Source organism: Melozone crissalis, unplaced genomic scaffold, assembly GCF_028551555.1.
Source record: "Melozone crissalis strain CALT ecotype California unplaced genomic scaffold, PUWL_Pcris_2 ptg000014l_1, whole genome shotgun sequence".
Lineage (NCBI taxonomy): Eukaryota > Metazoa > Chordata > Aves > Passeriformes > Passerellidae > Melozone > Melozone crissalis.
In genome coordinates, this window is record NW_026535792.1 from 10532854 (window position 1) to 10821211 (window position 288358).

At 40.2% G+C, this 288358-nt stretch overlaps 6 protein-coding genes and 1 long non-coding RNA gene across 11 annotated transcripts; 3 read left to right on the top strand and 4 right to left on the bottom strand.

Moving 5' to 3' along the window:
* Nucleotides 1–12133: 12133 nt before the first annotated feature.
* On the top strand, nucleotides 12134–154813 carry FBN1 (fibrillin 1). Its single transcript, XM_054272493.1, has 65 exons — nucleotides 12134–12300; nucleotides 25709–25791; nucleotides 26701–26799; nucleotides 33326–33421; nucleotides 34929–35024; nucleotides 62703–62900; nucleotides 66141–66266; nucleotides 70641–70766; nucleotides 74477–74635; nucleotides 77492–77650; nucleotides 79030–79170; nucleotides 79941–80060; nucleotides 83442–83567; nucleotides 85693–85815; nucleotides 91336–91458; nucleotides 92355–92507; nucleotides 93722–93775; nucleotides 94658–94783; nucleotides 96615–96740; nucleotides 97280–97399; nucleotides 98330–98467; nucleotides 99454–99504; nucleotides 102039–102164; nucleotides 102944–103168; nucleotides 104965–105090; nucleotides 105183–105311; nucleotides 105761–105886; nucleotides 106011–106136; nucleotides 106871–106993; nucleotides 110584–110709; nucleotides 111484–111609; nucleotides 119839–119961; nucleotides 120502–120624; nucleotides 122368–122493; nucleotides 124005–124127; nucleotides 124691–124813; nucleotides 125689–125853; nucleotides 126260–126328; nucleotides 126445–126570; nucleotides 127823–127945; nucleotides 128056–128214; nucleotides 129058–129129; nucleotides 131320–131445; nucleotides 132202–132324; nucleotides 134044–134169; nucleotides 134872–134988; nucleotides 135332–135460; nucleotides 135729–135848; nucleotides 136296–136421; nucleotides 138383–138532; nucleotides 139904–139969; nucleotides 140672–140788; nucleotides 141142–141261; nucleotides 142862–142984; nucleotides 143408–143539; nucleotides 144149–144274; nucleotides 144816–145022; nucleotides 145620–145745; nucleotides 145958–146080; nucleotides 146942–147058; nucleotides 147516–147644; nucleotides 148464–148583; nucleotides 151371–151602; nucleotides 152627–152801; nucleotides 153540–154813. Exons 1-65 carry the CDS (start codon nucleotides 12134–12136, stop codon nucleotides 153927–153929), a joined length of 8595 nt encoding a protein of 2864 aa, XP_054128468.1. The 3' UTR covers nucleotides 153930–154813.
* Nucleotides 154814–177399: 22586 nt separating this feature from the next.
* On the bottom strand, nucleotides 177400–184007 carry DUT (deoxyuridine triphosphatase). Of its 2 annotated transcripts, none has more exons than XM_054272640.1 (7): nucleotides 183953–184007; nucleotides 183216–183378; nucleotides 181712–181803; nucleotides 180624–180668; nucleotides 179168–179242; nucleotides 178168–178238; nucleotides 177400–177739 (listed from the first exon to the last, which is right to left on the bottom strand). In XM_054272640.1, the coding sequence occupies exons 2-7, from the start codon at nucleotides 183374–183376 to the stop codon at nucleotides 177683–177685; spliced, it is 501 nt and encodes a 166-aa protein (XP_054128615.1). In that variant the 5' UTR covers nucleotides 183377–183378; nucleotides 183953–184007; the 3' UTR covers nucleotides 177400–177682. The 2 variants fall into 2 exon arrangements, with proteins under 2 accessions (XP_054128615.1, XP_054128614.1); XM_054272639.1 differs by lacking the exon at nucleotides 183953–184007 and adding an exon at nucleotides 183778–183888.
* A 6105-nt stretch (nucleotides 184008–190112) lies between these two features.
* On the bottom strand, nucleotides 190113–231697 carry SLC12A1 (solute carrier family 12 member 1). Of its 2 annotated transcripts, none has more exons than XM_054272663.1 (26): nucleotides 231287–231697; nucleotides 226771–226905; nucleotides 226497–226572; nucleotides 221156–221251; nucleotides 220412–220551; nucleotides 219847–219957; nucleotides 218790–218901; nucleotides 218168–218295; nucleotides 215401–215485; nucleotides 214511–214662; nucleotides 212830–212937; nucleotides 211948–212071; nucleotides 210944–211045; nucleotides 209097–209252; nucleotides 207311–207410; nucleotides 207116–207227; nucleotides 204574–204714; nucleotides 202667–202773; nucleotides 201736–201818; nucleotides 199379–199519; nucleotides 197350–197481; nucleotides 197011–197122; nucleotides 194538–194624; nucleotides 193016–193151; nucleotides 190990–191057; nucleotides 190113–190248 (listed from the first exon to the last, which is right to left on the bottom strand). In XM_054272663.1, the coding sequence occupies exons 1-26, from the start codon at nucleotides 231695–231697 to the stop codon at nucleotides 190113–190115; spliced, it is 3291 nt and encodes a 1096-aa protein (XP_054128638.1). The 2 variants fall into 2 exon arrangements, with proteins under 2 accessions (XP_054128638.1, XP_054128637.1); XM_054272662.1 differs by lacking the exon at nucleotides 221156–221251 and adding an exon at nucleotides 221883–221978.
* LOC128934793 (uncharacterized) lies at nucleotides 219876–238163 on the top strand. The gene is made up of 7 exons (XR_008482886.1): nucleotides 219876–220025; nucleotides 226851–227039; nucleotides 228747–228837; nucleotides 231116–231158; nucleotides 233289–233359; nucleotides 235116–235262; nucleotides 236907–238163. It is a non-coding gene; the product is annotated as an uncharacterized LOC128934793 (long non-coding RNA).
* Nucleotides 235735–241185, bottom strand: CTXN2 (cortexin 2). 2 transcript variants are annotated; one of them, XM_054272664.1, is made up of 2 exons: nucleotides 240756–241185; nucleotides 235735–236168 (listed from the first exon to the last, which is right to left on the bottom strand). In XM_054272664.1, the coding sequence occupies exon 2, from the start codon at nucleotides 236109–236111 to the stop codon at nucleotides 235866–235868; it is 246 nt and encodes an 81-aa protein (XP_054128639.1). In that variant the 5' UTR covers nucleotides 236112–236168; nucleotides 240756–241185; the 3' UTR covers nucleotides 235735–235865. The 2 variants fall into 2 exon arrangements, with proteins under 2 accessions (XP_054128639.1, XP_054128640.1); XM_054272665.1 differs by lacking the exon at nucleotides 240756–241185 and adding an exon at nucleotides 238170–240577.
* Nucleotides 241186–249230: 8045 nt separating this feature from the next.
* MYEF2 (myelin expression factor 2) lies at nucleotides 249231–266532 on the top strand. 2 transcript variants are annotated; one of them, XM_054272488.1, is made up of 17 exons: nucleotides 249231–249427; nucleotides 253904–254133; nucleotides 255342–255394; nucleotides 256666–256673; nucleotides 256785–256878; nucleotides 257739–257930; nucleotides 258597–258750; nucleotides 259160–259209; nucleotides 259296–259359; nucleotides 259494–259595; nucleotides 259795–259845; nucleotides 259920–259988; nucleotides 260261–260359; nucleotides 262606–262677; nucleotides 263905–264107; nucleotides 264218–264269; nucleotides 265997–266532. In XM_054272488.1, the coding sequence occupies exons 1-17, from the start codon at nucleotides 249231–249233 to the stop codon at nucleotides 266158–266160; spliced, it is 1854 nt and encodes a 617-aa protein (XP_054128463.1). In that variant the 3' UTR covers nucleotides 266161–266532. The 2 variants fall into 2 exon arrangements, with proteins under 2 accessions (XP_054128463.1, XP_054128465.1); XM_054272490.1 differs by lacking the exon at nucleotides 262606–262677.
* A 102-nt stretch (nucleotides 266533–266634) lies between these two features.
* SLC24A5 (solute carrier family 24 member 5) lies at nucleotides 266635–274874 on the bottom strand. Its single transcript, XM_054272491.1, has 8 exons — nucleotides 274792–274874; nucleotides 273423–273506; nucleotides 273230–273333; nucleotides 272813–272913; nucleotides 271776–272059; nucleotides 270620–270826; nucleotides 267762–267863; nucleotides 266635–267210 (listed from the first exon to the last, which is right to left on the bottom strand). Exons 1-8 carry the CDS (start codon nucleotides 274856–274858, stop codon nucleotides 266888–266890), a joined length of 1272 nt encoding a protein of 423 aa, XP_054128466.1. The 5' UTR covers nucleotides 274859–274874; the 3' UTR covers nucleotides 266635–266887.
* Nucleotides 274875–288358: the final 13484 nt, after the last annotated feature.

The window sequence follows — 288358 nt, forward strand, 5'->3', positions numbered from 1 at the left end:
AAGCTATGTAGTAAACATTTATTTTCTGTGCCCTCAAAGGTCCTCACAGGGGGTGTTGGTGTCAATGTCATTGTGACTAAATTCAGCCAGGGCTGTAGAAACAGCAGCAGAGCCCAGTCCTGACTGCAGTGCTGCTCTGTGTGTGTTCTGTGGCACGTGCCAGGTTTTGGTGCGTGTCTAACAGTGTTTGGGCCTGTGGGAGCTGTGGGACATAAGGAGCCTGTCAGATGACTGGGTTCCTCCTCTAAGCTTGCCAGTTGGCCATTTTGTGTACTATGAAGCTTTCATGAGGTGGAAAGCCGGCAAGAACCTACAGGATCAGAATGGAAACTTTTTCTTTTCCTGTATTTCCCTGGTTTGTTGCTCAAGTTACTGATGTTGTAATCCAGGTGTGCAGCACAAGCTACATTTAGCAATAGTTAATGGGTAAGTTCTTTTCTTTTTCTTTGGTTCCTGGAATCTTTATTTTAAACATAAATTACTTGCTAATGTCCTTGGAGAAGATAGGGTAACTAGTAAGAGACTTATCATCTGTTTCTGCTTTAGGCAAAGGGTATAAAAAAATGTAGATAGAGGATTCACTTTTCAGAAGTTAGTTGCTCTTTTCAAACATCGCACTAGAAACATTTCCATTTTCTTCTAGAATGCTTTGGACTAATATTTTGAAGAAAATAAAGGGGAATAAAAAGAATATAGGGTCAATAAAATGTTGACAATTTTCCATTTGAAAAAATACAGTTCTTCTAAAATCGTTCACAGAATTGTGTTTGTCTTCATATTTAGCTATGGGAGAAAAATGGAAACATTCCAAGAATGAAAACATTTTAACACCCTTTGACTGGAACCTTTTGTTTTAAAATGAGTCTTGGTTTGTAAACTTTTGCAGCTTTAAAAAGTCAAAATTGAAACTAAACAGTTTAGGAGATCCAAATCCGGCCTTTTTTCCCCACGTGATTTTTCTTTTGTGGAAAACTTAAGTATCTCAGTTTCCTTCCAAACTGGAAGGAAACCAAATGTGAAAAGTAAAATCCTTCATAAAACGTAACTCCTGTCTTCCTGCAGTGCTCTTGCTAGAGATTATTTGCCTGTGTCAGCCATGCATGCTACAATAACCAATAGCTGGGGAAACCATTTCCTACACTTCTCAAGATTGTTCCCTTTAGGTCATTAGCAGATAGTTCTAATAAACATGAGCTGAGCCAGCAGAGGCTTTGACTCTATTTATCACTGCGGATGTCTGAGCAGTCCCTGTGGGAAGCTGTGACCAATTCATCAGCCAGGGAGTTTAACTTGTTCTTAACTCTTCCCTTGAACAGCGGCGTCAACAGTCAAACGAAATCAAAATCATCCCCATGTACATGTAGGAAGCAGGTAAGACGTGCAATGTTAAAAAAAATCATCTGTATAGCTGTAAACAGCACACAGGCAGGCAGCTGGTGCAGAGTTGCTTTACTGAATGAGCTGGCAGGCCCTGCCTTGGGGATGTGTGGGCCAGGGCAGGGCCTGCTGCTGTGTGACACACCCTGTGTGACCCCTGGCAGTTCTGCAGGTGGGCCCAGCCCAGCACTGCTGCTCCACACTGCAGTGCAGGCACTGGGGCTGAGCTGACACACGCTTCCCTGCCTCCTTTGTGGTATTGATGTTATTCTTTGTGGGTTCCATTTGTTAGCTCTCTGCATCCAGTCTGTGTAGTAGTCCCATAACCTTGCAATTCCAGGCATATGCTGCAGCACCTTTCTCCAAGGAGCGGATGTAGTTAAGAGCTTAACACAGCTTAACACATGAGTCAAAGTAGGACTGCAGGGTTCTTGTGCTTAGGAGAACAGGGAAATTGGCCAGTATTCAAACTCAGTGGTTGTGGGTTTCTGAAACAGAAAATCTGTTGAAACAATGTGTCCCATAGAAGTATCAGAGAGGAGTGACTGAATAGATACCTTTGAATCACCTAGAGCCAGGTGCCCAGGATTTGGAATATCTCCAGTGATGGAGACTCCACAACCCCTATGGCACAACCTGTTCCAGTGCTCAGTCACCTCCACAAATCTCTGAGTGTAACTGATAAATACTTGCTAAAATCCCTAATAATGAGACACATTCTGCCACCCTTATAATTATTTCTCTTCCCTTTGTTGTACTTTGAGAAGAACAAGGCTATTGACGAGGAAAGCAGGTCTTAAAATGACTGTGCAAGAGGCCCTATCCAAAAGCTGTAAGATCCTGTTATGGCAAATGAAGTTCTGAAGTAACCCAAGGGATGGGCTACTTGCTGCCTGTGTTTCTGCCTTGCTGTCCAAATGTCTTTCCAATGCTGCTGCACCTTGCCTAGACCTGCTGTCAAAGGCAGTGGCCAGCTGTCTGGAGCTTGCTTTCTGTCCTGTTCATACCCTGTAACAGGCCAGCCTTCCCTGGGCTTTCTGAGAGCTCCTGGAGTATGAACAACCTTATAAATGAAATCACCACACTGTCTGCTGAATGCTTTCTTGCAGAAGTGCTGGAAACTGTGGAACACATTTTGCTGATCATCTGAGGAACGGCAGCTTCTACACCTGGCAGCTGCCAGATGTTGTTCTTGACACACAGCTGGCTGCTGGTAGCTCAGGAGCAGGGCTCAACAGTGCAGATTCCAATGGGTTTATAGCTGGGATTTGCAGATTAACACTCTGTTGTACTCTGCAGCATCTTCCTGGGCTACATCCCACCTGCATTCTTCAAGAAGGAAAGAAATTCCTCACGTTTTCTTTTGGCTCTCGCCCTTCAATCACAGTAAACAGAATTCAGTTCCAAATGTTTTAGAAGAGCTGTCTTATTCAGCATGGGGTTTGGATAAGCACAGGACTAACACTTCCCATACAATGGGTGTAGCCAATGGCATAATTGGTAATAGTCAGTTTAAAATGTTTAAACTTTATTCTTTTCTTTATTTTTCACTTGCAAATGGTATTATATAGTTTTTGACTGCAGGAAGGGGAAGGACAGTTTGTGAAATCAACCTGTCAAAGCAGGGTAAGTAGCTACCAGAGTTGCCTGAGTCAACTGCCCTTAAAATGGAGTTTGTGATAGGGGGAAAGATGGAAACCAAACAAAAAGAAATAACACAAAAAATAATAGATTTCAAATGCTGAGCTGCCAGAGCAGAAACAATTTCTTCAGGATTCTGTGGGGAATGACTGTTGTTGGCACATACATATCAGTGATCTGCTGAACTGATACAATGGTACAGTTGTTTTTATAAGACATCTAGCTCTGAATTTGACACTCTTGAACATGTGTATTAGAGCATGATACATATGTGAATTCTGAATACATATTTTTTACAAGTGTGAATAAATTCAAAAAACAGTTATTTCTTGGTTTAGAGAACACTTTTGGAATTTTGCTTTGTATTTTTTCTGTGTAGGACTTTGAATATTTAGTCAGCAAGACTGCACAGGCTCTTTGTTGTTAGGTTGCTGTTTGTGACAAAACCCCAAGTAGGTAAAGAGCCTCATGTACAGACCAATGAATGCAGAGAATTGCATACTTTGAGCAGGAGGAAAGATTTTGTAGCCAGCTCTATGGAAGGAATTGTTTCCAGCTCTCCATAAAGTTTTCAAATCTATGTAATAGGCTCTTTTCAGAAATTTCACTGCTCTAGCTCAGCTTAACTGATGGAATAGCATTCACCACACTGAAGTCAGGGCATGCTCTGAACTCCACTGAAATAAGTGGAGAGGAAAAAAAATATCTTGGGCTTGGACTAGGCTTATAGTGCCAAGGGAAGCTTCTCCAGATCATTGCAGTGCAGGGAAACTCTGTTTTCCCAATAGTTTATCATAAAATGTGTCCAGACTGGAGCCTCTGAAAGATTTCCTTATCTTGAAAAGGCACCATGAATCTCCTTATTGACATCATCCACTTTTCAGCCATAAAATTACACTTCCTTCCTTTTACTGATGAACAGGAGTTGGAAAAGTCAGCCTTAATATATATCCATAGATAGATAGACATAGATGTCCTTTTTCCCAAGCATCTCCTGTCAAGTATTTTTCCTTGGCTCTCTCTCATGTGTTTCAAGTGACATTTCCTCTGCCGACTCTGCCTGTTTGACCTTCATTCTTATTTGTCTGAAGCTGTGTGGTATTTTTCTTGGTATTGAAAGCAGTTTATGAAGCTAGAAAAAGTGTTCAATATCTTTATTTCAAATTTGTAAAGTGTCAAAACCTGACTCTTTAAAAAAGAAATGTAGCAGCTCAATCTCTTCTGAACTCCACCCCATTCATCACAGTAAAAGCAATTTTGGGTGGACCTGGTGTTGGCAATTTGTAAACCATTAGGGACATTCTAGAGGCAGTAATTCTGTGTTTTAAAAAAAGCTGAAAAGATTTTTTTATTGTTGGAATTTCTTCCCTCATTTAAACATAATCTGAATAATTTGTACTAGAAACTAGTAAAAGTTACTCTCATTTCAAGTGTTCTTAAATAGATTTTAACTCTATCCCTGTATCTTAATTTTCTGTGGGAGAGTAAAAAAGCTTTTCATCCTCCAAAAGGCATACAGAGCTTTCTTTCTGTCCCTTCTCATTCCCACTTTAAGCAACAGTATATGGAATCTATTGCAACCTCCTCCTCAAACAGCTTCTTTTACTTAATTTGACTATTGGTAAAATGAATATATTTTTTAATTAACTGCGATTTTTATTTTCAGTTTCCTTATAAGTAAAGGCAACCTGATTTTATCCTGAAAAAATAGCCATAAATCATCTATATACTGCAAATCAATCAGTTTGCCATGAGTTGAGCCAATGCATAAACGAGAAGGGGCTAAAAATGAGCAGAATATTCTGAGTTAATAAGAGGTTTGCTATTGATGTCTGTTATCCAAGTAACCGTACTGGAAGTGTACAATGCAATACATTAAAGATGTATGTATTAATAAATGCATCATGTCCTATCCAGTGTGGTGTATAAAGACCTTGCATCTGATGGACATTTGGAGGGAATGAAGGCTAGCTGCTGAAACTTGTGAACTGATAAAAACCCACCCAGTGATCCTCAGTAAGTAAATTTTAATCCTTTCAACAGACAAAAGTGGGAGGGAAATCCCCAAATGATTTTACACCCAGTAAGAAATCACAGACTCTAGATGAGGTTGTCTCAGTTTACTGGTATCTAGAAAACCTGAGGAAATGAAGTCAGCCTTTAGAAAGTTACTGAATAAAGGAAAGTGCAGATCAGAGCTGTTCTGAGCTCTTTGCTGGCCAAAGACTCATCCCTGTCCTCCGTGAGTCAGCAGCGCTCTCGCAGCAGGGGTGGCCAACTGCACATGGGCTGTGCTGTGGGACTGCAGGGAGGGGATCCTTTACCTCTCTTGGTGCTTTAGAAACTGCATCTGCAGTGCTCTATCCAACTCTGGGCACCCTGGCACAATAAAACCAGGCCCCAAACCCTAAACCCAAAAGCCACTGACAACTGGAACAAGCCTGGCAGGGGACACCAACGTGATGAGGGGCTAAGGCAATGCTCTCTGAGCAGAGGGTTCATCCCAATTTAAGAAGCATGGGTTAGAAAGGAGATATATACCCTGCTGTCTTCAGGGTATACAGCAGATAGAGCCTGAGCAGTGGTAAGATGAAGAGCAGGCACAAATTCTGGGGAAGGGAAATTCGTACTAAGTGTAAGAAAATTTTGTCACAGCAAGGGTTGTGAAACAATGGAGTAGGTTACTCCAGAAAAGTGGGGTGTCCATCCTTGGAGATATTCAGAACTTGTGCGGACAGAGGCTGAGCAACCCATTCTTAAGCTGGTCCTTTTCTGAACAGGGAATTGGACTGAAGGACTTTCACAAGTCCCTTCCTATTTAAACTCAGCATTGATTCTATCAGAGCTGTATGCAATGCTCTCATAGTGTTATTTCTCAAAGGAAGGGCCTTGCAAATGGAATGTGGTGGGTTCAGTGTCTAATCCCTGGTCTCCTATTACCTATTTTATTATTTTAACTGTATCATGGGGCAACTCCCTATCAACTGAGACATCACATAGCCAGAGGAACACTGGGATGGAAAACAGAGGCAGAGACACCCAATCCCTTGTTGACAGTGTTTGAAGGAATGTAGGGCCTGATTCAGCTGTCTTTGTTGGAGTCAGTAGGGAGTTCTGCATAAATCAGAGTTTAAAGAAGAGGCTCTTGGTTACTGATTTCCACCCACTTGGAATGTACTAATTTGGATAAAAAGCTATATCCATTTTGCTCAGTGTTTTAGCCTGAAAATTCACCCAACAGTTGGCATTTTATGCTAAGCCATGAAAGCTGTTTCACTTTGCTTCTGAGTTTACAGGTGGGGTTTAAGAGGTCATTGGGGGCAAATGTAAGACTGAGGAAGCTTGGCTTGCAGCTGTTACTGTGGCAAAATTCCCATTAAATTTGACTGGGTTAAGGGTTATTAGCTGACAGAAAGTAGTAGTATATATATTTCCTTTTCTTGCACTAAGGGTGGATTAAAATTCTGATTTTTAAATCAAAGAAGCAATTGCTATTGTTGAGATAGATTTTCTAGCAGTATATATGGAATTAAATACATCTCTGTATGTCTGTTAGATTGGGATTAAAAATAAAATTCCACTGTATTTGTAGTTATATTTTTATTCAACACTAGTCTTACAAAAATAGGTTGTGCTTCCCCTACCTGGAGGATAGAATGAAAGTCTTTGGATTTCTTCTGGTTTAGTTCTTTTATTTAGGACACTCTAAAGAATAACCCTGATAATGGATCTGCCTTCAGCAAAGGGAGACATAGGATAAGTTTTACCCTTTCTGGGTAAGGGTTGATTTAAAATGAGATCTAGATTTACAAACAAATAAAAAAATACTGAGAAGGGAATGTCTGAATTAGGGTCTGAGTTTCCTTTTACTTTCTTTGTCACTGATAGTGGGGAATCCAGGTTCTTTGGAGGAGAAAGAGCATCTGTTTTATTCAGACCTTAGTGAAGAGAAATGTATGGTTTTGGTGGGGTGATAAAAAATTTGCCGCCTTCTTGAAAATTGAAGATGTTATTTTGTTTAGGACAACTTATGATCTGTGTTAAACTGTTCCATAGAGGCATAAATAGGAGAGATGTGTTCTGAATGTAATAAAATGTTATAGGTTTATGCTCACTTAGGATACAACTGAGATAATACATTGTAATTTCTGCAGAAGCACATAGGCCCCTATTATCTTAGGCAAGAAAGAACTTTTTTATTTCCTCTCATATTTCTTATATTACAGAAATATTACAACAACACTTTGCACAGTATCACAAATTATGGAATTATATGTTAATGTAGGATGGATTTCTTTCTCCATCACTGTAAACTCTGCTGACAGATGAAAACTTCAATTAAGCCATTTGTAAAAATGAAGTAAAAGTCTGGGGTGAAATATGTCCCCATATCTATTAATAATGGATTCTACAGCTACTTATCACAGCTTGTCTGACCAAACAGCATTAAGGAAAATTGATGTTTTATTTTGAGTTATATAGGTATAAAAAAATTATACCTAATTTTTTTACTTTTTTAGATTTAAACCAGTTAATTGCTTGTCTGGATGTAATTACTGTTTGTGCTTTTAATGTACTTAAAAAAATACACACACTAAAACTTTCCCACACTATTTGTTTTCATTGGCATACCTCTTAATAAAGAAATATGTAAGATGGACATACTTATTTTTGCTCACTTGGGTTAGAGTAAATTTGCAGATTAAAAAAAATGCAATTATTGCAAAAGTTCATACAAATTGAAATAAAGAAAAACCTTTTGAAATGAGCTCCCAACTCATCATAGTACTTCTAGTGATAAGATTTTTTTATTTGCAACAGTTCAAAACAGTTTGCCTGAAATATGACTATTCTGCTAACCATCCTTCAGGAGGAGAGGAAGGAGTGTTTGAGCAAGATGAAGAGGACTGGCCAGCCAAAGGCCAGCAAGGAGGGAGACCAGTACTTTGCATCTCAGCTGCTGAGCATGAAGATCACCAACACTGCAAATTTCAGTCCAGTGTTTTTTATGTAAACCAAACAGCAGGACAAGTAAGTATGTCTCTGAGGATCAGCTACGTGTTAATAATTTGGGCACTGTGTAAAATGATTTATGTACCTGATGGTGATGAGCACAGGGAGGTACACTAAGGCATGGTTAGCAAGTAGGATGTCTTACTAGAGGAATATACTGGACTTGATTTAAAGTGTGTGTAAAGTTATGTAAATATTTAGGGTCACTGTTTCCCAGGTGATAGCCTGGTAAAGCGTGGTTTTTGTCTTTTCTATCATTCCTACTTAGAATCAATCTACCTGTAATTATCCTGCCCTGATATTGACCCTGCCACCACAATCCATGCCATCTACATCCTTCAAAATACACCTATAAGATCCTCAAAATCACCTGGAAGAATGAGCATTGTGGAAAAAGAGTTGCTTAAATGTTATGGAAAATTCTGCTGTGCATGTAGCAGTGATGTTATATGTCTTGTTCTTGGTGTCTTTTATTTTTGGATTTGATCATTTGACCATGGTTTGATCAAGGAACTCAAATATCACTGAGTTTCTGGATCTTGGCTAATCTGTGAGTTCATCTTTGTTTGTCACAGGAAATGGTGATCAACTGGATCATCAGAATTGCTTCTTAGTTGCCTTGGTTTTTTTCCCCTTAAGTGAAGCTTCAAGTGCCTGACAAGTGTTTTGGAGACCATATAGAAATCTGTTTGTCTAGATGTTCTTCAGAGTCCAAATGTTTGCAGAAACTCAAGTGGCTGTGGGAAAGAGTGTGGATGACCCTTATTAGTAGGGCCTGCTCTGTTCAGCAGCAGAGAGGAGAAGTTGTTTTAAGTCTTTGGCTTGTGACAGTGTATTTTTCTAGTGGTTTGAGAATCCAGGTGGGCACCATTTTCAAGTGGTCAACAATGTAAATACTTCTAATGTATAAGCATATTCTTTAAAATGACACACCAGAAGCTGATGATGTGCTGCATGTTTCACTAGATTAATGAACTTCCAGCCCACATATCATGTAGCATTACTTCATATAGTGTAATCCACATTTCTGCAACCATGCAAGATACCAAAAAATACATCATAAAATGTGCTAGAAGATATGAGAGAGTCACCCCATTAGCCTGGGACACAGACTAGATATTTTTCTAGTAGCTCATCCACAAAATTAAAGTGGTTGAAACAGAAAATATTGAAACCAAAAGAATGTTCGAGTAAATAGCAACCAAGAATTCCTTTCATAACTCACTTTTGTTTACTGGTAAATTCTATTTTCACATTGTGAACATAATTTGTAAATATCTAGTGTCATTTTTGCAGGTTCAGTTTAACTTCTATATTAACTAAGTAAATGCTTAGATTTTGCTGTATGCATAGGTGATAGTGAAGGAAGAGAGCTGTATAGCAATGTAATGCTTGTCCTGAATTTCTTAATGAAAGGGATAATTACTAGCACCTTTATCCTCATCTCTTTTTGGTTTTGAGCAAAATTTAATTTGACCCTGCAAAAGAAATACAAAATACTTTAGGCAATGCTATATTATCTCTTCAACAAGCATAGCCATAAAAAAAAATCTTAATGTGTCAGACATGCTTATGTGTCAGGCAAACAAAAACTTTGAAAAATCAAAGTTTTCCTATTTATTTCCTATTATTTAAAATCAAAGTATCCTATTTATTCTGTTAGATTGTAACATAAAAATCCATATTTTTCATTAATCACAACCCCAAACTTCTGCTTACTACAAATCAGTAATACTTTGCTTGCAGAATTGAAGTTAATTGGTTCATTTTGTACAAGTAACAAAAGAGTGGTATAAGGTGTGGGCTGCTAGTGTCTTGAGCCTTGTTCAGACACACTGAGGTGGCATAGTCTGTACCCCATTGCTTCTTTCTTGGGCTACTATCTCATAGTATTTCACATCTACATTTTACCTTATACTCTTTATCTGAAACTCTTAACACTACACTACTAAAGAGTGACATTGAAATCGTCAATATCAAATGACTGTTTTGTAATTTGCAGAACCTAACACTTGATTATAAAAATCAGCCAAAATGATTAGAAAGCTGCTATTGTGGCCAGTACATAGTTTACATACTTCCATGTATGTTTAGAAGGACAATACATATTTATGTATGTAATATATAAACTACTGGAAACTGATTCACACTGTATATTTCAACTAGTGTCTGTCATATCTTGTGACACCATTACAATTCAGCTGTAAACAGCTTGGTACTAGGAAATCTTACACACGACTTCCTTTTTTTCTGATACTGTTTTAGTGGCAGAATACACCATGCATTTATCTGGTATGGGTGGTTTGGCAGCTGCTGTGCCTGGTCAGCTGCTGGCTTATGAAATTGTGCAGCTGAGCATTTGCAACATCAATGCAATAATACAGAGCCACTAACCATCAGTACCTACCTGAAACTAAGAAAAAGGGAAAATACCTGAAAATTAGGAAATCCAACATTTCTGCCAAAGTATTTATATGTGAGCAGCAGCAGACTGCATCATTTACTTTCAGCCTAATTTTTTTGCTTGTTTGTTTTGTTTTTTTTGTATTTCCTGTCTATGTTGAAATGGGATAATCCTGGTACAGAGTTACTTGATAGGAGTGTATAGAATCTGGGCTTGAACTCTGTTAACTCTGTGTTGTGTTCCCTGCTCAATTATTTCAGTATAAAGCCTAAATACTTTTCAGGTGTTGGTAGTTGTTTGCTCTTTTTGATTTAAACCATAAATAAAAACTGCAGGGCTTTCTTTCCTTGAGAAGGATGAGGCAGGCATTTGTTCTGGAGCTGGCTGTGGAGATTTAGGAGTAGGTACAGAAGAGTTTGGTGCCTTGGTGTCTGTGCCATGTTAGTTGCTAGAAAGCGCATTATTCATTCTGCAGCAGCCTCTCCGGTAAAGCCACCATCCATGCTATTTTTCCTTATAAGGGAAACAGATACCTTTACGTTATTTTCATAAACTAGAGATGCAAAATGCTGCACCTCTGGGAAGTAGATGCCTATAGATATGTATATGTAGAGGTATTTAGATGGAGGCAGAGGCGTGCACTACCTTCGGTTCCCCCACTCCCGTCTGACACACTTGGCTCAGCACTGAGACTACCGCAGGCGCTGATGCCGCTGCCGCCGTGCGAGCCGGGGACCCGCGGGGTAACCCGAGCTGGCAGCGCTGCCTGGCCGCAGCTGCCTCCGGAGCGGAGGGAGCGGCAGCGCCGCGTCCTCCCGGGCAGCACCGCACGCTTCCCGCGGCGCCCGGGGAGCCTCTCGGGGCCGAGCATCCCCGCAGCCCCGGGCCGGCCGCAGGTGACCCATGGCGGGGCTGGCCTGGGGCTGGCCAGGAGCCGGCCGGGCACCGCCGGGAGCCCCCGGCTCGGCGGCTCGGGGGTGGGGGGAACATTTTTATTCTCCTCTCTCTCGCGAGAAAGGGTTGGGCGGGCGATACTTGAAGAGGAGGGAGGGGGGGAGAGGAGGGGAAAAAGGAGGAGGAGGAGGGAGGGGGCAGCTGGAACCGCAGCTGGATTAGCGGCGGGTGCAGCGGCCGCAGCTGGAACAGCAGCGGGAACGGCAGCCGGCGGCGGCGGCTCCAGCGGGTGCGCGCCCCTCGCAGCGCCTTCTCCCGGGGCGGGCGGGCTGGGCGCGGGGCTCCTGCCCGCGGCGCTCCGGCCGCTGCGGCTCCAGCGGTGCCCGGCTCGGGAGCCGGGAGGGTTCGTGCCCGGGGGACGCATCCAGCCCCGGAGCGGCTTCGGGAGCGGTGGCGGCGGCCGCGGTCTGTCCGCGGCGGGTGCGGGAGCCCCCGCGGATGCTGCTGAAGGGGAGGCAGAGCCCGCGCGGCCCCGGGCAGCCCCTCACCGTCCCCCGCGGCCGCCGCCTCTCGCGGGCGCGATAGCGCCGGGCTGGCCGGGGGCCGGGGCGCGGGGGCAGGCGGCGGGGGGCGCGGGGTGGCCGCGGCCGCTTTTCCTCGGTCTCTAACTCCTCTTCCTCCTCGTTTCTCCCCTCGCAGCTCGCATTGGAGAGGCTGGTCGGAGACAGGGCGGCGGGGACCGGCAGTCTTCGGCGGCGGAGAGGAGGCAGCGGCCGCTCGCAGCCCGGGGGCTCGGGGGACGCGATGTGGCGGGGGCGGCTGCTGGGGATCGCCCTGGGAGTTGCCGTGCTGTGGGCGTCCCAGGCTGGTGCCGCCGCCGCCGGGCACACCGAGGGGGTGAGCGCCAAGGAGAGCCGGTCCAGCCGGGCCAAGAGGCGAGGGCACGGCGGCGGGCACGACGCGCTCAAAGGGTAGGTGCGGGGTGCGGGGCCAGCCCCTCCCGGGGTGCCGCGGCGCGGGCCGGGCAGCCGGCGCACATCTGCCTCCGTGTGTGTGTGTGTGTCTGTGTGTGTATCCACAGCCAGAACCCCTTGGCGGTGGGGGCTTTGGGGGTGCGAGAGCTCCCCGAGCCCCCTTGGGGCTGCCCTTACGGAGGAGCGGTTTGGGCTGGGGGGCGCCGGACGCCGCCTGCAGCCCGGCAGGGCAGCGCCAGGGCTCGGGGCGCGGAGCCCGGCCACCCTCCCGGCCCCCTGCCCGACAGGGTCCTCTGCGACCTGCAGCCCTACTTCAGCTCTGGGTGGGCGATGCTTCGTGGGGATGAGCCGCAGCAGCGCGGAGGTTGCTAATTTATCTTCTAGGAAGGCCTTAGATAAGGGCACACTGCGGGTTCGTGCATTCCTCCCGCATCCCGCGCTTCTGCTTTGCATAAAAGCAGAATAACGGTGATGCCTGGAGCCCACAGCATGCCCTTGCCATCAGCTGTCCTCTCTCATCTCCACCTTGAGCCTTTTGTGATATTCATCTTGCTCTCGTATGGACTGTCTAACTCTCTAGTACGAGTGAACTCAACATACAAGAGTTTAATTTCTTTAGAAACATTGTGATATGTGCCTAGAAGAGAGGTTTTTTTAAAGACTAAATCTCCGTCAGGCAAACTTTTCCCCATTCTAATGGAACACCTTTCCAATGCAGAAATAGTTGTGAAGTCAGCTGAAAGGCATTGCGTGCATGTGCAGTTGAAATTCTAGTTCACTGAAGGTGAAAAGTTTGCAACAAAGTTATAAAAAAGAAGTTTCCTTTCTCAGGTGATCCAGTGTGCCTTTTCAGCACATAGCCAAATTTTTTCTGTTGTCAGACAGAGAAGAAATGTAACAAAAAATGTATTAAAATAGTTAGGCTTCTGTAAGGGATGCAAGCTATTGCTTATTTTGCCCCCATTTTCTCAAAAAGGAGCTATTACAACTTGTTAGAGGACTTGATGAATGTGCTTTAATTTCTTACTAACTTCCTCGTAGTTCTATAGTATTTTTTACCTATATTTGGATTTACAGTCTTGGCTTTTTTAATGCTTGCCTGATTGAAAAGGGTTTATGTTTTTAGATCTGCATGCTGCAAAAATGGATGCAAGCTGTCAGCATTGTTTCTCATCTGATTTTGCAGGATCAGACTCTCTTATTTCATTTCCTTATACCTTGTCACAAAAGAAATAGTTGGACAAAGCAGATCCAAAGTAGATGTGACAAAATCTAGGAGGTGTGGAGGACGTACAGTAAAGTTTGAGGGGCAATAAAAGATGATAATAAAAAAACATTTATTAGAAAGTGCCTGCATTCTTTAGAGTGTTTTAATGACCTTTGTTGTAATAGGATTCTAAGATAATATCAAACTGATAAACAGAATTTTTTGCTCAGTGGCACAGAATATGCCATCTAGCACACTGTGCTGACTTGGTGGAAGTTAGAGGCATGTTGGCTGAGGACAGAATTTCTTTGGTGTGTGTAACTGTCACTCTGAACTGTGCTGCTTAGACACAATGCATCCAGGAATGATATTTAATGTGTTAATTATTTTTGGAATCTAAAATGGGTTAGGGTAAGTATTTAATCTTATGAGTTGATTCTTATACTTAAAAGAAGCCTGACATCTTTTATGTCCTTTGCAATAATTCTTCCTTTTATCGTATGTTATCTGTGAGTTATATATCTGCTTAGTAATCTGCAAATCTGGAGATGTGGTCAACATAAATTTTAGTTTTTCTGTATCTTGGTCAGTTTTTTGGAATATTGCCAACATGAATGAGTGCCCCTGGGAAGCAGATTCTTAATAAGGATGTAATAATTTGCCAGATGAACTGAGAAAAAGACAAAACAAATTATTAGTTTGGTTTCTTGTTTGACCTTCTTTTGTAACCCTGATTTGAGGCTGTATATAGAGTTCCCTAATTGCTTGGAGAACAGTAATTTTGATCATTGTTGGGTGAATGCTGCTGGATATTTCCAGTTTAGAAGTTGTGAGCACTTTCTTAGGTGTGGTTCTGTACTGTACAATGTGAATAAAAAGAATTGTCATTCTAACAGACAAGGTTGGAACAAATTTGGAAGGACAGATAGAAAATATATTTTGAATGTATAGGAAGTGTACATACATTATTCATTGTAATTGGAGGACTAAAGCACTAAAAATATGATTTTACAAGAAGACATAGTATTTTTTTAACTTGTTCATCAGTACAAATACATTTGGGAATCTGTTAATTGTAATACAAGTCATAACAGATGCTGGGAAACTTTATTTCCGTGTTGTTACAGTTGACTAAGACTTTCTTTTCATTTTGAAGTGAACTCCTGCTCTGATTGTAAGGCACATGGGGATACATTTTTAAAGAAAACCCTTTTAAACTTCAGTCATTTTGTGTGTTTGATTATAATGACTATTGGAAGTCTTAAAGCATTTGAAAGTATGGAGGTTATTCTGTGTGTGAATACTGGTCTTGTATGTTAAAATGAAGAGGCTGAAGATCTGTTTCAGTTCTCATGATTTTTCCTACTAAACATTTTTTACTGCAAGCTGTTGACTGCAGGAGATGTTTGCTTTCATCTCTGTGACCTTTGCCTCATTGTTTATGGCAATGAGCTGTCCAAATGTATAATGTGATTCTAGAAGCATATTTTAATTTTAATAATTATAAGTTACTTGGAAGTGCCTCTTAGGTTCTCATTTTAAGATGTTACACTTGCTGCTCATGTAGTGTATTCAAAGTTTGAATCAATCCTGCTTTGGAGGCATTAAAGGTGAAGTCCTTTAAATGTCATCTGTGTTTGGCCTAACTCAATGGATTTTTATGTGCTGGTGCCTGATGCCTCTAAGTGATCAGAAAGCAATCAGAATAAAGGCAGTAATTATTAAAAAATATAACTAGACTCTCTGGTCATGGAAATGGTGCTGGAATCCATTACGAATCAGCAAGTTAAAATAATAAGCTGCTAGCGAGACACTTCTCCTCCAGATCCCCAGAACTTATCACAGTTATTGTGATTTATACTTACTGTATTGAGCTGTAAGGCATCAAGCCATTATCCTGCTACCCCTAAGCAACCAAGAATGCAGTGTCAAATTCTGTAAGAATTAAACTCTACAAAACTGGCCGTGAACAGGAAGTTCTTTTTAAACAATATATACTTGAACACAACCATTCCTATGTATTTCAATCATTTGGATATAAAGCAAAAAATAATTTACTGGTGATTCGGTTAGTATTTGTCTGAATACAAGAAGTATTGTACCCAAAGTCTTAGAATTAATTAGGATTTCTCATTTTCTGATGATGCTAGAAGACTTCAAACACTAATGAGTATCAGTCAGTTCTTAATAACATTTTAAGCAATGTTTGTCTTGTTTATTAGTCTCTTCTCAGTAGAATGACCAAAGAAAGCAATGATTTGCTTAACAAATAGCAGAAATTTTGAAAGAACTAAAATTTCTTCAAGATAGCTGAATTCTGACATGTTTCTAATTGGGAGACTAATTAAATGTACTTGTGCAAGAATTATTTAGTTTCTTAATTTTTATTAAGTTGAAATGATAGTGAATATTGGAGAACAGAATAGTTGGCTCCAAAAGGATTCATGGAAGTCTTGCATTAAAGATATTCAACAGGAGATTGAGCTTTTTGGACCAATTTCTTTTGGGTATCTCAAATGAAGACCATTGATACACTTTCCTGAGTAAACTTCGTTGGATTTGACCCTTTTTATGCATCAGTGCTCCCTGAAATAGAATAATCTTATTAATCTATAACTTAATTCTAGTGTTCAGCTATATAATTAGGGCTTCTGGTTTTAGTTTTAAACCAATCTTTACCACTAAAAGCCTGCTGAAGAAAAGCAGATTTTCTGTACTGGTAAATATTTGTTTATACTGAAAAACCTCAAAGATTTTTCTTACCACTTGTGGCCTGCACACCTCTGTGCAGCTGCTGGTGCCACACCTTGTCAGTGCCACTCTGCAAGTGGGGGCAGCCTGAATACTTGGAAATAAAAAACTTAATTAAAAATACATGCAGGATGCTGTAATACCCCATGTGCTGGAGCACTCACCTGGCTTCCAGGTGGCCTGGCTGGCTTCCTTCCAGTCCTCTGTGCCTGTGGGGTAAAGCTTACTTGGAGGATGAAGACCTTTTTTTCCAGCATATCCTAGTGTGAAAACCGAAGTCTTGGGCAATTACGCTTAGTGTTAACATTCTGCACCTCTCTGAATATATTTGCCAATGATTATGGTACTGGTCTTTTGTTATTACATGATCCTTTGAAATCTAGTTCTGGAGTGAAATGAGTTCACAGACATTGGCACTATTCCTCATATATGTGTTTCCTCTCTTTTGGTATGGTGTGATTTGATGTAGGTGTGAATTGTGGAGCAGGAGAAAAACAGTAAAAAGGAAATCATCTTCAGGGCTTTGTGGTCCTTGTAGTCTGAATTGTGTTGTTTGGACACCATCTCTTTGGAAGGCACAGCCTTAATCCAAATTCTGGTTTATCAGTTTTGGGGGGAGGCTTCTTGGCCTGTGTAGTTTGTAGGGCAGAATTAGGACTTTATTCATTTTGGGCATGCCAGTGCAACCTGTGGTTAAAACTCTTGGTGAATACCTTTGTGGTCTCCCTTTCAGTGGGAGGCTCTGAGGCACATGATTCTGTTTCTGACAGCCTAGCCAGTCTTCCTCTTTGTGATCTTTCTCATATTATATTCTAGCAGGACACAAATGGTTTTGAAGAGCCATATGCCTCTCCTAAAATACATTAGATAATTACCTTTTTGCCATTTGGTGGTAGTAGGTCATAAACAGAGAAGCAGAGGAAAAAGGCTGCAATCAACAGTGTAGCAGCATTCTTGATGGACTGTCTGAAACAAGATTGTTTCGGAAATGTAAAATCAGCCTGGGAGACTAAGATGAAGCAGGTTTCCTATGACCCAGCACCACTGTGCCAAGTTGACATGTTGAACATCAGAAGGCAAGACTGGATGTAATTCTTTTCCTTTCTTCCCCTCATTTATCTATTTATTCATTTTTATCTGCTTAGCTGTTGGCTTTATTAGGCTGTCTGCCCCTGATGCTGCAGGACCAGTCACAGCTGGCCTGTGGTGGGATTTGTGTATTTCACATCAGGGTTGTCACTTTGTGTCCCATTGCAGGAAGGTACATCCCGAGGGGTCCTTTAAGGGTGATAGTTGCTATGACATAATTGCTTGGCAGGTTAGAAACAGATTAATCCCACAGCCCTTACTCAGACACGAGACATGTCATGGATAGTACTTTCTTTCTTTCTTTGTGTTCCAGATAATAATTTTCTTCTGTGGATTTGGTGTGCAGTTATCTCATCTTATGTGTGGTGGTGACTTTCTGGAGACTTTCTCATCTCAGTTTGTTAGTGTTTAATTGAACTTTTACTGACAGGGGTGTACTGTGTTTAGAAACTGGAGGCATAAAGAGTTGGGGGGAGAACAGCACCTGCAGGAAGTGTGTCTTGTTGGAGCAGGGTGCAGTAATTTGCAGTTTGCAGTGCAGATTTCCTGAGAGAATTGCTCCGAGGAGACAGAAGAAACTCTGACTTGGCGTAGCTGCACTTTCCTCAGTCAAGAGCGTACTTAAGTATTATGAAAGTAGACTTCTCCCCTGTTGTGAGCCAGCAGGATACATTTTGTGTTCAGTGGTGGTTCCACAGGTTGTTTATCAGATTCTGTATCTCCTGGGTCAGTTGCCCTTGGTCCCTGGATAAGTTCTGCTCCATGTACACCTTCACACCTGTGTCAGAACCTTTGGGGCTGTGCTGGGCTCGAGGATGCAGACTTGAAGTAAGTGTAGGGCTGCTCTCAGTTGATATGGGAGCAAAGGGAGGATCTTTGGGTCAGAGCTTGGCAGGAACAGTCCATCTGTCAGCTTCACTGACAGTTGTCCTTATCAAATCAGATTACAGCTTCTGTTTCCCTGTATGTTTATTTTCCTTTCCTGTGGTGTGTTGCTCAGCATTGCTGCTCACTTAGGATAGTCTTTGTCATTCCTCTTCCATCCTGCAAGCTTGAATGTTTAGTGTATGAACTTCAATACAGTTTTTGACAAGGGTCACTTTAAATATGTTCATGGACTGAGCAACCTGTGATTGTTAGAATTGTTAGTATTACCCAAAAGAAGGACCCCAAATATTTAGCTGTATGGATCACTAGGAAAATTTCCTCTTGGTAGAAATGTGATAGACACTGGGTAATAGGAGACCATCTCTACTTAAATAATACTTTAGGACCTCGAGATCTTTGAATGTGCATGTATGAAAATAGTAAGAAACGAATCATTAACTTTTTTGTTTTGCAATGAGAATGAATCCCATCTCATTCTTCTTCATCTCCCTGCTGAACCCTAAAGATGAAGAGGATATAGAGGCATGTCTGTCACTTTGGTCTTGCTCCCCAGACTCAGTAAATATTTTTGTAAAATGGACCAATTGTGGCCTGGAGTGTTTCTGATTAACCATTGCACTGTGCTGGGAAATATATTTGTAGCTTTTCAATCTTATATTTCTCCTTTGGTTTACTCATCCATTCTGACCTTCCCACCTAGTTTTCTTTGTTTAATCTTTTTAAAAGGATTTCAGACCTACTGAACAGCTTCATTCATGCTAAGGCTGGTGTGCAGATAGAGGCATGAGGACAATAATTTGGTTTTTGTGACAGTTCAGTAAAGTCAGGCTCTTCTTTGGAAGGTACATTGGGATGTAAAATATAGCCTGTTAAATTAAAACCTCTGCCTTCTGGTTTTGCTTATAGATTTTGACTGAAGTATGAAGGAGGTCTAGCTTTTATCTGGAAAAATATTTTCAATGTTGACTTGCTGGAGAATCTGTTGTTTTCCTTTCTACTTCTCATTTTATGAAATGATTCATGACCATTATAGCCTCAGAAATACCAAATGAAAGCCACAGTTCTTTTGTCTACAGGCTTAATCATTTTCATCCTCTTTTTCAAGCTTCCCTCTCTCATATTTTGCTGGAGGACATCAGAATATCCAGTGATGTTCAGCTGAGGTTTCAAACTAAAATTTGTTTCCTTTCAGGAACATTATTTTCCTGTTTCTTTTCTTCTTTGTTTTTCCCTTTAATATTCCATCTTTTTCTCTTCCCTGTGTACAGAGTAAGTTACCAATGTCTGCTTGGGACAAGATTAACTAAAACTAAAATAGGGTTTTCCTACTTCCTTATGGCAGATGTGCAGGTAATTAATCTTTTGAAAATATGGAGTCACTGTCCCAGCAAGGAGAGAGACAAAGGGTAGAATATTGTGTAGTGAAGGGAGGAGAAATACTGATAACTTACCTAAAATAAATCTTCAGTAGCCTAAGGGAGAGCACTTAATACACAAATTAATGGTATTGCTTAACACCTAAGTGCATTCTCTGCCAGTATTGATGCAAGTGTCAGGTATAGGAGACTCCCTAAAGGATTGATGTCCTCCATGAGGAGGATGGTGGGTGGTACCAGCACAACTTTCAGCCTCCAGGGAAGCCTCAACAAGGGCCTGGCTGGCCTTGGCTTTGGCTGGCCAGTGTGCCCACACCAGCCCTTGTGCTGCTGCTCAGCTTGGGCATGGGTGGTGGAAATCCTGAGCTCCCTGGGTGCTTTCCCTTGGGAAACTGTTAGAGGTTTGCCCCCTCAGGAGCCATTAGTGGGTACATGGTGAGTGTGGGGAGTAGACCTGGGGATGTGAAATTATCTCTCCCTGTTCCCCTCTTGGAAGTGATAGCTAAGCATTGCCTTAGCCCACAGTTACATCCATTTCCCATAGGATGTTTTTAGTGCTACCAGATAGAAAAGACTTCTTGTCCTCTGAATATATCTTTTTAGTTTGGTTTTTTTTGGAGTGTGTTTTAATAAAGTACCTGAGGGATCCTTCCTGTTTATCCCCTCACTTGTCCACTGGCAGATGGTTTCTTTTGGTGATGTCCTTGTACTTTGTGTCTTACACGGCCATGTAGATGGGTTTTGAACTGGACCCGTTGACATTCTCAAGTGGAACAATGAAGGAATACATGCCAGAAACGCGTCTGTCCCTGGCTATGAATGAGAACAATGCCTGGCTGTCAGGTTAGATGAGCGTGTCCCTGCAAAAGACAGGGTTGGATTTTCAGAGCAATTGTGGAAGAATTCTCTTAATGTCAATGCTGGTTTTGGATTGCTGTATTTAGCTGTCGCAGTGTGATGGAGGTTAGGGTTAGAAAAGTGTTCAGGTTTGCTGCAGGAAACTTGCATGTCATTTTGAACTTTAGGCCAGAGCCAAAGATACCCGTAGAGCTGCTCAGCATGTTATTTTTTTAGTTGAACTGAGCCAGGATTCTGGACAGCAGTATCCTCACTGTCAGAGTGAGAAATAGTTATCATATTAGGCTCTCTGCATGGCACAGCCTTGCTTATTGCAGTGTAAAAATGAGTACATCACATGCAATCCTTTCTATGTAAAAATACATATTTTGATTAAAAGTGCATGCTTATTCTTTATAGTATAATAGAAGCTAAATTTTGTGTTTGTTCCAGAGTATAGCATAGTTTCCTAGGGTTTCCTTTTATATGATTGAAATAAATAGCTTCAAGAATCAGATCTTCCCTTCCCAGTTCTGCTTTGCTCACTGCTCCTTGGAGGAGGGGGTAGGTGCCAGCACAGCTAAAGGAGGTGCTTTAGATACTGACCTCTAATTTATGCATGCTTGGCTTATGTCATCTAAGTGAGGAGGGATCTTGGAAGGCCATGTGGTCCAACCCCCACTCAGAGCAGGGTGAACTTAAATCAGGTTGCTCATTGCTGTGTCCACTAAAGTTTGGACTGTATCTGGTGATGGAAGTTCTTGATTCTGTAGGAAAGCTGAGTAAAACTCCAGTGGAGTCAGCAGAGCTGCTCCAGTCTGTGCATTTAGTATTAATTCTGAGACACTGAGAAATTTAGGTAGGTACATAATGCTGGCTTACAGCAAAAAGTATAAATCTGATTTTGTGTCTCTTGAAACCTACTAGTAAAAGCAATTCATCATCACATTCTGGAGCCTTAACAAGCCCATTTTTAAGACCAGCCTCCCATTTTTTCAGGTGCAGTTTGTCATTCTTTTTAACTGTCCAGTGCAAGCATGGAAACATCACTCCAATTTTATGTGGACATGATCAGCAAATAGTTCTGGGTACAGTTTTAGCAGCTACCAGTTACCCACATAAGAAGGAAAATCGGCAAAGCTTTCTCTAAAAACAACCCCTGGCTGATGATATTGCTTTAAATGGTATTTTTCTGCCAGAAAACTGGGTCGTATGCTAACCACTGCAGCCAAATAGTTAGTAGAAATTGTTCATTTGCAAGGAAGAGTCCCCGGGTGTTTTCCTAGGGAGAGAAAAAACAAGTTGAGGGAGCTATGGGAAACCCTTCCCGGTATCCCTGCATCCCAGCTCTCTAACTGGTGGTCAGCTGTTTCTCTTGCTCTCTCAGCTGCCCTCTGCCCACTCTGTCTGGTGTCTGTGTAATTTATTTGAGACCCGTGCTTTGGGTTTGATTCAGCGCGGATTACGCCAGCGTTGGCCGGCGCATGGCAGTGCTGCTGACACAATTTCTGCCTGAAGCCTCGCTCACAGCTGTGCCAGGAACTCTTCCTCCCATGGGAGTTGCAGATGGGCAATGCTTTCTTCCGGAGAGGGCTGTAATTTCCTCGAGGGGTCACAGGCAGGGCAGAGTGGGGATGTAGAGAATTAGCCCTCCCCCCTGGCAGGCTGCAGCACGGGGCTGTGATGAGGACAGTCCCAATGCCAGAGGTGTCCCTGCCATTCCCGGGCTGGGTGTTCACTGCTGCTGGCTTCACACAGGGTATTGAGAGTCTCCCTCACTTCTCTCGCTGTCATGTACCCTTGCTGCCTGGTTATAGCTGATAAGAAGACTCTGCCAAGCTTAGCATGATTTGTTTCTCATTATTTTACCCCTATGTGCCCACTCCGCCAATCCCTGTGCAGTGCCTGGGTAGTGGCTGCAGGTTGGGGGAGCCGGGCAGCCTCACATCCTTGCTAAGCCAGGTCTCTGGAGGCATGGGTGGGACAGCCCCAGTCTGTCCCTTCCGTGGGTCACATCAGTGTTGCCCTGTGGAGAGAGGAGACCTTTTATTTGAGAGGCTGTGCCAGCCAGGGGCAGTGGTGCATCTCCAGGAGGTGATGCTGCAGCTCTGCCCGGCTCATTCTGCACACGCTGGGGAGGGTCCCACACAGCTTTCCTTGGTAATGGCTGTAGGGCCCTGTGGCTGCTTCTGCAAAGAATATATTCTAGTTTGGTGCATGCAGGTGCTGTCAATATCCATGCAAACCTATCACTCTCAGGTGTTAGTTATCAGAATTTCCAGATGAACCTTTTTCTCTCTGCTGTTCTAAGATTTTTCTAGCTGATGACTCATGTCTAATGTCTTTTGATAATTCAACTCACTTTGCTACTGAATTTCTGCTTGTGTATCATTAATCAAAGACATAATATCTTGTTTAATTTAGACATCTTTGATGAAAGTCTGGGCATCAGCCATCCTGTCTCTCAGCACCATACCATTACAGAAATCCTTTTATACTTTACAAGTTCATTAAGTGTCTCTAAAATAAAATGTAAGACTTTTTAAATTTCAATGATAATAGCTTTGTTCTGAGATTCTCTGTTCCTTATCTGGGCTTTGGAGTGAAAGGAAGGTGCTGTAGGTAGTTTCAGGGCATACAGATATGTTTTTGCTTATTTTATCATTACAAATCAGATTTTATAACTGCATTCTGTTTCTAGTGCTGTTCAGGAAAACAGTTTTATAAGAATATAAAACACTTTTTTAGTATTCATAGCTTATAATATCAGCAGGAAAATATGCTCTATTCAACACACAGTGGGTAACTGTTCAAAGCAAGTGCCATGATAGAGCCTTTACAATTTGATTGATGGATTCCATGATTTTACATGAGGTAAATGATTTATTATTGCCTTGAATACTTTATTTATGGGGATTTATTGCTATAGTGTCTGATCACCTCATAAATATAAATTAATTTAACCTTCAAAATTAATTATTTTCAAAGTCATTTTACAAATATGCACGATTTAAGAACACTCCCTTAGAATGTTCTTAGTCTCAAAGAAGCAACATTCAGACTTTAATATAGGTTTCTTTTATAAGCTAGACAGCAGCTTTCTGACGAAAAAGTGTTCCACTGGAAAATGCACTTGTCAGGCTCAAACTGTTCCATGGAAGCACAGTTTGATGACTTTTCTTTTTTTTCTTTCAAAGCTAGGCTCACTGCACTGAAGTTGGAGGCTCCTGGTTGTATGGCTTAGTCTACCCTGTGGACAGCTTCAAGGCTTTCAGGGTTTCTGACTTCATAGTTGCTGGCACATCTAGGTTTTCCAGAGTCCCATTTGGAAAAAAACAGGTTTCTCTGTGACACAGAAATCTGCTTTTGACTCTTAACGTGGACCAGATGGTCCCCAAAGCCACATACTTGCTGAGACTGAAATTTGGCAGAGTACATAAACATCACTTTATGGTCAGCCTTCTATAGATCCTCACCAGCTGGAAGACGAAATGAGTGGTTTATGCCATAGGTTGTAACAGGTAGCAAGAAACCCATTCTATCTGTCTGGATAAGTTCCATCATTTCTTCTGACTAGAGAAGGTGAAAAGCAATCTCACTTGTCTGCTTGCCAGTCTTACTTGGCAGATGATTGTGGAGCAACATTTGGCATTGATGAACAGGGAACTCTAGGAAAGTTACATGGTTATAGCCCTGCAGGGAAGTGGCTGACATTACTAAAACTTGAATACATTGGAATTAAATGAATAAGACTTTGAGTCTGTAACAGCAGTTGCAGGAAGGGAAAAGGAGCCTGCAACAAGTCCAATTGTGTTGCTCACATTCACCTCTGTTACTACTTTGTAATTATCCAGAACCAGTGGAAGGCAATGGTAGTACTTGCTTTGACTTAAGCAGATTCTGGCCATGGTTGGAAAGAATAGGTGTCACTGAAATTGGTGTAGTCAGAATACTTGAAATTGCATTAGTACTGCATATCCCTAAATAAACAGAGTATATAACTTTTGTTAGTTGGAAAACGTGCATAAAGAAATGTTTGTATATATTGAGATTGTTTGTCTTAAGTGGCCTCACCAAATGAAGTAACTGTTGTTTACTTAAACGTTGCAGTACTAGCAATGAAGAACTTTCTGAAAGACCAAGGACAAAATAATAATAGAGAACTCTTCTTAAAACAGTAAACATTTCAATCTGTCTCTAACTGTATACAATATTTTAATATAGCAGTTCCTAGGAAGTTTCTAGCTGCATTAAGCTGTTGAGTAATGGCTCACAATATTAGCAGAGTTTGTAAAATTTTCCTCTGCTAAGATTATTAAGCGTAAAACAAAAGAAGGCACATGTTCCCATTTTTTAAAGTATTCTTACTAGCTTTATTTGCATGGATAGATACATCAAATAAATGGGACAAGATAGATTAAAAGAATTTACTGTCCCTCTATCAGAGACATAGAATAATTTCAACTTTTCTATTTTTATCAATAAAATCATGATAGGAATAGTGTAATGTCCTGTCAGCTTTCAGCTGTCATAAACTCTAGTAATAAAGTTATTTGACAGGGTAAATCTGGATGTGAGGAATGGGTTGGACAGGAAAATTCCTGTAGATTCCTCCTCATTTAAGGAGAGAAGTAGGCCCCTCATTCTAATTTCATAGTACTCTATCACTACATACACCCACATCCTTGATTATTTTTGGTAGTAATTTTTCCTAATGAAGAATTCACATATTTTGACTCATTTATTTGGCTAATGTTCTTGTTGGCATGTTTCACTCACACATACGTAGTTTTGTTCATGGACAAAATAGGGAACAGTAATAATAAATACAGCTTTAGAGTACAGAAAAGAAAGCAACAGGAAGATTTAAAATTCCTACTCAAAGAGCACTAGATTTAATTTGTGATTATTAATGATGCTCGATGCTAATTTTTTAAGTGTGTGAGTTTTGCTCAAAAAACCTGGATGGTTACTTCTTCAGATATGGAGTATTGTGAGAGAGAGTTTCCCCATTCTATTCCTGTTGTTCAGATATTACTGATTTGATTTTGTGCATGTGATGTAATCTTTAATTTTCAGAAGTGTATGTTACCTAAAACCCCCAAAAACTACAGGCCAAAAACATACAACACTTCTAAATTTAATTATTGAAATGTATATTGTAGTGATTTACCTTTGCCATTTTAGGTCTCTACTTCCAAAACATATTTCTGAGTAAAAATAAGAATTCATCCTTATCCTTTTTATTTTTTCCCAGACCAAATGTGTGTGGATCACGTTACAATGCCTACTGCTGCCCTGGATGGAAAACATTACCTGGTGGAAACCAATGCATAGTCCGTAAGTCAATCTCGTTATGTGCTATGACTGATGTTTATCTTTGTCCTTCTATGTCTCAGGGTGGTTTTAATTGTATACCAGAACTGAAATGTGTTTCTCTGTGTTTTCAATAGCAGCTATGCATGATTGCTTTACCATTTAAAATATATTAAGCTAATATACAAAGTTTCATGGGCTACAACACAGTGATGTGATACCAATATTTAACAAAAGATTAATCTCGTCCACATGTTCTGTTTAAGTCTCTACTAAAGGCTTCCAAGGGGTGTGTAAACTCCTGGGAATGAGTGCAATATGTTAATCTATGTAGGTTAATGGAAGGAGGCAACAGCATCAGGCTAGCAAATGCATTTTCTCCACTTCTTTGGACCATATCCCTGAAATATATATGTAGGGATATAAATGTATGCATACATCATAGTGCTATATGCATATTCATATGTAGTAGAACAGTGTACCAGAAATAACTCCTAAAGGCACTTTGCCCAAGGCTGATAAGACTCTCTCCAGAGATCCTGCAGCAGCATGCTGTCAGATGGGAATGTCTGCTCTGTCTGTGTGTGGTGCAGAAATAAAGGAAGCATTATGTTGCTGCCTCAGTGCCATCCTTCCTCCAGGAAGGTCTGGTAAAATGGAAAACAGTTTCACTCTTCCACGGAAATATCCCCATATCTAGTGTGGTCTGTGGCATGTACCCAGACCTTTTTATAGCAGATGGTGAAGGTCTAGGTCTTAGCTGCCCCCCATAAAGATGCAGATGAACGGGAGGAACTGTTTTGGGATCTGTTATATGCGGTTTAATGAGTTTGTGGGTATTTATGTTATGGTACTGAATTTTCTGTCAGGTGTTTTTTTATGTGTTTGAGGTTTTTGAGACATATTTTAAAGGCATTTATGTTTTCTTAATAGCAATCTGCAGACATTCCTGTGGGGATGGATTTTGCTCTAGACCAAACATGTGCACATGCCCAAATGGTCAGATAGCCCCCTCCTGTGGTTCAAAATCAAGTAAGTATTTCTTCTGTGTCTCTGATATTGCTCTTTTGAGTCTGTGAAGCTACTAAGGTATGTAAAATAGTTCAGTGGTCAGTATTTAAGACAAATAACCTCTGAGTCACCAGACATACTTTCACCACAGGAAGGGAAGTGTAGCTTTCTATGATGAAACTGAAGAATGACTCAGAGATGGGCTTTTGGAGATGCTTCTTTTTTTTGCCAAATCAAACCCAAAGCAGTCTTATTGGAAACTATTTTCATTTGCCACTTTTTAACAGAATATACCTTATTTCTGTTCACTGGAAGACATGAGCATGTATACAACAAAAGTTGTAGTGATAGACAGTTCTTGACAATTGGCTGATCTTGACATGCTTTGGAATTTCCTTCAGATTTCAAGGATTATAAACTAGACACTATGTGTGCTGTATGTTAATACCTAGGCCTACAAGCTTTAGAGCATTTCCTTGCCAGGCTCAGTACATATCTTCTGAATCTAATACTGCTGACTTTCTTCAGGTGACACTTCTGTAGGTACTAGAGGTACAGAGTTGCCCAAGGTTTTAAGTGGAACAGCTTTTCATCAGAAAAACCAAGATTCTTTGAAAATGAAGGTTTTCAGAGAGATGACTTTTCCTAGAAGTGTTTGTATTTCAAGTTTTCAAGAAAGGTTCCCCAGAGCCAGGAAAAAATGTGTACAATTAAATTCGCTCAACGAACAGAGAACTCAATGGCTAAACATGAGTTGAGTGTTTGATATTGAGTAGGATTCATATCTGAGATGCCAACTGTAAAGTACTCTGTATTCTCATTTGAACGTGGTTCTTGTCTCTTAGAAATGTAGAAGATTGAGATTTTTTTACACCATATGAAGTTTCTGGAAAGAATTTTGGGGGAGACTTGTTCCCACAAATGCCTGTAACTATCTGAACAACATATTGACAAAAGTCAGTGGGGGGATGCACTCAGCTGAGGTCTCTAATATTATGCAAAGTAGTTATCCTTTTAGTTCTGAGTATCTTTTGAAACTCAGTGTGTGGTCTGCTTTGCTTCTGTATTTTTTACTTTGCCCTTTTTTTGCTTTCCTGGTTGATAAGAGTTTTCCCACATAACTGGCCATTTCAGTTTGTGGTTTTAGCATCCTTTTTATGCAACAACAGTGGAAAAACATTAACAACTGCAGAATGTAATGGAATGGCATGTACTAAAATGGTAAATATTGTTCTTTGTAGTTCAACTCATCTCATGCTCCTGTGATGTATGTTAGCGAGAGGACAGCATGAGGAAGATGTGGAGCTATGGAGTTCCCAGAGAGTACTGGAGGGAGGGAAGGGTGCAAAATGCTGCACAAATGTGTGTGGTGGTGTGTTCCTGCCTGGGTTTGCAGCTACACCTTTACCAGCTGCTTATGCCTTAGTCCTATAAGGCAGTAAAGGAAGATATGACCTTCTCCCCTTACCCTTCAGGCACAGAAGGAGAGATGCATCCCTGTTTCTGTTACCTGTTTTGGCACCTTTGGCAGGAACAAGTGGGCCTTACCTCATGTTTTTCTTTGGCCCCACTGAAGTCTTTTATGAGTCAAGACTCAAAAGAAACATAGGGTAAAGTTTTTGGTTCTTCTTGTAGCTTTTCTTCTGAAATACTCCACCATTGTTCTCCATAGTTTTAGCCTTCATTGGAGTTGTTCAGTTTCTGCAGTAACATAAGACACATTTTGTGTATCCCCTTAATTTATTGAAACATACCAATTCTAAAAGCAAAAGTGTCTGGTAAGTTGCGGAGAAAAGATTCTCCACTGCTTCTGTGCACTCATGTGTAATGTTTTTATGATTTAGCACATCATTAGTACTTACGGAACATACTTTATGTAAATAATTTGTGCTATTGGCACTGTAGACAAAACCCATGAATATGTATTTACACAACAGACCACAATGACTTAGATCTGCAATTAGAAAACAAAGTAAACAGTTTGTTTAAAAGTACTGTTTGACATCAAATGGTTACAGTTAATATTTTGTCAGAATATTCATTCTTTAAACCTTATTTTAATTATATGTTTTTAAAATAAGAAAAAATCTAATTAAATAATTAAAAATCAAATATAAATGATACGTGTTTGTCACATGCAATATAAAAATAGCAAATGTGAGTGAAAATGCCATGATTTCTCAGAATTAAGTGTATAGCTTCTGATACATGAGATGTGTCTGAGGTGTCCTTTGGATATTTTAAGCTATGTATGTCTTTAGTATTTAAACAATCAGTAGTGGGCATAGATTTTCTAGCAGGTACATCCATAGGTAGAAATTGAATTGGCAGTGACTCATACTCTGGTTGTCTGTTGAAATAAAATATTGAATGTGAATTGGAAAGCATGTGGCTTTGAGAGTAAAACAAAGCCTCCAAGTTTGATTCTCATGCAGGTCAGTTTCTGGGGCTTTTCTGGTTAAGAGTCAGCCTTAGGAATCTGATTTGTGGTTGAAAAGATCAACTGGTGGTTTTCTCAGCAGGGATTTTAGTGACATCAGTAAACTTACTGGCTGAGTAGTGGTTATTGCTGTGTAATTAGTGAATTTCTGGGTGTTTGGGTGAATTTTTTGCCTTACAGCAGGCTTGGAGATAAGAGTGCCAAGTGTGGAGGCCTCCCTGCCGCTGGCTGTGATGTGTGTGTGCTCTGACGCTGCAGGTGCAGCTGTGTGTGATGTGCAGCGCTCTGTGCTGTGGGAGGTGTCCTGTGCTCCCTGCTCTGCCAGCTCTGCTGTGGCAGCAGCTTCAGTACCGCCCCCAGAGCTCCCGGGCTGAGGCTGCTGTGTCCGTGTGTGTGGCTGCTGCAGGGTGCTGTCACAGCTGGGGCTGCTGTGTCCGTGTCTGTCACAGCTGGGGCTGCTGTGTCCGTGTCTGTCACAGCTGGGGCTGCTGTGTCCGTGTCTGTCGCTGCTGCAGCCCGGCCCCTCTTAGTGCTCCATTCACGCTCTGCGATCCTGCCGCGTGTTAGAGCTGCAGCTCTGCCCCTGTGCGAGCACGGGGCAAACGAGGAGGAGGGTGTCAGGCTGCCCCCAGGGTTATGGGTCAGGTCTGTCTCTGAGCTGAGCCCCTGGTTTTGCTTCTGTAGGCAGCATCAGAGGCACAGCCGAGGTCTGAGCTCCTGCCCGGAGTCTTCCTCAGAGGCTGCCCGTGGTGTGCGGCTGAGCCCGGGCCTTGGCTCCGTGCCCTGGGACCTCACTCCTCGGGTGCTATGGGAGGCGTCTGCTCAATGGCAGTAAAAACTCAGCCTTATATTGTGCTACTGTCAGATGTGGGGTAAGGTCTTGAATTTCGAATGTTCCCAGAGTTGTTGAGGGTATTGCGGATTTTGTCTATGCCTTGTGCAGGGCCGTGGAGCAGGAGGCTCGTGTCCCGCCTTGGCGCTAGCTGCCATCTCTCTCCTGAGTCAGTCACTTGACAGAGAAAGCACGCTGAGCATCTGGGATGCGATGCGGCCGTCATTCCTTGTTTACAGCTCCTGGCAGGCAAAGCCCTGCGTCATGCACGGCCGGGGCTGGGAGCGTTTCCTCGGCAGTGGCACAGAGGCAGAGCCGGCCTCTCCTCTCCCGCGGTGCCCGCTGGCCGCGCTGCCGCCCTGAGCCTGAGGGGCCGCCGGTCTCCCCCTGAGGAGTGCAGAGCCTCCCGCCTCGCGGTGCTGAGTTTGGGGGGGCAGAGTGGACAGCCTGTGGGCTACCTCTCGTCTGCTCGGGGAGCTCCTGCACGCTTCATGAGCAGTTGTGCTTGTGGCCGTGCTCTGGGTGTGATGAAGTCTTTACTCAGTTTTGCTGGGTATTTATTTAAAAAGTCAGGAATTGTTATGCTTAAGAGGGCAGCACTTTGATAAAAAACACAACTTTTGCCCACACGCGAAGCCTGTGTGGATATGTATGGTCTTGCTGGCTCTTTTGCAGGTTTATAAAGTTGTGTTCCTGCAGTTATTCCTGTTTTGACTTCAGGCATTTCCAGTGCAGACTGTTTACAAATTGGATGTGAAAAAGAACAATAATTGATTAAAAGCAACCGTTTATTGATGTTAACATTTCCTGTGCATGCTAGATAAGGCAAAGCTATATGCACTGATTCACCAGCCTTATGGTAATTCCTGTGCTTTTTCTTTGAGTCTATGTCAGTGTGGTATCTTGGAACAGGTTGTTTCATTTACTGGAATATCTCCACTGACATTAATGGAATTGTTGATATAGCTGAGAAAAGAGAACCTGGACCTGCATTAATATGCTAGTTTTCAAAAATGCATTTTTAAAATCATCATCCGAGCTCCAGACAGCCTTTGAATGTGTGTCTGTAAACTTTTGGAAGGATAATATTACAGAATAGTTTCTATGATTTTGGAAGTACTCTTTCCAACATTCCCACAAAAGAGGGCAGAAAATAAGTAATTAGTTTACTGACTATGTCAGTGATCCTCTTGCCTGGTAATAGGCAAGAAAGCTCACTGCGTTAAATGGCTCATTTTAGTAAGGATGACTGGGTGTCCCAGCAGTCTCCCATAATGATTTTAGTTTTTAAAGGAGGAAGAAGTATTTTACCTTGAAAAAGTTATTTTAAGAAGCAGTAAGACAAGTTATGGAAACTTTGTGTGTGCATCCCCAAAATGAGGAAATATACTTTATTTATACATGAATAGATAATATGAAAATCATCATTTAAGCTACTGTTAACCTTTTAATCTCAAATGTAGTTCAAACTACTTAAATGGCTTTGGTCTTCATGTGGGAATGGAAATTAGCTCTTGGCATAGTTTGCTCTAATTGAAATCAGTTTGTGGTTTTTAAGTTCCTTCCCTGCTTGACAGATGATATCATTTCCTATGCTTTTTGTAATCCCCTCTGTTTTTCTAAGATTGTATAAAGCTAGTTGAACTACACATTTTAAAGTAACTTTTAAAGTAATTGTACACCTTTTTCTGACCTACTTAGGACATTGTCCAAAAATCTTCACCAGATATTCACTCTGTATTTGCAGACAATTTTACTTTTTATTGAGGAATGTTAGTACATTTTTGTTGCTTGAGGTACTGAAGTACATCCAAAGCAGAACAAAGACGTATAATAGCTATTAGACACATCAGAAATGTAATACACAGTTTTTGCTTTTATAACTGAAGAATTAAGGTTACTAGTGTTTTAAATGCTAGATTGCTTTCAATTCTTTCTCCAGTTTTATGTTTTACTTCTGTTTTGTGGAATCATATTGTTATAGAAGACAATACAGTTAAAATTATTATTGCTACTTAAAATAAAAAAAAAATTCTGTTCACATAATTCTGAACTGTTAAAAGCCAAATGATGCCTAAGAGTTTTGTGTGAGATGAAAAATTTGGTGTTTGGCATGGCACCTGTTAGCTGCAGGCTCTGACAGGACATGCAATTTCCGTTTTTCAGTCCTGAGCATTTCAGACAGCATGGTGTAGGTATCCAGTGCTCCATCACAATCTACTGAAGGCTGATCAGACTGTAATCCTTTCTGGGGAGGAGCCTTTCATGTGGCTCCTGTGAGAAGGAAAACCATTTCCCAGTTTCTTACTGGAGTGCAGGCCCCAGTTCCCAGCTGTGCTGGACAGCAGGACCTGTAAGGACTTTGCTTTCTTGGGAGACACTAAAAGTATGTCAGGCCCTTCATAAGGCATAGAGAAGTGGGCAGGTCTCCCAACATCTAGTTAAGAAATATATTTGCCCTTATTACTAGAAAAATTACTCAGAGACATGATGTTTTACTGGCATGGGGCTTCAGCTGCCTGTTAACCATTATAAGTGGTGGGGATGCAGCTGAGGAGAGAGTGCTCCTGCTCCCCTGCCTCTGCCCTTGGGAGGGTAGGTTGTTGGCTCTGGGGAAGGGCTGTCTGTGAGCTCTGCAGCTCCCAAGCACAGCAGCTCTACTAATGGGGTGAGCCCACAGTTGACATACAGAAAAATCACTCTGTTATTTCTCCTTTTTATGCCAGAAATCCTGCTTGGCCAGGTCAGCTTCTGGTGTTGGTTGTGTTAGCAGAACAGGGCTGTCTGCAGGAGCTTCCTTACATGCTTCCCTTCAATACTTCCCTCCCCCACTTCCCAGATGATAAGGCTCCCTTTCTAATGATACTGTCTGCCAGAATTTAGTACTTTCCCTTATTGAAGGCTTTTTCTCATAATTGCAGACTAGGAAAGAAATGTTGAGGACTTATGCTCATATGAAATGCCTTTGACTTCATTTGAATGAGAGGGTTCATCAAATTCTTGCACCATATTCTATATTCCTTAGGAACTGTGAATCTGTATTGTGTTCTGTAGTGCCATTTTCCATATCTGTCATAAAATGTCCATTCTTGACTTGTAAAACTTTCTGGTTCATAGAGTCAATCCCTAAAAAAAAAAATAAAAGTAAATGTTTACCTTTAGCAAACAGTAAAGTGTTTCTGACTAAGATTCAGTTTTCATTTTATAGGTAAAATTAGGATTTTTAATAAAAAGCTTGGTTTGATTTAACTGAGGAAAATCTTTTTCCTTTCAAGTCCAACACTGTAACATCCGGTGCATGAACGGGGGTAGCTGCAGTGATGACCATTGCCTCTGCCAGAAGGGATACACAGGAACCCACTGTGGGCAGCGTAAGTACACTCCCAGGAATGCAGATACTCTTGTGTGGCTCTGTGATATGTGGGTTGGACACTCTTTAGCACTAAACTTCAGCTGCTGTTGAGCTTGTTTTTGATCAGGCATAGTGAAATTTTACAGAAAAATACATGTCTTTGTAATGAATGCTGAGTGAATTCTTACTGATCAAGACTATTAAAAACACCATGTGACTCATAATAATTGGATATAACTTGACCCTATAGTTCTCGCTGCCATAATTCCCATTGACCTCCAGGACTTCTCACCCACTAAAGCAGTAGATCATACATCTAAATTTTACATGAGATTCAGTTTTAATTTTATAGATAAAATTAGTATTTTTAATAAAAAGTCTTGTTTTCATTACAGTGTTTGCATCAGACTTAGCTAGTATGCTTTAGAAATTTTGATGCTGTCTTATTAGAGTTGATTGACAGATGTTTTTATTTCCTCAATCAGTCCTTAGTCAAAAGCAATCTTGGATGTGCTGCTTGAAATCTCTCCCAAACTGACTCTGGTGCTCTCTTGTTCTTGGCTGGAATGCTGTGAAGTAACTCAAATAAGGATGTAGACACTGCTTTTAACCAAGGCTGTCACGTTGCTATCTAGTGAAATATTGGTCTGACACAGAAAATGTGTTTAGCTCATTTAATGAAAACCTTTTGTGCTCCGTCAAAATCAATGGCACACTTTACATGAACTTCAGTGGGACCAGGAATTTACCCTAATAATCTGGAGGAGGATCACATGGTGAAAGGATTAAGAATTGTATTTCTGCCTTCACTGTGAAATATCAAGTGGATAAAAGAGGATAAATGGAAATCTTCTTTCTACTGAAGTGAATGTGAAACGGAACAAAGAATAACATTACTCAATGAACATGAAATTGTATTTAAAATCTCCTTTTTCATGTGCATGTTGTATTTTCTAATTATATCTGAGAAGAATTTCTTTTGGAGTTTATTATTAAAAATTGACTTCTGAAGCTAGTGACAACATGATACAGAGGAAGAGTATCTTGAATTAACATGGAATAGATACTGATTCAATTTTGCTTTCCTAGTTAATAGCCTTATTTATTTAACATCAGCAAACAGCCTTTTAATACTGGGTTATTACAGAAGGAACAAACACATTTGAGGATTTAGAGATGAAATATTCCTCTCCATCTTCTATCTGCAATCTCTATCAGTGTTTGTTTGTTACAAGTTTGAAAGATATTATTTTGAAGTTATGGGATTGTCCAGCTATCCCAAAGGGAAGGGCTCTGAGAGGTCAGAAAAGCTGTGGTTGTTCCTGTATTTGTGTTATGCTCCACTGATGATGAGCCACGGTACTAATGAGGCCAGGAAGTAGTAAAAGGTCATGAAGTAGATTCTAGGAAAAGAGTTTGGTCTGTTTACCATTTTTACCAGTTTACCTAAGTTGGCCAAGTACATACCTTCATGTCTCTCTGAAAACAGCTCAATAAAGATTACTCTTGCCTTCCCTTTGCTGCAGCTGTCTGTGAAAATGGATGTCTCAATGGAGGGAGGTGTGTAGCTCCGAACCGCTGTGCCTGCACGTACGGCTTCACTGGACCCCAGTGTGAGAGAGGTACGTGCCCTAAACCAGTGGCAGTAATTCTGTTCCAGCACCTCCAGCAGTAGGGCTGTTGGGCCTTTACCTATTGTATTCTATGACTGCATTGCTTGTTTTTGTTTTTGTTGGTCAAGACAGAAAATAAATTATAAGTAGCATTTTTAGAAGAACTTCATAAGGATAGAGGCCAGGATGAAGCACAGACATAGCTGTTTACTTTGTGATGAAAACACTCCAGTGGAAGAGGTGGCAAATGAAAGTGTTTGCATGCTTTTGCTCAAACTTCAGTTTCTAAGTCATCAGAAAAGGTCTTTGAATTTGATATACATGATAAGTAGCATCTTGCCTCTGTCTTTGTTATGTTTTCTTTTGCAGAGTATATTCAATTCTCTTTTCCATTTTGTACAGATTTATTGTATTGAATTTAGGTTTTTAGTTGCATATCCATAGTGATAATCTTCAAATGAAAACACAATGATACCAACTACCTTATATGGTATGTGGTTTTTTTCAGGGTCATTAAACCAACTTAACATTTCATTTGTGAGCAGTGGACAATGTTAGGTATAATCCTGTTGAGTTTTATAAAAATGCAAATAAAATATTTTCATTTGTCAGAGCAGTTGGTCTGTGTAGCTGGAAATTCATACATTCTATTCATAGAATAAGTTATGTTGCATCTCTATGAACATGGGGCAGAATAGACATCAATAATCTGATTTTGGGCTTCCATGTGGAGGATGTTCTCAGCACATGAAATTTCTGTCAATGAGTGTGTCAGATGATCTCTGCTGTCAGTGCTGCACCTGGAGGAGCAACAGTTGGCTTTTTGTATGTGGCAGCATAGGTGGGTGATACAGAACAACAACCCTCAGGGGACCAAAGGTTTTTTTTCCTGTGCTTAAACTGATGAATCAGGTATTTCCAACACTCCCTAAAACAGATAGAATTGCTGTGTTGGCAGTGTGTGAAGTCATGCCAGTTATCCACTGAGATGTTATAAAAGTATTAGAAACCAATGGTGAGATTTTTCCAAGGACTGACAAGTAGCTCAGTTCTGAATTGTGGGATCTCACTGCTGGAGAGGAGTAAGAGGAATGGGCAATTAGGTTAAAGTTCCTAGTTTTGAAGAGAATAAATGCTTATAGGTGAGAATTCACGGAATATTTCTGCAAAGACTTGAAAATGCAAGTAATTACTGCGTGTTCTTCATGGGTGAAGTTTTTGAGCCTTCAGTCTGGTGAAGGGTGTCAAGTGTAAGTTCAGAAGAAGATTGTTCAGTGCTACTTTTGTGTTGCCTGATCTGAGACCAGTTTGACTCCACATAATTAGTTCAAGTTTCTAGGCTGAATCCTGGTAACAGCTTCAGTCCTGTCCCTCAGGGCTCCTTCCTAGTGGTGGGTGGAGTGAGAAACTGGTGGCACAGAGCCATTTGAGCCAAGTCAAGCTGTCCTGAAATTACATGCATGCTATTGAGCACAACTGAGGTGGAACTCTGTAAATTACATGCCTAATCCATAGGCAGTTTTTTTACTTTAAAACATGTATTTGATTTTATAGTTATCAATAAAAGAGAAAATAGACATTAATGAGCTGTAGTATTCCTGGTTAAAGCTCGCTTGCTGTGTTGAGGCCAGATGATTGTCATATCTTCCCAGAAAACCTCTGAAATTTGGCTGCTTTCACAGATTTTCTACAGTCTCTCTACCTAGCTGAGCTAATATGTTCCCCTCCTCTAAAGAGGGTGTGGTGGTTTTTGGTCTCAGAATCACATTATGCCATGAGAAAAACTTTTTCTGAAGATAACTTTTCAAGTATAAACTAATCTTTGTCTTAGAATAACTTGCCTTGTTCAGCACATGCACCTGTGTGGTCATTGGGGAGTTGTCTGGCTGCATATGATTTTACACAGCTGTCAGCTAAGTAAGAGGTCCATATTTTGAATCTAGCTTTGGAAAGTTCTGTGGCTTTGACACTCCCTGGTGGGCTTCTGATGTACATGTGAATGGATGTTAGCCAGAAAATTGACAAGATTCATGCCTTGTGGAGTAAAATGGTGTGTTTATTAGAAAGAAAAGAAAGAGGAAACAAAACAAAACCAAAGCATCTCTGTGCATGGAATGGTGGGGGAGGGGGGGGGTGGGGGAAGGGGGGAAGGAAAATACTCAAGAGAAATGGTGTCTTAAACAATGCCATTTCTGGCAGAAGCAGGAGAAGCAGATTGTTTTGAAAACACCATTTCTGGATATAAACGTAATGTGCAGTGATACAGTTTTGTGGCATACACATTCTCCATCTGTTTGGCTGTGATTTGACTTCTAGGTTATGCCATCCCACAAACTAACAGTTATGGAAGTAATTTACTGCTCTGTATCACCCAGTGCTTTTCTCTACAAGCATCAACTAACAGTAACAATCCAAGAGTGTTTGTGGCACATATGTCACACACCAAAGAATATTCCAGCCTTTGCTGCACATGTCATAACTTACAACTGACTTGAATAAAATGATGTCGAGGCAACCAGCCACGTGGGGTTATTCTAATAATCCGATAGGGAAAACATTTAAAATGTTGCAGGTGGTTGGAACAAAGTTAGATCCAGTTTCTTAGCTACAGAGACAAGTTTTGTAGTTCTGTTCTGAAACATGTCTACTGTTTTAACTAGCTTTTCCATACATTACCTCAGTAAATGTCGGCCATGTGGTTGTTAATGAAGACAGGACTCCTGTGTAGGTCAAGGGCTTTCTCTGGTGAACGACCCACTGTTTCAAAGTGTAACAAACACCATCAAATTTGTGGCATGAGTATTTCTATGTATTTATTCAGTCATTCTTTGAGAGGGTAGAAGGTGGCCTTGGACCGTTTTGGCACACAAATCGCTTTTTTGTATGTTTTAGAAGTGTTAATCTTAGTGTAAAACACTATAAACATGAGCATAAGGAATTCTGAGATTCGCTTATCAGTGGAGTTCCTCTCCATATCCTGGGAGTGTATGCCATGTCACTGGTGAGACAGGCTTCACCAGAGCTGGATCAATAATTTCACCATGGTGCACATGTGTCATTAACTGCTGAGCTGTTGTGTGAGGTGTTTGGCTCCTTTCCAGAGCAGGAGAAGCTGCCTGGACGTACTGTCAAATATATGCAGCTGTGTCATAAAACAACAGACCTGGCTTTTCTGTGCAATAGTGTTCAAAAAGGTGGACTTGACATACACTCAACAGTAAAAGTGTAGTGGAGTTGGGAATGCTTCCTACAGGCATTTAAGACGCATTTAAAATACATAGCCCAAGAAGGAAAATATTTCACAGATATTGCCTCAGTTAAAAATCGAACTTCAGGGACTGCTTTTGGGAAGGTGCTGAGTTCTCTGGCCATGGTCCAGTGATGAGCTTTGACATGCCTTTAAGTTCAAACCCAAGATGTCAATATGCTTAGAATTATGCAAGTGCTTAAGGGCCTTGCTGGATTTTGGCCCAGGCTTTCAGAGTTAGTTAAGATCTGAGAGATGCACTCAGCTTTTAGTTTATCAATAATCATATTATTATTAATGAAATCTCTGACAGCAGAAAATGAAGATGTGGACAAAGCAAAATTTCTCCCACTGGTTAAAAACTGGATGCCATCCTTATGCCATTTTACTGTTAATGCTGAATAACTTGAGTGAGTTACAGATTCTGCAGTTTCTTTTAGAGTTGCTGAAGAGGCTGAGAGCAGAGACTTAGCTTATGTTCCCCTGTGGATGATTCAGAACATTGACAGCTCTTTCTATTGTGTCTGAAAGAGCCTAGAGGATTTAGCTGGCTGTGGGAGATGCCCACGTTTGGCTTATGTGAATACATCCCAGTATCTTGCACTTCATGAAAGTCCAGAGAAAAATTGATGTTAGGACCTCAGGAAGATCAAAAAACAGATTTGGTAGAGCTGCCTACAAATTTGTGCACAAAGGTTTTCTTGACTCTTTGAAACTGTTTCTCTTTAGATGTTTGGGTGATAATACTTTAAGAGGATGAGTTCTATATAATATAAGGTTGTACATTGTTGTTATCCTTGTATTGCAGAAATGCAATGAAATGTGCTTTTCTTTTTCTGTCTGGATTCATTTAGAGGAACACAGTGGAAGCTTAGAATGTGTTACAGACCTGTTTGTTTATTTGAATGCTTGTGACAACATCAGGGGCTCAATCCTGCTGCATTCTGGAGTTTTGCCACTCGCTTCACATAGGAGCAGAATTGGACCTGATGTAGTTCAAATATTAAAAACGTACCACGTGTGTTTTGTTTTTTTATGGACTCAGAATATGAGCAAATGATTGCTTTTTCTTCAAACAGAGTCGTTTCTGTACTGCTCTCTTCATGGCAGGAATTTTTGCATAATTTTTAATTATATTTGGCCATTATTAAAAGTTCCCAGAATTAATGCCATATGTAAAAATATCTTTCCCGGAGCCTCCCTATGAAAGTGCAGCCGCTGAAAGTGGTCAAGAGTAATGTAGGGCTCTGTATATTTTTTTTTCTTTCTAAATACTACAACGGGTAGAATGTTTTTACAAAGAGGACACTGCACCCCTTAGTGTGCCCCGTCTCTGGTATTTAGTCTAAATGGAAAGTAAATAACAAAGTGTAGATAGCAGTAAAAGTATGTTCCCAAAGCCTTATGTTGCATTTAAAGTAGTATTGCAGCATATGGTAGCTGGCAAACATTTGAATAAACTTGATTTCTGTTGCTTTCTTCCAAGAAACACATCTGTTGACATAGGCATGTAGTTTCTGCAGCCCTGTAACATGAATGCATGCATGTACAGTGTTACAGCAGCAAACTGAAGGGTGGCTGGACTTGAAGGCCTGCAATAAGGACTCTTGCATACATTTTTCCCCCCTGAAAAATTATGAAAAATGGCTTCAGACTGAAGATCAATATATTTAGTCAGAGTGATGTTTTATTGACTTTAAAATAATTTCAATATATGTTGTCACCTTTGATGTCTTTCAGTTTTAGAATAAAAATTCCATTGGGTTATCTTCTCTAAAAACGAGGTTGAGATAACTGGATGAGTTTTTTAATTTTTAAAATTGAAGCTGCAGCTTTATGGTCGAGAAGTCAGCCTCTACAGAATGATTGTGTGTGATTTGGGTGGTTTTTAATACTTAGCAATATAATCAATAGATCTCTGGATCAGAACTCAGGACTCAGTTCAGTCTGTTATTTGATGCCAAAAAGCAGTTTTAGGGATCTTATGTGTTGGAAGGCTTTTATCCATTGTTCTGGTCCTTGCCTGTTCACCCCATAACTGGTCTTGTGTTGCTTTCTCTGTGCTTTCTGTGTCTTAAAATATCATATAGCCAGGTCTAAAAGGTTTCTTCAGATATATGCTTGTAAGCTTAATCAAGATCCATAAATGATTAAGTACATATGGCTTAGGTCTCTTGTGAGATGTGAGGGCTCCAACTTTTGTACATGAAGCTGAACATTTACATTTTGTTCCAAATTGAGTTTTGGTTTCAGTCAAACAAATCTAAAGTTTTCATTCAGCTATTTGGCAGACCTTTTTATATTTCCATGCTTTTTTGATTGGCTGCTAAGGACACTGACCTTTAGATGTGCAGTAAAGTATTGTTTGGACTTTGCTTTGTTTTGGTTTTAGTTGTAGCAGTGGAGATGCATACAAATTTAATCACAAACTGTGGAGCCTATAGTTGGTATAAATTATCACCAAAACATTTGAATGAAGTAGCTGCATTGTTCTAATCTGTAAGATTTGGTTCTTGTGTGTAGGACATTGAAAAGACTCACAGGAGAGTCACTAGATCATTCTTCTGGTACTGTAAACAGCTTTGTTGTTGAACCTGACTCCTGCCTCCAGCTTTGCTGGCAGCTTCTGGCTCCTGTTTGCTGTGCAAAAATTGGGTTCAGCTCTCACTGCAGCCAGGCTGGACCCTGTGCTGCCTGTGCCTGCCTCTGGTTCTTGCTGTCTGCCTTGCAGTGCCTTGAGAAATGAAGGGTGGAGGCCAGTGGAGGAGAGGCTTTCTAGAAGGTACCTACACGGAGAGGTTATGGGATGTTGCATGCAGATCATCCAGCTGTAACTTCTATATACGTAGGCAGACAGTGGAAAGTTGTAGCTTCCCTGACTGGCCTTCACTGCCAGATCTGTGCTCTGCAGTGTTCCAGGGAGAATTGGAAAGAATCCCTCTCATGTGTTGTATCACGAGAGTAATTTTTTTTGTGTATATGTCTGCTGAAAGATTGAATCAGCTTTTATTGATATTGGTTGTCATTGCAGAGTGGTGTTATATTTGAGAAATTCAGAATGTGCATCTTAGGACTCATGCTCCCCTCTTAGAACCATTTTACCAGGCCCATTTTTCTAATTTCAGCCAAAACTTGTAAAAAATAAAATAGCTGGCCACAGCTGATTTCTCATGGAACTTTCCAAAGAAAAGGTGCCTTTGAAATGGTGACTCCCAGAGTCAGATATAATATAGGGAATGAATAAATGCAGCTGAGAACTTACCTAACAATGCCTATTTAGCTGTTTATGGAGAAAATTACTCCTTCTCTGGGCTGCAATATATTTAGATATAAGAAAGCACTGCTACCTGAAATCCTCTCATTTGTTACAGTGAAAACAAATGTTTTCCATGTAAATCACCCATTTATAGCTTTTTTTCTTCTTGGGCTGGTAAGCTGAGAATTTTTGCTATAGTTGCCACAGAAGCAAGTATCAGTATGCATGATGCCTCAGTTGAGTTTGTGACTTACTTTTTTTTCTTTGTTTTTACAAGAGATCTAAAACTTTTTAGATGGCCAGTTCTAAAAAAGAAAAGAAACCTCTTTTAAAACATAGATCTAACCTAATGAAAGGGTAAACTGATGAAGGCATTTCCAAGTAAAACAATTCTTTTATGTAGGTCAGCTGCAAAATGCTAATGAAAATGCATCTTTAACAGAGGTGCTCAAAGTGGTCAGTGTAACTGTTTTGACACATGTAAGATTTTTTGCTATGTATTTGTAACAGAGCTGTTGAAATATCTGTAAAAAAAAAGACTTTTCTAAAGTAAACTGTTATATTTAGAAAGAGATCTACCCTGTATCAGCATAAAAGCTGCAAAAAATTGTGGGAAACAGCTACCTAAGAGCAGCTGTAAGGACAGACACATTCTCACTTCCAGTTGCCCTTGAGAGGTTCATGAATAATGACTGAGTAGTTTTTATATATTTTTTTTATGATAGCTTGTACAGTTTGGCACTTTAGAGAAATGCTGTAGGAAAAGAAAAGAGGCCTAAATAAGGTCTGAAAAGAAAGGAGCCCTGAGAGAAATATCACTCTCCAAATTCTGCTCTGCTGTAAAACAGAGCTTGGCTTTGCACTCTTTATCCAGAAGAAACTTCTTTTGGAAAAAAAGGTGGAATTTTGCTATGTAAAGAAACCAAGATTCAGTATTTCCCTTCGCTGTGGCTAAGTGTGTAAAAGCTACATATTTGTAATTTTAAAAAGCATGAAAGTTATTAAAAGTACACGTGTGTTTACACATATATACAGGTGGGTTAGTATTTTAAGAAATGTAAACCTTTTTAAGCACCTGAGTTTTGGTTGTGGTCCTATACATTTACTTTGTATCTGTTGCAGGCATTACCCAAACTAAACTAGTGCAGGTAGGTTAATGGAACTGAGTCTGCTGTGCTATAGCCTTCATTTCTTTCCATGGTGGTGTAATTCACATTATAGGTCTCCCATTCTGAAGGAGGGATCTCTGCACTGTTTTACTTGTCCCTGAATCTTTAACTTAGTGTGTGCCTCAATTTTTAAAAAGCATTTACTGGAGTAAGCCTGGCTTACCAAGTGATCTCGGTTATGTTTTATAATGATCCTGTCCTCAATGTTTATGTTTTTTTGCAAAGTTTACCCAGTGATTGCCAGGTGTTCAGTGCTGTCCCCATTTGCTCCTTACTCCTTGGAATGAATGGTCTTCTGTGACCCTCTAGGGCTTTTTCTTCTGGCACAGAGGTGCTGACAGTCATAGGGAAGCAGGAGCTGAGGAGAAGCCTGTATGCTCACAGTTGTTGCCTCCTTGGGAGGTGGTGGCTGATGCCTTCATCCTGCCCCACTGCACACAGCATGGGACCAAGCCAGAGATGTCCTTGCTGGCATTGCAGCAGTAGTCATAAGTTCAGTGATATTTGACAAGATTTACCATTTTCCTTATTTCTGTATGCACAGGGACCTCATAGTACTCTTTGGTCTCAAGATTAAGCCCTCAGCTTTTGCTCTAGCTCCTTTTATCTCGGTCCCATTACTTACAATTGCTCCATTGAATCTATTGATAGCTGAATTTTCAGCAAGGTTTGGAAAAGCAGTTTATCTCTGGCAAAAACACGCAGCACAACAAAATGCATATCTGCTGGTTAGTGGGGTAACTTCTGCCTATCAAACAATGCATTTACATTCTTTCAAAAATAGAACTGTAAGATTTAAAGGGAGAGAGGGCAATTTCTAGCTGTATTTCAGCTTACAGAATTGCTTAGAGTGGAAGGGACCTCTTTAGATCACCTAGTCCAACTCCCCTGCTCAAACAGGATCAGTTGGAGCAGATTGCCCAGGACTGTGGAAAATGTGCTAAAATATCTGTTAGTCTGTGATTTGTGCACCTCCAGCTGTACCAATCAGACCTATTAGCTATTTAATGAAGGTCCAGTGCTAACATTGTCTAAGTGCTCATAATTCTGGATCTTCTGTGGTTTTTTTTTTTTCATATTTGTGTGATCTGTTATCCAGAGTGTGTTTTTCCTGTGGCAGTGATTGATTGAGTGCTGTGAAATGAAAGCACATGTTATGCTGATGAGATCTAATGTACTTGCCTAATAAAATTTTAAAAATGGAACAGTTAGTTTAAAAATGAAGAATAAGCTGACAAAACTACAGTGGTTCATGGGGTGTGGAATAGGGAATGGTTTTAAATCCAAATAATACTAATAACTACAGACACTGTCAGGAGAGTTCTCCTGTTTGCACTTGACACTAATTGTAGTTACTTGCTTGTCACTTAATACAAAAAGATGGGGAGACCTATTAGGTACTTGCTAGTTCCACCTGATTTAGGAAGCAGCTGGGTACCTGAGTGATGGAGGGTTTTAGGACCTCAGCAGCTCCTGTTTGCTTATGTTTCTGAGAACTACAGCAAGAAAAAAGTGATAAACATGCAGTGGAAAAAGCAAGCTGTGCACTTTCTTTAAAGTGCAATTAAGGTGACTCTTAAAGTGAGACACACCTTGAACTGTTTCTTCAAGGGCCATTGGACTGGTCTCTCGTCTGGACTGTCCAGATGTCTTAGCTCAGTTGAGCAGTACAGTGACAGAACATTACTTGGACTTGAAATGTTTGAAAGAAGTAATAGTAAAACCAGCAAGCAGTGAAGTATAGTTGTCCTGCTGGGATATGATGAAAGGCTTTATGAGAATCTCCATGTCCTGGTGGGACAGTATGGGTGGTAACTTGGAGAGGTTTGAAAAATGCAAGTATGGCAGCTTTACAGTTGGATTAATACAGACTTCAGAAGAAGCCACAGGATCAAAAATTACTTCCAAGCCACAGGCTTCAAAGGCAAAAGATCTGCAATGAGAAAAGAGGTGAGTGATCCACCTCTGTGAAAGGATTCTGTGAAAGGAGAGTTGATGTGAAGTTACTTTGGCTCCAATAACCTTTAAGGTAAGAGATAGCTTAATGATGCAGATATTATGTCTGAAATTGAATTACACCCTGTGGTGTGAACAAATTCCAGTTACTTGATTCTTGAGTTGAGGGGTTAAAGAGTAGTAAGAGGACAATTTGTGAACTTTCTGAGGGATTGAAGTAAGGAGACGATAATGTTTTAATGCACTAAAATTTGGTCAAGTTATAGGGCTCATAAAGCAAAGGCAAGAGATACAGGTGAGAAGGGAAGATAAGGCAAAGAAGATGATGGCAGAGAGGATCTAGCCAGTTTTCACATATGTGGGGAAAAGAGCACTGGAGGCAGGTTGAGACATTTTTAGACTGCTGCTTGGGCAAGGGGAGACTCAGTGGAGATGTGCATTCCATTCATCTGAACGGCTCTTCTAGTGAAAACATTGCTAGACACAAGCACAGGCCAGGAATGGCAAATGATGAATGACTTAGCAAGCTATCTTGCTGGGTATTTAATCTGTGTGGTTATCTAAATAATTTGAAATGCTTCTCTTGGCCTGAGCCAGGCTGGACAAAATGAAGTGCCATACATTAAACCTTGTGCTATTTCAGTTCTCAGGTCCCAGCAGGAACCCAACAAGATATGGTTTAATGAAAGGTGATACTATATTAAAATAACAGTACAAGTTGTATCAAACTTGGTTCCAAATTCAATACAAAATGTCGTGGTTTTAGAAGGCATTTTAAATCAAGCACTAACACTTCAGTCACTTGCTGATGTCAGTACAAAAAAAGTGCTTTGTACAGCTGCTGAGTGCAAGGAAGATGAGAGGTTAAATTGGGTTAGTGGAAATGAAAGACGTGCTGTGGAAGAAGTTTTGGTATCAGATTGTTTATGGAATATGTCAATAAATAACAGAAGTGTTTAAATTGGAAGCCAAATTTAAAGCATTCCTTTTTATAAATTTTTCCCTATTTATGTGCAATTGAAATTATTTACAGAGGTGTACAAGGAAACATAAATTTCTTTCCCTCTTAAAAAGGAAAGATGATGGCAAATCCTTCTTAGTCTCTTACTGTTCAAGCCTTCTTGAGCTCAGGCCTGAGCCACCGGTGTGTATTCAAATAATTCTGCTATTCTTACTACAGTTGATTACAGTGCTCTGTTATAAAGGGTGGAGGCACTTGGTGGTTCTCCAAAGAAAGTGAGTAATAATTGACCTAATGTACAGAGCACATGAATAACATATTCTTTTGGTAAGAAATTTATGTTTTACAGGGTGTGCTAGAGTTCACATCCCTTTTTCACATCTTCCAAAAGATTTTAAAATACTCAGCTGCTCTATTAAATTTCTAATTCAACAAATACTCAAATACAAAGTATGCATTAGATAAAGCTCCTGAGTTGAATCCAAACATTGAAAAATCTTTTAATCTGCCTTGAAAACAGCTGTTTAGAATTTTGAGCAGAAATAACAACTTCCTGCAGCCTGCCTTGTTGATGTCCGTTTCAGCTCAAGCTGGGAGGAATTTCTCTTTGTTACTCTGCAGCAGCAGCAAGCCTTTGCATCCATGATTCGACTATCCCCAGATATATTAGGACTGGTGTCCTGGTCCTCTTTGAAATAAATGAATGAATAAATAAACTCCCTTTGAATTCAGCACAATAGAGGAGAGATTTACTGAGAAAATTTAAGGTAGTTTTGATTTTTGACACTTCAGTGGGAGTAGCTTGGAGTACAGCTTACAGGAGTTTCTTTTAATGTCTCCCACTACTGAGAAACTGCTTCATGTTTGTCTGCTGAAGGAATTCTTGATATGAGAATTGATTTTTTTACTGTCTGAAATTAGTTAAACAAATTAGATGGGGTTTGTGAATATGCATATATAACTTGTATTCTTTGTTCATAAATATTTAGGTAGTCTTATAAGAAGTTACACAGTGATTTGGCATCAAATACCACATACAAAATTTCTAAGCAACTGCCCATTGCACCCCAGGAAATACCAGAAGAGTTCAAGATGACTGGCATTTCAAGAAATATCTAAAGCAGTAATGATTTGCCACTTAGTGTAAACTATTGCCAGAACCCTGCAGGGAATGGCTTGTGTTTATTCTACAGCCTGTTTTGCTATGTCCAGAGGGCAGGTTATACCTCCATTACACACACTCACACACACACTTGTACCTATATATTAGTTTTATATTCAGACATTCAGGCAGTACTTTAAACCTAAAGGTAGAAGTCTTGACATTGTTCAGAGAGGTGAAGCCTGGATGAAAAATTCACGGTCTCTCTTGAAGTGATCCAAAACCTACTCACATAAAATAAAAGGATGCCCAAAGACTTTGAATCAGGAGTCAGAAACTTTATCAAATCTTGTCAGCCAGATTTCAATAATGTTATTGAGAAAGCAATTAGAGCTATGCTGTGCTACCACACAATAATATCAATCAGTAATTTTGGATAAAAGTCAAAAGTGCTTAAATGCATAAGCCACAAATATGAATATGTTTAGTGAAGATTGTGGTTATAGTGGATAGAAAATACCATTATATGGAATGGTATTTATTTAACTACAACTAGGGATTTCAAGATGATGAGTGAGAAATACTCTAGTAGAGTAAATAGCAAAGAAAATCAGTACAGCCTCTTTCAGTTTTATAATAAACTGTTCTTTTCCTTTTGGGCTTACATGCCACATACGGAGTCTTTCATGTGATATTTTCATTTCTAAAGCACTTTTAGAATGCTAGTATGTTAATGAACATTGATTAACACCTAGAAAAGTTTGTATATGTGTCTTCCAATAGCCTCTGATAAAGCATAAGTAGTTCTTTTAAATCTAAAGAAAATGTTTGCATTTTAGTAGGATTTAGGTTATGCTCAAATTTGAGCAGATGTAGAAGAGTTTTGGGCTTTCCTGTTTTGCTGAAGTGATGTCTTTGTGTCTTTTATGTTTGTTGTTTTTATTCAAGTGGTCAGTACTGTGTGTGGTTTGCAGTGGGGGATGTTGGTGCAGATGCAGTACCCAAGGTGCAGTGATTCTCCACACCTTTTCCAAAGTGGAATGCGGTCACAGCAGAGTTACTGCCCTGCAGAGGGGCAGTCTGATGCTCATGTGAAAAATAACCAAGATAATTTCTGTGAACAGGGATTTTAATCAGCTGTTTGAAACTTGCTGATCCATTTAAAGTTGCTAATTAAATGAAATGGGAGGAAGAAAGAGATCAGCATGCTGCCAGGCAAGAGTTCAATCCAGTGGTTATCTCATTTCAAACGTGTGGGCTAAATATCTTTATAACTTAAGCTTATAGTATATTCACACACTAATAAAATGTTCTTATGTAGGGTAGTTTAACCACCACAAGCTTATTTTATTTTATAAGACTAAACTATTTGATTCCCTAAAAACATTTTTCTCCTGTGAATATTATTTATCACAAGTGTAGTTGAAACCTGAAACTTAATTATTAAAACAGACATTCAGACACTTTCCTGACAAAGAATGATGTGGATAAAAGACATTATTCCTGGAGGAAATCCTACTTGCCTTTTGGATGTAGTGCAAAATATTTCTGATTATCAGGAGGAAGTTTCTCTTCCACTGAACTGTCTTAAATTATGAGCTTTCTATTGTTTTACAAGAATTTTTTTAAAGCCACCTAAAAGTTTTCCCACAGTGCTGGTTTACAAGCAGCTGAAACTTTAGACACCCCACAGAACAGTCTGTTGCTCCACTAATGTTGCTGGAAGTGAATCACATATATATTGATGACCACCTGGATTGTTAAATGTACCCATTCTAGTAAAAATTAAAAGAAAATATTTCCTATATTTTTAGGCACAAATTTATATTGGCACTGCAATTGCTAAACCTTGCAGCTTAGGCAGGTACCAGAGCTCCCTCAGAGAAACTTTAAACTGCATTATGCTGCACTCTGTGTGCTTCCCCCTCATAACTCCTCACTGCTCCCTCTTCCCTTCCCTCATAACTCCCTACCCCTCCCTCCTCTTACCAGTTGTGGGAACCCCAGGTGCTGCCTGGCATTTGCTGCTCTCTTGCACTTGGTCCCAAGCAGAATTTGACTTTTACTACCTAGAATATCATCTGTCTCAGCTGTGAATCTCTTTTGGTTTGAGGGTAAGGCAGTTTCATGGATCACTGGCTTCCTGATGGCTTGATACTTCATTCAAAGCCCAGTGAAGTTAAAAGGAAAAACATACTCAGGAGTTTTGGTGGTGTGGAGCAGGTCCTATATCCTGAAAGGTAAGGTAAACGTTGAGACACTACCCACACCTGGATTTCTTCCCTTCTGTTCTTTCTCTGAGTCCTGATTCCTTGACAGGATCACCCATTAATTTAAGTACCTGCTTTTTATGATCCTGATTTACACCAGGAAAATGTTGGGGAGAAAAAAATGAACGGGATGCACGTAACAGCCTGTTTTGACTGTGAAATGAAACTTGTTCTTCTCAGAAATAATATATATATATACATATACATACGTACACACACCTTACTGCTTTTTTTAAAAAATAAATTGTAGCTCTGAAGATAGGAACAGTTAGACCTTGTCATGGTTTATTCTAATCCACTAAATTGTTCAATTATTGTTCTTTTAGTGTAAAAACTCTTTCAGAAGATAGCACAAGTTTTTACTATCTAGTAGAAATCCTTTAGTAACAGCTTTCAATGTTTTTCTTATTCAGTATAGTTAATTTTATTTCTTTGAGATGGATGGATAGGAGCTGCCTGACTGAAGAGATAAGCAGAATGTTGTCACTGCTAGATTAGGCCATTCTTCATGTAGTTTGTAACGCCTTTTTTAGCTCATATTTTTATTTATCACTGGCCTGGTGTTTGTTTTTCTTGATTTAGGATTATGACATTTAACTATATAAATAATATTGGGGTACATAATTTGTACTGTGTCATCTTGAAAATATCAAAGTAGACAACAAATACGGATATCAGCCCTACAAACGGGAGGAAAATGCCTTTTGGGAAAAGGGATGGTTAATAGCTGCAATTTGTGTAGTCATTGTTTATTCATATTTGGCCACCCAATGATCCTAGTGGATAGTATTTCAGAGTGCATAGCCAGATGTGTCAGTGAGATGCTCACTCTATTGCTGGGATGTTCTCAGGCATCTTTTTGCTGCTTGCTCACTGCTGTTCTTGGAGCTGCTCCTGCCCATTCCCCCGTGTGGTGCTTGCTGGGCTCACCCATCTCCCGGGTGCAGCTGGGATTGTGCCCACCCTCTCCATACACAGATTCCTCTCCCGATGGCTTTGGCTGCCTGGCTGCTCTTTGCCAGTTGGCTCTCTGGCCCTCATTTTAACCCAGGCTGGCCACCCTGTCCTGGCAAACTTCCCTGTCCTGGTCAGCTGGTGAAGCTCTGGGGCTGCCCAGCCTTTTCCTCCCTCCCCTTCCCTTTTCTCCCCTTCTCACACATGGTGTCTGCTGGCTCCCACTGTTTATCTCTCCTTGTCTCTGTGCCTCCCACTCATTTCTTAGATTTGCTTTGATCCATCCCGTCTTTGCTGCCTTCCTGTTTTTCGTCCCTCTGCTCTTTTGCTGTTTTGCTTCTTTGTATCCTTGTTTCCTTCACACTTGTTCCCTGAAGGCTTTTTGCTCTGGCTTTCCCCTACCTACAAGCAGTATGTATCTTTTCCAGAGCTTGCTGTCTCTCGCCTGTCTGTTCATCTGATCTACCAGCCCCATTGTTTGAAACAGTTACTAACAGAATACTGATTTGTGGTACAGGTTGGAGAAACTGTAATGTTTATCACTTTTTATTTGCGTTGGATATTTTTATAAGTTCTTTTTAAATCTAGTCTATGCTTCCATAGAAACACCCATAGTAAAACCCCAACTGAAGCACTTTATTGTGCTTCTGTGCCTTTTTTCCCATAATTGTGGACTATCAAGTGTCTGTGTATTCTCTATAATTCACTGTCATCTCCCTTAGGACTCTTAGAAATGTCACAACTCACTGTTTTAATCCAGACATCACAATTATAACTCTGGTCCCACAAACACTTCATTATGTTAGTGTGGAATAAGGACTTGTGGGTGATCACAATGATGGGAAAGGAAGTGCAGAGAAAATTCATGGCAGTTGAAAATTTGCTGCTGCAAAACCCTGTGAGAGAAGGCAAAAAATTGGCCTGGGCATTTTTCTCTTGCTTCTTTGAATCTTTGATCCAGAGTCCTTATTCAGACACAGTGATGCTGATTGAGGTTTTAGCTGAATTAGGACTAGAGAAACAGATACCTGTTGTTAGATGCTGTAGCACATCTGATGTAATATGTGGTTAAACCCCCTGTAAACATCTACATTTTTTGCCCCTATTTGATTCAAACCTAATTTTAAAATGTGTCTTTTTCTCTCCACATGTTTTTATTCTCCCTAGTTATGGGGTAACCTAATATCCTAAATTACTCTAAATACTGATTAACAAGTCAGTCCCTAATGGTAACTACATAACCTTGTCAATGGGAAAATACTCTTATGCCCCCCATATGTGTTTTCTCCCTTCATGACAGAAATATGAATTCCATGTGAGAGAACATTGCTCCCATGTAGCAGCCCATTCCTTTCAAGTGAATATCATCAGTCCTTCTCCTCTCCTTTTAAAAGTTTTTGGGTTGCTTTTACATGTGTGTGTAGATATATTTCTGAAGAAAAAAAGTTCATAGCATCTATTGAGTTGGAAAATTAATTAGACGACCTAATTGATTGTGCATGAGTTGCTCCATGGAATGTGTTCTGCTGCTGTTGCACTCACCCAGTACAGAAAATGTCAGGAGCAAATTCCTCATGTTTTACTAGAAACTGACAATTAATTGAACATTAAAAACCCCCATAAAACACCACAACCATCCCTCCTCCAAAAAAGAAAAAATCCCAAACCCAACCATCATAAAACCTTAAAGAATCAAAACAAAAAAAATGAAAGATCTTTTCTCATTTTATTAGAGTAATTCCAAGAGCCCTGAACTCAGCTTGAAGCTCCCTTTATCATTCAGAGAACACACAAGTCTGCATCCCAAAGCCTGTGTAGTCTAAATAGGAAAAAGCCCCACCAGCATCCAGAAATATTGGCAGCCCCATGTTCCATGTGGGGAGCTAATTTACAGGGAGATTAAGTCACTTGTGTAAGGATGTACTGGGAATCTGCAGCAGAGTCTGAAACTGAACCCAGGTCATCCCAGTCCCAGCCAAGTGTCTCAACCACAAGACTCTCCCTCCTTTTCAGTATGTCAGTGTAGAAAGTAGGCCAAAAAGCAGTTTCCAACCTTTAATACACAGCATTTTGCAAGGCTGTGAAGTATTATGTATTAGACAGGCATCTGGATCAGCAGCAGTTTCTGCGGGTACTTTTATCTGTAAACAGAAGCAAAGCCTGTAAGGGCTTTGTAAAATTTACATAAATTACTATTTTATCAATAAATAATATAGTTAAATTTATAAAGACTATACTTCAGTTCAATGCATTTTAATGATTTTTTTAAGAATGGAAAATGTGTTTAGAGGGCTTGTGTTGTCTGTGGCTCTCTGATTTTCATGTGTTTTAGGCTGTGGTGCTGCTCATCCATCAGGATGCATTAGCAGTGATGTGTGGCTCCGCCAGGCTGTGCAGGGCACTGCACCGTGTGGTGCAAGCTCAGAGAGGGAGGCTGGGCTCGCATGACAGGCTAACGCTCCCGTGCTATGCAAAGGTTAAGTATTCCTGTGTTGGGAGTTAGTGAGGCTTGCAGTTTGCTGACCTAAATCTGAGTGATTCCTATTATGTTGAGTATTTGCTTATCTTTTGGAACATCTCCGTGTAGCCGGAGTGTAACAAAACTTCAGCTTGAATCTGTACCCTGAATGGAGGAAGATAAAAGAAGTGCAAGTGTGAGTGAATATGTGTACATATGTAACCATCCCCCTTCTTCAACTGGGATCTCCCATTTTGGGCCTGAGATCAATGTGAGTGTGTGGTAGTCTACAAAGAACAGGCCAGAGCTTTTTTGTTCCCCTCAGTACACTGGTTAGTAATTCACAGACACCTGGCTTGTTTGCTGAACCCCTGATTCCTTTCTCCTGCATTCCCCCCCCCCCAAAAAAAAAAAAAAATTACTTATCTAGTTCTCACTGGTTCTCATGTATATTCTGGGCCACTTCAGGACCTCCATTATTTGAAACCATTAATCCCAGATGTTGTGTGCATTTACACAGATAAATTTCAGTGATTGTCATGGAAAAAAACCCATCAGCTTTGGTGGGATTTATGCAGCATGAAGGTGAGAGAAACATTGTTTTCTAAAATAAATGAGAAATTATTCAAAATTATGATCAGTGGAATGGACCATTCAGTACACACAGCACTTTCCAGGATTCTGATGCTCTTCCTTGTAAGCACATAATTAGTAAATTACAACTGGAGTGTGTCACTTTCGGTTGAACCACTGTGGCCCAGCTATTGACAAGAGGCCTCTGAAGCTGGCTAGGTCTCTCTTCCCCAAACACTGGCTGTTTTCTGTGTGAGGGAATGTTCATACAGTCACAGGCAATGGAATTCCACCACTGAATGTTTGTTCTCTCATCAAAGTCAGTGAGTGTAACCTTTCCCTTGTAACCGGGACCTGGGCTTCGTGCTGCATGTCATGGCTGGGAACTCACAAAACCAAGCAGTTCTATGTAACAGAGAGGAAAGAAAAAACTGCTAGGACTGGAGTCTTAGATCTTGAACGTTCCTGTGGAAGGCACTCAGGCTGGTGACTGTTACCAAGTTGTAATGATTTGTCCCACATGTGGAGGCAAATGAAAACTTAGGACCTGACATTCCCTTCAACAAGTAGAAGAGATGCCAGTTTCCAGTGCTGAGGTAAAAATAGAATTGCAATATCTATTGGACTAAAATAGTGTATACAGAGCAAGTGTGATGAGTGAGAGAAGGCCAAAGGCATCAGCACAGCTGCTATTAAAAACTAAAAGTGTTAAACAATACACTAAGAATGTGGAGTCGTTTACACTTTCAGTAAATGTGTGAAACCTGTCCAGTATTTATCTGGAGTATTCATGGTAATTCAGAGTCTTTTAGAAACACTTGCAGTTCTTCTTGACTAATTACTAACTTAAGCTAAAGAATCAAAAAGTGCTCTTCATTACATCATTAATGGGAGTCAGTAGAGACCTTTTGCTCTTCTCTCCAGCTGCTTGCAAGTAAGAAGAGAGCTTGACCCTCAGTTTGAGAATTGTCTGTGGATTAATATCCATCCTTCACCATCCTTCCCATTTTAAGATATTATTATTCTGTACTCTCTCACTGCTTGGAAAAATCAGACTTTTGATGTGGTTTTACAAAGAGTTTAGTTGACAATTGTTATAAATATTTTCTGTAATCATAGATTAAAGATGTGAGGGTCCTCAGTCACTTGAGGCCTGTCCTTTACTGATGCTGGGGGACATCCACCCATTAGTGCTAAGCAAAGAGAAGGCTCCTTCAACCAAGCGGTCAATGAAGATAAGAATGACAGAAGGCCTTAAACAATAATATGAGTAATGAAACACATGTATTAGCATCTCATGTACTTTATATTAGTGGATATAATATATATTTAATAAAATTACACTTGCTTAATTTGAAAACTGGTGAATCAAGATTGGAACATTTGCCTTCTTGGTTTTTTACTTCTAGTAATAGAAATTGAATACATGTGATAATTCTAGAGTTATGGTATGTCTTCTGTAACATTTCAACAGAGACACCTCAGGCTTATTCAGAGTTAAATAGTGCATGTTATTGCAGTGTTTATTTTTGGACCACAGTCTTAATGCAAATTCCATATATGTGGTTATGCAAAATGATCCAGATTCTGGTCATGATTACACTGGTGTACACACAGAGTGATGCCACAGTTTCATTGAGGAAGGAATCTGATCCTGTAACACAGAGGGTTGCATGGTATTTCAATTAGGTAGTTGATGTGTTTCACCATGGAGTTAGAGGTGAGGTATTAGTGTCTGAAGCAATTCTTGTATGTTATGACTTACATTTTTAATGCTTCCTGAGATTTTGGTGGGTTATTGTGCAACCATGAAGTGAAATAATTGTTAAAATATTTCTGTAAAAATCAAATACTCTGTGTTGTCAGTGTTTTCCAAATATTTTTCATGTCTTATTAGCTGGCTGTATAAAATATAAAACTCTGTGTTACAGCTTTACGCAAGAAGAACAGTATTAGTTTTTCCAAAGTCTTTAGAGTAGTGTAAAAAAAAAAAAAATTTACATCATATCAAGTCTGTCATCACTAAGATCATATCACAAAAATGCATATATATGAGAATACAAAAACCTGAGTGAGTGTCTGGTTGAAGAAATTTGGCCAGGGAGCTGTCTGCCATGTGGAGAAGAGTCTTTACAGGGATGCAATCTGTTTGCCCCTTACTTTCATTCAGTGGAAGGTTTCCACCGTTATAATTTCTCAGGAGTGCTGGTCTTTTTGGATTATGGGAAAGAGGGAGCTTGCTTCAGACAAGTTTGATGATTCCTGTTATAAAGGAATAAAAAATATTGATTGTTCTAATCACCTTGGTAAAGAGCTGCCAGAAGTTCAGGGTTGTGTTAGGACCAAAAAAGCTATTTGTGCATGTATCATTAAGTTAACATTTCATTGCAACACTCAAACCATCATTACTACACTTAACGCCTTCCTACACTGAAAACAAGCCAACTTCTCTCCATTCCTGCTGTGTTTCACTGAATTTGAGCATTGCAAATCAGTTCCCTCTCTCCCTCCCATCTCCCTTTTTTATTTATAACCAGCTTTCAGTTCTGGACTGAGTTCCATTCTAGTGCTCTGCAATTGCATTTTGTTTCATGGCACTGCAAAAGACTTTACATTTTAGAAAAGGAAAGATTAGTTCTAGTGTATTGTACCACTCTATCTCCTTTGTAAAAGTAAGCAGTATCTCTTTAAATTGTACATTGCATTGTCTGAAAGCATTTTCCCTCTCTTTGGATGCCTCTCTATGTAATATTCTGTAAGTCATTAGGTTCTATTTTTCTTAAACAGTTTGCACTACGTTTGGATAGTCTTAGTTACTTTAGTCAGTGTCTTTTGCAGCCAAAGAGAAAAAGAAATATCCAGAGCTTGTCTACTAGCTTTGTCTTCACCATGCTAGTGAATGGTTAATACTTAGTAGTATGTAAAGAGAGTTTCTGTAACGTGGCACTCCTAAGAACACTTTTGAAAAAATAGTGATAAACTTCAGTCAACTCGTTCTTTTTAAGTGAAACATGCAAGGTTCTGTAGTAGAATCCATTCTCTTTAATAATCATCAGGTCTTGACAATAAATATGTCACCAAAGCTAGTTACTTTTTAGCGGAATGGGAGATGAAAATAAAGCCAGAATTTTATTTAATTGTTGCTAGCCTGTGAAAGATATTGTAAAAATTAAAATCTGCAAAGACGTGGTCATTTGCAGCTTATACAGCAAAGTAGGGTAGGCTAGAGTTTGTCAGGTAACTGACTTCAGAAATGAGAAGTTATTCTACATTTAGCTGCATTGCTTACTGTTTTCTTCATCATGGAAAAGAATAAAATGTGGTAACAATTTTCTGTATTTGGATTGCTGCTGCACATAATTGGGAACAACAGAGCGAAGGCTTTGATTTTGGTGAAATGCTTAGTCTGCATGTTGGATTAAAATGTGTACAACAAATCGCTCCAATTCTGTAATAATAATTTTTGAACACTATTTTTTTTTTTTATTACTGTAGTGTTATTACTTTTCAGCTACAGACTTTGAGAACTGGGTCAGTTGCAAGAACAAAATTGGCATAAAAATAGTTGTATATTTGTTCTGGAAAATAGATTGCCAACATATTTTATAAAATAGTCAGCCTGAATTTTTCTGTGCATCAAATGTAAGTGATAATGTTAGTCTCATATTATTAGTAAGCTGTTATTTCAAAGTCCTATTCTTTAACCAGTGTCCTAGGAAGACTAGATAATATTTGCTAGATAGACGTGTTAAACAGATCATCTGTGCGGAAATGGATTTGTGAAGCAGCTTACAGAATGGAAAATAAATTTAGGCTGAAGTGTGCCAGCAAGTCAATATATGAGAACAATTTGCAGCAAGCAAAGGTGAGGAAGACATGAAGAAATGGGGTCATCAGATTAATGAATTAAAGGGTAATATTCCAGGGGTTGGGTTATATGAGGCAGCAACTAACTTTTTGGCTGCCTAATACAGAATAAAGAGTTACGGTACCAGTGTTGGATATGCTTCCTTGGATATTTTTTACCCTTGTGAAAATAATGAGAAGCAACTTGGAGCTGTGATCTGTCCTCAGCACAGCTGTAGTAGTTTGAGACATTTCTGCTGCCAGGTTTATATCCCTGCCAGAAACTGTGCCTGAATGTTGCACTCTGAGTCCCTAGTTCCAGTGACATCTTAGCACTAGCCAGTGTTAAATCTCAGCTATTTGAGCTCAGTGCTGTGCTGTGCACTGCAGCAGCTGGGAAATGGTCTTGCTTATATGTGAAACCATCTCTGGCACTGGAAGGGAGCAGACAGAAGTGGCATGGTGATAATTTCTTCACATACCACGTCCAAACCTACCAAACCTCGTTGGTAAGAAGTGTCAGACATCATAGGAAATAAGTCTTTAAATATTTACAGAGTTTTGTTTTCTTTCCTTCTGAACACCCTCTGATATCTTTGCCATGTACTTTCCAATGATGACACATTGGGATCTGACTGGGGTGAGTAATGGTGTCTGGCTGGGGGGAGGAGAGGACAGGGAGTGCTTAACAGTGAGTAATTATTTAAGGAAATGGTCTGTGTGGAAAGAAAAGTGTGTTGTGATTGGATGCATTTATCAACTGGCCTTTCAGTGTCACCTGTGGACAGAGCATTATTGTGTCTGAGTTTTAAATAGTTGGAAGTCAGTTTATTGAACTGACTTGGGAATGTGTCGGGGTCTGGTCTTGATTTGGTCTGTGAATTGAGATGTGAGGCTGTCCCCTATTAGAAAAGATGGAAGTAAATGATAGTTGTCCCATGGTCATCCCCGAGCATGGTCATTCACTTTTCTGATCAGAAGTTAAAAGTTGTAAGGTCTTGTATGCAAAATATAATTTAATGATCAATACAATTTCAAGTCTACAAGCAACTGACAGGAAAATTTTGCAAGTGAAGATGAGTTACAAGCTTGTTGCTCTTCCCTATTTTCTTTGTACAGTGACACACAGAGGTTTGCACTAACTTTTGATGAGGTTCGTGTATGTAGAGTCTCTTGTTTGTTCTCTCTGTCCTCTAAAATCAGGAGATTTTAGTATGTTTGAAAATACCTAGAATCACTTTGATTTTGAAATAAGACCTGCAGTGCTAAACCTTTGTGTTCTGTAACTCTGCAATGGTGATGCTTGCTGCCACAGTCAGCTTGGTCATGCTGTTTTCTTCTGTCAGTGGCAAGTAACTCTCTGCAATTCTTTGAATTTTACTGTAAAAGTTCTTATTTCAGACACAGCACATCCTGCCTTCAGAAATGAGGCCCATTATAGTTTTCTCCATCATCTTCAAGTGTTTTGTTACCTTCTCTGAAGAGAGTGAAGTGACTGAAGTACTGTGAAACTTACAGTGATGGACACTGTTTTTTCCATGGACAGTATAGTTGTTTGTGTATTCTTTGGCTGTGTAGGATCAGCTTCCAAAGGAGCATTCTCAGGGCTGTGACTCCCTTTCCTGACGTGTGGCTGAGCAGTGGAACAGGCTGCCAAGTGCAGTGGGTCACACTGTGCAGGGATGAGATGGTGTTTCTGCCCTGTGCAGTCTCTCTTCCAATGTCCCTCTCCTATGCCCAGCTGGTGAAAAAACCCAAACAAGCCTTGAAACAGCAGAAACAAAAGTGCTGCTAGGCAGGAAAATAAGTTGTACTAATGATCAGCTTTAAGGTACTTCACTTGCCTTAGAGCTCTTTCTGACCTTTCTTTCATTATTTTATGACAATGGAATATTCCTTTCTTTCCGTTTCTCCCTGTACTTGAGACAGGGAAGTTGCTGCTTTGTGTGGCTGTGGGGACTTTCAGTTGCCCAGCAGTCTTGGCTGTGTTTAGAGGTTCATGCTGAATTCTCCCGTGTGGGTTTGCTGCTCAGGCAGTGCTGCAGCCCTAGGTACTGTGGGAACTGTGCATTCTACCTGTGGAGAGCTGGAAAAACACCACTCCTTTTATCATTAGCCATTTTTCTGTGATGGCAAGAGGAGGTGGCATTTTTCTGTTTTCTGTAATGAGATCGAGATCTTGATCATGATCAGATAAATGCTGGCTTGCTGCAGTCTCATAGTTTGTACCTTTGAACTCATTCAATTTTCATTTATTTTTAAGAGAGATGAAGGAGTCTGTCACCCTCCCTTAACAGGTGATTACCAGTTTGCAAAATCAGGCTGTTAACTTGAAACATCAAGAACTCTTTTTAGGATATTTGTAGTGAATCCTAGAGGATAGAGGGACCAAATTTTACCCAGCCTCCTTGCACTAACATAATTGTTTAATCCAGGTTCCATTAGTTCACAACATTTTTGAACTTTATTTTTACATTAAAAACTGTATTGTGCTTGAAATGAAGCAGAAGTTATTGTGAACTAGGAGCTTAAGATGTGTGTCTGGTGCCAGAAGTCTTGCACTGTCCTAGTGCTTGTAGTCTTTGGTGCTGTCCAGAATTACTTGGAACAATTGTTATTACTTATTGCTGTGCTTGGTTTTGATCAAAGCCTGCCAGGACTACATATTTCAGCAGCCTCTCTGCTGCTTTTAAGAATATGAAGGCTCTTTTGAGAGGATAGCTAAAATTATTTGATGGTTCTGACTGAAATAGGAATGAGCTCCAGATCAAAATGCAACTTGATTTTTTCCTGGTGAATTAATAAGCTGAATTGTTGTGTGGTATAAGCCAGTGTCATTCTATTGACCTCTTGCTCTTCTTGACAGTATATGAAAGTAATGTGGTTTTACAGTTTTTACCATCTTGAGAGTTGTGAAGCTCCCTGTGGAATTATTCCTTATCAAAATAGCTAAGAAGTATGTAAAGAAGCAGATAAAATTGTTAGATAACGGTGGCTACTGCCTTACTGAGGGCTGCTTGCACGTGCTGAAGTTTGCATTACAAATAACTCAAAAGATTTGAATTACCAGTCACACATCTTAAATCATTTTACTAAAATCATTTCAAGCCTCAACATTCTTCAGTTAAGTTGAAGTTATCCTTGAGTAAAAAAAAGCAACCTATACAAATTATGTAATAGCTTTTCTGGATTTATTTTCCTTCTTTCTCTCTTTCCAGCTCCTGACTGGTCACTGGTACCTTGTGTTTGAGCTTTACTAATTGAAGTAGTTCAAATAATCACAAATGACATGAATGTATAAGGAAACTTTGATGCTACAAAATAAGGATTGGTGTTTTAAGCTCATTTCCTCTTTTCATTTTGCTACTGTGTTAGTAGAATCTCATTTTCTTATAGGCCTTCTTCTTATAAAAAGTAAAAAATCTTGCTATTTAAAACACTTTAATTTTAAAGTTTTTTCTATTTGGCCTCTGTATGAAAAAATGAATTGGTGTGTGGATTTCTCTGAGGCCTTAGGCTTGCATGTACATTCAAATGATCTTTTTTCATATGGGTTTTTTGACCTTTAGAATTTTTCATTAAGAATAGAGAAGAAAAAATCTTAGTTGTGAAAATGTGGAAGACTGTATTTGAAAAAATAGAAGGGAAGCTGTATTTAGAAGAAAACTGAGTATTATGAGTAAAATTTATCCAGGCAAAGTATTTGGTGAAAATTGAGTCTGTAATGCTCCATACTGGAGTGTTATGAACTTGATTAATAACAAACTGGACTTGCTTGGTTTTGTGTGCATATTCAACCCACGTCTTGTTGCTGAGACCTGGTGGAAAGATTTGCATGATTATGAAGTTAACTTCATTGGGTTCACCATATTTCTAAGCCATATTGGCCACTGCTAAGTCATTTATAGCTTGAAAGCAAACAATTGTAAATGCTGATCCATTCATATCCCACCATAAACCACAAGATGAGTTATTCACTACTGTCTGACGCGTGCTCCCACTGCGCCGGAGAACAAAATGACTCCTTTCTAAGCCATCTATATATAAACAGCAGAGGGACAATCTACAATGGGGGATTTCATTCTGGGAGGTACCCGGAAGATTTCCTGCTGCCAATACAAAACTGTGGCATTTCTAAAGAAATTGTTGTCTCTTGTTTTAATATTTGGACTTACTGTATTGGGAGTTTTGCATAGAGTAAAGCCCATATTCTTATTTTGATCAAAGATGAAAAATTGATCTGGGAAATAATTTTTTATTTGATAGGTATAATTGATCGATCATCATTTATTTATATTAATTTAGGTTAAAACTTAATAGAAGCTGTAGTGTGGAAAATTCATATGGGAAATGAAGGGACACAATAAGAAATACCAAGCCAAAGAAAGTTAAGATGATGATAAGGAATTAATTAATCAAGGGCAAGAAAGATATCAGAGATTCTGACTTGTTTCATGATGAGACTGATGGAATTGCTAGAGGAGGATGGGAGAAGTGTTTGGTAAATGTACCTGTATTGTTTGGAGGGGATAGGACAGGAATTTTGTACTTGAAATGTGATAACCTTTAAAGCTTAAATTAAGTAGCAGGAATTGGATTTAAGTATTTTTATACAGCTAGTCCAGCTAAGCAGGGAGCCTGAAAATAGCTAGTGGGTTCTCACAGGTTAATTTACCACAGAGCTGGAAATAGAAGACAAATTTCCAGAGGCTGAAAGAAAACTTTTGTTGATCCAGTATTTTAAAAGGAAGAGAGATTATCTTAGTGATTTATAGGTGTGTTAAACAGACAAAAGATAGAATGGCAGTTATTGGAGTGATACATAGTTAATGAAGAATAAATGGTACTTAGTGTCACTTAGTATGAGTTCGTCAGAGAAAGGTCCTTTGATCTAATTCAATATCCTTTCTGATACCATGTTAATCGATGAAGATAATGGTAGCAATATAGCATTATTGTTTGCTATATTTCTGTAAGCTATTTTATTAATTGTATCAGAATGGCTTGATGAGTTATCAGAATTACAGCATACGGAGACACCAGCTCTGGTTGGCATGAAGATTTACTAAAGGATAGGTTTCAGGGTGCATAACTACTTCAGTACAAAGAAACAACAGGTTCATAACTTGGTGTCTGTGCTTACAGGATGCTGGACTCTGTCCTGGTGCAGCATAACAAAAAAAGCATTTTAGAATTGCTTGCAAAGAATAACTGGAGTGTGCACCCTGGATGTCCAGGAGACAGCAGGAGCTGGCAGTACCACTGTTGGGTTTTTGCCCTTGGAGGGTGGAACAAAATGAAGCCTACTGTTTTTTGTTAACGTCTCAGTTCGATTCTGTCTGTTGGCTGTGGCCTGTCCTGCCATAAACAAATCAAAGCAGATGTGTTCCATGTGCCCTCCATTCAGCTGTAGGCAAAGCTTGCCCACATATCTGGTACAGTATATGCCTGAATAGCAGTGAAAACTGTCCTCAGAAAACTTTCTGTAGTCTGTATTTCCTTCCCTTGAGCCTCATTTGAGAACAGCCATCCAACCTGTGGAAATAAACATACCCTAACTCTTTTATATGTATTCTTTTAAATAATGCACTGACTATCTAAAAGAAACTGATGAAAAGACCCTTGGAAGAATATTATGAGTGATTAAATAAGAAGCAGCACAGGGGACCTACAGATATAACATTCCTGGTAAAATAGCCACAGTTTGTTTTCAGTGGATTTGAATTAAAGAGAGAGGAAAAAATCCTCTGTAGAACACTTCAAACATAAATCGTTGGGTTGGTGGGCAGTTTGTGTGAAAAAGAAGTGCCTAAATGTGCTGTTGTGTTGCTTTATTAGGAGTTCTCTTGTGTATTTCTGTTGCAAAGCTGATCAGGTTTCCTGTTTTTGGCACAGATTACAGGACCGGCCCTTGTTTCACTTTGGTAACCAACCAGATGTGCCAGGGCCAGCTCAGTGGAATTGTCTGCACAAAAACCCTGTGCTGTGCAACTGTTGGGAGAGCCTGGGGCCACCCCTGTGAGATGTGTCCTGCCCAGCCGCATCCCTGCCGCCGAGGCTTCATTCCAAACATCCGAACCGGGGCCTGTCAAGGTGAGTTACCAGCACAGCTTCCCCAAAAGCTGCTGAAATTGTTACTGGATTAATCTTAATTGAGTTACACTGCTGTGAATAACCTGTCCTAAGCCATTCTCAGCTATATGTGTGAAGAATGGAAAAACACTGTCAGATGCATTACTTCATGATTCAGTGAGTGCCTGATGTTCAAGTGAGTACATTAGTAACTCAGGTCATGTGAGAGCAGCCAGCATCTTAATGAATTTCTCACTGCCAGCAGTGCTTTCCCTTGGTTCTGTAATGGTGTTTTTCTGAGTGTACCACTCGATCATTCTGTGGAGGAATTTGTTCTTTCAGAGAGCACTCAGGACATGCAAACATGAATCTGTGGCAATAATGCCCCAGTTACCTGGTGTGAGATTTTTTAGCTAAAAATTGTGTAACTTAGATTCATCTTAGATGTCTTATCTCTTGAGCTCCTCTGCTTTGACCTGGAAAAAAGTGCCTGTTGTGCCATTTGTAATGCCTTATTATATATTTTATACAATTTTGGAAATGCATTTGCATTTGTTTCAAATCATAAAATCCACCCAGATGTTGCTTACTTCTTTCAGAGCATGCCTTACTGTAGAAAGTCCTTACACTGCTTTTGGCTTTTATTCTAATACTTCCAGCTGTATAAATTCTTTTATTGTCTGGATGTCTGACAGGAAACAGGAGAAAGTTAACAGGGGCAACTATGTATTAAACTGATGTGGATTATACATTCCCAGCACCACATCTTTGGGGCCAGTTTATTTCAATCTGTCTAACATTTTCTAATAAGTTACAATATTTTTGAAAATAGGGAAGATAAAGATTCTAAATCTATGAGTAATTTTATATAATCATGAAATTCCTATGAAGAGACTTCAAGGCATTCCATTGCATTAAAGATGTAGATACCCTCTGTCACATGCCAAGTCATGGCTGGTGCCTGCAGACAGACATGATGAACTTCAAGATAAGCAACATGGTTGTGTGCACTGCATGAAGTGCCCATATTTTGACCTCAGTGATTCTGTTCCCCCTCTCACTGTAAAGGTCAGGACTAAATTGTGCAGGAATTTGTGAACTGAGATTGTGGACACTTTTGAAAGTTTATGTACATAAATATGTGGCCCACACCCCTGAAGTTATGCCACACCTAGTTATATCCCTCTTGTTTGTGTCATGGGAAAGCTGCAGTGAACTCTCCAATGGGTTTGTGCAGTTTGGAATAAGAATACTTCTGCTTACTGCACATTTCTTAGCAAGCAGCTACATTGATCTGTATGTAGTGCCAACAGAATTTTGGCCCAATATGTTTGACTTGCATTTTCCAGTTTTCCCTTCTTAAGTATTGCGTTTGTAATTTCAACACATCTTTTATGGAATCACATATTAGCTTTATTTTTTCATGCATTTGTATTAAATCCTTTTGAAATCAGATAACATCCATTTAGATTGAAGGCATTTCAGGGATTTCACATCCATATTCAATCTAAATAAAGAAAAACAGGTTAAATAAAATCCAGGTTCTCTGAAGAGAAAAAGAAATCATTATTATTGTGTGGGAAAGTAAAAAAAAGTAAAGAAATAGTGAGGGTGGGTAGGCAAGGTTATTTTGAAAAGTAAATAGAATATCACTGCCCAAATTTTGACTTTGGCTGAAAGTTAAATTATATCACAGCTGAGATTGTTAAAGATACAAAGAAGAAAAATAAAACCGAAAGGTGGGATTTTGAAACAGGCATCATGACTCAGAGGCATGACTTCTGTTTCTTTAGTTTTTGAGGTTTTTTTAATTCAGTGCAGTGCCATGAAGTCTGGCTGATTGCTGTTGCTAAAGCACAGCCCATTGCTGTAGCTTGAGTCCCAGCAGCTGTGAGGCTGCTGAGGCTGTGCTGGTTCTGTGACCTCCAGGCACAGCAGTTCCCCCAGGGACAGCTCTGCTCTGCTGCCCCTGCCCTGGATCCCTTCAGCCAGGGATCTTTGCAGAACACTCTGCCATGTGGTGCAGATATGCTCCTTGGCGTTCCTGAGACTTCCTGCTTGTGGCTCCCAGGAAAATTGCCTCTCAGCCTTTTCTACAGACATAATACTTTGCTTTTCAGACTTCAAGACACATTACAGAAATGTCTCTGGGATTTATAAAGAGATATTTGAAGGCATCATCTCCTTCAGCTCGTGTCCTTGCATTGAAACCTATGTCAGTGTGAAGGCCAAGAACTCAAGCAATCAGTGTTTAGCAGCAGCAGCTGGTTCTTCTGAGGAGATGAGAGAATCTGAGAGTGGAGTGCTCTGTGCTCCTGAAGGAATTCCTGAGCAGCAGAGACAGGGCAGCCCCTGGGGACAGTGAGCCAGACTTCCCCAGTGTCCTATTGCAATGCCACTCCTCTGCCTCCTTTAGCCTTGTTTCTGTAGCTGTTATTAAGCCATAGCAACACTTCTGCAGCTAAGTGACGACACACATGATGTTGTGCTAAAATAATTGTGAGGCCACAAACTGGGGCCTCTTGAAAGTGTTTGTCTTGAGCTTACTACCTAGCCTGTGATACCATCTTTGTTGTTTCATTTTCCTTGGTGAAAAAATGAAAAGCAAAGAAAGAAAAATAATAGGGAAAACCCCCTCAAATTTATGTATGTCTAAGCAGGTCATTAATAATTCCTTTTGAAACATTAATTATGCCTATGAAACTTTTTGAGTCAAATTCTAACCACAGTCTAATGTCATTGATGCTGATTTCGCTGAAGTGTCAAGTTAATAATTTCCATCAGAAGTGACTCTGCAGTTGCTGTGCCTCTCCATGAGGCCCCTTCCATGCACACTGCAACTGCTTCTCTATGCTGGTGGCCTCAGCACTGGATGGAGTTGCCAAGATTTTCAAGGGGGCAAGTGATTTTGGGTGACCAGCTTTAGACACTTCAAAGAAACTTGAGCTCTGGCAGGCTGTGTTTTCTGCACACCATTCCCCAGATGTTTTGGAAAAACAAAGCAATAGCAGTTAGATATTTAATGTCTGTAACAATAATAACCATGTGATTTCTTGCAGAAAATATTTAGAGTACTGTACTTAATCATATTTTGCATAGAGTAATTACAAAATTAGTGTCTGTCTTCCCAAGCAAGTATCATAATATTGTGATGGGTGAAGAACGGATTTAGGCATATTTCATTTCTGTGTAGACAAATTATTATGGCTGTTCTTGAGAAATGAAATAAAAGTGGGTGTTTTTTCCTTTTTTATATCACAGATGTGGATGAATGCCAAGCCATCCCTGGGATCTGTCAAGGGGGAAATTGCATTAATACTGTTGGATCTTTTGAGTGCAAATGCCCAGCTGGACACAAGTTTAATGAAGTAACACAAAAATGTGATGGTAAGAACTTCTAGAACTTTCTTCTGAAAGTAGAAGGGGGAGTGTCTTCTTTTGGGTGTCTTGCCTTTGTTTAAGTTTGTAACAAACTTACTGTCTCTTCTGCCTTGAGCCTGCAGATAGCATTATTCACAACAAATACAAATAGGGGTGCTTTCTCCCAGAGCAGAGAATGTTAAATATTGGCCCTGCAACCTTTATAGCCTTTTTATTCATGTAACATTTCAGACTTGAAGGTACATCTACCATTAAACATGAAAATACTTTCTAACTGATATGTTGCTTTAGAAATGCTTGAGGCACATGTTTCTTTGTGGATCTTTTGACCAAAAAGTGCATATGACTGGAAGATTCAACACATTCCTACCTACTCAGGTGAATCTATTTAACATAAGTGAGGGTTTGACACTGCTGTGTGAAGGCTGCTGGATTGTGCTCTAAACTCAGCCTTACAGTTGCATATGTCCCAGAAGGACAAATATTTTATCTTCACTTACTAGTTATCCTAACTTGGGGGTACAGCAGGTGCTAGATATTAGTGTGGAAATTTGCAGTGTGTGATTATGGAACCGTGCTATTTTTTTTTTACTGTGATTTGATGGGATTCTTTTTTCTTTCTAATATAATAAGCATAGATGTCACCTTTGCTTTAAGAGAATTTTGAGTAGATAAGGAACATAGTACTAAAATGTGTCAATTACACATTATCAATTTGTATTTACAGTGAAGTCCAGATAATGTTAAACTTCTGCAACTGATTCTACTTTCAGTCATTAGACTAAAATTAACTTGAGTAGACAAGTTTCATAAGTGGCTAGTGATTTTGGAATGCCAACTTTCAGTACAATAAAATTATTTGTGAGAAGAAGGTGTGCATCACCATCCTTTCTTGCATCAAGTTCCCTTTAAGAAGCACTCAAAACTTTTTAGTCATTTTAGAAGAATTATGAATTACTCTTTCAAAAGAAAAATAGCTACTTTAGGCAAAACTTTATAATTTATTTGCAGGTTAGGGAGAGCAATTTCAGAAGAGCTTGTACACAGCATGGTTTACATATTGCCTGCCAATAATTTTGGCAGAATGTAACCTACATTTAGAATAGAGCAACATTGCAAGTGTTTCCTTCTGTGGATGAAGTACCAAGAATGTGGTGAATAGGAGAGACTGAACAAGTGCCTTGTTAAGTATTAGTACATGAAAAGCTGAGAGCTGTAGGCTGCATCTCATAAACATTTTGATGGTATTTTTCAATTGCTGCATCATTTTAAAAACAAACCCCAACCAACAACCAAATAACAACAAAACCCCAAATAGCAACGACCCTAAGAGCCTGCACTTGCTAACATTAAAGGAAGGCAACTCAAGAACCTGGTGTAGGTTGCTGTGTTCCCAAATCCTGCCACAAATTTCCTCCCCTTGCAGTGATCACCTGGCTGCAAAGATCAGATGGATTTTTCCTTCTTCAAATTCATACCTATTGATTTTTGAATCTCTGCAGAGAGTTACTTTCAGTACATCTTCATATTGTATGTACCAAGCAATTTAAGTTAAAACTATGTAGTATTAATACAATTCAAATAATTAAAAGCACCACCTTTATGCCAGTGGCATGAAATAAGACAGAAACACAACATTTAAAAGCATGATCATACAACAACAGCCCATCTGTCCTGTTCTTTCTAGATTATCTTTTGAATTTTATAAGTCAATATAAGACAAGTTTTTTGGTTCACAGTAATTAGCTATATTTTATTCTGATACATAATGAATAACATCTGATTGTTTGCTTGGTTTAGCTTAGTATTTAGCAAGTAGGACTTCTAGCAGTTGTAACATGTCCTTGGTCACTGATTTAGTTCAACTGGGAGCTACCTACTGAATTAAATTACTTTTTTTTTAGGGGGTCTCCATTAAAGTAAGATCATAATAGCAATTGTCAAGGACAGGTAGAGAATCAACAAGATAGAAAAGGGGAGAGGTTGGCCAAGGTTCTCTTTGTTAGCATAGCTGGTGGAAATCTGTATTTTAACTGCTACATTATTTTCACTGTTTGATTTCTTTTCAATTTGCACTACTGCTGAGGTAAATTCTATTTTTTGTGGTGACCGGGGGAGTAATTTTTCCTGGAGTCACATTTAAGTCTGCAAGTAAATCAAATATACTTACCTTTGTAAAACTCACATACTTAGCAGCAACAATGTTGCTTATATGGATGTCAACACTAATATAAATAGTGAAATACTGTTTGGGTTAGGCTCAACCCTAAAATAAAGAGTGATGATTTTGCTTTTAAAAAGGTCAGACTCTATATAAACAGTGGCAACATTGACTTTAAGATAAACATTGGTGAATTTGAGTCAGAAAATGCTTGAATCTGATCCATTTGCGATTGCATTTTTCTCTGTTAATTAAGGGCTTTATTCAGACCAAAATTCAATTTCCACATTTTTTGTCACTGAGACTTGTGGGACTCCTGTGGTGTATAATCTTGGAGCAGAAGCCAGAAGTCTCTTAGCAGTGCTCCCAGGGCACTTGGACTTGAGTCTTTGGCAACATCCTCGAAGTAGCAGTGAAAAAAAGGTCACACCCCTCTCACACACCCAAGTGAGGAATGTGACCCACATCAGGACAACCAGCAAGATGCTGGGGAAGAATGTGTGCACAGGGGACCCCGAGCCCTGCTTCTCTTAGGATGGCTGAGTCTGCAAACTTGGGTTATCTGTGCCATCCCAGTCCCTCCACTTCTTTCCTGCAAAGGCAAGAGGCCACAGAAGTATTACAGCATCCCATGCTTTACCTAGGAGACCAGGAGCTGTTAGTTTTTATATTACTGTCTTCACAGAAGAAGTAGAGCTGAGATCCTTTCTACTTGCTAAGATGCTCATTGATGGTCCTGTGGGACTTTGGGTGTTCCCCCATCTGCTGGGGCCAAATTCCAATTTATGCATTACATTAAACTCTTCCAGTCCTTTTTAATGACTACAGTATTATTCACTCCTTGCCTTGGTCTATTGGGTGGTGTTGAAGTATTTCTTCTCAGAAATTTTTGTGGTTGGTGAAATCATTATTACAGTCATGTGTCTGTTTTCGTAGCTCTCTGGAGGAGAGGTTGGGTAGAGTCCTCTGATGCCATTATTTCTGGCTGGATGCTCCCTGTCAGGAGAGCAGCTGGGTGATTGTAGATGGCTGTGACAAGCAGATATCATTGATCAGCCTAGAGAATAACCTCCTTTTCTGCTCTGTTTGCCTGATTCCTCTTGTAGGTACCATGGAAAAGAGTGAGCTGTTTTTAAGCTCAGCAGAACTCCAGGTTCCTAGGAGATGAGGGCAGTGCTAATTAGATACAGCTGCATTGTTAGGACAGTCACTGGAAACCAAGGGGAAAGTAACTACACATCCCAGGCAGGCTACTGGTGGTAATTAAGGAACACTTGGGGCTGACATAGGTTGTTATTCACATAGCTGCAGCTTACATAAACTAGCTGTGGAAGAAAGCCTTCAAGTTCCCTCTGTGCAACTGTGATGAGTTGTAAGAATTTGTTAGGTTTTTTCCCTGCAGATTTGAATTTTTTTTTACATTGGATCTATGATGATGATTTAGTATATGGATTGAGATTTGTTAGTGGAGACAATCATGATATGGAAACTTAATTTTAAAATCACTGCCAAAATGTAGGGAGAATTATGGACACTGCCTGGCTTCTGCAGTAGATATTTTGGTTACACTCTAGAAACCTGTTGAAACTTCTGAACATTGATTTAGTGCAGAAGACAGAGAAGACAATTTTTGTTGCCTGCAGTCATCTTGGTCAGAGCTGTAATCCTGTCAGATTGCATTAGCTGAACAATACCTAGCTGCTCAGTGCTTTTGTGTGGGGTATTTCCAAGAGAAACCCGAGTGCAGTAAGGACAGGCAGTTCAGTGGTTCATGTCCCTGTCAGTCTGTCCTGAAGCAGTGCCTCAGGGTGTACCAGGAGAGGCTGTGCTGCTGGAGAGAATGGTTCAGCTCCTGATCACTGTGGTCATTACACAGCTGTCCCAATGCAGTTTTCTTCATTTTAGTATGCAGAATTCAGACTGGATGAGTTACAGTTTTGTTAGAATTAGTAAATTTCTGCAGTTTTAAGATGTTCATCCATCCATATTAAGCAGTAAAACTTTTGCAGTTTACAGATACTGTATTTTAAATTTGCAGATGCAATTTTTTTTAGATTGTTTCATTTCTGTTTATAAGATGCTTAACAAAAGATGCCAATTCAAAACTACTGATTATTCCCTGAATTTGATTATTACTACTAATTATAAAATTATAAAACCTTTTCTTGTGCCAAGACTAATTTAGCTAACCTGCCTCTGCATCTCTTTTTGTCTTCAAGATATCGATGAATGCAGTACCATTCCTGGAATTTGTGATGGAGGAGAATGTTCAAACACAGTTAGCAGTTACTTCTGCAAGTGTCCTCCAGGGTTTTATACCGCTCCTGATGGCTTGAAATGCATAGGTGAGTAGAATCCTGTGAACAATAGAACAGTAGGTGTTATAACAATTCATTAATATCAAGAATGGGCAACAATGTGTCAGAAACATATTTCAACTTGGGGACTTGAAATCCTTCTTTTATGTAGAAGTACATCACATGCCTGTATATGTATTCTGAAATGAGTTTTCCATGTGCAGGATAGTGTTTTTTTTGATCTTCTTTGAGACCTCTTTTATTTTTCTACTGCAGCTTTTCTGTTATGTCATATTTGTTGCCTTAGAACTTGTTTAAAGGTCTCCTTGGTATTGTTGCTCTCATGCTTGTCTTTAATTTAGTCTGCTTTATATTCAGCACTCATTTAGAAAAGCCAATTTGCATTCCAACTGTTATAACCCTGTTGCAGGCCTTTGTTATTAAAGGAAGTAATGTGATAAACTGAGTATTGGATATTTTCATGTGCTTTTATGACATTGATGATTTGGCAGAGTTGTTCTCTCTGGCTTTCACTGTGGTAGAGCAGAACCCATCTTCCAGAGGCTGGACTGGGAACCAGAGAACTTTTTGAATGAAATGATTGCCACTGCAGTGCCAAAGCCCTGAAAGAACAGTGTTAGCAGTTAATTCTTCTGGGAAGCATTAACAGCCTGCTCTGAGGCAGGTGGAGTAGTTAATTAATTGGGTTTTTTCTCATTTTTGTGCAGTAATCTATTTTTTCAGTGCCAGTGCTGAATTTTGAGCAAAAATCAAATGAAAGGTTTATTTCCTTAGTTTAAATATATTTATTTAATGGTTCTTACACAGTGCCAGCACTAGGAACCAATACAACATCCTGTTTAGTACCTTTGGTAGGAAATAATTTTGGAAGGAATCCCAAAGTTCAGAGATCAGTACCAAATAATACTAACTTTCCCAAGAGTTACAATTAATTTTGCATGGTGCCATTCAATTTCTGCAGGCTGTAAGAAATAAACTGCTTTTCTTCCATCATCAAGAATAGCTTTCCTGTAGATTGGATCCACACTGTACACTTAAAATGCCAATGGGAGTTGCTTTTATTGCTTCAGATTAATAGCTTCTAAATTGCTATGGATCATTAAATCATTGATTGCTGCCTGTACTTAATATTTTTGAGCAAGATTTACCTTTCCATAACAAAAATTTTCTAGAGATGCACAACTTGCATTTGCTTTTTACTTTTTGTAGTCACCACTCTGTCAGAGCGGCCCAACACCCAGACCCATGTCATATTCTTGCAGTTTCTCAGCATTTTTACCCCGTGTTTGTAGACTGAAATAATTCGGCTAAAGAATTGGGATTTTAAATGGTGACAAGGTTTGATAAATAATATGTCAGACTGTGAGCCATCATTGAAATTTTGGGTTTGTGTTCAAGGCAAAATGTGCTAAATGGGAAGCACTATCAATTGTCTGCAGATATTTTGGATTCTTGTGTAATTTGCAGACACATTCTTGCCATATTCACAGGGACAGAGCCCAGATCTGTGTTAGTGCTGGGCAAAACATGTAATCTTGATTTAATTACGACATGCCTGTCTTAAGTGAAAAGTGTTAGCTGGCGTGTCTGTTCTGTTAGAGAGGAGGAAATGCTTCTGAGAAATGTATCCCTTAGGGGACTCCAGCTCAGCAGCACTGGGGCCAGATATTCAAAGGATGCACCAGGAGCTCCATTATTACAAATCTTAAAAATAAGGATTGACAAAGCAAAGATATCTCCTAGAGCTGCAGAGCAGAAACAAGAGCAGGGCATCTCATCCCAAGTGCATGAAAAGTGCAGTGAGGAAAGTTGCTAGCCCATGCTTCCAACTGGCATAAATTTGTTTGGTCTGTGTTACTTTTTGATGGCCTCTTTTTACATTTTTTCTTTTTGAGAGACACGTTTTTATTGAAATTTATTCTCGTGGTGATTTTTTGCCTTTTCAGAAGACTATAATTTTTCGTAGAAACAATAAATACTGACAACTGAAACAGATAAAGGTAATTTCCTGCTGTTCTTGTCCTGGTTTGTGTGTTTTTACCATTTGGAACAGAAGAGGAAGGGGGAAAAAGTAAGAATGATGCCTTCTGATTAGAACATGGAAAGATTTGGTATTTTTCTCATAAACTTGCTGAGTTTTTTTCTGAAAATGTTGTGGCTTTTGGACACACTCTTATAATTGTAGGTAGATAAAGGTGTTTGCTGTGTGCTTATCTCTCCATGGCACATTGTGTACTTGCACAGATCCCATGTAGATTCCTTTTCCACTTTCCATTACTGCTCTTAAATGTTTCAAAACTTGGTACCGACCAAAATGGAGAAGGATCAATGACAAAAGAGGATGATCAGGTCTGTTAGATTACTTCCTTCTTCCCATCCACCCCACCATCACTCCAAACCGCTGAATATCTCTCCAGGGGTGGTGGAGAACAGTTCTGACTCCAAGGAGTTCTATTTGATTTTTAAGAGAGTAGATGAAGAAGTAAATATGTGTGGCAGTTTAGCTGGGCACCAGGAGAAAACAGAGAACCAGGAGTAGAACTGAAACCTGATTTTTTGTTCTCTGTTTCAGGTTTCCATCATATGATAGTATGACTGATCTAAATAAAGTTGGAAATAAAGGCCAACGAACTCTTTTAGCTGTATTGTCAGTAATATCCAGGTTTAGGGTTCCAGCTAATAAAAGACAGAACTATCACAGATTCTCACAACATATCACTATATGTCAATTTCCTCAAAATAGTAAGAAACGCCTCTGCTTTTTTTTACATCCACTTGTGTAGCTAGTGAATTCTGGAAAGCACTGGTACTAGACAGATAAATCCACCATGCCCTGGGTAATTGAAGTACTGTTTCTTTAGGGAATGATGTCTGCTGTTGTAAGACTAGATCTGCAACTTTTTCCACTACATTTTGACTGCAACTCTTTGTATATTTTAGAAACAAACTTGGTCTGGTTTATCATGCAGTGTCAAATCACATTACAGCTAATATTGAATTTGACGTGATATGACATATTGTGAAACAGTTCCTCAAAGCTTCAGATGGTATCACAAGATTATTTTTTATTATTTTTTTAATCCCATCCACATTTTCTCTAAGCTGAGCTATCTCTAACAACATTGCACAGAGCTGAGCGTATAAAATCTGGGTACAGGACATTCTTTGTACAGCACATGCTTACCCTTTCAGACAGGAAGCCAACAGATCTCCATAAACAGTGTGATTGCACCAGTTAAAACTGTGTTGCACTTTCTTGCCTGCAAGCCTATATCTTGTCAAATCACTACATACTTCAGCTGGGGAAGCCATGACTAATGAAAAATGAACTAATGCTTTGTGAATTGCAATGCTGTGAATTTATTGCTGTGCGTCAGTGCTTTCAAATCAAGACTTAATTGATCTGGTCCGATCTTTAATAAGGATGACACTGCAGTTTTTCTTTAGGGTCATAGAAGCATTTGTTGTTGCATACTGAATGTATGTTTTCACTGCATTTTTGTATCCTTTAATGCGTTGCAGCTCCATATTTCACTGCTGCTTTCTCACAGGTTATGCTTGAGTCCAAAGCAGCCCAAATATTGTCTAATTTTTTTATTTTTCTGATTCTTGTACTGTTGCAAGGGCTATGCCACCGATAATACAAATCACTCCAGAACAATGGGACCTTTCCCTTTTGTGGAAGCCGCGTTTCTCGTTGAACCGATGCTCACCCATCCATTCCCCTCTCTCTGCAGACGTGCGCCCTGGGTTCTGCTACTCCGCGCTGAGCAACGGGCGCTGTGGCGGCCAGCTGCCGCAGCCCCTGTCCAGGATGCAGTGCTGCTGTGACAGCGGCCGCTGCTGGTCACCCGCCCCCGCCGCCGCCCCGGAGATGTGCCCCATCCGATCCACCGGTAGGAACCCGCCTGAGCTCCACGCGGCGTGCCTCGGCACTGAAGTAGCAGTCATTTCCTTTTGGTTGGGTTTTTAGCTGTAATGTTTTCATTGAAGAGCTACACGGAGTGGTGAGGCTGAAGGGCACCTTGGCAGATTGTTCAGTCCAGCTCCCCTGCTCAAGCAAAGCCTCCTATGTGGAAGAGTGCTCAGGATCCCCAGGAGGGCAAGCAGACAGAAAGAATTATTTGTTGCTTGTTTTTTAGTCAAGTTATTCTGACCTTACCTGCTTCAGATTTGTTTTCAAAAGCCTCTTCAAGATCAAGTTACTTCCTCTAGACCCTTTTAATACGTCCCTAATCCCTCTGCATTTTCATTCTTGTTGGGACACAGGGATTTCCTTCCTCATGACAAGCTTTCTGAGATGCCATATATTTCCTGAAATTTGACACAGAAGATGATTTCTCTCTGCTACCAAAATTCTTTATTGTCTCCTTGGGTATTGAGATCCTCAGATAATGTATCACTTGAATTGAAAGAAGATGGTGAGGGAGAAGAATGTTAAACTAAGTATGAGGGACTGGAGGGAAGCTGATTTTGAGATTGTTTAGGACTAGAGACCTAATAAAATCCTTTAGAAGAGGAGAATACAAGAAATGTAAGAATTTATAGGAGGAGGTTAAGGGACGTGCAGAGTTTATGAAGGAATGGAATTGTAACACTATAGCAGTGTAACTCTGAAGAAATTGTCAGAGTTCATATATGGGAGTTTTTATTATTCTTATTTTTAATCCTTTGAGTGAAACTGCATAATACTGGAGCAGAAATCTGCAATCAGAACTGTTGGAAGACTTTCTGTCACTCTTATTAATAATATTTAAACACATTAAAAGTTCAAAACTGGCTAGAACAATGCTAAAACATAGTGCACTCTATTGACAACTCGCTGAAGTAGGAAGACAATGAGAAATCTTTCAGTCTTAACACAGTTCTTGCTTTCTTCAAATGCTTTCTAATTGTTCATATCTAACTGGTGAGTAAACTGGGTGGAAAAGTAAGGTAATTTGGCCAAAGCTGCAGACTGAGACGTCATGGAGAAGGAGCTAGAACCCAGGACTTCCTGACTCATAAATCCATGCAAGGTCTTCCAGATCATGGTTACATGCCACTTCGTTTTTGGTTTTGCTTCTGACCTGAGACATACATTAAGACTATGAATTACTCTTTTTAAAAGTGCTTTGAAATTCTTTGAAAAGCTTTACATGCATTTAAGGTATTGCTGTCATTATGTAATTAAGGTCAGATATTCCTTACAGAGTATATCCTGAGAAGGCAGGACAAGGAATTTGGAGCTGTCAGTGGCCCAAAGCATCTTTAACTCTGAAGTGGAAATTTACTGCAATATAAAGGGGAGCACTAGCTGCATAATGTAACTGAGTAGTTGCATTTTAAATGTGGACATCAGACCCAGTTGTTACTACAAAGTGGTAACTACAAAATTGCTAGGAATTACACATGGAAATTGAAGTTGCAATAAAAAAGGCTAACACTGTAATTTTTTATAATATGGTGGTAATTGTTTATGTGGAATAACAGGGTTTACCATTGACACTATTTAAAGACTAGAAGGAACAACAGAGTGAAATGCAGTGACACATGAAGCAAACTGATCACCCAACAGCATGAAATAAATGCAAACATCATAATCAGGAAAAGCAGAACTTTAGGTTAACAAATCCTCTGTGATTCAGGAAGAGCTTCTAATGTGTTTGACAGGTGGAAACAGATACGATGAAAGTGTTGAAGGCTGAAATACCCAGTTTACTTCTCCCAACATTTACTTTATTTTTCTGTTCTTGTTTTTCATATTGTTTCAAGAATTCATTAATTTCTAGATTTTTTTCCCCTTATATAATTCTTCTTCCCTGTTGTTCCACAGACTTTAAATTTTGAAGTTCAAAGATGTTGACTGCACAAATAACTGCTTGTGTGCACACAAATTGTTAACATTAATTAGGTCAGCTGGAATGTGGTCTTTAATTGTGATACTCTGTGTGCATTTTTTGGATTGCAAGTTCCAAACCCACACTTCCTGAAGACAAAGGAGCCATGGGCAAGAGGAAAAGTGGGGCAGTAGGGCAGATGCCACTAATAGAGATAAAGAATAGGAGAATGCAACACATACACCATAGACTGCTCTTCCAGCAAAATAGATCATTTGTCATAGATCATTCCCATCACCTGGAAAAGGATGAATTTATGTGAATCTGACTTGGTTTCTCTTTGGCTACACTGCTTAGACTACACACCTTATTTGGTTTCTGCTTTTATTGGCAAACTTAATTTTCCCAGGGAAATAGTGTTAGTGTATTCATTCTCTAATTGGTTTTGCCTCATTGCTTATATTTGTATTTCTTTGTTTTAGGAGGTTAACTTTTAAGAAACCCGTTTGAAACTGGGCTTTTTTCCCTGTTCAGTATTTTTCTAACTCTGTGGCAAGCTTTCTGTTAAATTAACTTGGGATCAGATCCAGAGTCCTTCTCTTCACACTGAATTCACCAAAGATTTTTGCTTGAAAGAAGACTAAGTAGATTAGGATCAGGTCCCTGCCTCACTGTTCAATTTCATGTCCAGAATATCAGTTCTGTTACCTTTTTACTGGCAGTCTTCTGACAAGTAGTGTTGAGATTCTGTGGATTAATGACTCAATTCAGAGAGCAAAGCTTGTTGCTATGAAGAAAACATATAGGCTCACATTTTCCAGATTATTTAAGGTTTGTTATTGCTAATCTGAAACACTACAAAAAGGAGGAGTGTTGGATTAAATGGAACAGGCTGCAAGAGTCTAAAACAGCATTGATATTTTCTTGTTTCAGACGAGTACCGTAAATTGTGCACAGTATCTGCTATGCTGCCAGCAAGACCTGACCTTCCTCCAGCCCGTCCTGATGTCATCCCCCCACCACGCTTTCCTGATGTTTACCCTCCTCCCCATCCAGAGATCATCTATCCATCTCGGGCTCCACCAGTGCATCGTAAGAGAGACAGAAATAACCTCTCTGAAACAACCTCTCCTTGCACCATGTGCATTTAGCTTCTTTCAAAACATCCATTCCTCAGGAGCAGTGTGCTCCCTTCAGCTGTTGGTGTCTTTTACTTACTTTATGTGGACATGGAGGCTCTGGATGTCCTTTTAATCAGAGCCTGCCTACAATGTGCCTTGTGGCAAGATACCTATCTCATTAGTAGTGCTTTCCCTGATAAGATAGGTTTCAAAAATTCCGTTCTCACTGTCTGTACTGTGGCTCATGTATTGTAATAGTTACATTACTGTTATTTTAAGGCTGTTGTGAGCTTTGCTGCGTGTCAGCACTGCATAATATGAATAGCTTTTTGACTAGGTTGTGACAGATATTTACATTAAAGAGCTTGTCTGAGAGAAAGCAACTTCTTTCAGGTTGTTTTCCTCACTTGCACTTGGCCAGGTATGAAATGTACTGATCAAAACTCTGCTGTGCTCTGCTGGACACTGAGACTGACCCAGTGCACAGAAAGAACTATTTTAGTGATACACATGGACACATGGATGGGTTAGTTTGTAGTTGGGTAGTTTTCCCTAAAGTAAGGAGGAAGCCAGAGCAGACTACCAATATAGAGCAACATACCAATACAATGTAGTCCTTTTTTGTCTTTGCTCAGAGAATTTACTACATGCCCATGTGGTCTGGAGTAGGCATGTGCCCCCTGAAATAATTTGGCATAACCACATACTCTTTTGCAAGTAAACAAGCTGGTTTTGCCCACACTCTGTGCAGATGCAAGCAGTCTCTGCTTGCACTGGCACCAGCTGAAACTATTTAGTCTTGGTTCAGCACCAAGCTGAGCTAATAAGCCTAAGAGGCAAAGTATTTTAGCTTAGGCTGACACTGCACTGACGTAGTTGCACAGCTTCTGGTCAGCTGCTAGCAGGGACAGAGCCAGCTCATGCCTGCCTGCCAAAGACAGTATAGGCATGTTCCCAGGGTTATCCCTGCCCTCCTCACTGCTATCTGGGAAAGTGAAAATAGTGAACCAGTCTGCCTGCTCTTTGCTACTCCAGGCTTTTAGTAGAGTCCCTGCAGTGCCACACATCTCCTTTACCTCTAGGGATGAGCAGACATAGTCCTCTTTGATAGGACAAAAGATGAAAGCATAACCAGACTTGCCTTAATGAAAATTTCTGTGGTTGTTAGCTATTTTCAAAGAAATCTCTAAGAGTCAAAGTGCCATTTTCTCTCTCCCATTTCACTATGTAATTCACATTACAATGGAAGGTAAATGTTGATTTTTAATGGAAAATCCTGCACAAGTTGTAGATTATCAGAAGCTATTATGATGAACTATTAAAATATTTTCCCAACTGTTGTTATTTCAGCGATCTTGCCGGTGAACTTAACTGACTATTGCCAAACATTCCGACATCTCTGCCGAAATGGGCGTTGTATTCCCACTCCTGGGAGCTACCGCTGCGAGTGCAACAAAGGATTCCAACTGCATGGTAGAGAGGAATGCCTTGGTATGTGGTTTTCTGCTGTAAATCACAGAGGGGAATTTCATTTTAGAGGAAAAAAACATTCTTCTCCACACAATGTAATAACTGAGTTCTTAACTAGAAGAGCCCCGCCTCCAAAAAAAAACCCCAATAAAGAGACCTTGGCAAACTGATTGATTTCAGTGGCAAACTTATTTTTACAACAATTTTGCCTTTAAAACAGTATTTAACAGATCTTGTAACAAAATTACACAGAAGCAAGGATTTCTTATTTTACTAACCCATTACTATAATGTGTTTATTAGTTATTGAAAATGGTCTCTTTAAAATGCTACCAGCTTTTTGAGTATGCAATGACCTATTGTTAAAAAAATCATAAATTTAGACTTAGTAGGATTTACAAGTCCTTTTTAACTTCATGAATAGTATCTTGTTGGGCTCTTGAGACCTTTAGGCTTGGAACTCAGCAAGAGCTCAACAACAGAAGCACAGATTAACTGTATCTTATAGGCAAGATTTTGGTTCTGTCAAAATCTTCAGTGAAGCCGAGAATGTGGAGATGTAAGATTAATGCCTCAGTCTCTCAAACGTGCAATATTTTACTAAAAATTCATTTTTCCCAGATCCTGTTTATCTTAAAACATGGGATCTTTTTTTGGGATCTCAGTGATGTCCCCTTTTCTTAGGGATTGAAGGGCACTATTTCTCCAAGTACAAAATAATAAAATACCCCTGCAGGCAAAAATAACTGGCAGCCAGTGTGATAATAAAATTGTATTGTCTGTGTTCCACAGATATTGATGAATGTGAAAGGAATCCATGTGTTGGTGGAGACTGTGTGAACACACAAGGATCCTACATCTGCCAGTGTCGTGTTGGGTATCAGAGCACGGCCACCAGAACAGAGTGCAGAGGTAATGGGCATACAGCCACATCTGCTATTGTCTGCTTATCAGGAGCGAAAATTGTTTGCAAGCAAAATTTAAGAGATGGGTCAAATATGGAAGTTTTTAAAAAAAATAAAATTCAGGTATGGTGGTAAAAATGACTGACCTGCTGGAGCTTGCTGTTCACTGACTGGTTTATGAGAAGAGGCATCTTGTCTTGTGCTAAAAGGATCTTGGCACTATTTATGGCTTTGAAATAGAATAGACATATTTTCTTAGTTTTTTGGGATTTTTTGGGGTTTTCTCAATATTAAGACATTATTTTCTTTTGCTGTGTGAAGATCTCAAGGACAATTAAGCATCCCTTCACTGGAGAAACACTTTATGTATAAAAGATTAAGGAAGTTGGGGAGAAAGATAAAACTTCCAGTGAGTAAATATAAGGTTATACTCCCCGTGTGTTGTCTCTGCTTACTGCCAGAGAAACAACTAAACATAAATTACAGCAATGAAAACTTAGATATGGAAAAGTAGTGGGAAAGTCTACATGGGGAAGCCTCAGAATCCTCATTATAGTTTTTCTGAAGATCTGACTTGACTATAGTCCTGATGGTCTTCATCCTGTCTTCCTATGGGAGTGGGACCACATAACTCCTCAGCGGTCAGCCAACCCTCTGTCAGGGTTTTGTGACTCCCAAATTGGGGTAGGCATTCAACTGTAAAGGTAGATAGATGCCTTTATAATTAAGGCATGATGAGAGATTTCTGGCAGAAGAATAAATGATTGCTTTGATATTCCATAAGAAATGAAGCATCTAAATGAAACAGGATGTTTGAATGCTCAGAGTCACAGCTTGTCTTCATATTTTGCTTTCTGCACTGGGTGCAGGGTGCAGAGCAGGCCCTCAGTCTGAAGCAGAAAGTTTTGAAAAAGCCAGAAGAAAGCTACCTGTATTAGTGTGCATTTCTTTCCTTCCTTTTGGGAATCAGAAAGGTGTTTGTGGTAGAAAAGCTTGCTCTCTGGTCCAGGAAGACATGCAGAGCCAGCAGCACTGCTGCCTGTTGCTGGGGAGTGTTTGACCTAATTGCTGCCAAGCAGCTGTGTTGCGGAAGCATCTTCATAGCTCAGCTGACTGGTGGTGAGGGAGTGCTGAAGGGGAGTCTCAGCTGTGATGAATTTACTCATGAGTCATTTTTGTCACACACTTTTAATTTGACTGATTCATTACACAAACACATGGTTGTCAGAAGCCCAGTAGCTTAATGGCATTTAAGTGTGGTCACTTAGCAGTTCCTTTGCAGTCTATGGAGCTGTGCCTGCTTGACAGCCAGAGCAGAAAGTGCTGCGATGTGCAGAATCTTGTTTTTCTAAAGGAATTTTTAGGACCAGTGTAGGGAAAAGAAAAAGGCTGGTGGGGTGCATTTGGCAAAGTGTACATATAGCACTGGTGCCTGCCAAATCAGCATTTGCTGTAGAATTACTTTGCATGACTACTTTGGATGTAGAGATTTTATTTTTTGCATGCACAAATTGTCTGTGCTGATGTGCTTTTGGAAATGTGTTCCTTATGAAGTCTCTCAAGCTCTTGAAAAACGAAGTCTCCATAATGACCAGATGTGTATCTGTTCCTTGCTCTGAGGTTCCAGGGGAGGATTTTTTCTGCATGATGACTCTGATTGGTGACTAAACATTGCAGTCTTTATTACAAGCTACTGATTCATCCCTTCTTAGGATCCGTTATAATTCTAATATGAGCTTGGCTGAATTAATATCTTAAATGGAGACATAGGGGAATAAAGTCACATTGTGATTAATAATCTGAAAAAAAATGCTTCTCAATTGCAGAAGAGAGGATATGAAATGGACCTCAAAAAAAGGTGAAATTTTATTATGATAAGCTATCAATGTGTGATTTAACAGCTAAGTCCTTGCTATAATCTGCTCAACATTTCTGATGAGTGGAGGTCAGGTCTTACAGGGAGATAACAGCAATTTTGGGTATTTCATTGAGAAGGATACTTTGTTTTGCAAGTTTCTCAGAGGAGAAAAAAAATGGTGATGTTATATTGGACTAGTGGTGGGACTCTGATCAGCTGTGTGTAAGTAAAGAACAGTGAGGTTCGGTATTAATTTTCAACATTTAAATGGCATCAGATGCATAAAAATACAAAAACAAATGAGCTCTAAAAATTGAAAGGCCTTGAGATTCCTCAGCATTTCTGCCTGTCCTAAAGAAGAAAGCTGGTGGAGTAGCTGAAGCCAGACACGGGTGCAATCAAGGGCTGGAAAAGTGGGGTGAAAAGGGACTGAGCAGAGAGGAAACCCACATTTATGCATTGCTGCTTGATGATGCTTGTTTATTGAATGAGGTTTATCTAGCCTGTACGCTTTTGGTGGAGGGCTGCAAGCTGCTGGTGCAGTGAGTGGTCACTGAGCAGCTCGTGCCTCTGCTGGCATGGTTACTTGCTTGCAAAACAGTGATTCTCAGGGATTTCTTAGACTCTTCACAGAGCTACCATGCTGCTAAGAAGGCAAATATAGGTTCACGATTTTATCGGCATCAGCTCCCCTGGCCTAAGTGTCCAGACAGCAGGGGCATTTGGGAGCACACCCTGTGCTCCACTTCTTCCTGAAGTGCAGCAATGCATTTCCCCACAGGGGGCTCGGGAGGGGCACCCCCAGGGTATCTGGGAAGTGTGGGTGCAAGATAGACAGGTCTGCATGGGCTGGTTGTGAGCTCTGTGAGCTGAGTCTCCTGTGTGCAGGAATCTCTGGGAGATGGTCCAGGCCTTGATGGAGAATACTGAGCAATCTGAAATGTCTAGACAGTCTGTCTCAGCATCTCCTCTCCTCTCCTTTGGAGGAGAGGGAGAGCTGCCAGCCTCGTGTGATATCACTCTTCAGGTCCTCCAAAGCACTTGCCAAGCACCTCCCGCAGAGAGAGGGGAAAGAGCATCTGATGTTTCAAATACAAAGTAAGCAGGAGAAATTCTTCTGAGGTGGGAAAGTCTTGAACTTTCCTGTTATCTTACAAACCAGCAGCAAAAGACAAGCTTTCCCATGTATTTCCTTAAGTAGTTAGGTACTGTTAAATTAAATTAAAATTAGGTAAAAATATTTTAATGATGAGAAAAAATTAAAAAACCTGCAAAAATTGTGATTCTTGTCTGAGAAAGCTGCAGGGTGGTGTGCACAGAAATTCTTTTACAGCAACTTGAAATTTCAAGCTGACAAACATTTTCCACCCCCATAACGTACAGTGATGGAAATCAAAATAAATCATTTTTCAGCTAATACAATTTCCATGGAGGTTTAAAGACCTAGGGGAAGGGAAAATGGGAAAAATTCCTCTTGAGTATAAAAAAGAATCTCCCAAAATGTTATTTTTCTTTCTGGTTGACTTTCAGACATTGATGAATGCTTACAGAATGGTCGTATCTGTAATAATGGACGATGCATAAACACAGATGGCAGTTTTCACTGTGTGTGTAATGCTGGCTTTCAAGTGGCAGTTGATGGGAAAAACTGTGAAGGTAAGACTCTTCTGAAGTTATTCCATATCAGTAATTACAGTTGCAAGAGGTTATTCACATCAATGAAAAAGAAAAGGACCCCTGGTGGCGGGAAGGGAAGGAACAAGGAGTCAGATATCCAAATACCTTTTGCTGTATCTGGGAGGGCAAGTAAAATGTCTTTTGCAGCCAGTTCTGGAGTCTTGGCTTGGCAGTCCTCAACGGGATGTCTGTCCAGCAGGAGAAATAGCACATACCACTATCACAAAATGCAGTTTCTTTGATGGGAGTGGTACATTTTAAAACATAGCACAAGTCACATGCTGCCTGATTTTACTGTGTGCTTAACAGCATGCTTTATGGGATCTTACTGGGTGACTAGCAATGTGGTTTGTGTAGATGCAGGCTGGTCTGACCTATAAAAATTGTTTTAACAAAAATTTGTAAACATAATTGATGTGTTCCTACCTCCCAGACCTTTAGTAAAGGGGAAGAAAAGAAGAATGTTCTTTATCATGCTTCCCAAGGTCTTTGGGAGGGTTCCCAATGATCTATTCATACGTTAAAAGAATTTCAAGCACTGTTCTTAGAAACATTTTTGGCAGAATATTATCTCAGTGATTCAGCTCAAAGACTTAATGCCAAAATTCCTGGTTGGGATAGATACACGATTTTTTTTTTTAAATCATAAATTATTTTTGTCTGACTTAGCCTGTAAGTAAAAAGAAAACACACTATGTCTAGAAGTGTAATTTCTGTCCAAGACAGCTGCAATATTAAGGAAAATAGCACGATTCTGAATATATTGTAATGTCATTATGATCCAGTGATTTTATGTGCTAGTAGTGATTCTGTTAATCCTTGGTAGAGACAGACATTTTAAGACTCTATTTTTCCTGAGTCTTTTTTAGATGCAGTTTAGCACCATAAGCTGCTTTTAAAATATCTTATTATGGAAGTACATTGACTAAATATATTTGGAAATTAGACTATTTGGGGAAAAAACTCTTTATTCTGATTTCTTCCTTTCCCACCAAATACCATGTGCTAATAGTAATAAAAACCAGGACATCGGCAGTCTGGTAAAACATTTTTAATTCCATTGCATGTGCTGCCAAAATGTCTGTTGCATCCACTTATGAAACAGTTTCATCTCTGGCATTGTAATGCATTGAGTTGTATGCACACACACTAATCAGTAAAGACCATGGCATTGTGCCATACCTTAATGTAACTGTGTGTAGTTCTTTGATGTAACTGGTAAATACTACTGATTTTTTTTTGGATGTAACATCCGAAACTGATTTCATCTGTGCCAGGACCAAGTAAAGACTGAGAGGATATAAAAGCTTACTCAAATCAAGAACAGAATTCTCTGTACTTGCTTTTTTTTTTTTCCTTTCCCATTTTGTGAGTAACTGTGCAGGGTTCAGAATAACAGTATCTGAGAACCTCCACCTTTTCCTGTTTGAATCCTCCATGATATCCCATTTGGTCAAAGGATGAATAATGCTTTCATGAAGCTGTAATTACTAGGTACCCTTCTGTATGGCCTGTCATGCTGAATGCAGGAAGGGGGCAGGTTTTATTTTAAATGGAAGTTGAGGATGGCAGTGCCCATAGAATTCATGCTTGAGCACAGTGCTGAGAATTCTCCCATGCCATAAATCTTAGATTTGTCCAGTGGAGGTCATAAAAGTTTTCACTCCAAACCCAAATGTTCTCTCCTCTTCCTTCAGGTCTTCTTAGTAACATAAAATTGTATTTACATTCCAAACAGGAGGCTGCTTCTAACCTAGCTTCTATTTAGATTAAGATGTCAAACCCTCTTTAATTATATCCTTTCTCACTTTTTGATGACTTTTACCAAGTGGAAGTTCTTAAGCTGTCCAGTTTCTCATCCATTTTTTGTTCTCTTTGCTTCTTTGGATTCATTCCTTTTTATGTTAATGATTCATTATGAAAAATGGAATCATTGCTTTGACACATTCTCTAGGACAGTGCAGTCTGTCCCCTCATATGTTTCTGATTATCATTATAGCTCTGACAACTAAGAAAAAAATTAAGGTGTATCTTTTGAATATAACCACTAACAGTCCTTACTCTTAAACATTATGAGCATTATGTCTATTGTCTGCATTTTCAGACATGGACGAATGCAGCATCAGGAACATTTGCCTCAATGGGATGTGCATCAATGAAGATGGCAGTTTTAAATGCATTTGTAAACCAGGGTTCCAGTTAGCATCTGATGGACGCTATTGCACAGGTAAGCAAAAGAAATTATGGTTTCCAAAAACTTGTGAGTCTTGTCTCTATGGGTAGCTTCAAGAATAGCCTTATTTGTGATTCTTGGGAACAAGAGGTATGGGGCAGAGTTCTCAGCAGGTATGCTTTTTTAATCAGCTGGAATTATTTGTCATTGTGCAAGACAGTACTCAATCTTCTCCACATTGTTGAGCAACTGCCCCAACCAGCCAGTGGTAAATATTCTTTGAACAAGAACCTCATGATGTGACCTAGTTAAACTCTGGGGTTTTTTTGCCTGTGGTGTCTTCTGCAGATTGGTTCCAGTGTATCTTACATTTTGTGTTTGGTCTTTGAAAGTATTCTGCCTTTGGCCACCCAAACATCCTGGCTTGTTGCGATTTTTGTGCTTTTCTCCTTTTGGGCTTTTCCTGTCTGGGTGCTCCTAGACAATACAACATCTCTGAGGAGTGCCCAGCACTTAGTGTGACCAAGATGCAGACATGAGCACCACAGCAAGATTGTCTTTTCCACTTGCTGCATGGATGCAAATGAACTGTTGTGCATTACCACACAAGTGTCTCCTTAGCTTCACAGCTGCTGGCTGCGTTGGCTGCAGCCTTCACACACTTAGAGCAATGGCATTTATTTCAATTCTTACCTGATTTCCATGTGGCATGTGTGTGGTTTGCCAAAGCTTGTTTTCCAGCTGGTCTATTGTGTGGGGTTTTCCAGCTGGTCTATGTCTGGGATGTCAGTGAGACTTCAATGCCCATCAGGCCATGACACATCAGCCAGTTGTGTTCCCAGAGATCTCTGGATGCTCTCTGTGTCATTAAGAAGGATTTGACTCATGGATGGAAGCTCAGCCAAGCCCAAATGCTTCTCTTGATTTTTGCCTTGAGTATCTTTTGGTGGTTTTTAATTTTTTTTTAAATTACATCTGTCTGTGCCCTGAAATACCACCCAAGAAGATGGTAACTCTACCTGACTACTTAAAACACAATGATGTTCTGCCTCTGCTATGTGCCTCCTGACTAGGAGTATGGATACAGTCAAAATGGGTTTCTGGCCCTAGAGAAGTGTTACTTCTCTGCATCAAAGGAGGAATATTTGACAATTATCCAGAATTGTAGAGAACTCAACTGATTCCTACAGAAAGTTGGAACAAATCTTATAGTAAAAAGAAGGATTTCTCCCGCTGCTTTTTGCACTTGTGCTAAGCCTTGTTCTTTATGAATGAGTATGAAAACATTTATTACATGGTAAAGTTGTTATTGGTGAAAATCAAACCAGATTTTGAAACCTGGACACCCAAATTACACTTTTTACCTTCTTCATATTTGTGTTGTTTCTTCCATTCGCCCAAAGTATCATGAAACAATTCCCAGGTCTTCAGCAGTTAATATGATTAGTGATTCTGAATATGTTGTTTATATCATAATGTTAATACATAGAGTTTTGTAAAGGGATTTAGCTGTGAAATAATTATTAGATGTTACATATATGCATTCCTTTGGTTGTTCGTAGGTTGTTCATGTTACCATTGAATATTTAGCTACCTGTCTGCAAGAAATGCATAATTTTAAGAAAATTTCCCAACTGATATAGATAGAAGTTTGCTTAAAAGATATTTTAGGGAAACCCTTCCTGTCAAGGCCTAGGCTCTGGCCAAGCCCTGGTCCTGGCTGGTTGGAAAGCATGCCAACAGACCCAGGTGTTTCTGCACTAAAAATGTTATAAAGTCACTTTGACTTGCTGATATGGTCTTATAAAAGCTGGACCCCCTTTTGAAGGTAAACTTGGAAACCTTTCCTGGGAAAGCTCCTTCAGGTTATCACTGTGAAGTGGGGCTCCCCAGTGATTGCAGACCTAGGGTGATGGTAAAGTATTTAGGCAGTTGATTATGTATTACCTTGCTTATTTGTGCTTGGTGTGTGCCTGTTGTTTTATTAGATGCATTGTTTTACTGTTCATAGTCAGAGAAGTGCATGTTATCAAAAAATAAAAAAGGCGAATATGGCTCCTCAGGAACATTTAGATAATGCAATATTTACACTAAATTTTATGGATGCAGATCATCAGTTTTGATCCCTGACAGAGCGATGCTGCTCTGAAGATCTGTGTGTGTGGAACCAATTTCCAAAAGTTTTATTTAGGGATCCACAATTGGGTGTACAGTGGCAAGGCCCTGCTAGGGGATAAGGTATGCCTGTGTTCTATCACCAGCAGGTCCAAAGTGGTCACCTGCTTGTCGGACAAACATTGTTTGCCTTTGAGACAAAGCCCAGTGAGAGGAAAAATGGCCTAATCACCATCCAGGCCTTGTGGCCAAAGCAGGAGCAGGGTAGGGCTGCCAGGAACATGGCTGTGCCTGAAAGCTTGCAGAGGCAGCTTGCCAGTAGAGGCCTTGTGTCTCACTGCACTCACCATCATATTGTTATGTTCCTGCTGACTTTCTTCAGTTATTCCCTGCTCCATGCTTCCAGAAAGACATTCAAAACCATCAAAGTCAGCATTTCCAGCCAGTGGACTCCCTCCTGCCTAAACAGCACAGCCCCTGAGCCAAGGCCCTGAGAACTTTGGAACAGTAGCCATTTATTTCCAAATGCAGAAAAAGCAGCTCTCTTCGTAGGGACATTGGACACTGTCTTTTTGTTTTCCTATGCTGTGGGTCTCTTTGTCAGTGGCATAGTTATTTTTGCTGTGTTTTTATTGATTGAACAAAGAAGGGGAAGATGTGGGAGATAAGAAATCCTGTTCTCTTCTGGTGAGCAACAGAAAGCACTCTGGGAAAGGTTCAGCTAAGTTTGAGGTAAAGAACAGGTCATATAACCAGAGATGGGGTTGTCTGGCTGGCCTGTGGTTGCCCTGTGCATGAGGCAGTGGTTGCTTGTTGATACACATGGACACAGGAACTGAGAGCTCATTGGGTAAAAGGACCCGTGAACAGCCACACTGCAGGGACAGGCAGCCTGTGTGTGCCTGTTTGGGTGAGGTTTAGAGCATAACAAGACTTGGTTTGTAGCAATAAGTATCTTCTCTGGAGCAAGCAAGAAGGAGATCCGTGTGTCTTTGTTCCTCATTGCTACGAAACTCTAAGGTCATGCTTGCATGTGCAGGGAGTGTTTGCACAAATGGGCATTTCTGCAGCAAATTCGTTTCCTGCCTGAGCAGTTTTGATAGGGAATTGTATGTGTGTTTTTGCAGAACTAGGGGATCAACAAAGGAATGGAAGAGTGCAGCTCATTGCTTCTGTAACTGTCTGGTTTGATGTCCTCCAAGCTGAGTTTTCAGCTGTTAGGAAGGTCTTCTAACCCAAAGATGGGGATAATGTAATTAACACTTGGTTCCATAAAGCTGGAATTTAAATATAAGTACAGGGCATATGCTTGGCTGTCTGGTAAAAAATTCCACTTAGACTTTCTGAAATAGCATGCCAAAAAATAATGTTACACCATAGTCTTATATATTCCCTGAAATACAAGACATGCTAAATTTATTCACCATTAACTTCTTTCAGTGATGATTTGCTTGATTTTTCAGAAACACATATCAGACATGCAGAAGTTAAAGCATTACTTCTATTCCATACATTGTTTAATCTTTAGATCAACAGGAATTCTCCAAATTAAAAGCCATGGCAAGACAATTGAAAATGGTAGTTTAGCAGTCTGAGTAAATTTTTCCTGCTTAAAATTAGAGAACTTTGTGTACCCAACTAGCACTACTAAGCAAGCTAAGCAGAAAAGGCAAAACTTATTGAACATGGAGAATTAATCCATCAGTTGGGTTTCCAGAACCAGGTTGAATATATTTTAAGTCATCCAAATGGTGACTTTTACCACAGAAGACAGTGGAGCATTCTCAAGGTCAGAAAATTGGACTTTATTCCTGTGGGTGAAGTTGATTTACTCTGTGGAATCTGGTAAAAGCAGAGGGTTTTTACCCATCTTTACAGGAACCAGGTTTTCAGCTGACTTGCACCATTTTAAGTGACCCACTTTACCTTTAAAAATTTTATAGTGGTATTTCCAACACATTCGTAAATCACTACAAAAGAAAATAGATGACACATTTCTCCCTTTACTAGGTTACAAAATCTTTTTTAAAAAATGTGAACTACAGGAAATGGGAAAGAAGTAATTTTGCCTTTCTGTTTCTAGAAATAACCTTTTAAAAGGAAAGCTTTTTTTCTTCTTTTTATTTTATTTTTTTTTTTTTTTGCTTGTAGGAGAATCTGTAATAGGAGTTCAGTGTTGTTCACCAAAATAGCTGTCTACACCATTAAATAGCATGGGCTCATTTTGAATCCCAACTCCGTTTTTACCTGCACTGACTAAATTTAAAGTGGGAAAAACATCTAAGATTTGTCTTAACAGAACAAAAGATTGTGGGATGAAGTAAAAATTATTTGAGCCCATGTACTTAAATATAGCTTTTATTTTAAAATGCTGTTTGAAGAAGGAATCTTGGATCATACAAGCCATTTTTTATGCCAAACAACACAAACTAAGTAAAACACAGAGGTGTTTCACTCTCAATTTGCCCTTTTAAGGTCAGAAAAAAGGAAATTGTCACACACACTGTCTCTTGTATATAGTATGGTGAATTCTTATGAAGTGATTATTTTATAAAGGTTATACATCCAAACAATATTTATAACACTCATTTTCTTTATCATTTCTAAAAGGATAGTATTCTCTCTGCATCTAGAGAATGATCTTACTATTATCAGGATACACAGCTTATATATAATTTAACATTGCTATGTGATAGTTTAATATTACAAATTTTAGTTCCTGTATTTCATTGCTATGGGCCTTATTGTCCAATGTGCCATTGTTGGGCAAAAATGGTGACTTGTGCAGGACTCAAATCATTAATGAATTCCTTTCAAGGCTGGAGTGCACTCTGTTCATTGAAAGTTTTTAAAATGGGCTGTAATGAGCATCCGATGGGAAAAGCCATTGTGATGCAGATCACCAGAGAGACAGGGACTGCAGGCAGGGGCTGGCTGGGGAGATTCAGATGTGCTGCAGGAGGAAAGGAAATGCTTTGGTGGCCCTGTGAAGGCACCTTGTTGGAGGGTGAAAGATTCAATTTGCTATTTGGACTGATTTCTTACAGCATGAACTGTTAGTATGGGAAGGGAATGTCCTGTTATATACTACACAAGTCCTTTGTCTCAGCAGCCCCAGTTTCCTCCTTCCTCCAATTATGATTTTGCCTGAATGACCCTTAAATCGGAACATGTACCTCTTGGGAACAAGTCAGGAAAATGTAGTCCCTTTTATTCTCCAAGGAGAGCAAAATAATTTTGTTCTGTTTATTTCTCCTGAATTTGGCATTTTCCTATTCTATTTCAAAGAACAAATTCATCATTATTCCTAACAAAATCTTTACTTGAACTACTTTCCATTTACCCTTGATGTTTTTCTATAGGATATATTGAAAATAAGCTGCACAAATGCAAGTTTCAGCCAGGCATCGAACACTATGTAGTTTAACTTCTAATAAAGCTCATTCTGTTCTCCAACAGACATCAATGAGTGTGAGACAGATGGAATATGCATGAACGGGCGCTGTGTGAACACTGATGGCTCTTTCAGATGTGAATGCTTCCCTGGCCTTGCAGTAGGACTGGATGGACGTGTCTGTGTTGGTAAGACAAACTTAATGGAGTCACAAGTGACCAAAGTTAAGGTAATAGTGCTAGTCTGATGAACAGATCAAGTTTGAATGTAGAATTTACCATTTTTTAATGGAATGGTGGGTAGTAGTTCTAATGGCTAATAATAACTCTGTAGTGTTTACTGTAATAGGCCAAATTTTTAATTTCCTTTTTACTTAAGGAGAAAAAAAGTGTGGGTCAAATCACAAGGTCAGGTAGACTATACAGAGTAGAGGTGACTATTGCTCTGTCAGTTCTGAGTAGGTGAGAATTTGCCCTGTTTCTGTCAATGTACAATTCTTCATTTGTCACTAAGCTTAAAGACGTAATTACTCTGTCACGTCTTTTTAACATGGGATGTACCCAATTTTCTGCCCATTTCTGAACAAGCTCAGTGTTGATTGTAAAATACTAATATGCATGAAAGCTATTTATGGGCCAGTTCGTAAAGAAAGAGAAAAATCACCCCTGGACCTGAAAACATAAACATATCAGGTCTTACGTACCAGAAAAGCATTAATGACTTTTCCTTGGGTTTTTTATAAGCAAAGAAACAGCAAAGACTTTGTCCATTTTCCCCACAGCTTCTCACTAGTTCAAGGTTAAGAATTGATTGTTTGCCTAGTTGTTCACCAATGCATGTTAAGTCATTAAATACAGTGACTATTTGTATGCCTTAATTCTTGGGAGTGTGAGGAAGAAAAATTTCTTTTCCCTAGTAGAGGGATGCATACAGGTGGCTGGAAACCAGAGGGAAATAGTGAAAGAGACTTTGTTTTGACAGCTATTTTATGGTGTTTATGACACCGGAGCTCCATTTAATGCTTGCTATAATTTATGGCAGGATAGTTGGCTGTGGCAGGATTAAGAGAGATTTCTTCCCCCAGATACACACATGCGGAGCACATGCTACGGTGGCTACAAGAGAGGACAATGTGTGAGACCATTAACGGGTGCAGTTACAAAGTCAGAGTGCTGCTGTGCCAGCACTGACTATGCCTTTGGAGAGCCTTGCCAGCCCTGCCCAGCACAAAACTCAGGTATGCCCCGTTCACTGCTAAATCTTCTCATTTACAAATTCTGTTCATACACTATTTCTAGAAAGGTAGAAGAAAGTTTTATATTAACATTGCAACTTAAATCAGGAGATTACTTTGTTGTATAATACGTTACATGTTTTGAGCAATCTTTTATTTTTATATGTTTTAAGACTACAGGAGATAATTTTTTTAAGCAACAGTAAATTACAATATCTGGCTCCAGATTTGATATTCACATTAAAAACAAACAGGATATTTTCAGATAACAAACTGTATTTTGGTAGATGTAGATAACAAAGAATATAAATGTTAACCCAAGTTATTAATGGAAAAAATTTGCTTAATTCATAGCTTCAACTCCATAAGGTATACCTGCCAGTCACATTTTGCTGCATGACTCCTATATCCTTCAAGTTATCTGAAGTAGCTTATTGAGTACCTTGCATTTGGGTAGTCAATGCACAGACAAATGTCCAGTTCAGTTTCTTGCAAATACTTGAGTCTGTCACTGAAATCCCCACCAAGTGAAGTTGTCTGGGCCATAACTTCTCTCTGGCAAGAAAGCAATCCTAATGATTTCAATGGGCAGAAGTGTTTTAGGAAAATTCTTCCCACAAGACTCTGCTGACACAGTCCTTGCTGTGAAGGCAGTAACTTGGTTTCGTGGAGGTTGGCTGCAGGGAGCTGATTTGAAACTTCGATTTATTATGTGTTTCTTGTTATTCAGCAAATTTGTTGTTGCACATAAACAAACTATACCATTGATAAGATATCCTTGATCTATTGTGAACTCATGAAGACACTCCTGCTAAATGGAGTTAAATATGGAGCAGATTTATAGGAAAAAATGTTCTGTTTCCTGGTCTCTTTGAATATGCACCTTGGGCAAGGACTTGGGCATAAAGTTCTGGAGAATCTTGCTGTGAATGTGTTATGGTTCGTTTGTGCAGGAGGACCAGCATGAAGTTTATGTCTATTCTTAAATGCCACAGTTCATCATGTGAAGTTTTTACTCATCCATCTTCATAAGCAGATTCAGACCCTGAATCTGCTAAAATGCTTCACAGGTTCAGAATACTGTGAGGTTATTAATGTTTTCAGAAGAATTGGAAGGCATGTTACTTCTTTCAAATAATTAATTGCCATACTGTCAATGGTGATGCTGAATGAGCTAAGAAAGAATATTCCAATAAGTTTTTTAATCATTTTTCCAGCTGAATATCAGGCTCTGTGTAGCAGTGGAACTGGCATGACTGCAGGAGGAAATGGTAAGATCACCTAATGTTATTTAAATTTATATATAGCACTTTTGTCTGAAAGTGTTACCTTGATATCCTTAATTTGTTAGCTGTGCTGATGGGGATGGTGACAGAAGAGAATGGGAGACAGGTTTAGGGTGAAATGAATGGAGCATGGAGTTTCAGGATCATGCCATTTCACCAGTGGGGCCTCTCTGGTTTACATCGTGGAGTGTATGTAACTGTCATTATAAAATAGTGACAAATTTATGAGAAGTGTCATTACCTACGTGACTTTATATGTAAGTCATATTTGCATATTTCAGGTAAAATCATCCTGAAGAAAAAAGCCATATTGAACATTGGGCTTACTCATGTTTTCATCTGTCAAAATAGGCCAGAGTTTGTTTAACTGTAGAGAAGAAGGGAATTATTGCAATGAAAGCTTTGTAGTCATAGAACTGTGAAACTGCAAGCTCTTAAATCAGCCAGTGCTCACTAGTAGATTTGCTGGCAGTAGATAGGGAAAAGCACTCAGAAAGGAGGAATATTAATGCTTTGGCAAGTGATGCCATCTGGAAATGCTATGAATCAAGTGATATGGAGAGTATTAATACATGGCCTCTCTAAATCTAATCTCTGATCCCCAGTTTAATATCCCAGTTCTTCCCTTCAGTTGAAGGCTTCCTAAATGACCATGGGCTAAAGATAAATCAATGATCAAGAGAAGCTTTTTTCCCTTGAGTGTTAATATTTAGGTGTGAATTTTCCAATCAGAACGACATAATTATAAATAGGGAGTTGCCAACGTTAAATGATATTGAAACTGTCTTTTTCTAGCTTGGAGAATTAACCCCTACAAGCCCTCAACAACTGCTGCTCTGATGTTTGTGTTTTTTTACCTTTATGTAGATATTAATGAGTGCTTATTGGATCCTGATCTCTGTCCAAATGGAAGGTGTGAGAACCTGCATGGAACATACAAATGTTATTGTGACCCTGGATATGAAGTAGACTCAACTGGGAAAAACTGCATTGGTATGAAATGTCTTATCCTCAAAGTATTTATAAAGAATCATCATATCCTTTCTCAAACTCTGTTGGCTGAACTATTCAAATCTATACTTCCATTATTTTCATACAAAGAGAGGCTGCAGCCCTCTCTTGAATATGACTGATCTGACCAGTGTACAGTGTTCTGATGAAGTCTGACTGGTGCCTTGTATAGTTGTGCCAGAAATTCTCCATTTCCCCATGGAATATCCTGCCTAAACTGATTCTAGTGTGCATTAGTCTTTTCTCAAATACATGTTATACTGTGGGATCAAAGTCAACCTCTAATTGAGACTTACATCCAGATTTTGCTCACTAGCCTTCAGCTGATGAGTTCTGGTTTCTAGCATGTTATTGTTACTGGTCCCTAATTGCAAAGTTTTGAATGTTGGCGATTATATTTCGTCTTATTTTTCTTGTTCATGTTGTCAAGATTAATTTACCCTTGCCTGAATCTCTGTATTGGCAATAACTTCCAGCTTAGTGTTGTCCACAACTTTTGGTTCAATTAGTTTTTTACTTCTGCCTTAAAATGAATAGGATTAGGATCAGTCCCAAGTCTGATCCCTGAAAGCATTTCTGATATCCTTGCTTCATCATGATTATTCTCCTTTTTAATATATCCTACTGTAATCTCTCCTTTGTCCAGCTCTGGAACCACCTTAAAATTCCTAAATTCCTTACTATTATCTCCAGCTTACATAATAATTTTATTTGGGTTCTGTATTCTCTACTTAAACCTAAATAGCTTAAGTCATGGGTGTTATCCCAGTCTAAACTATCCATTATCTTAAAAAAAAAAAAAAGAAGAGTTAATCTTTCTTAGATAAAAATCACACTGTAATTCATCCCATTTTCCCTTTTGCTTCTTTGGCTTTAATTACCCATGTCCTATTCCAGTGTTTGCTTCTAGCTGATGGCATCTCTTCTCTTCTCCCAGTCCATCTGTGAGTTTTCCAGATGCTCCCCAGCCCACCCTGTTGTAGCCCACATCCATGCTCCATCACAGCTGTTTCCCATTCTCCTGTAATGTTCCACCTGGCCCTCTCTCAATTTTTCTGAACTCCTGTGAAGCTTCCCACATGGTCTGTTTTATTCTGCAAGTCTCCCTTCTTTTCCTAGCACTTTTGCTGTTCCCAGCTGCTGCACTGACCCTCTGAGTCTTCCCAACTTCTCTCAACACTTTCTAGGCCTCTCTGACTTAGCCAATTGTTCCTGTCTGCTCTCTGGGTCTCTCCTGGTCTTCACCTGCTATTCATGGCCCATTGCCACCTTCTTGCAACTTCTCCCTGATGACCACAGTTCTTCCAAAGATTTCCTCAGGGTTCTTAAATTTAGCACTAGCAATTCTATTTAAATTTTTCATCTCTGAAGCAAGTGTAGACTAACATTAACCTTATTAACTATAACATTTAAGTTCAGGGCCAGCTTGGAAAAACTGGTGATTTAAAGGCCAAGATGATCAGTAAACCTTTTCAAACCAATCCTCTCCTTGTTTCTGTCATGACTGTGGGTGCTGCTGTGCAGTGACTCAGAGACTGCATAGACCTAATCCATGATAAAGGCAGGATGAAAGTGTGAATCCCAGCTTTATTTTGAACTGTAGTGTGGCTCTCACATACTATGAATATGTGAGGAAAGAAAGTACAAGCTCTTGTACAATCCTGTTGTCTACAAAAAGAATCCAGTATTCATATTCCACATCCCCCTGCCCTATCTGTCTCCTCTGAAAAGTAGCTGTTGGGAGTGAAATTCTGTCCTGATTTCTATTCCAGAAATGTTTTATTTCTTAAAAAGTTCTTTATTTTCATTGTAGATATCGATGAATGTGCACTGAACATGCTGCTTTGTGACAATGGACAGTGCAGAAATACCCCTGGAAGTTTCACCTGCACCTGTCCAAAAGGATTTGTATACACTCCTGATCTAAAAACATGTGAAGGTAAGTGGTAATGCAGCATTTCATCCTAGTTTTATTCATATGGATTGTTCTCAGATTGTGCCAGAAATACTTTGAACCTTCATGAAGGCATAATGTGTAAAACAAAAACAACAAAAAAATCACAATAAATAAATTCAGTGGGAAAGTAGGAGAATGAGGAGAGAGGAACAAAGCCAAAATGAAATTATTAGATAACCTCATGGAACAGCCTGTATTTACTCTCCCCATTTACTACTACCAGTGAGCACGCACTGTGCCAAGGGTGAGAAGAACCAAGCTTTACAAATCTCTTGTTTGAGGAGCAGAGCCAAAGGGCCCCTAGTTTGAACCCTTTTTGAGCCACAGACAGTTCTAATGCATTAGTGTGTCTTTGGGACACAGCATTGCTGGTCTGTTGTGAGGGGTTCATAGCAGAAAAGGGGAATATTGGCAAGATTGGGTATGAGGAAATCTTTGTCCTCTTTGTCCTAAACTGAAAAGAGCCATATGTATTTTTGTTAATGTTTTCTGACACTAATAGCAGTGTGTTTCTTTTCTAGATATTGATGAATGTGAATCCAGCCCCTGTGTTAATGGAGTGTGCAAAAACACACCGGGTTCTTTTGTTTGTGAATGTTCTCCTGAAAGTACTTTGGATCCAACCAAGACCATCTGCATAGGTATTTATTCCTCCGAAGATTTTATGTTTGCTGGTTAAAAATATCTGGTGACATATGAACATTGTACACCAGGTTAAGAAAATACTTTTAAATTAAACTTGTGTAGATTAATTTAATGGGAAACATAACAGAAACAGTGGGTTTTTTTCACCATTACTCTGGGAGCATAAAGTGCACTTGGGACCTTGGTGTGCTTCCATGTCAAATTTGAAAGAGAGGTGAAAATTTTTTTTAACCACCACAGAAATCCTATGACCAGTACTTCAGGTCTGTGCTCACCCCCTTAATTTCTCCTGTAATAAGGTGAACATGTTCTAGTTACGATCTGCTCTCTGGAAAAAATTTAGTATTTGAGATGGAGCATGAACAAGTTATACACAGTCCAAACCAGCTCAAGAGCATCCACGGACAATGCTGTGCTCAGATGCTCTATGGGCTCATAATTTCCTTTCTTGCCTTTTTTGTTGAGACAGTAATTTATAGCTCTTTTCTAGTCAGTGAGGAAAGCTGTAGGACTACAGCTGTCTCATCCTTAGCTAACTCCTGCTACTCTCCTATATGGGAAAATATCAAGACTGGGGGATCTAGTAAAATAATGGAAGGTGTAGCAAGGGGTCTTCTGCATGGGCTCCAAATCTGACTCATAATCAGTACAGGGACTCAGATCTTGAGTGATATTGACATACTCCCTGTTCAGCACAGTAAGCATAAACAAGGGTTTGCAAGAACTTTGTGCTGGCATGATTTCAGGCTATAATCCAGTATCGAGAAGGTTAAATTAAGAGATTTTAAAATAAATTTAGCTCTGATGGGGTAAATTCTAATGAAAGGATGATTCTTCCTCATGGTTAAAGTACATGTGTTTGTAAATACAGTAGTGCATAATGCTGGAGAATCTGCATGAAAATTTATTGGTTTTTTTCCAAACAGAAACTGTCAAGGGTACCTGTTGGCAGAACATAGTCAATGGAAGGTGTGAAATAAATATCAATGGAGCAACTCTGAAGTCCCAGTGCTGTTCCTCACTAGGTGCTGCTTGGGGAAGCCCATGTACACCATGTGAACGAGGTAATGCCATTCATTTTCCTCAGGAACCCAGGAATTTTCCTCTCTGAGCTTGGTTGAGATTATTATTGTAGAAGTTGGGCACAGGCTTGACAAATAACTTTACTTGTTATGTTGCCAAGCAGTCATTCCTTATTCAGTCCCAAAAAAGAGAAGTCTTAATATTTGAGAGGTAGCATGTAGCTATAGAAGGTTCTAACTGGATTTTACAGTACATATTTTACAAGTTTAAGTGCTGAAGGGATGGGACCACACCTACAGTCTGTAACTGGCAGCCTTACTTTAGCATGGTGTGTCATAATTAGTGATCTGGAGTTCCTAATGATGTTGCAATAAATGCATGTTCCCCAGAGATCCCAAGGAAATGTTTGCAACAAATGGATCTTTGGTGTGGTAATGAAGGGAGGAGAGGGAGTAGCCCTTCTTATTATACTCTGTAGATTAACTGATGACCTGGAGAATCATACAGTTGGTGAAAAAATGGGTTGAGGTCTCTGCATATTCATTTGATAACTTTACTGAACTGTGGGATGAGCTGGGAACCCAGGGATGAGCTGATGGATGCAGAAATGTGTGTGGGTTGTTATTTCTATATCCTGAAAGCTGCTAGTTTGCTCAAATCTTCGGTTAATTTCATTCTGTGTATCTTAACAGAATTCATCCTCATTCATCCATGGTAAATAGGATTGTAATGTGCTGTGATCGAGTGAAATGAATTAATTGGTTCAAATGAAACAGAAATCATAACCACTTTTAGGCTAGCTAGCTGAGACACATGGGAAGCAAAAGAGGATAAAGGCTGACACAGTTTATGTAGTTGCCCCATCTTATCTCTTTATTATTTCAGAAATACTGGGATACTGTCTAAGCACTCAGACTTCTCATAGCAATAAACTAGATAATGTTTCACATGATCAGTTTTGCACAATAAATTAATGGTGAGTTTTGGACTGTAGTATTCTGAAACTTCTCTTCTGTTTGTTTTACAGACCCAATATGTCAAAAGGGATATTCAAGAATAAGAGGAACATTGTGTGAAGGTATTTATTGTTGCCTTAACATAAATCAGAGCTTGAATATAAAAAATGCCAGTGTTTTGATTTAAGTGGGTAATTTATCATAGAGGAACACTATGCCAAGTTCTTACCTTGTGTTGTTCCATTGACTTCATTAGGGTTATGTCAGGGATGATTTTGGTTTCAGTTTGTTTAACATTCCTGCATACTCACACTTTATCTCAAAGTAAAGACTTGCAAAGACAATGTCAACCAGTATAAGGAGGTGGCTCTCTCTCTTCAAACAATGTTAACTGAGTAACCTGTTGTTACAAATCATGTATTTTATATATATTTCAAAACATGGCGTAAGCAATACAGTGGTATGATAAGCCATTACTATGCTTTAGAAAAAGAACATTCAAGGACTGTAGTTCACTTTAGTTTTCTTTTTCTTTTTTCCCTAATCTTGGCTTTTTCCCATATGACATTATATGAAATCTTACACATTCCAAAACGTATTTTTCACTGTCCTGTAAAAACAAACAAAAACCATCAGGACACAGTTATACTTTGGTTAAAGAAAAGGTTAATATTTTAAATGTGTAGTTTTTTGCTTGTTATGGGATGACTCTATACTATTCTGTGAGAATTGAAGGTCCCACCCTATTTCATCTCTATTTGAATTGATTTGAACCCTTGGAAAAGTACTGCATATTTACATAATACGCAGAAGCTCAGAGAGTCTCAAACTGCTGTGGGTCATCCTGACTGACAACATCTGACATGACACTGCAGTTAAAATATTTTTTAAAAATTACTCCCATATGTAGCTTCCATAAAGAAACATTGTTTTTTCCCTTAAAAAAAAAAAAAAAGAGAGGAACACCCTCACACATACTCTTTGCTTTCCAAATGATGACTGAATCCCTTGGCACGTCTGTGCTGCAGACCCACTGTACATAACTTATCTGACCTCAGCAACACTTTGCAGAGTGTGTAAGTGAAAGAAAAAGAAAAAAAAAAGTGGGCCCACCTATCTCTCTTCACAAGGAAAGTCTTAGAACATTTTCAACACTGCTGGGATGGAAAGTTTATCCTTCCAAGATACAGACAGAACTGTTTTCAGCATTTCCTTTACCAGCACATCGGATTGCATCTATTGCATGCTTTAATCTTTCTCATTTCTATGGGACCTGGATAGCCCCAGGTTTTTCAGAGTAGTTTTCCTTCCTTGTAACCTTAGTGAAGCCTTACTTGGTTTTCAACCAATGTAAGCATTTTTCAAGACAGGTCTTGAAAAGGTCTTGAAGGTCTCTAGGAAATTTACTGGAAAGTTAGAGACAGGAGTAAGTTTATTTCCTAAAAGGTGATAGTCAGTTCTCCCATACACAGCCTATGTAAAATGAGTAATAGATCTTGTGCAGGGAAATAAGCAAACTAAATTGGCAGCATTCTTCTCGTTTATGGGTGAGCCCTGGAGTTGTCAGCTGCACTATTGCTCACAGGCTGTGACCAGTGTTCCAGTGGTTTCTAATAATCCACTGGGTTTACTTCATACCTTCCAGTCAATTTACAATATCTGTTCAGGGGCAGAGGCCACTGATTTGCCCCCCAGCGTTTGTCCTCCATCGTGCTCCATGAGGTTTGAGAGACGCAGTCTCTGCACCAGGAGTTTTGTCTGGAGGCCTAATCAGCCCAACCTGCCCACTTTTTGGTTACTCTATACATGAGTATTCATCTACAGATTGCCAGTCATTCTTTTTCCATTTCTTGTTCTTATCCTCTCCTGTCCTAAAAGTTGTCACACTTCATCTTGGAGCATGTTTAATGCTGTAAGCTTTTCCCCAAAGGCAGTTGTGAAGCATATGCTTTCCACAAAGGACATGGGTGGGAGGACCTCACACTTAGATTACTAAACATTTATTTAAGCTCAAGCCAAGCTAATGCATATAATCAATTTTTCCTTACCAAAAAGTGCTAAATTTGCCTTTTAAATCTAGAAATACAGTTTTTATTTAACAAAGTTAAACTCTGTGTGTAGTTGTAAGTAGGTTATTTTAATATATATAATGTTGCTAATTAGTGACAAGGCCATAGACCCAGATTTCAAATGTTCTTGGAGTTTCCAGATGTGCCGCTAGAGAAAATAATCTTTAAAAAATACTGAATCTAGTTGGAATAATGTATAATGTCATTTGGCACTTATTTTGATCTTTCTTTGTCCATTTGCTTCAAATATTTGGCCCACAGTGAGTATGAAAATCGATATAGTTTTTAAACACCCCTTCCTTTTCTGTTACTTTTGAATTGAATTTCAGTGTATGTAGGAATAGCTAATAGCAACATGTATTATTCCTGATCATCAACAGTTTTCTGTAATTAATTGGATCTGGCTGACTTACTTTGGGTGTTGTAAATGTTTTTAATTTTTTCAGGCCATGTAGACTGCTATCGCTATCATTTTTTATTTTATCCTAAAAACATTGCAATGTTATAATTTTTTATATTTTTGCTAATTTGTTCATGTTTAGCATGCTAGTGATTACTCTTACTCACTTCCTTTTTTTCTTTAATAGATGTTAATGAATGTGAGGTGTTTCCTGGAGTCTGTACAAATGGGCAGTGTGTCAATACCTTGGGATCATTTGTTTGCCAGTGCCCCAATGGAATGACTTTAGATGCTTCTGGACGGACTTGTCTTGGTAGGTGTTAATTCCATGTACAGGTGGAGAGCAGATCTATGCAGTGACCAGTGGTTGCACTGCGTGTTTTCTAACAAGAATGGAAAGTTATTTTTGCCTATTTTTCAAATTGAATTAGTCAGGGACATGAACTTAGTTCACCTGGAATAGGAACAGGTTCCAATGGTAGCAGCTAAAGCCCATCACCATCTGTTAGCTGATGAATAGCTGTGATTTAGTTCCAGATTGTTCATTTGACAAATCCCTACAGATCATGCATGTTCTTAGCACTCTTCATTTGCAGCCCCACTTTCCACAAAGGCTGGAATAGTGGAGGCTGCACCGCTGTGAGCTGGGGCTTGGCCATGCCATGCACCTTGATGCAGTGTGCAACAGAATATCCAAGTTTTGTATGCTGTCCACCCTAAGCACCTTTGTCCATTTATGACAATAATGCCCAAGGTTTGCCTCTGAACAAGGCATACCTTCTAGTAACTAAAAAGCCTTATATAAGTATGGCAAGCTGGAATGTTTAAAATCCTTTTCTGATCCAAAATTTACTTGAAGTGTTGAACACCATTTTTCAGAGTGGTGCTTTAAACTTACTTCAACTGTTAATTTCTGAGTTTAGCGTTAATATTTTGCCGTTAGGAATTATGCAGTGAGCTTGTTACGCTCCTCCGAGTCCACAAAAACATGGAGCGAGCTGCCCTGTGAAGGGATTTTGAAAAAAAAAAATTCCTCTGCAGTGAAGTAAATTTTCTCTTTCTTCCTCAACATGTTGTTAAATTGCCCAACAGACATCCGGCTGGAGAGCTGCTACCTGCGGCACGAGGACGAGCAGTGCACGGCGCAGATCCCCGGGCGGCACCGCATGGACGCCTGCTGCTGCTCCGTGGGGGCAGCCTGGGGCTATGAGTGCGAGGAGTGTCCTCTCCGGGGAACCCCCGAGTTTGATGCTCTTTGCCCAAGGGGTCCTGGCTTCTCTACAAAGATAGAAATAAGTGGGAAGCCTTTCTCTAAAGGTATGTGATCCATATGGGGTTGATGCTGGCAAATCCTCATGGCTTCTGCTTTTACTCTTCCATCAGACAGCTCCTCTGGGTTTGAAAATTCTGGTGATTGTCCCGTTCTCGGCTGTTTTTGAAGGCCTGGAAAGGCTCGGGGAGGCCTTGGGACAGCCCGCGCTCCAAAGGACAAAAAGAGTCTTCAGGTTTTTTCTCGGTCTTCAGTGTTTATTAGTTTTTATCTACAAGATTTTCTCTCGGCCCGACAGAGGTCTGCACAGCACGTCAGCCATGGGCACACTGACTGCCCTCGGGGCGGTCACTTATCTTTATACCCAAAACTACGTATAAGATATTTACCTATTTTCCCCAATACCTTTCACCCTTATTGACAAGTGCACTTTTAGTAAGAACCAATCCCAAAGTGCCACCACCACCACAGAAGATGGAGGCCAAGAAGAAGAAGAAGAAGAAGAGGACACGCCCCAATTCCTCCATCTTACTTCTCCAGACCCCCCTGTACCAAAATTCTAAAACCCGTGTTTCACACTATAATTAACCTATCCCTTCACCATTCATCCCAGTGTGATCCTCCCATCCTCATACAGGTGTCGTCTCCTGTGCAGGATCAAAGTCCAGCCACCAGACACTTCTGACAACATTCCAGGTCCTCCAAGCCCCCCAAGGGTTGTCTCGGTGTCTCTGCACATCAGGGCTGATGTGCTGAGATCCCACAGGTGATAGGCACTTCACTCACACTAAGGCACATTTGAAAATCCAGTTAGATTTCATGGCAACTGAAGTCCAAATAAAATACAAGAGAATTTAGTTTGTGATAGAGAGCATTAAATACCATATAATACTGCAGGCTCAAACCACAGAATATGGATCACTAGAGAGGTTAAATGATGCCTGACTTTGCCTTCTGGCATCTCATAGTACAAGAACCAGAACAAACTGGGCAGTCAGCTTTGAATGTATTGAAGGAGCAATCCTTACTTGTGAAGGGTGCAATAACTTTAATTCTAATGTGAAACAGCAAGGAACTGGTGAATAATTTTGGCAATTTCTTGTGAAACTACTTGGAGAAGTAGAGGAAATAGCTTCCAGGATGATGGCTCAAATCAGAAAATTTTATTTACAGTAAACCTAGTTGTGTTATGACTCTTGTTGGTAAACTTCCAACATTAAATGGGAATCACACAGTGACACCCCAGCATCATGTGCTGAAAGCTTTATTTCCAGGATTACCACTGAGGTTAAGCTGGACAATGTCAGAAGCTAGCCAAAAACTAAACATTATGAAGTCTGAAATGAGGGGAATATATATATATGAATGACAATTGCTGTTGTTTGTTTCAGCCTTGTTTTATAAACAGTTACTAAACCATTAATTGTCCATAAAGAAAGTGACATGTGCTTTTACTTATGTTCATTATGTTTTCTGTGACTCATGGAAGTCACATTTCTTTTCTCAGAAATTAGAAGACAGAATGCTTCTTTTGAAAGCTGTCTTTGCCTTCATCCTTTGTCCACTGAAATCTTCCTGAGCTGCAGATCAGATCCTGCTGGACAAAGGGGAGACTGATACTATTTTGTAGCAGAAAGTGTTCTTGGAAATTCCAGCACAGAGTATCTGTCTACACTGTTGATTAAGGGAACATTAGTATCAGTTTATGTACTGTGGTCTAATTTTCCCACAAGGAAGGGTCACTGCCATGAAAAAGGATGAGCTCTGATGTCAGCATTGCTCTTGTGTGCATTGTTTTTGTATGCAATGGTAACATCATATGTCCTTACTATCTCATTTTCAGACATCAATGAATGCAAAATGTTCCCCAGCCTTTGTACCCATGGAAAATGCAGAAATACCATTGGCAGTTTTAAGTGTAGATGTGACAGCGGATTTGCCCTCGATTCTGAAGAGAGGAACTGCACAGGTAAACTGCATGGATGTGTCTGTCATAGCTGTGAATTGAAAAGGGAAAACTTAGCTCCTTTGGAAACCCTGCGGGTGTGTTTTGTCTTACAGATATCGATGAATGTCGCATCTCTCCTGACCTTTGTGGCCAAGGCATCTGTGTCAATACTCCCGGAGACTTTGAGTGTGAATGCTTTGAAGGCTATGAAAGTGGATTTATGATGATGAAAAACTGCATGGGTATGTTTTTACAGACTTTAGATGTACAATAGTATGCTATGTGCTAGTATGCTATGCATAGTTTCTTTGGGGATTTTTAAGGTTTGATTGTGCTTGGGTTTAGGTCTCTCTTATTTTGTGAACCCTATTAAAGCTAACTTTAAATGAGAATTGGCTGCTTCTGCAAGTTGCCAAAGCATATACAAGCAAGGGATAGGATTTTAGGATGTTAAATTTATCCCCACGATCCCCATCTTGCTGAGTGGGTCATCATCCTGAACTTTGAAGTTAAGGTAAATTAAAATTTAGGAGAAGCCTTTTTGAATTTATTTTCTTTTCCTAACTGCATTATGGTGCAAGGGATGACTGACTCTAGGACAGGCTGCAGGGTTGATCAGGCTGTGGTGGGTGAGGGGCTGTGGTGAGGGATGTGCTGGCCCTGCACTGATGTGCCTCCTTTGTCCCCGCAGACATCGACGAGTGTCAGCGCAATCCCCTCCTCTGCCGAGGTGGCACCTGCATCAACACTGAGGGAAGTTTTCGGTGTGATTGCCCTCCAGGCCATCAGATCTCACCAAATATCTCTGCATGTGTAGGTGAGACACACAGGCCAAATCAAGATTGTGCACAGCAGTTTGTACCTCTCTTGTGCTGTGCATTTGCAGCGTTTGCTTTAGTACCATTTACCTCTAACGTGTTCCTCTTTTTCTTTTGCAACAGATATTAATGAGTGTGAGCTGAGCAGCAACCTGTGCCGCAATGGCCGTTGTGTCAACCTGATTGGAAAGTATCAGTGTGCCTGCAACCCTGGCTATCAGTCCACACAAGACAAGCTGTACTGCATTGGTAAGGACAGAATCTGCACAGGAGCTCTAGCAAACAGGGAAGATAAAATACACAGAGTTGTTTCAGTTTAGTCGATATATAAAGTAATTTTTAACCATGAATGAAAAAATCTATTGCAGTTTGTTGAAATAGTAATTCTCCAAAACATGCACATCTGTTTTTGAGAGAATTGAATGAAGTTATGGCAGTGCTGCACTTAGCTGAGTAACAGGTTATTTTCTCTAGTTAATCAATCATGATGCATAAAATCACATACTATTTTTAGTGCCCCAATACTTCAGACTTCGATGATTAAGAGGGAGTAACTTGTTAGATTAGTTATATATTTAATTAAAAATCATCATTCCTGCTGGACCATGAAATAAAATCATGAGGTTCAGTTGCATACATTCCTTCTACTGTGCCATGGAAAAATCCACTGGCTTCAATTCTGCCAAGTAATTTTTTACCTTGAATCTTACAAAAACTTTGTTGCCCTAATGATCTGTGGTAACTCAGTGCTATTTCTATATGTGGAAGGAGAAGCACAGAAATGTTTGTATATGCAGTCTTTCCATCCCTGGTTTGCCTGAATCCTTCCCAGTGCCTTTGCAAACACTTGAATGTCAGTGTGCAAACACTGAGTGTAGACTCTGGATTGATGGTGTACTGGAAAGCTGACTCTAAGTATGTCCTTGAAATGTGCTTTAAAGTAAAAAGTATTGTGGGTTTAACTGTTATTTTCTCTTTTTTAGATATTGATGAGTGCCAAATAATGAATGGTGGCTGTGAGGACTTCTGTACAAACTCAGAGGGCAGCTATGAATGTAGCTGTAAACAAGGCTTTGCCCTCATGCCAGACCACAGGACATGCACTGGTAAGGGAGATTTTGGGAACTTTTCTGCTTAAAAGGCTTATTTCAATAGTTTAAAAACTAGCCTTCTTTTTAAGGTTAAAGGTATTGTAACAAATGCACTATTAAAAAATAAAATAAATAGGAAGTGAAGCTCTTTTTCTGAAGTAAATATCTCCAAAGTATCAGAACTGGGGAACTGCAGAAACAAGTGCTTTGAAGAGAATTGGTTGCTGACAATTTCAGAAAGTGTACAAGTTGATTCTGATTTTAATAACAAATATCTCTAATTTTTTCAGTAGGACATAAATTTTCCCCCTTAAGGTATTGTAGTAGATCCAAATCTAAAGCAGGTTGAAGACCATTAAAAAAATTATCATGAACAGAAGCCAAGATGCTGTGCATGTGTATTGTATGGTTATGTTGGAGAGAGGATAGACAGAGATGCTAGTAAAGAAGCTGATTGCTCTGTTCTGTTGTTTTGTGGTATCTGCTGTTAAGGAAGCAAAAAAATTCCTATTTTTAGTTCTTTGTTTAGTCAAGTGCAAGTATGCTACGTTAAGTCAGAGCTAAATGACTTGCAGAGAAATTGAAGACTGAATAATAGGATTCTTTCTTAGGAAACAGGTCTTTTGCACTCTTAGAAGAGTTTGTGAGAAAATTTTTAGAGCTCTGTTATGACCAACTGTTCTCGTTTGAGAATCTCGAACTCATAATCCCAGGAAGTGAATTGTACTTGCTGATTTCCACATAGGTTACTGGAAAGACAATTTTCTCTTACTTCTTGCCTCACAGGCACTGGCCTGATGAGGCATGCGAATATTTGCCAGCTGTTTGCCAATTCCATCCAAGAGCTCCTTGAAGAGCATGTGAATTATAACAGGATTAATCCCTTGGAATAGAATTGCCTTTATAGTTGAACAAATAGAGAGTTTTCTATACTGGATTATTAGAATGCTCACATTTAAAATCTGTAAATATTTATGGACCTTGAACCAGGGTCTCAATTACCCTGAGCCCACTCACTACCATTCCAGAAGATAAAAGAGCCCTAAAGCACAGCAAAATGTAGTTTTCCCCCACGTTGTGGCTTGCTCTGTCAGAAAGATTTAAAGTGGCCAGCCTTCAGCAAGTATCAGACCCTCATTCAAAGAAAGAATTCAACTAGAAAAAGTGCAGATTTGATTGACCCTGAAAACCTAAAATATTTAGATTAGAAGTAGTTGCTTTAGCTGAAGTGTCTAGAAAAGGCAAGCTTTTACAAAAGCTTGCCCAAACATTGGTGTTTGGGGCACTTTTTAAATGCAAAAATAAAACCGGTTGATCAAAACTGTGCCTCAGCCAGAATCTAAACCCAGTGAGAGGATTAGAGTGACATGAGAGGGAAGGGAGGAGGGAGGGGAGCAGAGTCTCTGAGCCACTTTTCTGTTTTCATCTTCTTTATTTGACTTGGACCAAATGACCCAAATCTCACTTGAACAGTCTTTGGGATCTCAAATCTGCTGGCTAGAAACAGTTCTGTCTTTACTCCCCCTTATCCTTTGCCACCCAAAAGCAGAACAGATCATTTACAGCACCTTCCTGCACATTAAACTAAAACCCTTGGAATAGGAAACTGTCATCTTTCTGTTCTCAAAGTCAAAATGCAAGCAGCTCCCTTTGCTGTGGGGAGGGGATGGATTCTCTGTGGTTTGTCCACACGTTAACCTGACCCTGAACACGTCCATTGAAGTTGGTAGTCAGATCTTACTTCAGTTGTGAATTTCTACATATCTATTTCTACATATCCTACCTTGACTCTGAAAAATAGAATTTCCTTCACAGACCAGCTGTAATAACTATTAGCTATTCATTTTCATGCTATCTTCTTATAAGGACTTGCATGCAATAGCCACATATAAAAAGGTTTAAATAGCAGAAACACCAGACAACCTTGGATGTCAAGTCAAATCTAAGAAAATATCCAGAGATGTGAGGGGTCACCTTCACTACCCTATTAGTATTGAAAACACTGTTTCCTTCTCTTGAAAAGATGTTATTTACATATGTAAACATCTGGTGAGTATTCAAAATCCACATACTAAAGTTTTGCCTCTGCCCAAAGTAAGAAGAAGAAAAATAATTTGTAACTTTGCTTTCATGGCACTAAATACCTGGTTTTACACTGTTAGATTACAAGATACCTTCAATTGTGACCTTCAATTGTGAAACACCTATTTTCAGTTTTCAGTTTTCTCTGTGTGTGAACATGTCTTTTATCTTTAACATCACACAAAGCTGGAAGCCATCACAGAATATATTTGCTGATAATTGACCTGGTAAGAATGCTCTGCAGTTCAGTAGTAGGTCATGTTTGAATTGGTGAGGTTATGCATAAATAATCAGCTCAATTAGGAGAAACAACAGGTTCTTTGTCAGCTGATTTTCCCCCAACTGTGAAATTGGTACAGTGGCAGGTTGGTAAATAAAGTTCTTTATTTCTGTCATTATTATTCCCATTTCTAGAGCTTAAATTTGCATGTTAATTCAAATTCCATTCCAAATTAACATTTTCAGGCTAATGTCCATGTCAACATTATTTGCTTGTTAAGATAAACAGGGACTGGTCAGCCTTCTTCCTTGCGGAAGTTGTGTATCCACACAAGCACTAGCTGCTAGAAATACAGCAGAATAATGAACATAATATTTTAAATTAATGTGAGTTCATTTTCTGCAGCTGCATAATTACTGCAATCCACAATAGACTGCTCTGATAATGAGTTACACCCTTTCTCTTGGAGAAGATTCCTGAATCTTGTCCTTTTTGTGCTGATTTTTTTCCCATGATATACTAGGCAGAGATTCTGATTTTGGTCTTGCTGGTCTGTGTTGGTGCTGACACAGGAAGATTCTGGGGATTTTTACAAGTAACACTAGCATAACCCCAGGGGCTCAGTAAGATTCCAGAACTTAGCATGATTGCCTTAATAGAATAAAGGATCTGCTTCTGCAGCTTGGCTCCAATCAGTGATGGCAATTTTATCAGTTATCAGTTGAGGAAACAACTTTTCATCCTGGAGGATGTAACTATATGGCTGGCCTGGGCAGTCAGCTGAAATACTAAATAAGACCACAAAAATCTCTTAGTGAAATAAATGTATGTACTGTAATTATTCCCATCATGAGTTGAACTGTTTCCAGTTTGTCACCACCTTGAGATCTGTAGAGGTACTTTGCATGTATGATCCTTTTTTAAGATCTGTAAAGTTTGGTATTTTTGTTGCTGAATTTGACTTCAGAGCTTCCATTGATTTAAACAATGATGGCTTGTATCCAAGAATGCCCAATTATATGTGGCCTTGTGGTACGACAAAAGTTCTGTTGGAGCTCTTTTCTCTGAAGGAAAAGTTGGTTCCTATTCCTCCCACTTGACTCAGAAGGGAATATTTTGCCATTGATTTTAGCTGAAGACAAGGAACTTACTCATCAGGACAATTTTGCAATGTACTGCTCAGTTATTTACAAGGATTCAATCTTCACCATGTTTATCAGAGCATTAAAATGCCTACTTGCCATGATAATGGTTCATTGAACTGGATAAAGGTAACATGTTTTAATTTGATTTTCCCCTGTAGATATTGATGAGTGTGAAGACAATCCTAACATCTGTGATGGAGGCCAGTGTACAAACATCCCAGGAGAGTACAGGTGTCTTTGCTATGATGGATTCATGGCATCTGAAGACATGAAGACTTGCATAGGTAAGTGAAAGTACATATATTCCAATCTGCATTAAACACTGAAAAAATATTTATTAAGGCACTCTTTCCAAGTAGACAGAAAATGATATTTAAAGAGTATTGCTCTTATTTCCTAGTTTTGGTCACCTGACCACAGAACCAGCCCTATTGCACAAGTGCAAATAATCTTCTGTATATCCCTGGAGATTGGGGTGCAAACATGATCTGTAGCATTGCATCTTTGTGTGCTACTCTGGTGTAGTTTTTTATGCAACTTAGGTAAAAGAGTGCCTGCAGAAGGATATCTAGCAAGATAATCCACCAGTGCTAATCTAAACTTGTCTCAGACAAAACTTTGTGGAAGTGTTGTACCTTGGTACAAAAGAGTTGTGAAACAGCATATCTCCAAAACCACATTTTCACATTTTAATTTAAAATCTTGAGTGTATTTCGAGAGAAATGTCCAACAAAACTAGACAGTGCATGCATGCATGTATATAAAAGTGTACAGACACATATATGTAGGAATTATCAATAATCACAGCCATTCTTTGGATATTGTACTGCACCTTAGTGTCTGTTTTTACAAAAAGCAGGCATTAAAGGTATGTTAATGCAGATATGGTTATTAACAGTTACCCAGATCTCAAAATGTGTGCTTGTATGCTAGGTAAGGAATAACTACTATAAACAGCTTTTTCTTTGCATATCTAGACCTGTGTTTGTATCAGAATTAATATCTAAAGAGATTTTTCCATTACTTTCTAAGACATCTTAATTCTTGGGGTTTTTTAGATGTTAATGAGTGTGATCTGCATCCAAACATCTGTCTGAGTGGAACCTGTGAGAATACAAAAGGCTCATTTATCTGTCACTGTGATATGGGATATTCAGGCAAGAAAGGCACGACTGGTTGCACAGGTAAGTTTTAAAGCTTAAATTATTAATTTTTACTTAAACTCATGAGTCTGCTTTTCTGGTGTTTAGAACCTCCTTTCACTGTGCTTCTTTTCACTTACTTGTGCTCCTATTTTACCTCTCATCTGGATTTGCTGAGCTTGTGTTCTGCTAAACTTCAGTGGTACAGCATTCAGCCTGATGCTGCTTCTGCTGAAATGAGTGGAGCGAGGATTGGGATCAAAATTGGGCGTGTTACTGCACAGTTGTTCATCTGAGAACAGAAAATGCCGTTCTCTGCAACTTGACAAACTCCTGAGGACCTCAGTGCATTTGGATTAGTTAATTGTATACTATGCAAGCAAATAACATGTATCTGTTCAAAGTATTATTTGGCAAACACAGATGGTTTGAAATATATGCTAAAATATATTTTCAGTTTTTGCAAAGTGTCGACAATACAGTTACACAACTACATTCTATCAGCTGAATCAGAATTTGCTTTATTTCATGTATTGCCAGCAAACAGAAATGAGATTCAAATATACAGGCTCTGAGGCCATGATATTAATAATCCAAGTGCTGGTGTCTCAAGCCAAGGTGTTGAGAGTCTTAGACTTTGCCCAAATATGAATGCAAACATATGTTTAATATAATTTTTAATGTAGACTTAGGGTAAACACATTTCTGGCAATGTCTTTGAGACACACTTTTATTCTTAGTCTGCACTTATTGTACAGATTTAATAATATATTTTTTTAAGTGCCCCAAATATATGAAGCTGGTTTTTTACAGCTCTCACAGAAAAGTCTGAGAGCTGGAGTTGTATTTTGCATATTGGGCTATGGATGAATAATTGTGCATTAGTAACAGCTGCCTTTGACTTACATATGAACTGATCTAAATCCAAGAAATCCCTAATTGTACTCTTTAGACCAACATTTCAGTGTTCATTTTTTCTGTGCTAAATGATATGAAGATTTTCAGAACTCTGGACCTGAACACCCTCACACTGATCAGTCACACATGGTGCAGCTGTCAGTCCCAGCCTAGGGAGCAGGCTGGGAAGATGAAGCAGTGAGTTGAAGGCAAAAGACAGAGAAAGGTCATGGAGGCAGGGGAAGAATCTCAGGGATGGCTTTTGGAGAAGTGCCTGAAATAGCCACCATTCTAGCATCATGTGATTCAAGGTGGTGGCAAATGTCCCAAGCAATATTTTTTGTTAAAGGAGATGCCAGGAAATCCCTCTGTCCTAGTCCCAGCCAAGCCCTGACCTGTGGATGGACATTGTCATGAAGGCTCTTGCCACCTCCTTACACATTTTTAACCTTTCCTGCTGCTTTTGTCTGCATGCCAGTATTTCAGAGAGTTTGGCACTCACAAGGAAAAACAGCACAACACCTTAATTCCAACAGATACTATAGAAGGGCTCAGTAATTTGAAAGAGCCCCATGGTCTAAGATGAAAAAGTGAAGTATCAGTTATGCTGATACAGCTGAGATGGGATCATACTCAAATAATGAATTTTTTAAAAATGTTTCAAATAAAAAAGCAGGAAGCAGAGCAGGAAATGTCTAGATTGGTTAAATAATGAAAAAACTGTGGATACAGATCCCATAGTGATTACCTTGGGTAGGTTCTCACATTCTGTTTTTTAAAATGTCTTATTTGCCGCTGGAGAACTTTGAATTTCTCATTTCTTGTTTGCACAGTATTAGAGCAGAGTTGAAGTTCCCAGGCTCAGGTACTGCAGACCATGAGAGCCTCCTTCAATATTTCCTCAGGACGGACCTTGCCAACAGCAGTTTGACTCCAGAACCCAGTTCTTGTCTTACAGACAGATCAAAAGCATCCACAGTTTTTAGGAATTCCCATGGAAAAAAAATGTTACAAAAACATGTACAGCACTTTGAATGGGAGATCCTGTGTTTCTGAGAACAGCTAAATCATATCCTTTGGGTTCCATTCCAGTTTTGTCTAAATATTTCATCTCCCTTGTCATTACTGAGTGATTTCATTTTAACAAATAAACTTGTTTTTCCCCCCCCAATCATTTAACAGTATTCAGAATCCACCCACTGACTTACATTCCCATCCCACACAGATGTTAGTTGCCCTAGTTCTCCCCTCTCCTTGGTTCTCAGTAAGAATGTGGACAGAGTTTAGTAACAAAAACACGATTTAAAAAATACTATGCAAAAATACAGGTTGTAGATGCAGCTTTCCAACATCAAGTGCTGTGAATGGCTTAATTTCCATTCACAGGGCAAACTGTGATAATCCAGGCTTAGAACAGTTCATTTTAGATTTTCCTAGGCAGGCAATGGTATGCAGCCACTAGAGAGGAGATTGCTGTGTTTTCCCCTATCTCAGTTCCAGATCACCCAGCTTTATGACAAATATCTTGTCTCTGCTTTTTCTGTCTATAAAGTATACATGTGCTTGTGCAGAAATGAAGTCCTGCTTTGGAACTTGGGTTTGTGTGTTGTGATTCATCACCACTGAATTACTGCCTGTAAATCTGCAGTATTTCACTGTTGATGTAGAGACTTAAACTTGCTCTGATATTTTCAATGGGAAACAAATTCCTCTCTGACTCTCTCCCATCCATCCTTGCAGTTATGGCTGTGTGCACACCCCCTCTGGTTGTTCCTGGTAGAGGGGGGCTTGGACAAGCTTAAGGTGCTCTTCACAGAGTCAAACTGAAAGAGGTGAACTTGGCAGTAATTTCCCAACATAGCCAACAGATCAAAAAGGAATATGTTACAAGTCAGCTGGATTTCTCCACAGCAGGCTCAGGGAGTTGGGAGGCTGAGACCAGGCTCTGATTCTGCAAGGGCCATGCTGTTGCCATGTGGAGGAAGGCTGGTGGGAGTTACTCAGCTGCAGCCTTGGTGTGGGCTGTGAGCTTGGAGAGTTTGGTGTGGAGCATCTTCCACCGATGACAGCGTTAGTGGATACAGGAAGAGTGAGTGCACACTGCATACCTGCATGGCTGACAGGAACTTGGGTCTAGAGAGGTCAGACATTTGAGGCAGGGAAAGGAAGAGGTGAGCCTGTCATTTGCCCTCAGAAATAGAGCCATAATATTTTGTGACTTGTATAATGTACTCTCCTCTCCATTATTCGTGGCTTCTGGCCATTAATAATACATTGTGTTTCAGGCTTGATGGCACAAGAGAGTTCTGGTACCAATGAAGCATATGTTTGCCATCATGAGTCTGGGAGCTGGCTGTGTCAGGCCAAATACCAGAGGATGATAATGAAATCCTGCCCACCAAAGTGGGGTATTACAGGAGGAGTGCACTGGCAGTAGGCATCTGTCCAGCAATAACACACTGTGCCTCAGTGTGCTGATGATGTAAGGATGGATAACAGGCAAGAGCTGAACTGTCCCATGTGAAACTCCAAGACTACAGTATGCTGAATAAAATCTGAGAGTGATTCCAAAAGAGAAAACAATTTTACATATAGGAAGATGAGAATAGGGAATTTTTTCCCATGTATTTTTCAACTAGTATGACCACCAAGATGCAATTCACAGTCTTTTCCCTCTAAAAACCCTTAGTTTTTCCTACCTGATTACATGGGCAGCAGCCCAGGAGGAGGAAATGCCTTGTGACTTCCACCAGACGACTGGCCCTCGGGGAACTGGGCCCAGGCTCGCAATGCCAGCGAAACGTCAGTGCAGTAAAATGCACAGATATACAGAGACTGCCAAAAAAATGTAAAAGTCAGAAAATGCTTAAGGGATTTGCATAATTGCTGACAAACAGTACTGATTTATAGGTGGAGTCTGAATTAAATTTACAGTTTGCTAAGGATTCTTATAGACCATTGAAGCCCAATGAAACCTAATAGAAACCAGTACACAGAGTACCTGGAGGATTTCATGCCCAGTGATGAACATGTGAATTTTCTTCAGTTAATGTACACTCTCATTCTGTTCAAATGCAAAGGAATGTTTCTAGAGTGTAGGTGAGGAAACAGTGACTTATTCCCATGCTCCTCTCTGGCCAGCTTCAGTGATCCACTTCCAGAGTGGGTAAGGGTGTGTTGTGCAGGTATTGGCTAGCAGTTTCTTTCCTTTGGTTGCCACATTTTGCAAGCATAGTGCAAAGGGTGACAGGTTTATATGATGTATTTTTTCTGCACACACATTGAGAGCCCTAAAAGTTTGTGCCACTGTGATTAATGGGAGAGACACTTTATTAATTGGCAAAGGCTCGAGAGAAAAAATATTTGTCCAAAGAAGAGAACTGAAGGAGCCAACAAAACAGGGTGACTGACAGGTTTTTTTCCCCAGAGTGCTTAGGATTGTTATGATGTCAGGCCTGCATATTATTTATTGTGCGTATTCTCATCTGTTGTAAGCAGACAACTCTCTTAGTAGGAATGGGAGTTGTGCAATTGCAGAGCTGAGAACATGTGTGCAGCAGCACTGGGGCACAGTGGGACTGGCTGAGGATGCAGTGTCAGTCTCTGACTGGAATGTCTTTATTTTCCTTGGCTTGTCACGGACTCATGCTGGAGGCAGGAGAAGGTTGATATAAATCAGTGACTCACTCCTTTACTCTGTAGTGAAAATCCCCGTGAAGTCAGTGGGAATAGGCCATCATTGTGTGAAACCCTGACTTCAGTAGTGTCCTCGTGGGTGCTCTTTGGGTCATGATACCTTTACTCAGATCGAGTAATGCCTTTGTCTTCAGACAATTAAATGGAACTAGCTGGAGTATTTGAAGAGTATAGTACTGTTTGTACTGCCATGCAGACAGAACAGGGAGACAGAACTGGACTCATGCTTTTATTAAAGATCTTGAGTTAATTTTTCCCCTACAGAGCTCAACTTCTCCTTTCTGTTTCGTTCTGTGAAGCCATAATTCAATACTTATGGCAACATAAATCCATATTAAGCTCTAGTATAAGAAGGCATAAATTCCAATGATTTCAGTGCACTGTTTATACAGAGCCATGTTTGGTCTGAGATCTCTTTCGCCTTGGAAATAATGGCAGTGTAATAAATGTAGACTTACAACTCAGCTGTGCAATGAAAGGAAAGAATTGGGATTATAGCAAAACAACATCAGAGTTAAACACAGAGGAAAAGAAGTAAAATCTGGGATGAAGCCAGTGATGGTATTTTATATGCCTCAATCATCTTTCATTTAAGTATCTGAAAAAACTTTCCATACATCATGGAAATAAGCCCTGCAATGTGCCTTTAAAGGTAGATGGCATTCGAGAATACAATTTGCATTCCCTATTTGATCTTTACCCAGGCAAAAAAGTATGGAAATCTATTGAAAATTTTTACTGGAGAAAAGATATTTATTTTATTCAAAGCAACTGGAATGACATTTCAGTGGCTGATGCCTGAGAAAGTTGATCCCATTATAAATATCCCTATTTGGGTATAGATTTATATTTGCAGCATTCATTCCAAGGAAGATTCTAAGCTTTTTAGAGTGTGTGTCAAAGAGCTGATGGGGAACAAGTGTCCACTGCAAGGGCCCCAGTGTTGTGGTGCTGCTGTTCTGCTGGGAGGTGTTAGTGGGGATTCTCAGGTACAATGTGTCAGTGGGTCAGTGCTTGGTGGGATGGAGCCCACAGTCACTTTATGGAGAGTGGAAAATTTGGCTTGATTTTTCTTAAATCTGAGACTGAGCATGACTTCATTGTGGTGTAGCTGTTGCATGCAAGTTTCTGTTTGTGTTTGCTGGTGGTTTAAAAAAAATTCTTGGCAGAAACCTCTCTGGTGATGGGGTTTTTTTGTGTTTTGTTGTGCTCTGCAGTGTATAAGGAAGCTTGTGACTGTATGTTTCAAAGCACCAAACAATTGAATACAAAGGAGTCTTAATGTGAGCAGTGGTTTAACAGTTTGGAGTTTAAAATCATGTAAAGGTTAAAATACAGAGTGTTTGTCTCAGCTTTTTTATGTCAGTGTATACTGTAGCTGACCTCTTTAAATTCCTTCCAGTCTTTCCCCAAGCCAAAATGAGTTGCATTTTTTTCAGGCCACCCTTAAGATTTTTTGACAGATGCAAGTTTCCTGTTTAGTGTGATGTTATCTTCATGAGTTTCTGCACATGCTAAAGGCAAAACTGCTCTGAGATTATTTGCTCTTGACCCTTTTTTAAATTTTAAGAAGTAAATGTCCATTTGCATGTTTTCAGGCCTGGAGTTAACATTCATTAATGGTAGATTCCAGCTGCCAGATTTAGATTCATATCTAGATGTCAGCATTCAGATTATGGGAATGCTTATGTCTGGAGTTTTGAGTCAAAGCAATGCCTCACTTAGAAAGAGACTCAGAAAAGCAAGATTGGATTAAATTCCACTTCAACAGACTAAAAAAACTCCAAAGCATTAAAAGCCAACCCACCAAAAAAAACCAATACAAAACAAAACCAACCCCAAACAAACAAAGCAAAACAAAAAGCCCAAAAACCAAATCACAAAAAAAACCCCAAAATCTCAACAACAAAAAACCTCAAGCAAGCACAAAACTCACCAAACAAATACCCCATCCCTCCCAGACAGCAGTCATTTTCTGCTGGGTGTTTTCTGGCCTTGAGTATTTAATTTTAGGATAATAGACAGATGCAGTCTGCTTTTTGAAGTCATATGTTGCCTTTATGAAAAGGCAAAATATGTGTACAAGGCATAGTGAAAGGACACAGCCTTTTGTCTAGAGAAGTGTGGGCAGAAAAACTGAAGAAAGTGTTGTAAAGGAAATCATTAAGGTGATATCTGGTCACTTTCTGCATTAGCTCCACAACTTCACCATCTTTAAAGAGCTAATTGTTTGCAGGTAAAATCATAGGGAAATTGAAGTCTGTGATTTTGGGGCTGGAAATCCCAAAGGTTGTTACATATTTGATGGCTGATGCCCTTCTGGAGGGTCTGAGCTGGGGTTTTGTCTGTGGAATCACATAGAGTTATGAGCTTGTTTTGCCTTTCCATCAGCTGTTTTACAGAGCGAGATGGTTTGGCTTACAGCAACATCTAAGACACTTGGGAGGGCTGAAAAATGGGTATCAGTTTTAAGTGGTTTGATGTGGACCCTAGGTAGATTACATCCTGCATGGAGGTAAAGTGCAGTTCAATAGGGCAGTTACAGAAAATACTGTAAAATCCAAAGCTCAGACAGGCAAGAAAATTCCTGCCAGTTTTGTTTCAGTTACCAGTAATAACTTCTGAAAACATCACCTTTTAGTTTATACATTCTTCAACTACTTATATGGAGCATTAATAATGTTTAGTGAGAAGAGCAGGAAGAATGGAGTTCAGTTTGGGTTTTGCAGTCTATACATTTTGACATTGCCAGAGAATGCCCAAACATGAAAATAAGGTGAAAATAGCAAGTACTGAAATAGAATGTGCTGGCATGACCATGTATGTTGAAGACTGGATGACTTGCTGCCTGGTGTCTCCAAGGATGCGTCTTCCCACTGAGTTCCTAATAAACTGCCTGCCTGATGAGCTCCTCAGCTCTCCTGGTAAATGCAGTGGTACAGCCTGTCCCCAGCCTTGCACACAGCCCCTGGCCAAGCGGAACCTGCTTCATTCCCTGCCTGGGGACAGTCCTAGGGGCAGCTAGCTGGTGGTGCCTGGCTGGAGTTCATCAGCATCTGTGCTGGGGGCTGTGGGAGTGCTGCATTCCAGGAATCCCTGGGCAGCAGAGTTTCCTTTGACACTTTTTAGCAAACTCTGCAGTGTGGAGCCACTGTTGTAGTCCCTCTCTGTAGACTCTGCCCATCTCTGCAGGATGGGCACTCTGGGAAGGCTGTTTCCTGAGGTACTGTCTTCATTCTGAAATATACCTTGGAGTGAGCTGCAGCAGCACTGCTTTATGTGCCTATCAGAAGAACAGGTAGTGGGGCAGCATGTTTGAAATGCGCTACGTGCTCCTTTTTCCTTTTCCCCCCTTTCCCTTTCCTTTCCTTTCCTTTCCTTTCCTTTCCTTTCCTTTCCTTTCCTTTCCTTTCCTTTCCTTTCCTTTCCTTTCCTTTCCTTTCCTTTCCTTTCCTTTCCTTTCCTTTCCTTTCCTTTCCTTTCCTTTCCTTTCCTTTCCTTTCCTTTCCTTTCCTTTCCTTTCCTTTGTTGTGATTTCAGCTTCCTTTTTAAATGCCATGTTGTAAAAAATGCAGGCTTGCTTTCATGTTCACATTGCCTTTCTTGAGAAATTCTAGTGTCAGTTGTCTGGATATGAGAAAGTGGTTCCATGAGCTGCTCAAACATCTCTGTTTACAGATATCAATGAGTGTGAAATTGGAGCCCATAACTGCGACAGACACGCCATATGTACAAACACAGCAGGAAGCTTCAAATGTAGCTGCAGCCCTGGCTGGATTGGAGATGGTATCAAGTGCACAGGTGAGAGTCTTATGCATTTGTATTTATTTGTAAGGCCAGATCACAATGGGGTTCTAGCAATTCTGAAAAAAGTAATACTACACCTATAAAATGTGAGGGCAAGTCGTTATTGAACTGTTAGTTTGATTTGACATGATCTGTTGGAGGATAAGTCCTTCACCATGGTATCTGTGAAATCAGCCTTATCTCCTGTTTAGTTTGTGAAATGATGGGAACAGACTGAACCATGGACAGAGATGCTTTGTGCTTGAGGGCAGCTGATGGGAGGCAGTGAGGGGCCTCCTGGTGCTCCCCTTGAAAACAAGGTACAGGCCTTAGTACTGAGTGCCTGGAGGTTCCTCCTAGTTAGCTTGTCAGACTTCTTTGGTGGGCTGCAAATAAGCTGTTCCCCACTTTTTCAGTCAGATGGCCACCCATATGTATGGGTCTTATTATGGAAGATTATTTAAAGTAGGGCTTCTGTGTGCCATACACTATTTAAACTTTGCATTCATGTATGGGTTTTTAACTAATTTTTCCCCCTGTTTTATTACTTTAAAGATCTGGATGAGTGCTCCAATGGAACCCACATGTGCAGCCCACATGCTGACTGCAAGAACACGATGGGCTCTTACCGCTGCCTGTGTAAAGAGGGTTACACTGGGGATGGCTTCACTTGTACAGGTGAGCTCAGGAGAGCAAAGGATCAGCTCCATGCAACCCAAGTTAGTCTGTGATCCAGTGCACAAAACCAGCTCTTAAACATTTGAAATTTTCATTAATATGTCATCATTAATTGTCTTCTCCTCACCTAGGTTGCCACAGCTTAAAATAAATATTATATATTATACATAGTCTAATTCAATCGCTTTTTTTCCCTTGATAAAATGTAATTTTTCATTCTGCTTTTCTTGTTAGTTTAAATGAGTGGCAAAATTTCTAAAACAATGCTTGAATATGTAATTTGGCTAGTTAGTAAACTAGTCCATTGGCTACTCACCTTAACACTTAAATAGTAGGGCACATGCATCAAAATTACTTCACAAAATTGCCTAGAAAGGTTTGTCCTTTCCTCAAGTGAGTGTGTGATGTCTGTCTGCTTTGCTCCATCATCCTGAGAGCTGCTGTCAGGATGCAGTGCTGGCATGTAGAATGAAGGAAGTAGCTGCTTCTGAAACCTCATTTTATAAACTGTAAATGAGATTATAAAACTTTGCTAGAGAGTTGTTTCCCACCCACACTTCAGTCTTCTGCTTTGAAGAGCAGATTAGCTGATGTGTGCTCAGTCATGAGAAGCCCTGCTCTTGCACTGAGGATTGCTGTGTGGCTGGGGATGTTGCTGCCTGGAGCAGAGCCATGTCACAGAGCTGGTGGGCCAGCTTTTCAGCTGGCGCAAATCAGCAGCTCTCTATCAGCTGCAGCAGGTTTTTAGAGCATCTGAGAATCTGGATTATCAGGTTTAAGGCTGGGTTTGAATAATTCCAAATTCTAAGCAGACCTTGGAATTCTGTTTAATTCTCTCAGTGTAATTTCATCTTGAATCTGATTCAGCTTCCTTAGTGGACTTCCTAACCCAGTGCTCTTTGTTAATTTCCTGTATGATGATTTCCAGGAGTCTGTAAGCTACACCCTTCAGATGAACTGCTTATAGAACTCTGCATTCAGTAGAACTTTTTTTCTATTTGGATACTTTATTGTTTGTGAATTCAAGAGGTGTCTGGGACTCAAGCTAGAGCACTCAAATGCTCTGTAAGCCCTCTGCCAAACTGTGCAGTGTGCAGCATTCTCCCTGGTAGGTGATTTTTGATTTACCAGCCATGGACTTTTCAGAACTCATGCTGCCAGCCAGACTCTGTTGCAATAAGGGGGTGTTTTGGTGATGTGTAACATTTCAGCTTGAGAGTAAGGGCCATGATCTATCCAAAGGTGAGTGGAGTCCAGTAGGAAGGCTGTTTCTCTCATCAGCTGTTAACCTGCAGTTTAGTTTTGATGAAGTTCTTTTTGTCAGTGTTTTGATGTTTGGCATGGAGAACTGCCTATTACCCTGTGTTTGCGCACTGCATAGTAAACCTCTTTTTTTTTTTTTTCCAATTACTGCCTCTAGGCTTTGCTGTAATAGAAACAATAGCTATAATAAATTTCATGTGCTCATTCTGAGTCTAAATTTGACCCTGTGACTGCCTCCAGTTGTTATTAACTGGAGCTACTATACAAGTCTCCTAAAGATTTTCCTTTTGATTAGAAGCTGTATTTGCAATATGTCAGGAATATACAGAGCTGTTACATGTACACATAGCTAGATTGCAGTTTCTTCTGCACATGTTCAGATAGAATAATTAAAATTCTTGGAGCACTGAATGCTTCACCTCAAATGTTGGTGAGAAAAGCATCTTTACTGCTAACTTGCAATATCCCTTCCTTTTACAGACCTTGATGAATGTGCAGAAAACTTGAATCTCTGTGAAAATGGGCAGTGCCTCAATGCCCCTGGAGGGTATCGCTGTGAATGTGAAATGGGATTTTTGCCAAGCGTAGATGGGAAAGCATGTGAAGGTAATTCTTTGTAAGCTTTGAACAACACTCAACAGATTCTGCCTTAATACTGTTTTAATGTTCCAATTTTTTACAATTGTTTGCTGTTGTGGTTGTATTGAGAACTGCATGATTTTTTTTAATAGTATTTGCTTTTTTGCACTTCATACATTTATTATGGATCTGTAGATGTTCATCTACCTGCTGTATATAAAGAGAACAGCTTTTCAAAGCCTATCTTATGATATATTATTTTGGGGTCTAATTGCTGATCCAAATGGCACTGATAGCTGCCATTTCTTCTTGATCATTGATGTCCAGATCTTCACTTTATTCAAAACAATTAAACAGAAAAAGTTGTTAGTTCTCATTGGTATGTCTGAAGCTGAAAAGCAGTGATTTGGTAACCAATGCAATGCAAATGCTTTGATGGCTTCTGTGAGGTGCAGAATCAGTGTGTGAAGCCTTGCAGAAAGTCTGTGTGACTACACCAAAAAAAACAAATCCTGTGTGACTATTTGTTCAATTTCAAAAGTGAGCTGTTAACAGTTTACAGCTCATTCATAAGAGCTTTGCATATGCAAAGATTCAAAGCAATCAAATAATAAACATGTTACCAATGTGATTAAGGTAATATATTTGATTTGAACATTTGAAATCCTCATTTGTTGTAGCATTAATGAGTTAAGTCAGTCAAGGAGTTGCAGCCCTATCATCTGACATAGCAATAACTCGTGACAACTGATATTTAATGGAGTTCATAAGTACATCACTTTAAAAAGGATTTTTCCCCTTGAAAAGTGTTCTGTGTATTTTTTAGAAATCTATTGAGTCAAATAATTTGAGAGTGAGTTTCTTTAAACAAAAGCAATATTAGGTTTCATAATGTTTCACGAAACAATTTACTTTCAAACCTTTTAGCTAAGTTTAGCTTTTTTAGAGGCTAGCTCCTGTTGCTAAAACAGACTTGCCTTCATGTCTTAGTTGTGTACACTAAGTGCAGTATTTTAAGGTCCTTTGTAAACACACACTTTTTTATTGTATCAAGTTAGTTGTTCTTTGTGCAGTGCATGTGGCATTCAGTAAATACTGGTTCAGACTCAGTGATTTGAAGAAAAGACACAAAAGCGTCTGCTTGCCAAGCTTTGAAGTTCACCTTTAGGCACAGGCTTTTCTCTTGCTGGTGTCCAGCTTTCTGCAGATGACTGCTGATTTTTAATAAACTTCATTTTATTAAGGCATGTCTTCTGCTATGTTTAATATTTCTACTTGTCAGATTAGCCCACTAATAAGCTAGGATAGTTTCTGGCATAGCTTCCGGAGATATTGGAAGGAGCCTTTTTCTCTAAAAAATCATTATGGATTAGATTCCTTAGGCTCCAACATAAATCTTAGATGTTACCTTTTCTTGTCTTACACGATGTGCAGAAGCTGTGGTCTTCCAGATCCATGCTGCTGAAAATGTTTGCAGTTCTCTATGTCTCAAAAAGATCAGGAAACCTCATATTTTTCTCTTCCTGTTCCTTAATCAGATATTGATGAGTGCTCACTTCCTAACATCTGTGTCTATGGTACTTGTCATAACCTCCCTGGACTCTTCCGATGCGAGTGTGATGTGGGCTACGAGTTGGACAGAAGTGGTGGCAACTGCACAGGTAAAACTCTGCACAGCATGCCTCTTAATCTGCTGTCAGTGCCATAGTCAGCTCCTTGGGAAATTCTTTTAAGATGCTGTACAAATCAAACTGGTTATAGGAAAATACAGACTTCTCTACTGTATAACACAGGATTCACCATATCTTTTTTATGCTCCTCTTTACTGTTCTTTGTCCACCTCTGATATCCCCTTAAGAAGGGGAAAAACAGATCAGAGAATCCCTCAGGCAGAGATGTATTGTGCTTTGTGCAGTACTGGATGTAAGCTATGGCCTTGTCTTGTATTTTTCCCTTAAGTTCTTTTGTTTAGTACTTTATGTGAATCTTGTTCATAGATTGATTTTTTTCAGGAAAAATGCTTTATTTCTTTCTCCTATGAAATGATGAATTCATCTCAGACTGCTGTTCTTCTAAGATGCCTGTCTATTTTTTAGAGCTTTCTGGAGACCACTGTCTCATAACTAATGGATTTGTGATGGTCAGCATACGGTATCTGATGTATCAACAGTGCTCTTGAGTGTCCTGGAGTATTTGCTTAGGACATGCTGTGTTTTTCTTGCAGATGTTAATGAATGTGCAGACCCCACAACCTGCATTAGTGGCACGTGTATCAACACTGCTGGTAGCTACACCTGTGAGTGCCCTCCGGATTTCGAGCTGAACCCCACCCGCGTTGGATGCGTTGGTAAGGGACTACTCCCTATGCTGTTCACAAGGGAACTTCCACAGAGGGGCTCCAAGCTGGCTGCTTAGGAATAAAGTCCTGGGTCACGGGAAAGGGCTTGACCAGGCTCTTCAATTCCCATCTCACTGCCCCTGGCTTAGAAGGTGGAGTAGGGCAGTGGGAGCATGTCCAGAGTTGATGCAGCATGCCAGCAGTGCCCTGCTGCCAGAAGCAACCCCTTGGTGCTTGTTAGAGCTGTCCACAATTTACAGCAAGCAGGAGACAATTTTAAAATTCAACAAACTTTAGTCCATGTCCAGCTGGCCCCAAGATGGCAGGCAAATGAAGCTGTGGCATGAAGCCACCCATGGTCTTGGAGCACTGAGTGCACTTGGCTGGGTGCAGCTTCATGACCAATGGAAATGCTCTTGTATTAGGCTCCAACTGCTTAGTAATCCTAATATTTCCTTGGTTTTGTTTGTTTAAGAGGGTGTAGGATGCTTCTCAAATTTTAATGTGTTTGAAATTCCTAACATTTAGTAGATGCTTTCCTGCTTGTAAACCTTGAGTAGAAGAGAGAGTAGTGGATATCTGGAACTGCAAAGATGTACTAATGTGAGGGAAAATGTGAGTGAAAATGAGAAAAAGCCTGGCTGACATGCCCTTGGACTCAATAAGTAAATTTCCTACTTTGTGAAAAGTCCAAAAAAGCCAAGATATGGAGCACCAGCAACCTACCTAAGTGGAAATGCTGGGGCCCCCTGGGCAACTCAACTTAGTTGCTTTTGTGTCCTGCAAGAAATGGGAGCCATCTGTGAGTGTCCCTCACCCTGGGGGGCTGTGCTGTGTTTTGCTCTCTCCTAAGATGTGTTTGTCATTGTGTGCATTGTGAATAGATACACGATCTGGCAACTGTTACCTGGACATCAAAACTCGGGGGGACAACGGTGGCACCTTCTGCAGCAATGAGATTGGAGTGGGCGTTTCCAAGGCCTCCTGCTGCTGCTCCCTGGGCAAAGCCTGGGGAGTTCCCTGTGAACACTGCCCACTGGTGAACACAAGTGAGTCTGCATTGCCTGGCTTGAGCACAGCCATGTGTTTGGTGGGATTTTTCCTAATTTAGCCAGGAATAGCTAAAATAGCTCAAATACTGGTGTGATTTTATTGTGGACATGCAAGAGACTGGCTTCCACTGGTCTTCACCAAAAACTTTACCATTCTTTCAGAAAATTTATTTAGTCAGAATATTTGTGTTTCTTCTGAGAAAGTTTGCTATTACACTAAAAACTACTGAACTATTTATGAAATGGAATAACAGATAATGTTACAAAGTAAAATCTAGTGTCTCTAGCTGGTTAGTTTGTAAATTTATATTTAAATTATCTGTAATAATCTGATCTGTTTTCAAAAAAAATTGTGCTGAAAATGTTTCTACTATATATGCTCATAAATCTGTTTTGTTTCCAGCTGAATATAAGGTTCTTTGCCCTGGAGGGGAAGGATTCAGACCAAACCCTATCACAGTTATATTAGAAGGTAATATTTGCAATTTCCTATATTTGCATGTCTGAAATTGTAAAACTCTGTAGTGAGGGTCTTTTTCTTTTTCCACTGTAAACATTAATAAAATGTTTATGTGTTTGTTTGGACAGATATTGATGAATGTCAAGAGCTGCCTGGACTTTGCCAAGGAGGAAAATGTATTAATACATTTGGGAGCTTCCAGTGTCAGTGTCCATCAGGGTACTACTTGAATGAGGAGACTCGAGTGTGTGATGGTATGGAGCTTTCACTTAACTAGACTTCTGCTTTATTCTTTGAAAATAATGACAGATCAATATGCAGAGAATGAATCTTTCCTTGAAAAGGAGCACAACCAGACTAAGCACTGTAAAGCTATAGGGTGGTAAAATTGAACAAGTTGAAATACTGCATTAAGAGTGTGAAAATTCCTTCTTGACCATGTTGAAATAGATTTTTTATTATCATACTTTGATCAAAACCTGAAAGCCCAAGAATTTTTTTCTGTAAGACATAATTTGGTAACTGGCTATAAAAAATAGCTGTTTGGTAATGGGCAATGAGTAAGCAGTCAGATAAAAGAAATTTTCCCCATGAATCTGGTGGACTAGTGTGTCCATGTATTTTTCCACTGCTTTTTTCACCCCTGCTTATCAAGTCATCAACTGAAAATATTGGTTTTACTGCAAAACATGTTCCTTTGCACAGCACAATCACAAGTATGTGTCACATCATGTGCCACTCTCAAGGTGTGCTGGATATAAAATCTTAAGCAACCCATCAAGTTCCAAAATTTCCTGTTGTCCATGCTGTCTTTGGTCTTCCAGATTGTTAATAATGTTAATGTAGTGCCCATGAGGTGCAAACCACTGCAAAAATACAAAACATTCAGGCCTTAAATTAAGGCTGAACCAAATTGCTTCATCCACATTATGCTTGTGTAGCCTGACAGATGCTGAGTGGTCTGTCAAAGATACTCTAAAATTTTAAGGCTGGGGAAATATTTTTGAACTTTTGGGAACTGAAGTGTTTTGGAGATGGTGTTGTGTTTGGTTTTGGTTAGATTTTTTTAAAGAAACTTAGTCTTTTGATGAAGTAAATGTGACATCTTGTGTGGGGAAAATGGCTCACTTTCCCCACTCAGGCAATGCTCAGTAGGAATTCCACAGGGAGCCACCTGGTTCTTCTCTAGATCTTAGAGTCCAGAATGGAGAAGATTCTCAAATACTATTTTTGTGCAACAGATGCAAAAGTCAAATTGCTGTTTCTGAGCTTTCACACATATGAGAGTTCCCATCTTTGCATCACAGCTGGGCTTTCCATGGCCACCTGTGCTGCCACTTCCTTTTCTGTGAGACTTCGCTCCACCATGACCTTCCTCAGAGCCCCTTCAGCTCTTCTCCACCAGCACCTTCCTACCTCAGGCATTACTGAGACATTTTTGTTCTCAGAAGCACAACAAGAAAGCTTCTGTGGCCACTCACTCACTGCCTGTTTGTTCTCTTCTAGATGTGAATGAGTGTGAGACACCTGGCATCTGTGGGCCTGGCACGTGTTACAATACTGTTGGGAACTACACCTGCATCTGCCCTCCTGATTACATGCAAGTCAACGGAGGAAACAACTGCATGGGTGTGTGCTGGGGTTTCTCTAAAACTTTAGCTTAGTGCTTTGGGCCAGGGAGATCATCTCCCCTAAGAGTTGCCTACTGCATTGGCCTGAGGTTTTCTTAATTTTCACAGATATGAGAAGAAGTCTGTGTTATAGAAATTACTATGCTGACAATCAAACCTGTGATGGAGAGCTGCTCTTCAATATGACCAAGAAAATGTGCTGCTGTTCCTACAACATTGGGCGTGCCTGGAATAAGCCTTGTGAGCAGTGTCCTATCCCAAGCACAGGTACATGTTTGCAGTGCAAAGCCTTGGTAACGTCATAATCACTCTTAGTGAATGTAACACCATTAGAGATGCTATGTCTTTTTTTGCTCTCATGGGTCTAAAATGAAGGGATTAGTTGCCTCTTTGTCCTGGAGATGACCAGCCCCAGTCATGATGAAGGCATATGTGGAGTGGTTTGTGTCTGTGCTGCTGGGTTGTGCCTGCCTTGTGCCAGTTTCACTGTCTCAGAGACTTCGTACTGTATATTGATTGATCCATCTCTTTGCAAGTGCTTGTTGATCCAGTGTTGAGGCACTGACCAAGACTTTATTGGTGTTGCTCCAACAAATACAGGCTCTGCTCTGCTCTGCCTTGATTGCTGTTTGCCATGAAGGGCCTTTGTGCAGGCTGGGGGCTGGCAGAGATACCTTGGTGTGCTCTGGGAGTGATCTGTGTTGAGCAGCCAAATGTAAGATGTAGGAGTGTCTCTGCTAATTGCATGGGCACACAGGACTCTGGTTCCACACTGGGTGAGACTGCAGGACATCCCTTTCTGGTTTGAGGTGGTTTGCTTCAAGAACAACTTCCTAGACACTTGATTCTTCCCACTTACAGTTCAGGTTTTAACGAGTCAGATCTGAAATTGTGTGCAAACATTGTAGTGCACAGGGATAGGCATAAACAGAGCAAAATCAGCATGTGATCCCAACTGACATGGTGAGTTTGGGAAAGGGGCTGCCTACCTCTGCATGCTCTGCACGTTCTGAAAGAGTAGAAGAACTTTCTTGGCCAGAGCATATGATGACTTTTTGACTGTTGATTAATTCCAAATGCTTCAATCACTGCTTTGCTTTCCTGTTGCAGATGAATTCTCCACACTCTGTGGAAGTCAAAGGCCTGGCTTCTTCATTGACATTTATACAGGATTACCAGTTGGTGAGCTGTAATTTATGTTTTGAACTGAATTCCATGCTACCTCTGCCCAGGGAAGAGGGAGGGGAGGTTGTTTGTTTTTTTCGTGTGAGGAATAACAATTAAACAGTGTAATGGAGTTCAACCCTCTGTTTAAGTCAAACTTGAGTGCAAACTGGCTACTCCTTGCTGGCAGCAGTGACAGTTGCTGCTTGTAATCAAGGCAACACAGAGCTCCAAAGAAACTGTAATCAGGGCTACATGAGCAGGGCACAGATACTGGGAATGAGAGGTCTGGGAGTAAGGCCAACCAGCATTTGGTCTGAGAGGAACTGGGAGTCTTTCCTTCAAACTGAAGCAAGATTTAGTCTGACATTTCACATCGGTCCCCCTGGGTATTTCTTTGACACAAAAATCCTTTTTTCTGCTCAGCTGGAATATTTCTCACATATGTTATTGTGTGTTACATTTGAATCGTGAGTAACAAATTGCAAAACAAAAAGAGAGAGAGAGAGGAGGAATTTTAGGACAAGGAATTGAGTAAATCCCTAATGGGACTCCCTTTTGTTTTCATTTACACTAAAATGCAAATGAAAAGCAGATAATGTACCCTGTAACAAACAGAGATGGCATATATGCAGAAATCAGATGCTTTAGCACGAAGCTGTTCTGTGGTGCAGTGTTTAGCTAGTTCAATGAAAATGTTTCTAGTAAAGTGGGGAATGTAATTTTTAAAGAGGTTACAGAAATGCACAATATTTATTTACAAAGTCATTGCTTGGAAGCAAAGTTTCCCCTTGTAGCTATTAGCATAGTCCAGATTGTTGCAGAGTCTGCTCAGCTAATTGGGCCCAGCACCAGCAGGGAGCCCTTGGATGTTGCTAGCATGCACAGGTAGAAGCTGCAGCTGCAGTGCTTGGTGTGTGTGCAGGGCTGTTGCAGGCTGCCACAGCACAGGGCTGTGCAGTGCAGGAGCCAATGGAAACAGCAGGGCTGTCCCACAGAGCCCCCAGCACTGCCAGTGCCTGCAGGCTGTGCTGAGACTGGTGCACACACAGCTTCCCACAGCTGTGCAAATCACAGCTCTCCCTCTGCTTTGGGGTCCAGGCTGTAGCCTCAGCTGCTGCTTTGGGGTCCAGGCTGTAGCACTCAGCCTGCTGCTTTGCACAGGGGTCACTCATGTCCCATACACCTGCAGGCACAGGATCAAGCCCTCTGCAGGGGCACTGCTCTGTGTACCCTCTAATGTTTGCTTACAGTCCAATGCTGTTACTTCAGGTGTTTGTTTCAGAAACAGAAATTGTTCTGGTTTTATTCGCCCTGTATATGAGAGGACTCTAAATTACAGAATCTAATGTAGAAAATTAGGGGTTGGATCCAGCAGAAAAACAAAGCAAACAAACAAAACCCACCAAAACCCACCAACACCAAGCCACATTTTCTGATGGAAACTCCTGTCAGCTGATAATTTCCCACCATATTCTATGACTGTGTACCTCAGTGCATATGTCAATGTTTACTGAAGGCAGAGGAGTCTCTGAACTCTCTCATGTCAGAATATTAAGATGTTCAAGGACCCAATAGGTGAGCCATATAATTGTAATAGCAGCTGGGTTTTTTCCTGCCGAAATCAGTTACCTTAACTGGGGTGTATATAAAGCATTGGCAAACCCTGGCTGCCTGGCTTAATCAATCTAATTAATAGCATGTTGGCAGCACTTCAGATGTTACCTGTCATTGGCACTTTCAAACTCTTACATAAGACCCTGAAAGGCTTTTCAGATAAACTAGGGTAAAACAGTGCAAAACTAATTCTGATGAGAGTTTTCATTCAATCATGCTCTCCTGTGTTAAACCAAAGACAGTTCCATTGTCTCTCTTTGGCTCTTCCCAACAACTCCACTGGGGCACTTGGGAAGGTGAGGAGGTTCATCAGGGCTGTGGGTGGGAGGCATGAGGAAGGATGTGTCTTCCTCTGTATTCCTCTGTAGCAGAATATACCTTCAGTACAGAGAAGAGTCAGAACCTGAGAAAACAGGAAATACCTAAATTTCCACAGTTTGGAGTGACTTGCTCAGCTATTCAGTTGGGAGCATTCTGATGCTTGCATTATGTTTGATAATTATCTTAAAGGCAAATGCATAAGGACATACTCTGTAGCAGAAGATTCCATGAAGTTCTCAGTACAAGCATTAAAAAAAATTATTCTTGCAGATATTGATGAATGCAGAGAGATTCCTGGAGTGTGTGAAAATGGGATCTGTATAAACATGGTTGGCAGCTTCCGGTGCGAGTGTCCTGTGGGCTTCTTCTACAACGACAAGCTCCTGATCTGTGAAGGTAGAGTGCTCCTCTCATTCAGAGGAATGGTGTTTCACCAGTGGCAGCTCAGACACTGCCTAATCAGAGCCTGGAAGGCATCCTTAATGAGGGGAAAATACTGCTATCAGTGTAATACGTCTGTGCTAATTCAGGCATTTTGAATTCTTTTGCATAGAAAATACCATATTTTCTGTCAGACATCTAATGCCTTGAAGGCACATGAGTCAGCAGGACTGGGAAGTAATGTCTTTTTTTTCCCATTTGACAGTAAAGCCAAGAAAAAAATAGTAGTATTGAGTCAGATCATGAGCACAATTTTTTTTTAAATTCCAAAATACTTTTTTTCTAATGGAATAAATATTTTTGTAAAAAATAGAAACAGATGGTTGTTTATTTCTAGTTTAAACATTCCCTAGCATTGTATTAGTCAGTTTAATGAAGAAACTGAAGGTAGCATATGAGTTGCTGTCATTTTCTGCTGTGTGTTATGACTGCTGGCAACAATGGGAGCTGCAGGCAAGGCATTGAGAGCCTTGAGTAAAAGCTTCTTCTGTGTGCTGCTTCTAAGTGAAAACCAATTACATTTCTAGGGAGATAAAGTTCTCCTTTTGCAGCACCTGAAGTAAAGAAAATTGATCAAATTTTTTTTTGCCTAAAGCTTTGTGATGGTGTTTACATTGAAAGCTACTAATTAATACTTGCATGCTAAAAAAAAAAAAGCTTTTGACATCTTTCCACTTACTACAAAACTCAACTTCCTCTTTGTCTGGACAGATATTGACGAGTGCCAGAACGGCCCCGTTTGCCAGCAGAACGCAGAGTGTGTGAACACAGCCGGGAGCTACCGCTGCGACTGCAAACCTGGCTACAGGTTCACATCCACGGGGCGCTGCACTGGTGAGTGCTGCCAGGCCTGCGGGCACCAGGGGCTTCTAAAGGCCTTGGAAAACGTCTCTCCTCTCCACAAAGTTGGTATTTCAGGAGATGAGCTGAGCTTCAAGAGCTCTTTTAAAATCTTTAAATCTTTTAGGGCATCCCATAAACATTGAGGTAATTCCAGGCCCATCCCATGGATGTATTAGTGGGAGTTAAAAACCAAAGTAGGTGTTTGTCTTTCATTTTCTTTAGCCCTTGTCACATCTAGGAAGGGAAGACCATTTGATGCACTACCTTTCTGTATTTTCTGATTTCCATTATGATTTTCTAGATGTGTTTCAGCAATTTATTTTCCACTTGTATTTTTACAAATAATTCCCTGCTTGCTGCTGGAGCTTCTGTGGATAAGGTAGACTTATCTTCTTGCCTGTATGCAATAACTGACTTGAAAAGATTATTTTTGAATTTCCTAACTTTGATATAGATTTAAACAGGGCCCATAACTTTATTTTTAAACACTCATTGAGTGGGACTGAACTTTTCTAATCTATTTGCTTTTTCTTACAATATCTTAGTCCAGAGAGGCATTCAAGTTATCTTACTTGAAGAATTGCTGAGATTTTAAAGAGTGCAGTGGGACAAGCTGCTGTAAATATTAAATACTATATACATTTCTGAACAAAATAAGAATACAACGGAAGCTAGATACATTATCCTTGGGATTTTGCTTCTCCATACTTGAGTTTTAGGAAGTGCACTTTTCCTTGCAGTGCAGTTTTTCATTGTTTCATGTGACCCTTGTGGGAAAAGGGTGTAGTGGAAATCAGAACACTACTATGAGAACTAAAACTTTGCTTTGTTAAGCTATGCAGTGGCACATGTAAATATTCAATATGTTCCTAATGTAATTGTTGTTAAGGGTTCATTGCAGGAGTACAGGAAGAGCAAGGGGAGGTTCTGATATGGGTTACAATTCCAAAGATTAATTGGCACAAATACTAATACTTCCCTGTATTTAGCTCTTATTTTATATGTGGGGAAAATAAAGTTACACAATTAGAGTAAAAATACAAGTGGTTGATAAAGTACGTGATCCAGCACAGGAAGGAAATTCCCAACCACTCTGCTGGGAGCAGAGAGGAGTGAGCACCTTGGATCAGCCATGGAAAACTATCACACCCCTGTATTTTATGTGCTATTGAGTCAAACCCAATATATCACAGCCACTAGCACTAGGAGTCCTGCATTTACCTTACCTTCAAGTTAGCATTCTTCTGGTGCTCTCTATTGTGGTAAACTAAATAGTTTTTCTTATACATTAGTTTTTCACATGACTATTCATTAGCCCACAAAGCACCAGAGAGTCATAGATTTTCTTTTGTCTCTGCTCTCCTGAGCTGAAGATTAGGAGTTCTTAAGACAGCATTGGCTTTCCTTCTGCCTCCTTTAAGCTGTAATTAGCAGTGCTCTCATCAATAGCTTGGGACAGCTTGGTCCTCAGTGCACACCCATCCAGAGTTACTCACAGCCCCATGGGATGTACAGAGGTCCTGGGCATGGGGCTGTCAGGGTCATCAATGATTGTCTAGGATTTACTTGGTAATATTTTTGTCATTAATAAATTAAAAATACTATTTTAAGTTAGGCCATGCACTGGATACTGTCTTGGTTGCTGCTAACACATCTTCCCAGCCCTGTGGTTTAGAAGCCTTAACTTTCACTGCTCCTCTTTGTTTTCAGATCGGAATGAATGTCAAGAAATCCCCAATATCTGCAGCCATGGGCAGTGTATTGACACTGTTGGAAGCTTCTACTGCATTTGTCACAATGGATTCAAAACCAATGATGACAGGACAATGTGTATAGGCAAGTATATCAAATTAAACTGAGCTTAGGTTCCCATTAAAATAAGCCTGTCCTCTCTGTAATAAGGAGTTGCATTACAATATCTGAGATTGTGAGCCATTTACCACCAGATAAAGTACAAAACTGGCCATTAGAGATGATAAAAAGCTGATACTGAATGAAAACCATCTCATTAAAATAGAGTGAACCTTTAAAATTACATATCCTGTCTAATGAACTACTAATGTTTTCATTTTTGAAGAAAATATTAATCTTAGAATTTTCTGGAGCATCTTATCTCATTTATTCCTTTAGGCAAGAAATTTAATAGATTATAATTGCAATGCAGCAGTTATATACAGCTTACTTGTTAAATGTAAATGAAGGGTAGATTTCTTGCCAGAAAAAAACCTTTTTCAGAAACAGTCATCTTCATTAACAAGGAGATTTAGTATTTCACCCATTCACAGCTATCAGTTGTGTGTTGTATGAACAAACTGAGATTTCAGAATGCTTACAATTAAAGTAGATTGCACTTACTTTGGGAAGGGTGATATAGGAGTCAAAGTAAAGTAAATGATTGTTGGACCCTTCATTATTTTTGTATATGTTAATACCAAGTGTGTAAGTGTATGTAAAATCTCTTTTTGAGAGCTGTGACAGTCCTTTTCCCTTGTGTTCAGTGTGGTGGCAGTGGGTTATTTCTCTGCTGTTCCTTTGTAGATATTAACGAGTGCGAGAGAGACGCCTGTGGCAACGGAACCTGCAGGAACACCATTGGCTCCTTCAACTGCCGCTGCAACCTGGGCTTCATCCTCTCACACAACAATGACTGCATAGGTGAGGAGTGCTGAGCACAGGCACGTGTTCCTGAGGCTTCCTCCTTCTAATAGAAGTGCCATAAGTACCATTAAGTAACCCTGTTGTGTCAGTCTCAGAAGGCCTCTTTGATTCTGCACCGCTCCCTTTTCTAGAGCCACTTGAATGTTGGCCCAAGATACAGAAACATTTGGGTTCCACTCCTGCTGTGACAATTTTATAATAGAGTAATTTCTTCTCACTTGCTTTTGAAATTAGATTGTGTTACCAGTTACTTTGTTGATGTGGTGGAAACAGAAATCTCACTGACCCAGTTTCCATTGTTGCTGATGTTTCTGACATCTTTCAATGTTATTTGTCCTAGACGTGGATGAGTGTGCAAGTGGAAATGGAATGCTCTGCAGAAATGGTCAGTGTGTGAACACCATTGGGTCCTTCCAGTGTCTCTGCAATGATGGCTATGAGGTGGCTCTGGATGGAAGGACTTGTGTTGGTGAGTGCTTTCTTTTAGGGTTGAAAAAAAGTGTGGCAAACCTTGAGCAGATATGCTTAGTGAAGCAGTGGGGTCGGAGAGAACTGCCACACTGCCATCATTGTACCTGGCAGAAAGAAACAGTGACAAGAGGACAAGAAGACGACTCCTCCCACTCCTGTAAAGTTCCACTTTCAGTTTGATGGAATCAAAATTAAAGTTGCCAAAGTCAGAGATTTATTGAGATAACAACAATTACCTCCAATAAATAGTCTTTCTTTTCTTCTAGATATCAATGAGTGTGCACTGGAGCCTGGAAAATGTTCACCAGGCACATGCCAGAACTTGGATGGCTCATTCAGATGTATCTGTCCTCCTGGATACATCCTGCAGAATGACAAATGTGAAGGTGTGTACAGAACAATCCTTCTTCTGTCTATTTCTTAGCTGCTCACAATTGTTACCTATTCTCTTTGCATTTAAATGTGAGTAATGTTTAGTCCTTTCTGGCAGTGTACAGTTCTGAACTGTAGCCACTAGTAAGTCTCTCATTTCATAGAAAAGGTCTCTCCAACATTTGTTTGAACCAGAACTACTTGTTCTGAACCCTAGAAAAATGTAATCTCAGGCTGTTTCCTTGGTGATACACTGCTGAAGTTTGCCTACTGCCTGAGGATTTGAAAACTAACTGTGGTTTTTGCACTTGGGTTACTGCTTCCTCTTTCTTTCTTTTTTTGGGCTTTTTTGTTTGTCAAATATGATAGATATCAGTGATGATGTAAGATAGTCCTTTATGTAGTACAGCTGCCAGTGTAAATATTATTGTTTCTCATCTCTTTAATTACTTTTCTTACAGACATTGATGAGTGTGTGGAACAGCCAGAAATTTGTGCCCTGGGCACATGCAGCAACACTCCAGGCAGTTTCAAATGTCTGTGTCCAGAAGGCTTTGTATTGTCTTCCACGGGAAGGCGATGCCAAGGTAAGTTCATTCCTATTTTCTGGCATTTCAAAATTTGTTTGCTGTTTCATAAAAGCCTTTTTAGCGAGCTGTTTCTAATACAGCGAGAAAGCTCTGGACTCAGACAGTGTTTTTCATAGGGAAAACATGATAATTCTGTAGCTGGGGCCAGGTTCTGTCTTGCCCTAACATCTGTTTTTCATTAAACAGAACACTGCAATAAAAGGGTGAAGTTAATGTTAAATGCACCAGGTTAAGCAAAGAAATTATGTTGTCCTGAAATCCTTTGTTACACCCCTGGAAGAAATGTTGGGGTTACCTGGACTCTTGGTAGACACCAACAAGACACAGAGATGGAGCATGAATACAGGCAGGAGGCTCAAGGCAGCATTTCTGGTTTTAAGACACTCCTTGGCACTCACTATATTCACCATAACACTTGTTATATGCTGATCCTCTCTGCAAACGTGGGTGGAAAAAAAGATTATTGGAAAAAATTTGCAAACAATGTTGTGTGGACAATAAGTCCCCATCTGCTTAGGGAAATCTGAAGTGTCATTTGGCTTCCAGATTACTGCATACACAGTTCAGAGCCTAAACATGGGCACTAACAAATGAGATGCTAAAAGCTGAATATCTAGTAATTAAAAGCCACAGGTTAGTTTATTTTGTGTATAAAGAATAAGCACAACAAATTAGGGAGCGAGTTACTTTAAAGGCTTTGGAAATTATTAAATAGATGCAGCATTACATGTCTTATACACTGTGCACAGTGGGAACCACTGATGAGTAAGACCTTTATAAGGACCTCTGTAGTTTTGTTTGGCACAGAGCAGTGATGCTTGTTGACACCATAGCCAGTTCTTCCCTTCACAGTGGGCTAAATGAAATTGTGGTTTTGGTAAAAATGAATCCAACCTGCAGTAAACATTCATCCAAGTCTTCAAACCACCATGCAGTTTGGCACAGTTACTTCACTCAACATCAAGAAAGCATGTTTTAGCTCTGTTTATGTAGCTTGTATAAATGAAGTTTCTTTAAGTCTGAGGGGTTTTTTCATTCAGGTAAGAAGAAAAATATCACAAAAACCCACTGAGAAACAAAATCCTAAAAACGAATGCCTCCCAATCTTCTGCTTTTTTAACACAGGCCACTGTTCCACACAAAGTCAGAGGGAAGTGCACACTTGTGTATGAATTTCAAAAGGGCTTCTTTCTATGCCCTAAAGAGGACTGTTCTTTTTTTCAAATATCTCAGGCCAAGCAAAGTTTTGTTTAAAACTTCCCATTACCTAGGACTTTGTTAAAACCTGGACATTGCCCAGCATTGATGCTGCAGCCGGAAAACTGGATGAGCAGCTGCTTCCAGAACTGCCCTGCTGCTGTCCCCCTGCCAGCACAGAGAGCTGCCAGCTCCCTTCCTGCTGGATGCTTGTGGTCTCAGTTCTGTCCAGCATCCTGGTTACCCAGCTTCAGGGAATAAAATGTGGTGCCACAGGGAGAGTTTGCTTTGTTTGTGTGTACCTCCGGAAGAATGAGGAAGGAAAGGGCTGTTGAAAATTGCCTCTCATTTTAGCACTACACAATATTGTCTTTGCAAGTTGATGAAAATCTCTTGACTTGAGTGATTCTTACTAGTAATAGAATATAAATTCATGAGGCAATATTCCATTTTTTCAAAGAGGAATGAGGATAAGAGGACAGTACAGCCCTTCCACTTCTGCTGGACCAAAGAGAAAAATCCTTGCTTTTCCATACTGAAGTAGGAAACTGTTCCATAGCTTTTCTTTACTGAGGTAGGGAGCTTCCCTCCTTATTCAAATCTTCCACAGTCAGAGACAATGATGGTCCCTATTAACAGAGCTAGATGGAAGTTGGGTGTTTCGGTGGTGTGTATCTTCTAATTTTGCAGTTAACACCTTCAAGTGAAAATTGTGCCAAGGTTACTCTAACTGCTCATAACAAATTTTTTTCTCTGTGCAGATCTGAGAGTGAGCTACTGCTTTACCAAGTTTGAAGATGGGAAGTGTTCTGTGCCAAAGTCCCGAAACCACTCCAAACAAGAGTGTTGCTGTGCCCTGAAGGGGCAGGGATGGGGAGATCCCTGTGAGCTCTGCCCAGAGGAAGCAGATGGTGGGTTATTGACTAGCTTACCATACAGCCTCTCTGAGCAGAAAGGAGATTGGCATTCTTATTAGAAGGAATTTAGAAAAATAGTTTTCTAAAAGTGTTTAACCCCAGTAATTGTCATAGGTCACTGTAAAGTAGATGCCATTGCAGTCTTAAAAACCATGTCCCCTTGGATAGTCAGATATCAAACATATTTCTTCTTTGCTTATAGATTTGTTACAGTGGTTAGGTGCTGGGTATTTTGCTATGGAGGTATCACATACAGGAAGTGGAAAGCAACAAGTAGGTCCTTGATAGGCTCTGAGTAGCAATTCCTGCAAGATGAAAATGGAATTCTTCTAATTGTAAATAGCTATAGGAAGAGGTGCTGTAAACTTGAAATCTAGTTAAAATAAAACCCCAAACAGTTAAACTGGATCTTCATCTGAATTTTGTTATTAAGAAAATGTAAATTTGCAATCTTACAAATGTGAATGACTTGCAAAAATAACAAAATACAGGCCTTGAGGAGGGAAAGCCTGCCTGGACCATTGCTAAAGAAACACTTTCCTTTGTTGGTATCCTTTTTAAGCCTGAGTAACTCAACATCAAGCAACTCAACAGGGCTCTGTAGCATGGTGGTGCAATTTGCTGAACAGACTGTAATTCATGCTGACAAATGCGGTTAACAGCGTCACTGGTTTCAGCAATACATGATTGCAGCTCATTTCATTCATTAGTCATGTAGATTTTTTGCAGAAAATCCTCACAAAAGCTGAGGTTAGAAAAGAGAATTAGAAGTGCCAGTTGCAATATTCCTCCTAGGCCTATTGCCTGTGCGTGTTTCACTCCATTGACACAGACCAAGTGAACCAAAGGCAGTTGAAAAGCACAGCTTATGTTGCAGCATTTCCTTGAAGTGTCAGCATGTGTGTTTTTCACAGTCCAAACTCTCCCAAAGGGTATCAAAGCCCCTTTTATCATGTTTTGAAAAAGAAATAGCTTTAGGATAGCCAAGTCTGGATTAAATTATGACTTCTTCAGAAAATATAGCAAATTTTACTTTTACAACAGAAAAAATGCAGTCACTACTACTGATACTTCTAAAATAGAAATTCTGCATGAGTTTGTTTCTTAAGGAAGTTAAATACTGCTAATTATTCACAGTACAGATTTTGTACTTATGCATACAGGAGATCAGATGAAATGTAAAGCAAACCTACAGTTTTTGCATGAATATAAGATGATAAGTTTATATATTAACATACTTTTTTTCTGGACCTGAACATGAGGAGAATGAACTGATAGCAGGGGTTCCAGGTAGTTTGTGCAGAATGCTGATTGCTAAGATAGAATTTAACATATGGTTTGATTTTTATGGGTTTTTTTTTTCAGAGGCATTCAGACAGATTTGTCCATTTGGAATTGGCATCCTTGTTGGACCTGGTGATGCAAGGCTGGGTAAGTGCCTGAACTGCACAATGCCACTTCTACATCAGTGTGCCTTTTCCACTCATAAGCCATTCTCCATTTCAATTGAGAATAACACCTCTGCAACTATTTCCCAAAGCCATGAATTCTGGAAACTTCTATACCCTTTTATCTTCCCCAATTTTTCATACTGATTTCAAATGCCAGCATGAATATTTCAAATATCAGAAATTAAACTTGTTTTAAAGCTAGGAAACATGTAGGATCTAGAGAAGAGATCTAATGTCATGTAGCATACTTGTCTTTTCTTATACAATATGTGTAGCCTGTTTACAGTAAATGGTTTTAATCCTCCAGAAGTGCAAACCACAGTTTCCCAGATCCCTTCAGTACATTCTGTTCTCTCCCAAGACAAACAGCACTTCAGCCTTATTGGCAAAAGTTTGCATTTAAGGAGCACTGGATGACTACTGCTTTTCATATCTGCTGCTTTCCCTGTAGCCCCAGTCAGAGAGGTTTATATCTGACATTTAGAATCGGTTTCTTTTCTGCATTCTGAAAGCTGGCCTGCAAAACAAATTCTGTGCCCTAATCCTAATATGTCAGAATTTAAATATTAGTATTTTTTGTGATCTCAGAAATATTTCTTGCCAGAACACTTGTTCTTTGAGAGAAGTCTGAAAGCACATGAAGCCAGTTGCACTTACTGTGTTGTTTGTATTTCTGGTTAAGATGTGGATGAGTGCCTTGATCCTGATAACTGTAAATTTGGGCAGTGTATCAACACAGATGGGTCTTTCCGCTGTGAATGTCCGTATGGTTACATCCTACAAGGAGCAGAATGTGTGGGTAAGTACAGCTCTTCCAGCTTCCATTTTAGAGATTCTCCTGAGTTGCTAAGTATGGCATTAAGGAGCAGTGGGGTAGTTTTATTCTAACATTTGGGGTCTTCATCCCTGCCAGTGCTTAAAACCTGCCAGAGCAGGGCCAGAGCAATCTGCTCCAAGTTGGCCCTGCTCTGGCTGAGTGTTTAACCCAGATAGCCTCTAGCAATCTCAAATTATTTTAGGAGTCTGTGGTTCTAATTCAGTATTTTGAGTTCTTGCATTTTCTATTTTTCTGGTTGTACATCAACAACATGGATTTTTTATCATTTTGGTTGTGTATAACCATGTATTCCTGCCTTGGTCTAACTCTTGCAGATACTGATGAATGTGCTGTTGGAAACCCATGTGGGAATGGAACTTGCAGGAATGTGATAGGAGGCTTTGAATGCACCTGTGTAGAAGGATTTGAGCCTGGGCCAATGATGACCTGTGAAGGTGAGACTCCTGTGTGCTAAGGACTGTTGTTGTAATTGTGTTCCCTAATTTTGAAAACAGCTGAGGGGAGTAAAGCAGCTTTAAAAACAAAATATGGACACTTGGAACAATACCTCTTTATCTGAAATGGGAAAATGGGCTCCCCTTCCTGTATCCACCTTGAACTGTAGTGTGTTTTTCTGACTGGAGCTGGGGTGGACAGACTTTCAGGTGGTATCTACTAAGGGGCTGTCCAGAGAGGAGCATGTTGGGGTGCAAGTCTCTTCAGAACAGTTCCCAGAAGTGCTGCTTACTGTGTGTGTGGTTTCTGCCTGCCTCCTTGAGTGAAGAGACACTGTGCACGATAAAGATAGGAAATGGGCTGCTTGAGTGAGTTAGGGAAGAAACAGGAAAATACTAATACAGTACTCAACAATTACCATGGTACCCCTAGGTTGAATATTTTTTCCTGCTTTGGTGTCTCATTTCAAAAATTAAAATTTGAAAATGCATGAAGAGAAGTAAGGAAGATCAGAGGTATAGAAGAAAAATAAATAAGAATTTTTCAGTGTGGAAAATGTGGTTGAAGAGATATATGATTTTATAAAGCCACAAGTGGTAAAGGTACCAAAAATAGAGGGATCATGTTAGACAAACCAAAGCAAATATTTTTATATGCATGGTACTTATTTAAGTTGTGGAACTCTTTGCTGCAGAATATTAGCAGGGCCACAAATATAAATTGACCCAGAAAGAGATTTTACAAATTTGTGGGGGAATCCATCAGTGGAAATTAAGCTTGATAGTTTGGTTGTGGCTTTTGGCTGTGGAAGTCCTTAAACTGAGAGGCTGTGTCAGGGGAAAGATCTCTGCATACATGGGATGAGGTTTTTAATATTCATCTCCTTCTGTTACAGCCAGGGAGAGGAGAATGTCCTAGGACGTTCTGACACTGTCCTCTGCCTTGACACAGCTGTTCCTAAATTATCTGCCACAATCTAGTTCTTTGCAAGCCCATGCAAAAGAATGCCACTATTTTTGCATCAGATTGCAAATGCAAACTGTGTTTTTGAGTGCAGTTAGAGCTTCATTTGCTTCTCTGTGGAATTTGGGTAAAAGCTCAAATTGCAGAGGAGGAGCTAGCTGAATGCATAAACGTCACTATATAGCAGTAATAGCTCAAGTAGTCCAGGCATTTTGTGTGTAAATGTACTTCAAAGTAATGTTTCAAGTAAGGATATTGTTTTATGGAATTCAGTTTATGAAGAATCTGAATTAATGCATGTAGAACTTAAATAACCAATCAAAAAACCCTGAAAAGATGCAGTTTTAACTGAGCAAGTATTTTGGCACCATGGATCTGGAAATTATTTCCATTGGCTGCCTGCTGTTGAACTTATTGAAACTTCAGGTAGCTGTGCAAACATCCTGGTGTGTCTGGTGCCTGCTTCTCTGCAGAAATCCATGAAGAGTAGAACCAAGGGTCCCTAGCTATTAAAATCTAGTCCTCAGTAAACGGGGATCTGTGGTATTGCCTGTACCTAAAGCCTGTGCTCTCAACTTGGCTGAGATTTACACGAGTGTTTCCCTCCCCCCTTGGTCTTTGTCACCCCAAACCCAGATGTGAATGAGTGCATCCAGAACCCTCTGCTCTGCGCCTTCCGCTGCGTGAACACTTTTGGATCCTACGAGTGCAAGTGCCCCGGGGGGTACGTTCTGCGCGAGGACCGGAGAATGTGCAGAGGTAAAGCTCCTACCACACTCTCAGTGCTGAGATAATGATTTCAGTTCCTGCAGGGGCAGGGCTCTGACTCACTGCACTGTTGGGCCAGAGTTTTAATCCCAGGAAGTAACTGAGTCAGAAAGAATTTGGGATGAAATTCTATGGTTTGCATTATGTACTTGATTGTACTAGGCCTGTCCTGCCAGTAAATTTACACATCTTCCTAAAGTGAGATCATATCAGATGATACAGTTTTGTCTTGCCCTAAAAATGGGCATTTGGGAGAAATCAATTTGCTCAAGGCTAGTATATTTTATGGTTGGTTGAGAACAATAAATGTATGTGTAGGGTTTGATTATGATAGAGATTCCAAAGTCAGAATTTACTATTGTGAATTTCCAGGATCATGTCTCTACATAATATAGTCTAAACCTTGTGTTTTAGATCAGAATGAGTGTGAAGAAGGAATTCATGACTGTGACTCAAAACAGATGGAATGCAAAAACCTAATTGGCACCTATATGTGCATCTGTGGGCCTGGTTATCAGCGCAGACCAGACGGGGAGGGCTGCATAGGTAAGTGACACTGAAGTGGTGAAGCTCTTGAAATACACAGTTCTTCAGCAGATCTAAAAATTTTGGATTTAATGAAGTGTTAAGAAACTCAGGGGCAGAATTACACAACTACCTGTGTAATGGATCTATTGGTGCTGTACACACTTGGTTTTGCTGTTCAGGTGTACACATCTGTGAGTAGTAAGTAGAAAATCTGGGTGTGGGTGTCAGTTTGTACTGCTGCTGCTGACTGCTCTGAGGGAAGAAGGTGAGGATTTGGTTGGTTGCTGTAGGCTTGTTTATCTCTGCTAGCAGGAATGAGAGTAGATCTGAATTTTTTGTAAACCTTGGAAGACATTCAGAACAGCAGCTGTAACTATGAAAAATGTTGAAAACCAGTGAGGAATGCAGATATATATATTATACTGCAGATATAATATATATAAAAATTGTGAGCTAGATGGCCATCTTTCTTCTGAAAATTGAATTAAAAAAACCCTTTAAAAAATAAGAAAAAGAAAAAAAATTGAAGTTTAACCAGGCATAATGCACAGCATGAAAGCTCCATACCAGTCTGTTATCTACGTTAATCTAATAATGGACTTTTGTCATAAATTTTCAAAAATGCAGATGAGAATGAATGTCAGACCAAGCCTGGGCTCTGTGAGAACGGCCGTTGTGTGAACACAGTGGGGAGTTACAGGTGTGAGTGCAACGAGGGATTCACGGTCAGCGACAGCCAGGACGAGTGCCTTGGTAAGTCCCAGCTTCCACCTGGATGAGCTGACACTTGAATAGCTGCAATGAGGGCTGAAATTAAACTTAAAATGTATGGTGACAAAACACACTCTTGAATTTACATGCCTTTGGGAAGGGGCCCTTGTATGTAAGTGTCCTCCTGCAAGTTCCTTCTTCCCATGCTCACCATATCCCTGCCTCAGTCAGTCCAGCTGGGGTGAAAGCTGAGTGTTCCAGGGTTTCAGTCAGCCAGGAGCTGCTCTGACATTTCTTTGGTCCTGATTTTCAGCCAGTCCTTTTTCTCTAGGTTCAAACAGAAACATACATTTTATTAAGTATATTGTAACTTCTTGCCCTCCACCTTTTGCTAAATTTCTTGTCTTTGTTTCCCTTAGATGTCATTCTCTCGTTCTTACTGCTGGTAGTCTTTCACTCTCAGTTCCGCAGTCTCAGGGTGAAGTATGCCCTTTCTCTTACATTTCTGACTAAATTCCCAACATCTCTTGACCCTCTGGGATTCACCATTAGGATTCTCTGTGATGCACAATTTGTTTTCCAGACAACAGGGAGGGCTACTGCTTCACTGAAGTCTTACAAAGCATGTGCCAAATCGGATCGAGCAACAGGAATGCTGTCACCAAGTCGGAGTGCTGCTGTGACGGGGGCCGAGGCTGGGGGCAGAACTGTGAGGTCTGTCCCTTCCCTGGCACCGTGGCCTTCAAGAAGCTTTGCCCTCATGGCCGAGGATACACATCCAGTGGAGCAGGTACTTTTCATTAAATGATCTCTTAGACAATGCCAAATTAGGTGATAAATTATAAACTCTATTTTTGCATATTCAAACACTGTAATGTCCTAAATGTTTTGAGTATCAGCTGAAATGTTCTGAGATTTTTCGTGTTGACTGAGTATCGTTCCCTTGGGAGGATGGTGCACAGCCAAAGGCCCTGGATGATGAGGCATCCATCCCATCTTGGCAGATATTTTCTTTATGTCCTGGTTGACTCTGACATGCAGTCAAATGGGAATTTGCATCTCACATTTGAGTGGTCTGCAGGCACATGTTGAGAGCTGTTTGTGTACATGAAGGCAAAGGGATGTTTGATTTGTGAAGGCTGATACATGATCAGCTTCAGTTGTTCCCTTCCACTTCCAGCTTGTTCACTGCATAAGAAAGTTAAATTAATGCTCCATTCCATATTTTTCCACTTGCTATTTCTTGTTAAATCTGTGCAATATTTCACTATTTTACGTAGTTATTTTATGTATGGTGTGGGTTTCTCTGTGTCAGGTCACAAGAACCTATTGAAGCTGCACAAAATCAGTTTTGTTCCATTGAGAGCTAACCCTTGTTTAATTGCAGATATTGATGAGTGCAAGGTCATTCACGACGTCTGCCGCAATGGGGAGTGCATCAATGAGAGGGGAACTTACCATTGTCTGTGCAATCTGGGCTATACTACAGATGTCACTGGCACTCTTTGCATTGGTAGGTTTTACATTGTGGTGTTTGTATATAAAGTTTATTACTAAGAGAGGACTTGAAAGAAATAGAAAGCTTTTGAAAAATGAGAAAAAAAAATGTCACTTGTACGTGCTTTGGGGATTTGATTTTCCTTCTGATCTATCCTGAACATTTTGTAAAACAGTATCACAAATCTTGATTACCAGCACTGAGGTATCTGGTTTTGTTTCTTGTAGATCTGAATGAATGCAATGAATCTCCAAAACCTTGCAATTTCATCTGCAAAAACACAGAAGGGAGCTACCAGTGTTCATGTCCAAAGGGATACATCCTGCAAGAAGATGGGAGAAGCTGCAAAGGTAAAAATCAAGAAAAGAATTTACTGCAGAAACTGTGTTTCTCAGGCAAAAATAATTGCAAGGACATTTAAATGATTCAAATCTGTCTCCTTGATTGATGTGAGTATTTCCACTAAAGACAGTGGAAGTGGCTTGCACAGGATGGAGCTGGTATTTCAGTTAACTCCTTTTTAATTTGGATGATCAATAGATGGATGGGAATTTTTGCAGGTTGATGGCAGCTGATCTTCAAAAGATTTTGTAATTAATAATATATAGTATTGTTCTCATTTTGGTAAGCTTGTTGGTTTAAGCCATATCATTCAATGATAAATGAATCTTATTGGATGCAAAGGTGGTTTGCAGTACATTGCCCAGCATCAACAGAACTTTTACCATTCTTTTGCAGCATGCTGGATAAGGCACAGCAGTGCAGGAGAGATTTTGGAGTATTCTTTAGAATTCCATAAATTTATGTGTCTTGGTAACTAAGATTTGATTAAAACCACACAAATTAGAGCAGCAATTCCAAATTTGGCATGCAGAATGACAGTGTACTTTGTTGTTAGCATTTCAACATTTCTTTTGGAGTAATAGTGTGCTTCAGTGCAAGGCCATTTTCCAGTCTGCCAGATCTCATGAACATGGTAACTTCCGATTTTTTGGCTGAGCAGACATTTATTACATCACAGAAACTTTCAGACAAATGGGATTGGTGTCTGCAGTTCAGTGTTAGCATGGACACTGTGTAGCTCCAAAGTCCTATTCCTTAAATGTGGGGCTTCATGTAAGAGGAACTGGAAACCAGTGTGATTTATTTGTAATCACTTATTTTTGAGTCCAGGGAATATAATTGAAAGATGTTTTCTTGGGTTTTTTTAGATCTTGATGAATGTGCAACAAAGCAGCACAACTGCCAGTTCCTTTGTGTCAACACTATTGGGGGATTCACTTGCAAATGTCCTCCTGGATTCACTCAGCACCATACAGCCTGCATTGGTAGGTGACATGGGAAGGTAAATAGATTTGGGATTTATTATTGACCCTTACTCCAGAAGCAAAGTAGCAAGGAGGTAAAATCATCTTCCTGAGGAATCAAATGGAAACAGAAGCCAGATCACTTTCTGTTCTGCAAGCTGGATCCTGTTTCTGTATCAGTTTGATGATCCCGTGGTGTTGGTGTGGATTTGCAGGTGTTTGGAGACCAAACCATCAAACTTCATATTTTGGTGAAGAAAAGAAAGTTTCCCTTCCAATTACTTTTGTGTTTCCAAATTCAAAAGAAGGCAGTGTAAACTGTCCTGTGATGCAAAGTGAGAACCTGGGAGGGCAGTGGGACACCTGTGTTACTGATGTGCCTTTACCTCCTGCCACAGCCCCTCCATCATCAGCATGGCCAAAACATCAGCTCTGAAATGACAGCTACAGACTAACACTGAGCTTTGCTTTCCCCCAGACAACAACGAGTGTGCTACTGAGATCAATCTCTGTGGGCCAAAGGGCATTTGCCAGAATACTCCAGGAAGTTTTGTTTGTGAGTGTCAACGTGGCTTCTCACTTGATCAAACTGGGCAGAGCTGTGAAGGTGGGTACAGCACAGTGCGTTTCACTTGGCCTTCTCTTGCTTCCTTAATCTTCTTTCAGCCATAATGTCACCCAAGGAGTAAGCACCAAAATCTGCAGAAGCAAGCTTGTGTGGGTTGAAATGAGGGGGGAGTACAGAAATTTAGCAACAAGGCAGTATTTCTCTTCATGGGCCAGAAAAAAATGGATATATTGTGGGATTCTGAAGAGCTGGACAGACATTTTCTGAGGAGATGTAGCCTGGAATGTTTTAGTTTAAGTGTCATAAGTTCAGTGAACTTCTTTTGAATCCTGCATGCGTTTCTGAGGGATTCAAGGACAGGAAGTCTTGCATCTCCAAGGTGACCTGCTAAAGAGAAAGTTCAAGGGCTGTAGACTTATTCCTCTGGGTCCTTGGAGCCTTCTCCTGGGACAGAGTTTGAGTTGAAACTCTGTTGTTCTGAAAAGAGGCATCCTGGGATTTTTTGGGTTGGATGCCTGGGTAAAAGCAAGGGTCTGTCTGCTGTGGAGCTGGGACCCTTAAGCATTAGGGATCCCATATACAAATGGCTTTCTCCTGTCTGCTCCACAGCAGAATGCAAAAACTGAAAATTTTTGCTGAATGTGAGAGCTTTCCATGGTTTTCAGCCCTGTATTACTTGCTATGAAGCCACAAATCCAAACTTGAAAGGCCCATAGTGGTCAAGTTTTTGGAAGATCATGAAATATATTATATATATCTATGATAAATGAATATATATGATTATTTGTAACATGTTTTCCAAATACAGCATAATTTGAGCTTCTCTCCCAAAACTCAGAGTGTGTTTCACCCTTTTAGATGTTGATGAATGTGATGGTAACCACCGGTGTCAGCATGGCTGCCAAAATATAATTGGAGGATACAGGTGCAGCTGCCCACAAGGATATCTCCAGCATTACCAGTGGAACCAATGTGTTGGCAAGTCACTTTTGTTAATTCATACATTAAAATGCATGTTACTCTAGTTAGCAGCAAGAAGTGAAGGGCAATGGTGCAGTTGGCCATACTTTCTGTTGTGATTATAATTTGCTAAGTTCAGCAGGATTTCATTACAAGTGTGGTCTCCTGTGAAGGCAGAGTGGATATGAAACACACAGTAACTCATGGCCTGGTTCAAGAAGTGTTTAAGCACAAAGCTCTCCTTGAGGGTGCTAAAGGCTGCACTGACTTTGAGGAAACTCATGTTGCTCATTTATTTTGTAATCTGAACAAAGGAAGTCTTCCTCAGCTCTGCAATGGTTTCTGCTTGGACAAAGGTCCTGTCTAAGAGTGGATGGTGGATTGAGCCTGGAACTCTCAGAAATACAAATTTGGATTGCTAAATCATAAAATTCAGCTACTGGCTCCAAGAATCTCAAATTCCATTAAAATCCTACTTGATCTGTGCTTTTGTCATTCTTACATTTCATGGGCTTCATGCAAGTTAGCCTTCTGTGGATACCCAGAGTTGTGTTCTCTTGAGAACAAAGAGCTTTATAACTTTTTGTTTGGCTTTCTTTGCTCTCAGAAAGATAGAAATGCCTTACCTTGTTATCACTGTGGTGCTCCAGGGAGGTCTCTGCTTTTAGCTGTGCTTACCAAACCTCCTGACATTATATGCAGGCCTTGCTGTGGCATTTGCTTTGCTCTAGCACTCTATGCCTGTAACATACAAGAAACACAAACATGTGGGGTTTTGAATGTTGATTCAATTAGCATAGTTTAGGGTTAAATTAGAATGTAATCTGCAGGAGGATAAAAATCCCCCAAGAAACCAACACTGTGATGTCTGGCTGCTGGAGGACACTGCAAAATCTGAAGAAGTGCAGTGCTGAGTTTTGTGAATCATCTTGGCTGTTTCCAGGTGTTCCTGGGGGAAAACATTTAATTAAGTGTATTTCCAAACCACCAGGTGTACACTGCTATTCCATCTTTTGAGGCCATTGACTACTGTTTAGATTTATACAGGGAATACCAGTTTCAAATGCACAAGCACTGAGTATTTGCCCCATTGAAAGAAAGGTGCCAGTCTTGCACCAAAACTACTGGTCCACCAGAAAATTCACCAGGGAAGATTCTTGAGGGCCACACCTGGGGCAAGCCTCAGCCAGTACTTCCACCTTCGTGGACATGGGGCAGTCCAGGCAGAAATCCAAGGCTGCAGGAAAGGAGGTTTGGGTCCCTGTGTCTTGTGGCATTTGTCCTTGCTGAAACTGAGCATGACAGGGCTGTGTGTTACAGAGCACAGAAGAGCAAGGCTGGTGCCTGACAGCACAGCTTGTGCTTTTTTCTTTTTCTTCCTATTCTTTTTCTTCCAACACTCACCCAAATATGGTGAGTCCCAAAATGTCCCCTTTCTTGCCACTGTGGAGCATGGTGAAGTGAGCATATCTGCTCTTGGTGCAGTAACTTCCTGTGGCCCGAACAAGCATCTATGATGTTGGTATAGTTGCTCTGAGGTGTGAGAAACACTGAAGCATCTCTCTGAGCTAATGGCAAACCCTCACAGGCTTTGGAAACACAGCATTCAGCCCCAGATTTTAATACCTTGTGGTCTCCACATTGTACTGTCTGTAACTGTATATTCTTAAGATACTTATCTGGATCTGCTGGGTGTACCACAGGGGAAGAATCCATGTGCTAGGTTTTTCCGTGACAATTCCTTCATATTCCTTGGCAACCCCAACTCTGCAAACAGTTTGTGTCTTTTTTAGCCTATTTAATGAATCGTTCAGGGATTTTTTATGTTGCTGCAACACATTTAGATAATCACTGAAGAATGCTTTGGTTCCTCCCATGTCTTGTGCTGTCTGTGACTGCATCCCCTGCCCAGGCACTTCCACAGTACACCACATTGTGAATCAGGCTGCAAGAAGCAAAGACATTGCTTTTAAACAAAGAACAAAGAGCCACATTGTTTGGAAAAAGACAATAATTCTCTGACTTATTACTTATTCTCCTGTAACCTGGATGTTGAGGTCAGAGATGCTGCTCTGTACTTCCCAAATGGAGTTTCTTATGTGTGCACACCCACAATGTACATACACATTTATCACAGAAAATGGAGAACAATAATATTCAGAACTTTTTGGAGCAATTTGCCACATCAGACATCAAAAATCAGACCAGCTTCATTTCAAAAAGTAGCCATTTTCAGTAAATAAGCCTGAAGTGACCTGAAACTCCTACAGTGCCACCCTTAGGAAGTTTGGAAAAGGACTGGTTCAGAATATAGCAGTCTTTTGTATCTATAGCTGCTTTTATTTTTACTTTACTACTTCCCATATCTTACCTATGTCTAATATTTAAATGTAAGTGTGTAGGGAGGTATTTTCAATCCCTGGAAGAAGTGTCAGAACTTGATTTCTTACTCTTCCTTTAATGTTGAATAGCACTATGATCAAGGGATTACTTGACCAGATTTTTGGCTGTACAAAGTTTTATCCTTCTCAGTTATTTCTGTAAAAAAAGCTATCTTTGTTTCGCTGCTCTCCAGAGCATGACCTGACATGGCATGAAATATCTTCTGTAGAGTAGCCCCAGTGTTGCTGTTGTGTGCTTGTAGTCATCTCCCAGGGAGCAGTGCCCCAGCCAAGAGGAAGGACAAGCCCAGTTTCTGTGTCCATCTGAGGTGGCAGCAGATTCAGCCAAGCAGGACCTGTACAAGGGGTGGGCTGGACTGTACCTGGGTAAAAGTTAACATGGTATATTCTGCTTCTTTTCCAGATGAAAACGAATGTCTCAGTGCACACATTTGTGGAGGAGCATCCTGCCACAATACTTTGGGAAGCTATAAATGTATGTGCCCTACTGGATTTCAGTATGAGCAGTTTAGTGGAGGTTGCCAAGATATCAATGAATGCGGTTCTGCACAAGCCCCGTGCAGTTACGGCTGTTCAAACACTGAAGGTGGCTACGTCTGTGGGTGTCCACCTGGTTACTTCAGAATAGGACAAGGGTAAGGGATTCTCATTTTAAACTAACAGATACCAAGGGGATGTGGTCCACTGCTTTCCTAGCAGTGTGGAGTAGCAGAACCAGGGGGATTGTCAGCCATTAACAAGGGATAGGATTGAGAAGGTGCTCAAGAGTTGGATGCACCTACTGATTTTGGAGATTGGGGAGGGGAGGGTGGGGAAAGGTAACCATGGAAAGGGAGGGGTTTAATGCTTGAAATTTGGTCAGGGCTACCAGGTTTAATCCTCTATTTTAAACTACTGCTTTCACCTCTCCTGCACACCCCAGCAGTCTGCCAAGTCCTCTGAGCTTGGCACTTGGGAGCTCGTATTCCTTGTTGTGATTCACTTGTCTCCTTAAAGAAGAACAAAACAAACATTAATAATAACACCCCCTACCAGCTGCAAAAAGAAATTACATTATACAACAGGTTTCACCTGCTGGTTGGAATAACAGCTCTGCATGCTCTTAGTATGTTCCATATTCTTCTGTGTTTCAAATTAATATTTTTTTAATAAATGCTTTATCAATAAAACAAATTTTCCCTTGCCCCAGTGAGTGTGTTAGGGCTGTACATCATATAGGACCAAGCAACCCAAATGGAAAGCAGAAAGATTGTGGTTTAAAGTTTGTAAGTGACTAAAAGCTTTGGGATGCATTATGAAAGAACTCACTCTCCAGACTTTTCAGCAGTTGTTGAAAATTGGTCTCTTTAAATGTGTTCCAGGCTGGATAACAGAAATTGCTAACAACAACTCAGAGCTTATGCCTGTGTTTTTAAGACTGTTAAATATTGGCAGGTCTCTCTTGGGCAAAAACACATGAAGGCAGATTCTTGAAATAAAGAGTGGCCTCATTGTGATTCAGTGAGAATTTTGTCTGTTGACTTTAGCAGAGATTTTTCCTACGAAATGAATGCAACATGATTGCTTAATTATTTGTGCTTACAGTCCCCCAAATGCAGCTTTTGATACATAGATCTCTATGTCTCACTGGAGTTAATTTTAAATTTCTTCCTTCCTCAGACACTGTGTTTCTGGAGTGGGGCTAGGCAGAGGTCAAGGACAAGAGCTTTCACTCAGTGGAGAAGTAGATGACAACTCCCTCTCTCCAGAAGCTTGTTATGAATGTAAAATCAATGGCTATCCCAAGAGAGGAAGGAAGCGCAGGAGCACTAATGAAACTGCAAGTGAAGCAGAGGTAATTGACCCTTTCTGGGGGGAAAGGGTTTGTGGCTGTGTTGTGAGAGCTGGACTCAGAAGGGTGTGTGCCAAGAGACAATCCCTCAGGGAAAATCTACACCCTAAAGTAGATCAAAGCTGGTTTTGGATGTCAGGTAGTGTTTTTGCCTCAGAAGTGATAGAGAGTTTCCCTTGCTTTCCAAATGAAAATATTACAGTTTGTGCTGCTGTCTCAAATGTTACCACCCAGTCAGAGGTGAAGGGTGAGGCTGCTTTTCCAGCACTCTGCTGCACTTGCAGGCTGCCCTGGCTCCATACTTAACCCAAATGATAGTTGCAAAGCAGAAAATCCCCATTGAAATGCTGTGGCTCCCTCACAGACCCTGCTCTCCTTCACAGCTGTTCTCTTAGCCTGTGGCTTCCCTAGCAGAGAGGAGGAGAGTGCCTTGTTTGCTCTCTTTGCAGGAGTAACAGGCTCCCAGCATGCAGGGGCTTCACCTGTCAGGCAGCAAGGCACGTGCACAGAAACTTCCAGTGTGTGTCTCAGGCTCCTCTAACCCACACAGCAGAGGTGACAAGCTCTGTACTTCACCCTGAGGAGTCCTAGGCCCATAAGAGTGGATTTGACAGAGGATGTTACAGAACCTCCTTTTAAAAATTGTCTAATTAGTAATTATTGACCTGGGCAAGAAATACACACAGGCACGTGTGAAATGCTCTGTGACAAAGCCCACTGACATCCTTTGTTCTTGTGCAGGATCAGCAAGAGCTGGAGCCGCCGATCAGTCTCGCCAGCTGGGACATTGAGAAAGCAGCGATCTTCTCCATCAACATCTCGGATCTGAGTAACAAAGATCGCATCCTGGAGCTGCTCCCTGCCCTCACCACACTGACAAACCACAACCGATACTTAATTGACTCCGGAAATGAAGATGGTTTCTTTAGAATCAATAAGAAGGACGGGATAAGTTACCTTCATTTCACAAAGAAGAAGCCAGTGCCTGGAAATTATTCATTACAAATCAGTAGTATTCCACTCTATAAAAAGAAGGAACTTAACCAGCTTGAAGCGAAACATGACAAAGACTACCTCAGTGGTGAGCTGGGAGATAACCTGAAAATGAAAATTCAGATATTGCTTCATTAATTCATCAACCAAAGACCAAATAATTAAACCAAAGATAGATAGGTAGGACTGAATATTCCTCCCAATCAGATTCTCCATATCATAGGTACAATCTTACATGAGTACATTTGTATGAACAAGCACTATTGTATTATTACATAAACAAGGTACAGGATGAATACGTGAGCTCAAAACTACCACTTCCTCAGGCTTTTACATGTAGCTGAGCTACCTTGATATGCTGAATCTTGAAAACTGGGACTTTTATCATTGGAAGTTGGTCACTGATGCTGAGACACGTCATCATTTCAGCAGAGGTACAAGAATGTGCTTTCAACTGATGGACAGCTCTATTTTTGTAATTCTTAAACTTTGCTTCTCCAACTACAACTTACTAGGTCAGCCATTTATGATATCCATTTGGTGCTAGTAAATTTTCAACCTAGATTTATAAATGCACTGTAATATTTACACAACTTAGAAGCCAAAATTGCCATTATTCAGTCTAAATACTTCAATCAACCAAAGTTAGCTCAGTAGTTTATCTCAGTTATGCCTATAATACATTACATGTAAATTAAGTGTGTGTATACTGTAATCATGCTATTTTTATCAATGAAGCATTTGTAAACTAGATTAATAATACCCTTAATGTGAGGGTTTGTAATGGTGCTTATAAGACCAACTACTTGTTAACTGTATACACAAACCTGATGATAAAGTTTCTGTGACTTGCCAAAATGCACTGAGGTCAGTAGGGACCATTAAACATTCTCAAAAGTCAGATGACAATCAGTGCCATCCTACACCATGACATATTGTAACATGTCAAGAGTACCCATAGCCATTCATATCAACAAGGGTTCAATGTCATAAATGTCACAATAAAACAGTTTTTTTTTTTAGTTTATTCTGTGGCCTTGTGTTTTTGCTAAAAGTGTGATAAACTGCATAATTCAGGTGTTGTCAGTAGGGTTGTCTTTGTATCTGTCTGTGTGTCCAGGTGATTCCTTCCTGAAGGAGCTGCTACTGTTCATTCTTCATGGACAGAAAGAACAGAAGAAGTACAGAAACCTTCACAAATCTAAACAGCAGTGGACCTCTCTCAAGTTACTGTGTGGTTGCAGAAAGGAAGCGAGAACATTTCCAATGACTTGACCTGAGTAGTTCGGTCAAAAAGTAATCTGCTAGCCAAAACATGCAGAAGTGGATGTTCAATCATGATACAGAAAACACAGTTAAGGCTGAAAAAACCCACTATTGTTTGCTAAAACTGCCTTAAGATATTCCTTCTTTTACCCTCACTTCAACAGTTACTGTCATATAACCCATGACTGATAACAGAAGAATAATCCAATACCAGAAACCATCACAAGCTTTAGATGGGTTTTAATATCAAGTGAATTATTCAGTGATGTGGGTGTACTTGTGTATGCAAATGCCATGGTGTATCTTTTAGCAGCAATGGCAGAACATTGTACTGAGGTGTGATGCTATAAAATCTGGAAGAAAGAAGCACTGAAACTGCTGCTGGGACAGCACTGTAGGTGAGAGAGGGAACTTATATTGAGCTATAATAGCTTTGGAAGGGAAATGTACTCCTATAATTCACCCCAAATTGTATTATTGCTCTCTGTGATTTCGCCTGCATAACAAATATAACTATATAAAAAGTAAGCTTGTGCACAGGATTACTTTGATATTTTTAATAGACCATGTCTGGATTTTATTTATTAGTGTGCCAAAATGTTGAACAGTGTATTTTTTCCATATGTTGCATAACTATGGCGAGATATAATCAGAACTTTACAGTTGTAAATGGCACTCCTATATCAGCAGGAGTGCTAAATGATTTTTAGTGCCAGTGTGCATGATTGTATAGTTTATAGGTAAGTACCATTTAAGTATTTTTTCTCAGCCCCTGAACACTGAGGGGAACTGAGAAGGACGATTTCAGAAAGACCTGTCAGGAGTCTATCCAGTACACTTGGTTTACATTTAAGCTCCATGTAACACCTTATGATGCCAAAGGTTCTTTGACTGTGTTCCAGCAGCCCCAGTGTTGCCCACACCATTCTGCAAATTGCCTTTGCTATGCTTCAGAAACAAGAAATCTTGACAGTAGCTCTTTTAGTCATTTAAAAATGGAAAACCCAGACGTGCTGTACCAATCTGCACATAAAAATCTACTTTTTTGTACATTATTCATCTGTCTCTTTGCAGCAATGTCCTTTAACTGATATATCATTTTTGTCTTGGTTTTAGTTTGCTGTATGTGTATTATCATTTCTGTTAGTTTGAATATTTGCAGCTTCCTTGGCGTCTCAGTGAAGCACAAAGGTTGCACAATAACATTGCATGCAACCTGCAATTACAAAGTGGTTTGTAACTTGCAGTGTGATTTTGAAGTAATCTGCTGTATTTCATTTCATTGTGGGACCCCAGAATGACTCTAAGCACTAGACAGACTGAAGTTGAGGTTTTTCTAAATGTGTATCCTTTGGCAATTAAAGGATATTTTTCAAATTCAAGGAAATAACAAAATGCTTAATTGCTTGAAATAAGTGTGGCTGCCCTCCACTGCGATTGTGCATATGACTCTGCATAGATGATTGCATGGATAATAAACCTAATTTTTGGTTAACAGATTTTAACAAAGATGGCTTGTTACTGTACACAGCAAATCATTCTCTTATTGTGTGTTGTAACAGTATCTTGTAAACTTGACAGCCCACGTGTATTTTGGCAGAACACCACTGTTTCCACAGTCTCTCTTTTAAGCTGACTTTCAAAGAACCCCAAGTATTTGCTTTCTTATGGCAGGTCTTGAAGGGTCATACTCAGGTTTTCTCTAAGATAAATATTCTGTGCTGTGATTCAAGTTCAGCTTTGTGCTTTGGAAGAGCTAATCAGGTCAAGACTCCTCAACACAGACATGCCTGAGCTGTTTGGAGCAAGATGCCACAGTTCATGTGCAGCAGCTGCCTGTGCCTTCCTGGGCCAAATTGGGCACTGCCAGTCCCTGCCAGCAGCAGCACAACAGGTAAGTGCATCACAAGGCACCACACCTGCTGCTCTAGGCCGAGGAGGATGTGGTGATGGTGGCATTGCAAAAGCTTTCTCACCACTTTTAAAAATGGATGTTGGCTGTGAAGGAATGGCCACTTGAGCCATTAAAGCCTCACAGTATTCTTGTGGACCTGATGGTCTCTGCCCAAATTAGCGAGGTTAACAGCCTACGTTGTACTGCTACTTTCTGAGTAGGCACCAGGTGAAGAGGAGAGAGCTTCTCACTTCACTGTGATGAGAAAATCTTGTCTTTTCAGTTACAGAAAGGAAGCCAGAGTTCTGCATTGGATGAGGCTGGAGCTGCAGGAGCTGCGCACCCCTCTCAGTGCCCCCCGGCTGCACTGTGCCAGGTAGGACAGGAGCTAATGGGACACACCAGCTTCAAAAAACTGGGACATCTGAGCCCAGGATCTTGTCTACTTCAGTCTCTCCCCAGAGCAAATCTTGCAGCTTTTCTGCTTGCAGGAGTGGCCGGGAGCTAAGGCCAAGATATGATGTACACCAGATTAATCCAGTAAATCCGGGTTGGCAGTGTCCTACCAGAGTAGTTGCCCAGAGTAAGCCCTCATGTTATCACAATCTTGGCAGACTAGCACTTGGCTAAAACCCTTGTGTTCAGAAAATCCCAGAGCTTCTAGTTGTTGCCTGTGGCCTGAGCATGTTGGATGCCTGCAGAGACCTGTGCAGCTCCTGTGGTTACACAGAGCTGCCTGGAGAGCTCTGTGTGCAAACCCCATCACCTCAGGTCTGGGATGCCACATCAACCTGTGAGATTGTGTCGGTTTGGGGTGCTGTGAAAACTTAGGGCAAATAGACAGGTGTGATTTGGGGCAAAATATGCCATCATTTACACCAATGAAAATGAATGATTGTAGAGGTTGCAGTAGGAACAAGAGGGGAAGAAATAGGGAGAGGGTAGAATGCTGCAGTAATTCAATGGCCCAAAGTGCTCCAATCCCTGCTCTGTTTCACTCACATGTGCTGGTCCTGCACAAGCCCTGGTGCTTTGTGCTTCTGAGTTGTCCCTTGCAGATCCCCATGCAGGTGCTGCAGGGACCAGCAGCTGTCCCCACAGAGCAGGACATGCCCAGGCTGCTCTCAGAGCAGGCAGAGGCACTGCTGGTGCCAGGCTGGTGGAGGTGGTCCCCATTCACCAAGGCTGGTGCTGCTCTTGGAGACTTTGAAATTCGATTCCTCAGGAGCAGGCTGTGTGCTCTGGTTTGCCTGAAGATGAGACCCTCTTTCTGTGCAGCAAAAATGTTGAAGATGTTGATGACTTCAGCTCTGACAAATTCCAACTATCTGCTTCTGTTGTCCTTAGAACTTGCCAAATATTTCACACCCTCATAAGAAATGCTTTTGAGGAATATCACGCCCAAGCCAATTTCTCAGTTATGAGCTTCCCATTGAGTTCAGGAGAGGAACCTTGGGGCCAGAGAGGTCAACAAAGTGTTTATTTTTGTATTTTGGGCTCTCCTTTCTATTTCTACTGTGCCATGTGACAGGAAGTGTCTGCGGAGGCCCAGGCTGCCTGAGCAGTGGGAGTGTGCTGGCAAAGCTGGGCTGCTGCCCTGTGCTGGTGCCAGCCTGTCCAGCGTGTGCCATGGTGGCTTGTTGGTGTGCAGCCGAGTCCTCAGCCTGCTTAGACACGTGCCCATGTGTGCACACAGCAATGTAGGTGGTTTTGTCTGAAGAGTCTAGACAGATACTGTATCACAGGCCAAAGTGATGCTGTGATAAGTCTTTGTTAAGTACAAGGAAGGGCTTTTCCCCTTTCTTGGGCTGGACCTTTCCCTTGCACGTGGCAGCAGTGCTGACCCAGCCTCTCCCTGGCTTGGCTCTCACATCTGCAGGTTTGTTTGTTTATGAGCTTCTCTATGGCTCCCAGGGCCTGTAGGATGTTCCTTGCTACACCCTTGTGAGGTTGGGATGTGTTTGTCATCCTTGTTTTACAGGACAAGAACTGAGAACCAGATGTTTTGGTTTGGGAGAGCTCACAGGCAATGGCCATTCTGCCAGGAGTAACTCCAAAATACTGAGGTGTCCCTGGAGAGGAGGACAAGAAGCCACAGGGGCTCATCAGCCATGACAGCCCCAGCTGGCATAAAGCCATGGGAACTGCCCCTCTTCACTAAAGTGCATCTCAGATGGAGCCTGCTGGAGCTCTGGTCATTCCCCACACTCTTCAGAAAGCCAGGAGCATGACCCCGTGCCCTAGCAAAGAGCCCCTGGAGAGTCTCTTCCCATGGGTGCCCCACCCAGAATTGTGCCACTGCAGGTGCAGCTGCACCAGTTAAAAAAAAAAAACCCTAAGCAAAACCAGTGTCAGTTCTTGATAATTTACTAAAAAAAGAAAAAAGATTTTGGGTAGGGCCAGCAGGCTGCATGGAGATAATCAAAATTGACACTGCTGGTGAGCAGGACCTGGGCTCTGCCAGCCTGCCTGGCTTATCTCTCAGGCTGCTGGATGAACCAGTCAGAAAACAGGGCTACTGCTTAGTTTTCTTTGGAGATTGATTCTTTATCCCTGTAATTTCTGTGTGAAGTGCTTCAGGGTGATTTTTTTTTGGTCTTTGACAACTCAGGAGAAATTATTTTTTTAAATCAGCTCATCTGGGGCTGAGTTTGACTATAGCTCCAGTCCAGCACATGACTGAGCTGGTGAGCTTGGACAGGTAGGAAAGCTGTCTGGACTTCTCTGTGTGTGCTTGCAGCTCTGTATAAATATGTTGTTATTATAATAATAATAAATACTAATGCCTTGAGAAATGTCTATAACCCAACCCAAATCAGGTGAAACTCCCCTGGTTTTGGGTTTCATAACAAACTCGAGACTTGGGCCAGGGTTGTGGAGGTTCATGAACCTCTCTGAAGCTGGGCTCAGTTTCAAGCAATAATAGGCCAAGTTTCAGGCAAATCTAGGCCAAGTTTTGAGTCAATTTGGAATGAACTTTAGGTGAATAATAAATGATTTATGGTTTTAGGTTGAAACCATATCAACGATGGACTTTTTTGCTTGGTTTCAACCTGTAACCAGGAAATCTTGGCACTTTGGCTGAGTTTCACTTTGGTTTTGATTTTAGACCATAAAAACAAAACCAGAGCAAAGAGGTTAGTCTCAAGATAAACCATGCAGAAACTGGTTTACAGTATGGGAGCCCAAAGCCATGCACTGCACTGAGCACCAGCACTGAGATCTGTTCCCCACTGCAGGTGGAGTCTCAGGCCATGAGAGCTGCTGTATGCCATGGAGGAGGTCCTGAAGAGACCTGGTCTTTATCTTTAAACCATGCACCATCTGTGTGTTTCATGACTTAAGACTGAAAGCAGCACCCAGAAATGGAAGGGAGAAAAAAAGGCTGAGAAAATCCACTACACATGTGCTCAGGGCAAGGGTAAGGAACCAGGAAGCAGAACTGTAATTCAGAAGTTCACTCTTCAACAAAGCCAGCTCTGTGTGAATTTGTCTGTTATACATTTGCCCTATTATATGATTATATCATTTAGGAGACTGAATTTACTACAGATCATGTTGTGGCCCATACACAGGCAAACTCCACACTCCTATATTCCAAAATATCCTGGGAACAAAAGTGTTTTCTGCAGCACAGATAAAACCATGGGAGGAAATTGTGGGTCCCAATGTGGCTGCCAGGCCTGGTTTGAAGGCCAAGTCCACTGGAGTTGCACAACCCTCTGGTCAAAAAGACCAACTATTTGTGTTGGGCTCATTTGTGCTAACAAACAGCACAGTCTTAAGCTCCCCACAGACCAGCCTGGAATTTATTTAAAAAATAGAGAATTGGTGAAGGATTTATGCAGGGGCACCTCCCCATCAACCCTCTAAGCATTAAATATCTCATGTCCTGCATGATGTCTAACAAAGAGCAGTCCTACAAGAGAAGCAGCTGAACATTGAGCACCAGCTGGGAAGGCAGGGTAAAAAAATAATAAAATAATGCTGTCTTTGGTGTCAGCTGAACCCCCACCCTGCAAAATCTGCAATTAACCAAACATCATTTGCTGCCAGTCTCAGCAGTGCCACCAGCCTGTCCCCACCAGACACACTCTTCAAATCTACAGCAATAATCCAGCCCTGAATGACAAATCCACTTATTCTGCCACATCTGAGCTGCTGTGATCTGTGCTAAAGCTGCTCTTTATAGCCTGTGCTGGTTCAGCACAGTCACATGCCAATGGTACCTGTCTCTCCTTGAGCAGCAGGAGCCAAGTGCCCCAAGGCTGTCCCAGAGCTGCCTGGAGACAGCTCCCACCCAGAGACATCAGCCATGGGCCTGCAACCACTTGGGTCATTAATGCAGAAAAGGCATTTTCATGGCAGCAGTGCAAAGGTGTGTGAAGGAACTCCAAGTGCCAGAAAGAAAATACAAATTAAGGCATGGAATTATGTTCTATGTGGCGATGGATCCTGACACTAGCTGTTGTCCCTTTTTATTTACTTGGAAATGATAACAAAAGTCAAATCCAGGGGTTATTAGGTGTTCCATTACTCTAGATTTATCCAGATATGCCCTTCTTGGGTAGATACCTTTATCATAAAGTAGGTTTGGTGCAGGATCACTCTGCTTATGCTTCACTGCTCCAGATATATGTCAACAAAGTGATCTCTCATGACCCAGGGTCCTGCTCAGAATAGTTGAATTATGTTTATAAAGTCAAACAAGAAAGATGATGTTGATCAAAGTAATATAAACTATGGCATGGAAGATGAATTTTGAATGAAATGCACAGATAAATCATTTATCCTCACCAATACCCTCTCTATGTTTCTTATCCCAGTAATTGAGACCATGTGTTGTGCTGCAAACAATAACTATGGGAAATTACTCACAATTCTTCCTTCATAAACATGGGAAATGAAAGTGATGGGAAGTATGATCATCTTAATTTTTTTTTTTATGTTAACAGCTCTAAATTATTAGGGTGGGAAGAAAATGTCAATAGAACATAAAAGTGCTTTGTATAGTGTCCACATTTGCTCATACTTTCAAATCCACTGTGGCTTATTAGTTCATGGGAAAAATGACAAAAAGGAATAAAACCCAGAAAATGAATCCAGTATCAACATCTTGCTTCTATAGTAACAGAAATTGTAACTTCTGGGTAAAAAGTGATAATATTAGGAAATGTTTGTTGGGCAATTATGGTAATTAACCCCCTCCTTTCCCCAGTACATCCAGCCTCCCTTCAGTCTGACACATCCCTACACATGGAGTACCCATTGCTCTGTGCTGCTTCTTGTATTAAAAGCCTGGAGCTAGTGAGGGCCTTAACCTCTGTTTCAAGAGTTTATTGCTCAGCTGTAAAAATTCTCCCAGGGCTGAAACTTGACAGAAAAATGTCTCTGCCTGGGAGGAGTTTCTGTTCAGAGTTTGGTTTGAATTAGTTCAGCCCTTTTCCACTTGCAGTAGGACAATGGAGCAGGATTCCCTCTCTCCTTTTTTTCTTTTTTAGAACAGAGACCATGGTGCCAGGGCAGTACAAATGGCAGGCAGCACTCAGACCACAGTCCTCTCTGCAGCTTTAGCACAGGGTCACTGCTGGCTATTGCAGCAGGGCCTGGCCCTATAACGAGCCAGGCTCCGTCCCTTTGCCTGTGCAGCACTGGCTTGGATGGTGGCTTCAGCCAGCTTTGTCTGAGGCTGCTGAGGCCAGCTTGGCCATGGTGCAAACTGGCAAAGTCCGCCCTTGCTGCTATTGCTTGAGGGCCCAGCCCACTGTGAGGCAGAACCACCTGGGCTACACCTCCATGGGGCTTTTGGCTTTCCCCAAGGCTGGGCAGCACGTATGGTTATACTCCTGTGGTGGAGGCACAAGTCAGTCCCACTAAGCTGCAAACTTACAGTGCAATACTGGCTTGGTAGGTTTCCCAGATGAAGGGCTTGGCACAGGGAAGCTGCTCTCTGCAGACCTTGGCCTGAGCCAGGGGATTCATTTCTAGAAGCAAGAGTGCAAGATCTATTACACTTCTGCATGGGTTGCCTGCAGGGCTGGTAAATCTATTAAAACAGTCAACACTTTATGAATGAAGTCTGGCCCCACCAAAGTCAGTGGCAAAACTCACATTGATTTCTCTGCAACAAGATTTTACCCTGAATCCTGAAAGTGCCCCTGGGATCTCGCCCATGTTCAACACAGAGGAAGAGAAAATAAAGAGCAGAGAAGAGCCCTGGTGCTTCCTTAGCGGAGCCTGTGTCCTGCTCAGATGGCTGTGCTCTGATAGATATGAGAATATCACTTTGGCAGTACTGACAGGCCTGGGTGTGAGATAGGTGCTGTGCAGATACTTTGGCTCAGAAGCAGAATTTCATAGGTCACTGGAATTTTGCCCTGAGCTCCCAGAGGGTCAGAGCATAAGTAACACACAAAAATTTTTATGTATGGAGATGGAGAGATGTCCCACCCACCCAGTAATGCCTTGACCTGGTGCCAGTAATCCAGCCTCCAGAGTTACTTCTTTGTGTGCATTTAATTGACTGAACAGCTACTTGCTATCATCCAGAACTGCTTATAAAATTGAATATTATTAAACATAAGGGCAGACAAGTTTGCTGATGCTTATTTCAATAATTATGCTCTTCTTGCCACTCCATAGATCTGACCTGTCACCTGAGAACTCAAATGACCCATAACTTAATATATTTTATCCAGCTATAAATTCAGGCAGTTTCCTTAGCTGGACTTGGCACTGTGCCATATTTTGCCCATCTCTTTTACAACCATTTAACTGCTTGCTGCTCTTACACTTTCCTATCACCCCTGCACACAACCTCTAGTGACAATATTTTACCATCCACCTGAGTAAATGAACAAGATCAACTAAAGTTAATTGCTGTTATGCAAGAACTATTCCACTGGTTTCTGGTTTTGGCAACTCTTCCATACCTTATTTTTTGCTAAGCTGACTGAAAGGTTTTCCCCATTTTTTATTTAAACAAAATTATTTTCTTTGACAGCTAATGTAGAGTTGCCCTCCCATTGATCACAGGTGAGCTCATCTCTAAACTGTGCCGTGCAATTTCTGATATATGGAGCTCTTTCAACACTAATATTGGAGTGGCAGGTCAAATCTGTAATAAGAGCAGTGTGGCACTCTAAAGGCAAGACTTTTATGTCTAGGAAGAGGCAAGATTCAGTCAGGTCTAGTCCCCACAAGGACATTCAGTGGAGCCCTTTCCTATTTGCTGCAGTCTAATACAGGTGAAGCTCATCCTGCTTGTTTTCATTTGGGTGGCAACTAATCCAGCCTCTCCTTGTCTGCCTTCTTTCCTGAAAGGCATTTATGAGCTCAGCAGCTGGTTGACATTTAGCTCTTGCTTGAGTCTGGCTGAGGCTGACCAGTGGCTTTGGGCTTTGCACTCTTACTAGAAGATGTTTAAGTACATATAGAGAGAAAGCAACAGTGAGTATTGAGGTTAGCTCATGGCTTATAGTCACTGTGGAAAAAATTCTATTGAAGAGGACTTGACATAATTTCAATCTTAATACTATACAAGAGGTTCCTTTCCATTCCTCTTTTTCATTATAGAAGCTAATTAGAAAAATTGTTTCTTATTTATTTTCCCCCTCTAAAGTGCTGTAAATGTCCCTTGAAAAAATCCTTCAATCACTTTGTGGTGTGATACCATAGAGGTTTTTACTTAGAGCCAAATACATATCAAGTTGGATTCTGAAAACCAGTCCATTATTTTTATTTCCCCTTTTGCTCCTTTGACTGTACGGAGTTTCCCTCTTATTTTTACAGTCATTTCAGTGATTGCTGACAGTCCATGGCTTAAGAATCAGTGCTCTACATAATGAAACAGTGCCCAAAACTATGCCAATCAGCTTATCATGTGAATTTCTTCACACTTTTCCCCAGGACCTGGTCCCTTCAGGTCAGAAGAAGCAGGTGGCATGATGACAAATTTCTTTTCAGGAATTATAAGAATGCAAATTGATCTATTAATTTTGTACTGCATGTTCAGGTATAAGCACAAAACAAACAGCACTTGCTTATTCTCTTTTGCAGAGCTGGCAGAAGGAGACTGTGTCTACAATCTATTCTAGGATTTGGTTTCACTTTTTTGTCTCAACTTATCTTGAAGACATTAAGACAGAAGTTAACATCGGTGGATAACATGGTTAACCCAGTGAACGTGGGTGGGAAAAGGTGAGCTGTGCTTATGGGAGTTTGAGGAGCTCAAATAACTAAATGGTTTATAAACATGCAAATGAAATGTGTCTTGGTGGTAGCTCAGAAGAGGTAATGGCACACTGTAATACAGTGAAGGATTAAAAAGAAAGAAATATATTTGACGAAGTCCACAGTAAGTACATGAAGCCTTTGTAGGCCTGTTGTCTCTGCCTGATTTGGGAAGCTTAATGTGTTTACTTGCTCACCTCAAGCAATAAAAACCTCTCTGTCCTGGAAAGTGGCAGTCCAATGGTGATAAATAATTCCCTCTTCCAAAATATTTTTTTTATGCCACTAAGATGAGTTTTAGTTGCAGACTCAATAAATTCATTCTAGATGAAATCATAAGCATTTTCATATGAAAAAGATAAAATTATGTAGTGAATACAACAGCTAGCTGGAGAAAAAAAAGTTCTAGGACTACATTCCTCACTGATTACTATGCAAATCAAATAATATGAACAATTGCTGGTATTGGGATATCCAGAGAAGGATGATCTATTGTAAAATAACTTTCTAGCTTAGATATTGTGGTTTAACATTTAGAACTCTTTAGAAAACAGATTACTACAGAGTAGATTAGCAGCTATAGCAGAGCTCAGGCAGACTTTGAATGAACTCTCCTTACTAGTTCCTTGTCAATGAATTCAGCCTGTCTTATCCTGCAGTCATTTGGATCATCACCAGATACTCATGCTGATGTATGTGCCACTGCCCAGAGGAGTTTGGATGGGGCACTGAACAGCCTGGTCTAGTGGAAGGTGTCTTTGCCCATGGTAGGGGGTTTGAACTAGGTAATATTTAGTTTCTAGCCCAAAGCATTCTGAGATTCTGTGACTCTGGCAATTAAAGGCAGGAGACTGGCTGGCACAAACAGCTGCAGTCAATAATTACAGACTCTTCTCATTGCCCTGGTTCCTCAGCATTGTTGGGTTGGTGAAGAGAATATCATCAGTGCGTTCAGGATTTTAAACTACTGAAGTAGTAAGTTCTGTTTTCCTCTAATTTAACCTGTTGTTACAGATGGAGCACAGTCTCTCTTTGTGGGTTATGGGCTGGTTTGGTTGCTTAAAGACTACGAGAAATAACCAAAGAGTCATGTGAAGCTTAAGAGCAACTCAGAAGATCCTTCTAGCTTAGAAAAAGACTAATTTGGTTTTTTAAGACTGAAATTATTTTTCAGGAAAGTTTTATTTTATCAGTGAGGTATGTGGGGGGGAAGGAATTGCTCTTGACTGCTGTTGCTGTTTAGTTTGTATGCTGAAAACACAGGGAGAGGGAGTGATATCCATTGTGAGAATGACACTCCTCAGTCACAGTAAGGCAAGCAAAGCTCTCCAGTGCCAAAGCCCAGGTGCTCTCCCCACAGCTGGAGATTTTGAAAGGCCCTGCCTAGGGTACATCACTGCAAATTGAAGGCTGTATGTAGATTCCTTTTCTTTTTGTACTGTTCATGGCTGGCAGATGGAGAATTTTCCTGCTTTGTGTGTTGATAAAGTGTTTGTGATTCTAAAGGACAAATCACCCTGCCCTGAAATTTAAGCCCTCATGCTCCAACCTCCTGATCCTTGATGACTATTGCATTAGTCAATTTGTGGCTAGCCCAGTAACTCGATAGCAGTGAATTATGTAGTTATGTGGGAACTCTGGGTTTTGGAAGAGGCAGATGTTCCCAAGCTCAGGCCCAGCTAGGGTGTGTCATCTGTGTGAGACATTTAGCGGAAAGGGAGAGCTGCGAAGCCACAGTCTCTGGTGCTTTCTGGAGCACAACATATAGCAGCAATATTACATTAGGGTAAGAATGGGAACAAACAAAACTGTTTCAACACCAATAACTTTTCTCTGTAGTGGGTGACTGATTGGTAATAGAATGCTGCTGCATTCAGACTTCATATTTACTCTGGAGAGTAAAATGGATTGTGATAGATCCAAGAAATAAACTGCTAAATTCATAAGAAACATTCAAAAAGATACCAACATGGCCTTTAAAAAGAGCAATTTAAATGTTACTAAGTGCCAGACTCTGTTCTGTCTTCCATATGTGTGCAGCATGATTCACTGAATATTAGGGATACTGGCCTGTGGAGGACCTTACCGTCAGCTTTCAATTCTGGAAGGTTTTTCCACAGGGCCATTCTGCAGCACATGGAAAGGTCTGGATTTTAAGATATTCTCCTAAGTCACACAGCAGGGGTACGTCTGTCTGTGTAGGTCCCCCTGAACTCCAAGAGATATAACTATTATAAGTGTTGAGGTGTTCTATTTTATACAAGAGCACAAATGTTGGCTTTCGTTTTGTGCTTATTGATGTAAGTAAACACATGTGCTTTGTAAGAAGTGCTTGAATTATTGTATAGTTGTGTCCAAGGCTACCATATCAAACGTGTCTCTCAGAGCCAAGATTCTTGTCCAAGAACCCACCCAAAACTTTACTGTTGAGGTATGAAGCAATAATGGAACCCACTGATTCATCTTTTGATGAAACCAGGAGTGCCCAGTATTGCCCAACAGAAGGTTACATAGGGCTCTAATGAAGTGTTTCTCTTGCATAAAAGAGAACAGATGTGGCCAATCTCATGAGAAACTGAGCTGTGACCTGCTGTGAGTTCCCACTGGGCAAAGTTTCCTTCAGATCTGAGAAGTTGCTCCAGCTGAGTCAGAATATTCCTCTGGTTCCACCAGTCCTCCAAAGGCCAGATTTCTAGATTCAGATCTGGGTTGCTGTAGGCTACATGCTACCATGTTTCATCTAGTTAAGGTATTGGCAAAATATCTTTTGGCTTTGCAAACCATTGGAAATCTGACTGCTGGCTGAGGACCTCAGCCCCAGGGACCAACAGAAACTGCTCACAAACTGGTCCTGCCTTTGGGGCTTCTGGTGTATCTGCTATGGAGAAGCAAGTGACCAAGTTTTGGGTGACAAGAGAGATTGTCAATCTTCCTGCTGTACCCTGAGGTAGAACTGGAACTGTGTTTGCCCCTTAAGTAATCCCAGTGGCAACAGAGGAAGAGTAGAAGGTCTGGTCTTCGGACTGATGGATAAACCTGATAAAGAGGCTTTTGTGAGCTTGTACCAACTTTACAAGTGGATGAGCTATAGAGAAGAGGCTTCTGGTAGGCACAGACTAGGTGGAGAGTAGAGAAGAAATACTGACACATTTGTTGCTGAGTGAGGATATCTAGATTAGTTTCTGCATCTCCTAATGAACCAAAGTCTCGGGACCAGGTCAAACATGTGACCTTATAAATCCAAACACTATCTTGGGTAAACAGTACAGTAACTGGGTATGCACCAAGGTTTTTCTGCACTGAAGTAAGCAGGATGCTGACAACCATTGCAATTAGAATGCATTGATGCAAGTGTTTCAGGGGATCCTGGTGTTAAAAGCCAGAATAAACCCAACTAGCATGATGGGGTATGTTCCCACTGGCATTCTTTTTGCCTCTCACACCACACTACAATAATATGCTCAGTGGTATTAGTTGTATTTCTGAGTTCCAAACCAGATCCTTATTAAGGCTTCCAGGAAAGCAAGAGCACTGTGGATGTCCACAGGGCCTTCAGTATCAAAGCCACAGAAGAAAATTATAGATGGAAAAGATCTGTCAGGTCATCTACTCAACCTACCAGCCAATGCTGGGCTGTTCTTGGTGCTATGTTTTTTCCTTTCTTTGTCTGCATCAAGCCAGAGGGGTTTCCACAGCATCCCTAGGGAGGGTATGACATAGCTGACTAGTTATTGCCCTTAGGAATAATTTTGAGCCTCTGGAATAATAGAAGCATTCTATGTTTCATTTTGGTGGAGAAAAGGAACTCTGAGAGAAGGTCCCTCAGCCTTATGACTATACTGTATCTCAGATGTAATTCTATATTAATAATTTCTTGTATGCAGATCATATGAGGCCAATGGTGTGTCCCACCCCACAGTTGTCTCTTTTAGTAATTATTCCTTAGACAGATTTTTGTCATCTCTCAGTAGTAAATAGTGCAGAGACCCTGATTAATTGCATTTCACTTGGCAAGCATTCAAAATTTGCCCTTACTAGTGTTTGAAGTGTCTGTCTGACTCTCACTCCTTTTAATTGTGCCAAAGTTCTTTGGCAATTTGTGAGCTCATGTCCCAGAAACATGTAAAAACCCATAATTCTAACATATTTTCCTTAGGTAAATTAAAACCACTCAATACATGTTTACTAAAACCAACTGCATTTATAGATAGAGGAATCTTGTCAGCTATTGATTTAATACTTCCAAATGTTTTCAATCAAATCCCTTGGGCATCTACTGTTGATCAACTATAACCTTCTGGCATCTTGATCTCATGCAAAGCCATGCTTCTGGCCAAATATATGAATGTTCTTCTTGACCTTGAGTATTGGGCATTAATAAACATGAACCCAAAGATTTTTTTCAGAGGGAATAAAATACTTCCATTGCTATTAAAACATGCAATCCTCTGACTTTTCTTGAAGACATCTGTGCATAGAAACTGTTTGAGTATGGAGATAGTTTTAAAGCAATGCCAGTACCCTCAGCATTCTGATGAGGGCTGTAGCAGTTTCACAGTTCTCAGCTGCTGAAAATTATATTTACCATGCAGGATAACTTTAAAGATACTAGTTATAGAGTTATGGAAGGCCATGATTAATACCATTTGATGATTGTTTGAATTGTGCTTCACACAAAGAGCAAGGGTTCAGAGGAAGCCTTTGTCTGACGGCTACTTTGGCTGTGGGAAAGGGTAAGTCTGTGTTAGCAGTTGGATGTCATTTTCTTTTGTTTACTATTTGCACAGTGCTCTATGTAATGTAGGATTATAATAAGGCTTTGCCAGCAACAGCATCAGACTTTGGGAATATGCACAGACCAGTGAGACCATTGAATGCACTTTTATCAGCAGAAGAGGCAACTTTTAATGGACCTATGATGGAGTTTAAGAAAAGAGTTTTCCCTGGACTATTGGCACGTACCTTATAGTGCTAAGCCAGGAGCTTTGCTCTTAGGTGTAATTTTTGATTCTAATGCCTATCTTATAAGCACTTTTCTTTTGTACCAGCTAAATACAGCTCAAATTATTTCTCTATTGTTCATTAGAAGTTAGTAAGTTTCACATGAATTCTTTAACCTCCTATTTAATCACTCCTACCATTGCCTGCTAGCTGATAGCACACCTGGAGATGAAAGTTTGGTGGTCCAGATGGTAGAGATCAATGAGCAGTGGCATGAGGAGAAAAGGATTTATGCAGGGAGATCCTAAGGCATCATAAAATATGACTTTAGCCTTAGCTTTCTTCCTATCCACTCTATTTGTGCAGTCACAGTATTTGTAATAAACTCCACTCATATCATGTCTAACCTGGGTTAGTATCAACAACACTGTCTTGATTAATAAACCTATCATGGTTCTGATTTTGCTGCAGTGTCTTTGCTGATCTGTGGCTCTAGAGGCACTTGGGGCTCTCCAGTGGAGACTGGAGGAGTAAATAATTTTCTGGGCAGATGTTGTTAGCATGGAACAGTGCACAATGTTGTGCACCAGCTCCACAGTGGGATAAAGCTGAGTCTTCCAGACACCCATGGCTTTGACTTTGCATGAGTTTCTTTAGCCTGAGTGCCAGCTTAAACTGATCCCATCCCTCTGCTCATCCAGCTGTTTTATTGTTTTGGCAGCTACTCAAGATTTCCTGGAATCATTGCAAATGAGTAATAATTTCTCATTTAGCATATATGCAGCTCTGGAATCAGTGATCATTTGCATGCTGTAATAAATATCCAGCCATGCTTTGGACATGAGTTCTGTACATTTGAATAGCAAACTTCAGGAGGAGGGGGACAGAGGTAGAGTCCCATTTGTTATTATTGTTATTAGTTTAAGTTCTTATAGTTTTAAAATCAACTTTATTAGCAGAAAATAATGATGTAAAAATAAATAGGCAGGTTCTGTTGGCAAGCAGGTGGCCAGGAGCAGGCAGAAAAAAAAAATCCTGTTGTAGGATCCAAATTACCTGGAAGTGCCTGAGTGTTTTTCTGCTCAGTCCAGGCTGCCCCATAAATGCTAAGCATCTCAAAGGTCATCCAAATAAAAAGTAAATGCAAACAGAGGCTTCTTTCTCCCACACAGCAGACCTCCAGCCTGCTCAAGATACAATGTGAAAGCCTGCCTGTTTTGACTATTAGTCAGTCTTATTCAACTGCCTTTTGGGAAAGTTATGAACAGCAGTCTGGGGGCTCTTTGCAGGTGACCTAGGGTGGGACACAACATCTGTCAGGCTTCCAGAAATATGAGGCCCTCTTTAAAGCCACTCTTAAAGCCTTTCTTGGCTAGAAACTGATAACAAAGGGTACAGTAAGAAATTATTTTTGACAAAAAACCCAGTACCTTGCTGCCTTCCTGGTGCAGCAGTTTGGCTTTACATCTGGTGGCAGTCTTCCAGGCAGTGAGTTCTATCCAGTTTTTCCTGGAGAACTTTTAGTAGCTTAATTGATATGATTAGTACTAAAACCCAACTAACCAGACAAAAAATCCCATCCCAAACAAAATAATCCTCACCAAGATGAGTGGAGCTCTCAGTCACCTCCTCTTCATGTCCAGGGAGGGCAATGAGTTCTCTGTTGCTGAATCCATAATTTCCTCTTGTTGTCACAGCTCCCTTTTCAGTTTTCTCACATTACTAATGACTTAAATGCAAGTTGAGAAGAAAGGTAAGAGCAGGACTGAAATATACTTTCTCCCCTAACAAAACACCTCCTTCTCTTTGACTGCTCCAGCCTATACATGTTGCTAAGATACAGCATCATATATAGGATGAATAAAAAAACTATTGCAGAATTTAAATGGCTTGAATTACCTGTAATGCTGATCAGCTTGGCTTGCTGCCAGCAGTAACTCCTATGTGGGATAGCGAGACTGGTGTTTTGTGTTTGCTGCTGTGAAAACCTGGCAAGTGGGATTCCTTGATGCTCTCCTGCACCCTAAGGAAGGGACCCAGGAATTTGGCAGTGAACAGAGTGTAAGCTCAGCAGGTGGGAAGGTTGTCATCAGGACTGAGGTGTATTAGCAGACAGCACTGGATAACTACTGTGCTTGCCAGACATGGCACAATCAGTTTAGCTGCAAAGGAAAGATGTTTCCTTCCAAGGAGGACACATAGTTATTTTGTCTTGGACACTTGGAGACAACCTTTCACAGTAGGAATCCATAAACAAAAATACTCATGTTAAAAGAATCTGGCCAAGGATGCTACATTCATGTCTGTTTGCATTTCCTTTTACAAAATGAAAGCAAATTAATTCCTTTGCTACAATCAATAGTAGACAAAAGATAACTTTTTTCAGTTCAAGGCTATGAGCAGTATTGATTGATACAAAACTCTTGTTACAAATTATACTGTACAAATGTTCTCTAAAATGCAGAAGATTAATATAAAATTTTTGTGACAATGAAAAAAACCCCATCAAATTCTAAGGGGAAACAAGTAGGCATACAGAGCTCACATGTGTTTGTTTAAACACAATTTACATGTTAAAATACAGTAGTTACTTTCTGGATAAGAGCTCTCAAATTATAAAATTAATCTGTCAGGTTTTCAGACTTGGCAGGGTAAAAGGCTTTCTTGCTGTGTTCTGAGTAGGGGAAAAGCATCACCTCAGTGGCAAAGAGCTAAATAACCACACAGTTAATGGAGGGAAAGTTTAGGAAAATAATTACGTAAATTCACTTCAGACCCTGCAACCTCTAACCATGCAATGACATTCTCTGGCCAGCAGCAGACCCGAATTTACACTTTGCAGAATCACATCCTTACTGAGCTAGGGACTGCCAAATAGCTGTTAGTGAGGGAAGTGCCATGTGTGCCAATTCCAGAAACCAGTAAGCAGTACAGTCTGCCCTATATTTTCAGGCTTTCAGTAACTTACATAACTAGGTGCAAAATACTTATTTTTATTTCTGGTTCTTTTCTTTGGAAGTGCAGTCATGTGCAATCAGGTGGAATAAGTGTGCTGATAATTTTCCTTCAGAAATTGTAATGGTTAGCCATGTGGACACTTTTCTTTTTAGGCAAAAACCATGAGGTACTGAAACAAGCATTCACTTTTCTTGCACTTGAGGTCACAAATTTATGCAAGTCAAAAATGTCGTGCCTGCCAAAAACATCATGCTACACTCCACCAAATAAAAGGACACTGTTATTCTTACAAGGAAAGGTTTGACAGGACAGGAAATAGGCAGGGTCATAGAAGTTTACTTAATACCAAAACTTACTTAACCATCTTTAAGCCAAAATACAATGATACTTATTTAACAAAAAAAATAAAAAGGAAAATAGAAAAATTAGAAGACATACAAGAGCTCCAAACTGTGTTATAGCAGCAAGCAATACAGAAACTAGGGAACCTTAATTTAAATAATTCAGGTTACTATATATCACCCACCCTTAGTGAGTTAACATGTATTAAGTAGGTTTTAATTTATATCCTGAACTTGCAGCCAGAGGCATTTGATTTGGAAAATCCAATGCAGAGCTGACCAGGCTATACATTACTTTCATTACAATGCAATCCTTAAGTAGTCTGCATTCCACTTAAAGGAATGGAGGAAGAAGAGAGTAAGAGCACAGTGAATACAAAAGACAGGAAAAATGTTGCTGTTCGTTACAATTTTCCATTTTTGTTGAAACGCAGCAGGAGAGAAAAGCCACAGGCTTCTCTAGTGCTCTTGCATGCCAGGAGGGATTATGCAAACACTGCAACCACCCAAATCTTATTTAAATTATTGTCATTGTTCCCCCTTTAATGGTCATACTTTTGCCTGCTTTCACTCAAATATTGCTGCATCTTTCTTTCCACCAACATAGTCCCAGTGGGAGTCATCAACTCTTAATTATAGATGAACAATCTTTGAAAAATACCTCTGAAAAAGAAGTGGAAAAGAAAGCAAACTTTAAGTGCCATCTAGTGGCTGATGTAGAAAACATTAAATAGATAAAAAAATTCCTACCATGCCATAGAGCAATACAACAGCTGAGCTGAGGAAGCTGTGCCTAAATTCTCAACTACTCAACAACACCAGGTTAACAGTCTGGGGGAAAGAAAGAACTAAAGATCAATGGTAGCAGTGGTATTACTACCATAATTTTTGTTTTAAGATTTTTGTCCAAAAGTGGAGAGTTCAAGTGGTAGTAATTGTATAGGAATCCCATGTTCCTTCAAAACCCTCATCAGCTTATGATCCTCCGCCTTCCTAAGGACAGAGGTTATTGTAAATATTGCAGCTAAAATAAAAAAACAGAACCCTCTCAGGTCTCATAATACAACTCAAACCATGGATGTGAATGTGGGGCTAAGCATCTCAACTTTCTTCCAAATTCACCGGGGGTGCAAGGCCAGATATTCTTTATCCCTGTAACAAGTCAAATCCATTTCTAAAAAAAAGAAGATTGTTAGTCAGTAATGTCCTTCTCCTTTTCTTGCAAGAAAATGTTCTTTTCTGCTGTGGGTAAGAATTCCCAACAAATTACTTTTAATTTATAAGGGCTTCATGTTTCATTTGAGAGGATGTTCCACAAGATTGGTCTTCAAGCTTTAGGTAACTCCTCTCACAGGTGTGAGTACTTGAATTAAAGAGCAGCTTGCTTGGATCTGGTCAGCGATAGTGGAAAACAGCCCAATGAATTTTTACTTGAGCTGATTTTCGTTTTGTTACTTTGGAAATAGCTTCACATCTCTTCAGTTTGGTACCTGCAGTGAGCTCTGGGGATCACAACCCACTGGCAGGTTCTGGAGACATGAATCTGTCTACACAGCAGTGAGCCCTGTGCACACTGCTGGGGAACTTGTGAAGTTACTTGCCAGAGCACTCAATGACCCACTTAGGCAGTTTGTCACAGAATTACAAAATTTACAACTAGGTAATGGAGCTAGGATAGGTGTAACATAAAGTAATGAAAGAGATTGTTTTCCACTCCCCTCTCTCTTGCCAGATAACAAGACAATACACTTTTGTAATGTAGATATTATAGGAAAAAGGGAACATGAAAATAATTGGGAAGGTATTGTTTTTCATATTAATGAAACGGTGGGAATATAAATAAAAGAGATGTAGATAGCTTGGTTTGAACCAGAGTAGCAAATGCTGTTTTAAGAAGCCTTTACTCAGGCCCAGTACAAAGTTTCTACAAGTTTCAAATGCAGGCCTTGATCTGCAGCGCTATCAACTTTAGAACTTTCAGTACATTGGGAACTCTTGTTGTCTGGGTAGAAATATTTGTCTTTCAAAAATTTGCTACTTCTATTGAAGAAAATAGCAAGTACCAACACCCTAATAGGAATTACCAGAATTCCTTACCCATGTGCAATGGCTTGGTGCACACGGAAGAGCTCAGTGTAGAGGTAAGCTTGAAAACATTTCTCATTTCAGATGAACACTCCCAAGGTCCTTACTGGGAAGGGCCTTGCAGCAATCTCAAACTCATGACACACTTCTCTAGAGAAGCACTGAGAAACAATGGAAAGGAACTCCACCATACCAGTTTCAAAATAAGTGAGCCTTTCCTGGTAATGACACATAATGGTTTTAATGTTGACAAGTTACTGCAGGTATGCATATGTAAATTTGTTTTTTCCTCATATGTCTGAGATAGCTCCTGAGATTGTGCTTTTTTTAGCAAATACTTATCTCAGAATCTGTATTAGCATTATTTTCAAAAATGGAAATCAGTTAATTCTCCACCAGGTACAGCAAATAATGAGTATCCCCTGAACTCCAACTTATTCTTTGTAGGTTGCTGTTCCAAGTGAGGCTTCTTGTAGCATCTTTTTTAAAACAGGACTTGCATCATTGGAACCCCTGCTGGGTGTTTGCTTTGGGAGGTAGAAACTAAAAACTGCAGCAAAACTTTGACTTACAGTCCAGAAGAAGAAACAGCTTTTCACAAAAGGATCACAGATTTTTAGGCCTTTAAATAGCCTTCAAGTTCCTTTTTGGCAGGGTATAAAATTAGTGTCAAGCTCAGCTTTCCCAGTTCATTTAGACTACATTGGTATGATGAGCTCTTGCTTACAGTGGCCTTCTGCAGGGTGTGCCTGCTCCTGATGGTCTGTCTGGGGGTACAGATCCAAGCACAGGGGTAAGGACCAGCAATACCACTGATCAGGATATCATAGCACTTAGAGGAAAAGGCTTCTACCCTAAACAAAGATGAATCTACTTCTTGTTTCAGCACTGCCAAGCCAGTGTAATGCCTATCTCCTGGCTGAAGGGATCTGAATGCTGTCACACTGCTCTTTTATTTTCCAGCTCCAGGGGCAGGCAGGATAAATGTATAAAATTTGTAGTATTTTAGGCCTACTTCACTAAAAATAGTCCTAGACAGGAACATGAAACTAATACCAACAGGATTATCCTGAGCTGAAACTACCCAGCAGAGCAGCAGTATGAACAGCCTACAAAGGTGCCCTTTCCACTGCTAAAACGTAAAGCACAGAATTTCCTACCTGTGATCTTCCAGATAAGAAAATCTTAAAGTACAGACAGCTGCAGGAAAAAAGTGAGAGCTTCAGAGCCTTTTCTAATTCTTTTATGTAAAGTGGGAAAATAGTCACTTTTCTTTCCTTTATTGTTTCTTCTCTCCTCTGCATGTTCTTTCACCTAAAAGTCAGAGAGCCATTTAAGAAATTCCACACACTTATTGAATCAAGTTTAGGACAGATTCAAAAAACATTCTCTGTTAACTGGACAAAAGTGACCTTAAAAAACCAAACTGCACTGCTTCAATAATTCAGAATTTTTCTTCCATACAGAAACATATTGATAAATTTGTAAAAATATTCCAAAAGTGTAATTCATAGCTCTTATTCACTACATAGAAGTTATTTCCAGGTGAGTTGTGTTATTTAACTCAAACTGTATTACTTTGAATATAAGAGAGCTGAAAACTTGGCCACTTGAAGATCAGCTAAGGATCAAGGTCAGAACTTTAGCTTTGAACAGAAACAAGTATTTGGACAGGTTGTAGAGGATGCAACATTGTGTATCTTTGTCTTATTCTGCTTTTGGTGTCAGAGTGGGAAGTCCTATTGATGCTGTCACTGATGCTGTATGAAACAGGGTCTCAGTATGAAATCCTGAGCCATGTGGAAGATAGCTTTCGTAAGTCTAACAAAAACTGGCAAGGGAACAATTGGCTGTTGTAGGTTAGGTGAGTAAAATAAAATATATCATTAAGTTATTTTTTTCATTTATTACAGCATAACTGTCATGTAAACAATATGTTCTTATTGCTGAGGACCAAACTTCTTGAAAGAGAAAATAATACATTAACTAGTAAGTCAAGCCAGTCATGCACATTTCCTCATTATGCAGACAAATTCACTGGAGGATAGATACAGAGAAGTCTCAATAAAACTTGAAATATTCTTATGTACTCCAGAAATCCTACTTCTAATTCAGATGAAAATTTAGAAATAGTATAACAAAAAACAAAAACAGAAAGCGTATTCAAGTGATTTTCAGTTCTTTCCAGTAGAGCCAAAGCCACCTTCACCACGTTCTGTATCATCCAGAGTCTGAAAGACATCAATTATGATAAGCTGGTTTAGTACTTTAACTTATTTGTATTTCTATACAAGAGATATTGTCTATCATTTACTTGTAACAATTGCTATAATTAAGAAAGAAAACAATGTATGCAAGAGACTTTAGAATACCTTTTGTACAAGCTTAAACAAATGCTTGTGAGACAATCTTTTCTAGTATATACTGAACTGTTCCTCAAAAACTCTGAAAATTACCAAAAAAGGAAAAAAAATAACATCTATGCAAGTATGTACAAAGAATCAAGACTTTCATTCAGGTAGTACTGCTGCTATGCAGTTCTACCACTGAAAACAATTTTAGCCAAGTATTTATCTATATAACAAATTTCCTCTTATATATAAGTATCTTAAACTAATAATCATTGAAAAAGCAGAAATATTTTCTTTTGTCAACTTACTTCAACTTCTTCTAGCTCAGGATAATAAATGCGTTCACAGATGAGTTGGGCAATTCTATCCCCCTTTTTAACTGCAGAGAAGTTAAAATATTGTTAGTTCCTTCAAAAAAGTGAACAATAAATATAGACTTTAGACAATCTCCTTTCAAGAATATCAGAATATATAAAAGTGAAAATACTTATTTGAAACTTATCTAAACAGAGGTTAACAGACCCAGAAAAATATAGGTTAAGATAAAGTTTTGCTTGGTATTTCTATGTTGAATGTCATCAGCTGTACCAGCCCAAGGCCTTTCCATTCATTCCTGCTGCCACACTCTGGCATCCCAATTTCATTATGTACAAGTACTGCAGAGATGGGGACACAGCTGGATGGACAATGTAGCTCCTTTTATGAACTAGACCCAGGAATTTGGGGAGAAAAAGGCAGACTGATAAAAGGAAAACCGAGTTTCTCACTAAAAACCAATCAGGCTCACAGAACTTCCATAAGCAGCTTGTGATGTGAAGATGCAGGAAAGGCCACAAAAGCACTTCTTGCACCTGGGCACTGAAACTTAAAACTGACTTTTTGCAGAAAGACGGTGTAATAAAGGGAAAATCCTGTCTGTTACTCAGGTTTCCCAGGATTCTAGAGAAGTTTTTTCTCACACTGCTTAGCTAATTTTGTTTTTCAGAGAAAGGTAGTAACTTGATACAAAGTTGCATTTCAGTACAGCTTGTGAATCTAAAGCTTAGCTAAGTAGGGATGTTTTGGTTTGCTTTTGTGGTGATGTGCTGGTTTTGGGGGCAGGTTTTTTGCATACTGCTTAATTTAATATGAGTACAATCTTTACATGTTCCCTTGACAGGACATTATTAAGTATCTATGCTTTTGTTAACTGAGAGAAAAAAAATGTTCCCAGCTAGTCCCACCTCTGCATAAACTTTTAAAGAAAAAATTAGTTTCTTGTTCCCAGTCAGATGGCTGAAAATAGGCTCTGCCAGGCTTAACACTTACCTTCAAATGTCTCCTTGCCAAAGTTGAACAGTACCACACCAACATTTCCCCTGTAATCCTCATCAATAACACCAGCTGTCAGGAGAAATTTTGAGAGGTACCCAGTTAGTAAGTGTCAGTGTATGAGATAACTAGATTAGATTTAAGTTTAGATTAATAAATGATTACAGTATCTCATAATGACAGGCTTAATACTTCTGATGCACAACTAACAATATACATGCAAATACAATCTAAAAATGCTAATCAGTCTTGAAAAAGGAACTGAAAAACCCCATCACATGTCAAGAAGTGCTTTGCCACTGTACTACTAATTTTAGTAGTAATACCCTATCTGAAATCAAGACAGCTGGACTAAATTCAGGCCCCATTTGTTCTGCTAAGTTCAGCTCGTTCAGCATCAAGCTGAAATCTGTTCCTAACTCTAACATTTCATTGGAGAGCTGTGGATTTGCACAGATCCAAACCCTGTACCTCTGGCAAGGTAACAGAATCAGACTCTAAGGAAATGGCTGTCATACAGCTGTATTCTAGTACCAAGACTATATAACAGGCTTACTCTTCTATTTTGTATGGCTGTATTAACTGCATAGTTCAGAAGACTAGCTACATTAAAATAATGATATTCTGCTTCTTTAGAGTTTTTGTCTCAGATAGAGGAAATGCATTTCCAGTAGAAAGTATGAGTTTGGGCCTCCCTGTGGTCCTAAGTATGTATATTTGGAAGTCTACTTGCAGAAATAATTTAAATACTAAAATAAAATTATTCAAGTTCAAGACATTCCCCAGTTTATACAAAGTACTACCATTAGAGATTACTAACACCAGAGGAAACTGTAGCATGAGTGTACCTTGAAGTTTTAACTTTGAACCACAAAATACACATTTAGAAGAAAAACCTACTTGTGAAGTAGTTCCTTCAGCTTTTGAAAAATTTGTAGTGCCTATGCTCTATAGTTCCCATGCAATCTCTGCACTAGTTCCAGTGTGGAAAAAGTATTTACACAGCTCTCCTATGTAATGTTTTGGGTTAATCCAATGACATTGCTGAACAGCTTCCTAATTAAAGGTGCTAGTAACACTGGGAGTATCCCCTGAGTTTTGAAAATTCAGAAAAACAAGCAATTCTCAAGTTAATTTGCTGGTTAAAAAAATAGAGAAACCAGCATGTAAGAAGTCATCTTTAATGCCTAAGCCAAAAAGTAACTTCTATGGCAGGCACTGCCTACAGAAGTATGATACAGTTATTAGTTAAAAAAAAAAATCAGTAATCTTTTTTATAATTAAGAAAGTGTTAACATAATTATGATGACCTGTCTCTCTCAGGTGTTACCCAGGTATCTCCTTTAGCCAGACTCCCAGGAAGCCATCATTTATTTGCACATTACAGTGTGAAACTAAGGCACTTCTGTGAGCAATACTTACCAAGTCTTAATAAAAAGAACAAAAAGCTTACCTCCAACATCTATGAAGTGCTTTGCAGCTAAACCAGAACGTGGTGCTAGAAAAGAATTATTGTTAAGTATTACAATTTATTTCTTTAAAAAAGTATTTATAGGTTATATAGGGTGTTTGCACAGAGTCTTGGGAATGACAATTGTTTCCAGTCTTTTTAAAATAAACATATTACAGGAATTATGTTAAGAGTTTACATATATATTAAACAGAATAACAGCTGCAACAGGCAACAAAAAATTGCAATTTTTAAGTAATGGAAATGTACTTTTATTTGACCTGCAAATGCAGAGTAGGTTTCTCCAAGAAAGGCAACTGGAGCAGACAGACTGTCTAATCTTGGTTTATTTTTGGTGACTACCACTGGTTCAGCATCATCTCAGACTATTAGGTCAATCCATTTAAGTTATGAAGGAATAAAATACCTGGCAAGGAATTTCCTAAGCAATGTTATACACAGAAAAATTATGTGTGGGGATTTAGGTTTTTACTTGCCTTGTGATCTTTAAAATTTTCTTTGGGCTAAGAGAAATGCACGTGTTCTTTTACATAAAAGGACATGGCAAACTCTAATCATGTTCTTCCACTGGAGTGGCTATGCTTTTTTACATAAAGAATTTCTACATAATTCAGATAAAGAATGCACAAAATAAACAAAATATCTTGTATAGATATCTTTCTTATTCTCTCACAATATGTCATCAAATTCTACTACACTGGTACTCTGGGGTTAATTTTTAAACAACCAGGGATGCATTTTCTGTATGTCCAATACCTATTAGTCTTTGTGGTTTGAATTCTGAAGTTGCATACAAATAATGAACTACTGTGGGGCCTATAAAGTTAAGTTGTATGTAGAGTACAGGCATTTTTGCCGATCATCCTTTGGCCACCTGACATACACCAAACCTCTAATGTGTCTGACAACAGGTAACAGAAAAACACTACAAGATTAAGTAAATCACACAGCCACGTGGCATCCCTTTTTTGTGCTGACTAATTCTGAAAGCTTTAGGCAGAATCTAAATGTGAAGATGCTGTCCACCTGTTCTAGAATGCCTCTGCAGCCTGTGACAGCTGTGTACTCACCCACTCGGCCATAGCAGCCAGAAGGAAGTGCTATTTGAATGTCTGTTTTCACCACAGCCTTTTCCATGGGGGGGATCACACAGTCATAGGCACTACATTAAAGGAAGAAACATTAGTTTATATAGAATATTTTTTAAAGTTTCTTTATTGTAACTTAAGGTACAAAATTACTCAGAATTATCTGCCAGGGAATTTATACCATGAAATTTAAACAACAAATATTTACAGATTTGCAAAATTGAATGCAGATCCTAAAACACAAGATGCTGCAATTCTGATGGTGCTGGTTTAAGATTCCAGAAGTGTCATTTGAACAGCATACTCCTGTTGTTTCAAATGTTTTTTAATTAGTACGATATAAAAAAAAATACAAGTTTAAAATAACCATTAGGTGAACGTGATTGTACATTTTCTGTGCAATAGCAAAAACTTTATGAATAATACAGTCTGATTAAGTTCTGTACAGCAGATGAACTAGGTGCAATCAAAATGTTTTTTTTCTGAGCAGTCTGACAGTTCATGATTCACACGATTCTCCTGGAAACTCTGAACTACAGAGATTTTAAGAACTGGCTGAAGCTACCCAACTGGAGGCCTAATGAAAAGCAGTGGTGACAATATTTGTCATGTCTTGACCTTGACAAAGAGCTGTTTTTCAAATGATGGGAAGCATTGAAAGGTTTTCTATAAAACAGACTTTTTCCAGGTCTACAGTGCAACATTGGAACAAGAACAAAAACAAACCTGGTGAGATGAAAGGGATAAAAAGAAAAAAGGGTAAGGTGTAGTGCAGTAAATCTTCAGGAAAGAAGTCAGAGAGGTGAAGGAAGAAAAAGGCTGGTTACTCTATGTAATACTAGAAAAGGTAAGTTAGAAGTGGCAGCAGCAAAGTTCACTCGGTCAAAACTAGTGAGTTGATCGCAGAAGCACTATGCAAATAACCACAAGTCTAGCTACGGGTATTCCTGAACAAAGTGAAAGCCATTGAATAAGGGCCATTGTTAATTCAAACCAAAACCTAAGTCTGTACATGAACCCACGTGGTTTCCAGCCAAGAGCATTATCAAACTGCTCCAAGGCCCTTTGGCAGGCAGCAGCCCCGGAGCCAAGAGGAAAGCAGAAAAGCACAAGTGCTGGCAAGGAGGGCCCACGTGCGCTACCATATTTTCCTTTCAAGAGGAGCGCAACCTGGCCGATGTGAGCACCAACAGCAATTCTGGATGCTCAGTCACGCCTGACTTTTAGCCAACGACTGCATCTGTGCCTGATGCAATCTATGCTGTAACATGGCTGGACCACAGATAACGGAAAATGGTGAGGGATGGGGGAGCAGGGGAGCCAGATCAGGTCTGGCCTCCTCTCCTGCACGGCCAGCAAGACTGCCCGGGGACTCAGCTCGGGCAGAGGCCCCGAGGGCCCTCCCAGCCGCCGGAGCCCCGTGCCCAGGGCTCGCCGAGCGGGGCGGAGCTCCTGCCGCGGGTGCCGTACCCTCACCCTCCCTCACCTGTACAGATCGTAGCCCGCAGCCCGCGCGGAGCCCCTGGACGGGGCGAAGGCGTTCTCGGACAGCTTGGTGAAGCGCAGCCGTGCGGAGGCTTCTCCAGGCCCCGAGCCCTTCTGCCTCTTGCTGGGGGACGGCTGCGGCACGGCCTCGGAGGCGGGCATGGCTGAGGGAGCGGCAGAGACGCTGTGAGGGACGGCCACTCGCACACCAAAAACCCGCCAAAACGCGGCGCGGCCCATGAGGGCGGGAGCGGGGGGGGGGGGGGGAACCGGCCTGTCCGCGGCCTCTCCGCGCGCGTAGCAACCCCATTTCCCCCCTCGGTGAGAATGGCCTCGCCCAGCTCCTCCCGGGCACCCCGCGCCCGCACTGAGGGTCCCGCCCCGTGTGTCAGGCGGGGCTCGCCCATCGCCCCAAACCGCGGCCGCCGCCTCTTAGCTGGGCGGTCCCTGAGGGGCACCGAGCGGGCGCGCGGTGCGGCTGGGGAGCGCGTATCCCCCAAAGCCCCCGAGGGCTGAGGGCTGGGCAGTGCATGCTGCCTCACAACTCCCCCACCCCTCCTTACAGCGCCCGAAGGGGTGCCGGAGCCACCGGAGGCACCGGGCCAACATAGCGCCGCCGCCGCCGTGTGGGAAGCGCGCCATGGACCGCTCGCCAGGCGCTCCCCGCCGCGGTCCGCACGGCTCATGGGGCGCGGGCGGAGGTGCCGGCGCCCCGTTCTCCCCGTGCCCGGGCTGTACCTGCCGGCGCAGCCCCTCGGGCAGCAGCCCGGCCCGCGGCGCCCCTCGGGATGCGGTGGCGGCGCTGCCGCAGGCTGGCGGGCGGACCCCGCGGGCCGCGCGGCGTTGCCGGGGGACGCGATTGCGGCTGCACGGGCGGGTGGGGCCGGGACAGGGGCGGGCTGTGGCCGCGGCGCCCTCTGGAGCTCCGGGGCCGTTCCCGTCCCCGTTCCCGCCCCGCGCAGCCGGGGGGGCTGAGCACAGAGGGCTGCCCCGCGTTCGGCAAACAGCCGCTGTCCCCCACAGGCATAGGGTGGGTGGGGCGGAGGGACCTCTGCAGAGCACCCAGTGTAATGCTGCTGTTAAGGCAGGTCTTAGAGCACGTTGCACAGAGTAGAGGCAGAAAGAGACTCCTTCAGAAATGGTCAGGCCACGACAGAGGCGTTTGCCTTAAGGGAGGAGAACAGTTCTTGACGATGAGGTGAATGGGAAAACCTGTCAGAGCTAGGCCTGCCCTGTTCTTCTGTCTTGGAGCACAAGACTTATTTCATAGTCTACAATACACTCTGCCATCTTGCCATTCGATTTATGATGTAATTTCCTCCGTTTTTCCTATATTTATGTCTTTCTATCTACATATAGATATATTCTACAGAACATATGTATATCCCTAGAATAGGGAATTTCCTGAATTCCCCCATGTCTCTCTGCTATGGGCTGAAAAGACTATCCATTGGATTCATGGGTTCAGAATTGTCCCTGGTGAGGCTAATAGAGGTATTTGGCTCTGCATAATAGCTACAGGCTTTTGGATTCCTTTTGCTGGTCCAGATTTTGTCAACTGCTCTCTGTGATTTTTGTTTTAAACTCTTAAGTGTATGTGATTGTCTCCTTGCTATGTTATGTTTTCTAAATGCAGCCAGATGGCAGTGAAACCTTTACTACATATTGCAGTTCAGTTGTGAAAGGTATTTTTAAGAATGTCCCAAATTGGGCTTTCTTTTATTCCTGTTCAATATTTTCAGTCTAAATAGTATGCACTGTTTTAAGGAGAATATATATGTAACACAGACCCATGTGAAAAAGCTACTCAAAATATTTTATGGCTTCTGATGTAAGCTATCCAAAAATTGAAGTTGATAGCATTAGTATCAGATTAGTATCTAATTGTAAATGTTTATTTATACAAGCAGGAGTTTATGACTGCATCCTGCATTATAGTGTAGAAAAGGACCATTTTTATGAGTGGCCAGACTTGGGGAAGCAGGCTGGGTTCTAAACTCTGCTTGAGGTAGCCTGGAAGCCCATGAATAATAGAGAGGAAAGGACTCAGCTGAGTCACACTTGTTTTTTTCGCAGATCTTTATAAAGGGAACCCCCCCAACCTTATGCTGGAGGTCTAAAACCAAGTTTACCTTGGTTCTGGGAATGTGTTGCTTGCTCTGTAGAGTCAGTAAACCTGCCTGCATTCCTGATGGCTGATTAGTGCTGCTGTCCATTGGTTATTTCCTCCTGCCTTTGGAAAACAATCCTGAGATAAACTGAAATCATTTGCCTTTTTGCCTGGACTGAGAGCAGGAGTGGAGGCTGCTTTGTTGTGCACAGAAACAGAGCCTCTTTTGGGGTAATAGCCACAAAATTCTCCCCATTGAAGTTTTGGTGTTAAAATGAGGATTTTTATTAGAAGGAAACCCTGGCTTTAAAAGAGTGACTTCCCACCCCATTCTTACTTAGCACAGCTGTCTCTCCCAGTGATGAAGGTTTGTAATTTAAAAAGGCTGTTATGATGTTGTCTGTTTGTAATGAAACTCTATTTTTGATTGCATGTTTGCAGCTCAGCATGGGGGTTGTGGAATTTTGCCATTGCTTTTTACTCTGTTCCAGACAACCTGAGTTTGATTTTGTTTGAAACTTAATTTCCTCTGATGAAATTCCAGCCAATGGCATGATTGTGGGTTATGGCACTTGTTTGTGGAGAATGTGGGCTGCAGCTCGCTGTATTTGTTTGTTGCCATTTTCCTTGCAGAGTCAAGGCCAGTGTGAGGTGTTCCCTCAGCAGTGCTGGCCTGCACAGCTGCCAGGGGGCTGTGCCCTGGGCACCAGCATGAAGAGATGTTTGAGCAGTGGCCTGACCTCTGCTGAAGCACAACACTTGCAAACCTTTACTTTCCTCATCTGTAACTCGAGGGATGAGTCACTCATGTAGCAAAGAGCTGCAGCACTGAAGGGTTTTGCTCTGCTGCCAAGAGCTGGAGAGGTAACAAGGAAGATGGAGCAGGATCTTTGATCCACACACACTTCCTTGAAGTCCAATGACACCAAACCACCAGAGGAGGAAGCTTGAGGGAGACCCCTGAAATTGAAGCTGAAAATCCTGAGGGTTACTCACAATCTGTCCCCACAGCTTTGCTGGCAGGTCAGGTCTTCCCTCTGCCTGAGGGGAGCTGACAAACAGCTAAGGGGAGTTAGATGAGTCAGTAGTAGCTAACACTGCTTGGAGCTGTTTGCCCTGTATGGACAACTGCAGTGCAGATTCCTGTTACCTGCTGATGTCTCTGGCTTGTAAACTACTGATCAGGTGCTGAAACTGCTTTTGCTGAAAAGATCTTGAAATCCAACATGGAATTAGAGAAAAAGAGAGAAAAAAATGAGAAATGTTCAAGTTTTCTGGGTATTAGTATTGCTCAGTCAGGAAAGCTTTTGGTAGGACTTTTCAAAGATGTAATGAAAACTGCTGAGGTTTAAGACTGATGAAATTTCCTATGCTGGTGGCTGGAGCTTTGTAGTTTGTGCTGATGAAGATTGAGTGGAAACTCCTTCAAGTGTGAAGTAGGATAACAACATGCTTTTTGCAGAGTAGTTATAGTTGTTAATCCTCACAACTCAGTGCCTTTTTGGTTAGGTAGCTTTTCTACTTGCACGGTTGGATAGCTGATTTAAAAATAAAATAATGAAACAATCCCTTGAAATAGAATCTCTGTTGTGATCTAGTGAAAAAACATTGGAAGAATACTGTTCTGGACAGCATAATCTGGACTGTGCTTTAGGGGTGATCAAGATGGGCAGGTTGCCAGTGGTTGTAAGAAGATTTAAGGAAAGTGCAGTCCCTGAACTATGATGAGATGCCTTCTGTGATACCTGTTGGAGCTCCACTGACATTACGAGGGAAAGGTAAGATTCACTGATGAGAGGAACAATAGTGGATCATTTTAACAGGCCCTTAGGCACAAGCTTAGCTGTGCAGGATGCCTAGGCTTTTGAACAAAATTCAAAATATTCTTTGTCCTTGCTTCATAGCAATGGAATTTTCATGCATAAATGTCCCTGGTCACTTTACCCATGCTTGCTTTTGTTGTGACTGACCAAATCCAGCCTAAATGATATAAACTTGTGGAATTGGTAGTGTGATATAAGCTAAAAATGTGCTAGACAGCATTGGAGCTGTATTTTTTCCTAGAGATGTCAAACATGTAGTTAGTTTAGTTACTAACTTGATGATTAAAATTCAGCAGTTGTTTTATGCATAACTTACATAAAGAATTGTGTAGGCACACAGTTTGTGGTGATGGGGAGTGGGGCTGGCCCAGCCTCATCCCCAGTGGGCACAGCTGTGAGCAGCACTGACAGCACTGAGCCATGGAGTGCCCAGGGGCACTGACCAACCACACAGGAACAGAGGGCACACAGGTGCAGGGCATCAACAGGAGGGGATAAAAGTTGGGCTAAAGAACAAGAAGGGCAGAGCTTGAAGCCCTCAGAAGTTGGATGGTGTTACTCTGTGTGTTGTGGCTGTCTCAACTGCAACAGGACTGTCTCTTATGGAGTTGGAAATGAGGTAGGTGGACTAACAAAATTTTGCCATCTAAGTTGCAATTTAAGGTAGTTCATAATTAGTATACTCTCCAAATTGGTCTAGAAGCATTCAGAAATCATGGTGAGGAACAGAGTAGAAGCTGCCAGGAAAATACTTTGTTTAAATTACTTGTGAATTTGTGGAAATAACACTTTCAGGTAGTCAAGTGCTGTTGCATCCTGAGTTTGTCCCATTACAGTGTTGTGTGGGACATCTTTTAATTAGTCACTCTAGTGCAAGCAAGAAATTTTATAGAAATGTGTATGTCAGCACTTAGTTTTTGATGACTATTTATTTAGAAAGGTGTCTCTTGGGACTTATTTTTGCAATGCCCACAGCAGTGTGTTTGTGAGAGAGAAGTGTGAGGAGTTTTGAGAGTGCCGTTGCTGGTTTATTTTGTGCTCATTCTCTTTTTGGACCTGTTTAGGGTCCCCCAGCACAGTTTGGGTCCATGTTCCCTGCAGGTTGAGAATTACAGTACTTGGGATTGTTTAAGAAACAGTCCCCAGTCATGTGCATCATTAAAGGGCTTAACAGAGGTGTAGAATTTCTCCAGGTCCTTGTGTGGTAAGAAAGCCACAAAGCCTAAACGGAGCCTCCCTAAAAGCTTGGCTTTTGCTGGGTGCCATTCAGATGGATCTGTGTGAGTGCAGAGGATGGTGACCACTACAATTCCACAAGGAGCTGGCAGCATGCAACAGCTCCAGTATCACTGCTGACATCACTGTGAGGGATGAGAATAATCTCCTTGTTTTGCAGGTGCAGAATGGGAGCTTTGGTCTGCTCAGAGTTGTGCAGGAAGGCTGGTATATGGAGGAAACTTCTGTGTAATGCAGTTAGGTTGTGAAATGATCCTTCAGCCTGACTGTAAATGTGTGAGAGGCAAAGGAAGAACATTATGAGAAAATATCAATATTTAATATCCTGCCTTTACTAGATAGAGAAAATAAAGCATGGATTACTGGGCTACATTACCATGTTCTGCTGAATTGCTGCTGTTGCACTCAGAAAAAATATGAATATTAAATATTTGTCATTTTTGGAGATGGAGTGCTAAATCCACTACAAGTCAAATTCTAATAATTCAAGCAAGATGGAGGCTGAAGCCTGCTTTAAAATGTACAATTAGTGAAATCCAGGGTTCCCTGGCTTTCATGAGAGTTTCATGTTGGTTGATCCCTGCAAAGGAGTTGCAGGACTATAGAAAATAAATAAATAAATGTTCCTTGATGGTCTTTAATTTAAATAGTGCTTACCCATAGGATATAGCTTTACTCATTAAAAAGAGAAGCTGCTTTTCTTGACAGCTGAAATTATAATGTACCATAACATTGCAGAGTAGAAAATAGAAAAATTACACAACTTAATGAATTGCTTTTATTTGAAGTTAGTGTGTAATTAATATTATTTAGAAAGTCAAAAAAGAGAGAAATCTTTTATATAAATCAAAAGTAAGGCATTCAACTCAGCTAATGAGTTTTTGTTTTCTAATCACATAAATCACTGTACATATTATCCCAATGTATAATATCAGATTATATTAACCCTAAAATTCATAGCAAAAATTGTCAGAATATTTAGTGTTTTACTAATTTTTTGGTGACATTTACTTACAATATTTAATTATTTCAATCACATATTCTATTGCATGTCAGAGCTTGAAAATGCATTATCAAGTCTTGTAATAAAGTCCATATTTTTATGCATCCAATTTTTTGTGACTAAATTAGAAGCGTTTAATTCATTTAAATTAGCAAAACATTTTAGGTAAAAGCATCTGCTGTAGGCAGATCCTAATTTGGCAATATTACAATCAGTCATTGCATATGTTCTACTTGCATTCTTCTATCAGTTCATGGCTTACACCTGATGGATGCCATACAGGTTTTTGTCTCACAAGTTGGTGCATTTCGTTTGAATCCTACTGTGTGCCCATTAGCAACTATGATAGTGCAGTTTGAAAAAATTATTTAGAGATTTAATCCTTTCTATTTTATCACAGTTAGGTTTTGTTTTCTATGATAAATATCAAAGACTTTTTCAATACTTTATAAAATCAGAAGAATTTCTTCTTTGTGTGCTCAAAATATTTGCTGTCTTAAATGACATCTAGGTAGATTTTCCTTCTTTTGCCTGTACTGGAGTGTAGCACCAGCAGGGACCATTTACATTTTTTTTTCTAATTCTTTGCTTTGGATTTATAAAAAAACCCTGTCAATTATGAAAATTTTAGATTTCTGTTAAATGAGTGTGTCTTTGATGAACCATTGCCATTAAAAATGTAGCTGTTGGAATCAAGCAAGGCATGTTCCAGGCACTGCTGTTTTTCTAAGAATAGAAAGTCAGTACATTTTTGTGGTTGCCTCTGACCATTAAGACTGGAGGAAGGTTCTTGGAGAGAATTTCTAGCCAAGCCATGTACAGGTAATCAGACACTGCTCCTTTTCTTGCCACAGGGAGGCTCCTGTTTGGGCAGAGGGAAAAATAAAATTATCATTATGAAGGCAGGGGTAGCCCAGGCTTCTCATTGAATACTAAACAGAAAATATCACTGTTCATATACAACTCTGATAGAATTACTCTAAAAGATTGCAAATTAAGGCCTTAGGATGTGAAAACAAACCCTTGCTCACCTGATTGTACTGGATATTACTGCTTTTGATTGTAGCCTTAAACTGGTAAAGACTATTTTTGGGGTTATAAAACTCACAAATAGTATGATTTTTTAAAAAGGATAAAAATGCAGCACATGCACAGTTTTGCAGTCCATCAGTCAGTTTTCTGATCTGCAGTTACTGTGAGATGGGAGTTTTAAAATACGGTCAATTTGTGGTAAGCACTATATGACCACCCCATTTTTGAGACTGAATTAATAGAACTGTAGAGGTTTATCTGTGCATCACAAGTGCAAGCTAATTTATTGAAGCTGTGCACAAAAAATGTGTGTGTGAATTAAAATCGATTCTGGAAAGGGCCTTTTTGGGTAATTTTATTGGTGGCCTCCTTTCCTTTATACAATTGCTTCATCACCAGGAAGGATTCACATTCAGTGCAGTCCCAGAGAAGCATCAGTCCAGATGCAAGTCCTCCAGAAGGTACTTAAAAGATCACTTTTGTGCTCAGTGAATTAGCACAAGGGTTTCTGTAGCTCCAGTCCAGAATCCCATTCCACATTATTCTTAGAATCACAAGTGTTGACACTCACAGGACAATGAGGTTGGCTGCTCTCGAGTGCTCCTGTAAGAGCTCGTTCAGACGGACTTGGCGGTAACTCTGGTTAAACACACCAGGAAAAGAAAAATATCAGTCAGGTCAGTGATCCTCAGCTCTGGTGCCTTTGGGATTTCTGCACTCCCCCTTGCCTGAAGATTTTCTGCTGCTGCTTTGGCAGCACTGGAAGCCAGGTCTGCTCTGGGGTCCACAGTCTCAACCATGGCAAAATATGAGGCTAAGCCACACTTTTTGATTGGTGTAGTTATATTAGGGCCACTCTAATGGTTCACTCCTGTGTAAGGTTTCCTGGGGATAGGGATTATTTTTGTACTGAACTTACTTTATGAGCTCAAGCCCTCAATATTTTTATGGCTTAACCACAAGTCACAGGTAACAAGAGACCAGGGCAGGTTTATGTAAGATAGATGTATCTTAACTGATTTTCTAAATTATTTTCTCTTTCCCTAGAGAAAGTAAAAAGCAGATTTTTCTCCATTCAGATCTTAAATTTTCCTTCTATACAGAAATGTCACTGTTCTTGTACATACTATATAGGTAAGAACTCTCATAATGTAGCCAGCTGTTCCCTCATGAGAATCATCCTATAACATCACCCTTTATCTGTGCTGCCAGCTTTTTATCTGTTAAATTGTAAAGGTGTTCTAATGTCCTCTGTAAAATTCCTAGAATTGCCCTACTTCTGAAGATAAGAGGCATGTCTTTCCAGATGCGTAAGCTAAACTTTTTGTTGCTGTTCTTGTTTTACAGAGTAATTTGGTATTTTAATATGGCTGACTCTCTTCAACTTTTGAGGAATTTTTCTGGTTCCTTAATTAGTGACCTAGACAGGACCAAGCTTAATCACGTATTTTTCTTCCTGCTGTATCCTCATTAGTTCTGTGTGTGAGTGTCTGTGATTATATTCCTGTTACCTTTTGTACTGAGGTGTTTTAAGGGCTCTGACTCTCACTTTTTGATAGTTTAAGGTGAAAATAATTCTGAGGTTTTCTGCCCATAGCTGACTATATAACCTTATGCTGATTATCAGCTCCATGAGCAGTCAGTCTGCTTCCCAGCTGCTGCAGCCAGCCAGTAGTGCAGTGTGTTATCTTAAATCATCATTGATTTCTCCTTATGTTAATATGCCAGGCTGTGACTTCTGGCAGCTCTGAGCTCAGAGTTGCAATCCTTGCTCTGTTGAGGAAGTTACCAGCATCATAAAGTAGAGATAACTAAACTCCCAGTGTACTCAGGTTAATTCCACAGGAACCATAACTAAAATTGCTGGATTAATTCTCTGTGAGTTACAGGAGAACTTGTCTCTTACGGGTGAAGGAGTTTGCATCCTTTTGTCACTGGCCTGAAGAATCCTGGTGGTTCATTGGTAAAAAGGTATTTTTCTAACAAATGTAAAGAGCAGAGTGGGCTGTAATTCACCCAATGGATCAGCCAGCATCAGCCTTGAAGTTCCTCTGCACTGCAGGAGAGCTTCTGCATGGTAGACTGGTTTAGTCTTCACTCTGCCATTGAGGTAAGAATTCATGCTCAACCCTGCCTTCGGAGAAATTTCTAGCTTAGTTGTAGTGTCTGGATTCAGTTCTAAGTGGCCCAAAGTGGTGAATGTTTAGAACTGCACCCTTTAAGAGATTCAAGCTCCAAAACAGTGGAGCCATTTAATAAACCTCAGCAGACCCAATTAGCTCAGGCTCAGTGCAGTAACTATGTGGCTTCTGGTTCAGAGGTGGTTTTCATCTGGCTGGCTTTGATGTGGGCAGAGCTTCTCATCAGCCTGTAAAATACTGTGTAAACATGCCAAGGTCTGAGAGAGCTCAATAATGCAATCATAACACACCTCTGCAGTGTTTACAATATAAATCCAATCTGTAAATATCAAATACAGGTTTGTACATGTCGTGTTTTTAATGCCATATCTGCTGTTTCACTTTTTCTTACGAATCGCTTCAGACATCTGGAGGGTCAGAGAAGGTAGATATGTAAAAAAGTAGGTGAGGCTTTACCTTCTCCTTGAATGCTTCCAGCTCTGCATCTGTAATTTTCCATGGTGTCTCTCGCTTTAATTTCTCAGCAGTTGTCATATCTTTGCAGCTTTCATGGAGGCGATATGGTTCAATCATCTCTTCAAAGAATTTCCAGCTGAAACAGGGATTACAAAGGAGGCCTTGCTGCAGGGTATGAACTCACTAATTTATTTCACAGTCACTGTGGATGACGGGGCTCACTGATAATAATTATAGCTGAAAAACATGCAAAATCTTTAACTGTTCTCTGCTACACTGTGCCCCAAGTTATAGCTGTGCCACTTCTGTATGTTTGGGTTATTTGAGAATAATTAAAAGGTTATTTGAGGATAATTAAACACTGCATTTAGCAGAGAATTTTCTGCGTTGTCCTGGTTCTGGCAAAAATACTGAAATGAGTTTTACAGTAACTGCAAACTGCGTATGTTGGTTGCTAATATTAACAATGAATGTGGTCTTCTCATGAATACTGAACATTTTATTATTGTTTCAGCACTAGCTGGACCAATCATCTCACTGATATGGTTTTAATACAATGGATAAACAGGTGATACAAATTGTCTGTTACAAGGGGCTGAAGGAAACACTGTAGGGTTTTTTGCTATATGTGGACTCAGAACTGTGTTCAGATTTTCTCTCTAAATTTCAAGTTGTTTCTTGAACTTTTGAATGTTTTCATCTGGAGAACCTTATTGTCCTTCAGTACTTCCTTGCTTGCCCATTGTTGAAAATTCACAGAGACCTCAGGGAGTTTCTTTTGTATGGATGTGAGTCTGAGTATTTCTCAGAGCACTTGGTGCTGACAGGCCTTTTTGTGAAGTGGCAGACTGGGCACAGGCTGGCCTTGGCTGTATGGCCAGGAAGCCAAGAGATGGGTTAAAGGCTGTGATATGCAATATTTAGTGTTGCTATTGCTAAGCTGTCATTGTTTGTCAACATCCTCACTGTCTGTTTCAGTATGTAAAATAGTGATAATCCTCTTATTATTCATTAAATAGATGGGGTGCCAGCTGGAAGAGAGATACAATGGTCTGTCTGGCATAGAGCTCACTTGTTCAGTTCAGACAGTGCTGATGCAGCAAATGTGTGTGGCTTTTTATGTTAATGCCAGATATTAATTCTTTTTGATAGCTTTTATTTATGTAAAATCACTGCATTGTACTGGAGGAAAAACAAGATTTGTATTGCACAGTTCTTTATATGATTAAAAGATTTTACTTGAGAGATCAGGAGAGCACTGAAAGGGGACTTTAGGTATCTAGTTATAAAACCTTTATATTCTTTAGTTGCATTTCTTCAGTCAAGTCTCCAATGGTCCATAGAAACTCTTTCCTTTTTCCTGCTCTTGATAGTTAGAAAATGATTACAATGAAGTGACAGTGTTATTTTGTGTTGTGCTTTGTTGTTTGTTTTTTTTTTTTTCTTTTAATTTTGAACATAAAAGAAATAAAGTCTAGATAAAGGCTGGCTACTAAATAGTGGATTTGGTAATGCTTCTTACCTCTCTTTGTTGGGCTTTATATTGATATCACAAATGATATTAATATCAGCAAATTTTATTCTGAATTTACTTAGGAGTGAAGCCATCCTGAAAACAAAAGAGAGAATGTTTTATCACTGTACTTTGGAGTGCCTTATATCAAAGAACACTTGTAAATGAGTTAGACAACTGCATTTTATATCTTTGACTATATGACAAATTACTTTAAATGCTTTAGTGTTTCAATTTCTAATTGCAGAACTGGATTAATGTGATTGCTGTAGCATAATTCATTTAACTGATGATTGATGAAAATCACAAAATAAGAAGAAATTAATAGCAGACAGAGGGGACAGTGTTTGCATTTTGGGAAAACAATGGTACTTTAAGTATTCCCAAAGGCCTGAGTTATAAAGGAAGAATATTCAATATACAGTAGGTCAGAATTCTCCAATACTCACAGAAGGCTTCTGTTACTCTGTTACTGTCAGAATGCTGTGGATGAAGTTTTACAGTACTAGTAGTGCATGTGTTGGTCAAAACTTGGTCCAGAAGTCCAATACTTAAAGAATCATCATTTTTTTCATTTATAAACTTATATTGATCTACTCACATGTTGTCTTTACACATGTTCATAAAAAAATAATTTGCTTTTCTGCCTTTCCTTGGCAGAAGGAATAGTTTATAGGTTTTGTGTGTGTTTGTGTTGAGGATAGAGAGGTTTAATTAGGTCAGTTTTGCCCTTGTTTGAACCATGGTTGGGATCTTGTGGTTCTTCCCCACACCTCCTTCTCCCACCTCCTTTTTTTGTTTCTATTTCTGGTAGAATATCTAGCTTTGGATTTTGAAAAGGTCAGAGAGTTCCTAGGAGCAAACCACGGTAGAAATACATATTTGTTTATAACCTGAGAGTTTACTCTTTCTTTTAATGTGTATGTATAAAAAGAACATACAGCTTGTATAAATCGTGATGTCCCTGGTGGCAATCCCTGTTTTGAGCACATTAAAGAGCAAAATCTCAACTTCTGTGAAAAGGTTTTAATATTTGGGCAATTGCATGTTAGTAAAATTCTGAATTCAAAATACATGGCTGAAATTGTACTTGGATGATTTAGTATTAGATCTACCTGGGGAATGGAGGAATTACCCAGCCCAGATTTGTCTCTGTGAAGGCTTTTGCATGTGGCAGGTAGGCCATGTCCTGAGGAATGCTGGTGTTTAGGTACCTCTACACACACATAATGTTTTCTTGGGGACAAGCTGGGTCTTTGCCAGCTGTCCTGATCATGCTGGTTACTCTGGCCTTTATGGGACAAGCAGGGTAGGCCGGTGTCAGAGCTGCCTCTGTGGAAACTGTCATGTTTTGACAAATCCCATTTGGTGTCACAACTTCCTGCTTCCAGCAAAATCAGGTGACGTGGGGCTTCAGGAGCCTGCTTGCTGTCCTGAGCAGCCAACACTGGGCAGACTCTGGACAGGGGGCAGAGAACACTTCCCAGTGGGTCCTTGAACAGCTCTAGGGCTTTTTTACCCAGTTATAAGGATAGTTTGTACAAACACTTGTAAATGTCTTTTGCAGAGGTGCATTAATTTTAGGGTACTGTTTAAAACTGAGGGAACCAGAGTGAGTAAAGTTCGGTCTATGTGTTCCCTTTTGCTTTAGGGGAACATCCTGTGGCAGCTGCCTTTCCAAGGCACTGTGTTGTAATCCTGGTGAAGCTGCTCATTCTGACTCCTGTTCTTGTACCCCTCTCACTTGTTTGCCACTGGAGTTTTGGCTGGAGATGTTTTTAACTTTCTACATGCTGCTTTTGCTCTTTGTTAAGCAGTCACTGACTTTCATCCCAAGCTGAGCTGCTTCCACTGGTGCTGAAATGGCTGTGCTGTAATGTGTGAAGTGCTTAGGAAGGCAGGAAAGGTCCTACATGCAGTGGTGATAAAAATAAATTTGTATTAGTACCTTTCATTTGCTCAAAGGCAAATGATTATGAAATGATGATTATGAAATCTAGACTTTCTTTAAAACACTGAGTAAAATCAACTTGGCCTTAAAGTTGATTAACTTGCTCTTTAACTTCTTTATATTTTACCACAGTAAATCACATTTATGTGAGTTATCTGTCTATGCTATTTGCACGTGAGACCTTCATGTGCAATTTTACTTCCTGTTACCTGGACAGTCTCATGTAAATCCCATAAAAGTAATTATATTCTCATTACAGAGTGCAGACTGCTCTTCTCAGAGAAGGGAATGTGAGCTATTAATGGGAAAAAGTGCTGGATGTGAGTTTCCTTTGGTAATCACCATTTGCAGAGCCTTAAGGGCTCTGCCATAAGTGCAACACCTTTCAATCAAGTAATTTTTTTTTTCATGCTGCCCACAGTACAACAAATCAGTTGTGCTGAAAATTTCTCACCTTCCTGCTGTATATGCATTATATTCAGCAACAATTCTAATTCTTTAAGCAAGTGAGACAAATAAAGTTATATTTACACTAGTTTTTCCTCTTCAATCCTATTGACTTTTCCTCCAGTGAAGATCCTTAATTTACAATTCTTCCACTTCTTCCTGATAGTTAGAATGTAAGGAATCAGGATTGTTAGACCTGGAAGAACACAGAAAATTGGAGGAGTGTCAAATTAGTGCATTGTATGGTAAAAATTCCATCTTAAGCAGTGTTGGATGTAATTTAATTTTAAAACATTTAATCCTGACAGAAAATTTATTATGTTAGCTTAATAAAAAGCAGTTTTATGCAACTTCCCAAGTCTGGTTTTTATATTTGGTAACAGAGGAATCTCTCTCCCTGTGATTCTTACTCAAATTCCTTACCTCCATCATCGAACAGCCACCAAATGTCAATTGTACCTTTTCCTTGCTTCTTTTTAAATTGAGTGCTGGCTTCTAGCAGCCTCTGATTGAATTCACCCACATGCATTGACTGTATGGTGTTAATGGTGCTCTCTGTAATGAGAAAGAAAAAAATGTGGAAGGATGTCTGATAAGTGAGGCAATAAGTAGCTTTAGGGAGCCAAATGGAGGGAAAGCTTCAGGAAAATGAACTGTTTCTGACATAATTTCTATCCTTTAAATCTGAAAAAAAGGTACAGAGTAGATGATTTGGACTTTTAATTTTCTCATAGACACAGAAACCAAAGCTTGTGTAACACATTGTCACTAGACAATAACATTTGAAAAAGGTTACCTAATAATTTGTTCTGTCTCTTTTTAGTTAATGTAAAATTCACTGGGGCCTTTAAAAGCCACTGGGAAATACCTGATAGATTTTAGAAGTAAATGTGTCATTTTGCATCATTTACAAGCTCAGCTGTGTTGTAAAATAGAGAGCTCCCTGAAAGGTACAGGCAGAGTGGGTGCAGGGGTAGTATGGGTGAAGCTGGAAGTTGGAGAGCACAAGCACACATGGCTGTTTCCCTCTGCTGACATGGTCACTGATAACTGGAAACAAATTTTGGTTCTTGCTGTTTGCTTGGCTGGCTTGAAAAGATGCAGTCCTGACTCTGTACTAACAATACCTTCTCTCATTCCACCTTTTGAGGCCTCTGGCTTTATTACTGCTTCTCTTTCAATGATGTCAAAGAGATGGTGTCAGAGCAGTATTCTAGGTGGAACAAACAGGCTTCTTTAGAGGTTTTACTCTGATCTGCAAGGTTCTGAAAATGCTTTGTTTGGGTTTTCCTGTGTTTCTGGACTGTGTACAGGATAGTTCCAAAGCAGTTATTGGCTTTCCTCTACAGTTCTAGCATCTCTGCTGGGAGATGGAACAACTCGGGGGAGTATGAACATAAAAACAAAACAGAGAGGTGGGGCTATTTACTAACACAATCTATCTAATACAGAGAGCCAAAATTTGTAATATGCATTTACTTTATGCATTTCTCAACAAAATCAAAAAGGAAGCTGAAACAGGGGCATGCAGTCTTGGAATTGTCATAAAAATATGTTCTACTGAAACAAAATCAACTGAAGCCTGCCAGCTGAAGAATAATGGCATTTTATGTTCCCAGTTTGCAGCTCTTCCTGGCACCTTTGGGAGTTGCATGCACAGCCAGATGTAATTGTCTCTGCAGGTGCAAACTCTCAAAATACATGTCTGTGTACAAGCATGGCTTCAGGTGGGTCATTATCATTACAGCCTAGCAGTTGTGAAATGAAACCTTAAATTGGGTCTGTATCATTTCACTAGATCTGAAATGTAATATTGACTTCATCACCTACACATCAATGTGTTAGTTATTTGACAGTATGCTGTGTATGTACTTTCAGTACTTTTTACCACCTTCACTTGTGCATTCTTATGAAATTATGCTTAGCCTATAGAGCAGTGCTATTTTTACCTGTTTTTCAGCTGTGTACTAAGGTTGTGTGTGTATATTAAGTAAGAATGCTTGTTCCCTGCATATTGGTGCATATGTTCCTATTTTCTTTAGAGAGGAGGGAAAAAAGCTTAAAAGCTTTTTTTCTGTTTAAAAGCTTAAAACACCCTATTAAAAACACACGAACAACCTCAAAACCCCCTCAACCAACTTGTTCTGAATTCCTCAGACTTGAATAACCGTGATCTGTTTTTGTCAAGTAGCAGTGAAGATAAGCTGAGCTGAGAAGTTTATCTAGCAAGTGAGGGGGAATGGTTGTGCTGCAGACAGTGTGTTCTGTGAGCAGAGGATGTCCCTGTGCTGTGTTACAGGGTTTGGCCACCATAGTTTGCACGAGGGAGGTTCTGTTCCAGGGGCTTCTGTGTGGCTCAGGAGTTTTTGGCTTGGAGTAAATTCTAGTTTGCATATTGGTAAAAGTGTAATGCATTGAAGGGTTGGAGATAAGTGGTCATTTTGGAACTTACCCTTTGTTTCGTGTTTTGAGATACTCAGTGTGCTAGCTTTTTTGAAGAATCCACAGATACCCCTTTTTCCTTCTTCAAAGTCATTTTCTTTAATGGTGGCTTCGAGTGCCAATCTCTCCTGCTCCAGCTTCTCTAATTCCTCTGTATATTAGAAAAAGTAAGAGAACTGGTAAGACATTGCTGTCTTTTAAATTAAATCCCTCACTGAGCTAATGGTGATGATGTGATTGCTGTTGTGGTACTTTGTAGACAATGTAAAGCTCATGGTATGAAAATTTCTTTTAAAATGTTTTTTTCTTTGCAAACCAGTAGGGACAAGTAAGCCAAATTCACTTCTGGAAGCCCTAGCTTGGGATGCCTGTGCCTACAGCACTGTGGTGTGCCAGCTGCTCTCAGGTTGTCTCTTCCAAATTCAATTCAGTGTTATGACATTTTATAGTTACATGAGATATTATTTATTGAGTTATGTTTGTGGATGTTTAGTTGGTTTCTTTAGCCAAGAATTTGAAAAGACATAAGGAAAGCCGTTTTCCTACACTGAGGAAGCTGAGGTATTTAGTTCTAGCCTGTGGGTCTCTTTTCTTAGAACAAAGTTTCATGGTTTGTACTTTGAGATTCTCAGAAATACATAAGGATCCTGAATATACAATCATTCTCCATGCAGAAATATTTTTCATGGGGTTTTTTAAAGCATTAGTTGTAAAGATGTAAGATTTAGCCAATCAATTCTATAAACTTAGTAATACAAAAGAACAATTTGATCTAAGCATTATTATGCTTTTGCTGAGAAAAAGGTACCATGTGCTATTGTGGAATATATTATGGTGAGGCACTAATTAATATGATTCACATTTGCCTGCAGAAAACTTTTTTCGTAAGGAAATCTTCTATTTGAGTAATAAATTAACTAAATATGAGGTCAGTTAATTTAAGACATTGTGTTAAAAAAGTAGAATAAACCCTTGCTAGCCAGATATTATTAGCTCTGTTAGCACTCTCAGTTGCCAACAGAAGGATTATACTTTCTTTTCGTTTTTAACCAATGACAGTCTCATACTTCTGATTATTAGACATGGTGATAGCTACACACTTAATGGTTACTCAAAACTAAAATTTCAGTTTTTCTATTGAACAGAATGCTGTACCAAGTATAAGAGAACACAATGATCATTCTTTTCCACTACAATGACTCTGTATCTGCTTCAAAACATTTCTTTGTATTTGAGGCTCCCCCCTTAATTCTTTCTTACTCCTTGTGTCACAACACTTGGAGAATATTTGCTCATTTGTAAGACTGCAGAGTTGTTCTCACTGTGTTTTTACAGGTGTTCCCATGACTGTACATTTTGAGCACTCCTTTTCTGACTCGCAGGAGGCACAGATAGGCAGATACTTCTCAGAAATCACCGCGGGTGAAGAAAAGGTTGATTATTTTGGAATCTTTTCTAAGTCTCTGCAGTTTTTCCCCGTGGGTCTCCAAGCACATCGAGCTGCCGATGCGAGGGGGTGTTCACGTACCCTTGTTCCTTAAAGGAATCTCTGGCGCTTTTCCCTCTGCGCTGATTTGCTCCGGGGGTTCGCTCCTTCCCCCGGTGCCGCGATGGCGGCGGGCGGGCGGCAGGCGGCAGCAGAGAGCCGCGGGCCCGGCCGTGCTGCAGCGGGAGCGCCCGGCCCGGCCCGGCCCGGCCCGGCCCGGCCTGACCCGGCTGCTCCGGGCAAACAGGGCCGGGGGGAGAGCGACCCTGCCGGAAACCTGGGGAACCGTTCCGCCCTGGCCACACCAAGGCATGTCTCCCGAAATGGCGGGAGGGTTGCCCTTGCCCCCTGGGATATGCGCTGCTAAGCTAAGGAAGAATGAATGGAAAGGGAGGAGAGAGAACTGATGATTCCCTGCGGATTTCAGATTTTTGTAGGGGTGGGAGCTCTGTGGGACTCAGAGTTGCACAGAGGTGGTACCAAAAGTGCAGCTTCCCATTTCCTGTCTGTCCCAGAGCTATCAGGTAGGCAGAGAGAGCAGATGTGCCATGAGCAGGAAGGAAATCTGCAGCAGGGTAACTGGATGCTGTGGCACAATATGATTTTATTGCTTTAGCCTGTGCCTGTGCTGGAACTGCTTTGGGAGTTGAGTTCTCTGGTGTGCAGAGCCCCTTAATGTGTGAGGCTTGGACTCCTCCTGTCACTGCCAGTGATCAGCAGGGATTTCAGACAGGATTTAAACTGCACAAGCAAGGATGAACTATAGAAGTTGTGAGTGTAGGAACTATTCTAGAAAGCAGATGGTCACTCTTCTGAGTGTCAGAGTCCTTATGCTGTGCATCTAACCAGCAGAGATACTCAGCTGTCAAGTCACCACATACCTTGAACCTGAAGGACCTGAGATATATCAAATCCTTGGCTAATTCTGATGATAATTACACCGAGCTCAAAATCAAAGGCATCACTGGAAAGAAAGAAAAGGAAGAGAAAACATGGTTTTACATCATGCATGTTGATGAGGAAAGCTGTTTTGGAAAGATCAGTGAAAGTGTTCACAGAGAGGACAGACTAGATAAAATTGCAGAAGGAATTGTCCCAGATGAATTTATAGTAGTCCTCTCCCCTCATTTAAAAAAAGGTTTAACTGGGCATGGGAGCACATCAGCTATTCCTGAAATGGGTCTTTCAGACTGCACTTTTTTAGGAATTAGGTTGCTACAGGGTAATTTTTTTCTCCCTTCTCTGAGGAAATAACAAAGCTGAGGTAGGTTTTGTTGCTCTGTAACTTGCTTCAGCTTTACAAGTGAATTTTGAGCAAGCATCTATGAGAAGCCTGTTCTAAAATGACTGTTTCCTAGCTAAATCCCAACCCACAGAGCTGCTGAGCCTTAGGCACACATGAGATTTGAAGCAAAGCTCTTCCTCTGTCTCTTAGGCTTAAAAGAAGAATTCCATGATGTTCTCTTATTCCCTTAGTATGAACATTAGCATTGTTTTTCTCTGAGCCCATGGCCACTAAAAATGGGAAAATACAGTTCTGCAAAAGCACTGTTGACAGCAGTGCAGCTTCTTCAGCATTGTCAAGCCACATCAGCTCTGATGGTGCCAGGTGTTTGCAAAGCAAATCCTACAAGGTGTGGGGAACCCATGAACCTTTTTTGATGGACAGTAACTTCAGCCACAGAGCTAGGATGTGTGAGGCCAGGTCTGTACCTGTGTCCTTGCATTGTTCCTACACATGAAATTCTCTATGGAACTGCTACATTAATCTGGTCTAAGAGGAGTGAAAAGGGAGGTACTGAGCTGACTTACTGTAGAATGCCCACATAGTTCTCAACTTGAGTGGCAGGTGCACTTCTCCAGTCCTTCTTAAATCCAATCACCAGGGTGTTTGGTTTCATTCTACCCAAGCCTGAGGCCTGCCAATATTAAAACACTGCTTGAGAGAGGTGCACACACATGCTTTTACTGTAAATGAAAAGTAATGGCAAAAGATAACTGAAGTAATGTTCTGGAGAGACACAACTAGATTGCATTTCATAAATGCCCTTCATGCTCATACCCATGCAAGAAGATTAGCTTTAAATCATTCCAACTATAAATTATTTTAGATGACAGAAGTGTAGTTTTGCTAAATTAGCATTCATTTGCATTTCTTCTGACATGCTCTCATTAAAATGGTTCAATAACTTGGAATCAAGAGGGAGTTCAAGAACTGTTTGTATGTTCACTCTGATATAATGTCACAAAGCTTTAATCATCTTTGGAATACTCAGTAGATGAAGTGAGTCTGTAGTCTTTTAAAACATCTCAGATACACAGAGAAGGGATGGGCTCCTAAGAATATTTTTTTGCCTTGAATTTGGAAACTGTTGCTGTTTCATTTGCTGTGTTCTTTTCAAAAGGTGATCCAAAATCAGCTGAGCATGCTTTGTAGATAAAATTATGGTTCATAAATAGGAAGAAGAAATGGTTTGGCAAGATATTAGTTTGCCTTCAAAACTGGTTCTGGATGCTGAAACCTGGACAAGTGAGGAAAGTCAGATCTAGATTCAGCTAACCTAGTGTTTATAGAAATCTAAATATTCAGTGTATTGGGAACCTCTAGGTGGAGACACACAAAACACCAGCTTGTAAAGTTGTTACTCTTGCCAACTTGTGGCTACTAGCAAACAGAAAATAGGTAAAAACTCTTGGAACCTTGGTGGGTTTTTTGAGTAGCACTGTTTATGTTGAAATCAGCAATTGTTGCTGATGCCTTTAGGCTGCAATAATGATGATATGGTTATCCTTCTGTTTGCTGGAAGAGAATTATTTGGGGTCCAGTAGTTGACTTTGTCAATAGTGCTTATGTAGTAATGGAAAGGAAGAGATCATCAGACTGTAGCAGTTCTCAAAAACATCCCAAAGATCTCCTACTGAGACAATGTATAAGCCCAAGATGAAGTGTCTTTGTGAGGCTTTTACAGAACAGAGAGATCTTTATTAATAGCATTTCATCTCGCTCAATTGTCCTGTCCATTCAGCAAGTGTACAAAGAGCCCTGGTAGGACACCAGTGGGTGACTTACCCACAGTATTTTAGTTGGCTCCCTACTGTCTCACTTGGCACTGTTGTTTTTTCAGCAGTCTATTTTGTGAAAATGATATGAATTTTCTCTATATTTTGCCTCAGTACCTACGTGTTTAAATATTCATATATATGAGAGGGGAAAGGAGATGGGAAAAATGAAAACAGTGTCTCTGTGCCTTCATTATGGCCATTTTAAATAGACTGTTGGAAATTATCTCCTGCATTCTTAGGGTAATAGAAAAATATTGCAGACTTTCATTTAAATGACCTTCTTGCTATTTGCAGAAAATATGCCGAACATTCTCAGATATTCAATATGCTGTGTAATACCAAACAATAGAATTGATTTGAAGTGTATCAAGTGTCAGCTGCCTAGTCATTGATATGTTGCCCTGTAGATGCTTCTCTTTTTTCATAATAGTGTCTCATTCATTTAGGAGAGAATCAGTATGCCTTGTCTCATAATTCCATAGCCCAGAACTAGATCTTTATGAAATAATCTGTGATAGAATATACATGTACCCCCTTTCTGTCTATAACATTACCCATATATATGTAGAGCTTCTTCACAAGCGAATAGTAATGTCTCACATGAAGGGATGCTTTGATGTACGCTCTCCTGTGTGTTCTGTAAACAAAAAGCTTACTTGAAGTAGACTTTTGACTCCATCTCTGAAGCTGTCAGCTGCCACTGCTGCATAAAAGGCTTTTCTTTTGTTCTTTGTGAGCCAGGCCTGCTTTTTTTCCATGCCACTGTTCATCTCCTTAACACACAGCTTGCGTGGGCCCTGCATGATACAGTAAAATATTATTATGAAGGCTTTGTATTGTACATCACACAGTGATTTTGAAGGAGTTACCTAGTCTGCTGTGGGAGCAAATGGAGAGAGTCAGAAAAATACCTTTCCAAAAAGGGTCCACAGAGATTCAGCCCTTTGAAAATATCTGGGCTGCAAACATTATTCACATTCTTTTTGAGAGGGCTGAGGCTGTTAATGCTACTTAAATGCAGTCATTCTGACAGAAGGAAGGAGTGCTATGGATTGTAACATCTTAAAAAAACATCTAAGGTATGATAAAGCAGCTCAGAGTGAATAAAGTCCCTCCCTGGCTTGACTATGCAAAAGAGTCTCAGCAGATCTAAATATACATGGTGAAGTTCCTGTCTACTGACATAAGAGAAAAGAGTTGATGCAATGCAGTTAAAGATGCAAATGCCTTTGTTGCCAGTTTTCTTTCTGTGGTCATCTGGTAATTTAATAGGAAAAAATCCATGTGCATATCCAAGTCACAAAACATCAATATAACTTAAGAAGGATTTGATCCTGGATGTATGAAGAGCTGGGAATAATAATTTCAACAGTAAGCCTGACGTTTTATTGTGAGTGAGGAGGGGAACAAACAAGTTTTGCCCTTCTTCCCTGTCTCTCAGAGGAAAGCCCCGGAAGGTGGTTTTGTAACTGGCTTGCACAATGTGTTTCTGCTGGCCCAGGGGCCTGTCTGTGACCTCCTCTGTTCCTCCTTTGCACTTGTGGAATGTTTGTGCAATTGTACAGGGAGTCCAGTGAATTTGTAGACTGAGGACTAACCCTGAAAAAGTATTTTACATGAAGGCAGGGAGTAAAAGCAGAAAGAGTCCCTTTTACTAAAGTGCAGACTTGTTCAAGCCAACATGCAGCCATAAACTCAGAGACAAATAATCTTGAAATCATCTTTATGTTCTTTTATGATCTTTATTTTGTCCATTTCTGAGCTATGTATCACCAAGTTCCTGGAAAGTTTCTTGCTGCCTTTTGGAAGAAAAGAACGGAAGATGTTCTCTCTGGAGTGGTGTTTCAAAACTTTATGCATTGCTAACAGCATGTCAGCTTTTGAGGCAGAATGTGCTGGGTGTTACATTTATGGCTGAATAGTCTTGCTGCATTTGTTGTGATATTTATTGCAGGCTGCTCTTCAATGTGATTGTGAATTTCATCATCTGGTTTTTACCACAATTTTGCAATTCATAGAGGTTCATTTTGTCACACTTTTATTACCAAGGAAATTAAATTTCACTTAAGTTGCTGAAGAAATAATTAGAAAGCCCCCCTAAACAATTACAAAGCTTATACTAATGAAATGGTCTTTGGAGTTTTTTGTATCAACAGGAATGAAATCTCAGTTCTCCATAGAAAGTATTAATATTGGAAAAACGTGCCTAATAATTCAGAAAACTTGCTGGAACTTAACTTTAGGAAGCTGCATAGTCTCAGGGTCTTGTTGGGATTGGTTCTGTGCTTAGTGAATTCAGTGGGAAATCAAACAATAATTATAGTAGGGAAGAATTAGGACCATTCATTCTTTCTAGATCCATTTGATTTGGGAAGAGTCACATGTGGATCTTCTGTACTCTGTTTCTGCAGTGTGGCAGCATCAAATGCATTATTCCTTTACTGCTATAGAGGAATACATTATCTTAGCTGGACTGATTCTATTATCTAAATTCTGTAGCCTCATTTAGTGCCATGAGCTGTTCTGGTTTTTTTTTCTCTCTCTCAAAATTAAAAGGGCAATGTAATATTTAAAATACATTTTCTCCCTACACTACAAATCTATCTATTTTTGTTCTGTCCTGATGAGAGACTAGATCTTCATCCAAGATGCATCATTTGCTGTGTATTTATATCTAGAAATACACTTTGCTCCTCTCTTTAGATCTCAGAAGAGCATGTTTATCCTCAAAATTAGCATTGTAACAGTTTTGGAGGAACCACTGCAAAGAGAGCTGAATTACTTGCCAGTCCCCACCTCTGCAAATCAGTGACAAAGCTGAAAATAGAACCTGGGTAATTTGATTCTCACGCAATAACCCTTCAGGTTTTGTGTGGTTTGGGGGTTTTCTGTTTTTTAAGCCTAAAATCTTTCCTTGTAATGTTTGGTTTTTTTTTTCATTCAAACCAATTTTGGTTCACCTACTGTGAACTTTGAAATGCATCTCAGTGAGGCATTTACCAGCAGGCTTTGTATCAGCCGATAGCTTTCGTGTCACGAATTATGACAAAATTGATTCTCAGTGCAGATCTCTTTGGTGCTGTGCACAGCTGCCAGTCAGCCCCAGTGGGAGCTCTGTGTGCTGGGTGAGAGTGGGATGTGGAACAGAGCCCTGCAGCCCCACTGGTGCTGGGGGTGCAATGAGGGGAGTTCCCTTACCGTGTACACCTCACAGCAGATACACAGCCCGTTGTTCTTCGTGAAGGCGTGGGTGATGTCCAGCAGAGCAGGCCTGACCATAGGAGCTCCTGTTAATGCTAAGCACTGGGGTCTGGTGGGGAAAAAAGAGGCTGTGTATAATTGGCTGTGTACAGATTCAGGACAAGCCATTCTACTGTTCAGTAGAAATCTTACCTGAAGTTTTTAACGTGGTCCTCCACTGTGGTTAAAGCCAAAGCGCTGTCTAAGGCATTAACAAAGTACAGAGCCTGGGTAGAGGAGCCCCAGTTAACTTCTGCATATGATAAAGATAAATAATGCACATTAAACCACAGGCTTCTCCTTACATTCTGTTGCAAAAATGAGCAATGGTGTTCTCTATGAAGAGCAGAGTATATTCTCTTGTCTTTCATAGATACAGATCTGTTCTTTGTGCTTCATAATAGAAGGGATTGGTTTTGCTTGTGTGATGCAGAAAACCCCATGCAAGTAAATAGTTTCATTCTTTATGTAAATGTTGTAGGGAATGTTCTTTCCGTGCTTAAAAACTATTTTCTTATTTGTTACATTAACTTTGTGTCCTTCTCCCATTAGAAAATGGACAGCCCCGAGTCATGTGTGTGGTGGGGAATTCCAGGAGGTACAAATGAAACCAGTAGGAAGGAACATTGCTGGTGCCAGTTTGCTCTATTCTACTGTATAGACCAAAAATTGGTCTCCAAAGCCCATTTTGGCATATACATCTTTTCTCATTATTGTGCAGCTCTTTGGTCAGTGCAGACATATAAGAAATGTCTTTCTGTGCTTTGAGATCTACATGAATGCAGATCAAGTCCTGTTATGCCAAGATACAAAGCAATATTAAGTGCAACTAAGTGGAGGTTTGTGTAAAGTCACCTTTTCTGAGGAATATTAGTTTTTCCTGAACCCTCCAGTTGCTGGTAAATTACTGCTGAACAAAAGTCACTCTCTTAGCAGGAGGCAGGGCTTTTGTACAGCAGCTTCAATGAATTTAACCAAGCTTTAATGTGCTACTTTGCATTAGGGAGCCTGGCAATATCCAAGAAAAGAGTAGAAATCCTGGAATGTTTTTGACAACAGACTGGAGATGGGTGTGATTTCCTGCAGCTGATGATACTTTTACAGGAGAGAAGCACAGACCATCCCAGTGGGTGTGAGAGAGCACAGATAGGGAGGACAGGCAACAGCAAGAGAAACAGTAACACAGTCTCAGACCAGGTGTTGCTGTCCCAAGATAACTCCAATGAAAGTACATCTGTTGCTGGGAACTGTGCTTCTTTTATTTGTTGGTTTTGTTTTATGTTTTCTGCTGCAGAAGTAATTCAGGTGGTTAGCACCTAAATCTGGACCTGGGTTAGTTTTGTCCTGGATATGAATAGCCAGACTGTCTGGCTGGTACAGGACAAAGGTTTTTGAGGACAGCTCCTGTGATTTGCTGAACTACAAAGTGGGTTTTTTTCCAGCAGTAAAGTGGGCCCATCTGTCTTGATTTATGGGGGAATTGTAGGGAGGTGCTGGAGGATGATCAGTTCATAAGTAATTCAGCTTGCATTTTTGTTGTATAATGGGCAGCACGTTTACATTTTGAGTGAGGACCCTGCTTGAGTCAGCGTAAGAGCACTGCAAAATTCAGGTAACGTTTTGTGCGTGGGTGGAAAAAAATTATGAGTGCTACTCAAGTAAAAGCCCAAATGTCATAAAGATGTGGTGGGAATAAACCAGTCTGCCGGAATGTTTACAGAAAATCCTGAACCACACTTGAGCTGCTTGCTAAACAGGCAGTCACCAAACTATCAACTTAATCTGTATTACAAGGGGTTTAATGGGATGCTTCAGACTTCCCTCTAAATAAAGATAGCACAGAAAAATAATTTCTAGTTCTGTTAGCAGAATTGATTCCTTTAAAATTCAGTCTAACAGCACAACATGTATATGTAATAATAGCGGGGTTTGGCCTTACCTGGCTTCTTATATGTTACATAAATATATAGGAAGAGCTCAATGGCATAAGTGATGAGAGCTGCCCACCAGTTGATGACAAACATCACCCCACAGCACAGCAGGGCTCCAAAAAGTGACACCCACATGTTATAATATCTGAATGCAGGTCTCCAACCTGTTTAAACAGAATTGAGGAAATTGGAAGAGCATAAAATATATTGATAAAATGATGATCCATGATTTTTGTGGATAAAATCCCATGTATAGTTTGTTTCAGGCTCTGTCAGAAGAAGCTATTCTATTTATATGTATTTGCAAAAATAAAGTTTATTGGTTCAGAATATTTTAGGACATCAGGAGATTACCTGTAACTCCAGGTAATTGATGATTGTATACTTTTGATGCTTATACACAGAAGTTATTATCAGTAGCTAAACACTTGCTGAGAGGAGTGTTTATCCCAATACTGTAAATGCACCTGTCTTAAACTTGGAAATTGCCTGGCTTTGTGGCAGAAAAATAAAATCCTCTGCAATTGACTTAAAAAAGATATTATTCCTGCTGCTTTTCAGCTGCAGTACTGATTCCATCCCCTGCTACCAATTAAAATGATGAGGCAAGCACTGAGCCTTCATGGTTTGCAGGTCTCTGCCAGGTGTTCCACAGAGCAGACTTTGGAGAGGGAGAAAACACAGAAGATACAAGAGGCTGAGCAACCCCATCTTGGATCATCTTTATAATGAGGGAATAGGAAGGACCTGCTGGGAAGAAATTGTCTGTCCCGCAGCCTTGCAATTATTGTAATCTATCATTGTGAATTGGCAGAAATTAACTGGAGGAAATGAGAAAAGAAAATGGCTGCAGTTCTGTGTGAAATGTTAAGTAGTGGCAGAGCAGAGTCAGATGTAGGCAGATGAAATCTGTAGAGGTAATTGTCACTCAGCACTAAGGCCACATGGAGCAGATCTGCATTTGTTCAGCTGTGCAGGTAATTAGCAGAAGTGCTCATCATTTCTGCCCTCTAAACAAATGGCACTCTGCAGATCTATAGGAAGGAAGTTGATGCAGGCATTTATGTCACTACTGCAGTTTCTTCACACTGGAAATCAAAAATGTATTCCTTGCTCCTTGAGTTGAATAACTAATTCATAAAGCAGGAAATTTTCTTTCCTGTGTGCCAAACCAGTGTTGCTCAGCTGATTGACTTTATTCCTGAAGGTGTCACCCCTTCCTTCGTGAGATGGTGAGATTCATTCTGCTGTGGCAATGCACAAGTTTGACAGCCAGAATGTTCCTTTGCTGCAAATGTAGAGGGAGGATCTCTAGTCACCCCTGAACAGGACCTCATTGTGCTTCACAATTGTGCTTTACAATTCTGCTTGTAGGCACTGCAGAGCTGTGCTGGTGCTGTTTGATGGACCTGCTCTTGCTCTGCATGTTCCCCTCCAGGCAGCATCACTTGTAGCACTGTTACTGTGCTTAGGAATCTCCCCGAACATTTTGCTGTAGGTTTGGAGAAGGGAGTGATGATTCCCCACTGTACCTGGCAGCTTCATTGGCCAGAGTTGGCATAAGCTTTTACCCACACATTTTTTAATAGTAAGGGAAAAAAAAAACACTTGGAGCAGAATTTTTTTCTCCAGTGGGATGCACCTTTCTCATTCTGTATGACTGTAGGTGCTGTAAGGACTTAGAGCCATTATTTTTATGTTTTGGAGATAAATAAAACATCATATTCAGTAAGGCATCAGATCACATAACTTAGATACTTTACACATACTGCAGTTTTCTCTGACATACAGTCTAAACCTTCCAGAGATCAGACTATAAAGCCCATATTTAAATCACTGCTGAATGCAGACTCACCTGGAGATTTTGCATATGAGGCATGAAAGCAGGAGAAATTAATCAAAGCGTATGAAGCCAGGAAGAAATTGGAGATGATGGGAGCAATGGTGTTCAGTTCAGCTGCAAGACACATACACAAGTCAGACAGAGGACCAGTTTCCTGGGCTGCTGGCTAGCTGTTTCTTAATGATGCATTAAATCTGAACATTGTCTGCATTTATCATCCAGGAAGAGCTTGGGTATTTTTGTGTATTACTAATTTAAGGCCCCCTTGATCTACCTTCATTCATATGAATTATGTCTGCTAATCCTGATTTTAATAACATTATGTGCTATGCAGTGTTATACTTGATACTGTGATTCAGCATACTGTCTCTTAATGATATAGATCTCATGTAAAGTTCAGAATTTTAAATACACAATTGACAGGATGGATTCATTTAAAAAAATACTTGTAATTACAGCTTCAGTGGGAATCTGAATTCTCTTCTAGACATCCTATTTACTTAGCGCAAGACAGTTTGAATTTCAAATCTTAGAAAAACTGATAACAATCCCTGCACCCCTAAATGTGGTAGCTGGGATTTTGTTTCATCAGTCCTGGTAAACTGGGATTTGCTTTGGAGCTGACTGTGGGAAAGGCTTGGGCAGAATAGGCTTCTTAAGTATTACCTCAGAGCTATGTGCAATATAAACTGGAAAACCATTTTCAAAGATTGTGACTTTGCCATTTCTGATAGAGTTCTGAGCACTGCCCTTTTCCAGCAGAGTGAACAGGAATTTCAGCTACTCCACACTTGGAGAATGAGGCTGTGGTGGTGGAGGTAAGTCACTGGAATCCCTGCTGCTTTCTTTTTGCCTTCATTAGGAATAGTGGGACTGCTACCAGGACTTGGGGTGTGCTTATGCCAGAGCTTACCCGACTGGAAATTTTCCAAACTGCAGCTACTGATTGTATTATAGTGTGAGTTTGTGTCATTTCAGAGCATGACACTGTAGCAGCTGTGTAATCTGATACAAACCAATCAGAATGAAGGCCATGGCTATGGCAAAGGTGAGGACATATCCCCTGATAGGCTCGTTGTTTTTTCCATATCCTTTGGCAAAGAATTCTAGCCCTTTGTAGACGTTGTCCTTGCAAAGAGCCTGGTAAGAAAATCAGCACATAACTCTATTAAGCAGCACTTTCTTGCACCAGAAGTCACTGTCTGTGAGTGGCAGCTTTCCAGGCTTTTGCTAAACAAAAGTTAAATCTCAGTGCTTCAAGTTCATCAACTGCTGTGGCATATGAACATTTAAATAAGGTGATAAGACAATGTGCTACTATGTTATTATATCATAGGAAATAGAATCACAGGCATTTAATGCTTATTCAGTGCTTCAAATGAAAAGGTAATTAAATAGCTAAATAGAGTCTAAATTGTGAGAAGTTGAAGCATAAATCAGTGGGTTGATGTAATTTGTACAGCTTATCTCTCCCATGCCCTCTGCTCCCAGTCAGTCCATGTTGCTGCTGCCCAGACAGCTTCTGGACAGCCTGTTAACAGCACACCTGACAGCACCTGAATCTTATGGACCTGAGGGCCCCTGCTGCTCCTGTGCTTACAGGGCAGCTTTTTGTAAAAGACAGAAGTGGTCCTGAAAGTACCCTTGAAGCTATTTATGACAGGCACATGAGTATCCCCTGCTCCTGCAGCAAAGCTGAGCTCTAACCAAAGGAACATTATCTCCCTTGTATGATGATAAGACTTGTCTTTTTCTGCTGAAAAACATTCTACATATTGTTTTCCCTGCCTCTTCCTGCCACATGTGTCAATGTTGCTTAAATATACATTTGGCACACAGAGTTCAACTTTGTCTCTGAAGTAAAACCAAGTATAAGGAAATGGATGTTTTAATTTTACCTGGAAAACTTTGGGTGCGCTGACAAGAGATGCTAGAGCTGATGACAGAGTAGCTGAGAAGATGCCAGCTGTGATGAGAGGACCAAAGCCAGACACCATGCTCATCACCTTTAGGAAAAAAATGAAGGTGAAAAGAACAGGCTTGCATTTGGATGCACTTTTTAATGACAAACCCATTCAAGTGCTCTATGTGTCTCTACTTTTCATGGTTCTAAATTTAATCTGCCACAAACTGTACTATTATTTTGGGTTTAGTTAAAAGCAATGGAGGCAAAGCCAAATTCTTATTCAAATATGCAGCTGTCTGCTGGGGCAGATGAGTACTCTGAGATTTCCTCACTGCCTTTACTAACTGATTGCTGTAAGTAACAGCCTCTACTTGATGAGTAAATAGTCAGCTTGTAGCAGACAAGAAAATGAAAAGGGCAGGAAAAAGCCCTAATGTATGAAATGTGGTTGGAGGCACTTTATTTTATGTGGTGGGGTTTTTTTCCCCTTGATTATTTAATATGGCTGAAAATGAGAGAAAATGCCTGATGGAGCTGCAGTGCTGCAAACAGTAATGATGGTCACTGTCAGGCCTCCCTCAGCCCTCCCAGGAGTGCTGGGCTGGCCTACTGAAGGGAAAAGATTGCTGAGATGCACCAGACAAGGAAACTAAAAGATAGGTGGATGTGATTGGTGGTATGTGGGCAGTACTTCAGAAAAGAAACCAGTGCATCCTGAAGATTTGTCAGATGCAGTCATAACATTTTATGGCTCTAGTCTGGCAGGGGTAAATGCAAGAAGTGAAAATTTGTCTGGCTGTAGGTAGGTTACTGATTTTAAGGAGTGCCCTGAGTGTGGGCAGCTGAACTGAGGTGGGAGTAAGGATGGTAAATGATCAAGGAAGGAAGGAAAAGTAGTCTATGAAAGGGACAGCATATCCCTTTCAAGGTGGTTCCCCAGCCCTGTCATTCAGCAGAGCCAGCTGGGAAGAAAGTGAGTGACTTTAAAAGGTACAAATGACTCGTTGAAAAGCCTGTGCGGGTGGGTGGTGAATTCCTCTCACTGGCCATGAAGCACAGGGGCTGAACAGAGATCTGGGACCTGTGTCTGTCAGGCTGCAGAACTGCTTTACTTTGATGCTTAGCCTAAGCTTTATTTTGAAGAATAAAAATGGCAGACAGTTTCTGGTCTAGGAGAAAGACTCCATTACTTCTCACTTGATTTTTTGCTCTACTGTTGGATACTTTTTTTAAAGAAGTCAGAACTCTGGTTTTTGTGCTGTGACACAACCCTTTAACTGTGACCACAGCACCCCTGAGGTAAAATCACATCCATGTGTCAAGAGCAGCGAAGTGAATTCCTCATCTAACAGGAGTTCCTGAGATCTCTGTTAAGTCTGGGCTTTCAGTTTGAAGCTGTTCTAACATATACTGCTGCATGGTGCTTGTTAAAAGAGGAGATAAAGGCCTTACCAGGGTGATAGGAGGGCTAGTGATGGGCAGTGTGAAGGTAAACAGGCAATGCCGGGGATTTTTGTCTTTCATCATTCCTATAGTTTACTTTTTTAGATATAAGTGGTTGTGCTGTTGTAGTTGTCTGCAGACAACAGTTTTGCATGTTTGTACTTATGTATTCATGTATTGCTTATTATGCTAATATATGCATATATGTTAATCCATATTATCACTAAAACCTGAAAATTATTCATCAGCCCATAATCACATGGCTGACTTGCACATCTGGAAAAATCATAGCCTAGGCCACAGGCAGATGATCCATTGCAGCTCATTCCAGGTACAATTGTATCATTGACGTTCCCAGTAGCATCTCTTACAACACAGGAGGCTGTGGGAAAAAATGATATATTGTTATTTTGCTTCACTGTGACATTGAAAGAATGTTCTTGCCACACTTGCCACACCTAAACTGCACACTTGTTGTACAGCTGCTGCCTTAGATTCATCCCAAAGAGCAACATTTTGTGTTGGGCAGGGATTTTTTTTGTATGCTTGTAATGAGAATTTAACTGCATAATCCTCCAACACATTTCATAGCTCTCAGTACAGGCCTCCTTTTCACTCATGCCCGTTTTGTTACCCCACAGCCCCCACTGTAGAGCATGTAGTTGTGTGGTTCCTTTGAGACTGGCAACTGATTTCTGTCTTTGACATATAATGTACAAAATGTGTGTGTTACCCTGTTCCTGTGATTCTCATGAGTGTTCAGTAAGAAGACAAGCAGAAGCCATGTGAAATTTCAATGTGAACCAGGAACAGATCAGCAGATTGATCAGAGGTTCCTTTGATCTTTATTATGCTCATGGTTGCTATATGCTGGTGGTCTTTGTCACTTATGCAAAAATAACCATACAAGTTACCTGAAGGTCCAGCTGCCACATGGGGACTTTTGTTTCCACTGATTGCTGCCTTTTTAAAAACCATTGTTGTGACATACAGTAAAATCAAAACTACTGTCTCTCTAAAGAATAAATCAATGGCATGAAAAAGCAGTGAGGCTAATCATTCACTTGCATGCCAAATTTCAAACTTAACTATACAAGTGAAGCAGAGGTTCTGTACTTACCTGCACATATTGCAACAGCAATGTAAGCAATTGTGGTGATCAGAATGGCCAGCATTGTTCCCTGGGGTATGGCACTTTGTGGGTCCTTAAACAAAGCAGTGACACAAGAAACACTGAGTTGTGTGCTGCAGCCTGATTGCATTTGCATGCTGGGAGTTCTGCCACTCTGTGGTGTGAAGATACCCCAGAGAGCAGATTTTTATCACTCTGACCTGAGCCACATTTCTGGTCCCAGCACAGCAGAGCTCCTGTGGGGCAGCACTCCTACCCTGCACACAGGAAGGATATTCTGCAGGAGCAGAGCTCACATTTATAGCAACAGAAGTGTCCTGAGGTCTGCATTTCTTGAACTCCAAACTCTTTACATTGCAATTGGCTTTCTCTTAATGTTTGATGATGTAGTGGGTAAATACTTACTGAACCATCAGACCCTTGTGGATGACAAGATGGGACCATTTTTGGTTAATTGGTAAGATAGATGGAGTCACCCTGTACAGAATACAGTACTTCTGTCCTTTGTAGCCAGTAATTGTTAGTTGGGTCTTCAAAACAGCTACTTTCTTTTACTGTATTGACTTAATTTAGATAATTTAATGAGCCTGGGTTATAATGCTTACAGATTGGCTCACCACAGCATCAGCTTTGATAATGCAACTGTAAGTAAGAGTCCAAAGATCTTCACTGTACATTTTAAAGGGATTTTTAATGCTGGATAACCTTACAATTTAGGGTGTTTGTTTATACTAGGAAGGATTTTTTATTAATTTTCTCCTGAAGTTGATTTATCATGCTGTTTTTAAATCAAAGATTTGTTGAATGGATTTGAAGTCACAGACTCAAATGCTTGTTGCAGGGTGAAAAACCAAAATACAAATTTGGAGTTTATTGGGAGGCATACGTGAATTGCCTAACAGGATTAGTAATTAATATAATTTTTAAATGAGGTAAGGATCTATTGAGGGGGAAAATAATTGTGGAGTCACTTCTGCTGCATAAGAGCCTTTGCACTCAGAGCATGGTGACTTTATGCAGTTCTGATGTGCATGTTTTAGGTAATTGTTTTTGTGGAATCTTGTGGTTGTCCTAAACTCTGTAACATTACATGTTAAGGTTAAAGGTTCTTACAACTTAACAATTTTTATGTTTTCAAAATTTAAACCTATATTTACTATGCTGTTAGCACTTTAGGGGCTAAGGCCCACTGAAGTCAGTAGGAAGTCACTAGGAAGCTGTCCCTATAAGTGGGCTCTGGAGTAGGACACAACTTGAGTGTGTAGTGGCTGCAGAAGCATGGAAAAGGTGCTTGCAGCAAATTCTAAAGAAAGTTTGATTGGTAAATTTTACACTTTTTAAACACTCCTTAGCTTTTATTTTAGATTCTGGAGAGGCTGGTTAATTTAATTAGACTTGTCTAATGCATCTAAACATGCTCAGTGGGGAATCTGCTGCCTGGAGGACTTGGTTACAGGAGTCCACTTATTGTGAGACTGAAACGACTGCAGAGATCCAGTGGGAGAACTGCTTCCCTAGGTCTGCTCAGACTGTTTCAAACAGCTGATGAAAGAAGTGCTGCTGCTTTGGGAGTCTGCCATGCAGATAGAGCACCATATATGGCAAAAGAATTATTTTTGTTTGATAAAAGGATGGAGATTGTGTGAGGCTGGTGCAGTCTCACTGGGCAGAAGTACAATGGTTTTTGCTTTTTTAATTAAAAATGGAATCTCATTGACGCTATCAGTGGCTCAGGTTCTACGTATTTTCTCTGTGCTTGGCTTGAAAAGCAGTTCTCTGAAAACAAAGGAGCTGAGGCATGCAGCTCAGGCTGAGGAAAGGAAGGAGAATTGGCTCTCAGGGGTGGTAGGATCTGGTGAACTTGTGACTGCTGTACCAGTACAGAAATAGAAGAGCTTTGGTTGAATTCTTTAAGGTTTGCAAGGCAATGGATTTATAGGATAAGGCCAAATAACTTCATTTGACATGCTGGGGTTATCAAGCTGTGAGTCTTGTTGGTGACTTTTTTCCCTTTATTTTGGTTGTTTTTTGAGTCTTTTTGTCATGAAAACTAGAGAGCACTCAAAACTAAATTCCTGTCTCTAATTTACCTGTGTGTTTAGGTACTAGAAATTCCATCTCCTATAACTGGTAAACTGCAAGAGGAGAATGGGGAACTGACAGATTTGCCACAGCAAGACAACTGGGCACCCTTGGACCTCCTTTACCTTTCTCTTCAGACTATTTTTGGTCACAGCTGCATCTTGCAGCTTTTCCTTTGTCCCAATCCCAAGTCAGTATTGCTGCTCATTCTTGCTTTCTTTAAATGCTCTGCTTGCTCTGCCCTTGCTATGACCCTGAATATGAAAAGCTGATCTCCACTGATTCTTGTGAGTACAAACATGAGTGTTCCAGGGATGCTTTTTGGGCTGATGTTTACAGAAGATGAGCTCCAAGAGATACACATGTAATTTCTCTTATAGCATATGCTGCTAATGGACCATTAATGATATATTATTACAGGTTATTGAAACATGTTTTTAAATTATATAGCAACCCAAATCTAGCTACAGTAATTTCTTTTAATAGCCATAATGCATTACAAGAGAATTTGTGAATTGGTGTTTTTAAATAATAAAGCAGGTACTTAAAAGAGAGAGCTTAATTTGGAAAGCAAAGACATGATTTAAAACTGAATAGAGTGTTGATTCATGATTGATTTTCTTGCTATTTTTCCAACCTGTGGCTAGTATGATGAAGTTCATGAAATACATACTTTCAGATCTCCTGAGATATTGGCTCCTGCAAGAATGCCAGTGGCAGCTGGGAAAAATATGGCAAACACCGAAAAAAATCCTTCTCCACTTCTGAAATCTGGTCCAAAGTTTTCTGCAAATATTGATGCTGCAAATATAATGAGAATGAAATATAACAACAGGATTTGATTCCAAAGTTACTTAATGAAGGAGGTAAGTAAGTCAGTCTTTCACATCTGGACAACTGGGTTTGAATCTGTCTCACATCACATCACAAACAAAGTGAATTTGATTTCCTTAGTCTGCTCCTCAGAAGGGATGTGCTTGTCTGTGTCTCAGAGCTACAGATCCATGCTGAAGTGACACAAGTGTCACTGCAGCACTTGCTCTTAGCTCTGTGTTAAAGTTTGTCTGTGCTCTACTGCTGTATAAATGACTCAAGCTGCATTGTACTGTGCTGTCAGCTGCAGCAGCAGAGACAGACTGAAAATTAGAGATGAAATCCATTCTCTTTGTTTGCAAGCTCACTTCAGCTTGGGCAGGAGATTCTGATCTTGTGACATTTTTCAGTGGAATCCTTAGCTTACTATTAAGTCAAAAGAATGCAAACATAATTTTATCACAGACAGCAAGGTTGCTTACCTTGGTAATTAAAAAAGCCTCTTGCCTTCTTTTCAGTGTTGGTAGGAATGACTGTGCCAATAAAGAAATTTACAATGGCAACAAGGAGAACAATCAGAAGAATAACTTGAGCCTATTAATAGAAACAAAGAGATTCTTCTGTAGTTTTTAACTTTGTTGCTGTGGAGATGGCTATATAGTAAGTTATCTGTTTCTGTTCCCTATAATAGGTTATTCATTTCTATAGTTTTTGAAAATACCAGAAGTCAAGATAGCTCAATCAGCTAGTCACAACAGCAGATGCTTTTTACTAAGGGGGTAATGAAATATAGAGTTATAATTTAATTTTAGGTTAACTTCCTTACAAGAAAAGGCAAAATGGAACAGCTAATGCATTAGTATCAAGTATAAGACATTTTTATATTGTTATAATTTTTTCTTAGTTGCAGGGGGTTGTCACTTCAAAACTTATAATATCAAATTGTTTTCTGATCTCTTTTACAAGTTGTTCTAGTCTCCATTACAGGAAAAACAAGGGTACTGTTGAACCTGATTTCTGGACCTGATTTCAATAGCTGTATTCCACTCTCAAGTATTTCCATTTGAATTTGCATTCTGACCTTTTTCACAGGTGAAGGAATAGCAGAAATCTTAGAGATTAAAGAATGGGTAACAAATAGAGCTCTTCTGCTGAGTAGGGCTTGAGAGAGTACAGTGATAAAACCATATATTGTTTTTGCTACTGTTTATTCTATCAAGCTGCATCAAAAATAAGGACAGAAGGGGCAGATAGCCAAGACTCTAAATGATGCCATGAATTATAAAAATGAATATAACCAAGTTGTCTGCAAAACCCAAACTTCCTCTGTGCTTTTAAATGTTTGCTCAAGGAAGAGTTTAGAGTAATTGTGCTCTCATTGAATGTAATGATTAAACTCCTATTGCTTTTAGAAAGATTAAGCATAAACTGAAATTGAGTGCTTTTGAAAATTCCATCTGTTGAATAACATTCCTCACACACTAATTGTGTACAGCAGGTTAATATACTGCTTGCTTTTATATTCTTTTAAAAGTTTACCTTTGCTTCCCACTCCATGCCAGCAACAGAGATGCCAAGAAGACACACCACAGTGATGGTCCCTATGATTCTGATGTCGTTGGACTCATCTACCATCAGTGTATCACTCTCCTGAAAGTGGTTAGAAATGTTATGAGAACCAGTCTTTCTCTGCCCAGCTGATGGGATCAAGTAGCAAGGTGAAATAGAAAGCAGTGAGCTGTCAAAGTTTCAGAGCTTTGTGAGACCAAGTTGGTATGTCATGTTCCAGCTGACTTTTTGCAGTTGGGATTATTTGGCTAATGGGATGTCTGTTCCTATTCTGATATTGAGATTCTTGTCAAGAAATGTATGAAATACATTCAAAAGGTAGAAATAATGAAGCAGCACTCTGTGGTATATATAGGCAGACCAGCTTCTTCCCTGCTAAAGATCCCCCTCAAGCCTTAACTAAAACATATCACCACTTACACAAATACATTATGTAAAACAAACACCACCATCACCACCCTCCCCCAAAAAAAGAAAAGCCACACAAAACAAAACTGAGCCAATTTAATCATATACATGAAACATCTGTATTTACCTTAAGAAGTTCCACAACAGTTTCAGCAAATCCAACTACATACATGGCAACTGCCACTGCATTTGCAAATGCAAAGATAAGGCCGATAGATCCACCAAACTCTGGGCCCAGACTTCTTGAGATAAGATAGTATGCTCCACCTGCAGACAGAAATAATTGTTATTTCAGCACAACTAAACACTCAGATTTTGTGCTTTTTTCCCCTCACATAACTGTTACTGGAAAAATCTGTGCTTTTTATCTCACAAATATAATCAGTCTTCGCCCTGTGTTAATAGGGGACGCTGCAGAAAAGCAATGTGCTTTATACTGGTTCTGTCTTCAGACTTTTCAGTATGGCTTTCTATTCCAGAAGTCTTTTTAGTGCATATTAGCATGCAAAACTGGACCTTGTTATAATTTTTCATGATGCATGATATAGTAACATAAAGAAGAGAGAGCTTCCAAAGTGAAGCTAACTAACTTTTAAGTAAGTTCTAACTTGCATGGGTCTGTCCCGATGTTAACATGGAATGTCACATTCTGTGGTACATTGTTTAAGTTCCTGCATCATAGTGATGCAGTGAATCTTTAATGTTTTTTGCATTAATTCTATACCCATTTCTATTTGCTGTTGATTCACTGGGAGAAAGCACTGCAAATATACATATTTTTTCTTTGCTTATAGCAGTTATCTCAAGTCCATTTATTCTTCTAATTCAAATCTGCAGAGAAGATCATATTCATGAGATCATATTCACTTACCTCCTCTTACTACTCCATTAGTGCAAATGGCAGACATGGAGATACCTGTCAATGTTGTTACTACTACACTCAGAGCAATAACTATGATTCCAAGACCTGAAAGATCCGAAAAAGAAAATACATGCAAGTGTATTCCAGTACCTGTTCTCCTTTAGGGATGTAGTAAGAACTTGCCATTTTCCACAGGGCTTAGACCAGACCAGTTAAAACTTAAAGGCTCTGAAATGCACCAAAACTTTGTTTCACAAATTACCTGACATGGACTTTCACAGTTGAATCATTTACCCATCTTCCAAGGAGGGGCTGAAATGTAAGGAGGGTTATAAAGAAGGCATTAAACTGAAGATATCCACTGATCTGCATCGGTCTTCAAAATGACAGGAAGAGATGTCTCAAGTTTGTTGAAGAGTGTCCAACCTGGAATGCTATGAATAGGAAAGACCAGCTGAAAGGTGAAAGAACTCCATGAAAAGCCAGAACCATCCCTTGCTCAGCAGTTGGCAGGAACATCTGAAATGTACTTTTCAGACTGAACTGAAAGCCGTGCTTTATTAGAAGTGACAGCTGAAACACGCCTGAAATTGTGATGAGAGGTGGCTAGAATTGTTACCTTCCAGTTCCACTAGCTGTGCCCTTTGGTTTATGGTCCTTCTGGTTTGTCTCACACCAAAATAATACATAAATACCTTCTGGGGCTTGAAAGCATTAGTAACCCTAAGATTTTTACCTCCACGGACAAACCCATTAGTTGCTATTGCAGAAGTTGACAACCCAGTAATTGAGGTTACCATCGTGGCCAGAAGAATTATGATTACTCCAAGACCTGTCAGTAATAAGAAGATAAAATATTTTACTCATGTTCCATGTTTCCTACAAATCATTCTTTCTTTAAATTGAATTTTCAGGCCAGAATCACAGCAGTAAACTGAAAAGATGGTTTGTGGACCACTTGCTGCTTGCCGAACATTTTCATGAAGTCTGTGTCACCATAGTAAATTACTCCCATCAGTCTTCAAGCAATGATTCTTTCTGATAGGAGTACTCTGTCCAGGAATTCTTATCATTTCCAAAGGATGGAGGAAACAAACAAACAGGCATCCCTTGACAAGGATGCTTATATCTACCTTTAACACACATCCTGGCTGTTTAAAATTGAGAGGCACATGAACCAGAGCTCTTGTGACAATTGTGCTGTTGTCTTTCATCAGTTAATGAAATGTTGAATCAGAGGAAGACTGACTGTATAGGTTCACAGTGCATGAGGACAAGGAGTCTGTCAGGCAGAGGACAAGACAAGAGTGGGAGCCTTCCACATCCTCATTTGCTAAGGTATCAAATGCTGGGCTTTCCCACTCTCTGCTTTCTGCCTCTTTCCCTGCAAAAAGTAGTTTTACTCTAACACAAAACAAACACTTGAAAATGGAAATACTGCTTTTTAGATGCCATTTACTTTAACAGGTGACCTGTAATGTATACTCATAAAGAACTTTTAGAATATAATTTTTTTTAGCTGATAACACAATGATAATCAAATATCAAAATATCAGTGATAGATGATTAGTTATAGGTAACTGGGTTTCAGAGTAAGACTGAAATCTGATAATGTTTCCAGTTTTTGCCTATATGGCTGGGTTTCTTTAAACTTTGTAAAACTGCTAGAAACCATATGAGCAGATGTGCTTTGTGTGATTTAGAATTGTACAAGCTTTGGTTTGAAGTGATTTCAGGAGGTCTGTAGCTCAACCTCCCAGTCATAGCAGAACTACTGCCAACACAGGATGAAATCAGTGATGACCTTGGCTAGCTGGCTCTTGAAAACCTCATGGATAAAGATCCCACGAAAGATCCTCTTTGAATTACATGTTCTGGGGCTAGACTACCTGCCCAATAAAACGTGTACAAACTGCACCTCCCAAGGTACAATTGCAGCCTTTGCTGTTACATTTCTGGCACTCCCTAGAGGAGTTTGTCTCTGTAGTTCCAGATCTCCTTTTTGTTTCAAGTCAGGTGAAGAAATAATATAATGTTTTTCTCTCAACTTTATTGCTTTTATTCTCACTTCTGTCTATGAGAAGGGAGGGAGAAAACCAGGAGAAAAAAGTAAATAATTACAGTTTGGTGCCAAGCGTGGAAACAGTTCTTAGTTTTATCTGAACTTGCTGAGGCTTATGCAATAACTGTCTTGTTTCCATAGGGTACATAGGCATTCACTGTGGAACTGGGAAATATACATTGTTTGTAGCTGTATTTATTGGCCAGGGCTCATCCAAATTGAAACTTAGATCCTACAATTGACATTGAGCTAGGAGTGCTGCAAACTTATTGATTTATCTGCTGTATTTCTACCATCTGACTTACAGATCAGATTCCTGAGTTCTGTTCATACTGGATGGTTATAGACATCCAGTCCCTGAATTAATGTTCTTTGCTGCTTAAATTACAGCCATGTTATCACAATCCTTTAAGATAAAGCAATGTAATGTGTGAGCTATAAATGATATATAACATAGTCTAGCATATTTAAAGTGATTTGAGCCTCTAATAAATCATGTTTATCTTACTGATTTCTGAGCTCTTACTATAGCTAGTCATGAAAGTGTTTTATGTGCAGGTCTGTACAAAAAATTCCAAATGGTCATTCCTTTTGGTCAGCTGCCATTGAGCAGGATGTGCTATGAAGGATATTGTTCAACCATGCAAATTTTGTGTCTGAGAAGGGGACTGACTTTAAGAGCTGTTAACTCTTAAATTGAGTAAGTTAGACTCATAATTTAAAGCAGTTTTAGAATTATTTGCTGTGTGCATCCTAAGGATACTTTTCAAGGGTGTTCTACTGCATTTCACAATTCATATTGTGATATGACATACATACATATCACATGTATGTGATATATAGGATCAGACATTTTGCTAATCTGATAGTAATACCTTCATGGGAAGGCTTTAATGATAATTTTTTAGAAAATATTTTAGCATTTAAGAAGAAAAGTGCATAAAATGAAGTGACTCAACCAAAACATCCTTGTTATATAATGTAATGTAACATAATTTTAATATTTGGGGCCAGATTTGCAGGTAGCATAAATTTGGTTTTCCCTGCCTTTGTCTAACCATTCCATGTATAGGTACAAATACAGATTTCAGAGAGTCCCCAAATATTAGATGGAAATAGCAGACTAGTTTTGGACTTCGAATCTTGTCAGAATTATTCTGTCCCTTTTTTTCCCTAGCTGATGATAGCCAGAGAGCCTTGCAGAATCCTATTTTTTCCCCTGTAAGAGCTTTTGCCCAAGACAGCCTATCAGGGTATGGAAATAATTGGGTTGTCTCTCTTTGGCCCTCTAATGATGGGGATGTAAATGGTGCCCAGATGGTGGTTTAACTGTCTCATTTAATTTCCATGTTAGTAGCAGTACCCGGTGAAATCCCTGGGCCTTGGTGATGATGAGCTTCCATCACTGTTCTCCTTAAGCAGCTTGGCTGGGGACTTAAAGCTTATTGCTTTTAAGGCATTCCAAAAATGCACTGAGAAATTATTCAAATGGAATTTGACATCTCATTTTCAAAAGTAAAAGTAACCCCCTTGCATAACACATGCAACTTAAAAAAGCAACAGCAGAGCAATAAACTGTAAGAAAGAAGAGCCTGCTTATCAATGAGTTAAAGTGGTAAAATTAAAAATGAAAGCAGGAAAGTTGTAACTGATGTTGGTGCAAATTAATGTTAAAATCTGATTAAAGTTTAGATTGAAATCCAGGCATATGGCTCCTCAGTAAGTTGTTCCAAAATGAATTACTCTTGCCCATGGCTATTCTCACACCTCAAAACAAAGTAATACTTCTTGATGATCTCAATAAGTTACTAAACTGCCCTTAAAAACTAATTTTGCATGAAACCCTAGAGCAAAGTCTTGGCAATATTAAGATGCAGAATTTTCATGGCAAGGCATATAGTTATGAGTGCCCTGGGCTGAATGTGCTCATTTGGTATGCATCATAAAATCAGAAAGCACCCTTTTGTCAGGCACAGTGCTGGAGCCAGGCATGGAGCACGGCAGAAGTAGTAAAGTTCTTCCGCTTAGTTCTGGATCTTTTACTGCTGGGTTGTTTTTTCTTTTCCTATTTGTGTCTCTGTAAGATTGTGATTTTTTTCTTAATAAGTGTTTCATTGTTATTTTTTTATTAAAAGCTCAGTCTCGCTCAAGTGAAACTTCTATGAAGTTACTGCTTTTTATTGTAAATGAGACTTCAACCATGCAAAATTTTGGAGAGGTTTCATTTCACTTCCATTGACAAGGACATAAATGATAGTATAGTCAATCTGATTTTGAGCACTGACTTTTATCCAAGTGCAGCAGAGCTGACACCCCTTAATATAACTGAATATTTCCATTCTGTGATTATCCAGACTGGACTATTTGCTGTCCTGCCTTTGCTGTTTTCTAAAACATCTCAGTGTCAGTCAAAGATCAGGGTCCCATTGCTGTAATTGTATTATCAGGCTTACAGAGGGACACTGCCATGGCAGCTCAGGTTTCTGTGCTTCCCCAGAGCAGTAGCTCTGAAAAGGGAGTTGTAGCACTCAGCTGTGGGACATTGCACCTCACTGAGCTCCTCTTGCACTGCTGGAAGCTCTTCCCTCTCTCAATGGTTTCACTGAACACTCTGCAATATACTGGATGGAGGCCTCGGGGCCCAGTCTGCCAGGGGTCTGGAATTTGGATTAATTGAATTGCACAATGAAGAAGCAAAGATACAGCACACAATGAAATGTGCTTATATCATTTATATAAAAGCTGTAGCAGAGTTTTTAAAGCTTAGTCTTTCATAGTACACTAGTATCAAGTGCTGTTCTGTAGTTAAAAATAACAAAATCCTGATGAGATGAGATCTCCTTCCAGTTCTGTTTTCATCTTGGCAGAGAAGTGTGAAGAAGTGTTGTTTATAGTATGTACATGACAAGGTTTGGGTTTCACAGATAAGCAAAGTGTGAACTCTTAAAGGTTAACTCTGTACGCACATATTAGAAATTGGCCCAAGTCATAAAGTTTACATCTGTTACAGGATCTAAATACAAATTTCACTAAAGCTCAGAAATATTCAAATGTGATGATCATATGCATAGTTAACAGATCTATGCCTCCAAGCAGTAATTTGGCTGTGAGTCTGGAAAATTCCAATAGTTTGGAGGATTAATGTCTTTTACCCTGGCAAGCATTTGAAAACATTATTTAGTTCAACATGCAAATGCACATCTCAGATTATATATTAATCGTGATCATGTATAGTTTATTCTCTTTATCCCTTTCACTGTTGAAAATGATATTAAATAAGATACATACCAATTCCTGCTTGACCTACAATCCAGGAAAGTCGAATAAAGAGCATCACACCCCAAATATTAAGCATGCATCTTACCTAGGTTTTAAAGAAAAATTCCTGCATTAGTTCAAGGTTGAAAGTAAAGTTGAAAACCAGAAGGGTGATAAAGTGCATTTCACCCCAAACATCCCTGAAGTCTGCCTCCCTCTCTTCATTCTTCAATGATTTAAGTGTAACAGAACTGATTTAATTTTCTGTGAATTGTTTTTTTAGAAATGCAGGTAAGTTTCTCACCAGCACACCCTTCACCCAGCCGAACTTGACAAATCCTGTTTTGTTTTCTTCTTCCTTGCTGGCTGCTGTCTCATCTCCAGCGCTACTTTCTCCATTGGCCACTCTCTCCACAGAGCCGGTGCTCACAGCAATGTTCTGGAGGATCACACAGAAAACAAATACATCTCTGGGCCAGGCAGAGGAAGACATGATAGAAAAGAATTCCAAAGATCCTATTTTACAGTCACTGGAGTAGAGAGCAATATTCTGCTTACACCAGGCATCAGCAGGTGGGCTTGCTGACAAGAGGAGGAGATGAAAGAATCACTTAAGCAGAGTAAATACATTATTACCTGATCTGATACTAACCTGTTTTTATTGTAAGCTATTCCACATATATGTTTTGTTGGCATGTTTGTAGAGTGTCTAACATAATGAGGGTCTTGTGGTTGGCCTCTGCATGCTCTAGCACCAGTGTAGGAATAATGCTAAGTGTAGAAATGGGGATAATTGCAAACAGTGAAAAGAGACCTAACTGAGTGCAGCTTGGCTAAATTCTGTGATGAAATCTAGTGTTTCCTGTTGAATGAAGTACAAACATAACTGCAGCAGCACATGGGTAACATATTCCTGAAAACAATTAGAGAAATGCCAGTGAAATGTAGAAATTGAATAATCTTTTCTGTGGCTTAGCCACAACTGGTGTTACCATAGTAGATTAGGAAATGCCATATTTATGGTGCAACAAGAGTGAGGAGCCCAGAATTTTAGATTGTTCACATCAGTTACAGATATAAATATGTATTTTATCTCCTCAGCTCTCTTGCCTCAGAATCTTTGATATGTTATATGTATTTCTTTTAGCTTGAATAGGAATTGGTCGTGGTGCTGAGATTTGTACTTCTTGTAATTGTCTTTTAATTTAATTTGATTTTTTTATTCAGAGCACCCACTGTTTCTGTGAGAAATTTGCATTAGGTTAGCAATTGCCTGATTTTTGTGGGTCTTCCTCAAAGGCCTTCAGGAAGGACCCTGCACATTGCCATAGTCTGGCAGAGAGTCAGGAGTGGGTACCACTCCTGGAGAGTAATCAAGATGCTTTTAGGCTTTGGTAGGTGATGAAGAGATTTTCAGATTAACTTAGCAGGTCAGGAGGAAAGATATCTGTGATTCTGGGAAACATGAGATTTTAAATCTTGGTTAACTTTAAGATTGTTTCTATATTTTGTCCATAAATTTAAAAATAGCTAACACACAAACCCAAAACAGACATAAAGACCAGCTGTATATGCCTCTTATACATAATGTCTGTAGTTGGCTTTTAGATGTCAGGAGTTGGCCCTCAAGGAGGAGGCTCTAGCCAAAATGATAGAAGGTTTTAGAATGCCTTTGACACAGTAAATCCCAGACTGTGCTCACAAATGAAAAATAAGTGACTGGATAATATGTTTTGACATGGGCTAAGCTTGGTGTCTATTGCCCTTCTGGCCCAAAGAGTGGGAATACAAAATCTGTTGGAAGCCTGTGACTTTGAGCTCCTTTGAGATACTTAGATAATTTTGACAATTCTTACTCTGAAATAATAATGTCTGTGTTTGCTCAAAATACAGTAAATGATTGAAGTCAATGAAGGAAGATTAGCAGAATAATATGACAGGCTTTTGCTACAGTGGTTAGAATTTCAAAGACAAAAAATTAAAAGGGCTTGGTCTTTGTACTTGAAACAAGTTGTTTCCTCTGTAGTTTGAATTAATTTGTGCTCTCTATGCCATTATCATAAATTATGGCCTTAAACCTTCCATAAATGCATTTTAAATTGGTGTGCTTTAGTGAATGATTGGTTATTTACCAAGCAGCTGTACCTGTGCTACTCATGCATTAAGGATGTGGAATAAAAGTGACAGAACATTTTGAAAAGCTACTAAAATAAAAAGTTTTCTGCTTTAAAAATCCCCCCAAAAAACCCTAACCCAAACATTTTCCTTTCCTTGTTTCAGAATGGCTTAGTCTTCATCTCTCCTGGGGCTGAAGATGATGAGCTCATCAAATCTCCATAACAAGTGTGGAGAATAGCCAAGAGGAAGAAAGGTTAGATTATTTTTTTATGTAGGGTAAATATTAAGCCCAAGTAATTATCACCAGCCATCAGCTGTGAAATAGCACTTAGACTATTTTTTAGGAATTTAATTGGCTTAATGTGTGCAAAAACTGACACATCTTGCTAAAAGATGACACACATTTGACTCCAGCAGTGTGGAAACTAGATATTTTAAGTTCCTTTCAGCCTGTCTGACATTCTGACATTTGAAAAATTACATATTAAAAAATGTATTTAATATTTATATTCTGATGTTAAGCCCAGCATCAAAGCACAATGGGAATGCTTATGTGATGTTTAGCAATCTGAAGTCAAACATATGCCACTTCTTATCAGAATCTCACAACAGGCTCTGACAGAACAGTTGTCTTCAAAAACTTGAGTTCCAAATCGGGGGCAAAGGGGGGTGGGATTGCCTTGGGGTATGGTGTGGTAAACCCAGACTTTAGTGGTTAAGTAAAAAAGGGATAAAGCATCTGCTTCAGGAGTGCAGCTTGGGCTATCACTGTGGCTCCTGTCCACGCTCAGTGTGGCACCCCCTCCCTCCCTGCCGGGGGCTGGAGCCCCATCCAGAGCCCGCACAGCCTGTGCCTCCTGAGAGGCGCTCTGCCTTCCCACACAGCCCAATTCCCCTTCCTACTAAGCTCCTGTTTGGTGACCTCGTGCTTGTTTATTCCTCAGCAAAAGCTCAGCAGACAGAAGTGATTTGTCCAAGGTCACCAAGTGAGATCATGGGACAGGCAGGAATGGGCTCCAGCCATGCTAATGGGGCATCATTTGTTCCAGAGCTGTGCTTGTGCTCCCAGACCTGGGCCACAACCCACAAAAGGGCACAGCAGGTTGCCAGTGTAACAAAAATCCCATTACCTATGACATTCACCTTCCTGTTTTGAAAGACATAAGATTATCTTTCTGTAAGATGCATACTGGATAGTGGAAAAAGTCTGGAAATCCCTAAGTTAGGTTATGCTTTTTTCTCTTTTCTTCTAACAGTCCCAATACGTGAAACAATTTTCTCTTCATTTTACTTTGTGGTGTAATCTGCCTTCTTTTTAATTATCTTTAAGAGGAAGCCTTAAAAAAAACCCTAAAAATTATCTTTTGTTTAAAATATACAAACTATTGAGAGATACAACAGTAAAACTCCCAGAATTTTCTGGTTACCATCAAAACTGAAAATCCTTTAATGTGCTGATGTTCAGTACATGTTAATTCAGCATTATGTTCAAAGCCAATATACAATTTTACTCCTATCTGGCCACTACTGAAGTAAATTATTTCTATAAAAGGATATTTCTTCTGAGCATGGAAATGTGTTTAGTCCTTTCAGTAGCAGTTTGTACATCTGCAAATGAGTAGGGATACTAAATTGGTATGTTCCCCTTTTTGTATCTGCTTTGTTTTCATCTTTGGAAATGTTTGTCCTTTTAAGCCATTTTACACAGGTCTATGGACAGCTTAATTTGAATAAGTCAGGTCAAAACTAGGAAACTGCCCTAATAAGATCCTAAAGAATCAGGTCCTATTTTACTGATGTCTGTATTTTTTCTTGATTTCATTACTTTATATTAACCTCCATAGGAAAGAGGAATCGCCAGAGAACAGAAGTCTGAACAAGATCTGGGCAAGCATTCAAAAACCAGCATTCAGACCTCAAAAGTATGAAGAACTGAGCAGAATGGGGATGAGAGCTTGTTTTTTGCTCAAGTTTTCTCATTTCACAATTGTCTAACTCAAAAAAAGAACAGGAGGTTTTGCTGCATATTGACACTTTTAGTCTCAGTTTAACTATAGCAATGGTATTTCTCTTTCCAGCCCTGCCCTGATAAGTGCATATTAACCTCAAATTTTTTCACTGAATCAGCACCTGAGAAGTGTTGTCTGCTATCCCTCAATACCCTTGTTCTTGATTCCTTCTTTCTGTTTGGATTTGTCACAGCAACAAGCAGGTAGTGCTCTGGATATCTGATTCACTGAAATTGCATTTGTTTCACATAATTTTTTTTACAATGCTTATATTGGTTAATGAGTAAAATGGAGGAATCTGTCAAAATTAGTATGCATTGATGTAAAATTCAAGTTCAGAATAAGTGTGAATTGTGTAGCTTGGTTAAAGTATGAATTGACATTCACCATCTGCCATCCTAACTCTTATGTGAAACAGAAGAGATTTGGTAGATCCATACTTTTAGACAAGATTAAGCTATGTGTTTCTGCTTATCAAGTACATTACAAATACCTTTTAATAAACATCTTTTCTTTGAGCAGGGTGCAGAGCAGAGAACAAACTGCAGCTAGCAAAGGAAATATGGTAAGTAGTTACTTGCACTTCTTCTCTTGGGCAAGGTCCGTGAATTTAAGGACTTTCTCTTATTAATAAACAGAATTAACAGTCTGGAAATGGAATAAAGAAAAATTATATCTTTCCTTTTCACTTACCTTTGCCAGTTGTTCATGAATTTCTAATAAGCTTGGTCTGTTGAGCTTATTCCCACTGACGCTGCCAGTGTTTCTATAATAATCAATTTTGGGAACTGGGTCCATTGTGTTATGGCCAAAAGTTTGTAGATAATACATTTTACTGTGAGTATCATAGGGGTGTAAGCTAGCTTCTGTTTTCTCCCCATTTTGACGGAAATTGTCATATAATTCTCTTTTTCCTGGTCTGTAACTGATTCTTAGTCTGTTGTGTTTTTCATCAGTAAAAGATGTTTCTTCATAATGTGGTGGGTCAGAGCCCACATCCTCTTGGGTTGTTTCATTGTTGTCATGGTCTTCATTAATGATGTTAACTTGAAAGCGATTTGCATTTGGATCCAAGAAAACGTTTGGTGCGTTGTTCATTGACATCTTCAGGGGTGCCACAGACTTAGGTCACTGATCCCTGACTCTTCTGTGGCTGCAGCCACACAGTTGCAGATACAGCAAAGGTTTAGTGCTGTTGCATATCAGACCTTTGCTTCTCAAATAATGAAGGGCTGGGAATTTTCTCTTGAATCTCTAAGCAGTCTTCCTGATGTTGGCTGCAGGTTTACTGCTATAAAAGATACAAATAAACTATTTCTATTATCTTGCATGGTTAGATAAGTTTTCCACCACAAGCTCTCACCATGCATCCCTGAGACTGTCATCCTATGACTTGTTGAGTAAAAACATAGTTGAAGCCAACACAGAGCTTGTGGAGATGTTCCATCTGTGATGGATGCAGTTGACCCTCTAACCAAACCAAGCTCCAGAGGAGGTAAAGGCCTGAGCTGTAAATGGGCCAAGAACACCTCTAGTTTCAATCTGTTTTATGAAAACCCATGAAAGAGCAGGGTGGCATGGTGAGAATCCATGTACACAAGCTTGGAACATGATCATTCTATTAACACATGGATAGTGTGGGGCTCACTCCTCTGTAGCCTGCTCCCCCAATCCCTTCCAGGAGGGTTGCTCCCTCTATGGTGCAAATGTTAAAATCTGTTTGAGGTACAGGATTTGCATTTGTCCTTGTTGAATGTCATGAGATTCCTGCTGGCCCATTCCTCTGGCCTGTCTAGGTCCCCCTGAGTGGCAGCCCGTGGAGAGGTGAACACACAGCTGCATAATCTGCTTCTCACCTCCTCTTTCCCACACAGTTCTCCTCAATGAAAATACAGAAGCAAACAAAAACTCCAAGAGAAGAAAGGGTATGTATATTTAGGGCCTTTAGTGGGTTAAGTACCTTTGCAGCAATTTGAAGTATGGCTTAGAAAGCTCTGAAATGAGCTATTGAAATGATGGCAATCATTTGTCTTGAAACATATTTCTAAGGGGATTAGGGAATGTGATTGTATAGACCTGTATAATTCAGGAGGAGCCCAGCTTGTTCAAAACCAGAGCATGCTTAGACATTGAAACTTTGAAAGCATTTGTAAAAGCAGAAAGTTTTAGAAACAAAATGTATCTTATAAACAAATATATGACCTGAAAATCTGGATAAATAGGCCCATTGCAGACATTTTTTTAAAGTTCCATATTTTTGCAAGAGGTTGGACTAGATGAACTGGTAAGAATTTTTCAATTTAAATTTCTCAATGACTTGGACCTTTGGCACGGAAAGATAAAATATGACATCAATATTTATAGCTTAGCACCGTAAATTTTCTCTAAAATCACATATCCAAATTATAATTTGAAGAGCTGATAATCAGATATCTTCCATCTTCAGTATGAGTTACAGCTAAAGCATATTTTCTTATTTCTTCCATCAGCTATAGGTAATATTCTGCTGTCACCTCTCTGCTAAGACACCACTTTGTCACTCCTCATATTTATGTTAGTTTTCCTGCTTAATGTTGTATAAGCCTCACAGCAACATATTACATTTATTTAGTTTATTTTACTTCTATTGGCTTTGTATTATTATTGTTATTATTATTATTACACATTTATGATCATGGTATTCGGCTTCCTTCAGCCTTTTAAAGTTGCAAGAAAGTGTTTCATCTTCAGGCATGAAGGAGCAAAGACAAATCCTCTGTCACTGAGGTCAGTGAAAATATTTGTTTCCATCTCTGTGACTGAATGAAATCCTGATTCTTTGATGACAATGAAACATTTGCTACCAAGTAAAATGATTCTGTCATTTCATTGTCTTATTACCATATTATTGTTTTGCTAGGAAAAGTAAAATCTCTTACCTTTCTGCTGTTCTTGAAAATAATACTTAGGTTTTCACAATTTATTTCCAGAGAGCTCTGATTTGTCATTAACTGTTTAGTTTTCCAGCATTATGCATATATAATCAAGGCTACCTTATTCAGGGTAATTCAACTTACCATTCAATCCTGTGTTTTTAGGGAAGGACAATCTGCCTCTTTTATTCATGCATATAGTGTGACCCTCTCTTTGAGGCATTGCAGACTCTGCCTTATTGGCCAGATTTTTCTCCTGTTTAATATACTGAGTAGGCCATCCAATCCCTCTCTTTCAAAACATTTCTAGATGGTGATTTAGAAAGGCATTCTAGCTTGTTAACTTTTAACCAGCAAATGTACCTATCCATTACAATTACTGGGTTTATGGCATTGCGAAATTTCTGAGGGGGCCCGAAAATACTTTTGTTATCTCCATTTCCCTCCCCACTATGCCTGATTCTGCACAGATCATACTCTGTCTTTCAGTTCTGCATATATAGTCATGCAGATAACAGGAGTTCAGGACAGGATCTGCTCAGTGCTTATGCAGAAGATTCAGTGAAGTCAGTGGGATCATTCTTTTGGGGTCCTCTTGTCCTACATGCAGTTTTAAACCATTTACTCCTGACCCTATTTAAAGTTTTACTCTGTATGTTCAATAAGCCTTTGAAAAATTCTGTTCTCTGTATTGTGTCTGGGAAGGCTGACTTCCTAGTCTCTTTGGAATGATGAAAAGAGCAGGCAGGAAATTATGAAGCTTTGCGATTAGAAGGGAATTAGATAATTTGCTTCCAGCAATAGATTGGGTCAAGAACAAAAATAATAAGACAATATTGGGGTTCTTTGGATATGTTTGCAGTGTTTGCTGTATAGTTTAGAGATAACTGAACTATATTTAACCCAGATAGCTTAAGTACCTTCAGCACTCTAACCTGACAGCCCAGAGCTCAGCTGTGCTGATTAGATGTACATTAAAAGAATGGCAGTGTCAGGTCTCTGCAGTGGATGATCCTATCCAGCAATAACAGATCACATGAATCATTGTACTGATATCTACCTTGGATTTTATGGCTAAATTGACTAGGATAAATGCAATATACTGAGTCTCTGAGGGTCTGGATTTTTTTCTTGTGTATAATCTGAAGCAGTTGAAAGCCCTTACATTCAAAAAATTGTTTATGTTTTGTAATTTAAATGGACCAGTGTAGATTAATATTGGCTGTTCATCTCTTGTATTTTTCAGACAGGAGATTAATGTCCTTCCCTGTACAATCGAGTATTTTATGTTCCAAATGGCACTTGAGCTCTGCTGTTCCACTGTCTGCCTCTGCCTAGGATATAGGGCAAAAGGAATAATATGTATTTTTCAGAATACAGGAAAAAGAAAACAACTGCTGTAACTGATCTCCTTGTCTCAGCTCCTCATTGCAAACAGATCTGTTTAGCAAAAGTGACAGTGCCTAAAATTCTAATGCCAGCCTTCTTAAAAACGGAATTGAATTTCTGTCAAGTACTGTCACACTTGCTAAACAGCTGTGTGTATGAGGGTGACCTTGAATATCCAGATTTGAATCTCTGCTTTTACTCTTCCACTTCTGCTTTGATAGGATCTCCCATGACCAGTTCATCAGTAACAGTCCAGATCATACACTGTGCACAACTGCTGGAGCACAAGGAGGAGAACCAGCTGTGGAGAGTGCTGGAGTGTACAGAGCTCTGGACCCCATCCCTCCTTGAGGGCTGGGTAAAAATGGGTAAGCAGCATGATTGTGTCTGCTTTGGCCTAATTGGTGTATTTACTGCTGGGAGCTGTTAACCAGACAGTTTAAGTTCCACTTTAAAGTGAATCATATTCTGTAACCAAGTGGAATACAAACATGGACAGGCACCTCATCTAAGCCACAACCATTTGTTGTCCTCCCCTTTTGTATCCTCAGTGTACATGTATAGACACTGAGTTTCAGAAAATTGTGTTGAATGAGGAGGGCAGGGGGCTACCACTTAAACATTCACCATTCATGAGCCTGTCTTTTTCTTCAGCCTGTCATGAGACACAGTAGATGTGAGATCTTCCTCTGAAGAGCCAGATTTCATCTGATTCTTTAAATACTGGCCATGGTAACTTTCTAGTGATTTTTTGGTATTTTTTTGCTATTAGCCATTTTTTGTCTACCATTCCACTGTTGATCAAATAAAAGCAACATGAAGTACCTTTTGAGTTTGCAACAAATATTTATTTAACAAAATGGATGCCACCAACATATCTCCAAAATGCAGGTATGTATAACAAATGTAACAACAGTTGGTTTCCAAAATGAAATCAACATCAAATTTAAGGCAGGATATTCTGTGAGTTTTCATGCAAGAGCATATTCAAATGTTCCTTTATCCAACCCCTCAACTTCATCTTCCCACGTGGAAGAAGGCATACTGCTGTAGGGGTCTAGCAAGATTTTGAAGCATCTGATAATTAGAAGTCCCAAGAAAACACACAAAATCCCCACAAAGGCAAAGCCAGTTTTTTGTTCCAAAGTCAGAGGGAAGGCAGACATTTCGTTGACACTCATACTGGCTGAAGTGTTGCTGCAGTAATTACTGCTCATCCTTGGGCATCACATCCTGGTGGCTCTGTGGGATTTTCACCTCTATTGCTTCTTTGCCTGCATAGAAATATCAAATCAGTATGGTTAGCTCTAAATGGGGTGCATGCATCTGAGCTGTAACATATGAACATTTGAAAATGAAAACCAGCTTGGATTTTAGAAGTGTCCTGTTGTTTTTTCACATACAAATTAATGTGATAAAATTGCAACTATTAGCCTCTACACACCATTCACTTACTGGCCTCTGTTTTGAGACAGCAGACTCACAATTTTCCTGCTTTCTGTCTCCTCAAAACAGAAATTTCAGTTGTTGCAAACAGCATTTTGTCAGACTGGGCACAAGTCTACAGATTGTGATTTGGCAAAACTCTCTAAGGTCTCCACATGCAGAAAGCCAGTATGTTTCCTGAAATGGCTTTACATCTGTGTGCTTAAACTAGTTAAACTTGCATTGACCTCAAAGGCAATCTCAGTTAAATAGTGTGGATTTTACTCATTTGATTTAGCTCAGAATCTACGTAGATAGATCCAACTTGTGAAACAAAAGACTGTGTGTGCACAGTCTGAAATCTTGGGCTCCAGTTTCAGAAAAAAATGCTGGGTGTATTTTGAGCTTGTAAGAAAGTGAGCAGATTGCTAAAATCCCTTCACCTTTCTCTATACCCGTCCATTCTTGTGTATGAGTAAAGATTGGTGGAAGAAGAGATAACAGAATTAAATTCCCTTCCCCTAAATCTTGCTTTCATTTGTTTCTTCACCTTAGTCTTCCCCATACACATCCTGCCATTTTCACAGGCACAGTAAACAGGAGATGTGCCCCTGCTCCTCGGGGGCTGACCCTGACGTGTGTCCTAGAGAAGCAGGATGCTCAAGCAACTCCACCCCATTGCTGCCAGGAGAGCTCTGCATGTTTCCAGAAAGGAGAAACTTCCTGTATTTGTCTTTTTAAGGTGATTTTACCTATAGATTTTAGTTGGGGGTGAGGATAATTTGCTTTATTTCACATTTTCCATCAGATATTGCAATCACATCTTTCTTTTGTATCTCTAGACAGTGGGAGAATTGGAAGGCTGGGACATCAAAAGTGCCAAAGGACAAAGACATTTTTATTGTAAGGTTAGAACTGGAGGCTTTCTGGCTCTTGCTAACACCTATTTAACGAATGTGCCTCAGGGAAGACTCTTTTTATTAACAATTCAACCTCTTTTTCCCCAGGGAATTGCCAGTATTCATTTATTTCTTGGCAGAGTAATTAGGCCACTCAGAGCTCTGTGCTGCCATGGCTACACTGCTTCAGGTGCCTGCACTGCTCAGCCAGGTTAAAGGGAGTTCCAATGTCTGTGCTCTGTACTGCAGCCATGGCTGAGAGGAGCCATACTCTGAGTCAGCCTACAGGTGAAAACAGCAGAAAAAGTAAAAATAACTTTAGGTATTCCTGAGCAGACAGAAATGGACAGAACTTTTATCTTGTTTGATGTCTCCTTTCTCACTTCAAAATTTGTGGGTTTTTTGACTGTTATCCTAAAGAACAAAAATTTTAGAACAAAGAGCAAAAGGGCAAAACACAAGTATGTCTTTTTTTTTTCCAATAAAGCTCAGTATAGTAGATATTAAATGTTTCCTGTTAATCTTTACAAATTTACCAGAGCATAACAACCAATGTCCTGTTTATTCTGTAGACCTTTGTATGAGATCTTTCCTTGTTTTGAATTATATTCTGCTCTTTGAGTCATGCTGTTTCAATTCCTGTTAAGCTGGAAGAAAGATCCAGATACAGCCTATAGGAATTAGAAATAATGTCAACAACCATTATTTTCTGAAAATACATCATAGGTAAAGCCCACCTGCTATATGAATTTTCATTTGGCATACTTCCAATTTTTCTAATTAATTTGACCTTCTGCAGGAAAAAAAAAATTACAGAAAGTTCAATACCACAAATTTATGTTAGAAGTCAGTTGATTTGAACAAAAGCCAGTCAAGGAAAAAAAATACTTTCCAGAAGTTCTAGAGTAATGGGTTATAAAAATTAAAAAGTCTTATACAGGAAAATTATACCTAGTCACTGGTTGGAAAAGCCAGACCCAAAAATCCCAGTTGCTCTCTTGAAAGATGTTGAGAAGAACGTCAGGGGTAGGCTGGCCATGGAGAACCCTGAATTTGAGCTGAGTCCAGACAAATAGGTTTGTGTTTGACATAACATTACTTCACCACAAAGTAATTTTCCAAGAATATGACTTCCAGTCCTAGTAATTTTGCAGCTTACACACTGGAATTAGATGAGATTTGTTTGTACATTATGTGCTTGTCAGGAGACATTATGGGACAAATCTCTGTGCAAAGCTTGATTGATGCTGAAATGTGCAGAAATTGATATCTCAGTCTTATTTAACAATAGTTTGCCTGAAAAAGCTGCATGAGAAAACTGTGTATTTTGCCTGGGGGGGATTGGTTCTGGGAAACTCTAATGTGCAGCTTTGTGTTCTTCTGTTCCTTGTCCTGAATTTCAGAAACTGTAATTGAAGCCCTAAAGTTCACAGGAAATTTTGTTCAAATTATTTATCCCCAAACCCGTGGTACCTTGAGTACCTTTTGTTGCTTTCACATTTCAGTGCTGCACACAGGTTAGATGTCCTCTCCCAGTCAGTCAGACACCTTTTCATTTGCTGCAGTGTATCTGTCAAAGTCCTGAGTCAGAAGACACTGCATGCTAACTAACCTGGCCTGGATCCCAAAATCCTCCAAGATAGCCTTTAGGACAGCATCGTGGGGACAGGCATTGTATCATTTATAATCTGCAAAGCTAGACTTATGGGCTAGCCCTAGACAGAGCTTGATCTTTTTTTTACAGGTGAGAATTCTTCTCCTCCTTTGATTCATTACCCATATAGACACTGGCAAAAAGAAAGGCTTCTTAACATCCTACTGTGAAATAAAAGGCCACTGGAAGTCCTTCTGAGGCCAGAAGAAACAATCTGAATCCTCAAGAAAATAGGAATGAGGAAAACAGCTTAATACTGAGCTGAGAAAAACAGAGGTATGAGCTGGGGGTGCTGGCTGCACCTGTGGGGGGACGAAGGGGAACACCATGGGCACTAGGTTTTGTGAGGCAGCTGGAAGGAAGATGTTGAAATTCTTATTCTAGCAGAATCACCACCTCAATTCTACCAGTATTTTGTGTGAAGATCCCAGCCTCAGCTATTTGGTGGTTTGGGGTGACAGGGTGTCATTTTTTCCAGACCTTTACTCTCAGGTTTACAGAGAGACTTGAGAAGATCAAGAAAATAACCAGGATAATCTTCCTGGGGTTCTGGGTTTCAGTCCTTCTCTCACAGAACCCCCTACAGGATTTTTTCTAGTGGCTCAGTATTCAGGAAACTGGTATCTTTACACCATCTCAAGCTGGGAATATTCATCCTCTTGGCATGAAAAAGCCTCAGGTGCCTAAACCCTCACTTCCTAAATGACAGTTTGGAACAAAATTGACCACATTAGTGGCCATCTGTTCTCTTCTTGGATGTCTACAGCCCAACTGCTTGTTCATGGATGTGGTTATTCTGAAAGTACTTTGAATAGCTTCAGTCCTGAGCTTGTGCTTGAATAACAGCAGACCTAACTTGGAAAGGGACATATAAACAAGCATTCTCTGGGAGCTTTGGAAGCACCTCATTTGCCCTTAGCTATCTGTTCAGGGAAACAAAACTGTATTGCAGAAATGCTATTACAGAAATTGGTCATAGAAGGTGGTAAGAAAAAATTATTAACAATGAAGAAGTCCTATAAAATAGACTAGAAATATAAATCAGCATGAATATGAAAATCTCTGAAGAGTCTGAGCTACCTGAGTTAATAACACATGTGCAGAAATGCTGCAAAAGGAGCACTGTGACCACACAGCTGACTTGTCATACTCATGTGCTCACTGCATGCTTGTATTCTCTAAATTGCTGGGGAGAGCACTGTATCTTCAGGGTATGGGTTCTGAGACATTCAGGGAGGTGAAAGTAGGAAGGCCATGGCATGGATGCTCAGCAAATGAAGGCATGGCTTGCAGCTCTGCAAAGAGAGCCCCACACAGTGTTTTTGCAGCATGTCTGGGTGCAAGCAACACTTTTCCACATAAACAGCATTCCCCTGCAAAGAAGCAGCAGCCGAGCTGTGACACTTCCAGCCTTCCAACAGGGAATGAATTGCCAAAATGAGATTTTATCTGTAGCAAATATATGAGCCTGGATTCTTCATTGGATGAGAGCTTCTGTGCTGTGAATTCATATACGTGGTCTAGATTTGAGTAATATAGAGATGCAGGAAAATGAAACGTTTACTAGCATCATCCTTAACTTGGGAATGTGGAAAAGTGTTGCCTGCTTCCCAGGGGATGGAGGCTGAGACAGACCGAGCACCTGCAAAGCAATTGTTGCTGTAGGATGGATGGCGCGCCCAGCCTTCGCTTTCAGCGGCCCCGCTGCCCCGGGGAAGGCAGATTTCGGCGCTTACCCTGCCCCGCTCCCCCCGCCGCCCCGGCTGCCTCCCTCCGTCCCTCCTGCCCCGCCGGAGTGCGGCCGGGCCGGGCCGGGCCGGGCGGCCCCGCAAGGTCAGCCCCGCGCCCCGCCCGCCGGCCCCGCCGCGCCGCCCGCTACGAACCCTTGTCCTGCGCGCCCGCGCTGCCCATGGTGGCGGAGCGCGGAGCTGGCCGCGCCTCCGGCCCGCCGCGCCGGCTCTGCAAAGTCCAGGCTCGAGTCCCGACGGCTCGGGGCACGGGGGGGTCCCGGGTGCCCCGCTCCCGGGCGGCGGGGGCAGCTCGCCCGGGCTCCCCTCGCCGCCCGGCGATGCGACCCCGCCGGGAGATGCTCAAGCCGCCCTAATTAAAAAATTAAACACGGCCGCTGGTGCTACCGCCTCCTCCTCCACCTCTTCGCCCGCCCCTTTCCATCGCTATTCAGCCGCGCTCCTCTCCAGCCCCGCTTTTCACGGATTAAACCCAGGAGCGTGGAAACTTCCTGCAAAACACTACGTGCGGTGCATCGGTAAGGGCCGGGCCGGGGCCGCTGCGGAGCGCGGCGGGAGCAGCCCTCCCTCCTCCGCTCCGCTGCCGCCGCCCAGGCCGGGCACCGGGGCCTCGAGGGCCCGGTGGTCTCTGCAGTGCTGGAGAACGGGGCTGCGGTACCCGCAGGAGGGGCTGCATCCCTGCCGGCCCCGGTACCGCCGAGAGGCGCAGCCCCGCCGCCGGCGCCGAGCGGGACCTGTGGAGCCGCGCTGGGCGCGGCGGGGCCGCTGCTCGCCCCGAAGCAGCGGGCAGGGTTTCACACGCTCGGCTGAGTGCGCCGTGCTGAGCCGAAAGCCTCTTAGGCTGTGCCCGCAGTGTGGCCTCGGGTCCTCCCAGCAGCGCTAATAGTAATAGCCATTAAAGCATAGAGCTCGCTTTATATCCTTTCATTAGCCGTGTTTAGCTGATGCTGGTTGTATATTAGAGATGTTTCTATTTACCACAACAGCAAGCGTTTATGTTGGATTAGGAAAGAAGATTCATTTTCCCAAAGCTGGATGTGTATATATTGCATTAATAAATCACAAATCTGTTTCAAATGATAGTGATTCCATATGTGTAAATCACCAGGGTGAATACGCCCCTGCAGGGATGCACGTGGGTCAGTGACACAGGACTGTCTCACACTGTCATGCATCATGAGACTTATGGGACTGCTGTAGACCTACTAGCAGATTTGCTTCTATGGAAAATAATTTAAAAACTCCTCATGTTTCTTGCTATATGCAATAACACTATGGTAGGTTAAGCCTTCTTGAAACGATCTGGGGGAAAAAAGGGTTTTGCCTTGCCTGCCATTTTAATGCCTGATTCCTCTGCTGTGACTGCAGTGAACTTCCAAGCACTGAGTCAAAATACAGCTGTCTCCTGCTTTTAAAACTAATGGTTAAACTGATAGTTAACTATGTACTTGCTAATGGTTATTGGTTTGATTTTCTGATGCTGCGTGATTAGTCATGTGATAAACAATGTCTGTAAATCAAGCTAATTTTTGAAGTGCCTCTCATATTTAAAGATCCATGAAGACTTTATAAATAGATAGTTTTAAATAGTATAAGATTGTGCTTTCTGAATATGTATATAGAGCCCCTACTGTTCTTAACAAGCTCTAGTTTTCTTTTTTAGCCCTGTCCCTGATTTGCTTGGGAGCCCCATGAAGTCTCACTAGACTGGAAGCTGTAGTTTGAAATTTTGGGAGGAGCAAATAGAAGATCTCAGAATTTCAGAGTGCCTCCTCAACCTAGTATAATTCAGGGAGAGTGACAGAAGTCCAGGGATTCATAATAATTGCTGAACTTTAATATACTTGGAGAACCTTATTGGAAATATGACTTGGGGAGTAGCCAGGACCACTCTGACTATTGTGGCTGGGAATGAGGGACAGCATTGACAACAGAAACACATTCTGAGGGGGTGCTTCTTGCCTCTTCTGCCAGAATTTAGGCGTGGATGCTGGGCCTTTCACTACCATTTTCCTGGAAAAGGTTTACTTGTGGGATATTACTCCTTATTGATACATTATCCTTTTGTCTTGTTATTCTTAGAGGATTGAACTTGAAGAATTTTTTTTTAACACTGAAATAATTGTCCCTCTTGTACTCTGGCTTGGCAGAAGTTGCTGAAATTGTGTGTTTATTTCTAGGAATCTGACACTCACGTTCCATTCTGAAGACTTCTGACTTTAAATATTGAAGATCCACTCTGGAATTGAAACTGGAAAAGAAACTGGCAGCCAGCAATAGGGAATGAGTCTCCTTCATCTACCAGTTGTCAGCAGACAAGTAGCACTGTTTTTCTGTTCAAGATGGTATATTTTAAAATGGAAAAGTGATGGGATAACAATATTTTTCTACATTTCATTTCTTTTTCACTTGAAATTCACAAGTTTTTCTTTTGGGAGAAGATTTTTTGGTAGGGCAAATGGGTAGCAGTGTATGTGAATCATTCTGGATATATGGATAAAGGGAGAGCTCACTACTCTTTGCTTTCAATTTCTTTATCAGGATCCATCTTTTGTATTCAACTGACAGTTACTCTCATTTTCATCTGACTTCAATCATATTTGCTGTTGATTTGATCCTTATTTAGGGAGTGCTGTGTTTCCTCAAAGGAGAGCCCTTGATCACAAATAGAGATTTTCATAATGATCTAGTAATTTGTTGAGTTGGCAAATTCAACTGGCCTAATTTAAGGTTGGGCAAGACACTTAAAGCCAAGTGGGTGCCAGTGAGTGAAAGGCAATGTGGAAGTCTTAGAGCTATTAGCTGGTCAATACTTTTAAAGTTTAAGGATCACTTGAGTGGTGTAGGTGTCAAGAAAATGTAACTGTTTTGAGGGATAACTAACTCCCTTGTAACTTGCTTTTCAGCTTAGCTTTAAACAGCTCTTTGCATGTTCGTTTGCAAGCAAACTCTCCCTTCAATTGCTAGAAATTTTAAATGGGCTGAAGAGGGTAAAGTCAAGGAAGAATATTGTGCACAGAAAAAATGGATCAAGTTGAAACTCCCCTCCCAAGCAAATTTAAGCAAGTTTTTTGAGAATATGCATAATCAGGAAGCAATAGTATATAAGGGAGATAAAAGCAGTAATATAGGCACATAGCAAAATCAGGTGGATTATCTATTAATTTATGTATTGTTCACAGTTGCAACGTGGAATTATTTAATGTAATTTAATTCAAGGTATTTAGCATTTTTAAAAGAATAAATATCTATTCTACCATGTTTTTTTTACATAGTCTTAAAAGATCTGAATCTCTATTTGTCCTTGTTCAAAGGCTGTGCTTTTACTAGTCTCTGACTTTACCAGCAACACAGAGTCTCCAGCCCTGTGGGTCTGTAGGGCACTGCTTTGGTGACTGCTGGGAATGGGGCTGAAAAACAAGTCCTACAGAGCAGTCTCCCCATGTTAAACGTCTGACTAGGTCCATTTCAATTAGGAAAAGTGTAGGGATTCAGAAGAAGGTTGAAAATCACCCCATTTGAGTCCAGTCAGTGCCAGTGTTGGGGAAGGTGGAAGAGTGCATGAATACAGTGAAAACCAAGAGTGCCACCTTGTGTGGGTGGGACGGGAGAGTTCGTCCATGAGGAGGCGAAGGGCCCCCGGTGCATCTCCAGCTCTCCACCCCGGCCAGCTGGGACAGGGCAAAGGGAAGGGTGAGTTCCCTTCAGACATGCAGCACAGAGGTGTTTGCTGCCTCACTTGAAAGGCAGAGGTGGTGGGTATGTTCGGGGCACTCAGCCTGACAGTGGAAGAAGGACCAACACAAAAGCAGGTTGCTCAGTTTTTTCTTTCATAATTCAGCAGCTACAGTAATGCCTGGGGGAAGAGGGGTAATGTGAATTGTTTCCATGTAGGAACAGTAAAAGTGCCATCAAAATCTGGTCCTATGCAGCCTTTTAGGGATAAAAAATGGGTGATTAACATTGAGACTCAAGCTGTGGTCAAGGGTTGCGCAACACTGAAGAAAAATTTTATGAGACTTAAGGAGATGTAGGCCTGCCATGGGGGACAAAGAAGTTAGGTCACTGCAGATCAAGTAGAGCAGGTCTCCTGTGTGACTGATACCATGCTGTTTCTCTGTCCAGAAAGATAATGCTTAAATGCAAAGAGAGCCTTTGGGGGAAATAGTATTTGTTTTACTATAGGTCCACTATAAGTATGCAAAAGAGGGTGCCAGTTGCAGAGTAGGGTTAATTTTATTTTTTTTTAGCACAAAGTAAAGCAGTGTAGGTTGGGTGCAGCCTTAGGCAGTGCAGACTGGTCTGGAAATACTTGTGTCTCTGCAAAGAGGAATCTTTAGATAAGGTATGAAAGTAAAAAATATTTACAAAGCAAATATATTGCTAAAGGAGTCCTTCTCCAGCTGTACTTGGGGCTTCCTGGAGAAGGGACAGGGTCTAAAAAATGCTAGGCATGTTTAGGTACCATGGCAAACAGAAGAAGAAAAATTATGTGTGACATATCCACCATGCAGGTTGCTCTGCTCTCTCTCATATAGGTGACAACTGAAAACAGTAATTTACAAGAAAAAAGTCAAATGGATTTAAAAGCTCTGATACTCAAAGTTCCCATTTTATGAAGTTCCATACAAACTGACTTTCAGGAACATAGAGTTTTTTCACAAGTTCTACCTGATAAAAATATTGATGAACTGCTTTTGATCATGATTTATTCAGAAACAAAATTTAGAAACAAAATTTTAAAAAAAATTGAGATAAACAAAAGATGAATTAAAGTGGTCCTTTCTAAAAGGATGATGATACATATTTGTTCATTAGCATATTGGATGCTATGCCTTGTTTGTTACTGAGGACTTGAGACTTGAATTAACTGGAGAGTTCCTGTTTTGAAAAGAATGCTGATACTTAAAATACACATAATTATTTTACCTCAGTAACTACTTGTACAAGACACTTTCAATAGTAGTTCCTTTACAGTTGCTTATATTTACATATATATGCAAGAACATGAATAATATTCCATTATCCTCAACTCTGTGTGTAAATTAGTGCTGTCAACTCTGTGCTTGCCAAGACTATACAGCCATTATGCCATACACCCTACCTATAAGTGTGAAACACTATTTATGTTAGGGGATGATAAGAGGAATTTGTTAGGACAGGAGATTAAGAACACTTGTAACAGTGTTATACTAAATGAAGGATCCCCTTTTAATGGGAACATTTCTCAGAAATCTTGAATGTCTTCTCTAAGAACATGAACAGAGGCAGAAGAGATGTTGGAAGACTGTATATCAAAAGATGATTTAACAATATTCTCAGGAGGGACCAGTAGTGTGTAACAAAGGAAACTCTCAGCACAGGAAATGGCATGGAAAGACAGTGGTTCATTTTTTTCACTTAACTATGGTAAGTAGATTTTAAAAAATAATAATTATTTCAATCATTTTATACTCGAGTTTTCCTAGGGAAAAACTTAAATATTTTTCAACACAGTTTAGTAGACCAAATAAATTCTACTTTTTAATTCCAGTTCACCCCTGTCAGGTCCCTAACAGCTCTTTGTGGCATTATTTTCCCATTTTTATGATTGTTCTTTGTAGACAGAAATACTGAGTGATTGTGTGTGAGACTTGTAGAATAGGAGGCAAGACTCCCATAAAAATCCTGACACAGGCAATTGAGCTGAACAGAATGCTCTAAATTGGAGTTGTGGTGTGAGGGAGACAGGGCAAAGCCACCATAACTCCTCCAGGCTTTTAGCCACACTTTGCCCCAGTGCAGCCTTAATACAGAACTGGGATGTATATGGATTGTGGAGTTCTGAGTATTTGCTGCAAAACCCATTGTGTGACAACAGTTTACTGGTACAAAACCGTGCACACTGGGCTGTGCTGGGTCAATCTTGTGGAATATCCCTTTGGATAGTTTGGGTGAGCTGTCCTGCCTATGTCCTGTCCCAAGATCTTGCCCACCCTCAGCCCACTGGTGAGAGGGGAATGTTGGAGACACAGCTGTGATGCTGCCCCAGCAAACACCAACGTGTTACCAACTCCTTTCCAGCTGCCAGTGCAGAGCACAGCACTGAGGGCTGCTCTGGGGAAAACTGACTTCACCTCAGCCGGACCCACAGGCCTAAAAGGCATACAAACCTGGGAGGCAGCAATTGAAACAGCCATTAGATTATTCAGAACAAGTGGCAAACTGTGTGTTAGAAACTGAGCAACTCCTGTTACATCCACAGGCCCATCAGCACAGGAATTCAGTGCTTGGTGCCATAATGCTGCTTTAGGGAGTGGAGATTCCAACACCTGAGATGCTCTGTGCAAAGCACAATCAAACAGAGGGGCTGGTAACCTGAACATGGGAATTACTCCCCTTCATCCCAAAGAAGTGAGAGCTGTAAAATGTAATGACAGCAATATCAAGTAAACATTAACTATTCCAGCAGTGATCATTATCACAAATACCAAGATATTTATCTAATTATGGTTAATATGTGAACAGAATTACTTCTCTTATCAGACCTCTGGACATGCCTTTCTACCTTCATCTGGAATGAAGGTTACTGGGTGTTTTGCAGCAGCTTTGAGTGCTTTCTCCAAAATCTCACGTTACCAACAGCTGCTATGACAGACATGAGGACAGACAAGAGAGTCCCAGCAGCTCATAAGGATGTTACTTCCAAAAGCCAGATTATCCAAAAGCCACCAATCTAAATTCATTGCAGAGGAGTGAATGGCTTTCCTTATATTTATATATTTATATATAAATATTTATATATAAATATTTATATAATATTTGGTTAGCACTTTAGAAATGCTTTTGTACTTGTGGTTAGTAAAATGATTAAACTTTGTCCAAATGATAAATGCTTTTCTTCTTCTTTTAAAAATATTGCTTATTAGAGAGTGTCCAAAGGAGGCAGCAAAGATGGTGGAGTGTCTGGAGGTCTTATGAGGAGTGACTGAGGTCACTTGGTCAGCCTGGAGGAGACAGAGGGAGACCTCATTGGGATCTTTGACATTGTCACAAGGGCAAGCAGAAGTGCAGCTACTGATCTCTTCTCTCTGGTGAGCAGTGAAAGGACCTGAGGAAACAACACAAAGCTGAGTCAGGAGAGGTTTAGGTTAGATCAGGAGAAGGTTTTTCACCCAGAGGGTGGCTGAGCACTGGAACAGCCTCCCTGGTGAAGTGGTCACAGCACCATGCCTGAGAGAGTTCCAGAGGAGTTTGGACAATGCTCTAGGCCACATGGTGTGACTCTTGGGGAGTTTTGTGCAGGGCCAGGAGTTGGACTGGATGATCCTGATGAGTCCCTTCCCACTCAGCATATGCTATGATTCTATATTTAGTCTGAGCTGTCTCAACACAGGTTAAAGGTTGATTTTGTGTCCAAATCCTTCAGAATTCGGGTGCCTTCAGTTCACGATGAATGTGGAGATCCTATTCATGTAGAAGGGTACTGAAATGTTTGGAAAAAGACCATGCAAGATATTTTTAATCAGAAATGGTGTGGCCAGCAGGACTAGAGCATCCCCCTCTACCCACACTGGCGAGGTTGCACAATGAATCCTGTGCCCAGTTTTGGGCCCTTCACAGCAAGAAGGACATTGAGGTGTGGAAGTAAATCCAGAGAAGGGCAGCTGATCAAGGGCCTGGAGTATCATAGCATGGGTCCCCACCAGGTAGTAATTAGCATTGACTCCATGATTCCAGAAGGCTGATCAATCGTTTTATTATACTATATTAATAAAGAAACCCATCCCCTTACAGACAGTCTGATACAGACAAACCAGATTGGTCAGTTGAATCTAAACACCATCACCACTGGCCAATTGAGAAATCACCCTTTGGTAAAAAAATCTCCATAATACATTCCACATGTTCAGAACAACAGATGCAGCAAGTGAAGATAAGAATTGTTTATCATTCTTTTCTCTGATCATCTCAGAGCCTTCCCCAGGACAATGCTTGCTGCTCTCTGTGGAGAGAGCTGTGGCCACGTCTGGAGCGTGAGTCTTGTGAGGACCGTCTGAGGAAGTTCAGCCCGGAGAAAAGGAGGCTCAGGAGGGACATCATCGCTTCCGACTGCCTGAAAGGAGGATGTAGCCAGGTGGGACTTGGTCTCTTCTTCCATGAAACAAGTGATAGAAAATGCACCAGAGGAGGTTTAGGTTGGCTATTAGGAAAAATTTCTTCATGGAACACGTTGTCCATCACTGGCACAGGCTGCACGGGGAAGTGGTGGAGTCACCATTGCAGGAGGGATTTAAAAGACGTTAAGATGTGGCACTTGGGGACTTGGCTTAGTGGCATACTTAGCAGTGCTGTATTAAAGGGTGCACTTGAAGATCTCGGGGTCTTTCCCCACCGAGCTGTTTCTGTATTGTGTGTTTCAGCGCCTCACTGAAGGCGGCTGTTGTGAGGGGCAGGACCGGCCATGCCCGATCCCGCGTCGCCATGGCAACGCACAAAGCCTCGGCGCGCGTGCCCTCCCCCGGCCGCGAGCGGTGCTCTCGCGAGACTTCGCGCGGCGCGGGGCGGCGAGGCCGAGGCGCTCGGGGCCCGTTTCAAACCGGCGGTCGCTGGGCCGCGGCCCGGCACGACATGGCGGAGAGCGACAGAGCGGAGGCGGCCGCGCCGCGCCGAGTCGAGGAGGCGGCCGGCCAGGCGCCACAGCCGCCGCCGCAGCAGCAGCAGCCGGCACCGCAACAACAGACGCCGCAACAGCCGCCGCAGGATGAGGAGGCGGCGGCGGCCGCGGCAGCCGGTAGCGGCGCGGGCAGCGCAAATGGCGTCAAAATGTGTGTGAGAGCAGGGCCGGGAGGGCGGCGGGGGCAGCGCGGCCGGGGGGCGGCGGGAGGAGGCGGCCGGACCCCCCCCCGCCCCCATCGCTCCTCCTCCGCGGGGCCAGGGCCGGGGCCTGGGGGGCCCTCGGGGAGGCCGCGGCCTGGGCACGGGGCAGGGGGCGGCTGCGGGGCAGCGCCGCTGAGGGCCGGGCGTGCGAGGCCGCCCCGCAGGGCAGGGCTGGGCTGGGCTCCGAGCCCCGGCTCTGGTACCCGGCGGTTCCCGCGGGATACCCGTCCGGGAGTGTTCCGCATCGCTGCTGGCGCCGGTTACGTTTCCGCTTCTTGCCGAAACGATTTTATTTAAAGCCGTTGAACTAGTCTTTGTTGACGTGAGAATGGTAGGACAGCCCTATAGTAATTTACTTTCTAAAAACAAACCCCGCACATGCATACATGAAGTTTTCTTGGAAACGGTAACATTTTCATACACAGAGTATGTAAAATTGTGCCTTGTGTAGTATGGCTAAAAGGAACTTAGAATAAGGGAGCTGGAAATACCGGCTCTCTGGAACAATACCATGAATAACTTTGTGTGCGTGGTTGTTCTTGATGTCAGGCTTGGAAGGTTGTCACTCTTTACATGAGCTGGATTTTGGCCTCAGATCGTTGGAATTTCAATATCTCTTCCAATCTCATTCAGATCTTGGAGGGAAAACACATTTACAGTAGACTTACTGTTACAGTACATCAAAGCTGCTGGCGTCTGTGAAGTTTTGACATGTTCTAAGCAGCCCTGCTCTGATACTGTTGTGTTTAAAAAAATGCATATGGGATCATCTTCTATATAAAGCTGGAGGAATAAATATGTACTTCATGACTCCCTGTAAAATTTAGTTTAGTTTACAAGCTATAAATTCCACTTCACTGTAAAATGGAATTTGTGGATTTGTTTTCTTTTTCCCTAGTCCGGCCCTCAGTTTCCAAACTGCACAGATTAGAATTGAATTTCACAGGATGATTGTCACCCTTTTTGTCCTTTTTAGGCATATTAATTTTATTGCCTTTTGGGGTTGCTGCTGTTGAAATGAGATATTTTCTCTGTATCCTTCCTGTCAACAGTATCTTCTTTTGCCTCCAAAACCTCACAAGCAAATGAAGAATCCCAGTCATTCTGCCTGGTAGAAGTCACAACTTGAAGTTTGAAACTAATGGCAGGCTCTTGTTAACAGAGATTCAAATCTTATTCTTTCACATACAGTTTCTAATCTTCCCCCAAACGGGTTTACAAAGGATTAAACTGTCAGTCTGTGGGTGAAATGTGTTACTTAAAAAAATGATTTTATTAACCTGGTTTGCTTAGCATTCATTAAACTGGAGAGGAATCCTGACTCGGTTTGCACACTTCTCGGAGTTTTTTGTATTGGGCAGTGGAACTGTTCAGCACAGCAAAGCTAAAGTGATCCATGTGCTTTGAAATCACATGTTGAGAACTTCTTCCATTTCTGTCTGCTTATCTTATTGTGGACACTTGTGAGGAGGAGGAGTAGAAGTTTTTTTTAAAAAAATCAAGTTTTAGGGCTTTCATGTTGATGTATCTTGTGCTTATTATTTATAGGCCTCTAGTCTGGCATATGGAAAGCTTGTCTTTTGTCTTCAAAACTTCATGGAAAGTTCAAAAGCTTTTTTTTTTTTTTCAAAAGCTATAATTGGTCTTTCAGATCAATGAGCATATGCATTTTTTTGAGAACTAATTGTAGACATCTTTTTTTCCAGTCCTATGAACAGTGGTGGTCTGTGATTTCACAGGCAAATATAAATATTAATTTAATGTATGAAATTTGTAGCTCATACAGAAAGTAAAGATTAGAAATTATTGTTTTCCCCCCATGAAAATGTCAGTTTAGAATTTCTGAGTCTGTCTTTTCTGTGGTCTGTAGGTGAGTAATGTGACATTGCTTTGAATGTATTTATGATTGAAGTTATTGTTAATATTCAAGGAGGAGGGTAGGAGTTGTGAAAGGATTTCTGCCTCCAGCCTGGCCTGTGTTGGTTTTGGCAGATGAGTTTTGCAAGAAGGATTGTTTCTTTAATTAATCCTCTATTTTCAGCAGCCTGGCTGTGATTCCCAGACCAAGTGCAGGGTGGCTTTGTTTCCCAGATTTGGGAGTTTATGCCAGGCTTGTATCTTCTGTGCTCTCTACTGATTTGTACAGCCAGGTCTTGCAGAGCCTCTGGATTCCCTGTTTGGAGACCTGTCTCATCCTGTGCACTGCATTGAGCACCAAGGGGCTGTTTCATAATCCTCTAAGTAGGAAAGAGCTTAAAAGGCTGAAGAGAATCCATTGCTGTAATCCTAAAACTTAAGGAAGAACTCAGGTTTTTACTGGGAGTCTGGTTGGGCAGGAGTTTTGCATTTGCAGATGGGGTTGGGTTGGAAGGAACTGATCTGACTGAAGACCTGATACTCTGCTCTTTGCCTCCTCCCTAGAATCCCTCCAGTTCCTGCATTGTTCCCTTCATTTCACTTCACTGTACAGCCACATAAGAATCGTGTTGTCACACAGAATGGTGTGGAGGAGGGATGATGCAGCAGGACTTGGAGAAAGCTTGAACCAGATAACATGTTGTTGACTTGAGATGTTTTAAATTTTACAAATACTTGTCCCAGGGGAGTATCCATGCATTTCCCAGTTGCTAATCCACTCTTAATCCACATATAAACACAAGGACTGTGAAGTTAATACCGTGGGACTATTTCAAAATTGGGGAAAAAGTCAGGGAGAAATATGGATGTATTTGAATGTATTCCTCCCTGAAAAATGCCCAGGCTTCAGTAGGAGCTCCTTGCATGTGCTTTTGAGTGCAGGACTGCCACTTACTCACTTTTGTTAACTGTGCAGAGAGCTGAAAACTTGTCAGTTAATCAAAATCACTGCTTTTGCCATATGTTGTGGTTGTAAAACTGAAATGCCTGAAACCTTCCAAAGTGTCTCAATGAGATAAAAACTAAGCCTTCTGAGATGTGAGAAATATAGTAAAGATAGTGATGTAATTTAAGGAGGAGGGTTCACAATCATCCACTTCTGTCAGTCCTGTAGGACATCTCCTCCTAATTGTTCTAAATCAAGATGCTAATTCTGGCTTTTTAAAATACATGTTTCTGTAAAAGTACTTTTAAAGTTTCTCTTTAAATAGACAGTGATGTGTAGTTAAAGATTCTAAGTAGCATCTGTTTAGTGGATCACATTTGTGTGGCTTTATTCAGTGAATTCTTTCAGTTCAGCAGTTCTCTTTTTTAAAAGTAACAATTCAGGCTCCTTGAGCCCCTGTTGGCATGCTAAATGACCTTGTGATAATAACAATATCAGGAATGCTGAAGAGTTACAGATACTTCTTCTAATTCTGTTGAAAATGTATGGTCTTACTGAAGTTGAGATTTGGACTGCTGTAAAGGAAAAGCAGCCAATTTTCATCTAAAAAATAAAAATATTTTAAAAGGAGTATTTTGGTGCTATTGGTGAAGTTTTGAAAGACCGAGGAGGTGACTGCTTTGTTGTTTTAATGGATAATACCTAATTACTTAATTAGTCTTAGATTCATAGCATGGCTTAATACAGCTGTTTCCTATGCATTTAATAAGTTCTAAAATTCTAGTAGTGTTAAGCAGTGAAACTGAAAAAACATTGTTGTTCTTAGCTGGATTTTAATTTCTAACAGTAGTCTGACACAAATTGTGAATAAAAGTCATTTATGGCGTAGATAAAACATAATTTGATATAAAACCTATTGGAGTTGATTTTGATATATTGAATTCCATTGAATTAAGCATCTCGAGGTGTTTCAGCTCTCAGGCTTAAACTGTTTCTAGTCCCACCCTTCTGTGGTGAATATCCTGTAACTTGTCCAAGTGAGGTGTGAAAATTAGCAAAGCACCAAGGCATGGGTATTTTAGGTCATTTTTGGGTATTTTAGGTCATTTTTCACTCTTTCTGTTTTGGTCTTTGTAGTAGTTTCGCAGTTCCATCTTTCTGAGTCTTGACAGACAGGATGTGCTGGCACAGGTTGCCCAGAGTTGAGGATGCTCCAACCCTGCAAGTGGTAAAAGTTGGATGGAGCCCTGAGTAAGGTGATCTAGTGCAAGGTGTCCCTGCCCATGGCAGGGGGCTTGGGATTAAATGATCTTTAAGGTCCCTTCCAACTCAAACCATTCTAGGATTCTATGACTCTGTGAAATGGAATGAAAGTTAATTAGTAAGATGTACTTTCTTTACTTAGCATTGGAACATTTTTTTGTTCTTGATAAAGCAGTGTATTTTGGAATTACTCTGATAGCATGAATTTATTTTTCCTAATTTGAAAAGCAGCATTTGACATCCTGGGAATTCCAATAGCATGGGAAATACTCAGTTATATAAGTAGGAAGTGGGATAGTCTAATGGTCCAACACAAGACTAACAGTGTTTTTGTTTGGATTTTTGTTTTTTAATGTAGGGATAATGATGAGACAGCAAAAGAAGGGAAAGCACCTGTGAAAGAAAAGTTTGTTGCAAAAGCAAAGGCAATCCCTTCTCTTGGAAACAAGAATAGATTCCACCCCTATGCAAAGGAGAAGAATGCAGGCTCTGCAGACAAGAAGGCCGTTAATCGCAATCGGGTTTTCATTAGCAACATCCCGTATGACATGAAATGGCAAGCTATTAAAGACCTGATGAGAGAGAAAGGTAACTTACTCCTTGTAATACACTTCACACAGAAACCAGTGGGGCTTAAATGCAACCCATGTGTCCTTTGAGCCACACAGATTTGATTTGAGTTTTTTTGTTTTGGGCTGTACTTGGTACATCTATCTCCCTTCCCCCTCTTTCATCCGAGACAATTGCATTGCAGGGTAGGCTGGGTAAATGAAGTGCTCACAATCTTCTGCCATTCTGGTGTGATAGTAGAGAGTATATGCATGACCTCATGAGTTCTCAAAGAGATTGTGTTTTGTCTAGTGGTAGTTCTTGTAGATTTTTTTTTCTCTAAGGGCTTTTGTATTTAAGCAACACATTAAGTGTGTTAACCTGAATAATAAGGGATGTCTTTCAAAAGTTGTTTTGTATTTCTTTGGTGGAATCTGGCTGTGGCATTAACTTGGTCTGCATTGTCACTACTGCCATGACTGTTTGTCTGGAGCTTTGTATTAAAAGCTTGTTCCTATTGTTGCAGTTCTGATAGAGAAACCTGACTACCCCAAAAATTTAATTTTAAATTTGGGGTAAAATAATGATAACATATGGATTTTGTAAAAAGTTAGTTCTGTGTTTTCCTTGAAAAATTGATTCTTCAAAAGTAATGCAAAGCACACTTGGCTTTTAGGCTGTGAAAAATGCCAGACCCCCCTTCTGTAACTGCTGGCTTATCTGTTGTAAGGTGACGTGACTATTTGATTGGTTTATTTACTTAAACTTCCTACTTTAGAAAGTGAGTCGCTTGCTGTGAAATATTTGATGTGTAAATTTGGTTATTACTGAAGGCAAACTTTTGATTGAAGATATTCAGGTAGAAAGTCACCTTAAAACAGGTGTTGTGAGTAGGATGATAAATGTAACACTTTTCAGTGAACGTTGACGTTTCATTTGTTAGGTTAAGGGACTGTGTATATCTGAATTTGTTCACCAACTATATCATACTGGCCAAAATATGATCTCTAGTATGAATTAGGTTAAATATAGTTGTTTGTTTTTAGTTTTGAGAATGTGGCTGCTGCATATTTCTGAAAATAGCCAAATTATATAGCCATTGACAGGAGGTATGGTTGGTCTGGTTTTGATTGTTGGTGAATAATAGGTGATTCTCTGTAGACTTGTGCACAGGGGCACAGTAAAGAAAGATACTGGTGTTTAAATGCATTGTCTCTTGGTATTTTCCCTTTGTATGTCTTATGTAGTTGGTGAGGTTACATACGTGGAGCTGTTTAAGGATGCTGAAGGAAAATCAAGGGTAAGTGCCGTGGGCAACAATCTGCTAGAGGTTTAAAAGTTCCTCAGCAGTTTTATTTTTGTATAATACCTGTACCAGTTATTGGAAAGTAAGTTTCATTTTTACACTGATTTTCATTAAGGTAGCCTTGAGGATTCTCTATTAGAAGTAGTCTGACACCTTCATGCAACTCACACTAGTTGGTTGTAAGGGACAAAGTACTTCTATAAATGTTAACAAATGGCTTTTACTTAATCCTTCTTTTTAGCCAACACCTTTGTCTTGGTACAAATCTGTTTCATATAAAGGATGTTCAATAAACCAATCATTCTATTTAAATTTTGTTAGTGTAGTATGCTCTTCTTGGAGCCAATAAGTATAAAATGTTAGCTAAGAATATACTGGGTGAAGTGCCTGATTTCACGGCTTTGCAGGATTGGTACTTTTAAACACTGGCTTAATGTATTTACTTTCTTAAAACTAAATGAATGGAGATGGTTGGTAGCCAACAGAGTGCCAGCAATGAGGCACTAATAGTGAAGTTTGTTAAAGTTCCTTTGTCTTCTTAATAATAGTCAAAAGTTTGGCCAATAGCAGCTCCAAACCTGCAGTGAAGAACATGAGAAATGCAGGTTTGAGTTTTAACTGAGGTTGTATCAGTTGTTGTAAATTACTTTCTTTAATACTTGTTAAAACTAAAACATGCTGTCAGCTTTGCTATGCTTTAAGAAATCCTCAACTCTTTGCTTGATTAGAAGGATGCTGGTGCAGTCAATAAGGTTATTTTCTTGTAATTGCTCAATTATGTTGTAGTACTGAAGAGGTATGCAGACTGCTTTTTCATTGTAGTGGTGTACTTGATGTAGGTAGATTTTAATTTTGTGGTTAGTGGACAACTTTTAATGACGTGATGAGTGTCTTGATTGGTTTTTGGTTGTTTTGGGGTTATTTTCTTTCCACCCTTTCCCTCCCACCTCCTCTTCCCGGTTGTCCTTACATGGATCTGTGTGGCATTTTTCCAATTCTGGTTTGACTCAAAGAGCATAAGAGACAATGTATTCTCTTGCATCTGAATGGTATGTATGCTGAGAAAGTAGGAGAAATTCAGATTGGCTACCACTAAAGAGCATATATTATGCATTTTGAAGCTGAAAATAACTTGTATAGTTACTTAACAGTGAGCTGGGATCTTTAACTAGAAGCTTCATTGTTCTGTCATATGTGCTAACTGACTTCTTTTTTTTTCTTGCTTGTTTTCTCTTTACATATGATGACAAATCTCGTGGATATAGGGTTGTGGGTAAGTTTCTTTTTTTATGTGTGTAGAAGCACACTGCTATCCAAACATTCTATTAGATTTGGCATGATCAACTTTATTTTAATACTCTAAATGTTTTGATCTCTTTCTAAGTGTGGTTGAATTTAAAGATGAAGAATTTGTTAAGAAGGCATTAGACACTATGAACAAATATGATCTTAGTGGAAGACCCCTGAATATTAAAGAGGTATGTTTATTGCTGCTGTTTTGAATTGGAAATGGTGAAGATACTAAAGCTACTGAGATGACCATACAGGGTTTTGAGAGTCTTAGATGTGCAATTTCCAGTTTCATTTTTTTGTGAATTTTTATTGATGAGCTGAACTGCCTGTTGGCTTGCAGAAGGTTGGATACTATGCTGAGTAAACTGACAAAAGCATGTCTTAAAGTCAAAATAATCTAACGCTGTTTTCTGTTAAAACAGCTTTACTTCATATTCTTACCTTAGGGTTTTTCCAACCTAGGTAATCTCTGTTTGCATTGTGTCCCTGCTTCAAATATGACACAGAATGAGCTAATTATTAGACCACTACATATGTGCAAAAGTGGGGCTGGAAATAGAGAAGTTGTGCTGTCTGGAAAGTGAAATAATGTCAACATTTCTATTGTAGTGCTGTAATATGATGGTATCTGATGCAGTTCTTCCTGTCCTGTTACAATTTTAATAATGGTATTAATAAATGATACAAAACCACCACCTACTTAAATTAATTCAATTCTTGGAGAAAGTGCTAGACTGACAGTCCTTTAGCTTGAAATCTTTTCTACTTGTCCATAGGCTAGGTACAGCATGTGAAGTGGCAGTGCACGCTTCCTCAACAAGTGCTTTGCCAATATGCCTCAACCCTCATCTGAAAGGACCCACCTCTAGAGGTGAGGGAATTAGGGCTCCATGCTAATTCAGTTCATGATCCCTCTGACATGGACAAGTGTATTTATTAGTTGATAATTTTGATGGGTTTATGCAGAGTTTCAAATAGTACCATTTTGTTTGTTGCCAGTCTGGTTGTTGATGGTTAAGTGGCTTTGTTTGTGTCCACGTTTCAGGATCCTGAAGGGGAACATGCTCGTAGGGCACTGCAGCGGGGAGGAGGGCAGTTTCCAGGAGCACATGGACCTGATGCAGCACCTGGAATGATGAATTTACCACCTTCTATTCTCAATAATCCAAACATTCCTCCCGAGGTTATCAGTAATTTGCAAGCAGGCAGGCTTGGTTCCACGATTTTTGTTGCCAATGTAAGCTTCAAACTGTATTTTATAACTTTATTGTTTGATCTTTGTAAGACATCTTACACCTGTGTAGTTCAGATTTAATATTAAGAGGAGGTTGGAAAGAGTTCACAGTTAGTGTATTGAATTGAAAGCGTTGGGTATGTATTCAGATTTTGGACATGGAAGGATACATTAAACTCTTGAGACTGACATGCACTTCTAATTATTGCAGTCATCTGTTGATTCAAAGCTATTTTATACATCTTTTCACTATTTACAGTTGCATTTGTTTTTTATTCAATATGTATGTCAGCTTACCTAAGTTTATCTTGCTAGTTACTTTAGACTAACACAATAAAGTTCCAACAAATGCAATGGTTCAAGTTCTTTATTAGCACAAAAGACTACTGTATTTATATGAGGTCTTGTGTAATTACAGCTGCTCTTCTCAAGAACCAACCCAATGGTAGTATGTTAATTAAAGTAAAATACATGTACATATTGTACATATGTGTTCAAATGGTGATTTTTTGGACTTTGACACAGTGCGTGTATTGCAAAATCTCAACTATTTACAATTTTCAACCATTTTGTCAATGAAGAGTTAACAGCAATGCAGAAAATCTCTTCCAAATGTAATAGCAGAACAGAGATGTGCACTGACATCACTGATGTATTTCTGTGTTTAAGCTTGACTTCAAAGTTGGCTGGAAGAAACTGAAGGAGGTATTCAGCATTGCTGGAACTGTGAAGCGTGCAGACATCAAAGAAGATAAAGATGGCAAGAGTCGAGGAATGGGGACAGTTACCTTTGAACAAGCAATTGAAGCTGTTCAAGCAATATGTATCCTTGGCTTTGGAAAATAATTGATCATATATTGATTAGTCTTTAATGGTTCTGGCAGCGCAGTTTTACAAATGGTGCCTATTTGCCTTGTAGCTGTGATACAGGGACTAGAGTGTAATACTGTCCAGATTGCATTTGTAATGCCTGAATATACTACTAAATTCTAAAAGTTCCTCATGATGCTGAACAAAATTAAAATACCCGTCAGTGTGACAATTGTGAAATTACCTTCAGTGTACCTAACAGCTTGTATTGCATCTTCTGGCCCTTGAATTGTGTTTCTAAAGCCACGGTAGGGAAGGATAAGACTCAGAGCAATTGTACAGAAATATAATAAGTTATTACATTGATTCTTCAGAAACAGTTAAATTGCCTTCTTAAGACTCCTTGACTTGCATTTCTTCAGCTATGTTCAATGGACAATTCCTGTTTGATAGACCCATGCATGTAAAAATGGTAAATTGCTTTCATTTCTTTCTACTTTATATGTCTCTGCCAAAACATTGAAAGGATCATAGCATTCCATGCTTGTTTTTTGTCAGGATGACAAATCAGTTCCTCATGAAGACTTCCGTGTTGTGGACAGCAAAAGCTCTCAATTACCTCGTGAGTGTCTGCTCTGTTTTCTGCCCCTTGCACTTAGTATATGGTGATCTGTGTTTTCACACTTTTGCTTACTGTGGTCTCTGTGATACAGAGGAATGTCTCTCTTCTGATCATACTTTTTTTTTGTTTTTGAGGTGGTCTTGGTGGCATTGGTATGGGACTTGGACCAGGTGGACAGCCCATCAGTGCAACACAGCTGAGCATGGGTGGTGGAATGGGGAGCATGGGTCCGGGAGGTAAATCCAGATTCTTCATTTTTAAGTTATACGGAGCTAGTTTAAAGATTTTAAAGTTTAAAGTTGCCATTTGTGCAACACAGAACTGACAGAGTTTTGACAAAGCAAGCCTTGTCTAGTGTGCTTTTGAGATTTTAACTCTGACTTTTAAAAAATCCATTAGGGTGTACTAAGTGTTGTTTATCTTTTTGGTTTAAAGGTATGGGAATAGACGGCCCAGGATTTGGTGGAATGAGTAGAATGGGAGGCGGTACGTGCAATGAAGTTTTTTGCATTAAATATTTCTTTAATACTGTATAGAAAACACTTTTCCTTATTTTGCAGGACTTCCTGGATTTCGTGGGATGGAAGGAATGCCCAACATGGGAGGGTTTGGAGTCAACCGAATGGGAGGTAGTTGAACACCGTTCCTGTACACCTACTAGTTTTCTAATATTTATTAAAAACTCCATTTAGGGGTGGGTAATATAGATCAGTTCAAAGGAAGTAGTTGTATGAGTGGAGGCCTGGGAACTGGCAGGGGAGTTGAGTGTGTAATAGGTGCCTCTGACTTGTGCATTAGACTCTCTTCTATTTAAACAAGTGGCTGTGAAACAAGTGTTGTAGGAGCATCAACTCAGGTGTGAATAACAGAATATTCCTGATTTTTGCTTTGTTCTTTCCAGAAATGTTCCGTGGTGGAATGGGAGCAAATATGGAAAGAGAATTTGGTCGTGGTGACATGGCATTGAACCGTGGTTTTGGAGAGTCTTTTGGAAGGATGGGTATGGTAACTGTTAAATTTTCTGTGACGTAGTATTGGAAGAATTTTGCTAGAAGGAGACCTGGTTTCATTTGGTCATCTTCTGTCTCTTCTTCCCCAGTCATTACTGTAAGGATGGAATCTGAATGTTCATTACAGTCACCACTTAAGACAGGGGTTCAGATGTGGAGGGTTTTTTTCCCTATGTAAAATATAAATGGAATAGCTGTTTGAGGAAAGCATTTATCTTCATGCTGTATATTTTGTGAGGTATTAAATCTGTGGGGTGTTGAAGTATATGCTTCTGATAATCCTGAACACAGTGTCCATGTACAGCCTTTGTACATTCCATGAGCCTGTCTGCAAATGCATGGTGGGTATAGTACTGTTTCTACTGCAGATCAGGTAGCATTGGACAGGAGTGTTGGATTTTGGTGCCCTCAGTTTTTGTCCTGCATTCTGAGCTCCTGTAGCTCAGAATGGTATTTATTGGCCTCTTCTGTAACTGAGCCAGGATTATTTTGTTTATAGATGATGTCTTGTTGGCAGTGGGCTTCCCTCGGATGAGTTACTCTTCCATCTTCAGAGGTGTGGAAGAGCTCAACAGCAGAGCCTTCTTGCCCTTTGTTACTCTGCTATTACCTGGGTGAATCACAGAATCCCTTAGGTTGGAGAAGATCACCGAGTCCAGCCACTGCCGAGGTTGGGTTGACCGCTAAACCAGGTCACCAAGAGCCACGTGTACACGTCTTTTAAATCCCTTCAGGGATGGTGACGCCGCCACTTTGTTGGTCAGCCTGTTCCTATGACTGACAACTCTTCCTTTGAAGCATTTTTTCCAATATCCAATCTGAACCTCTCTGGTTTAACTTGAGGCTGTTTCCTCTTGTTCTATTGCTTGTTACTTGGTAGAAGAGACTGACCCCATGTCTCTGCAGCCTCCTTTTAGATAGTTACAGAGAGCAGAAAGGTTCTCCCTGAGTCTCTTCCTCTCCAGGCTGAGCACCCCAGCTCCCTCAGCCATTCTTCACAAGGCTTGTGCTCCAGAGCCTTGAGCAGCTGTGTTGCCCTTTTCTGGACACACTCCAGCACCTCTATGCCTTTCTTCTTGTAAGGGGCCCGAAACTGAACACAAAATGCATTATAGGAGACAGCTCTTCTTCCTCTTCCATGTTTCTTGTACTTTTCCATTCCCTTAATTCACCACCTTGAAAGAGAAGAACTGCTAAGAGCATAAGGTTCATCTGGTATAAAAGTTGGGTTTTTTTTAAATTGTATTAGTTGAGGCAAGTTATAGAAAAGGGTAACTGTTGTGTGCTTCTCTTCAATACTGATAATTGTGTAGAAGTGGTAAGAACATAATAAGCTTGTCCTTTAAGCTAGTCTTAATGCCTTGGAATGAATGTCTTAGAAATCAAGTGTATGCTTTCACTCTGGCTACTTGCAGAAACATCGGTTGCTTGAGTGAAAATGCAAGGCCACTTAAGTTATAAATGTTTCTGCAAGCAGTAGGCTTCTGAGTCTTCAGGTAACACATTGGTTTAAAAATTTATGAACAGGGCCATTGTGAGAAACTGATGGGGGTGTCTTTCATTCAGTAGATCCAGCACGCTTCAATTTACAAACTGTCAGTGATCTGCCCATTTGAATAGTGTCCTGAGAACCCAGATTAGAGATTCCCAGCTTCACCTTAAATAATGGAAGGAAATTGTAGGGACTTCTAATAGATACTGTGTTTGATCAGGGAAGGCCCTGATGTACTCCTGTTACAGTATTTAGGTTAGTGGTATCTTAGAAAGAAATACTGTGAAGGCATTTGGTTTTAGTAACCTTGAAATCAAGGAAGGTGTCTTTGATTGAGCTATAGTATCAGAATGGAATTGAGGATGTTTGATTTGCAACAGAATTGTTGACTTTTTATACTATCAAGTTCATATAAGATGAAGCCTTGAATTTTGAAGTTTTTTTTCCCAATGTGGGAAATGGCCCATTTAGTTTTACCATGTTTGTGCTGCTGGCAGGCTGTCAGAGGGGAAAAAAGCTAGAAAGAAATCAGAGTAGCCTAAATCCTGTAGTAGGAAAGGAGAAACTAACTTTACTTACAAGGTGTTCCTATTCAGTTTGTATAGTAAAGGCACACACTCGTGTCCTTATAGAGGAATATTGCCAGGTAACACTGAGAACAGCGCACTTCATTAGCGTGGGCTTTGTTTTTTGCACTAACTGCTGGTTTCAGTGTATGTCACTTCGTTATTTTTCTCTGTTTAGATGGTGCAATGATTGGTGTTTTTGCAGGAGGAATGGGAGCACCTAGCATGGGCCCAGTAAGATCTGGAATGAGTAGGTTAACTTGTTTCAATAGAACCTAAATGCATAGGCAATGTAACAATGCCGTGTACACCTACTTGTATCAGAGGAACTTGGTGTAGTGTAGTGTCTTGCTGTTGAGGGAAGTAGAACTCTGTTGCATGTGACAAGTCTAACAGTTTTCAAAGCTGTTATGTTTAGGTAAAAGTTCAGAGGAAAACTAGCTAATAGAGTCTTTCCCTAAATCTTAGATTTGGAATGGTTTCAACTTCTAGTTTGGAGGGAGAAGTGATTAAAGTAAACTTGTGTTTCAGAAAAAAAGACAGGCAGAGTTATTTGAGTAAAGTTGATGAAAACTGAACCTCAGTAATGTCATCATTGACATAAAAAGTCAGCCTTGAATTTCAGATTATCCCCCAGTTTAATTTTGTGCAAAGCTCCAATACTGAGTTTGTATTGCAGCAAACTCTCTGAGTTCCTCAGTCTATAGCAGATGAGAAACTAAAATCTTGCTAGTGCTGATCTTAGAAGGCATAAGGCTTAAAGACAGGGTCCCTCGTGAATGTTCTTGATAGTTTTACTGTACATTAATTTTTAATTATGAATCCAGAAATATTATAGTATTTGAATGCTATTGCTCTTAGTTACTTATATAAATGAATTAATACATTTTATTCCGTGGTTGTACTTTTATCGGGGTTTAAACTGTGACACATAGGAAAGTTCATGCTCTTTACAGTACTTGCAGTAACTTCTGTTCTTGGCCAAAAAAAAAGCCTTCTCTAGAAGATTTTGCAGTTAGGTGTGGGCACGGCTGCATTAAGTTAAGCTGGATATAAATGAAGGAAGCCAAATAAACAGTTGTATATCTGGTCCAATTACCTGTATCTAAGTATTGCCACAATTATTTATTTGATCTTTCTGGTAAAAGATATCATATTTTTTTTAAATTAAACAAGACAGACTTTGAATTCTTGTGTTCAACATTTTGCTACATTAGATGGTATGACTTATAGCCTGATGCAGTTTGGTTTTACTATTTTAGAGCTGACACTCTAGATCTTGTATAATACTTGGTCTTAAAATACTGGCCATGCTCCTTGATAAATCACTGTGCACGTATAAAAGTTACGGTTTATATTACAGCACTTTTAATAAAGTTATACTTCTCCTGACACAAGAACTTTATTTTATCCCAAATACTTGTGTGTTTATTGCTAAAAGGCGATTTTATTTTGTCCTCCATCTCTCTCTGTGTAGGTGGTGGCATGGGTGGTATGAACAATATGGCTGGAGGAATGGGAATGGATCGGATGGGCTCCGGCTTTGATCGGATGGGACCCGCCATGGGTGGAGGCCTGGACAGGAACATGGACATCGATCGAGGATTTGGGCCTGGCCCGATGGGAGGTGGCATGAGAGAGAGATTGGGCTCCAAAGGCAACCAGATATTTGTGAGAAATGTAAGCAATGGAATATATAGGAATCACAAGCTTATTTTGTGGGTATGTTTGATTACATGCTCTTATTCTCATTGTAATATTTTGTTACCAATAATACCTTTTTATTTTAGCTTCCTTTTGACTTGACCTGGCAGAAGCTAAAGGAGAAATTCAGTCAATGTGGTATGTATATGAACCTTACCCTGTTCATCTCTATGGACTTCAGGTGTTATGTGGTGTTTATTAGATAATAACAGGAAGACTGTTGTCTGACTCTGAAGAAGAGTCTGGCTAGCTTAATTTTTCTTGTTTCACCCAGCTTTCTTGAGTTATATAAATAATCTTTAGGCATGACAGAACACAAGACCAAGGTACAGTATGTGCTGTGTTGGCTCTGAGTGCTCACTTGCTATGAACTTTAACCTATTCCTTTAATAAAATTACTCTTTGATTTTTTTTTCTTTTTTTGACGTATTCCCTGGCCAGTAGAAGTATATAATGTAGTGTTTCCTAGGAGTTAAATATGTGCAGGAGCCTGGATCTGTCCAGGTCATGCATTACTTTAGAAATGGTGCTGCATCAAATCAGAGTTAGTAATTTTGCCAGAATAGCATTACAGGTTTTATATATATGGGTGATCCTGATTAGAGTATTTGCAGGCTGTATGTTCTCCTTCATCTTAAAAAATAAAATTTTGCTACAAATATTCAATATTTGGTTTTATCTAATTCAGAAAAGTTGGTCTTTTCACAGAAATAAGTTAAAAATAAAGCTTGAGTGTCAAAATACATGTTTTGAAAACACGTTTTCAGAACGGAGAGCTTTGACTGAATTACTGGATGACTTCTTATTTTGGATAGACTGAAAAGATAAATAATCTAAAACATACTGCTGATGCCTAAGGCAGTCATCATACAGCTGTTTAGAGATATTGCTATAAATTAGACCTTGCAGTTTAATTATGAAAAATTACAAGGTGTTGATGTTTTCTTTGTAGATGGAGGATATAGCACAACAGGTTCTTTCCTTTTTTTCTCAGTCTTAACCTCCTGGGCAACTTTCAGATAGTTCAGAACTTTTTTTCAGTATCTCTGTCAGCTAATAGATGTAGTAATTATGTTCAGTTGCTTTAAAGAATTATAAGCAACAGATTGTGTTCATGTCAGTATCATAAAGAAATACAGAGACTGTTTCCCAGTGTACCATTTCTTTCAAAACTGAAAGGACAGTCTTACATGATATTTAAAAATAAAAGGCTTTGTATTTCAGGGAAAAGTTTTTTCTTCCTAGTGATGTTCAGGGGCTCACGAGGGGTGTGCTACAACATACCATAACCAAAAACTCATTAGCTCCAGGGAACTGAACATTCTCAGAGGTACATCTTTATAAAAATATTTCCTTGTGAGTTGAGTGTCCAACCTCAAGGAAGCTCAGCAGGAATTGGATCGTGCATGCTACTTTTCCACCACTCCCAGCCTGGTAACTTTGTGGTTATTGCTTTAATTTTGCTCTGCAGCTTCTTAGCAAAATTGCTTGGTTGTGACTATTGCTTTGGTATGTTTTTGTCATGAACAGGGTGGACTGGATTAAGCTACAGTTCAATACTCACACTTTTGTCAGTATGAAACACAAACCTTTCCCTGAGTCTTACAGGACACTTTGTTTAAACTTGAGGTCAAATACAGGCACACTTCAGGAAAGATTTGAGATAGCAGATCTGGATTTGGATTCTTTCCTGCTGTTTTGTTTCATGTCACCTTGCCTGAATGAGTGAGTGTACCATCAGTCTGAAAGTGCCAATTTCATATGTTCCCCTAGATTATACTTAAGTTTTTTCTTTTATTACTTCTGAGTTAAGTTGTTAGTACACTGAGGACTTGAAATAACTGCTGTTTAACTTATTTATTCAGGTCATGTAATGTTTGCAGAAATAAAAATGGAGAATGGAAAATCAAAGGGCTGTGGAACAGTCAGATTTGACTCACCAGAATCTGCTGAAAAGGCCTGTAGGATAATGAACGGCATAAAAATCAGTGGCAGAGAAATTGATGTCCGCTTGGATCGCAATGCATAATTTAAAACTGTGTGTTCAGGAACATTCCTATGTCTGTTTAGCTTCTCTGTCTTAGTAAGTCATTTTTAGTAACATTGTATGCTTACAAAAGCTGTAAAAAGGAACTTTTAAATCCCACCAGCCTTTAACAGTATAGTGTTTAATATACTGTGATACTTGTTAACTGAATCTTACTATGTTTGGTTTTTAAAGACAATTCGCCTGATTTTTGTTGTTTTTTTTAGAGGCACTGAGCACCTGCAGGTCCCTATAGACTGGGGATGCTTTGGATGCTCAGTGCCTTTGGAAAATTAGGCCAAGTGTCTCTAGTCATTCAGTTTAAATGAATGGTTATACTGTTTTTAATAAAATAAGCCATTTTCTCTGTTAATCTCCAGATTGCATAGTGGGATTTATTTAGTGTTTTCTGATCTTTTTTTTCCCCGCCAAATGTGTGTATCAACATTGTAATGTAAGAAGTAGTTGTCTTTTTCAGAATTTTGGTTTTATATGTGCGTTGTAGTCATACTGTAATTCTTGACTCTAAAAGAAAGGGCTCCAGTTAGGCTGTGATGTTTTTGTTCTACTTAATATTACTTTAATGATATGACTTAGTTCTGTATATAAGATTTAGAGCCCAATGGGAGTTCGGAGTTGTTTTTTTAAATTTTATTTTGACTAAATGAAGAAACTGGGTTTTTTTTTCTCCTGCTTTTATTTTTTTCACCAGCATAATCACTGATTAAAACTAGTTACCACAGACCCTTGTAGGATTGTTTCCTATGATGCCAAGTTCATATAAAATTGATAATACAGTAAATACTAAGTATAGGACAAGACAAATTGTCCCCAATTTTTTATCTATTTTCCAGCCATTCAGGTGAACTGCCAGAAAAATGAAACCAACAGAACAGATAAGAGAAATGGCTGTGTATGTCAGACCACTGCTGTTCACTTCTATGGGTCCTGATGTATTTATGAAGGCAGTTTTTATAAACCAGGGTATTCCCAAACAGAGCATGTCAAATACATTGGATCCTACGATGTTAGACATAGCCATATCTCCATTTCCTATAAAAGAAGAAATACAGATAAGTTGGCTTAATTGTATTGCATGAAATTGCCAAACTGTTTTGGAGGAACAGACTGCCAGCCCTCAGTTTCTCACAGAGCACCCTTTTCAGATTTTGCATTGGAAGAACTATAGTCACAGATTCTACAGAACATGGGTACCACAACCATAAAAAGTCTCCCTAAATCACCAGCATTTGCACAGCTGCACTTAAAATTAAGCTAGACAGGCTATTATAAAATCCATTTATGCTTAAAATACTGAGACCTACAGTTGTGTTCTGCAGTAAAACTGTAATACGTAATCAACAACAAATAAACCAATCTAGAATACTTCTCTGAGATACTCTGAGAAGTTTTTAAATGTCTGAGCCACAGCTTTTTCAGGTAAGCTATTTATTTATTTTCAGTAAACTTAAGCTCTAGAATCCGAAGCTTGGATTTTGAGGTTACTCCTTGAATTTATCAAAATGTTGACTAGAATTCTTTCTTTTTGTAGTACCTTTTTAAACACATCCATTGGCATGAGCCTAAATACTAAAATCTTTTACCTTTTCGAGCCACCAGCACACTTGCAACTGTATCTGGTACACTGGTTCCTGCTGCCAGTAGGGTGAGACCCATGACTGACTCTGGGATTCCCAGCGTTTCACCTGCAGTTGAGAAATAAGGGTAGAAAATGCAAGTGTGGTTTAAGTTAGGGCTCATCCACTGAAAATGCTTTGGACTTTGTTTGCTGGAGAAAGAATCAATCATACAGTAATTCCATATGGAATGTATCAGCTAATTTAACTACATATGAGGTGACAGAACCACAAAGCATTTCAAACAAAGAGTGACAACAAATATCCTTTCCTTGTTCTTCAAGTCTGCAGTGGTCAAGACAGTAGCAATTAAGATTTTTTTCTTGCAGATAAAGTAAAAGTTTAAATATCTAACAAATTACTATTCCTTTTTTTTTCCCTTAACTTCTAGAAAATACTATAGTCTCTTACAGTTTTGGGCATCTCCTTGTTAGTGTTCAAAAGTCTCATGAAGCAATAACTCTTATAATCATTCTTTTAAATTCCCTCGGGGGAAGGGGAATAAGCACATGAATTACCTTGGGGAGGACTGTCATTAAGATATTGTGAGAATACTGTCTCAACTACATGCCTTTACCATTTCATTCCAATTAGAAAGTGATTTGGAAGAATCAGAGTGCGGAATTTTTATAAGACTTGTAAGTACAAGTAACCCCTTAGAAGTGTGAGTTCCTGTAGGGAAATACTCGTTTAAATTTGAAGAAAAGTTTTAAACTGTTATTAGAAGAGCAGCGTATTTTCCCCTAATCTCTATTTTTCTCAGCCCCAAATGTCTTTTAATCATATTAATTTCTAGCTTAAAATACAGGGATTCTTCAAAACTGTTTCAGCAGTTGTACCATTCAGGTGCATCAGTATTTAATACCTCTAGTCAAGCTACAAAGCAATTAATTTTTCTTAAACATTTTGGTTCACTAAAAAGTATCTTAATATTTTTTAGTGTTGAAATCTGAGTTCTTACATGAAATATTTTGACATATTTAATAAGAGCCGTTTTATTTAAATAAGAGGCAGTACACTAAGCTAGGTCAGCAATGCTTGTCTATTACTTACCAGCTTAGTCTAGAGCAGCCCAGTAAATTTATATTTGAAACTGTTTGTTGATTTCAGGGGTACTAACATGATCCTGTTGCAGAATTTGTATTCTTTTTATCCTTCCATCACTTCTAATAGATTTGTAGGGTGAGGGACCAACAAATCAGCTTTTATAAATCATCCAGGCTGGAAAATAATGGTTCAAACCAAGGTGAAATACGAATGAACCAGCCTTATGTACCCAACATTAGTTTCTAGCCCTCTGAAGGTTATAAGACAGAATATAAACTCAGGAGAAGTTAGTTTTTTTATTTTATTAGATAGATTTATCTTCTATTTAATGTGTAGTGGTTTATTTTCTAGCAACTGACCATTTAGACAGAAAAGTCTTATTTTTCTAGGCTTTTGTTAATTTTGTGTATTAGTAGCAATGTGTTGCTATAAGTAATCGAATTTTCTTTGCCAGCAACAGAAAGATGTACTAAATTAGGTTTGTTCTTGACCATCCCAGTTTAGTGCCCAGCTATGATACTTTTGTGACATTCTGATAGACTGATTATGCAATGGTAGAACCTTTGAGTTCTCAACCTTCATGAGAGCCTGGACTTGAATATATTGTGTGTTTAACTTGTAGTGTTTTAACATGTAAATAGAATATAATTTACCTAGAAGTAGTGGGCCAAAGACCCCAGTACTACCTGTGATGACTCTGGAAAGTGAACTCATACACTCTCTCAATCTCCACCATACCTACTTTCATTTTAATGCTTTGTCTTGTAGAACAGCAATAATGTTGACTTGAATCCTGTTTCAAAGGCTTTTAGCATCCAGACAGTGAACCCTTGCTCTTTGGGTACAAGTGGAAAATTATTTACCCAAGGAGTTAACACAGTGGGTGTAATATCCAGTGATCTACTAATAATTTCTCAAAGGTTTACTGAATGTGTAGGTCTGCTCCTGCACTGAACAAGGAGTTATTCATATCTGAAGTAGTAGAAAGCTTGAGTAGGATTAGTGAGCTATAATGTGAAAATGGCAAGCTTTGAAACATTCTGTAGAGTTTCAGTTTCATTTTCTGCTTGTTCTTAAATATAAAAACTGGATGTCTTTCAAGCTGACTGGAGAAACAATGAAATGAGGAGACCTTTAATACCTCAAAGTACTTATAGGAGAAGGTGTTTACATATAAGTCCATACCCCTTCTCTCACTTAAATGCAATCCTTTTACTGCCCCACTTTGTGATGCAGATTTATAAGAGGTCCACATATACACACTCCGAAAATGTTTATAAACACATTTGAGAAGTTTTTTGGCAGTGAATTTAATGCCAAATCTCTTACTGTAACGTTTGTGAAAAACACAGGTATAGAAATTATGGATTTTTTCAAAAAACTTTGACCTCTAATTCCAGTCTTGGGGGATTTAATGTTTGTCAGCCTTCAGCATGACAAGTTTATTGCTGTGTGTCTAATTGCTTTGCTTAATGAAGCGGTTTAGTGAAACTGTTTTTAAAAATAGATAGGGTTTTTTGTAGCTACATGAAGTTCTCCTTCATGTGATGGTAAGCAGTGTGAAGCAGCTAAACTCTATAAAAGTGTTCCATCAGTGGATAGAAGAGGGTGGCAAACTAAGCAGTCAAACGTAAGTTTCTGTTGTTTTTCTTTGTTGTGTTTTTTTACAGCACAGTCTGAGTTGCTAAATTGACTTTTAAAGGGAAACCTCACAGGGAAACCACACAACTTTTTCCATGATTCTTGACTGGTATAGCAACACCACTTTAGGTACCTACCTGCTATTGTTACCATCCATACAAGAACATAAGTTATTGCAGAAATCCACGCTGCTGAAATTAAAAATGTCACCATGAACCAGTTCCTCCAAAACTGTCTTCTGCAATCTGGTATAGTTAAATAGAGTAGTGTGATAATAGGAAGGGATAACACCCACAAAATTCTCTTCATATCTGCTTCAGGCATAGTAAAGACATTTGGATGATCTGTTGAGGAAAAAGCAACTTTTAAATTGTGGCATTAAGTTTGAATCCATAGCGTACAGTATGTTACTGTCCTCTACTTGTGAGAATACTGAAAAAAGGTGAAAAATACTTCTTCCTCAAGTTTCAGCTGTAGTATCACCCAGTACCTACATCTGTCTGGACAAAATTCTGAAATCAAGTTACTTCTGGGGAGATTCTGCTTGCACACAAGAAAAACATTTTTTCACAATGAGAATAACTACCAGTAAAATAATCTCCCCAGGAAGTGGTGATTCCCCAGTGCTGGACATTTCTAAGATTCAGCTGAACAGGTGCTGGCCCATCTGGGATCATGCTTTTGCCAGGAAAGGTTGGACCAGATGATCCTTGAGATCTCTTTCCAGCCTAATATTCTATGATTAAAATGTTTTTTATTACATCACCAGGGGTGAACTAAGGTGGATGAAAAATGAATTTCTTTATAAGGGTTTGCCCATGGCATTTACCAAGAGTAAGTACCAACTGCTCTTTTTTGCCTGAGTGGAAACATGACCTGTGGCCACATCACAGCTATCCCTTTACTTTTGATATTATGCATATTTTGGGCTACCAACCTGCCACTGTCATATGGAAAGAGTGTCTATTACTACAGTACCTGTGTGGCTTTCAGCTGATAGTGCATTTTACAAGCAATGTTGCTGGGAAGTTTCAAATACAACAAAGACAGAAGTTCTACTACAACACAAATGAGCAACTATCCTTGCATTCCTCTAGCAACTGACTTCATATAAAAACCATCACTTTGATTTTGCTCAGTGTTATATTCCACGTTAGAATAATGATTTACTTAAATACTAGGCTGGAGTTCTTTTGTGAGCAAAATCGTAATACTGTCTGAGAATCTGCTGTTGATGAGAATTGATGCAGACAGGCATGCAGGGTGCTAGAGACAGCTGTAACAAACCTGTACCTTCAGAGATTTCATCGAGCCCGTGTAAGCTTGTGGAAAGTTGAGAGTAGTCCAGCTCATCTTGAAAAATGCCGCTGTCTGTCCGTGACTGTTGGCGAATGAGAGGGCCGCTCTCGTCCCTCCATCCAACCAGTGGCTGCTGCTCCGTGCTCTCTTCCATGGCTTTTGTGAAACACGTGCAGCAGGGACTGAACTTTTTCATGAGGTATTGGTTGATTTTAATGTCAAAACATAGTACCAGAATATAACACCCATATATCAATAACAGGGATGCACTTTCATACCTAGAATGAAAAACAAGTTTTATATAACATGTAGTATAAAAGAACCCAGTTGTTGGCATAAGAAGAGAGAAAAGATTTGCATGAATAGCAGAAGGAGAACACACAAAAGCATCTATTTGCAATTGTATGGCTAATGTCATGGAAGTTTGTGAGTGTCCCCATGTCTTTCAGCAGTTTAATTAACTCCCCTCTGCAGAATCTTGTTTGTGTATTGTATAGCTGCATGTTTTTTCAGGGGATCTTACTGATTGAACATTTTCCTGATATTTGCAAAATTGAGTCTTCATGTGATGCTTAAATTATAAACTTCAAGAGACTTATTGCTGGACCTGACTGTCTTGTTGAGGTAACAGGAGTTTCAGTGTTGATGGAAGAGTTAAAACATCAGAAACTCATGGTCTCCTTTGGCACACAAAAGTTTTTCTGAACAATGCTGGAATGAAAGGAAAGGCTTAAAAGGAGTAAATGCTGAACACTAATTGCCATGTCAGAACAGTTGTGATAGAAATTGTGAAGTCTGTACAGACAAACCTTTGCAGGTCAAACTTCAAATATGCAGAGTTTGAATGTTTCGGTAATAATCTTTACAAGCATTGTGACTTTTTTTTAAAAGCCTACAGGATGTTCATTTCTGTTAGTGAACGGCAGTTCAGGCTACTTGAAGTTTGGGGCTTGGGGATTTTCATTTGTTTTTCAAAACACTGTCTCACAAATCTCCAGTCAACAGGAATTCAACACTACTTGTGCTCTTACCAGTAAATTCTGCTGTCAGATATCATGGCAAGGACGGCTGCTGCACTGATGGTATATGCCAGGCAGTCTCTGAACAGCGGCCAACAGGACAGCCTGGAAACCTGCAGATCAGTCATGTGCTTTTCTTAAACCTCTCTGTAATACTTTCACTAAGTGCTGTAAATGCTGCATCAATATGTTGTTTCTATATTATGTAAAAATTAAAGATTCTTAGGAATGACTTAAGTATGATATTCAACAAGTTAGTGTTTTTAAAAACTTTCATAGCAAGTTATCTTAAAACTGATTACATGCTGGTTTTGCTACTAAATAATAAACTTGGCAGTTGTCATAGTAAGTCTCTCTTGGCTTTTGTTGGCAAATGAGAAAGGATAACTCTTTTGCCCTTAGGAGCAGAACTATCAAAGTTATACTTACCACACTGGAAAACAGCCCACAAGCTGCAGAAATACCAAGAAGATTATATATTGCTGATCCAAGGATGGTGCTGACGCCGATGTCTCCCTTTGTCACAAAAGCTCCTGTAAGGAAAATGACTCTGGTATGTTTCAGTTTGGCATGCAAGGAAAAGAGCTCTAAGTTATAAGGAGTTATAAAACACATCTCTTACCTAGAAAAGCAGTGACAAGCTCTGGAGCAGAGCTTCCAGCAGCCATGAAAGTGGCTCCGGCTACATCCTGTGAGAGGCCAAGGCCTGAGGACAGAACAAAAAGAATTGCTTAAAAAAATTGATGCTGCAGTAGCCTGTACCCTTTACTCTCACTAGTACATAATGTTAGCTGCTACTACAACAGTTTAGTAGATTAAAGTTTATTTTCATACAGTCAATACATTTATATGAGAGTCATAAAGTAATATATTGAAAATTAGCCTGATCTATTGGGCTAGTTTATTTCTAACTTCATTACAGAAATTAGTTTAAATCTTGTAAAATCAGCATTTGTATGCAGGATTAAACTGTGTTTCCTATTGGTAATAATTATGGGGAAATTCCATGGACTGTAGTGTGATATTGCTGTATGATCAATATCAATTCTGTCCATCTTCCAGGGAAATCTGTACTACTGTGTCTTCACATACCAGAAACATTAGTTAAATTCAAACCACTGCTGTGATCTTAAAATCAAATTTTCATTTTGTATGGACAGTGTAAGAGCCTGTGTGTTGCTTAAGAGAAATGAGATTTTTGTTCCGGCAAATTGACTTTCTGGCATGTAACTCACTCTGGATCAAGTCCTGCACACCAAGTACAGGGACGTGTGGCTGACCATGGCAAGTCTGACAAATGCTAATTTATTGTCAATAAACAAAACACCAGCTCTTATGGCAGTGTATAAGCTTACACTTGCTGTAAGTGTTCAGATTTGGAGGAGGCTTTCCAGTTCAGGGATCAGTTTCCCTAGGGAATTTTGTTAATTCTTGGCAGCGAAAATCTCAACTCCCTGCCAAGATGATCTCTTCAGTGGTCTGCTGGAGCCAGGGGAATTGTTGCAGGTTGATTAGATTTCTTAGAACCGTGGTAACCATAGAATTCCTGTCCCTCCTGTGTCATACTTTCATATGTTAGCAGTAGCTCATCACTACTTTTAAAGAAAAACAAACCCTAGAAAGAGTATTGGTTTCACCAATCACCATCCCTCCTAATTGTTTTTCTTTCACTAGTAGTTACCTGGACATAGTACTATGCAACTCAAAGTGAAATTGTCAGTTTAGTCAATACTGAGGAATCTTAAGGTTTTCTTCCAGGCAGAAAGAAAGTAAATATTAAATGAATACATGTGCAGTGTAATCACTAGTTTTTTTTCAATAAAATATTGATCCTATGTATCAAATTAAATATTCTATGGACACATCTGTGCATGGAAAGTGAAACTTGTTTAGTTTTCTTTCAGAGCACTCTAACTTTGAAGCTTTTTAAAAGAGAAAGTTTTATGCCAAGCTTCTCAGTTTTACAGGAAAAGAGTCAGGATGTCACTTACATTCACTGATGATCTCTAGGGAAGGTAGGAAGTAATCATCGCACACAATGGACACGGCCAGAAACATGTACAGTATAATTATGAAGTAGATAACGATTCCTCCATCCTTCCTCTCCTGCGGTGTGAAAAATCCTTCAGGAAACTCCGATGAAGACGAGAGGATGCAACGCGTCCCGTTTTCTGAAAATTGAGCGCAAAATTGTTACACATCGTGTATGGAACCTTCCCATTCTTCAGGCCCCGGGACGTCTGCGGATTCGAGCACAGCAAGAAGCGCTGCAGCGATGCCCCCAGAGCGCCGCACACCTGCGGCGGGGCAGAGCGCCCGCGGGACGGGCTGTGCAGCGCTCGAGCGGAGCCCGGTCCCGTCCCGGTGTCCCCGGTGCCCTCCCGGTCCCTCCCGATGCCGCCGTACCCGAGGGGTCCCCGGGGCGCTGGGCCCGCGCGCCCCAGGCCGCGAGCGCCGCCAGCACCACCAGCGCCGCGCGCCGCCGCGCGCCCGCCCGCATCGCCCGGACTGCGCGCGCGGCAACGGCGCGAGCGGCTCCAGCGCGAGCGGCGGCCCGGGCGATGCGGGCGGGCGCCAGCGTCACGTGGGGCCGCGCCCCCCCCTGCCCTCAGCGGCTCGCCCCATCCCTCAGGGGTCCCGCCACCTCCCCAGATCCCACCGCCTCCCCAAATTCTACCGCCCCTCAGAGGCTCGCCCCATCCCGCAGGGTCCCGCCGCCCCACTCAGCGCTCCGCCGCTCGCCGCCGGCAGCGAGGGGCCCGGGGTTCGCGGGCAGCGCCTCGGAGCCGCGTCCCACAGGGAGTCGCGCTCCGGCCCTCGCCCCGTCCTGCCTCGTGTTTGGGGAGAGCGAAGGTTCGGCCTTGGTGCAAGGTGCTGACCGCGATACCCAGGTGCTGTGTAGTGTCTCGGGATGCAGAAGGTGAATTTAAGCTTACTCCTCAATACCTTTTTTCTGCTGTGACAATTTCTGTTTATTCCCACCGATTCCCAGGATGTCTGTGCCGGGCTGTGTGAGCACCGGGCTCTCCCCTCACTGGGCAGATGGCCATGCCAGTTACGTGAATGGTTTGCATGAGCAAAGCTGAGACCCTCTCACAGTTCCTCCCTTCAGACCCAGTTCACTGAACTCCTTTGTCTGGTGACCTTCTCACAATGAAGTCATGTGTATAACCGAAGATTAAAGAGTAAAATGCAGTCTTTAAGCTTTGTAAAGTCATCACCCCTGCCCCTTCTGCAGTCACTGGTTTCTCAGGAAGGGAGTTGTTTCCCTTGTATCACTTGCAGACATGTCTCCAGAAACATTTGCAACCCCATGATGCCAAATGGAGTTTTGGGGTGTCTGTTTTATTATTTGTTTATTACATTTGTGAGCAAGAAGTGCACACAGAAACAGATTGGTTTGCTTCATTGCGTCTAATCCTTCTAAACTCCTCAGGTTCCTTCCATCCATGGTGTTTTGCTAATATGTGATCAACCCCACTCTACAATACGGGAAATAAGGTAACCAAGTGGGTATTTTCCTTTTTATATTTATAACATACATACAGCCACTATTATAGTATGAACAATGAAAAAAATGGCCTGAAACAACAAACTCTGCAGCAATTGCTGTTGCCCATTTCTGATCCTCTGTGGTCCAGACTGCTTTTTACTAGAGCAAGAATGATTTTAATAGATTTTTAGGGGTGTCAACAAACATTCACAAATGATTCTGTGTGCTCTCTGAAAATCAGACTGCTGCAGAGAAGATGCTGCTTCTCCTGCTTTACAGAAAAAAATAGATCATTTTGGTCTGGAAAGATTTAAGGATTTTCTTCTGAATCTCACTTTCCGCCAGAGAAAACAGTACAAAATTCCCTGTCTAAATTACTGGTGGCTCTTTCCTTACACAAGCCAACAGAAAGGGTTTTGCTATCAAGGTAAGTGGCGTCCTTGCCACTGCTTCTCTTCCTTGAAACATATCATTGGCTTACTCTTAAAACTCCAGCATAGTTTTTTATTATCAGCTGCTTCATTTCAAAGTAGTTGTTTTTTTTGCTGGTGAGCTTTTTCTTTAATTGCTTTAGAGTACTCACAAGCCTGCCTTTCTGATGGGAATGAGTTCCCTGGTACAGCAACATGTTCACTGCGCGGTTAGGAAATCTCAGTCATGTGATTTCAGGATTTGAAGGTTTTGCTCTGCTCTGCTTTTACTCTGTGTTCAAGCTCTAATTCCTTTCTATAGGCACCCCCTCTCCATGCATAGCTGAAGCAAAGCCAGAGCTTTGATTTTACTGAAGGCTTAATTCCACTTAGTTTGCTGAGAAGTTATTGAGTGAGGGTGCTGCACTCGCACCCTCCTTGCCAAGAACACCCCTGGAGAGAGCAGCAAACAGAACAACCCCCCCCTCAGTGTCCCAGCATGAGGAACCACGTGCTGCCTGTTCTGTGTGCTTGACCCAGCACAGAAACACAGCAGCCAGAGCAGGCTTTGGGCTCAGCATTGCTGGCTGCCAGCTCTGGCCTATTGCACTGTGAGAGAGCCTTCTGTGAAGCAGGGGTCAGGCAAACATCAGTGCACATTTGATGTGTGCTTCTGCATTTTTTGGCTGTGTTAAGGTAAATTTCTACTCTCTGGTAGTAAAAATAATGAATAAATAAAATTTTCAAGGCTTCTGAAGGAGAGAGATGGGTGACTGTTTGTTAGTCAGGTTGCTAACACTGATGCTCCACCAGGGATGTGCTGAAGGCTGCTATGGCTGCCTGAGCACAGGCCTCACAAAGGTAAGGGACCATCAAACTACAGCAGCTGCAGCTCCTTTCCAGTGACCATAATCTGGTGTGAACTGGCTACACTGCATCTGAATGTCCCACCCAGCTCAGGACAGGGAGTTGGTTTGCTGCCCAACAAAGTAAAAGGAGGTTGGGCTGTCTAGAGGTATCACTCCAGCTGAGTCACAAATGTTATTCTTATGGTGCAATTTAGGGAACAGGTGGGAGAGAAAATGTTAATTGGAATCAGCTGTTGTATCTCCACAGAACAAGTACTCATTTTCTTGTGAGGAGAATGGACCAAGGAGTTTTTCTATAAGCAGGGAGTTTGCTTGGGATTGTTTGAAAGTTTTTTTCTTCTACCTTTTTCCACAATTGGAGCAGACAGACCTTGGATAGTGAGGGGGAAAAAAGCAGGTGAGTTTATCAGAACTAAAGGGCAGCATTAGTCCTTGTTGGTAGAATCAGTCCTTAGACAAAAGAGATATGGAGATGGCATGATGAATTCATGACTAGCTTAAAATAACGACAAAAATTATTATTATGTGGTGTGGGGTCCAGTCTTTTTGGGGGAAGGAAAGGGTGGCATAGATCCTTGTAAGGAATCTGTGGTTAACTTAGGTATAGGTGATCACACCTGTGTAGGAATCCTGAGTTTCTCTGCCTTCCTTATTTATAAACACACTTCCAATCTTTCTTTTAACTCAAGCTGCAACCTACTGTTTTAATTACAGTGATTAAAACAGATCAGTGTCTGCATCATCCTTGCCTCGTGGTTTTGGTTTTGGGGATTTGTTTGAGGTTTTGTTTTTGGTAGAGGTCTGTATAAAAATATTCTGGTCTGTGTTTAGATGAGGCTGCTCAGACAGCCCCAGGGCTGATACGAGTGTGGTTTGGTGGTAGCTGTCCCTCAGTGTTCTGGAGGTAGAGCCTGTGCAGAGCTGTGCTTTTCTTGTGTGACAGCCTGTGCATGCACACACCACTTATGCTCCCAGTCACAAGGCCTAATGTGCTGGGAAACAAAATAAATGAGGATGTTTTCATCCTCAGAACATACCCCAAACCTCAATATTGTTGTGAGAACCTGGTGGTTTCCCTGTTTGGCAGAAAAGAAGTTGAGGATGAGCAGAGCACTGACTGCCTGGCCCACTGCTGCAGCGGGAGGCTGCACGAGGGCTGTGCAGGAGGTCAGTTTCCATTCTCTTCTGGTTGTGTAGCTCCTGTGGCATCCTCTGGAGTGTTAAATGGTGGCCTTTAAAAGAGCTGATAGAACAAATTCTCTTAGCCTGAGGTGCTCAGATACCACCCTAAGGTGATGAGATAAATATTGTTGCAAAGTTAAAATGAGTCTCTCCAGTGTAACTCCATGATTCTTCATTTAAAAGATAAATATACCCTCATTGTCATATCAGATATTCCCCTTTGTCAGCGTTTCATGGCTCACTTCCTGGGTCTAGATAGATTGATGATAGCTGTTTAATATTCTTTCCTCCATAACCACCAATTTGAGAGTTGCCAACTCTCATGATGGCTGCTGTTTTTCTTAAAGCATCAGCTTGATGTACATTAGCCACACAAGAATCAGAGCTTGCTTTCTCTTTTTTTTCAAATACATAGTTGTAAAGAAAGCTTGAAAAGGGGAATCTGAACATCTAATGCTGGAGGCAAATAAGCACATGACAATACTATTTTCAAGCCAATCTCATGACTTAAGAAAGGGGTGATAGGTTCATTCATGGTTTTAGAACAATGTCAAAAGGAAGGATTTGATTTCGGACCCTTAGCTCCGAGATCCAAATGCTCTTGCTGGGAAAATCTCTGAAGACCACTGGAAGACACAACTGAACTGCAATCCCTGGTGACAGCCAGGAAAGCTGCTGAGCTAAGGAATGTTTTGTGGTAGTTGGTGCAGGCTGATGTGAGTCAAAATTATTCTAGGTCTCCTTGCCTTTGTGTTCTGACCTTACACATGTGACAGTTTTTGTTGACTCTAATCTGTGAAGTTGTGAACACTGTATGTTTTTAGGTGGTCCATAATTAGACTACTGTGTTAATTATAGGTGAGCTAAATGCAGGGAGCTTCCAGCTTTTCAGCAGTGCTGTCTGCCTGCTTTCAGAAGAATGTGAACAATGTGGATATTTTTGGCACGTGGCCCATGGAAGCATTCAGATGACATAATCAAGGGGAGGTGGGTGAGGGTGGGGAGCTGTTGAGACTGCTCTTCTGTGGGGATTGCAGTTGTGGAATATTTTTTGTGTGTGCTGTGGAGTACAGGCATCACCTGTGACAGAGTGGCTCACAGCCAGATAAAGATGTATCTTATGGGTACCCACAATGTCAAAAAAGCTAAAAACCCCTTAGCAGAATGTTTTTGCTTGGTGGTTCTCAAGTGAATTCAAGTTCAAGAGAATGCCTGCTTAAAGAAGGGTGCACTATTTTTAGTTGAAGAAAATTGAATCTGTTCATTTTGGTGCCTGGGGATTTCTATTTTCCCAGCAATTCAAGTGTATAAAATTGCACCTTCCATCTTGAGGCCCAAAGACCTCCATCACCTCATGTACTGCCTATGTGGTAAAGTTCTACAGCAGTTCTCATGGTCTTAGCTTGCTCACCAGGTGGTTTGTTCAGCCATTTAGGACATGGAAGGAATCTCTCAAACTGAAAATGAAACATGTCTCAGATTAAATGTTGTTGAGATTTAAGATAGAACTTCTCCAGTATTATTTGAGTGCTCCTCCATGTTAACTGCTTTCCTTTGGTTATGAGTTCTCATTAAGACAATTGAAATCTTGTGAATGTCACTGTTTGTGGTATCATGAAACTGAATGGTTTCATCATGAAACTGATGATGGTTAACTAGCTTGATCACAACAGAAAATCTTGTCACAAAGGCTTGCTACACTTATATATAAATACCTATATATACCAAGAGAGCAGGGCTATTGCTAGCCAGTAATAATGCTGTAGAGAAGTTTCTTTATATAGCTCTTGTTTTGTTCTCAATAGTGCCTTTAGAACATCTTAAGGCTGTGAAGCTCAGAAGATTGCACACAGTCTAAAAATATTTCAAATAGAGCCAGCCTGCTTCAAGCACCTAAGTCAGGTGTTTGAATGCAGGATGGCCAAAGAGCAGAGCAAAATGATGAGGTTTGTGAGGCCATCCTATGGATAACAGTAATATTGCACCATGATAACTTCAGGTTGCTCTGTTGCATCCCTCAGGGGTTTATGAATAGCCCAAATACACATTCACTTCTAGTTCTACACTGCAATGCCAGGGGGTCAGGTAAATTCACCACAACACATACATGGGAGTAGATACTGGCAATGAGTGAGTAATGGGCTTCTTTGCTAACACCTTGGGGCACCATTTTATTGATTGGTTTTTGCTTTCCTTCTCTCCCTCAACTACTCAAAGTCTTGTTTCTGTGGACTAGAGAGAAACAGAGCAGAAAACTCCTTCCTTGCCTGCAATCTCTAAGCTCCTGTTTTCTGCCAGGTTTGTGCACCAAGGAGTTCTGGTTTCTCAGTGACTTTTGCTTCCACTTGCTTTCCTCTCCCTGTTGCCACAAGCACTTCAGTTGTTGTGCTTGTACATACACTGGAGTAGAAGTTTGTTTTTTCCTCTTTGAAGCCTATGTTTGCTCTGAATTTTTTCCTTCAGTTCTTGCTCTTGGCTTGGCTTCATCTGCTACCTGCTGTCCTTTCAGTGTAAATTTCTTGAAGCATTTTGGAGAGCAAGATGTGTGTTGAAGGCTGTGTCTCACAGCCTCTGTGGTCTCAGTGCATCTGCTGGGTTTGTTGAAGTTTTGCTGATTTTCATTGTATTTCTAATGAAACAATCCAGCTGCTCTGGCAACTTTCAGCTGACCTTGAATTTGTAAGTACTTTGGAATTTATGTTCTACATATATAAAATGGAAATTATTATTCTTATGATTAAAAATATTATTCTTATGGTTATTGCCTGCAAGTTCTGTAATCTCAGTGATATCTCAGGAGATAAAATAAACTCTCAGGACATAAGTGTCTGTATAAACCACATCCAATCATGTTTTCTGCAACACAATTGCTTCTTTTCATGTATTCCTATAACTGAACAAGCATTAGAAAAATAATTATTATTGACATACTAGGAAAGGGACACATTCAATTCTATCTTATAGGTTACCAAGTTATTTCACCAGGTAGCATCAGCATGTACTAACATTATTTACAATGTAATAGATGTTGTTGATTTGAGGATGTTTCTCTGTTTCAGAAATGGATTGCTACAAGGCAGTGTGTTGCAAAATTCTACTTGTGTGTGTTGGGTTAGGTTACTGTGCATCTGTCTAGAGAGTTCTTTGATTTTAAAGCACCTTCAGTTTTTGGTGCAGTAACTGTGGTGCTAAACCTTTGTTACTTTGTGCGTGTTGTGAGATGTTCATGTAAATTCTTTCTTCCTCCCTTCACTCCTGTGTAGCCTTAGGGGTGAGCCTGAAAAGGAAAAAATCACCTTGGTTGCTTTTTGGATGTGCTTTTGCTGAGGAGAAGAAAATAAGAGTGCAGAGTTTTCTCAGGGCAGAGACCTTTGTTGCAGCCTGGCTGGACAGTGGAGCATGAGCCTGTTCTGCAATGAAGGAGGGGTGTTTGGGGCATCAAACTGAACAGAACCTTCTGGTAAAGCATAAATGAACAGCTGCATGCCAAAAAGGTGGTCTAGATAGATAGCTCTGTGAACCTGGAGTTTAGGAAAACTGGCTGAAATTCAACTGGAACTTCTTGGTAAATCAGTTCTCTCAGTTTATATTTTGGGTAGAGATCATGCAAATTATATTCTGGCTAATATACAAGTTCTGCATATGTACAGATGCCTGCCTTTCCTCTGGAAATGCTGTAATGTTTACATGAGGACAAAGGAATAAAATCAGTTCTGTGCTTCTGCAGAGGAGATGACAGAGCTATGACTGGTCAAACAGCAGTGCAGACAACTAAAGAAAGAATGATTGCAGTCTTTGAGAGTGTGTCTCTTTAGAGAGCTTTGGTGCAGCCCCCCTCTGCTTCCTCATGAGATATCACCAGAAATGCAGTTTGTGTTTTGTCAAAGGACTGAGCGTCTCCAAAGCTGACATAAACTTCTGTGGAGTTACAACTGATTCCTTCACAATGCTAGCTTTAAAAGGCTCCACTGTGAAATGGAGAATATTTAAACCTCATGCATTTAACAATAATCCTGTCATTGCTGTATATGCTGGAACATAATGTTTTCAATATTGTAAGGCAACTTTTAAGTTTCTATCAGACCTTAAAAAATGAACATATTGATGCCTTAATTGCTAGCACAGAATATATAGATAATACTGTATCTTTCACAAGAATCGTGTTCTGCTGACAGAAGAACTGATGTGATAGGGCTGAAACTTTTTCCCTCAGGATACAAAAATTATTATATCCTTCTGTTGCTAAAGCAGAAATCTCATATTCTCACATATCATGAAATCTAAAAGCTTCTAGCTTATGCATCTGTTCCCTGGCCACTAGAAACATCATTTCATTGTAGTAATTTGTCACTGATAAACATAATCAATGACCATGGAAACAATGTGCACAGTATATGCAAGTTTATATAACTTCTTTCATGGGCCATTTTTCTTGTAAGCAGGGGATGGAAATGGCAGCCAGGTCTCCTGCTGGTGTTCTTTGTCTGCTATCCAAGAAAGCTGTTTCAGTACTGACTAGTTTACTCGTAGTAAATTCTTACAAACAACTATGACTTACCTGTTCCTGGATGACTTTTGGATGTTCCCATCCATTGCCAAAGATTTCTCAGCTAGAGTTTGCCTGAATGAATAGCTGATTCAGCATAACAGGCTGAAAGCCACCAGCTGGGATTAAAAAATAGTGGGGATATAAGCAAATCAGCTAGAAGTTGAATACTCTGTTGTTACTCTGTTAGTTACAACTGCAGAATGGTGAATCCAGTGGACCTACTTTCAGATGCTTTGGCTCTTATCCATTTGTCCACCTTTGACCCTCTTCATTCTCAATTTGAGTGAGAACAGCTGGCTCAGAGGTTTTTGTAAATGTTGAGCCATGGTTTTGCTTTCTTAAGTCTGTTGCTGCTGGATTTTACCTGCCACACTGAGAACTATGTAGTTAAATGGATGGGTTTTTCTCCACCCTTTTTTTCCATTTTTCCCATTTCTTTGAAGAGGAGCAGTCACGAGAGCTTCAGCTTTGTGAACTGCCTCCACAATTTTGGCTGGAAATACATCTTGATTTTTTTAGTGTTTGACAAACTTGGGCTGGGTTTAGACTGTGTGAAGCCTCTCATTGTACTTTTCTGGTGTTTATGCCCTCTGAAGCCAAGTCAAAGTCACTTGGGACAAGGAATGGCTTTAGATGGGTTCTTGGATTTTCCTGTGAACTGGTCTTGGAACCAGAACCAGTCATTTTCTAGTTAGAAGAAACTGATTTTTTTTTTTATTCTGTATGATGCTTATTTTGATTCTCTGGCAGAGGGGTGTATTTATGTCCTAGTGAGTTGATGCTGTTGGTAAGATACCTAGCACAATCTGGAAACTTTAAGACAGGACAAGCGATTGGCAATAGAGGACTAAAGGCTTTTAAAATCTCTTACTGAGAACAGTTTTTCCCTAGTGCTTTCTGATCTAAATATTCTTTCAATGTTGAAACAATAAAGTAAATGATGTAAACATAAACAGACTTTAAAAATATTCAATTTATTAATCCCTGAGATATTGAATACTGAATCTGCTTGGATTTTCTGCTGTCCAAGAATTTAAAAATGTTATAAACGCCAGTCTGGTTCCATAATTGTGAGTATTTGACCTTTGGATGCTCAAGAGTTTCCTCAGCTTTCCCCCTGCTGCTCTGAAATAGGCCCTGCTATGGCTGCTAGCCTCACAGAGTGTCTTGGTTACTCTAAGGTGCCAATTCTGATGAAGATAAGAAATATTTCAGCAACTGAGTTGAGCATTTAAGTTATTCTCATTATTTGTGGTGTTTTGATTTTTTTTTAATAATCTTTTTCTACTCTCAACCCTGTTTGGAGCAGAACAACACTATGGATAGGACCTTGTTTGCAGCAGGAAATTGTGAGCTGTTAACATCTGTTAGAGCCATGAGGCCATTTCTGTGCAAATCAGCTTACTGCTGTGAAGTTGTGCCAATTCTGACCAAACCACAAAGGGATTATTAAATATTCTAAAAGGTTTCAGTGAATTCCTACATGCCTCTTTACCATGTTCCCTGCTTCCCAGGTTCTAAATGTTAAAAGCCAGCCACAGGTCAGATCCAGTAGCTCTAAAGTACTTTGGCAGTCATCTTGGAGCAGATGTAGAGCTTAGGGAAGAGAGTACAGTTGCAAACTTGCACAAACAAAAACGTTCTTGCATTTGTCTTCCAGCACAACTTAGAACACTTCCCCCTCTCTCCCTGCTCCCACGTCCCCCACTTTGCTAAAGTCTGCATTTGGGAGTACTACAGATTTTTCTGTCTGAACTAAGAAAATAGAAATCTGCCTGTGCCTGCACCCAGATCTGGGACCAAGCAGACTGTGAATCTTGGCTGATGGAAATACAAATCCCAGTGTCTGGAAAATCCACATCTAAATACAGCCCTAAAGACCTATCAGTGCAGGATCCATAGCATTGGAGTGCTATGAGAGGAGGGAGAAAAAATGTCATTCCATGGCTGTTAAAAACGAATGGAAATGCTGTAGAAGGAATTTAAAAAACCTCAGACAATATTCTTACTAAGGTATTTCCTGAACCTACACTGAAACAAAATAGTTTAAAGCTTAGTCTGTCAGCCTTCTTGTGCTGGCAGGACTGTGAAGAGAGCAAAGTAAATCCATATGCTTAGAATCTGTAAGGAGCAAGCAGAGCTACAAGAAACCATGTTGTGTCCACTTTTACTCATCCACTCACTGACTGGGTATCTTTCTGGTGTTTGACTTTTGATTTTAGTAAGAGAATGGTGCCTCTTACTGTCTCTGATGCAAGCCAGCCCCCTCTGCATGCAGGCTTATCTCTGGTTAGTGCTGGTCTTACACCCTGTGAATGCCTCTCTTGGGCTGCAGTTCTGTGGTTATGGTGTGTTTTGCTTGGGCAGTATATTTTTCAAATTGTGTTGTCAAATGATTATGTTAGACTGAGTGGTTGACATCTAGCACACAAATAATTATGACACTAAACTTACTATGTATGAGCTGGAGCCATAGCTGATTCCAGTGACAGATGGAAAACTCCACTGAACCTTTTATTGGCCATATGCCATTTCTGAGTGTTGGCCAACAACAAGATTTGTTGCTAATATATAATGATTTAAACAGTAAAAAGAGCAGCTGCACTTTGATTTTTGGTGCCTTTACTACAGGTTTTCCTGGAGCTTTTGAATATCTACTGCTGCTTTCTAATGCAAAGCTGTCACTTCTAGTCTGTGAGAAGAGACTTTATCTTCCCAGCCCTATGTCTGTGGTAGAATTTTATATTTTGATACTTATAACTAAAGCTCTCCTCTGCCTTTTATTGCATTATTAAGTTGACAGCATAAAAATCTCCTGCAACACGGAACTGGAAATGGCTTGTAAGAAATTGGCTCTGTTGTGTAGTACTGCAACAGAGCTTCTTCCAGGCTGTCAGTAAGTCTTTAGTTTTATGGCCTGTTTGAGGACTGGGAGAGCAGCATTCCTCCAGCTGTTCAGAGGAGACAACTTTCCAAGTGTGGTTCACTGAGAGGAACTGCATGTCCTGTTCATGGTATTACCGGGACAGCGCTTGCAAACGCCTGTGTGAGTATAAACTGCAACTGTTACCTATGCAGAACATGTTATAGCCTTCCTCCTACTGCTGGGGGAGCAGGAAACCTGCTGCCATGCCATGTTTTGACCTCTGTTTCTCCTAAAGAGGGTTTAACTGCATTGTCCTTTGTCAGTCTGCTCATTCCAGTATTCATTCACAGAAAACCAAGACTGGAATCTGGAAAACAGAACTGTTCTGGCATTTGGCCCAGCAGCAAAAAGCATGGTAATTGAGGCACATGGCAAGCAAGTGTATTCCAATAGAACTTTATATATATACATTGTGAAAAAAGAACACTTTATTTTACAAAATTTGTATTATGAAAGCTTGAATACAAATAAAGTTGGCTAAATATTTGACCATCCTGAGCATCATCAACCAGCACTGCACTGAGAAGAACTCTAGAGGTTTCTGGGATGTGTTTGGCTGACCCTGTGGGTAAGGTGGAAATCATCATGTTGCTTCTGTGTTGAGGGAGGCATGAAGTGGTCATTACATTGTGATTTTCATTGTTTAAGGCAAGCAGGTAGGGAAGAGAGTAGTTTACACATGTATGCTTCTTTCACCTCTTCAGAAATCAGTGAGAAATGAGATGAATGTTTCTGATGGGCCATATGGAGAGAGTCACACAGCTGTGTGCCTCTGACCCTGGTTTGTTTCCTGACCAGATCATGAGATGTACTGTGGCTTGGGCTGGCAGGAGGACAATATTTTACATGGGCTGGCTGTACCTGAGCTCTGCTCTGCATGGCTGGGCTGCCTCTGGCTCTCAGGCCTGGATGCTGATGTTCTGTTATGATGCTGCCTGTAGTGCTGAAATGCTCTTGCATGTGTCAGACTCTCTCTCTCATCTGCCTAGGTTCAGCCTTTTGTGGCTGGAGCAGTTTTTACCCAGTAGGATTATCTATGCAAAGCTTAGACTGCTAATTTATTTCTTCACCCAACAGTAAAAAAGAAGGGCCTTTCTGCATTTACTGCTGCTTTGACCATTTTTTATGGTGTTTCTTGCCAGCTGACTCCAGGTCAGACAGGTTGGATTGGTTGCTGACAGCTGCATCCTCTGAAAGTGTCAATGTATTAGCCCTGCTCCTCCCTTTCTTCAATGGACCAATGTGTTTGTTTACTTATTTATCTTGTTTCTCTTCCCTTAGCCCTGGGAAAAGCATCTAACTGCTGGCTGCAGGCAGATTGTCTCTTCACAGCTAATAGCTTCTCTCTTGTGGTTTGAATGTTTGTTGGGTTGCTCCTTCTCTAACTCATAGTTTTTCTTTCCTGTCAGATTCCTCCTACAATTTTCTTTGATCTTGCCTACAGAAACCTATCTGTCTCAAACAGCCAAGCTGAGCTATGCAAAATGTTCATAAAGTGATTCAGCCATTTCCCACTTTGTCACACCATTTGAAGTGTTGGACCCATGTGAAACCCACATCAGCCATAGGGATAGAAAACTGTAATTTTTATTTGTATTGGAATTGAGAAACAGTAGAGAGATCTAATTCTGAAAGAGGTTGGTAGTGGCTGTGTTATCAATCTGAAATGGTACCTACTGGGGAATAATTTTTGAGTGATGTTGTTGCACTTGTGTATTATCTCAGAGCTGTTAGAATCAGTGTCCCACACATGTTTTTACCTTGCATAGCCTGACACCCCAAGGATCTGTGCAACAGAGGCCAAACCCTCTTTCATTTCTGTGTTTTTTACAATTTTTTGATGCTACCTTATTTGCTTCTTTAGGACTGGGATTTTTTATGTTTGTTTGTTTGGTTGTTTTTTTTTCCCCAGAGTTAAAAGAATCTCTTATCCAGGTGTTTGTGGTTGGGTGCAAACTGTTGAAAATAAAGCACTTTTGCATTCCTTGTGTTGTGCAGTTCTCTAACACCCATTAGTGTCACCAGCTACATCACCTGCCCTCTTCATAATATTTGTTGGCTTCAATATGTGTTAGTTTAAAAACAAGTTAAATGAGGTAGTATCATTTGCTATAAGGAAATATGTACCA

What these genes read in the sequence shown, in the direction of transcription:
- FBN1 (XM_054272493.1), top strand. Translation starts at nt 12,134, where the DNA reads ATGTGGCGGGGGCGGCTGCTGGGGATCGCCCTGGGAGTTGCCGTGCTG. An exon ending in TGATGGACGCTATTGCACAG is followed by an intron (nt 85,816 to 91,335) that starts GTAAGCAAAAGA and finishes GTTCTCCAACAG; the next exon opens with ACATCAATGAGTGTGAGACA. An exon ending in AAACTGCAAGTGAAGCAGAG is followed by an intron (nt 152,802 to 153,539) that starts GTAATTGACCCT and finishes GTTCTTGTGCAG; the next exon opens with GATCAGCAAGAGCTGGAGCC.
- DUT (XM_054272639.1), bottom strand. Translation starts at nt 183,856, where the DNA reads ATGGCGCGCTTCCCACACGGCGGCGGCGGCGCTATGTTGGCCCGGTGC. An exon ending in CCGGCACCCCTTCGGGCGCT is followed by an intron (nt 183,379 to 183,777) that starts GTAAGGAGGGGT and finishes CCGCTCCCTCAG; the next exon opens with CCATGCCCGCCTCCGAGGCC. An exon ending in CTGAGCTAGAAGAAGTTGAA is followed by an intron (nt 177,740 to 178,167) that starts GTAAGTTGACAA and finishes GATGTCTTTCAG; the next exon opens with ACTCTGGATGATACAGAACG.
- SLC12A1 (XM_054272663.1), bottom strand. Translation starts at nt 231,697, where the DNA reads ATGTCAATGAACAACGCACCAAACGTTTTCTTGGATCCAAATGCAAAT. An exon ending in TGTAACATATAAGAAGCCAG is followed by an intron (nt 207,411 to 209,096) that starts GTAAGGCCAAAC and finishes TATCATATGCAG; the next exon opens with AAGTTAACTGGGGCTCCTCT. An exon ending in CTCAAAACACGAAACAAAGG is followed by an intron (nt 197,482 to 199,378) that starts GTAAGTTCCAAA and finishes TTCTCATTACAG; the next exon opens with AGAGCACCATTAACACCATA.
- CTXN2 (XM_054272664.1), bottom strand. Translation starts at nt 236,111, where the DNA reads ATGAGCAGTAATTACTGCAGCAACACTTCAGCCAGTATGAGTGTCAAC.
- MYEF2 (XM_054272488.1), top strand. Translation starts at nt 249,231, where the DNA reads ATGGCGGAGAGCGACAGAGCGGAGGCGGCCGCGCCGCGCCGAGTCGAG. An exon ending in AGACCTGATGAGAGAGAAAG is followed by an intron (nt 254,134 to 255,341) that starts GTAACTTACTCC and finishes TGTCTTATGTAG; the next exon opens with TTGGTGAGGTTACATACGTG. An exon ending in CAAAAGCTCTCAATTACCTC is followed by an intron (nt 259,360 to 259,493) that starts GTGAGTGTCTGC and finishes TTTGTTTTTGAG; the next exon opens with GTGGTCTTGGTGGCATTGGT.
- SLC24A5 (XM_054272491.1), bottom strand. Translation starts at nt 274,858, where the DNA reads ATGTTTCTGGCCGTGTCCATTGTGTGCGATGATTACTTCCTACCTTCC. An exon ending in GCTTGTCACTGCTTTTCTAG is followed by an intron (nt 273,334 to 273,422) that starts GTAAGAGATGTG and finishes TTTTCCTTACAG; the next exon opens with GAGCTTTTGTGACAAAGGGA. An exon ending in GCTCGATGAAATCTCTGAAG is followed by an intron (nt 270,827 to 271,775) that starts GTACAGGTTTGT and finishes TTTCCTCAACAG; the next exon opens with ATCATCCAAATGTCTTTACT.